Source organism: Buteo buteo, chromosome 6 (genome assembly GCF_964188355.1).
Source record: "Buteo buteo chromosome 6, bButBut1.hap1.1, whole genome shotgun sequence".
In the NCBI taxonomy this organism is placed as follows: Eukaryota; Metazoa; Chordata; class Aves; order Accipitriformes; family Accipitridae; genus Buteo; species Buteo buteo.
In genome coordinates, this window is record NC_134176.1 from 11,706,043 (window position 1) to 11,957,175 (window position 251,133).

At 39.4% G+C, this 251,133-nt stretch overlaps 6 protein-coding genes across 25 annotated transcripts; 3 read left to right on the top strand and 3 right to left on the bottom strand.

The window, feature by feature from the left end:
* Positions 1–11,769: 11,769 nt before the first annotated feature.
* On the top strand, positions 11,770–84,497 carry PPP1R13B (protein phosphatase 1 regulatory subunit 13B). 6 transcript variants are annotated; one of them, XM_075029729.1, is made up of 18 exons: positions 11,770–12,032; positions 39,034–39,181; positions 45,993–46,112; positions 47,624–47,691; positions 65,136–65,237; positions 66,264–66,438; positions 66,835–67,031; positions 68,838–69,002; positions 69,837–70,017; positions 71,764–71,919; positions 75,223–75,392; positions 76,263–76,764; positions 77,319–78,085; positions 79,689–79,826; positions 79,909–80,042; positions 80,788–80,954; positions 81,867–82,066; positions 82,976–84,497. In XM_075029729.1, the coding sequence occupies exons 1-18, from the start codon at positions 12,024–12,026 to the stop codon at positions 83,015–83,017; spliced, it is 3,441 nt and encodes a 1,146-aa protein (XP_074885830.1). In that variant the 5' UTR covers positions 11,770–12,023; the 3' UTR covers positions 83,018–84,497. The 6 variants fall into 6 exon arrangements, with proteins under 6 accessions (XP_074885830.1, XP_074885824.1, XP_074885825.1 ...); XM_075029723.1 differs by lacking the exon at positions 11,770–12,032 and adding an exon at positions 12,125–12,577; XM_075029724.1 differs by lacking the exon at positions 11,770–12,032 and adding an exon at positions 12,125–12,577 and having other exon boundaries at positions 68,838–68,978.
* A 311-nt stretch (positions 84,498–84,808) lies between these two features.
* ZFYVE21 (zinc finger FYVE-type containing 21) lies at positions 84,809–100,990 on the bottom strand. 4 transcript variants are annotated; one of them, XM_075029730.1, is made up of 8 exons: positions 100,827–100,982; positions 94,654–94,704; positions 92,306–92,474; positions 90,485–90,560; positions 89,678–89,769; positions 88,797–88,850; positions 87,139–87,281; positions 84,809–85,726 (listed from the first exon to the last, which is right to left on the bottom strand). In XM_075029730.1, the coding sequence occupies exons 1-8, from the start codon at positions 100,962–100,964 to the stop codon at positions 85,691–85,693; spliced, it is 759 nt and encodes a 252-aa protein (XP_074885831.1). In that variant the 5' UTR covers positions 100,965–100,982; the 3' UTR covers positions 84,809–85,690. The 4 variants fall into 4 exon arrangements, with proteins under 4 accessions (XP_074885831.1, XP_074885834.1, XP_074885832.1 ...); XM_075029733.1 differs by lacking the exon at positions 100,827–100,982 and adding an exon at positions 95,106–98,586 and having other exon boundaries at positions 84,812–85,726; XM_075029731.1 differs by having other exon boundaries at positions 84,814–85,726; positions 100,833–100,990.
* Positions 100,991–101,642: 652 nt separating this feature from the next.
* On the top strand, positions 101,643–120,431 carry XRCC3 (X-ray repair cross complementing 3). 4 transcript variants are annotated; one of them, XM_075029741.1, is made up of 8 exons: positions 101,643–102,154; positions 102,918–103,015; positions 103,383–103,520; positions 104,394–104,606; positions 111,041–111,195; positions 113,496–113,708; positions 116,041–116,087; positions 117,173–120,431. In XM_075029741.1, exons 2-8 carry the CDS (start codon positions 102,961–102,963, stop codon positions 117,405–117,407), a joined length of 1,056 nt encoding a protein of 351 aa, XP_074885842.1. In that variant the 5' UTR covers positions 101,643–102,154; positions 102,918–102,960; the 3' UTR covers positions 117,408–120,431. The 4 variants fall into 4 exon arrangements, with proteins under 4 accessions (XP_074885842.1, XP_074885843.1, XP_074885845.1 ...); XM_075029742.1 differs by having other exon boundaries at positions 102,933–103,015; XM_075029744.1 differs by lacking the exon at positions 113,496–113,708.
* Positions 120,432–120,505: 74 nt separating this feature from the next.
* On the bottom strand, positions 120,506–171,046 carry KLC1 (kinesin light chain 1). Of its 6 annotated transcripts, none has more exons than XM_075029736.1 (16): positions 170,657–171,046; positions 153,003–153,264; positions 150,191–150,421; positions 148,173–148,251; positions 145,983–146,208; positions 145,350–145,437; positions 144,513–144,614; positions 143,697–143,870; positions 143,473–143,572; positions 142,542–142,591; positions 142,385–142,452; positions 140,750–140,858; positions 137,132–137,266; positions 131,674–131,804; positions 126,927–126,993; positions 120,506–125,583 (listed from the first exon to the last, which is right to left on the bottom strand). In XM_075029736.1, the coding sequence occupies exons 2-16, from the start codon at positions 153,261–153,263 to the stop codon at positions 125,518–125,520; spliced, it is 1,887 nt and encodes a 628-aa protein (XP_074885837.1). In that variant the 5' UTR covers position 153,264; positions 170,657–171,046; the 3' UTR covers positions 120,506–125,517. The 6 variants fall into 6 exon arrangements, with proteins under 6 accessions (XP_074885837.1, XP_074885835.1, XP_074885836.1 ...); XM_075029734.1 differs by having other exon boundaries at positions 137,105–137,266; positions 170,657–171,044; XM_075029735.1 differs by lacking the exon at positions 170,657–171,046 and adding an exon at positions 156,652–156,668 and having other exon boundaries at positions 137,105–137,266.
* A 14,054-nt stretch (positions 171,047–185,100) lies between these two features.
* Positions 185,101–192,675, bottom strand: COA8 (cytochrome c oxidase assembly factor 8). Of its 3 annotated transcripts, none has more exons than XM_075029748.1 (5): positions 192,489–192,675; positions 191,559–191,756; positions 190,401–190,464; positions 188,032–188,122; positions 185,101–185,819 (listed from the first exon to the last, which is right to left on the bottom strand). In XM_075029748.1, exons 1-5 carry the CDS (start codon positions 192,624–192,626, stop codon positions 185,816–185,818), a joined length of 495 nt encoding a protein of 164 aa, XP_074885849.1. In that variant the 5' UTR covers positions 192,627–192,675; the 3' UTR covers positions 185,101–185,815. The 3 variants fall into 3 exon arrangements, with proteins under 3 accessions (XP_074885849.1, XP_074885848.1, XP_074885847.1); XM_075029747.1 differs by having other exon boundaries at positions 185,101–187,404; XM_075029746.1 differs by having other exon boundaries at positions 185,101–185,363; positions 192,489–192,674.
* Positions 192,676–192,724: 49 nt separating this feature from the next.
* Positions 192,725–197,443, top strand: BAG5 (BAG cochaperone 5). Of its 2 annotated transcripts, XR_012650661.1 has the most exons (3): positions 192,747–192,864; positions 193,497–195,367; positions 195,596–197,443. XR_012650661.1 is itself a non-coding variant. In XM_075029745.1 (2 exons), exon 2 carries the CDS (start codon positions 193,525–193,527, stop codon positions 194,875–194,877), a length of 1,353 nt encoding a protein of 450 aa, XP_074885846.1. In that variant the 5' UTR covers positions 192,725–192,864; positions 193,497–193,524; the 3' UTR covers positions 194,878–197,443. The 2 variants fall into 2 exon arrangements, 1 of the variants encoding a protein (XP_074885846.1); XM_075029745.1 differs by having other exon boundaries at positions 192,725–192,864; positions 193,497–197,443.
* The last annotated feature ends 53,690 nt before the right edge of the window (positions 197,444–251,133 follow it).

The following is a 251,133-nucleotide window of genomic DNA, read 5'->3' on the forward strand; positions in this document are numbered from 1 at the left end:
AAATTGAGCTTCAAATGAACAGATATTAGGCCAGTGGTGATTACAGGGTGGGTCAGAGTTGTGGTATAGTTAATAAGTGGTTCAGATAGAAAATTTATGCCAGGTAAGGAGCTATATGTGCATTTGTAATGCAAATTTATGATCACTGAGTTATAGTTCCTAAAATACTACACATACTTCAAATGACCTGCTTTAGCAATTTTCCAATTACAGAGCTGAGGAAAACAAGCTAGGGAAAAAACATTAATCACTGCAGGATTTGCTTCACCTTAGCTAGAACGTAGCACACTGGGACTGAGCTATATCAATGTGCTGCCTGATCTCCTAGATGTTAATTGAAAAGCAAGAGGAGCTTCTGCTAACCTGCCCTTGGAGCACAGTTAACTGCACTTTTAGGTAAACTTAACCTACTTCAACACTTAATGCTTCTTGATATCTGACTTGCTTGATTTTCTAGTAGAGAAGGAAAGTTCATATGGGCAGCAATGTCTGGGTTATGAAAGCTACAATTTCTACTGAAATAATGCTATCTGCAACTGGTTCTTCCATTAGTGAATCTGTGTCAGAAATTTCCATGAAGGTTGCAGAGTAGTTCTTCCTGTTTGTGATTCTTAACACACAAATCTCTGCAAAAGATAAGGGAGGTAAAACCAGTGCTTATATTTAAAATAGATTTTTTTTTTCTTGAGTAAGATACAGAAAGAGGAAATCAACTTTCAGACAGCAGGTTGACTTAAAAGCAGAAATCAACACATCCATAATGTGTAACACCAGTAGTACTATCTATGTGTCTGAAGCATACTGGGTAGTGTAAAAGGCAATAGAGGAAAGTTAGCTAAGGGATTAGATGTGCCATTTCTTACATACAGTGAGGTGTGGATGAAGTACTCAGTTTTCTTTGCAGCACTAGGATCTGGAGTGTAGCCCTAGTTAGAGAAGCATTGCAGAAGAGCACTGTTAAGTGAATATTCTTATTTTATGTGCCGCCTTTTCTGATTTAGCTAAGGTGATTTCTAAAGCTAACTTAAAACAAAAGGGATTTCTTGTTCCAAGTAAGTGTCTACATAGACAAGCCTTAGCTCCTGAACAAACCCATTTTCTGTGCAAATGACTATTTAAGATCAGGACTTTAATCTATAGCAGTAAGTTTAATCATGATTCATAATTAAACACTGGTGGAGGAGATGCTTACTGCTCATTGACAGATCATGCTGTTTCCATTTCGCTGCTGCCTTTGTATATTGCTGACATGTCTAAAACAAGAGGATTACATTTAAACTTCGTAGTAAAATAGTTCAGCAACTGCATTTTTAATTTGTTGCCTGTGATAAGGCATCAACAATGACAAAAACTTGACTGTTTACTACCTTTGCAATGTTAGTGGAACAACAAACTCCTGTAGGGGCTGAAAAGCCTCATCCAGTTCCTGCAGCACCATCTTGACCAAGTTTTGGTGTGGCACTGGTGATTGTTTTTTAAATCAATACAGAACATGAAAGCTCAGCAGTAGGGAGCTGTATTAATACTGGGTCTTACTTACGGCCAGGATTTCTCTTTGTGGAGCTCTGAGATTTCTAGAACATTTTCAAGTGTTGTCCTACAATTAGGAATCTCAGAATATCCCCTGCATGCTAATAAAGTAGTATGGAATACTCTAGGGGAGCAGCAAAATACAGTCAGAGCCAAGGAAACATTAGTCACAGGGCCCATTCTACTTAACCTCTTTAATGGCTAACTTGGAAAAAAAACCAAATGTGTATTCATGTTAATTGGGAGGATGAGTAAAGTTGCAGGAAATTATCTAATGCAACTGCAACAGCTGAACTAGTCTCCTGTTTATCTGAATCATGATAGCAAATAACAAATACAGTCTGATAAAGAGCTGGTATGTGTATTGTACTTTCAGTCCCCAAGGAAGGAAAACTATGAGATGCTTGTTAGACACAGGTGATTATATGTGACATCACCACCAGATGGCTGAAATAAAGCTAACTGAGGAAATCAACCTGTGAAATCTCTATTGTTTCATTCATGGAAATCAGTAAAGCTGCTAGGAAGGAAAGAATAGTAAGATGGAGATTCCCTGAGGCATTAAATATGTTGGTTAACAATTCGGTAAATGGAGAAGCAAGAAGTGACAAGATAGTGCTTGACGAGCAAGCTCTTTATGTTATAATTCCATGACCTTTAGCAACTAACATTTAGCAGCTAATATTGCCTTTAAGAATGCAAAGCCATGTGACTCTGATTTGGTAATTAATGAAGAACTCATAAACAAGAAATTCCTGTAGTCTACTTCACTGCTGCAGGCAAACTACTTAGAAACAATTACTCTCCCCTAACTCAAAATGAACTGACCATCAGAAGAATGGATTATTTGGAAGTTTTAATTAAACTCTGCTAAGGGTACTATGATGTCTTTGCTTGTGGTTTAACAGTATGAGTCCTCTGGCAGCTACACCAGCTTGTGGAGTTTCCACCCTTATACCACAGTGCCTTGCTCCTCATACTTGTGCTGATAAAACTATCTGTGAATCAGATCAGGCAATTTTTCATAATTTTAGCATTTTTTTTCTCTCTAAAATAACAAAACAAGCACTCGGGGTTTTTTTCTGTTTTGATTTGGATCCATCTGATCCTGTTTACAGCAAAGCTGCTTTATAACTTGCATTACAGCAGATTATTTTTTTTCTCCAGAAAAGGCAGAAGAATCAGAATTTCTAGCTTTCCATTCACTCACCCAGCTTTCCTAAGTCAATATGCCTCTTACAATAATTTAATGCAAGTTTCCTCCTCATACCTAGCTACGCACATCATCAAAGTAGTCTCTCTCCTGTAAGAACTGTCATCACTGTCAACGCTCACAGGAATAAAAAGAATGCAGAACTCCACCCTGTATACAAATCAGGAGTGTCAGCTTGTGCTTCAGCAAAAAGGCAGAACCTTGCTTCCTTCCTCTGTGACAGCACATCGCTTTCTCAAATTTACAGTATCACTTCATTAAAAGTGGGACAAACGAACAAACAAGTAGGGAACAGGGAGAACAATTGTACCACAATATCCTAATGCTCACTACTTGCAGGAAGAATACTTCTAGTAATAAAGGATAAGTTTGGTAGTGGTTCTTCAAATCAAATTACATTATTGGTTGTCATCAAATAAAAATATACTTTTAATTATTATGACCTTCAAAAACCTAAAACTTCTTTTAATTGACATGACCTTTAACTACTTTATATCCATATAATCACAGTAACTTCAGCTATCTGCTGGAACAGACAATAGATATTTCTTCAGAGCCAATGAAGTGTGTTTGCTAGGAAATGGTAATAGGGATTATGTGGGTGGTAGAACTAACAGCAGTATACTGAATGAATCCCATCTGTGATGACTACTTCTGCCTACACAGATTTTTCCTGCAGTATCAGTTGTAGTCTTCATTTCTTGTTTTAACCTGTTGTACTTAGCATGCTTTTGATAATATTAAGAATTGCTGCAATTAAGGGGGAATTCTTTAGGTATGAACTAGAAACCATTGTGAGATATTTCATATGGAATGCTATATAAACATGCAACAACTAAACTGAATACAACCAGAGTACTATGGGAGGAAAAAGGAAGGATTAATAAAATCGATTAGAATGTGAACAGGCATTTGATACAGGACCAAGAATACAGGGAAGGATACCCTTTTTTCAGGGGTCTAACCAAAAGCATTTCCACTTTTATAATTAACTCCATTATTTATCTTGAGGATATATACGCAGCAGTCTCAAGCTACACTTTTTTGCAGCACTATTATTGACTCTTTACTCTTGATGCTTCAGGTATACCTTTTAATTTAGTGTACTTTTACAGAAAAATAGCCCCGTTTAAATTCTCTTACACCTGACATTACAGTTCTTTCCTTAGACTCCTTACATTGTATTCCACATATCCCATACAGCTTGAAAAGAAAATTCTTTTGGTCCCAGTTAGGACCTAAAGACACTTCTTTAAAATAATTAGTAAAAATTTAAATGATGCATTTCTTTCAGTAAGCTAAAAATTGCAGTCATACCAATTTTGACAAAGGATCTGTCTCTTGTTTCAGTGAACACTGAGACATAAATACTTCTCAGCATACTTTGATTTAGTTAATTCTTTTAGAGTAATGCAACTAGAAAAGGAATCTTGCCAAAAATATTTTTACTTTGCTTTCAAATTATGTATTCTTATTAATGCTAACTATCACACCTCTTTTTAAATTAAGGCTACTAATTTAAACATGTACTCAGGCCTGTCTGGAAGGACAAAAACAGAAGGCAAGAAAAAAATTGTGTAGAACTTTCACATAGCATTTGGAAGAAAAAGAGAAAAGATGCAAGTTATTTTACTTTGTGCTGTAGCTTGTTCATTTATAGAATAGAAATACTGGTTTTGAATTTGAGACGTAAGCAATAGACAAACCTTTAAAATAGCATCTAATCCCCAAGCAAGTAAGTTGTTATTGTGTGTAGTCCTCCATGATGAACACACTCCTATCCAGTCTTTCAAATCTTCTGAGGTTCAGCTGCGTATGCTATCTTCTTTGAATAAATCAACCTAAAATAGATTCTAAACACATAACAGTGATACATTTTCTACTGTCACTATTTCTAGGGCTTTGCGTGGAATCATTTTCAATGGGGTTCCATCAATGTCCTATAAAATTCATCTCCCTTTACTGTTGACATTCTTGTTTTTATGCAGCTATGAATTGCAGTAAACCTTGTTGTGGGATTGCAACAGTAAAAATAAAACTTATTCAGAAATATGTTTCTGGAAGATTACAAACCAAGGCACTTAGAGGGAAAATCAACTTGTCTCAATGCTCCCAGGACTAGAACATCGTTACTTTACCTGGAAAAGGAATATTTAACAAATGGTTAGAAAAGATGAGCCTTAAGCATCAGTAAGGCACAAACCCAGTATTATTGTTTATAACATGGAAAAAACGTCATTGCAAATGTCTTAGATTACATCTGCTGGTCAGATTATCTGAGTGCAGTTGCCCTTCTATAAAAATGCACTATTAAAAAGGTGTCTGTGACAGAAAAACTCACAATAAATTGTATACACACCCATGCTCTGACAATTTTTGGTAATCAAAAAGCCCCCAAAGTTATCACTTACTTAAAGTGGTGTTTATATATGTGTGTGTGATGCATATATATAGTGCAGAAATGTTTTCCATACAGGTGTATCTTAATTCATAACCATATCCTGTTTCACAACTGTAATGGTGTTTTATTTAAACAGATTCCATACTCTCTGTTGTATTTTTGGAGGAAATTTACCTTGTGTATTCTGATCTGTAAAAGCTGTGACGAGTACACACACAAAAAAAGGTAAATAATGTTACTTCCAGTAGTGTAGTCTTAATAATATAGTTGTTTAAAAACCAAGTATAAACAGATTACTATTTTTTTAAAAAGACACATTTAATTTGGTTTATAATTTCTTTCTCCTACTATAAGTAGTAGTTTGCTCAGAGATGTGTTTTCTCTCCAAGCCTCCTTTGCACATCACCTTCTCTCAGTAATTGCTGAAAAACAGCTTCCAGTATATCCCAGACTTGAGAATCAAGCAGAGGACTTTCCTAATCACCCCTACCAAGCTGAAATCCTCTAAGTTCACCCACTACCAGGTACAACAGCAGGAAACATGAGCTCCATTACATTACACCCTCTGCACGTTTTTTATTAGATCTACTTACCTCAAGTAAGCTAACCAAAGAAAAAGACATTTTCTAGAAGGCAGCACACGTTTCAGATTAGGAATTACTGGTTTTGAACATGGGAATAATACAAATGTAACATGAAAACAAACCTGCATCTGATCCAGCAGTAAACATAAGAAAAGAAACCAGACTGTTTTTGATTACAGTAAATAAAGTAGTTGCCCATCTTAAACAAGGAAGTGATGCTTCATAGTAAAGTTGAAGATTAGCCGCCCACCATTTTTGCAGCATGGGGTAAAAATTAATCATGTATCACAGAATTCTGCATTAGGCCTTTAGCTGAGAGAGGAAATATTTGAAATCACTTCATACAGAAATTGTTAGAAACACTTCAGTACTTGCCTCACTGAGTCATGGCTGAGATACCCAAGAACAATTTTAGAATAGTAACAAATGAAATGGCTGGACTCAAATCTTAAAACATGAGCCACCCTTTTCCCCCTCAAACTTTAGCCAACTCGTATACCCAAAACAAAGTGGCATATAAAAAAAAGGGAGTGAAGAGTGAATGATTGACTTGTTACTCTCTCCCCTCACTAATTAATGTTTCAACTAATAACCCATCATCTAACTAGTCACAGATACCTCCACTCATCATGGGCATATTGAAAATTTAAGAAAAAAGATTTTTGTAAAGAAACATTTTGACAGCCCAAATGGTTATAAGCCTAAAGGTACAAGCAGAGAGAACATCTCCCAGGACATTTAAGTTTTTGTTTTATTCACCCCTTCGAATATAGTTAATGGTTTCATCATTATAAACCACAGGGGAGCAGAACAAGATTTTCCGTCTGTAAAAATGATGGCATGTGATCTGTCTTATGGAGCTATGTCTTCTGTAGCTACAACATAAAAAATGAACAATACCTATTAGTGTAAGAATTTTATGAGTGTATAGCAACACATTGCCAATGAGGCCACAGCATTCTCCACTAAGTATGCTCTTTTGCATCATGTGTATTGGATTAAGCATACAATTTATGTTATTGTTTAAAGAAATTACATCTCTAATCCACCAAATGCAGGGCTGAAACACATGACATATCAGAGACTCAAATCCCCAGGAAGTGTACACAGCTATGCTATACACAGATCATATGGCTTCACTCCTGCTGTAATTATTATAGTCTTTTTCAGAATGATGCACTGAGTGGATTGTGCTATGGAAACTTTAGAACATTAGTCATCTAGTCCAGCACATGTTACTTATAGACTATTACAAGGTAGTGATGAAAAAGTATCTTTCTCCTGTTCACGTGTCTCAAATACTATATACAAAACAGACATCAAAGTGTTTCCTTTAGATTATTATTTATAGTTTATCTCTGAACAGGTTTGGTGGGGTTTAAAATGCATTGGCTTATATGAATTCAAACATGGCAGCATATGACTATTGTTCAGTATGAATTCCGTATTGTTGCAGCCTTAGGAAGTCAGCTTGATTCTGGAATGAGAGGTTACTTAAGGCCACAGTAACAAATTAAAATACCTTTCCTTTCAATATACAGACTTACTTTACACAGTATTTCACTAAAGATTTTAGGCTACCTGCTGAGAAACTCTTGAAATACGTAGTCTTTTTGCATGTATCATCTGTTACATAGCACTGCACCTGCACATTAACTGCCTGGCAAGTTAGGAGTACTTCTGTGACTCAACTTCTAAAATTGCTTACCTACTCACGGCCAGCTCCTCCTGCATTACAGAAAATGCAAAATGTAATTTTTGAAAGGAGAGTTGTATTCTGTAAAAGTAATCTCATTCATTTAGAAAGGATACATTCATTTTTTTGTAATACACATACACAAAAAACCCCAATGCTCCTACCCATGCTCACTTTTTAGAGATTTTATTCTGCCAGTTGTGAGGAAACCCATCCTACCTGTAGCCATCCAAAAGTCTGCTCTCTAATCTGACCTAGTCATCCAGGCTCCATGTTAAATCAATACAGAGATAGGCACCTTCAAAGACCAAGAGATTTAGATAGTGGGATGAGTATCTCAGCATGGAATGAATTGCCTGCAGAACTGCCTCTCTCTCTTCCCTCCCCATCCCAATTTATCTATAGAAGGAGCCTAGATGACTGATTGAGACTACATGCCTAACTTCTAGATTACTAGAGTCGGATAAGATGGATCCCACCCTAAACGTTTGACCTCTGAGACTGTTTCTGGCTATGAATAACTGTTATTTAAAATATACCACATGAAAAGAAAAAGTGTTAAATTAATTAAAAACAAACACTTATTTTCCTGTGACACCTCCAAAGCCTGAAAACATTTTCCTATGCTCCAGAAAAGCATCTCAACAAGTTAATGCAAAACTGAAAAAACTTGGATCTGAGATGGTAGGAAAGCTCACTTACCTCCTTTTCTCTATGCATAAAAAATAGTAGGGCAGATTCAGACCTGGTAGTTTTAAAAACTTTAAAAAAATCTACATTTGAAAATCTTGCTAGAAGACACTTAAAAAACCACAAGTAGGTATTGGAAATTCATCAGGAGTGCTCCTGAAAATCTCATTAGTCTCCCACCTCTATCTTTGGGACTCTCTGCTCGTCCTAAGAGTAACATTGTGCATGATCAAATAAGAGGCCTACCAATTTATTAACTGCAGTTAATATCCCTTTTTTTCAATAAATCTAGGTTAAATGCAAAACGTATTTTGGTAATTTTTCTCTATGTATCCATAAATTTCAAGTATTTTAGCAGAACACTAAAATGATAGTTTATACATTTCAATCAAATTTCAATTTCTAGCTAAAGATGAGCTCAGCACAAATCTCAAAACCTAACCATATCATAATTAATAAACAGTAATTCTTCACTTTTTGATGTTGTAAGTTGAATAAATGTCTGTTAACCTATAGTAGCTTCAATTTGTAAAGTTAAATAGTATTGCTCTGGGTTTTTTAAGAACCAAGAGAGGCGTAAAAGGTACTTGCATAACGTTTTAATACTTATACCAACAAATAAGCACAAACCCTTTCCTTTAGAAAAAGTCTGACAAAATTAGAGCACCTCTCACAAAGGCAACGTATTTGGAAGCAAATGATTTTGGTTCTGTATCTCTGGCTTTATCTACTTCCATAACCAAATTCTCTTACCTTATCTTCTTAAGCATTCCCCAAATCATGACTGCTTTGACACAACCTCACTTATCTAAGACAGGCAACCTACTTGTAGATATCACTGGCTCCTTTGGCCAGGCAACATAATTGCTACAAAGTTGGATCAATCATTTGGTATGGAAATGCATGGGCAATGGGGAAAAAAATTCAACATTATTACAAGTGACTATGTTCCTGCTTACAATAAACAAAACATTTGTAGTTAGAAGTTGGAATCAGAAGATTTTATAATGGCTGCTCTGTCCCTTGACTGCTAAAAGAGCAGTTCCCCAAAAGATTCTTCTGTGGGAGAGGAGATGTTAATTAATTTACCACAATGCAGGTAGAGTTTTAAGTCTTATGCTTTGTAAATATTGGTTAATTTCTTTTTTCTTTCCTCATTTCTACGGGAAAATGGAGATGGGAAGAGATTAGGCAAGTGTGTTTTTTAAGGGAAACAGAAATAGGAGTAGGAACAGACTTGCTTATAAAGTGTGTACTCTACCTCTTGAAGACATTTCTTCTTAGTCCACAGTATCCAGTCTGTCCGGTTGCTGCATTGACTGAACCTGCATCTGCCAAAAGCAACGCAAAGTTGACAAACTTTTATACTAGAGGCCATTATTCCAACAGAATCATTGCACGGAGGAGTGCCTTCCTTCCCAGTAGCAATTGTCTACGCCATGTTCTTCCACTTTTCATTTTGTCAGCATTCCTGCTGTTGCAATGGAAAAGTAGTAGTGGGGTAGTTTTTTAGTTTTTCTTATCAACCACTGAAAACAGGGAGAAGTCAGCTATAAAGTATACCTGCAAAGAAATTACAGACCGTCATTTAAGAATCACTGGCAAAAAATCTAACCTGGTTAATGAGGAAGAGTGTAACTCCTAAAGAACAAGCGTGACAAAAGGTCCACAATTCCCTTGTTGTTAAAATTAGAATTTCACCAAAAATAGTAAGAGGACAAGTAAATTTCTATTCCCTGCTCTTCTTTTGTTCACTAAAGTTCAGTATGAATCTGATGAAGATAAATTCCTTTTTTTTTCCTTAGGATACATAGCTATGAGCACATTATAGCCTGTTTCATTTCAGGTCAGCCTAGTTGCAGGGTTAATACTATTATTCTGGGTAGATCTTGGAGTTCTCTATTGGGTCTGAAGTATCATAGTCTTACCCATTTCCAAAGCTGTGTGTGCGAGGTAGAATCACGGTTTACAAGAAACTAAGTGTGATAATAGCGTTATTGTCAGTGGTAGCACTCTGAATAGTACTTGGAAAATAATTTTAAACTGACAAAGTATTATCTTGTGATGCTAATAGATTTTTTCTGTAGGACCAATTTACTAAAAGAAGCAGAAGGCTTGAGCTATCACAAAGCTGACACCAGAGCCTGCAAATACACTGACAAGGATGCGCAATGAAGTCTTAGGCATGTATATATTAAGATAATTCACACAATTATCTGTTATAGAATCTTAGATTAATAGGTTACATTTAACATACAGCTCATATTTGAGAATATGCTATTATCACTTACCCTCAAAAACTTACACAGACAATATCTAAGCTCCTCTCAAAAACTTCCTAAGCTACCATGCTTTTCACTCCTAGCCGAGATCTGTCACAGTCTTCTACAAATAAAGTAACAAAGACTGGAAACCAGCCATTTACAGAAAGAGTTGAAGCATTGGGTAGGTCCGTGTATTTTGTAGATTAGGATTTAAGACTCACAGCAATATGAAATTTGTCTACATTGCATGTGTTGCAGTACTAACATATGGCGATGTTTTGACTTGTAGTTGAGCCCGACTTCTTCCAAGCTGTTAACTTTCATCTTGCTGTTGTAGCTCTACAGAACGAGACACCCGAAAACGAAGAAACTAAACCTTACTCGCAAACACGAGACCAGCTCTCGTAGGAGCCTGACATCAGGGTCCCGGACAAGAACACCTTCTCTTCTGCTCTTCGGGGGAGTTTTGTACCTCAGACAGGTGTCACGAGCAATGCGCGGGCGAAGGGGCGGTAAAACGAGGGGTGACGCTAGCCATGACGTTATTTCAGCCACAAAGAACAGCTACGCACTCAGGTGTGTTTCGGTAGACCGAGAGAGGCTGTTGGAAGCCCACCCTCCCCGCGCACCCGCCTGCCGGGGTTCCCAGGCACGGGCTGGCGCCGTGGCGCGCCCGTCTTCCCACGGGAGACCACCAACCCCCCCGGCCCCGCTCCCACCCGCCGGGCCCCCGTACGCCCGGCGGGTCGCGCCTCGCTCCTCCGCGCCCCAGCGCGCAGCTACAGCGGCCACCCTCCCGCGCAGCAGCGGAGCGGGGCCGGGCGGACCGGAGCCGCCCCGCCGCCCACCCCCTTCCCGCATTCCGGGGGCAGAAAGCGCCTAGGGCCGCTGCCGCTTCCTCCACCGCCCAGGGGCCCGTGGGCAATCTGCCCCGGGCAGCCCGCCCGGAGCGGGCAGCGCCCGCCGGGGGCCCTGCCCGGGGAGAAGGGCGGCACAGCACCGCGGGGAGGAGGAAGAGGAGACCGAGCCCGGAGCGGGGCCGCGGGAAGAACCGGCGGGACAGGGCCCACACGAAACACAGAGCTGGCGGAGGCGCGGGGGGGGTGGGTGGTGGTGGTGGTGGTGGTGTGGTGCGTCACGTCACGGCGGGTCTGCGAGGGAAACCAGCCCCGGCGAGAGGAGGACGCGGGTCCCGGCCCCGCAGCGGCGCCCGCCGTCACGTGCGGCCCCGCGGCGCGCGCCCGCGCGGTTCCCGCGCCCCTCCCCGCGCGGGCCGTGCGCGCGCCTCCCGCCGCCGCCCCGCCCCCGGCTCTTCCCGCCTCGGCCAATGAGGAGGCGTCGGCGGTTAACCCCTGGCTGGGCGGCGCGGCGCGGGCGGAGCGGAGCAGGAAGCGCCGAGGGAAGGAGGCAGGGAGGCCGCCGCCGCGCTGAGGAGCGGGGGGTTGGGAGCCCGGCCGCCGCCGCCGCCTTCGCCTCTTCCTTCCGCCCGCTGTAGGGAGCGAGGCGCGCGGGAGGCACCTGTCACAGCCGCCAGGGCGAGCGCGGCGTCCTCCGCGGTGAGAGGCGGCGGCAGCGGCGGCAGGAGAGGCCCGGGCTACGGCGCGGCGGCAGCCTCGGCGGGGCTGGCTGGGGGACGGCTGCGGAGATGATGCCGGTGAGTGGGAAGGGGTTGAGTTCGCGTCGCCGCCTTCCCGGCCTGGCGCCGCTCTGCCGGGCGGTGGGACGCCTTGCCTTTTCCTGCGGGGCCGGTGGCGGCGGCGGATGGAGTGCGCGGCGCCGCCGCCGTCATCCTCGCCTGTGCCCCGGCCAACCGGGGCAGAGGGCGACGGTGCTGCGGAGACGCCGTCGGTTTCCCCGCCGGGGGTGGGGCCGCCGGTCACCGTCGTCCCTGGCTTCTGGGGACGGACGGACGGACCCGACCTACTCCCGCTCCTCCCCTCAGCGCGGGGCTGCCGCCCCCTTCGCCGGCCGAGCTGCTCTCGGCGTTGCACCGGCCGTGACAGGTCGAGGGCCGCGTCCCCCCCTCCCCCGGCTCTGCCCTCGCGTCTGCCTGACAGGGCTCCTTCCCCGCCCCCCCGGCGCCCTCCTGAGCCCGCGGCAGTTTCGGCGGGGGGCAGCGGGGAACGCGGGTTTCACCGTCCGGGTGTCGGCCGGCGGGACGATCGGCTGCTGGCCGCCGAGGCCCGATGTGAGGCGCGGGTGGGTTTTCTGTGTTTGCGTGAGTGGGTATGCGGGGAGTGGGGTGGGGGTGTGTGTATGTTTGTTTTGGTTTTGCCCTTCCCCATACCGATTCTTCGCCGCCCGGGTGCGGGGAAGGGTTAAGCAGTCCCGGGGCAGGCGGCTCCGGCCCTTGGGCCGGTTGTCAGGAGAGTGCAGGCGGCAGCTTCATTTCAGCCTCGCCGCCTCTCAGGGAAGGGTGGTCTCCCTCCTGGGTTTGTGCCACCTCTTCTGTGAAACCGTCGCTTATTTATCGAAGATAAAACCTTTCATTTTCCCGCAAACAACCTTGATTGTCTTCTGTGACAGAATCTCCGTTTCCTTCCCCTCTCTTTCCCTCCCCCTTTCGCTGTGGCTGATGCAGTGGTCAGAAGAGAGTTGTTCTTGATGACTGTTCGTTTTATGACAGGATCCTCTGAGACTTGAGTAATAAACAATTACAGTCTTTTTGCTGATTTCTTTCAAACTGTTTGATCCCAAGTGTGGGTTTATGAGATACTCCCTTATATGGGGTATCTCCCATGTTTTCTCTAATTCCAATAGAAATGAGCTTTTTATTTACAGTTCCTCTGCAGCGTTTGCAACCAAAGCACTGCAGCAGAATGCTTCTCAGTGAGACTATTACAGACATCTTTTACAAAATTTCATTGTTCTAACTTTTTTTTAGTGACTAAGAGGAGGAAATAAATAGCTCAAACTAGCTATAAAATTTCAGATTGAAGAGTGCAGGTAGTGTTTAGAAAACAGGTATTATAACAGGCTTTTTAATATGACATGCTTTTTAACTTCCAACTGCTAGGTATCAAAATATTCTATTGATACTGTATAAGAATTTGAGTGCACTAGGCAGGCTGGAAACCAGCAACAGAGTTCACTGAGTTACAGGCTTGTTCCATAAACGTATGGATGTTAGCTTGTAAAAACAAAAACAAGGTGACTGTCAGCTTTTTCAGCTCCCATCACCACTTGGGTTATGCTTTACATACATAAAATTCTTACTGAAAACCTAGCATGCCAATGACAGGCTAAGTCAGAACAAATGTATTTGCTTCCCATTACTAACCTGTGTGTGTGGGTTTCAGGCTAATGTCATAACTTCCGTAGTGCAGTGATTGACTTTTATAACAAGTTTTTTTTTTTACCTACTTGAGTGTTTCTGCCAGTGTCTCATGTTACCTTCATGGTTGTTTAAATGTAGCAGTTTGTGCTTATTGGAAGGTGTTATAAAATTCAGACTTCTTACGTTTTTGAAACACTCTTCAAAGCATTTTTAATACTGATGGCTGAATTTTAATAAAAACAAATCACCTTGCTACAATGGTAGTAATGTTGCAGATTAAAGCTTATTGAGTCTGAATCCTAAAATAATAAATATTTTACTTTTCTGAAGAGCTTTTAGATGCTGTTATGGACAGTCTATCATAAGGTAGTCAGGCATATGTATATTTAAATGGACACTGTGACAGTGCCTTAAGTCTTCCTGTTTCTCATCCCAGCAATTTTATTTATGGACTGCAAGGATGAGAAAAACAACCCCATTTACTGGAATAATCAACATACAATATCAAAATAATGTGAACATATGGCTGTAGAACTGGACCAAATGTTTTGGGTTTTTTTACTTGAGATTTTGTATTCTGAAAAGGGAAAAGCTAGAGATGTAAATTGTTATATGATGGAATTCCTTGAATTCATATTCACAGAAGCTTTTTTCTTCCCTGATCCTGGTGTGGTTTATGGGTTTTGTTTGTTTGTTTGGGTTTTTTTATAATTACAAAAGTATATAATAGCAGGAGGAGAGACTTTAGTACTACTGGACTTGAACTGTTGTAACAAGTGGGTATCACTACAGTTTTGTGTCAAGAAATTAAAATGAAACATTATCAAACTTTTCCAGTTTCTTATGACTTGCATTTATCAGATTTGAAGTAATTGATTGAGGCCATTTTTGGATTGGTAATTTTTTTACATTCTGTACAACCATTTTTAAGAATGAAGTCACATCTGAAGCACAGAAAATGGAATTATCTGTTTTCTTCCTTTCCTGTGTTTTGTTGATTCTGGGCCGCCCCACCCCCCCCCGCGCCCCCTTGGGGAACAGGGTTACTTCTGAGAAGTTTTTATCAGTTACGATTTCATTTGTGACCAGGACACCACCCTCTCTGTTCTTTAGCATCCTTTCCATATAAGTTCATATTGTTTATTCTACTTTCTTTTTGAAAAATATAAAAATAACTACATTCTTGGTCCTGAACACAGTTGAGCTTCAAGAAGTAATAATGACGTGGACTGCACTTTTCTCACCCGTTGTTTTTTGCTTTGCTGACAAGGCACGTCCATCATAACATCTTTCTTTGCCTTCAGGACATAAGGGCTATGTGTATGATGAGCTTATGATGCTACACTGAATATCACCTCTGCTAAGGAACTTACTAAAAGAGTTGCTATAAGTATGCCTTGAATATAGGGTGGGTTTTTTTTTTCACTGAAAAAAAAGTTTAGTATTTATTGCATTATTAGAATAAAATGTGCAAACCCAGAGCTATGTGATATCCTTTCAAACAGGAAATCTTTTGGGTTAAAACAGCCACGGTTTTATTTTGTTTGCAAAAATGTTGTGGATGTAGCTCCTCTTCCAGCCACATAATCGATAACTTGTTTGGAGGAGCCTAATTATTTTTTGTTTTTGTTTTTTTTTTTATTCTGCCGCAGTAGGGGTTTTTTTGTGGGACTTTAGACTTTGTTTTTGGAAGAGTGTTGGAAATTTTTCCTTAAAGAATGCAATTAATGCTTTTTCTTCTTGGATGGTAGTTCCAAAACGGTCTCTGCTGACAAGTATTAGCCGTATTCCTTGGACACTAGGGTGCAGACAAGAAAAAGCCACTTAGGAGGATCACTGTTTTCCTACTTGCAATGAGATACAGTGGAAGAAGGAACTGCTACAGCTACACTTCCTATTTTTTACCTAAATTTTGGGTATCATTCTTTTACAGCATCTGTGAGGTAACGTATCATGCCAAAGGCATAGAACTATGTAGGGTCTGTACACCGTCAATAAAGTGATAAGAGAGGCGATGGTGGATGCTGTGTAAGAAATCGTAATGGACTTAATCTCTTAAGAGGAATAGTTTGTATTGCATATTCCCCTAGCACCTATTGCTGCAGAGCTTTCCTGGTTTTGCCTTTAACGTAATTGGGAGAAATGAGCATCAGTGAGGTTGCATTCACATTTTTGAATGCATCTAGGAGGAACCTTGTGGGACTTTGTGTGAGGCTTAGGCCGAAGACTTGTTGGGCACGATCAGGTGGATGTGTTTGGTTTTTTAATAGAAGTGAGAGTGAAAAGTTTGGAGAGTGTTTAGTGATTTTTTTTTATTTTTTTTTTTTTGGTCTAGTTAATTTTGTGTGACACTGCAACTCGTCTCCAAAGATGACCATGACTGATGGATATTTTATGTTATACTAGACAATATACAAGTGGATCTTGAGTATTACAGTGTGCATTAATATCTTAATTGCTACATATGTTCCTGACCTATGAAGACAGATAACATGACTGATAAAACACAAACCAAAGATGGGTATCTGTAGTAGTTATTTTTGAATTAAGCTATCTTCCAGGTGAATTAAGAAAAAGGTTTTTTTGTTGTTTTTTTTGTTGTTGTTTGGTGGTGGGTGTTTTTTTTAAAATGAGTACACACTTGTCACGTATTCAGTCTAAAACCTTTCCCAAAAAGTCCAAGTGAACATTGCTTATTCATAATCTAAACCCAAAATATTTTCAAATCACTGTACACTGTTCTCTTCCCTTAGGAAGATCACTACTAATACAGCTCTATGTTGTGAAAGTCTAAAGGAAGATGTGTCATTTTAATACACTTAAATTAATATTAGGAATTTCCAGTGATGTTGAGATAAAATATATTGCAATTCAGAGCTGTATAGTTATCAGCAAAACTGATATCATCCTTGTTTGCTGAATAAATCTGAACTGACTGTAGAGAATAACTTGCAAGTTTATCAGCCATTATTAATGATGTTATTTATTGCAGCAAAGCTTAAAGGCCATTTCGTGGCTTTTTGGATCATGTCACTGTGGTTTTTAGGATGACAGAATATGTCCTATTCTGTGGTAAAAATAAGTTCATCAGCTTCACCATGTCAATGAAAAGTACTATTTATAGGCTACTCTAATTGAATATTTAAATATATTTAATAGATACATGTGGATTCTAATGAAACATATGAGAAAATTTTAAGGGAAAGGATACTCTCTATTAGTTTCTCTTCATATATTAACATAGATGAGATTGTTGCCCATTGCAGACTTCAGAGAGAATAGGTATTTATTTGACAACAAAATTCCGTTTCACCAGATCAAGTTATATTAGTCTAATAAATCCAAGTTTGATGTGAAATATATTATATAAAAAAAACTAGCTTATTTTATTTATATTGAGATCTCATACAGCTGTGGAACAGTCCCTGTTATGCTAAGAGTTGTCCATACATAGAATAAAGACAGTGTCTTTTTTGAAGAATTTGCAGTCTAATGCTTGGTTTTAAAACCAAAGTTCACATTTATTATCTTTTTAAACATTCAGGGTGTTTAGATCTAATTTTTTTTGTCCTTACAAGCTGGAGGCATCTTAAAAAATAAAAAATAATTGTTGAGAATGGAGGTTTGAAGAAGCAAACAAATTATTGCCTAATTGGGGGGGGGGGGGGGGGTGCCTTGCTCCCTTTCCATCATGACTCACTGTTGGAATTTACAAGTCTTACGTGTTTGTCTAAATTAAAAGCTTAGTATTACCATACATTAATTACTAGCACAGGATAGATCAAAATACTTTAACTGAATATGCTAGCCTGGGATATGGAAGATTCATTCTTAGGCTTGTGTCAGACCCCATTAAAGTGAGATTTTACTTTTTTTTTTTTTTTCCTTAAATTGGAATACCATACTAGGTGATTTCAAATATCTTTAAAATCTTCCTTCACTTATGAACAGCTTTTCCATCAATCTCAAATCTAGTGTCTCACTGATTCTTAAATTATAAGATTTTAAAGTAAATAAATATTATGCAATATTAACATTTAAGGTTGGTACATTTTTCTGGTAGTTTGGAAATATGTCACTAGAATTAATTAAACTTGGAAGCACATAATAATCTTTAATGTATTAGGCAATATATCTGTGGAACGTGCTCAATGTTTTGAGCTTCTGAAAGCAAATTTTTTTTGACAGACAATAATAGAATAATATTGTGCAATAATAGACACCATCTTTCAGAAGTAGATTTGTGTGTCAAAAGCAACAATGCTATCAGGAGGAAAAAGCATAAATTCTATAGTAACTCAAAGGACAAACAAGAATATGAACTGCTTAGTGGAGGAAAAGAATGAACATCAATTTTCAGTCACTTTACCTACATTTTAGGTCACTATTTGTTTTCTTAAATCTTGCTTAGAAGCAACTACGTGTAATCTTGCTTGTATTGGAGAGTGCAGGTTTATCATTGTGGTGCAGTAGGATATTGGAGCAACTGAATTCCTTTCAGGGCTGAGGTTTCACAATAGGGATGAGCTGGGTTAACCATTTCCTGTGGCTGATGGAAGAGGCTCCGTTTCCTCTTCCTTGCTGCTCATTCCCACCATTTGCTTTGAATGGACTGCACTGCTTGTCTCAGTATACTGATCCAGGTCACTAACAATATAAGAAATAGTTGTATCCAAAGAATGCTGAAGAGATATATGTACACGCAAATAAATGTGTGTGTGTGTGTGTGTATATATATATGTATTTTGTGAGACTAGAGGGTTAGCTCAGCTTACATTGTGACTATTGTATTATCTATGTTGATAGAGGAAGGAGCAGTCTGCTTGGCTGAGATCTGTAATGGAGAAGGGCATAGGGAAGTGGAATCTGTCCCTTTCAGTATTTTTGTTTATTCAGTTTAGTTTATTGTGGACGTGTACCTCAGGTCACATATTTTGAATTTTGTTCTCTGGCTATTCAGCAGATGAGTAGAACAGTGAAATGAAACTGAAGATCTCTGCAGTGCAATAATGTTGTTACTTCAGAGATAAGTTATAGTTTCACCAGTTTTCACATCTTTATTGGGTATCCAGTAACACTTTACATTCTCCCTGAAACAGAAGAAAGGAAGGGATACTGTTTTTTTGGTAAAATATGTGGTCTTTGAGGAAATCTTGAGATACAAATATAAAGTTGGGACCAAAAAAAAAAAAAGGCAAAACTATGAAGCTTGGGTGGCAGTTGCTAATCTGCCATAATTCCCCCCCCCCACACTTTGCAATATTGCATTACTTCTGATTTCTGCCCATTATTTCCTTATCCTCTAAGATTCATAATTTAGCCTAGTTCTTCAGTAGTGGAAGTACAATTAAGATTTTTTTAGTTTCCAATTCATTGCTTTGCTTAGCAGCAGAATTCTATTTATGTGTGAGGAGACTTTAGTTAGAAAACTATTTTATTTAAGGAATTCCAACTCCAGCAGGAAGCAATCTAATCTGAACTTGCATATGTTGCAGACACTGTATTTAACCTATGTATCCTTATGTCTACTTTGACAAAAGGATTTCAGCTTTCACATGACTAAACTATTGTTTGTAAATTGAGAATGGGGGAAACTGAGGCTTCAGTTTTGTGTAGGTGAACCTGATGTAACTGCAGGGGCTGCTGTAGCCCTGCCTCCCTGCTGCCCTCTCTCTTGTATTGGCTCTGGTATTTATCTGATTCTGTGCTGAGCTGTTGCAGGATGCGAACTCAGCAGGAAGTTGCTTGTTGCTTGCCTTTTTTTTTTTTTCTTTTTTTTTTTTTTTTTTTTCCTCAGGATACTTTTCTGCCAGCTGAGCACACTGAAACCAGCTCAGTGCAGGGTCAGATAAGCACTGGAACCAGCGCAAGAAAGGGCAGTGTGTAGATTGCAGGAAGGATGTAATCAGTTTTATCAGTTTAGGTTGTTAGGATTTTTCAGCCTGAAACAACTCTGTGGTGGTGAATGAATATGGTGAGATATATCTAGATGATTTTGGTATGTAATCCATGTCCCAAGTGGCAATGAAGAGTAACTTCCCTGCTCTATGAAATGAAAACAAGAAAACAGTACAGTGCCCAAGGTCTCTACCAGGCTGATCTAGGAGAATTTCTCTAATCCCAAATCCCATGGGTTGACCCCATGCACGTAAGCATATTTCATTGACTAGCATCTGAATTAATTCTGTGTTCTACTCTCCTGGGAGCCAATTTTTGACACTTCAAAACCAGCAAACCTTGCTCTTCTAAAAACCAGACTGTATCTGTCCAGACCTGCTAAGGTGAATAGCTGAGAATTGTTGAGAGTTATAGTATTAGATGAAAAAAGCACTAGACAGGGCTGCGTTATTAATATGTGGAGAAAAGTATTGCCTGCATTGCTCTCTGATGTTTAAAGGAAAAGAAATAGGGTGGTTTGAGACTAGCAAAGTTTACCGTAGCCATTAAGTACAGCCTTACCTGCATATAAATATTTTTTTTTTAATTTCTCAAAGAAGCTGGATTAAGTGATAGTTTAAAAATAACAGGTACAATTTAAGTTGAGGAGACATACTTTGAATGCATGTTTGCATGAGAAAATCCTTTTCTAATCCTGTTTCCTAATGCAATTTGTCTAATTTATGATTCAAGACAGTGCTGCACCTGTTGGCATTCTTACTTCTGTTCTGAAGGTGATACTTTCAACATACTTACAGTACTTAGAAAATAGTTCAACCTCTTCTTTCCTACCACCTCCTCTGCCCATGCTTACTATTTTAAAAAAAACACAACAAACAGGCTTCAGAAAGTGTATCTGGCTATCTTGTAAAATCTTAACCAGTGTGTTGGTCAAAACCTGACCTGAATCTATCCCATCTAGCCAAAGATAGGGGGTTTCAAATTACTTAAATTCAAAATGTTGTCATAATATGTCTTTAGTTACTAATGTCTTAATCACTTCATTTGAAAAGATATAGAATAAGGAGAGGATATTTGTGCATTGTTATGGTATAATTGATGTCTGTAAAATGGTTGGCAGGCTGTTAGCATTTTGCAGAGAGAAGAATGTGATAGCCAGAGCATATACTGTGTGATTATGTGGGCAGCATAGGAAACTAGTATCTCCAATAAGTTTAAACAGTTCAACTAGTGATTACTTGCCTAAAACTGTAAGTTACCCACTGACAGCTTAGCTAACTTATTTGGGCATCTGAGAAAGTACTAGCATCTATGAACTGACAGCCATTTCATACAAATCCTGTAAGATAATTTTTATAGTACATGGCTGTGTTAGATACTTAGCTTAGGCAAATACATACTTAGAAATAGTCAAACAGGGTTCTTGGCATTATTGCTGTTCAGATACATTGACAGAGAAGTGGTTAGATTTTCCTCCTGTGTATTTAAAAACAGGAAGTTCTTGGAATTGAAATTTTGGATGGTTCTGCAGGCTAACAAATGGGTTAATTGCTATTCAGGCCCCAAACAGTTGGACTGTATGTACACTTTGGGAGATTATTGAATTCTTGAAACAGTGTCTTATAAAAATAAACTATGAAACTCATCTCTGCATGCAGCTTCATCTCTGCATGCAGCTCTGAATGTCTCAGCGTGCCTGATGCTTAATTTCCTTATGGAGTGCTTCACTGTCCCAAATTATCTAAATTTCAGAAAATCTTAGCTGCAGGTCTGAATCATGTACTTCTGATAGTGGAAAACAGATCTGTAATGGTTGACCTCCTTTACACTTCTAAATCATGTCAGGATCAATGCAATTATTTTAAAACCGTATCACATGGATTGGTGTCTATTCTACCCTATGTCACTTGGAAATCTTTTCAGTCCTTTTTCTGAATAGTTTCTTGGTGTACTAACAGTGCAATGTATTTACCATTTTATTGTCATTTATCACCACTTCAGCAAGAGCTTATTGGATATGGGAATATGCTATAAAAATGCAAGCTTTACATTGAAACAAATCAGTTTCAAGTCTGTTGCTTGCAATGCGCCCCCCCTGCCCGCCCAATTCCTGACTACAGCACTTTATTTTTACTTTTTTTTTTTTCAGATGATGGAGAGCAGTAGTATTTGTTTTTGTAGCACTGATAGGACCTAAAGTTATGAAGGAGGTTATAATTCAGAGTTTAAACTGATTTAAAACTGCTTTGTTTACCCCAGCGTGATTTTGGAGTCCAACTCAAATACTTATATTGGAATAATTAATTCATGTATCAATTACTGTGCTTCTGCTCATTTTCAGCTAAACATAAAGAACTTTTGAATTTGATTCACTTTAACATTTACCAACCTTTACACTACTTTGATATCCTTTTTACAGTGGATTTTTTTGTATTTACAGTACAAAATTATAGTCTGAAAAAACACTTCAAAGGACATAAAAGACACATTAAATAAGAGGATTTACTATACAGTGTTTCTGATACGGTATTTTTGTGTTTCTGGGTGGTTTATAACATTCAACATAAGAAATCTTTGTGATTTGAGCCTTCAGTGCATTACTGGATTACCCCCATTTACTGCTGCTCCCTTCCCCCAGTCATCTGAAGCTACCAAATACTGCTCAGTTCGCTCTCTGAGTTCTGAAGAACTGAGGAGCCTTGGCACAAAATTACAAGTAAGCTTGATCTGGAGTGTGCATGTACTTGCCTGTTTCTTTTCAGAAGCAGGAAAAAGCTTTTGGTCAGCTTTTTCTTATTATCTCACAAATGACACAGAAATTTTTCAAGCAGTGAGGTCTCAACACCCTCTTTTCCTCCACTGCTCAGGGATGAGAGTGTTCTGATTGTGTCTGAATTTCTTTATAAACCTTTTGTCTTCCTTTCCGCACCTGAAGTGGGGACTAAAGTCATTCAGCCACCCTACTTGTTAAGTACCACAGTTTTCTTGTGAGAAAAGATGTCTTCAAATATGTGAAAGAATGCAAAAATGTGAATGTTGCTATGTATGTTTTTATATACTGGTGTCTGTAGTCATACTGGAATAAACAGTCTGATATGCTGGGGACCTAGGGATGCTACTGTGTTTATAATTTGGAGGGCAGTTGGTAAAATCCCTTCCATACACCCCAGCCCCATACCCACCCCAGAAAAGAGCATGATAACCACAATTTCTGTTTTGAATGTATGTATTTGAACGTATGTATTTGACACGTTTAAATCAAATTCTTTTTCGCTTTTATTTTCTTTACCCTGTGATTGGAAAAAGGAAACACGCTCACCACAAATCATACTCTGCATAGGTTATTGAGGGTACAGTTGTTATAGTGTAATACAACATCACTGTGTTTAACTCAGTAAAATAGATTTAAGAAATACATAAACTTGGTTGTCAGTTTACCTAAGTGGAAGTGCTAAGTAGACCTAGGTACCTGTCTCATTAAGTATTATTAATTTACAATGACCTGGGAAAAATTAGATATTTTTGTTGGTGGTGGTTTTGTGTGTGTTTGGTTTTGTTTTTTTTTTTTTTACTTTTCCCAGTATTATCTATGGATTTTTGATTGATCCTACTGGAGAAACTGAAAGAGAATATATAGAAAACAAACAAGCTGGGTTTTTAAAAATCTTTATCTTGTATGCAAATTATAACATGTTAATTTTAATCTGGAAATAAGGTGTCTGTTTAAATTAATTTTCCACAAATGTAGAAAAGCTTAGCTTAGAGGGCCTCTGTGCAATCATGCACATTTGTAGTTAAGCATGTTCAAAATAAGTAAATTGTACATTTGCATATTAGGCATTTACAATATAGCTTATATAGCAGGAGGAAAGAAGTGAAAATAGCGAGAGGGTATGATAGGGTGGAAAAGTAGAACAAAAGTTATTAAACCAAAAACCCCTTAATTTAAAGTTAGTGATACCCTGCATGCAGTGTTGTATATTATTCCTTCTGAACTCTTGCTTTTCTTTATATTTGTCCATTACTTCTCTGTGTATTCTTAGCTGCTTACATCAATCAATTTTAATCTATAGCTTTATGTCAAGTAATTTTCCATTTTGTGTAGATATGTGATATAAAGTTGTGTACATTTTAGGGAATTATACTTCCAGTTTCACTTTTGTATTCTTTTTCCTACATCATTCCATGTGGTTTTCAGAGGTCATGAGTGACTTCATGTTAAAATGCCTTAGTAGGATCATAGACTGCATTTACTTTCCTATTGAGTGATTTACATAATCTGCAGATATATAGGTTTGCTAAATACGAGCTTTGTCGCACAGGGCAAGTCCTCTTGCTTTTTACATGGTTTTTCCATTTAATGCAGGACCATAACTTACGTCTATGAAATACTGCATGTACCTTGCCTCCTTCATTTAGAACATTCAAAACCTCTTTACATTTTTGGGAGGAAAATCCCCTTGTTTCTTTAATTTAGGATTTTGAGGCTTATAATATAAGCAGCCAGAGGTTGTGGGTATCCTTATCTCTCTACATATATCCTAGATTTATATTTACCTACCTAACAGTAACAGTTATAAATCAGTCAGCCAAATAACTGCACTGGATCAGATACTCAATATGGAGACAATACATCTATGGACTGTATGAGAGAAAGTAAGGGGCTACGCTGTGCTTGTATTGTTTATATTATTTATCTGATGTAACAAACTACACACAGGTGTTTTCAGTTATTTCAGAAGGGAGGATGAGAGGATAAAAGGGAAGTTCAGTGACACCTATGTTTATTTTAGTTCATATTCTTTTGAAAGAACCCAATTATCCAATAGGGATGGCAAGCTTTAGAGTTGGACCATCCCATATATTTCTGGTCTAAATGTGCATGTCATGCCTTTCTATTGTAGGTAAGGCTTTTATAAGTTTTGGGGGTTCGTTTAGAAGAATTCAGCTGGTAGCTATAGTTGGAAGAGTGGCACAATATGTGTTAATATAGGCCCAGCTTTTCCTCTCAAATATTTATTCACGTGATACAGTTTGTTTTTCTGGCAGATAAAGTTACAATCTGGTTTTGGAGAACAACCAGATTAGATTTTTCCACCCTTCCAAATCAAAACAACCCATCCCTTTTAAGAAATATCCTGCAGCTTCTCATTTATTTAAAATGTTCTCAGTTGCTAACAGGTTAATTTTTTTAAGTTGCAGCATTTTATAAGTCTGAAATTATTCTACCAATTATATTCTCAATAAACCTCTCAACGTGATACATGTTTGCTGAGGAGGAAGGAAGACTGCATGGGATTGGAACATTTTTTTTACCAACAAAATGCGTTAAGGGAGGACAGTACTATTTCTGAATGTAGAAGCAGGCTAAATACGGAATCTTACTAGCTTTTTCTTCTCTGCTGCTGCTTGTAGGGAAGGCTAATGTAACAATTCTGTGGCTCACAAATGAAGCTGAGAACCCCTTACTTTTCCCTTCCTGCAGTGAATGTGTACAGTGCTACACAGAAAATGTAGCTCATAGCTCTAAGAAAGATGGGTTGTTCAGGTTCTGTTGGTCTTTCATAGTATGGGTTGGATTATTATTCCCCCCACCCCCAACCCCCTTGGGTCACTTGCTTACTCTTTCTCTCCATTTTCTTTATTAAGAGAATGGATCAGGCTGGAGAATATGCTTTGCCCCTGCAATTGTAGAGTAAGAGCTAAATGCACTGTTGGTGCCTTCTCTCTGTCTGTTCCCCACTCTGGATCCTGTATAGTGTTGACAGGAATGATGATAAACATTCACTGTCCCTCGACATGAAGAGGCAATCAGAAACATAGTTTACCATTTTATATTCTCTGCTGCTTGAATTACGTCCAGCAAGAAGACAGACTTTGCCAAGAATGGAGTAGTGCTTGAACTATAGTATTTTTAGGCATAAATACGTGGTGCATTTGTTGTTGTTGTTTGTTTTGTTTTTTAAGCTGGTTGGTCTTTTTAAAACATTTTCCTAATTTAAGAAAATGTGTCGTGGAAATGTCTTTTGATAGTTGTTAGGATTGTTTGCTCTTGGAACTTCTGCTCATATCATTGCCCCCTTCAACAGGAAAATGACTTCTGTCTCTTCTGAGACAGTCAGAGCCTTATATGTAAATTTATTTAAGATGAATACTTACTGTTTGTCATTATTATAATAGCAAACAAGGATTACTATTGCACAATGAGAGGATAGCAGAACTCCTCTACTGCAACCTTGCCTAATTAGGTGAAACTTGATCTAGCCTATCTTGTTCCTGTCACAACTGTGGCCTGTCTTGTTTCTTTACAACGTCTTATCACTGCTCGTCAGTACTGCTTGAGTTCATATGCCAGTAGACCAAAAATACTCCATTTAAGTAGTTTTTCACTGTAGTTGTTGCACAGAAACTGTTCTTAGGTTTTAGCTCTACACAATATTTTTATATTCACTGCTATTTACAACTGTCCACATGAAGAATATTTTAAGGATGGTTCTTCAGAATATTATAAAAACATCAAAAGAGAAATCTTGGCTACCAGAAAAGGCTGGACTTCACTCTAAAAACTGGACAAAAGACAGAATTATAAAAAAGAAGGTGGGATTAAATTGCTTTTTGTTTATTTGCTGTAAAATTAAGCATTTGGGGATTTGTATTTGTAAAACTGAACAGTGTGTCCTTTTAATGGGTTAGAGTGTGCATATGTGGGATTTTTACTTGAAGAACAGAGATTATTGCCTTATATGGGTTTCTTCTGTATATGAAATGTCTGGAATTTTTAATTTTACCTTGCATAAGTTATTTGATTTCTTTATTATTATTATTTATGTTTTCTGATTCAGCCAAAGTGGAGATGAAAGAGTAAAACAGAACAGCTTTTAGTTTTTAAATCTGCCATTTAAAAACTAAAGAAATGCACTGGAAAGAGTTATGTTCTATTATGTGCAACTTCCACTCTGATGGAAGGAAAACTCTGCAGACTGCCTGTTGAATCCCAAAGGATGTATTCACTTTTCACTTTTTATATTTTTGCCAAGCCAGATAATATTACAACTAAGATTGAGTGGTTGGTATTCCCTGAAAGCAATACACTAAACAATCGGTATTTTGTCAATACTTTCTGCTCAGTGGGAGAAAGCTGTGGCAGTCCCTTCTTATTTTGCTCTATTGAAAATAAAAAAGTAGTGCTGATTCCAGTTGCAATATTACATACGGGTGTGTGTCTGTAGATTTCATAAAACTTGCTCCTTGTTTGTAAAATTAAAAACTGACGTTCAGTGCTGCAAATCACCTTCATTCATTGACAAAAAGAACAATGTCTTTAGTAAAAATGCTATGTTGGTTGGTTGGTTTTGTTTTGTGGTTTTGCTTTTTTTTTGTTGGGGTTTTTTTTGTGTTTTGTTGAAAAGTTGTAAATGAAAAGACCAAATGTCTGTCTTTGTATCCTATACTTTTTTGATGAGATTATTTTCAATGCAGTAGGTAGGTCAGGCTTTTCTGGAATTCAGTGGATTTTGGATGACTTTGCTGTAGCTGTTGACAAGGTCGAACACAAGACTGTAGAAACATCAGCACCTCCCTTTCCTTAGCCTTGGCCAAAATATTTTTAATAATTTCAGAACACTCAGTTCTGTGATACAGATTGTGGGACACTCTTGTTGCATGTGGACTTTGAAGATTAAGTTGTCTTTCAGGAAAATTAACCCAAAACGTCATGTTTAACCCTGCTTCAGTTTTGCCTTGTGTTGTCAGAATGAGCTTTCTTTCAAAGTAAATTACAGTATTGCTAATACTAATATGCAAAAACCTTGAATAGGATTTATCCCCATATCCCCCACACAGTAAAAGTAAAATAGTCTTTCTTTTTTTTTTTTGTCTTTCATATCTGTCATCTGGTTCTTGAGTCTTTGTGGGGGCGTCCTGTTTTGTAGGGTTTGGGATTTTAGGGGTTTTGTGTGTGTGGTGTATCTTTTTTTGGTTTGGGTTTGTGTGTGGGTTTTTTTGGTTGGTTGTTTTTGGGCTTGGTTTTTTTTTAACTGTTCCTTTTGATGAATACAACTTGGTTTTTTCCTGACTGGAAAGCTGAGATTCTTATGTCATAAAATGATCTCTGAAGCTGAGTCAACTTGGATTAATTTAATTTTGTTTTTAATTTATTTTAGCCAGTTCACCTGGGTTTACTGCATATTTTACAGCACTACAGTTGCGTTGTTCTTCAGCAACATGTCTTTGCAATGATTTGGAAAGTGAAATATTTAATAATATTTTTAAACATATTATTTATATCTCATCAGCTGATGAAATGGGCAGTTAATATATTAGGACTGTTGTTTCAAGCTTGTCATGCATTTGATGTATGATGTGCTGGTTACCTTGACAGATATGAAAGATTTAGACCTCTGAACATTAGCACTAAGTTGTATTTGCGGTCTTGTACAATGAGATGTGGTTGTAGTGCCACAGTGATTCCTCCGTCCTTTTCCCTGGGGACCTGACCCTGTACTGGGTGTCCCCACTTCACTCTCTGAACCATTTGGTTTGGAGGACCCTGGGTTGGAGATGTGAAGAATAGCAGAATTGTGGCCATCGTGTTTATATTTTATCAAAATAAAGCTGTCAGAGTTTATGGACAAATGGACATCAGGAAAGATGACTGCACCAATGTAGCTATTGTTGTGATCTGGAGTCTTGCTGTCCCCTGAACTTCTGACTTTTCCTGTGTATTACTACTGTTCCATGCATTTGCAAATGCAGTGTCTGCTGCAGTTTTCTAAAAGGAGTTTGGCAAGAATCCATTGTTTAAGGAATTCTTGTATTAATAGGCCTAAACAAGTACTAAAATATTTAGTTACAGCAGGGGTATTTGCTAGTTTGTTAAATAGATTAGCAATTTGTTTTACTTTTTTTATTTAATAATCAGCACAAAATTGATATGCCTGCTGATTTTTATTGTTTTTTTTCAAGGTGCTTTAGATAAATCTCATTGAAATTAGGCAGTCAGCACTAAATGAGATTTGTCATCCTAAGATTCACAGACAAAAAACATTCTAAAAGATAAAAAAGAGTATCATTAGTGAAGCCAGCAAGTGTTGGAAAAACTCCGGGACTTCTTCAGAGCTGTTGATTTGGAGGTCAGTCTTCTATTCTTGATAGATGGCAAAGACTCATTTGCAGTAGTCCTATAACAAATCAGAGAATACTGATTTGCAAGGTGAGAATACTTACTGTTATGTATTGAGTTGTCATGATCCTTGTAAGGGGTTTAGGAAATCCAGCATCAACTGGTTAGAGCAAAGAGTCTTTCAAGAAGAGTCTCCAACTTCCACCTTTTAATAATAGTTGTGTATATAATGAAAGATAGCATATGGACCACAGTCTTTTAAACAGTGGAACAAAACAAAATTTCAAAGCCTTGTTCTGGAAAGAATAAAAATATCTCCATTTGTAGTGTATGTTGCCCAACAGAGAAGTGTGCTCAGCAAGAACTTGTTGTACCTAGAATTATCCCTGTATTCTAAAGTCTCTTACATGGTAACTAGCGTCTTGACAGTCCTTTCGTAGGATTGTTTGCATCAAGGAGCAACAACAAGATCTCTTGCTGGTTCTCCAGTTATAGTGATTTAGGAATCAAGCCAACAGATAATATGATGCAGGGATGTTGAACTTTGCAAGTGCCAAATTACATTTTCCACTAGAAAACAGCAAAAGAGCACGTTTTGTAGATTTCTCTAACTTCAGGTTGTGTTGCTTTAGCTAATGATGTTAAATTCTGCGCTCGGACAGATTTCCTTTTAAATTAATAGTTTTATTTGTAATGTAACCTCTTCTATTCTTTTAACTTGTCTCTTTTCAGCTATACCCATTTTCCATTCTGTAGCCACAAGTTTACTGCATGTCTTTTAAATTAATGTATCCAAATCTCAGCTCCTGCTTGCTTTTAACAGAACCATCTGAATCTAAAAGAAGGCATTCCAATGTTGTGAAAAACAACAAACAGCTTCTATAAAGATTATGTCTGGAGATAATGACTGTGACTCCTAATGTAACAAAGTATAGTTTAAAAACTGATACAGGATTATAATGTCTAAATAATCGTGCTGCTCTTCTGTTTTAGGCAGATGCTAGAATCTTAATGTTTGTTAGGTCAGTTGTTTTTTAGCCCTTTTCATATCTTGCTTCTCACAGCCTGTAGAACACCCATTCGAGTCAGTGGTTTGCTTGTGTTGTTTACACAAGTGAACTTTTAGTTGCTATTGTTTTCATTAGGTATTGTTTTCCTAGAGCACTGGAAGTCTTTCAATTAACTACTACAATACATTTCATTTAATAATATGTGGACCTATCTTGTTCAGTTGAGTATATTTAAATACATGATGATAGTTGGTGTTTCCTTCCTGTGGCAAAAATGTTGGCTTATTTCTCTGCCCTACAAAAAGCCTGCCGCTGAAAGAGTAAGAAGCTTCAAATTCCAGATCTGCAATTTATGCTGTAGCTTTTTATCTTTCAGTAACAAAGAGCAAGAACAAGAGTGTCGTAAGTATCCCTTCAGTAAATAAATATCAAGTAGGTGTAGGCTTTTAAAGTAGTCTGAATTCTGTTGAACACCTGCTGTCACGAAGAGAGCAATGGCAATAGTCCTGAAAGTCCGGAGAGGAAATGTCTGTGGGTTTTTTTGTCAGTTCTTTAAGCCACTGCATACATGTAGGCCTTATAAAAATGTAGGAAAATCTTGTTTAAGGATTTCTTTTAATGCTGTGCTTCCATGTTTCTTTAAGAGGAGTTAATTTTTTTTTTTCTTTTTTTAAACAAATGTGATTTCTGTGCTCTAGCACGAGAAGTAATTTTATAGCCCATCACTAAGTCTGTTGGTACAACTATTGTCTGACGACTATTTTTTTTTCTTCTGGTTATGTTTTCTGTAGCCAAGTTGTCTTGTGCAGAGCCTGATGAAGGTGGATCTCAAGGTTGATCAATTTATTTTTTTTTCCTTTCAGTGATTGCAAAATGGCAAGTTAATGCAACTAGCGTATGAGCTTATGCAAATAATGCTTTTGTGGGATAAGTATAGTTGAAGTACATTTAAGGAGCATTAAATTTTCAGATTTGATCAAAATTGCAAATGTTATTCAAGTATACTTAAAAATACAGACAAGCTAATATTAAACTTATAAATGCTTATCAATACTGAAATTTATGGTTTTAATGTTTGTTAGTAGCCTGTAGCTGAATGCTATACATTTTTAGTGTCTGAGACTTGCTCCCAATTTTGTGAATTCTTTTGCAGGCCATATGGAGGCAGTTGGCTTCAAATTTGAAAGTGTAGTAGGAAACATGCTATTGGTTTCACAAGTCTGCGTTTTGGCAGAAAACTTTACTCGTTTTTGTATTCTTTGCAAACTGAACTCTGTTGGTTGCACTACCTTTGTGAATTTTACTAATACAGTCAAAAGGCATCGCTGGGCTTTAAATTTTGGCCTGAACTCGAAGTTTGCACAGCTTGGATGTGAGGAGGGTATGACGAAATTTGTTTGGAAATATGGAAATTGAATATAGTTATTTCTCACGCCATATATGAGGAAGGGGAAAAGATGTTAAAGGATAGAAATCTCCTGATGAAAAACACAGTAACTGATAATAAATTTGCTGTATGTCTTGATGCTCTTGTTTGAAATAAGACTTGTAAACATGGCAAGAAATTCTTCAACAGATCTATTTTTAAAAATAACTTCATTCTGAAGGTAAATAATAATTGGAACAAAGCATGCTGGTGAATAACTTGTTTATTAGATGGACTTTAAATGTTTCTTTTTAATATAGGGAAGTGAAATAGTTTAATCTTATTACCTGTTTTTCTGGGGTTTACACATAATAATCATCATCAGAGATTTCTCTGGGATTTGTTTGTTCTGAAATCTCAACAGTATAAAGAAATACTCATGACTTCAGTCAAGAATGTTTCTTTAGATGACTTTAATTAAAACAGTTTTGTGGTTATAATTTCATAGTCTAGTTTCTTTTAAAATGTAATTGCTTAAAGCTTCACGTAATTAAGTCTATAATCTTAAAAAGGGACAGTGTTCATACTACAAGTAAAGTTAAAACGCTGCTTTAGTGCTTGAAATAGACAACTACAATTTCTACAGCTGTAGTTGATGCAAGATTTATGTAATGGTATGAATTTCAGGCAAGCAAACTTGCATGAGAATTGATAATTTCTAACTTTTTTCTCTGACCATTCTGTATAGAGTTGTGCATATTATTATGTCTCATCACCAAAGGGATGATTTTTCACCTCTTCACATTTTGCTTGCATCTCATTCTATAATTTTTCTAGTAACTGAAAATGTCAGTCTTAATCAAAGTTCATATTTTATTGATGGGGCTTTACATTTCAGTAATAGATGGGTTTGGACATTGCAGTTAAAACTCTATTGTAGTAGCACCTTAAATACAGCAAACTCCTAGAACTCCCAAGTCAGCAAAATGAAGGATGAAAGTTACTAAAACTTCCTGAGAGATGTTGAGGTCTCTACTGTGCAAGAGAGATTTAGATTTACTTTGAAGAAGTCTTGTCTTTGCTGATTGTTCTTGTCTTGGAGTTATAGGCAGCACTAAGTGCTCTGAAATGGCAAAGCACAAGATCATGAATAGATGTTTTGGAACTGTTTATTAGGGGAAAATGCATGGTGAGAAGATAACACCTTCCAATTCCCATGAAACAGAATGAAGTTAGCATTTTTATCAGAAACGTGTTTTGTACTTCAAGTTCATTGTGTATCAGCCTTTTAATAATAAACTTTTCATATATTTGAAATGTCTCATCACTGTTCTGCTGGAATGACATTTTTTTGTTTGTTAATTTGTTGTTTCTTACCTTTACACAATGAAATTCCTAGGTTGGTTTAAAAAAAAAAAGGCAAAGGGAAAATCTAATAAGACTAAACAGCAGTGTGTGAATTTAGCCCTATTAATTATCCAGTATATCCTTAACTCACAATCATATGCTTGATAATTTTTAAATTGCAGAAGTTATTAACACAAAAAGATCTATACTATCCCTTTAATATCAGGTAGGCGTTCCTATATCTAGATTTGGGTAATGAGAGCAATGGATAGCACAAAGGGAAAAATTCATGGTTTTCATTGTCTTGGGATGTGTTTATTGTCGTAACCTTTTGTTCACTGCTTGAATGACCTTACTTCTAATATTTCATAGATGTGATTTTTTTTTTTTCTAAATTACTTTGTTGTTGTGGACATGAAGTAGGTTATATGCAGGAAAAGTAATGATCATCTAATCCGTTTTTGCCAGGAGCCCTGGTTTTGAGTGGAAACATGGGATTTAGTTAAAATATGTAAAGTAAAAAGCCTGCTGAGTAATTTTGCATCTTCATCCCCAGAACTCAACAATTTCTCTTTTTCTGGTTGAATATATGAATGTTACTGTAAGACAATAATCGCGGACTTCTTTTAAATTCTAATGTTTCAGCATGTCCTGAAGGAGTGCTTGTCTGATTGCTTTCTGATAGCTTAAATAATTCAGTCTTCTGTGACTAGGGTATCAAGAGATATGTGCTTACATGGACTCTGTTATTGTATTTACAATATTTATTGTATCAGCTGTCCGAGTTAGTAAATTGACTTGGGCATAAGGCAGTGGAGATGTTGGTGTACAATTTATTTCTTCTCAAGCACCAGTGTTTCAGGTGCTGGTAGCATAAGATAATAGTTGAATAAGATGTATTTTTTGTCTCTACAAAAGTTGTTGTTAAAGAGGTTCTAATTAAAAGTATACCTGTTCTTCTTAATTTGGGATATTAGCTGAAGATCAAAGTTCTATTTTTTTAGTAAAATTGTAGAAAAATGTTGAGGAAAATACTTCATTCAGCAGTTGGAGTTTTAGCTTTCCAGGCTGTTCTTAGCTAAGATCAATGTGCTACATCGGCTGCCATCTTCTGTTTTTATGGTGGTGGTCCAGCTTTATTCCAATTGCAAGTAATTGCATTGTACTACGGGAGTGCAACTAGAAGTTGCAAAACTCAAGTAGGGCAGTCAAGGTGGTTTCTAGGACAGCCTGAACAAGCTCATATAGAGCAAAGGACATCAGACTCATCTGAAATATTGTTTGTTACTATATAGTAGTGTGTAAGGCATTTAGTTGTGCCCTTGTGGGATCTCTGCTGTGGTAAACCAGTTACGAATGCACCTCTGTTGCACAGCTCTTGAAATCTTGGTTTGGGGTGAAGTAAGAGATCAACTGGACAGTTAGAGAAGTCTAAATAGACAAACCAATATTTATCAGCCTGATGGGCAGCACTGTTCAGCATATTGACAGGTTACTTGTGTCTAATATGTTTTGTAGCGAGAATAGCAAAGGAGGGTCTTCAAGAAAAACAACGAGGTTGCTTTGCACGTGCATATAAGGCATGATGAACAACATAGAAGAAGGCATAAACATACCTGTTTAGCATGTGGGGAGTAGAAACTGGTGTAAAGGACCAATTCAGCATCGATTTCTTGATACGGAGTGAAAAATGATACGAGAAGAAGATTCCACATCACAGTGGGGAAGTGAAGACCAGTAAATTGTGCTTGTCAGGACTGATACAGAAAGGCAACATGGTCAAAGCCATAGGCATGAAGGATGATTTTTGCTGTGATAGGCATCGTGAGTAAAAAAGGCATACCAGGGAAAAGTTGGGCAACTAATAGGCAAGTGTCCAAATTCTGAGAGCATTAGCTGGACCAGTTCATAGGAAAAAACCCTACCTATGTCTTACATATTGTACAGGAAAACTAGAGATAGATCTGAGACACAAGACTGAGAAGATGATTGGTGTCAAAGATGCCTGCATTACAGCTCACAGTGGTAGGTACCTGTGTGTTATGAATATGAAATCTAGGGAGTCATTGGAGAAACATGGCTAAGGACTGTGTTACAGCCATATGGAACTTGATAGCTAGGCATTCACAAGAGATGATTGAAGACTGTCAACATTTCAGCTTCCTTAGCAAGAGTTGAGGTCTAGAAAGATAAAACTGTGTCATCTCTATGGATGATGCCTATTGAAATTTTTGTAGGTGACATTATCCAGCTGTAGAAAGAGATGAGATAATAAGTGAGGATAAAGATCTTATAGATTTATCCCTTGTTTCTGCCTTCTTGAGAAACTGCAGGGATGATTGAGAACCAACCATAGAAGTATGGTTGGAAGAGGAGAATTGGGATGGGAATGGACAAAGGGGAGACAACTTACGAAGAGGAGCACGTACAACTATTTGACAAGCACCTGTTGGGCAGAGAAGATTTAGGTAGAGTACGGATTCTGAGGCTCTCCTAGAGCTGTAAGCTGAGAAATTAGTGAGATGACAATAATAGTTTTAAAGGCAGGTTGTGGTGTTTGATAAAGCTTATCTGGCATGGAAAAGACATGAACTGTGAAGGGATATACTAGAGTTTGCAAGGATGTTAAAGAGAAGAGTAAAAAGAGATGAGAATTCATGAAAGTTGGAGTAAAGCCGTTGGTTTGGTAGCAAGAGCAGTAGAGAGTAACAGACAGGTAACATCTGTGTGTGGGTTGAGAAGGAGGGAAGTGTAAGATCTGGAGCTTGGTATTCATTGTGGAAAAAATACATGATTTAGAAGCCCTGAGGTGATTTGCTCATGAGTGTTAGATTGATCCTGTTGTGTGACATTGTGTCCAAGTATTGGAAGTTTTGAACTGATTGAACTGAGAGGTTATCAAAGCAATGCTACGATGGTTCTGAACTCATTTTACAAGATGGGTTTTGTACAGTTGTTCCTATTTAGGAATCCATTTAAAATGAGAAATCAAAAGATTTATCAGTTCTCCTGTGTTCTAATCTTTGGCTAAGAATGTTTTTCATAAAGCTAATTTGCTACAGTGGGCGTACTATGTATTTCATGTGTATGCTTTACTCATATTCTTCAGCACCAAATTTCCAGGCTCCCTTAATGCTTCTTTGTATTTTATCACTATGAAATACCTCTGATTCTTATTCCATCCCCACCGCAAATAGGGACAGCTACAACACTGACTTGAAAATCTGATTAATATTGCAATATATTAATAATGTTCAATATGTTGAGGCTTCTTGTGTATGTTTCAGGACATTTGTTTCTCAGCACAGTGTTTCAGTTCCTTTGGTATTACTCAGACAACCTGTTAAAAATAAATCCTTACTTAACCGAGTTTGCTTGAGGAGTAGTATGACAGTAGTTGGCTACAGCACTTGCTTCCTATTAGTGAGATACCTTTCCCTGGGCTGTCTAGCAGATGATATTGTGAGTGACACCCAGCTTTGGAGAAAACAGTACTGGTGCACTCTGAGCTGAGAGAAGAAAGTGGTGGTGTGCTTGAGGTACAGCAAATTTTGGCCTGGTCTTGGAAAGGTGACTGTGAGTTTATACAGTGGTTGAGGTCTGAATTTATGAAGAATTGTCTGAGATGTATGGGATAACTCACACCTCCAAGAGTTTTCTTTCTTTTTCAACCTGTCTGCAGATGCAGACAGATAATCTTGAATACATGAAACAAGTTTTCTGGGTCAGTGTTATCTTTACAGCAATAAAAAATGGAAACTTGGAAACCATGTAAACCCACATGATGTTAAGCCATTTTATTTACCCTTTCATAACAAGGTAACAGGTCTTTCAGACAAATTATAAAGAGGCAGTATGCATCACATCATAAGTTCAGTAAAGCCAGGCTGTCTCGGTATTCTCATAAAGTTTGGGAAACTTGGCTTTTATTTTGAAATTACTAGCAAGTGTTATGGGGAAACTATTTAGACTACTGGCATTAATAACTCTCTGTCAAATTGGTGTTGTTTAATTTAACTTACTTAATTTACTTACTTATTATATATTCCTTAAATTTAACTGCAGAGGAAAAAAAAAAAGAGGAAAAAAAAGTGTTTTCTATCACCCCTGTGGCTAGGACAAGAACCAGTGAGTTTAAATAGTGGCAAGGAAAGCTTTGACTAGACTTTAAGAAACTTCTTGCAACAAGAATCCTGGATTTCTGGGGTGGATGGTTCAGAGAAGTGGTGGAATTTCCATCATGAAAGGCTTTTCAGAACAGGTTAAACAAGCATCTCTGCAGAATAATGTAGGTATAGTTCATCCTGCCTGAGGCCAAGAGACTGCATTAGATGACCTCTTAAGGTTTCTTCTAAGCCTGTTGTTTTATGTTCATATATGACTCTTTTTCTACTTAAATATGAGGTCAAATTCTACTACTAAACTCTGCGTCAGATATCTTACTCTGTAAAAGATTCCACTGCCACTGAATATTAAGACTATGTCTGAATCTAGTACAGGGAAAAATAACATTGTGAGCTGTTCACGGGCACTTTGTTATTATCTGTGGCTGCATCCTATGGCTTCCTCCTAGCTTGTACTATAGCTTTTACTATAGCTGCCTTTAATGCTGCTGTTGGAGAAACTCAGAGGTGAATTCTAGTATATTTACAGCCCTGGATGACTGCTTCTTTTGTTGAAGTGTAGTTACTTAAACTTCAGGATACAGCGTACAAACTTGGCACGCTGAGGGAGAGTAGAAACATGGACTAAAATAGCCTGGAGGACTGACGAGGAGACTGAGAGCTTGAAGCCTGGGCTTTCTTGGAATTTGTCCTGTGCCTACTTCTAAAGTAGATAGACTGCTGTCACTCAGTATCTAGCTGTTATAAATGCAATTCTCCGGTTTGGTACATGTATACGTCCCACAGATAAAAGCATTATGCATGTTTTTAAGAATTACCTATGCAAATTGAAGCACAGCTCTGTTGGAGAGTGCTCATTTAACAAAGAGCTTTTAAATAATTAGGTTTAATCTTTGTGGTTCAATATGTGATGCCACATTTTATTTACTGGAAAGACCTGAAAGAACTTTCTTTGCAGACAAAATTACTGATTTTGTGACATTTTTTAGGGACATCTATTTTTATGTTATCTTTGTCTTTTAAACATCACTTTATTTCTGTTCCATCCCCATGAATTTACAGAACAGTATTGTGACTACAGATGGGAAATTAAGGTGCAGAGAGAATGGTTAAAAGTATCTATTTAATTTTAAGCAGGAGCTTAGGGTTAGGTATCTTTCAGAGCATTTAGTGTAACATAGGAATACTTGCCTTTAAGTACAGCCTTTATTGGTCCTCAACCAGTCTCACTCAGGAAAAAAATGAATCACATTAACACCACTGCATTAGGACTTTGTTTCTTGGTAGAATGTTTTTTATCTTTTCCTTCTTACAAGCCCCTCAGCTGTTAACTATATGCTTCCAGCTTTCGCAGTAAATTACATGAGGGCCAACAAATCCGTTGAGAATACTGCATAAGGCAGAGGCCCTTAATAGGGGGAATATAGCAAGTGAACATATTATTAATGATCATACATATCATAATATGTATGCACCAAGGGGGTGAGATGGGTTAAGTTAATGTGCACAGTTTTTGAATGTTTAGCTTTGCAGCAAGTTACACCTGCTAGCAGGTGGGGGGGTAGAGGGGTGGGGGTACCTCTGGCTAGATGTATTTGTGCACATGGTTATTTAAGGTGGAGCAAGGAATTTGAACAGCAGTTTACATCAACACAGATTACTAGTAGCTCTTAGTGCTAGCCTTTTTCCTTTATAGACTTCATCCCACTTCTTTCTGTTGTCCTTGATGTCAAGTCATCTTGAACGTTAAGGGGGGGGAGGGAAAGAAGAGCTATTTTCTGTTTCATGGCTACTTTCCAACTGGAATAGCTGGGAGCAGTTACTAGAGGAAAAGTAGTCTTTTGATGTTGTAACTCTGAGTGAAGAGAGCAGGCTTAGTACCACTGTGGAAAGGTTGCATGTACAGTCTGATCAACACAGCAAGCTCAGAGGATGGGGCTAAAGTAGTACAGAAAGAACTAACTTTTCAGAGGGTTTTAGCTCTAGCAATTATACTAAGCAAATGCAATCCCTTGAAAAATGTGACTTTTTTTCCTCCCTTTCTTTTTTTAAACTCTGAGGCTTACCATTTAACCAAAAGCTTACAATTCAACCAAATATAATGGTATCTTCAGACAAATTGCAAAAATGATGTCCATCATGCAACGGGTTGCCCACCTGTGAAGCTTCAGGTTACTTTGCCAAAGTATGTATTTATTTGCAACATTTAAATGGTATGATTTCAAGCATCAAACATAGCGAAAACTTGTTCTTTCCTTCCCAGCTTTATTTTCAGACAGAATTAAACCATTTCAACTGAAGCTTTTAAAAAAATTGTCAAATCAATGCACTGTCAAAAAAATTGAACACAAAGGACTAAAGCTTTGGCAAAGTTAAAAGAATCTGAAAACTGCTTTGATGGATTGTGGTAACCAACCATAAGCATACGTTTCCATTTACAGGGGAATTATCTTACCCATAATCTTATTCTTGTCATTTTTTTTTTCATATTCTGTTACTTTTTTTCTTTCAGATGATACTAACTGTGTTTCTGAGCAACAATGAACAGATTCTGACAGAAGTTCCAATTACACCAGAAACAACCTGTCGCGATGTAGTAGAGTTCTGCAAAGAGCCTGGAGAAGGAAGCTGCCATCTGGCTGAAGTATGGCGTGGAAACGGTAAGTAAAATGTTCAGTGGAAATGGATTTAAATATATGTACCAATTAGAAAAAAGGTAAGAAGACTGACTTTTCAATATTAATTATTTCAATTGTACTTTCTTTTTTCTAGCAAACTTTGATGAAAGCATGGTAGTTCAATATCTGTAGAGAGTAATCCAATTCTTGACTTTTTTTTTTCCTTCCTTGTTTTCTTCCTCAGCATGGAGTATTTGATAAAATGCATGTGTAAGATATGTCAGTATTCTGTATTTCAGTTTTTCAAATTACATAAACAAAGTATTCAGTATCCCCATCTTAAAAGAAAAAAAATAATGGGGTGTGTGTGGTATTTTCACTTCTAGAAGTCATTTATTTCAAATAGGCATGCAGTGTGTCTAGGCTAGAGGGTATTTAAATGACAATAAGGAATCTCAGTGGTCTTGTCTTACAGTCAATGGGTGCAGATCACCACCTGCATTCTTTCCAATCCTATTTCCTCACTATTAGGCATGTGAACACAACATGAAATTTAAGAATGGATATAGATTCTTTCTTTCTGTATCACGAATAGCAGATGTTCTGCAGACAGAATTGTGCCAGAATTGGACATAGTATCTCCTGCTTCTTCATGAACATTTCCTCTCAAAGATTTGACAGTCTGCCTTGGGGCAGGTAGTAGTTCCCATATCCTATTTGTGTTGCAATTGTTATTTCACAGAATAATGGGGTGGGCGGTTCTTTACAGGTGTGTGTCAGAACAGCCCTATTAAGGATTCTGTTTCTGGATGGATTCTTGCAATTGCATGTAGTACAAGCCCTCAAGTTATAGTATATCAATGAATGGATGTGAGTAGAATCGTTGGATGGGTGAGGATAACAGTTAGGCAGGTTCTTAGCCCTCAGTTACTAAGGTCACCCCTGTTTGAGCTGTTGGTCATCTGTTTTGTGTAAAGACTCATGAGGTCATAACTTGATATGGAATTCTTAAATTTTGCATAGAGGGATTTTATTTTGGTCAGGGGCTTTTTGTCAAACAGACAAAACGGGCATTATTCAGATGCCTTTGGAGCTTTTAAGTATTAGCAATCTAGAATATTTTCCTCACGGGGAAACTATTCCTTCTCTTTTCTAAACTGTTCTAAGACTTTGTGAAAGGAAAAGGTGCCTCAAGGAGTCATTTCCTAACTGGACGGAGAGTTTAGGCAAGAGTGAACAGAGTTAAGCATGTCTGCAGTTCTAGGAATACAAATTCAGGTTCATGCTTAGTTAGAAAACTGTCTTTAAGGATAAAACTTACAGGAGGGTTAAAAATTTTTCATATTAGAAGTTTAGATTACAGAGAGTCTATGATGCCAAGTGCATTGCATAAATTTCTAAAATAGGTCTGCAGACTGTGTTTAACAGCACTCAAATATTCCTAATATTTTCCAATCACTTGCCTGTAAAAGTGTAACATATGTTATTATTTGTTCTTCTGCTTTCACAATACTTTGAGGGTGCACTCCTTAAAAAATGCAGACAATGTTGTCAACTAGCTTCAAAGGGTGACTGGAAAATGGAAGTGTTCCACAACATCTTTCTGAGACGCTTACACCTTGCAACCCTGGCACATGCAAGCACATGATTTCTGTAATAACTTGTAAGATTGAAAAAATACTTTATTTGTGGATGTAAGACATTATTTCTCAAAGTGTTAGATATCTAAAGCTTGAGATTTCTATAAAGTGGGAAATAAAACTTACCCAGGAAGTTATGATGGAGAGACTAAGACTAAATTTTGGCTATCTACCCTGTGAATTATGCATCTTTGGTCCCATTATAGTCAATGGAAATTAGATAATACTGTGAGTAGAACGTGGAGGTCACTGATTTCAGCTAGCTGTTATCTGTTAGATTTTGAGCATTGGAGTTAATCCAGTTTTCTGAAGTAGACTTCTATATACAGACACTTAAGTTTAGGAGCAGAGTCCTGCCCAAAGCTTCTACCTGTTGAATGGGTCTGTCAAACTTTTCAAAATGTGCTTGTGGCTCCAGGTTTCTTTTAAAACTCACATGAAAGTGCTTTCACAAATCTAACTTCACTTGTTAAATATCCAAGGTGATAACTGTATTTATCTATTGCATTGCAAGTGTGGAACAGAAAAGACTAGAGAGAAGGAAAGACAAAATGAAACACTTGCATATGTTTCTGGATCTCTCAAACAAGCCTGTACTGTCAGCAAAAAAGATGTCCTGCACACTGGTTTTAAGTCTCTCCGATGGGAATTTCAGCACAAGCATTTTGTTTGTTGTTCTTAAATGTAGGATACTGTTATACCATCTGTGTGTTGGTGGCCTCAACTTCTTGCCCCAACGTCTGGATTGCATACATTTCTCAGTGAAACAACGTGAACTTTTTTTTAACAGGGCATAAACACGGTATTTTTTCCTTCAGCTGCTCCTGAGACCCAAATTGAACTCTTTCCCCTGAAGTTTTTAAAAATAATTTTGCCTGGAGCAGAGATGTGTTGTAGAAAACAAGAGTCTAAACAGTTAAATGCAACAGTTACAACAACAAACAACTTAAAATATGGTTCTGAGTAGGAAGTGTGAAGCAATTTGCAATGAAACTGCTGCGTGTTGTGCAGTGGAAGAGTATTTTTTTCTTTTCTATTACACTGTCTCTGACCCCTCAGCCCTTATCCTCAAGAGAGGTCTACAAATGTTCTTTCAGAAGACATTTTGGAAAGTAAAATTCAAAACAAAAGTTAATACAGAAAATCATGGGTTGAATAAACAGAGTAGGTTTTGTCACACACTGTAAGTGGTCTGTTTTCCTAGTAGTCTCTCCATCTTGCACAGGTGACAAATCACAGCTCTCTCTATAAGACAGAGCTGCCATACCTGTCCTCTTGTGAATGTGCTTACCTCTGTTCTACAGGTAGCCACAGACTCTTTTAGGTAGCCCAACTGAACAATACATGTCTACTCAAATTCAGAGCAATGGGGCTTGTAAATTGTAGTTTTATTATCAGATACAGAAAATAGTTATGTGCCTTAAAACTTGTCCATTTCCTAAACTTTATCGATCTAACAAAATAATGTCTCTTCTAATAATCTTCCTCTCCTGAATGTGTATGTACAAATAAATGAGAAATACTTCATTTTACTTTTAGAGGGTGACAGAGATAGACCATTTGTCTTCTAGAAAAATGTTGTCTGTTTGCTTTTGTGTGGCAAAGAAGTGGTTGAGGACCTTCCTGAGAGCTGTAAAATAGTTTATGTATTGTTTGTATTGAATTAAGAAACTGATTCTTCTCAGAGCTGCATGGCATAAGCATTTGGTTTATTCACATTTTATTTTGTACTTCATTCTCTGTTCCCCCTCCTTCTCAGTTTCTTGAGATGAATAATAGTTGAAAAAGTCAATAGCATTCATGCCTGATATATCAGTACATTGTGCTTTGTCAGTTTGAAGCTTCCTCTTTTTGCATGGATTTCTCATGCTATGACAGGAGAAAAAACCCCACAGAATATTCTTCCTCATTCCCCAGCTATTGCAAATAGCAGTTGGCAAGGAGGTCGAAAGACAGGTGTGACGCCAGGAACTTGTAGTATGTTTCAAGAGGGAATGGATTTCAACCTTTAAGTCCACCCAGTACTCAATTATTCATTTCATTTACATCTGGAATGCCCTTCAGCAATTGGTATTAATTAGTCTTCCTGAATTTAGTTGTAACATAGAGGCAAGTGACTGTGAAAGAAATAGTTGTTTACTACAGCTGTACTTCTGCAAACCTGAGGGGGGAAAGACTCATTCCTGATCTTGCAGTGAACTCCCCCGCTATGGAGATAATCCATTACTTTGTATTCTGGTTTCATGTATAGCAGGCATAAATGTGTTTACTACAAACAGCAGGGTACTTGTAATAAGGGTAAAAATGGATTCTGAAGTCTGAAATTTACTTTGTTTTAAATAGTGGATATATAGTTCCAACGGAAACATTTTTGCAATTCTCTTCTAAAGCATTGATGCGATATTTGTGTTTTGGTCTTTCAGGGTGTTTCAGTCATTTCAGAATATTTAAAAGTAGCCCATCCCCAAAACTTTTACTTAAAAGGAAAGGAGTCAAGCTCGGTTCTCAAAAGTCTTTCAGAATTTTCACCCAACTTAAAATCTAAGGCAGTTTGTGCAAATAATTATAGCTATATGCATATATCATAGTTTTCCACTTAGTTATTAATGAAAATAAACATTCTCTAGATAAATGTGTTGTTAAAGTATAGGGATCCAAACCCTATTATTAGTCTACACCCATACTCCTATTTCACATTTTCTTCATTCTCTTCTACTTAAACTTAAAAAATTAAAATTAAAGTTGGAAATAGTATTGTGGAAACAATTACTGACAAATATGTCTGAAGCTATAACAACTGGGAAAAGTTTAACTGCAGGTTTTCTGTTTGTTTTGGTTTTGATTTTGATTCTTAAAGAACAGGTATTTACAGAAAATATCTCTCTGTACTATCCGAACTTAGAGCAAGTATAAGATAATGCTTTCTTCCTGCAATTTTTCTAGATTGAAAGGATTTAAACTGAAGGAATGGAGACTTCAACTCTCATCATGTCTTGTGTCAAGTGTTAATTTCTTCTTCCTCTTTATTTTCTGAATCTGTTTCATGTAGTAAAGTTGCACAGAATGATTAGTGCTTCTTCATTTTTCATTTCTCTGTTTCAGTGATGATGATGATGTTGCTGTTACTATTTAACCTGTTTTCTGTCTAATTTAGGGCAACACATGCTGAATTGTTTTTGTGGAAGAATTGCAAAAGTAGTAGAAAATGTCTTTCCCATTTCTCTCCATGGTCATGTCTGAAAAATATTAGCCTTGATTGTTCAAGGTACATTATGTAAATGAAACTTTTTGTTTTGAATAGCTCCTAGGATCAGGGCCTTACTTTTAATGGGAGACCAGCCTAACCAGGAGTGCAGCCACTCCTCACCATTCCAGAATTAGTCCAACCCTGTCCAGACATCCAGTTTCTTGGTACTTTGTTATCAAACTTCAGTTCTTGCTAGGTTTACCTAGCAATTTTTTTATTTGGGAAAAATTCCTGAAGATTCTTACCTTCTGTGTCCTAAAGTCTCTGAACTAAACCATTTAAATATTTTTACACTCTGTGATCTTTAGAAGACTCATGCTGCAATTTTAGTGGTTATGCTTCAAAGCACTTGGAATCTTACCTTACTTTAGGAGTTGAAAAACCTGAAAATCATGTTTTTAAAATTTCTTTTCAAGAACTGAGTTGTAATAAGCCACTGACCTTATTCTTGTGTGCATAAACACTACTGACAATATTTCCTGGAGTCTACCTGAGTGAGGAACAAGAAAAAGCAAAGCAAAGCATCTATATTTTAAATCCAGGTGTTGTGATTTTTTTGTTGTGGTTTTTTTTGTTTAGGAAGATAGGTAACCAGTCAGCTGATGAATATAGTTAGCTTGTAGTTTAAATGATCCTTCCCCATTGAAAGCAGCTAGATTTAACTGTGGCTAAATGGTGTTAATCACTATAACTATTAGACGTGACAGATTTTGACAAGACACTTTATTGTATTAAATGCATTGTGAATCAAGGGATGAAAATGTATTGTTCTTTAAATACTACAATTAAGTATCTCAAGAGTATCAAGACATGTATTCATTTATATAGTTCATAATGCATATAAATTTAGGAAAATTTCACTATAAAAAGGTGTATTTGTGATGTGGTTTTCCCAAGCTTTCCCTAAGATATCTGTTATATCTTTGAATCATTTTGTCTTCTCATGTCAAATGGGCTAAGTATGAAATGGATAACAAATTGTTAGCGGTGCTCTGCCTGGTAGGAGATACTGTGGTTTGGGTTTTGAGAGCAGAGAGCGTTTTGCTTTTAACAATGAAGAACGCAAACTCCACCTTTTGGTTTCCATCCAAGCCTGATTTTCTGCAGTAATATTGGTTTGACATGGTGCTAATTAAATCTCTTTTATTATAATTTTACTATGTAATACTGTGCTTAGTATTAGATCTTAAACGGGACAATTTCTTACCTTAATGAAAACATTTAAAAAGAAATGCAAGTGTAATTGTGGAAACAGTGAAAACTTTGGTTTTGAAATGTATTTTAATTTTGAAATACTAAATATATAGTGTGCAGCCTCTTAGTAATAGTATATTTGATCAATTTGGAAGAAATAACTACACTATGAGAATGTTTTACATTTCTTTGGGGGAAAACAAAGAGACTGACTGCTGCATAGAACTTCAGCCTTTATTTGTTCAAAGATTTGCCAGTAATTCCACATATACTAGAAGTTAATGTATGGCATAGTGTGTTGGAGTGGGAGCACCTGCTCAAGTTCTTAGGAGATGAAATGTCAATGTAATGATAAGGCTTTTAATCTGAGTGGAAACATGGAGGTTCAAATTGAATGAATCATTTTAATAACGGAACAAAATATCCATCTGGTGGTGATGGGGAGCAAAGGTGCAAAGATCAGCATTGTGGAAAAGGGTGTGATGAAGAATTCCTAAATTAGGGTTTCTAAACACTGGTATCTTTTGTATGGTTTGGCAAACAGGTTATGTTCTGTGATTGAGCAGTGAGCTATGTTACAATAACAGGCTAGCTTTTAATACAGTGCAACTATTGTCTTTTGGTGCCTGTTTCTTTGACTTTGTGGAAGACAGAATACGTTGGATAGAGTGAATTGCTACCAAGAAGGACATTCTGATTCTTAATGAGAGTTCTGTAAAACTTTGCTGAATTTAAAATAGTTGTGTTAAGTTTTTTGGTCTTGTACTTTTAGAACGTCCCATACCCTTTGATCACATGATGTATGACCACCTACAGAAATGGGGTCCCCGCAGGGAAGAGGTAAAATTTTTTCTTCGTCATGAGGAATCACCAGCTGAAAGTAATGAACAAAGTAAGTACACTTATCCCCTAGTGTTGTCACCTAAACGTATTTAAAAGATTTCTGAAGTGAGTTTGATTATCAGTTCCTTCAGTGAACTTCAGTAGATATATATAATACAACTTCCTTATACCAAAACGATTTTGAACCTTCCTCAGTGGCAGATTTATTCATGTTCTCAAATTCCTTTCTCTAGAATAATTTCTACCAGTCTGTTGAGTAATATTTTTGTAGCAAGATTGGCTTCTATTCTGCTTAATACTCATCCAAAAATGTTGGTGGGTATTAGAGGCTTAATGCATTTTTTTTTTCTTGTTGAGAGAAAGTCCCTGCATTTTGAGAGGGTGGGATTGTTCTTTTTGACCTCCTGTTCTCCTTCATTTGCCCCAGAGAAAAGACCCAGTAAACTACTTTGTCTCCTTTAAAAACTAAAATCTATTTTATAGACGTCATTGGCAGAGGTCTCAGTGGCTTTACTTTCTCAGAATTTCATGTAGATATATTTAATAGTGGTGATAATTCACACCTTGAAAAATCTCTGGTCTGCTTGGTTCTATAGGAAAAGTGTTTATATAAATCAGTGCCCTATTAAGTGGGGTTTTCTTAAAAGACTGGAATAAAAAAATTGAAGGATTTCAGTTTTCTGATCTACCTAGTATAGACTGTACTTAACTTATGAGAAGACTTTTGAGGCTGTGCATTATATACTTAATGTCTGTCAGACTGTCTGAAGGATAGGAAAGGTATCTCGAAGTGAGATATATATTTGCATGCTCAGATTATCCTTACTCATTCAACTAATCTGACTACTTCTAACAACTGAATTTCAAGTCTTGGCTGAGTCCTTATTGCTTTGAGCTGGGGTTTCTTTTCATATTTCTAAGTGGTTCCTGGTTGCTTTGAATGCCAGAAGTAGCAGGCCCAATAATGTGTGAGGGATTTTTGTATTAATTAGGTACGTTGTAAAATACTCAGTCATCCTTTGGGCAATACGAATTTAAAGTATGTTAAGAAATTTAAGATATGACTGAAGCCACAGTGTTTCATGTAGAAGGAAAATCTTGCTTCTGAACCATGCATGCAAGGCTTTTTAATTAATCATTGACCTAAGGATCAATTTGTAGATTAAAGTTGCTTATAAGGCATTAGAAAACCTTCCTCTACTATATTAATTTATAGTGTATTCAATTGAAGCTACTGCTTCTTGTGGACACAGAAATATGAAACTTTGGTAGTCGTGCTCGGTACATTCCCTTTCATGACATCATTGCCTAAACACAAATCAGAAAAGTAGAGCTGCATGTCTGTACGTTTAACAGAGGAATTCTCTGAAGTAAATGCTTTATTTTTGCTGACTCCACTGCTTACAAAGAATAACCTAATAAGAAAGACTTGGAACTGGCAGAATAAAAATTCACAGGTAAAAGCTTTATATAAAAATTCTTGGAAAGAACAGATTCAAGTGTGAAAACCATTTGTGTTGAAAACTGAATTTTGCACTAAGAGTGATACTTTACTTTTAGGTGGACGTCAAGCCCAAAATCAAAGAAATGGCATAAATATACCTGTGGAAAAACGTGCAGAGAATGGGGTATGTAATAAATCCTAAAGGTTCTGGATCAATTCCACTCAAATATTTGATGTTTTTAAAATTCTTATTTTTCAAGATCTGTTATGGTGGGAACTGGTGGAAAATGTGTAGACCTTGTTCTGTTTTGTTTGTTTGTTTGGTTTTGTTATAAAGTGAATGGGAGAATATGGCTTTTTCATTAACTACTCTAAATTTTCTGGCTAGAAAGATATTCACTTATGTGACATGAGAAGCCCCCAGAGTCTTATTAATTACTGCATTTTCTTATCTGTCTTCCTCTGTTTTACTCATCCTGTGTGAATAAAAATCCAGCTACATTATTCTTTCATAGTATTGCCTGTCCAGACATCTTTTCTTATTTGATTTATCTCACTGGTATTGATTCATGACATAGCCTCATATGTTAAAATACGAAAATGTATCTATGGATTGGGATGTTTTCAGATGCTGGTAGAAGAGGTTGCATACCCCTCAGGGCCACCTCTTTATACTGTTCTTTATGGTTCATATCTATGCTTTTCATTTTTTTACTAAAATGTTACTAGGTTTCTAATTTAAAATAAACAATACATAGTATAGGTAACTTCGTTGGTAACATTCGGTGAATCCTGGCTTGAACATTCTCTCTTTTACAAGTAAAATGTAGTACATCTCTTTCAAAATTACCATGGCTTAAAAACCTTCTACTCCTGAGCTGAAACTCACTTCACTTTCTACTCTGTCTTTTCATCCTCAATAGTTATGAAGACTCTACAGAGCATATTCTGCTCTCATTTGCTCAGGGCCATTCTGCTGCCTTTACTGAGGCACTATAGCTATAGTTGACTATTTTTAAATATTTTAAAATTTCAATAAAAAGATTTGAGCTCACCAATTCATAGTTGTATTGTCTCTGTGAAGCACTGTGGATTTCCAAATAGGCATAGGGCTCTTTCTCAAGGTAAAATAATGCTTAAAGAAGTTTAAAAGCAAACAGATCAGGTTTTTCAAGCTGAGATGTCTTAAGGAAAAAAAGAACTAAAATGTTAAAAATAATTGTGCAGATTAAACAATTCTGTGGTTGTATATTGCCTGATAATTGGCATCTAAAATTCACACACACACAAATACGCAGCAAAAAAGTTGTTCAGTCAGTTTGCAGCTTGTTTTGTGTATGGCATGTGGGCCTAGTGGAAGGAATTTTTTTCCCTATTCAAAATAGTTAATCATGTATTGCTTTCTACGTTCCTTTTCTGTAGAGAACAGTAGCTGATGTCCTCTGCTGCATGGATCCGTTTATCCTGCTTCTATTGTCATATTGACAATGTAGTGAGATCATAGCACTATAACGTGCTAGGGGAACATAACCCTTTCATGACCTCCCCTAATCTATTTCTCCATGTAAGTTGTAACACATATACTTCATTAGACATAATATCTTTGGAAATTAGGACTGGCATGTGCAGTATGCCTTACAATCTCACTTCTCAGCACCACTAATGTTTATGATAGCATGGCTTTGTATTTAGTTCAATTTGCTGTTCATTTTTATGGGTAAAGCTCAGACCTGGTAACTTGAATAACACTGCTACCTTTGTGCCATTCAGTATATATTTTTAAAAATATGCAAAAGTTTGGCGACAAAATTAAAATTTATTAGGGAACGGATCCCTTTAAAATGGACTTTTACCAGGTTTAGGAAATTATTAAAACACAAGAAAGACTAAAACCTGAAAGGGTTGTATTAATGTAAATTGTGGTGGGTTTTATGCCAAAAATGGTACAAATTAGGTTTTGAAAGTGTATAAAACTAAGATTTTTCAGTTGTGCCAAGTTTTAAATCAGAGGGGGAGGGGGAAAAAGAGGTGACTTCAGGATCAAGGATTTAATCAGCTTACGCTTACATAATGCATTAGGCTTATTCATTGTTACTGGCATGCTGAATGTTAGACTAGCCCTAAAATCAATACAAACCAATGGAACATTGAAGACAGCTCAAATCTTACCAAATATTCTGCATTCAGGTATATTTTTATTATGTGTACTGCTCTAATGATGAAATAATTGATTTTTACTTAATATCTGGATGGAGCTGAAAGTGTGACGTGCATAGAAAACTAAGATGAATGTTTGCTTTAATGTTCATATCAATAGTCTTGGGAAAAATGATGGGAAATCTGTCTGGAATTCAATTTGGATAATTCTATTAATTGGCATTTTGCTTATGTAGTAGGATTTTTTTGTTCTTTGAAATGATATGTACAATTATTTAAATAATGGTTAGCTTAAAATCACATTATATAAATGCCTAAATTTCCTTAGATTATCTTCCAAATAAAGATTTAATGTTAAAAATAGGCTAGGTCTCTTCAAACAGTGAAACATGCATTGTTGTAAAAAGACTACTTATCTGTAAGTGCTCATCTGAGAGCTTTGCATTCTGCTTAACAAAGTCTAAAGGAAGAACTATGTGAGATTTTGTAAATTGGCAAGTTCTCTTATTTCTGAGGTGACCTTTTGGGGTTTGCTTTTGTTTACAACTTTCCTCCTTGGAAGTGGAATTATGCTATAATCAGGGCCTGATCTCTTTCCGCCACTACACAAAGGTATAGATATGTAGAGATAAGATTTACATAACTAAACATTTCCCTTTGCCAGGGAGATTGGACAGTGTCTGAAGAGGAATTCTCTTCTCTGAGAATAGCTGCCTCTTCCTCCTCTTCCTTTCTTTTGCATGTGTGAGCCAGTTGGATTTGAACACAAGTTGTATCAAGAGAAATTCTAATTAAATATTGGGAAGAATGTTTCCTCAGTGAGAGTAACGGGCATTGGAACAGACTGTTGGGAGTCCATGGAATTTCGATCTAGCTGAACAACGTCCTGAGCAGTCTGAACTGCTCTGAGCAGGGGTTATTGAACTGGTTGACTTCCAGAGGCTCCTTTCTACCTATATTATTATTTGATTCTGTGATCAGTGGCGAAGAAACAGTGGTCATAGAATGCTGGGTCTTGTTTGCTTCCAGATGTCCTAGCATGATCCAAGCTTCATTCCATGCAAGCAGCAGCGGTCTGAAAACACAGACAGAGCAAATATAATTGTAACCACTGGAGGTCAGTGGTAGACAGGAGAGGGAGTGGGGAGCCACCAGTCATGTGCAGCTACCAGTCATCAATAGAAAAAGTGGATCAGAGGTGTACTTAAAGGAAGTCCCAGAAAGAGGACTGACCGGATGATGACAGTTGTCCAGATGAAAAGGTAATCAGATAACTGAGAAACTTCTTGGAGATGAGAGAACAAGAAAGAGGATGCAGCTCAGGAGGAAAAAAAGGGTGGGGTACAGGAACATGGTGGAAGTAAAGTCTATTGGACTAAATAGAAGTAGATTAGTGTAATGAAAACAGTCTGTACATGAAGACAGTACTCGTTTGCTGTGGTTGCTTGGTTTAAATTATTTTTCTACTTGGTAATTTACTTGGGGAAGAGTAAAATGTCAGTTTGTGGTCTAGTGTACCATTCTATCTTTAACTTATTTTTACTGTTTCTAATATTAAAATTGCTGCCCCAATTTGGAGAGTCTGATATCAATAAGCTTTTTTCTCGATGGATATTGACTGAAGCCTTTGCCAAGAAATAGAAAGTGGAAGCTGATTTTATCTCTCACTATGAAATTTGTGTTAGCTTTAGTGTAAAAGAAACTCATGTAGAGGAAGAAAACTTCACCATCATCCCAAACAGGAGAATCACACTCCTGGAAAATTTCTTGGTCTTGAAGCTGTGACCAGTAGATAGAGTTGAGAATTAAAATTCTGTGCTGATTAGATAACAGAACTGAGCTTCACTATTTCTGTTAAAGTGGCTCAGATCAGGCTTTTAGCAAAACTTTTACAACAGGTAGTCCAACTGGTTTGGCATCAGGAGACTCATACTTGCATGCTGGGGGAATTGCTCAGGGAAATTCCATTATCAGGTAGGTTAAAACTTCTACATATCTGTACACGCAAAGCAGTTTTTAATAGTACTGATTTAACTTAGGAGAGCGTATGGTTGCTGATGGAGAGTAGATAGCCATCTGATGCAGTCAGTCTCTGTATCCCATTCCATCATGACAATAGTAAAGCTAAACTGCTTTCGAGTTTCTGTGGTATGGCTTGTCAAATTCTAGGCTTAGAGTTTATATGGATTTACATGTGGTGCCAAAATCCTTGAGTAGAATTGTATGTTTTTCATTAGTTTTAATTATTTGATCCGTACAAGTGTGATCAGATAAAAAGGCATTTAATATCTACTATACATTTTGTCATATATTTGTTCTGATATGACAATTTTTAAAAATGTGTTCTAAAAGGTGTATGATAAAGAAGTTTCAAAGATGGCTGAATGGGGGGGTTTTACAAGTATACTTGGACAGGCAAAATACTTAAAGGTTTCCTTAGCCTGTCAGGCAAAGATATGACAAAATGTAATTGTCAGGAAAAAGGCAAACAAGTTAAATTTTTAACAGAAGTAGTAGCCTCAAGAGATGAGAAACACATTATATGTACTTGCTTGAAGTTTCTAATTTGGAATATTGAAGGATAAAGAGCTTAGTCTGGAATAGAAATTGTTCTTCAGACCTGAGCTGCAAATTCAATTTAATATAAGCTTTTAAGTATTAAGTACTGTCTGTTTGTAACACGTAACAATGTATGGGGAAGAGGCTGCCATTCACATAAGACAGGTTTTAATCAAACTTGTTTAAAATGAACAAATAGCGATGTCAGTCTTGGAAATCTAGGTTCTTTCACGGGTCAGCAAAGTCTAAGGAAATAATTCCATTAAAAGATGATAAAAAAATTTAGGCACAAGGAATTCTAACAGTGTGCGGAGAAGAAGTTTTTTTCTGAAGACATTTGCTTGCAGGCTTCCTGGAGCACTTGGACTATGTAAAAAACCTGGTAATTAAGTCAAATCCAAGTTTTCCTATTTTTCTGCTGCAACCTTCTCTGTTGCTTTTGTTAAGGAGACAAAAATGATTGTATCTGCTGCTTTTTTACAGTCAAGGGTGTTCCCTTGTCTAAGACATACATTCCTAAAATTATTTTTACCTGTCAGAGAGAGGAGCCTTGCTGTCCCTATAGCAGCCTTCTGCACCGTCAGATTTCTAGTTAAACCCCTGGGTCAGCTTAATAGAGTTTCGATTCTCCTCAGACTGATAGCGTTCTTCGTTAAGTTTGTCTGAAGCATTTTCCAGACAGCTGACAGTATCTTGCTCTTCAAAAAATAGAAAAATAATCCAACTAAAGGACTTAAGGGAAAAAAAATTAAATTAGGAAGTTAAAAAAAATTACAGTCTAAAGCTAATTTTAATGCATACAAATAGCTTTTGAATTCTTGCTGGACTAGAAATCCCAGTCTCTTCACAGCTCAGTAAAGTATAGTTATGTAGGGTAACGTGTCTGCAAGACTAATAACTATGTGATCTCATAGAAAGAACTTCTGTGAAACTGAAGGGAATTCAAATGGTCCTGACCTCATTCCTCACTCTGAGGCTTCTTGTAAACTTTTTAGGTAGAATCGCATCATTCTTAGATTTGGAATGTCATGAACAGTGTTTTGACATGTTCTGTGCAATCTCAAATATATTTCAATCCATAATGGACAAAGTTACTAGATGCTTACATTTTATAAGAATAATTTCATAAGTTTCATCACACTTATTCAGTGATCATTTTCCTGTTATAATTTTAATTATGATAGTATTAGTTTATGACTAATATTAGCTCTTAATATCTGACGTCATTTGTTTTGAGGAGTCTAAAGATTGTTTGACTAATTGGGAACAGGGAACATGCTTGGAACATAGTGAAAGGACTGTTTTCCTCCGTGTTTTCTCCATGTATTTATGTAATTTTTAATCTCTCTTGCTCTAGATACCAAATATCTATCTAGAGGGCTATGTATATGAGAGATACTCACGGTATACAGATTTGTAGTATACAGACACTTACACACACTCACTTGTAGTATACAGACTTTGTAGTTCTGCTCTTCTTCTGGGCATCAAAGGTGGTTCTGCTCAACCAGTTACAGGGAACAAAGATGAGGAGGAAAGTCCTAAACCACACCATTTACTCATCTACACCCTTAGTTTCCACTTTTACAGGTCTGATTTTACTCAGGCATGGCTTTGCAGTTTTACAGCAATACTTAGTTGCAGATGTCCATGGGATGGGGACGATGAGAAGTCCTGTCCGTTTGTTTAACCTCTAACTATGGTACTTTCATATATTTGTATTGTGAACATGGAGCAATACAATTCACTCTGTTGCCTAGATTTCTAAGTAAATGAGGCATGTGGAGAATTGCCCCCAGTTGTCATTGCACATAGAGATCCTGAGTTGCTTGGCCCTTATATAAAGGTGGAATAGTTTAGAATAAATGAGTGCTTCAGCTGACGCATAACATTATACACATTAGCTCATAAAGTAAACATTACTTTAAAAGTTCATTTGTTATTTTTCATGAAGTATTGCTCTGCTTTCACAATCCTTACACAGGCACTGTAAACTTCAATGGCTTTTGTCACAGTTATCCTTTTGCAGTCACATTAGTATCGGTTTTAGTTAAACCAAATATTTTAATATTACTTTTTTGTAAGGAAGATGGGAGTTGTCCTTTACTTCTGTAGTTCCTCACAGGAGACAGATTATGAAATTCACTGTGTCAGTGCAGAGCTCTAAGAGCTTGATTGTCAAAGCTTTGGAGTTTAGACTGTCCCTCTGCCTCTCTGAGCAGCTTTCAGGTCTGAGCAGGAGACTCTTCTGGTACTTAAAAGGCCAACTATTCCTTTTCAGGCCACCTTTAGAGTTCTCTCTTTTATGTAGCTGTGTCATCTGCAGATTAGTATTTCCTCTCATCTTTTCCACAGTCCCTGTGGTTTTTCTTGCACAGTGCTGCTGTGGCCTCCTTTCTCTGACACACCTTTCCATGTTCACTGACTTGTTCATTTAGTTTCCTGTCCATCTAGGCTTTGGACACATAGCATACCTATTTCCCAGCCACATGTTTTTCCCAGGCAAGTGAACCTTTCCATTTCTCTATTGTCTCTGCAGCTGCCTCCAGATCCAATTGTTGTTAGGTTTGTTTCCCCTGCAGTCTTCCTCAGATCAAAGCGGAGAAAATGAAAGTCCCTCTGGCTAATTTAGGAGCAAGGGAGTTGAACTTGTTTTTCTTCTCTTATTCCTACTGGATGATCTTACTCTACAGCTCATACCTTTCCTTGCTTTCTAAAAATAAGCCTGTTCTTTATGCAGCTGGAATATTCACTGTATTGTGCTTGGACATACAGTTCTTCAGTGTCCTTATGGAGACCCATTTGGCTGGATCTCTTGTGTAAGTGCACTGAATCATGCTTGAATTACTTTCTTGAAAGAACGAAGAGAGCGTGAACTTGCATGCCATTCGTGAGTCTGACAAGGTAACTTACAGCTTTTTATGTTTTTATCTTCCATAATATTATAATTTTTAGATACATAAATTGTTCATGGGGTTTAATATTTTCTTCAATGTTTAATATTTTAAAATCCTTAGGTCTAGGTGTTGGCTTGCTGGAGTCTTCTCTGACTTGCAGCTTCTTGATTTATGATTTATGTCTATTACGCACATGCTTTAGCTTTAGCTTTCTCACTGGCTCACGCATTCATCTTGGTGTGTGCAATATTTAAGAAAAAGATGAAGTGTGTAGGGAAAAGCATATAGCAAACACTGGAAAGGTTATTTGCATAAGACTGTGGTATCTACTCTGACTACTGTTTGCCTTTTATCTTAGGCAGTCTCTGTTAATAAAGAAACTGTTACATTTCAGGTGGTATGGTTTCCTGTCACTTTAAACAGTAAAATTAAGTACAAAAAGTAATGATTTGCATGATCTTTTTGGTATTCAGTTTTTGCACTGAGTTGGTAATACTACAAAAATACAAATGGAACAAATGTGGCTTTAAAGCTAAATTGTCTGTATTCTTATATTTTCAGTTTAACCTGATAACTGAAAGAAACGTGTATTGCTCAACATTTTCCATTGAACATGAAAAGTGCAATGAATCAAGCTGATTGTAGTTGACAGCCGGCTTGATCTTGCCGTGATTAGGTCTTTTACTGCTGGCAAAATCCACTAGCCTTTTCCGTTAGCTGGTTGTTGATGAATGCAGAGAGACAGCTTTTCATATTGATAAAAAATTTGGGGAAACCTTTATTTCATATGGAATAAGATTAAAAAAATATCCTACCTCCTATTGATTGCACTGAGCCAAAAAACCATGCAGGAACTCGTAAGATGTGTACAGTTGTTGATTTGGCTTGTTCACAGCAAACAGTTAAACAATTAATGTAGATAGAAAATAACAGAAACATGGAGTTGAAGCATGTTGAAGCGATGCAAATGTTTACAGTTGATGGGCAGTGCTGCAAAATAAAGTTGTGTTCTCTTACAATTACATGGGAAAATAGCAAACGGGTAATTAATTACTTTTCAAAATTAGTTAGTTTTACACTTTAGTGGATATGTTATTTAAATACTGTGTAGGTTTTGCACTTTAATTTAAATGATTGTGCATTTCATTAACATATGACCAGAATGCAGAGCAGTTTGGGTTTTGTAATGCCTTATCTCTGAATTGAAATTCTTAGTTAATCAGATTTTGTTTGATGTATTTGCTATCATTTTTAAGACCTTATCAAAAGCTTGTTACTTCAAAATGTCATGGTCAACTTTTGCTTTTAACAACTTAAGTTTTATGGGAAGTGCAAGTTGTACACTAAGTTTCACAACATACCTTTCAATTACAGTATACTTATTTTCAGTATATTTGTGTTTTGGAAATGTTTTATTATACTGTTCTCATAAAACCAGTGTTACATCACCGCAGAAAACCTTCACGTTGAAACAATTACTTAAGGGAAGAATAAATGCACATTTGATGCTAAACATGTTATTCATACTAACGATAAGTGCATCTTAACCATACTTAGCTAGCCTATCAGAATAAGATGTTGCTTTTCTAAAAGACCCAGAAAAATAAGTGCCAAGACAATTTTTAAAGGCACTTGGACAGTGTGTTTTCAACATGTATTGTAACACATCTGTTACTCAAAATTACTCGGAGTGAAAGGGTTGGTATTGTAAACAGGTCCGAAGTTGTTTTGTGCACAACTGATCTGTTATTTCTATAAGAATGTATAATTTCTTTTAAGATAATTTACTTTTGTTAGGAGTATGAGGTTGATACATTGATTCAAATCAGCTACTAGGTATTTTAGCTGACACTAAAGATGAACATGCTTAAGATATCTGTGGCTGTTTAAAAGTGTCTGCAAGGACAAGGAAGAAAGTAGTATTTTAAATAAACGAGTTCCAGATACTAATTTCCTATATTGTGGAAATTATTTATAAGCAGTTTATTTTATATGTAGCAGATGTTCAATATAGGCTTAAATCCATTTCTAATTTTGAAAACCTATTTTAACATTGTTTTGATTTTTGTTAAATTCTGCCTTTTCTTAGCTGTTCTGTGCAAAATAGAGGACAGCCTCACTTGTGAGATTTCTAAGAAAGCAATATGGGAAAACAGGAAATCTGGAGTCTGTGTCTTATGCTGAATAGACTTTAAACGTTTTATTATATAAAGTGACTTACTGGCATCAGCAAGTTGGAGGAATTGCTAACAAGGTAGTGTAGTTTATGGGAGATACTAACATTTTATCAAATATAGATAATGTGAGTTTTTTCAGCAAATCGTGATACACTTGAAGCATGTTTATTCTAAGAAACTGTTAATGTAGGTATTTGCATAAATAAAATAACATTTTTATTATAAATTTCTAAGTAAAGTTACCGGGTTCCTTTTGTAATGTTAATTTCAAGATTATTTGATTATCAGGAGATAGCACATGCTAGGTATATTTTCCTTTAATTCCCAAAATTGTGGTTGCCTTTTCTGGGTTTAATTAGCTTGTTCATGTCCATTAATCTAAAAAAGGCACGTGCTATTGTCATTGGATTCTTTAAAATGGATTTCTGCTATCGGCATATTTCTGACCCAATTAAAAAAAAATGCAAGGCAGAGCTGTGGATAAAGCCATTAAACTGGAAATAATGTCATAGTGTTATGTATGAGTTTTCACATAAGATTTCCAAGTTGTCTTCATTGTGCCTGGCACTAAGATTAGGTTTTATGGAAAATGTGTTAAAAATCTATTAGAATTCTTAAATTTGATGGTACATAGGGTCAGTGTGTTTCAGAAATGTAAGGAGGTCAGAATCAATAATCTTCAGCGGATACTCCATCTTGTGTTCTCCTGTCGTAGTCCCCAGATAGCACAAGGAGGACATACACATTTCATATAAGACCTATTTGATACAGAACTGGTATAATAAACTCCTGTATCTTCCATTTGTTTTCCCCATCACTACTGTTGTGCTGAGGACAGGTACCCAAAGTGTGTGCTGGCTATTCTTTCCAGCAACATTTAAAGCTTAGTTGCCAGCTGGGCTAATTAAAGCATCCCCTAAACTATGTTACTTTGAATGAGGCTTAAAGCAGAAAAGTTACACGTGACTGATGGGCTTCTGCTGCTCCTGTCCACGTTAGCATGGTAGAATTAGGAAATCTTTTGCTAGGATCAGCAGGCAAAGCAAACTGTTCTTTTCCTTCCTGCTCTGGCAATTTGGTAGTTGTGCAGCCGGAGTGGTAGCTCTTCCCTCTGCTGGAAAGGCAGCACAGAGGAAGATGTGGGGATGGCCCATGGAGGTGAGAGCTCCCTGATTTGGGGAGGCTGAGAATTGTCAGAGCCCTGATCCCAGCTGGGAATTCACTGGCTGGCGAGCGCTCCGAGCTAACCTCCGGTCATTTTACGGTTGGCAGTCTGCTTTGTTCTGGGAAAATGCTCATTTATGTAATACACTTCACTTCCTTTGTCCACATACTTGTATACCTAGTCCCAGACCTGTCAGTTCTGTGTTTGTCATGTAGCTATATAGATTTCTGGGATTTGACAGCTCTACTAAGGTAAATTTCTAATCTGGAGGTAAATTTTGTGTTACCTCATTTGCCCTAGGAAGGAACTGCTATAGATTATGGAAGACTGAGTCTTTCAGCATCTGTAGTAAAACCAGAGTAGTTACTTTGCATTTCTAGGTGGGCATTTTAAGCCTTCTCAGGAGCAACTTGCAGTACCTTTCTGGCCTTTACTGGCCTCCTCTATTAGGCTGGTGAAGATGTTTTCTTTTTGACATGTGCCTCATTAATGAATCCCACATGGAAGAGTAAATTCTTTAAGTCATGAGCCAGTTGCTTCATGGATTTCTCTCTCTCTCTATTGCAGTTTCTGCCTCTAATTCAGCACTGATCTTGTCCTCAATCTCTGGATTTGGGGAGGGTTGGGGTTTTGTTTTGGGGGGGTGAGGGGTGTCCCCCTGCCCCCCTATCTCTTGCCTTTGATATGCTAGTGTTTTTCCAACCTTCACAAAGACTGCTTTCTTTCTAATTTATTATGGCTGAGGATATGGTTACCTTTACCATCAAAAATGTTATTGGATAGCAGGGTATGGAGAACTTCAGAGAAGGATAGCTTTTGCTTTGTTTTTTTTTTTTTTCCTGAAAAGGCCATGTGGCCAAAATGTTCCTTATGTGTACTACAATTTTAGAGTGGCAGCCTATGTAAAGAATAAACAGTGTAGCTGGGTTGTGGGTGGGATATATGCTGCATTATATTTAGTAGCTGCTCTGTGTTGGCTTGTCAGTAAATTAATAGGTGGTTGAAAGTAGTAGGATGCAAGCAGAAAAACTTTCTGGGTACCCTTTTGATGGCCAGAGTCAGAACCACCCATTCTGGGCTCCAGTGCAGAAGCTAAGACACAAGACTTTCTCGCCTCCCTGCACGGTGGTTGATTACATTTTACCTAGGTTATGTTGGAATTTGGCAATTGGTGGTTTAACCTCAGAATCATCTCTGACTGTGACAAGAAAGAACGGTGGACCAAAGTACTAAAAAGACAAGTAGTAAATGAGGGGGTGGGGATAGAGGTGATGGAGGTGAATGCTAGGAAGAAAACTAGAAAACAAGTAAGAGAGACTTCTTTGTACCTGATTCATTGTACAAGAATACGCATAGAACGTGGAGCTTGGCCAGTTTCAGGCGACTGGAGGTACTTCAACCTACACTTTCTAGTGCAGGGCATTGGGAAGGGAACTGAAGAAGAACTGTGTGGGAGATGGGTGTGAACACTTATCTTAAAAAGAGGGAAGGAATCGATAAGGAAAGTTAATGACATGGTGGCTTTTGCAAACCTAGAAAAAGATCTGAAGAGATACCATGCAGGAAACGATGGTACTGCTCTGGTTTTCTTTTTCAATTAATTGGTTACATTATGCTTTACACTGGCTATTTGAGTGGCTAGGTGTTGCTGAACCTAAACATGAGATTGCCAGTCATTGTGGTGGCCTGTAAAGCTTTTGAGTATTTGTTGTTTTCCTATAATCTCTTATTTCTGACATCATAACAATCTCAGATGTGAGTTTGTATATGTTTCGTTGTTATTTTCAAAGTAACTTTCTGTTCTCACTAGTGCAAACTCAGAAAATGATCCAAAATAAGTATCTTCATGGCTTAGACATGGAGGCAAAGAAATGCATAAAATCAAGCCACATCCTGATTGCTATCTTTTAAAAAATAATCTATTTCAGAAGGTCAGTCTCATGAGTATTTTATTTTAAGATTGACATAATTAGATTCCTCTTAAATATGGTTTTCTCACGGGAGTAAAGGCAAAAACCCCTGGAATCTGTCCTTATTGCTTACATGTCTCGACTACAGTACACTCTGCTTGTCAAAGAAATATTTTGAGTTCAGTTGCAATTTTTCATTTACTATTGTGGGTTGCCAATGAGTAAGCCATTTCATAATAGCTCAGAAGCGTGTAGACTGAGGAGTATGTGATGATAGACAGAACAGCCTAGTGTGAGGGCAGAAAGAAAGGAAGGAAGAACAAGAAAATGAATTTTCAGAGTAACAAGATTAATGTGTAGAATTAAATATTAAAGGAGGTTCCTCTTAATTAAATGCCTGAAGTATGACTTGGTTTGAAGCTGCTTGTAAACTGGTTCCCAAACTATTTAATTACTACTGTACCATTCATCTCGCCTGTCTCAAAAATATTAATCATCAAATGGTAAAATATTAGGCTGTAGTAGGAGGGTAATGTCAGAAGCTGAAACTCCAGTTCATTATAAATTCGGTCTTTCATCATGACCTTTTAAAGTGCATGCTAAACAAAAGAAATACAGTTTTTAAAGGTTCTTGTCAATATTAGGAAATCAGGGAATATAGATGTAAAGTATTCTTATCTCGTGACATAGATAATACTTCCTTAGTGCTTAATAGTGCAGTGTTTGCTCTGCAGCATTTTATTTAGGAGTTCACCTGTATGTGTAAATGCTTCTGTGAATCAATGAAAAGAAATTTACAATTCAGCAAAACTGTCTGCTTTGATGTATCACCATGTAGCAAATGAATCTTTGGAATCTGGAGGAGTAGATATTTGTAGTGGCTTTTTAGTACCTCCTTCAGAAGGCAGTTCTGTAGGAGGTAGGTTTCTCTTGCTGCAGGAGAAAGGAGGAGGTTTGGACCTTAAATATGATAGGCTCATGTTTGTTATGAGAGGAGTGACTTCATGGATGAAATTGTTAATAACTAGTATGAACAGCACAAACTTAAGAATCCAAGAAACCAACCACCTCATTAAAGAACTGAGAAAACGTAGCACTCTCTTTGCCTCTCATAACCTGGGGTTCTGAAGAAGGACAGAGATTGAATTTTTTCAGTGGTGGTGTTTGCATACAGATTATTACAAGCAGGCTCAACTACTATGAAATGCTCTAAACTAATTGATTCAACTAGATCTCAGCAAGAGAAAGATTCAGTGATTTTCATGCTGTTTCAAAAATGATGCTATCCTGTTTTGGAGACCTGAAATCAGCAACAGTCTATCCGAAAATAACTGATTTGATGTTGAAGAGGAATTCTGCTTCGCCTGTTTATTGCTTTTGCCATGTGGATGAAAAAGAACAAACTGCGAGTGAAGTTACAGGTTTAAAACTTTTTCCTCAGCTGCCTCTTCTTTTCTTTCCTAAGTATAATGTAGTTATTTTAAGTGAAAGGGACACTTATGGTATTCAGTGAGGTAAATGTTAAATGATTTCTCATAGAGCATTTATATTTAAATGGTTAATTATCACTGTTTCCCATGTTCCTGTGCTTTGCCTTGTATAAAAGGTTTTTAGACATTACACTTTCTAAATGGAACATTTTACAATAGTTAATAGCTTCTTCAAGGAGGAGCTAATATTTGCATTTATCTTACAATTAATCTTCTGTATTTTACATAATACAAAATAACGTGTTTCTTTTTTATTCAGGCATTATAAGATATACTTTCTGTAATTTTCACCTGGTGAAATGGCTTTTTTTACCTTGAAATATGCACAACGCCTATACAGATACCCCTTTTTGAGTCTGGATATATTTTTAACAAGATTTCTTGGCAGAATAAAACATCTCTCTCTCTCTCTCTCTCTCTCTCTCTCTCTCGGACAGTGTTATACTAAAAATTACAACTGGAAATAGAATGAGCTATCAATGTTGTTAACTTAAACTGATGATCAAAGCAGAAAGGAGGGAAGCCGTGGGAAGACTGTGTAGTCTGATGCAAGTTTTATATTTTTGAAACAGAGCATATGTGTATTGAGAAAATACTATCAATTTACCTCCCCACCTTTTTTACTTTTTAAAATCAGTCATCCAGAGGGAAGCCTTCAAGCCATTCTGAGCCCCTTTTAAGAATTACCTACAGAGTTCAGCAGAAGCAGATGTAGAGGTTTAGGTTTTTCTGGCAGAAGATCATGTCAGAGGAAGTCAGCAGAGCCTGAATGTGTTCTGGGAACAGCATCTGGTTTTTCTGTGTTACTTTCTTGTCTCAAGTGAGCACATTCTGGTTTGTGGATGACACTTGGAAAAGCTTCCTTACTTTCTTAGCCAATTAGTGCCTTTCAGTCTGTAATTAATATTATAATCTCTTTCTTTGATTTATTAGCTGGTGACCAGAAGCGTGGACAAGTTATTTGGCCTTAAAGAATATTGTGAAGGGTTCTTGTCTGTCACAAGTCATGCTAATAAAAAAAAAGTACACACTAATAAATTCAATCTTCTTTTTTTTTTTTTTATCACTGTGTTCACTAACAAAGTGTTGAAATAGAAAATTAGTGTTTCAGGTGGATTTTACCTTTTGTTCTAGTGCCACTGTTTTATATAGCTATAACTGTAAATAAATACATAGGGGTTTTTTTTAATTACTTCTTTACTATAAATATTATTGTTGACTAGTAAGAGGATTTTCAGTTGTAGTATCCAGTAGGAATTATAATTTTGCTCCATAATTTGTTCAGTAGGAAATGTTCAAAGAGGGACAATAACTTTCTCTAAAAATTTTAGCCCGGCATGTCTATGTCATGTGTCTAAGATGCAGCAGCTTTAAAAGTTAGTGTTCCAAATCTGGCTCGTTTTAGTGACTAACCTTGAGGTTCATATCTTACCTGAATAATTGTATGCAGAAACATGAAATATTAATTGGAGTTCAGGTAGGAAAAAAAACCAACCAGTTACTTTAAAACAAATATTATTTTCATTTCCTGACTGAAGCTTAAAGAAACAGTTCTGTGTTTTGCATTGGTTGGAGAACTGATAAATACTTAAGTAGGAATTTGATGTAGCAATGTGAAACAAGCCATTCAAAGTGGCTGAGATACTTTGGTATCAAGAAGACGTTGGAGGAGAACTTTACTTTTCTTAAAGTGAGGTACAGATATTAGAGGGGACATGTCAAATCAGATCACTACAGGACTGCATTGGAAGTCAGTAGAGTGGGTCCAGAAAAGCAGAGAACCTAAATCAGCTTTCCTCTAGGATCAGGTCTGATCAGATCCACAGTCTGATTCTTGATTGATTGAGGTGGGGAGGTGCTTGGGGGTTTTCTTTTTTCTTTCTTTTTTAATTTCCTTTCTTTGTATGTCTGTAAAATGTACCTCATTCTATTTTGTAAACATTCATTTGAAACAGAGTTTTGTTTATCAATATATCTAAACCATCTAATTCTCTTTTCTTTTTCAGCAGTATTGACTATATCGGGGATAGGAAGTAATGTAATTTTAATTTGGTTTACTAATAGTTTAGTCATGTAGTTTGGTGAAAATACTACATTGTTTATTGAATTATTTCAATGCAGTAGTCCAGCTTTTACACTGATCTGATAAATTGACTGAATTGAGTGTAAATACTTCGAAACAGATATTGGTCTCTTCTGAACTTTTCAGCTTTCCAGCATAATTTTTCAAAGGCTGTTGTTTTCTTTCTGTGCAAATTCTAAAGTTGTGATTAAACCATGCAGTTCTAAGGTTGTGGGGTTTGGTTTTCTGAGTAGCAAAGCAGATATTTGGCAAGTGTCAGCTTCTGGAATTTGTCTTGTAACACTGCACTCTTTCTTGTGATTGCATAGTAAAAAATGTGGTTGAATTGAAGTAATGTATAGATTGAAATTATATTTGTTGATAAAACTATGAATATACTGAAACAAGGCATTCATCTTTAAAAACACATAATATTTGTTCTCACACATTGTCACAGCATTATATAAATTTTAAATAATTTTCAGTAATTGCCTCTCTACCCCAATTTTGTAAATTGTTAGTTTTGAAATGGAAAAGGAGTGATAAAGCCCCACTAATATCTTGTCTTTTCAAAGTTTGCTTAGTAATAGCCACTTACTTATCCAAAGGGGGTCAACTTACTTTGCTTCACTTTGTACAGACTGTTTTTCACAGATTCTTATCTTAAATGCTCCAATCTGCCAGGAAATTTCACCGACTTTGGATGTGAACTTAGTGACAGCCTTTAGCTAAGGGTTCTCATGTGGTCTTGTCCTGCACTAGTGAATAATGCTAACCACCAGTTCAAGCTGCCAAGGCAGTTAGACTGAAAACGTTAAGAAAGGAAAGAAGCTCCAGATTCCAATTACCACCTAAAATACCTGCTTGCATGTGTGTTATCACATGCCATACCAGTACTGTGTACCAATTCTACAAAACATCCTATCAGAGCAGTGTTAAATTTAATATAAGGGCTTTTTTCTCTTTTTTCTTTTGTCCCTGTAGTGTTTTTCTGTTTCCACTTTCTGCTTTTTCTGTCCCTCGTATGTGCGTGATCTCTGTCCTTTCTTTCTGCTCTGAGGTTCCTAACTCTTTCAGAGGTGTCCGTCATTATTCTTCCTCTGAGGGCTGGGGAGGAGGCTTTAGCCTTCCTCTGAGGAGTGGGGATTTAGCTTCTATTGTCAGAACACAATGTATGTCAACACATTATTGTAACATTTTGTGTTCTACAGGTTGGGAATCCACGTGTTGAGCTCACTCTTTCTGAACTTCAAGATATGGCTGCCCGACAACAGCAGCAGATTGAAAATCAACAGCAAATGTTGGTTGCTAAGGTAATAATTATATACAGATCATAATAAATACAAATTTCTTCAACATATGCAAGAGTAAGTTTAATGGATACAGAAAACCACACTAATTCATTCTAAATACGCTCAAGAAAGAGCTCGAGAAATCCATCGTTTTACCAAGTTAAGATTAACCTATGCATTATACAGCATTTCACTGTAAATGATACTGTAACAACCTGTGTCAAGCCAAGTCATGTGTCTTTATAAAACCATTGCTAGGTTTTATTTGTCTCTTTTGTGAGGCCCACTTCATGATCTGTGATAGACCAGGCTTGACTCTATGCTCATCTTTAGTAGCTCATTCACTCCAGTATAGTAATAGTGGTGTGAGATGAGAATATGCCCACTTCATATATATTCATGTATTACATTTCCAAAGCCTCTGAGATTTAAAAATCTAAGTACGTTTTCAGAGTGGGGAGTAGGTTTAATGTTTTTGACATTGCTGTAGGTGTTATAATATACAGTATGCATTGGATGCTTGGAGTACCTAGCATTCTGTTGTTCTTTCTTGATGGAAATAATGCAGAAAAAGAAACATTTTCCTTGTGTGCCCATCAGAAGGACTGTTGTTTAGAACAGGAACATTATCTTGCAGTAGGTCAGCTTATTTAAAATGGTCTGTTGGACGTATTTTGTCTTCTTTGGGAAGCTGGATAACAGCATTGGAAGTTCTTTTTGCAACAGCAGGAGAAGTGTTAACAGCATCAGAAAACAAATGCCAGAGGAGGCTTCACAGATGTGTTTGAGTGAGCGGTCAGTCTAGGGTCGTATTTGCACCTATATGTAGATTTGATGTTTGGTCTAAAAAAATCTTGAATCTCTGCTCTAAAACAGGTTTGTTAAAGAGTTTTTCTAGGAGGACTGATAAATATTTTAACTAGATAAAACTTTTTCTGGAAAAAAAAAAACAAACATTGATCATAGTGATGGGTTTTTCAAAGTTAACCTTTTTTTTTTAAATAAATGGGTAACAGGTACCTCTTGTCTAAAACCTCATTTTGTCAGGAACAACGTTTGCGTTACCTGAAGCAGCAAGAACGTCGTCAGCAGCAGTCTGTTTCTGAGAGTGAAAAGCTTCAAAAACTTAAAGAACGTGTTGAAACCCAGGAGACAAAGCTGAAAAAAATTCGTGCCATGAGAGGACAAGTAGACTACAGCAAGATCATGAATGGCAATCTGTGTATGTGGAAATTCTAAGTAATTTATTTAATTAAATTTAGTATTCACTGCATGACTAGCAATGCTATATTGCTAGTCAATATAGTATTGAAGCAAGATTTCAGATGGAATGTTTTTTGTCATACAGAGGGTGCTGTGTTTCTATGAAATTTGTATTTGATGCAACTTTTTGTTTGTTTTATATAGTCAGGCATAAAGTCAGAATAAGTGTATTCTCTAACTATTAGGAAATATTACTACTGTTGGCAGATTCCCAGCACATAAATATTTTATATGTGCATGCATGTACTAGATTTAAAACTAGTGTGTTGTATTCATCAATACCTGTAGAATTAAAAAATTAACAACTTCTGCTTTACTTAATTGGTTTTTGTTATTTTTATCTTGTTAATTTTAGCAACTGAAATTGAGCATATAAGTGCCATGTTCCAAGAAAAGCAGCAGGAGCTACAGGCTGCAGTGTTAAAAGTGGATCAACTTACCCAGCAACTGGAGGATTTAAGGAAAGGGAAACTGAATGGGTTTCAATCTTACAATGGACAAATGACAGGACCTGCAGCAGTAGAATTAAAAAAGTTGTATCAAGAGCTACAGGTAAGTAATGGAGAGATGCTATTTGGATGATAGCTGTAGATTTTAAAAAGTTGTATTACTGCTCATATGGGTGGCCATTTGGTTCTGTGACGTCTTATAAAACTGGTGTATTGGAATACTGTTAATGTGTGAGGTTGCAGTTAGCATATAACCCTCTTTAAAACAGAATTTCATTAGCTTTAAAAACTGTTGTTCGTGCTCATACACATAATGATACAAAGTGTGCAAGTGTTCTGAAGGGCATTTCTCAGCCTCTAATACTGAAATACTGAATGTTGACATAATCTAGTATTTGTTTTAATCTCTCAAAAAAATTTTTAAATTAATTCACTTTGGTACTTTTCTGTTTTGCAAAGAACTGGGTGTAGCAAGCTCACTTGGACGTCATCTTAACTTGGAGACATCACTGGACAGTGAAGAAAAGTGTATTTAAAATATATTGTGAAAACATAGCTATAATGTCTGGTGTAAATAAACGAAATACATAGGAATTAAATAAGACATTTTAACAGAGTCATCAAAAATATTAGCTGCACTGTATTCACGGCACTGTATAGTAGCACTATAGCTGCAGTATATTCACACAGTATTCCCTGTATCACTGTCATAAATCTTCTTCCAAAAAGATTGTTACATCTAAAGTGTAGTTCTCACATGAGTAATCAAATATTCCATTTATATTGAAATTTTGCCCAGTTTTTATGTTTCAAGGTTATGGAATACTTAATTGTGTGCCAATGTGTCAGGATTTGAGGGTTTTTTTTTAATTTACTCATGTACTTTATTGTGATCAAGGCAACAGCTGTAATATATATTTAATATTTCAAAATTAATTTAAATTTCAAAATTAGTCTCACTCATTTCTTTACATGAGCAAATACAACATACAAATTAATCCATCACATGTTTTCATGAATTAGGAGTAAGAGTTCTTTTTTGTTCTTTTTCCCCTTTCCCCATTTATACAAGGCATACCTGCCTTTTGAGTATTTCTAAGTGCAAAGATGCTCAGTAGATTAAGATTTCTCTGTTGTGCTTCACACTGATCCCATACATGTTTATCAAGACTTTAAATTTGCTTCAGGTTTTTTTTGCCTGTAACATTACCATGAAAATTGGAACAAAGAGACAATAATGTCAGAGTTATTGAAGGTATGAAAAAATGCTAATGGGAACTCAAGAGAAATAATTATAAAGACTGTCATGGTTGATTTAAACCATAAAGGTAATCCATCCCCTAATCTACTGGAAACCTGCTGTGAAGGTTTCAGTTTAATCCCCATGTAGAGAGGAAAATCTGTGCCCAGTCCCTGCACTAGCAGTTCAGTTAACCTCCCATCCAGACATAAGTTTCATGTGGAACTGGAAACAGAATCAGTAAAATCATTTCTGTTACAAGTTTTATATTACTTAGTTTTCACGGTAGTCAAACTGTCTTGGTTAAACATAACTTTTAACAAACATTTTCTATGACTTAATTTTTCATGGTGGAATTCAGTTCTGAAATGTCTTTATGCCTAATTCTTCAATCCATTTGCTATAAATGGGATGCAGTCTACATGTATTTGATAGGTATCCACTAGTTTATTAAGACATTCTTTTGCTATTCCTTTTTAAGAGTTGTTCGTGGTTGCAAATGCTAATCTGATAGGCTGTGTGGAAGCATAACGTCAGAGACATCAGAACAAGTTGCCGATCTAAGTTGCTTTGGTTTTTTTAACGCTGTATTAAAAACTAACTTGACAACAGACAGAATGAAGTAACTGTCCTAACAATTGCCTTTTTTTTTTTTTTTTTTTTTGGAAGATTCGTAACAGGCTTAACCAGGAGCAGAACTCCAAGCTTCAGCAGCAGAAAGAACTCTTAAACAAACGCAACATGGAGGTGGCTATGATGGACAAGCGAATCAATGAGCTGCGTGAACGACTATACAAGAAAAAAGTTGAGGCACGTCAAAAAGAAAACATTCCTGTAAGATAAACTGTTAAAAGGGCCACACTTCAGTTTATCAAGAGCCTATAAAAACTACATAGAATCTCACTTTTTCCCAGCTGAGTAATACAATTACATCTAAAGAACCTATTTAAAAGTAGCAGCCTTCTTAAAACTATTTTAAGGTTTTCCATAGATATCAGAAAACTCTTAGAATGTGTTTCCTTTTATTTTTCTTTATGGCACAGATCATACTATATTAAAAATTATAGTAGTTTATATTTCTAGGAAGGAAAGTGTGATTATGGGCTGTGATTCAAAGCATGAAAGCATAAAAAGTTTGGATTTTATTGGTTTCCAATATGGAAAATTGATAAAAATATAAATGGTCTTAATAGTTAGTCTTAATAGTAGTCTGGAACTTTGAAAAGAAATCCATTGCACAGCAGGCCATTTATCCAAGGACTAGAGAGATCAGCTCTGGATTTCCATATGTATTCCTAGCTGGTTGTATTGCTTTTAAAAAAACCCCATACATGGTTGATCATTTAAGAACTCATTTTAGTCCATTTGCCTAAGAAAGGCACAATGAAAGAGACCCTACACAGATAAAGGTTTCTGCAAGAAATGTATGTGCTCTGGCTGAGAAATTTAATTTTTGAGGTGTTGATTTTAGGGAATAAAATTTGTACTTTCTACTTTTTTTTTTTTTTTTTTTTTTTAATTGTAGAAGCATGGAGTATGTTAACTTAATTATTAAGGTGTCTTAGCTACAGTGCATGGTTCTAGATAATTAAATTTAGACCTGTTCGTGCATGAGTGCCTAGATTAAATGGAAGTTCACATTTCAATTTGTCCATTTGATTTTTTTAGTTGAATCGTATTAATGGAACTTCATCGCCCCAGTCATCCTTGAGTGCTTCAGGAAGGGTGGCAGCAGTAGGACCTTACATCCAAGTTCCAAGTGCTGGCACTTACTCTGTACCAGCAGATCCAGTTAAACCACAGTCTCTCACCATTGCTTCTAGCTCAACACATGGAAGATCAAAATCTGGTAAGCACTTAAGTATGGTGTTTATTAATACACATGATTTGGAAAGGAGTAATAAAGAAAAAGAGTAATCATAGGAGACCCAGTGTTGGCATAATCTCTGTAGTGGAAGAGGCAAGTTTTAGATGTCTTGATACTGTTCTGTGAATTGGACATCAGTCATTTGTTACGAGGCATTTTTCCCTCTTTCCATGAGTTTTTCTTAGGAGACTGAGTGTTTTCTTTGAAATTTTACTAGCTGGTACACTGCTAAAAGAGGCACATATTTCTTCACAGATTCTATATTCTGTCTTGAATAGCTTTTCAATTAGTTTGTGTGTTTGAATATAATAATGAAATCAACTTTGTGGCAAACTATATTATAAACAACTATTTACAGTATGTTGCTTTTTTGTCAAGTAAAACAAAGCTAGTGAACAAGTAAAAATAATACCACTTCTCAGAAGGAGACTAAATAGGAAAATAGAATAAAACTGTGGGAGCTTTTTGCTCCAACTGAGATAAGAGAAATTGTGGTGCTTGAAGCACTTCTGAAATGGAATAACTTTAGCATTGATGCTGTTTACTTGTTTCTGCCTTCATTAGTGAAGGAGCTACCCCTCCAGAGTACTCCCCAGAACTTGATGCCCCAAATTGGGTCCTATGTCTCCCATAATTAATAATTCAATTTACATTATAAAATAGATTTTTTTTTTTTTTTTAGTTTACACTGTAGACTGAAAGAAGCATGTCATGACACTTGTGCCTTAAGTTCTCATTCTGGCAAAACTTACCTCTCTGCTCACATCTTGGCAAAATCAGAATTCTTAAGAAATGGTTAGCTAGGAAAATGCACTTTATTTGTATTACATACAAATAAAAACACACAATCCCATGGGTCTGACCACAGGTCTTAGTTTACTTGGTCTTCTAGGAGAGATCTAAAAATGAGATAAGCAATGACCACTAGAGCAAAGCTGCTGCAATATTCACATATGTTCCAGTAATTAAAACTGAATACTCCAGCAAAGCTTGCAGCATGCTTCCAAATGGGGAGGAAGAGATGGAGGGAAGACAGTCTGAACCTCTCTGTAGGAAAGAATGACAGAAATGCCCCCACAAAAAAACAAGGTCAGGAAGTGAAACTATCCAAACAGAACTTAAAAAACCCCTGGTCTTTTCCATTGATACTAGTCATTTAACAATACCTTTAGTTTAATTCAAAGGCTGTACAAACCCCATTGCTGTGGTTTTATGGAAAAGTCTTAAGAATATGGAATGACTTAATCACAGGCTGAAGTGACAGATTTGCAACAGTTTTGTTTTCAGGCATGGATTTCTCTTCCACATTTGGGAAAGGACAGCTTATAACTTCTAAGTTCACCAACCAAAAATAATTCACTATTTTGTAAATACCAACCTCAGAAGATATACATACCCATTTTTAGACCTACCTCAGGAGGTTACAAGATCTCTGAATGATAACTTTTTGATTTTATAAAAGTAATTTAATTTATTCTATGTTAGGACTGACTTTATATCTCTGAATGCACTTGAGTAAAGTCCTATAAGATAGACTTATGTAAGGAGAAGCTTATATGGTCCCAGGAAGAAAAGAAATTGAGAATTTTTTTTTCAACTGTCATGCTTTTATTTCTCATTATCTGCGTGTTCCTGTTCTAATTTCTCCATTGTCATTGTTATAATTTTTCCACCACTTTTTTTCTTTCTTTTTCTGTGTAACTGGATCTGCCTTGGTGTGTCCGGTAGAGACAGACTGTGGGTGTGTGAAAAAATCTCCAGACACCTGGAAGGTTTCTGATTTAGACATAATAGTGGATCCTATTCTGTCACCTCCCACTTCTCTTCAGTCTGCTGTTCACAATGTCATCCGCCTGGCACCTACTCTCTTTGACACCCAGCACTGTGAGTCCATAGAAGATCTCTGGCTAGCTAAGAACTCAGTTTGTAATATGGTCATCTGAGCTCTTGCATACAGATGCATATTAAACAGCATCTTTAGAACTTGTGTTGTGGTCTGGCATGCAGAAGATGCTGTTGAAATGTAAAATTGTTGAGAAGTTGCTTTTCATCTTTGATGGAAACAGATTTGCAGCACATTCATCCCTGGAGTAATGGAGTAGTGTATGAGGGATGAGTTTTCTTCACTGAAAAACCTTGAAATTTTCTAATTGTTATTAGAAAATTCATGGTAATCACCAAAGCATGTTTTAGTAGATCTCAGATTAGATAGATGTATTACATACAGGTTTAGTTTGAGTTACTTCGTGGGGAAACTCTGAGTTTCCATGTTGCACTGGCCCCAGAGTTGGGATAAAAGCTCACTCTGGCCAAGTCAATGGCAAGAATCTTGCTGACTTCTATTGGAAAAAATGTTATACTTGGTTTGCACTTCCAGTTGCTATAGTCAGTATCCTGGATCCAGACCTACAAAAATTTTTAGGTAAAATCTGAGAAAATGCACAAAACTTTATGTCTGCATGTCATTGTCTTGTTTATGTAAATACAAAATGGACTGGTGGAAGCTGAAATACACTGGGTGTTAGGTAGTCTTACAAGCAGCAGACGAGAGGGTACATTTGGAGGAGAAAATGAAGCCAGTTGGCTGAAATGGCTATGGGGTGGTTGAGAGCAGGAGCTAGTGAGGGCTTGTCAGAAGGGCGTTGCCATCAGATGGGCAAGAGTGTTTGGGACCTGTTCAGTCTAACCAAAGATAGTAGAAGGTAGACACTGTTTGGCTGCCTCCTCTTAGCACCTGTCACGCAGGCTCTGGTGCCATACACTGCCGCTGCAGATTGCAACAGCAGCTTAGTTAAATGCATGAGATTCAGCTTGGGTTGTGGGAGTGCGTGAGAGGTGCCCTCATAAAAAATGCATGGTAGTTGGCAAGTCTGCCAGATTGTAATATGAAGGACATGAAGGTGGGAACAGTTACATTCTGACGTTTATGTAAGTAGAATGAAAAAGAGAAATTAGAGAGAGGAGAGGGAGTTTGAATTTACTTCCAGTCTGTTGTCTCAGAATCTGGGGATGAACATGCTAATATTTGGAATTCGAAGGATTACAAAAAGTTTTTCTATAACTGTCTTTCTAATAGAAGAGTGTAGGCGTGTATGTGCAGGTAAGATAATTAACTTCTTTGGGATTTTTGCTGTTGTTTCTGTAAGTGCTTTCTTAATACCTAAACTTATGGCAAAGATGCTTTCATGTTTAGTGTCAATCAGTTATAACACCTTTTACTGATCTTCAAAACAAAGTTTTACTGAACTATAACCTTACTGGAGTTATGGAATATCCTGTGTATTTTGTACAGTAAATGTTAATTCAATGCATACTTGGAAAATTTGCCATTATTTAGGGTCAGAGTCTTTAGACAGTCATCTCTTTTGGTCTTGCTCTTGATACCCAGACGATTAAAACCACAACCAAACAAAAACCCACAACATGTCCAGTTCTTGGATGTTACCAGTACTAAAGCTGGGCCTCATTACTTCCTGGCAGTTTGTAAGTGTGAAAAGTGATTTCTGGACCATGTAGTATATTCTCAGTGTAAAAATATGCAAGTGTTAACCCTATTTGAATGACCAACCACAAAAATACTCTTGCTCCAAAGTAATTATTTATCAGAATTCAAACACAGTTGATCTGAACTTGAAAGGTTAATACAATATAGTGTGTGTATTTATTGTGTGTGTATAATTAAGGAATGGTCTGCATGATTAGTACGGTACCTTAAATTCAGAGGTATGACTTTTTATTTTTTGCTCACTTAAAAGTGATATGATTTTAACAAGCCTATAAATAGGTTTATGAGCTAATGGAGAGAATTTGCACTCATATAGTAAAAACACTGGGTGATAATTGTCAAGAAATCTTTAGGTTGTCATTTTGGGGCGGGGGGGAGAAAAAGGATACTCAATAAAGAGGATAAGGCTTATGGATAGAAAGTAGAATGGTGATGTTAAATTCACTGTAATTAGAATGTTCCTATACAGTTTGTTCTTAGACTATCCGCTATAGTAGACAGAGAGGATGGTAAAGAATTCTAGAAGTAGCCTTGCTGATTCTGTTTCCTAGGGGCTTAAAACTGAAATGAAATGGGAAACTTTGCCATTAAATACCTGATTTTCATTTGATGTTGTCTTACTATGGGGTCCAGAAATCTCAGCAAATCTACACCCCCCCCTTCCATTTTAGCTGTTATCCTCTAATAAAGTTAGTTATGCATTACATGTCATCTTTACTGATCCCAAGTGCTCTGCTAAGGTAATTACAGGCAATAGGGAAGGCAAAATGGTCTCTGGTCTCTGTAGAGTAAGAGAATCTTTTAAAGGCAAATCAAAGCCTTAGGGTCTAACCAGGGATCTGGTTTAGTTATTATAAACCAGATCTCTAACTATCAGGCTATTTAAACTCTCTGGCTTACTTAGAGAACAGAAACTAAATAGTCTCACACAGTTAATAAAGGAACATATCAATGCATCTAGGACTTCATTAAGGATTTGTTGTCTCAGTTTATGTGCAGCTATGCATGATTTTTTGCATATGATGAAGATAAAAGCCCATGACTTTTATCTTGACACTGTGAGTTGAAGTTCTCAGCTGACTTTAGGAATTCCTTTAAAATTAAATCTCTGGGGCAATTCTAATCAGGGGACTATGTTGAGGAAAAACAAAAGGTAAGTTAACTGCTACTTCCAGCAAAGGAGTGTATGCTTTTGTTCCACCCTGTTGTTGAAAAGAGTTTTTACATCCTATTATGAATGAATGAATCTTGTAACCATAGTTTAAATTTGGAGGAAGTCCACTCAGAGCTTACGTATACTTAACATTTAGCGTAATTTGACAGTGTCTTTGGATAGTACCAAAAGAATTCTGTTGATGAAGTGTTTCTGTAAGGATTTTTGTTCTGAACTTGTTTGCCTTCTAACAGCAGAATATGCAATGCTCAAACCAAAATTTTAACCATCTTTTTCTATAGAAATTTTCAATACAATTTGAATGTCAATGGGTAATGAGCAGCATACTATATGCAGCGATTGGGCTTTCAGTATTGATTTATGAATCAAACATTGATAGTGACTTATCTCATTTCTGAAATCAAATTAATCCGTTGTAATCTAAGCTATTCCATTTCACATGTTGTTTTGCTTGTTTACAATGGTGGTGTGGATTATCTTAAATGTAGTATTTTTGTCTGTTTTCAAGCTAATGATGGAAATTGGCCAATACTTAAACAGAGCTCAACCCCTGTGGTAAAACCCCCTCAGATCTCCAACACAGACTGGAAAGAATCAAGCATGGATACTGCTTTAAAACAAGGAACTATATCCAGCCAGCCTTTGCCAACTTCAGTATTAGGAAGTACTGATAAGCTGGTGGGTTTCATATGTGATATATCTAAAGATCTGTTTTACTGAAATTATGAACCTTTGGCTTCCATAGCTAAACTCACTTCAGTTACACATTCAGTTTCCCTGCTGCTGATTATTTGAAAACTCATAATTACCTTTGTATTCCTCCTGTTCCTTTCTGTTCTTATCACATTACAATTTATAGGGGTTTTGGGTTTTTTTTTTTTTGTTTTTTTTTCAACTTCAGTAGTTCATATTCCTTCCTGTTCTTTTACATATCTGGTCTCCCCTTTTCTCTCCCATTGCTCCTCCTAATCATCCCCCCCACCTTCCTATTTTTCTAATTCAGTTCTTCATTGCTCTTTTTCCTGGTGTAGATTATCACTGTTTCAATGTGCTCTTTTTCTAACAAAAATATCACAAAGTCATTAAATCCATCGTTGAGTGCGTCCACTGGTGTTGTCTGTCTGCACTGTTGTTCTAGTACTTTATGAATTCTTTAAGACTGTAATCTTTAAAAAGTAAGGACCTTTTCTTTAAATAGTTTTGGTAAACTGTTATCACACTATATATTGTCAAATACATCACCAACTAGATACTGAGATCCAGAACCTAGAACAAGTTATTCAGGCTCTGACAGTATGCAAATAGTTTTGAATTCATATTAATGTATTATAGCTGAAGATGCCTTTAAACAGTGGCCTGTGTCTGATGTATGATGAGGACTTGTGATAAATTCAGGTAGAATCATATCTAGTGACTAAGGAACACAAATTGTTTATATTGACTCCTTTGCTGTCACACAAGATTATTAGTATGTTTTGTTGAGTGAGGAATATTCTTGCTCACAAATATTTAATTAAATGGTGTATACTATTTATTGTTCTTACATAGGGTCTTGACCTGGGGAAGGTGCCATCCACAGTTCCTGGTGTAAGCAAGCAGTTGCCTCAAAACTATGGGACCTATCCAAGTCCAGTTCCCTTAGGAACAGGTTCTACAAATTCTCTAGAAAGAAGGAAGGATGGCAGTCTGCCCAGACCTGGCACCAGTATAACAAATCGGCAAAGACCTGTTCCACTTCCGCCACCAAGCAATGTGCATCAGCCCAGTTCTTCACAACAGATTCAACAGAGAATTTCTGTACCTCCCAGCCCTACGTATCAACCTTCTGGTCCCCCCTTGTTTCCAGGAGGAGATGGCAGGCCTGAACTCCCTTTAACTGTGGCAATCAGACCTTTTCTAGCTGATAAAGGATCAAGACCTCAGTCTCCCAGAAAAGGGCCACAGACAGTTAACTCCAGTTCCATCTACTCAATGTATCTTCAGCAAGCAACACCACCAAAGAATTATCAACAAGCTGTATACAACACCTTAAATAAGTCGGTAAAAGCAGGTAGAATATATTTTGCTTTATTTTTTTCCTTTGAAATAGACTGTTAACATCTACTTATTGGGCTTAGTTTATTTTCTCTATCAGTTTGAAAAACTTGTCTAAATCTGTGAGAGGAGGAGAGATATTTTTATGTATGCAGCATGGGAGAAAAGTGATCCCATATATTTTTGGAGTGATAAATAAGTGTACATTAAATTACCTTTTATTTAAAACAAGAAACAATAGAACAATACAGTCTGGATACTGTCTACCAATACTTTCAGAAACAAGTGGAAAAAACAGTGTCTAGAGTTTTTCTCCTCTTACTGTTTCCTCATGAAAGAGGAAAAACATTCCAGGTGTTACTTGTAGCTTATAATTGTAAGAAGCATCACCATCACCAACAGGTGAGTATTTATTTCTGTTTTAATAGGTTCCAATATCTTTGATTTTTTTTTCCTTCCTGCATTAGTGTCAAACAAGTAGCAACAGAGACATATGCAGTTTATTTACAAATATTTTATTATGTAATTTGAGAACAGTTATTCACTGTTTTCCATCTCTCTTTTCTTCAGTTTATGGAAAACCTGTATTACAGTCTGGTTCGACTTCTCCCTCACCCTTGCCATTCCTTCATGGTTCTTTGCCTGCCCAGACTTCCTCACAGCCACAATCTCAGCCTCAGACTGAGGTCTCTGAAAAAGATCAAGAGCTGGAAAACGCTCCACCATCCAGTGAAAACAGCAATGTGGAAAACATTCCTCGTCCTCTCAGTCCTACTAAGCTCACACCTATTGTGCATTCACCCCTACGATATCAAAGCGATGCTGACCTTGAAGCTCTGAGAAGAAAACTGGCGAATGCTCCTAGGCCATTAAAGAAGCGTAGTTCTATCACTGAACCAGAAGGCCCAAGTGGACCAAATATACAAAAATTATTGTATCAGCGCTTTAATACTCTTGCTGGAGGAATAGAAAGTGCTCCTTTTTATCAGCCAAGCAATCCACAGGACTTCATAGGCATCTTAGCTGATGTTGATAATGGTAACACTAGTACCAATGGCAATATTGAAGAACCTATTTCTGTGCAACCTACAGTTCCTCTTCCTGATGAGCCACCCCCTTCGTCAGATGCCAATGATAATGAATTACCTTCTCCTGCTACTGAGGAACTGATAAGCACTGAAACCACAAATCAAACATCTGAGACAACTGAAGATAACAACAACAATCCTGCTATAGTTCCTTCTACTGAACAGTCATCCAGTCCCACGCCTGAAGTCAGTTCTCCAGTAGAAGATGAAGCTCCTTTGCCACCTGCTCTTCCTCCTCCACTCCCCCCAGTAAGTAACAAAGCAAAAAGACAATTTTGTGAACTACAGAATTTGCCGTGTGTTTAAGCATAACTGGAAGATGGTAAGCTTATGCTAAATGGTATGTTTGCACTTCAAGTTTCATGATAGTAAAAGAAAAGAAAACCAGGGGGGCTCCAAGGAGGATTCTGATGGATTAGTTTCTTTACTACTGAAGCTGTTTAATAAGGAAAATATGCATACAGGCAACAGGAGATTGTGTGTGTACTTTAGGCTGTAGAACTTCTTGGGGGATATACTCTTCTTGTAGAACTAATTCTGGAACCTGAGATTCCATGAAAAGTATTTTCTTCACTTCCTTGGGCCTACAAAGATAACTATTTGTATGAAACTAAGGGTAAGCTATGCCAGTGGGAAGCTATTTAATTTGCAAGCAAGCTGAAATAACTGTTCCGGGAGAAGTGCACTCCTTTTCCCCTCTCAGCAGAGATGCGAGACCAAGGCTAACACTAACAGCAACACAGCTGACTTGTTTTAGCAGAAATGTTTTTCTAATGGGCTTGTCGCATAATTTGAATTGCTTTCCAAGGCCTTCCTCCAGATGCACCAAAATCTTATGAATACTTGTCATTACCAAAATCTACAGCATATGGAGAATTGAAAATAGGCAGAAAACTGAGTTTTATTCTTAGTTGTTGATATGACTCACTTTAACATCAGTTTCAAAGAATATCTCCATTTTTTGATTCACGTAGGGACCTTGCGTTCCTCTGATAATTTGACAGCAGTGTGCACAGGGCCATGTAGGCATTTTCCATGAGCACAAGTGGCCCAGGATACTTCTGGGAGAATGGAATATGCTAGCAACAGATATTATTCATACTGAGAGAGGTTTATTTTCCAAACTGAAATAGCCATACTAAATAGGAGCATACATAAAAATGGATCTTACAGTACTAGAGACTAAAAGCATTCTATAAAGTCTGTAATTAATAATAGATCTTTTTTTTTCTGGAAAGTGACAAGGACACACGTGAATGATTTCAGAATATTCTCAAAACACATTTAAATGTGTTTCAGATCTTGAGAATGCTTCTGCTGATAACAACAGCTAGAATGTCATACAAAATAGCTTCACATTCTGTGCTTTTCTTTCCCACAGCAAAACTTGTAACTTGTCAGTACTGACCTACAGCAGGTACTTTTGCAAATTCAAGGCAAAAGATTCCTCTGAGTAGAGACTGATACTTAGGCTTAATTGTGTCATGCTTTCTAGTCTAAGGAAAAGTTTTGACAGTGTCTCAGACAATCCACCAGAAACACATTCATCTTATATTAGATAAAATTAAGATAGTGGTGCTCAAAAAACATTGACTTAAGTACTTCATTACTTGTACTCACTGCCTTTAATTTGAAGCTTCTGAATTATATTGGCATGCTTTTTCATTTTTGAACTGAAGAAGACATAGTAAGGTATCAAGCCTTTTATTTAGACGTTATAATAGAAACGTTTGCATAGTTCTAATTACCATTTAAGGAGGATGAGATTCTTAATCTAGTTTAGAAGTAACTGAATAATTTGTAATACTTACGCAACCTGAAATTATGCCTTCCAACCTTCATCTCTACTCAGACAAAACGTACCAACTTGAAGAAACCTAACTCGGAAAGAACAGGCCATGGTTTGAGAGTGAAGTTCAATCCACTAGCCCTCCTCCTAGATGCTTCTTTGGAGGGAGAATTTGATCTTGTACAACGAATCATATATGAGGTGAGCTTCTAAACAATGGCAACTTCTTTAAATATTTAGGGGAAAAAACCAGAAGTGCTGAACTATTTTATATTTTCAATAGGTTGATGATCCCAGTAAACCAAATGATGAAGGAATTACACCTTTGCATAATGCTGTGTGTGCTGGTCATCACCACATTGTGAAGTTCCTGCTTGATTTTGGTGTAAATGTAAATGCAGCAGATAGTGATGGGTGGTAAGTGTCAAGATTTTTAACTTCGTATCTGGGAGAAACACCATTTTGATGCTCATTCAAAATTTAGTCAAGACCCGTTTCCTGTTTTGGGAACAACTTCCTTCCCCTTTACCCCCAGCAAATGAGCACGTTGTAATTTCTAGGTGGTGATGAACTCAAATGCGAGGTTACACTGTGTTCAACTCATGTGCAAGCACACTTAAATCATAAAGTATACTACATTTTGGGTTTACTTGGTGGTATAGTTGCATTTCTTGTTCAGATGCTGAAATAATTAAACACTAAATAAAAAATGCCAAAAGTTAATTTGTGTAAGTTTCATCTCCACATAACCCACCACAGATTTTGGTGTTCTTGAAGGATCTAGCCTTACAGATAGATGTAGCACTTCTGAAGCATTTGGAGGGGATGTGAAACCTTGTTGTGCTGATCTGTTTCACCTCTCACCTTTGTTTTACCTTTCAAATGTCCTCATATTGGCAGCAAATACCCTTTTATACCCAGCAGTTTTGTAAGCTATGAAAATCGACATTTTTGCTAGCATCTCTTATAATGTTTGGCTTTACTGGAGTCAGGTAAATCCTGGAATCCACTCCAGTTGCTTGACAGGTTTTGGACAATGCATACATATACTATAATCATAAAAATTTCCTTTAAAAATAGGCTAAACTCTGTATTGCAAGACAAAATAGTTAGGATTCATGGAAGTTTGTTCTTTCAAGTGTATCTTTTTGCTTTATTTCAGGACACCCTTGCATTGTGCTGCTTCTTGCAATAGTGTTCATCTCTGTAAACTACTGGTTGAATCTGGGGCAGCTATTTTTGCTTCAACTATAAGTGATATAGAAACTGCTGCAGACAAGTGTGAAGAGATGGAAGAAGGTTATATTCAGTGTTCCCAGTTCTTGTACGGTAAGCTGTGACACTACTTCACAAACTTTTTTAGCTTTTCCAAAATTCATCCCTTTTGTGTGTCTGATCTGCATGAAACATCTGCTTAGGCCCCCAACTTGATAATACTGCCTGTCACCTACCTGTTCTTTCAAAATGCTAAAAACAGAATAGTCTTTTCATTATTACGTTGCTTATAGTCCTTCTGTTGAGTTACTTCCCAGGCTCCTTCTAATGTTACAGATTTTTAAAGTTTAATTTGGCTTAATTTCAAGGAAATGCTTCCATGGGGAGGTTTTGACAGTAACCATGAATTGTGAAGTATCTTGATAGAGATACTCCAACTTCCAGATGCCCAAATTTCTAGCAGGTCACATGAAGAAACATGTATACTTTATGAATAATTAACTTACAGAATGTACTTAGTTACTAAGACATATTTTGCAAGAAAAGTATCTTGATGGAGCAGACAAATCTTTAATTTACATCAGAGGATATAAGCTTCATTAAGGCTCTATATACTTGACATGGTGCAGATTTTCAAAAGCTTCAAGTGCTATTGTATAAGGCCTTCTGTAGAAAGCAGGCCTGTGAGAAAAATATAGCAGTTCTATAAAACTGCTTTGCTCAAACATTTGTAAAGCTATTTTTATCCTCATTTGAATAAAAGATTGTAAAGTTTCTATTGCATATGTAATAAGAGAGAAAAACCTCATGCTCTAAATTGGTTTAAAATACTCTGTAAATGTGGGTTTGTCATGCAGTTTAATTTCTGAAAGCATTTCATCATGGAAGTACTGAAAATTGTTCATGAAATTTTATTAATAATAATAAAGACTAATATTTGGGCCACAGTGTTCCATACTAAAAATCTCAAGAGGGAAGAATAGGATATTTTATCATCTAGTGTGTTCTCTAATTTGTTGTTAACAGGAGTGCAGGAGAAGTTGGGAGTGATGAATAAAGGAGTGGTGTATGCTCTGTGGGATTATGAAGCCCAGAATAATGACGAGTTGTCATTCCATGAAGGCGATGCCATTACTATTCTAAGACGCAAGGATGACAATGAAACAGAGTGGTGGTGGGCCCGCCTCAATGATAAAGAAGGCTACGTGCCTAAAAATCTTCTTGGGGTAAGCTCTTTTTGAGTTACCTTGTCCTTTCTATTTTCTACTTCCTCCTGAAGTGGAAACACAGGATGGGTCTTTGGCCAGAACCGCTCTGTGCGTCATCTGGATACACTGCTATGAAGTGGTGCAAGGCAGATTATCCGTATTCTCTCTGGCCTCTCTGTCATTGTAAACAAAAAGGAGCAGCTATGGCTAGGAGATTAGTGCTGGTTTTTATTTGGCAAGTTAGTGTATTTATTTAATATGGTTTATACTTTCATCTTTAGTAAGATTTTTTTCCCCTTGGCTAAAATACAGGGCTCCTATGTAAAGTGCAGTGGCTTTATTAGGCAGCTCGAAGCTTTGGCCCAGGAAGTTCTTTAGGAAGGTTTTTAATAACCTGGCTTAAGATAAGCAACATACAGATATGTACAAATCTAAAACAGGGAAGAGCCTTGAAGATGACAACCATAGGCAAGTTGTTTATGCTGCTCTCACTCAAATGGAACGCTGCTATCATGAGAGACCAGGAATGGAAGGCTACCATGTAGAGATACAGAGGACAAAATGCGTAAGAAAATCTTACAGAGCAGGAAATAAGCTCTCTGTAGACCTTGACAGGGAATTCTTGTACTCACATAAAAGCATCCTTTGGTCTAGTCTGGGATCTTGAGCTAAATGAATGAAGTCATTTTCAGAGCAGCATTTCTGCTGCTGTTGGCAGGAGTAAGTCAGACCTCAGCCTCCTGCTGCTTCTGGTTTAATTTTTCAGAAGTTACCCAAGAAAATGCTGTAGCTTAGAAAAACCTCACCCCCAAAACACTTCATCAGCCAGTTCTTGTTAACAAGTACCCCTTGGTTATAATTGAATTGATTTATATTTAACTTGGTATCAACCATGCAAAGCCTAATATTTTTATTCTGTTTTTACAGTTATATCCACGAATAAAACCCAGACAGCGAACCCTTGCTTGAATTCAGTTGTACAACAGTGCAATACCATGCTGGTAACTGGAAACTTAAAACATACACTGGAGCCATCATTTTTGATCATTTCACACAGAGAAATAAAACTATGATATTTAGTTTTAATGGTGCTTTCTCTTGTTAAATGGACAGCATCCACAATTTTCAAGATCTGCAGTTTGTAAATGAGGATCGTTTTTATGTGACCCACCACTGATGAGGAGAGTGATACCTCCACTACCTACAGTGTTGTGCCAACTATCGTCTAAAGCAGTGTTTTAAGTTAAAGTTCCATGGGAGGAGCTTTCTTGTGTTAAATGTTCAGAGGTGTCATTTCCAGAGTGCAGATACGCTGTCCAGTTTGCTCCAACCCCACAGTAACTGTCCCATGTCAGGATTCTGGATATTTTGTTCAATACCAGTGAATGTTGAGTTCTCATTACTAATCAACTCTTTGGGTTCTATGACACAAGATCGTCACCTATTACATGCATAATTAAGTAGTCACCAAAGCTTGATGAAGGCTAGGATTTTAAGTGGTAACATGCTATACACTTAAATCCTAGTCAGACAACCCCAACAAAAGCTTTACATAGTCTAGCATCTAGTATTATTTGCGTTTAGAATCAAGGTAGAGAACTAACAAAACAACAGTATTTGTACACTTCTCAAAATCCCTACACAATATTTCACTTGGTGTTTTATTTTCTTATTATTCAGCCTACAGCACCAGTGTTACCTCTACTAATATAAAGGTTCCCCTACTAACCACCTGGGCTTGTCCATCCTGGACAAAACAGTACCAAACTTGCAGCAGCTTAAGGGATTTGTACGTCTGCATGGATGAAAGTGCAATAGTTGAAAAGGGTAAGAGTCTGGTAAGGGTTATACTATGTAATTTGAAGTCTGCCTGAGTCAGTCTAAAAGAAAATATGAAGGACTGGATAGAAGTAGTAAGAGGGCTGCGTAGATGCTAAGTCAAGGAGAAGAAAGAAACAAGGTTTAGAGAAGGATTTAAGAAAGGCAGTATCTTATTTGAGGACAGTTTCTGTGGTTCTTGGCAGCCTACAGCTGTTGCCAAGGCAAGTTATGCAATAACCTATTCCACTACATTGTAGTTTCAAGCAAAAAAAATAAAAAAAAAAGCACTTCACTGGAATTTTAATTGTACATGATTTTATATACCAAAAGTATATTTTGAATTTCCCATTATAAGTTTTAGCTGTATTTCTTGTAATTTTCTCCCATTTAACAGTATGCAATTTGATTAATTCTTCATGTACAAGTTCTGTGTATAATTTATATATCCATTTCTGCAGTGCTGTAACTTGCTTTTACCACAGGTTAGCATTAACTGTATATATTGTGGTGAAAAGTGAAAGGGTATTATTGTTGAAGAATTTGCTACATGAACGTGATGATTTCAAGAGCCTATGATACACTAATTCAGAGAACATGTAAATGTGCACAATAAAGTACTGCTAAGGCATGGCTGCATTCTCCAGTATTTTTACATAGGTAGCCAAAGTAGACATGCCTTTGGTCATAGTCTATGTAAAGACTAATTCTAGCTTGCCGTGTTCTATCTGTTACTCAAGTTTCCTCACTGTTTCACCAGCTGCACAGAAAACAACTTGCTAAACAGTTTTGGAACCTCCTTACACCAGTATTCCAGCTGTGACAAATTAATATTTGTATGGAAAAGCTCTCAAGGGTCCTTTAAACATAAGCTGACAACTGAGCCTTGTGTGCTTGTTTACTCAATTTTTACCAGCATAGGAAGACAGAGGGGAGAATGACACTTGGCTCAGCAGGTGTAGCTAAAGGATTCATGCCAATAGTTGAAGCAATTATCAACACTTAGAACTAGAATTAGGGTGCTGTTTATAAGAAGTCAAAAGTTTCAGAGAGTAGAGACCACAGCATCCATCATTAAAGAAGTTATATATTGTGAAATTAAATATCACCTCATTCTTTTAAATAAGTGAATTAATTTATTCATATTTGTACATTAAATTGTATACAATTTCAGCTAGCATTACAGTTAGATTAACAAAAGCTAGTTACCAAAAAGAAAATACAAAACTAAAAATTATTCTGGAAGCTTATTTATTACAGAAGTTAAGTTTCAAGGTCATGTTCATGTAAGTCCAATTTGGTGGTATTTGGTGAAGTATTTATGTGTTTAAAATGAAATGTTTAAAAAAACCCAAGTGATTTCTATAAAATCATATCTAAGGCAGATTTTATTGTACATCGATTTTAAACATTTGGATAGAGGGAAAAACCTGAGATCTATACCCAAAAGCTATTCTCTGCAGAAGAGACATACACATTTGTTTGCTTTTTGTAGCAAACAGTATTTATAATTGTTACTATAAAAGTTGTGCTGTACATTAGCTGTAGTGCAGGTCACTTTCATATTAAGTGCCAATACAGGCTTAACAAAATATACAAAGTCTTAAAAGGTGAGGCTGTTTAAAGCATTAATTGTATACATATTGCACACTATAGTGAATACTCATACTCACATTGCATTTGCCAGTTCTTACATAATGAACCACACCGGAATGAGAAAGGGTCAAGAACAGCAAATGTTACCAGCTGTCAAATTAGCAAAAAGTGAGAGGCAGGTCCATGGAGGCTGGTGTCTTCCCTCAAGCAGCCAACAGTTTGCTGTTCTTACTGGTCCCGGGACTCATAAAGAAGTTTTGTTGCCTAGCATGAAGGCAAAATGTTATTGTGTTAAATGAAGTTTCACTTGCAGCCACTTCCATCTCCTTCCTACTCCTCCAAATGTTTCCTTTAAACCCAAGGCTTTAAATTCTTCCTCTATTTTCCTTAGTCTAAGGCATTTAATAGCATTTACATAGGCACTAGAGTAACTTTTGAGACTATTTCAGGGTTACTTTAAGTGCAGAACCTGAGGTCACTGAAGACTTTAGCTCAACACATTTGTTTCTTCTTGGTCAGAAATGACCCTTTCTGATCAAAACTGCCTTTAGAAAAGCTAGAAGTAATAGAAGTTTCTGAGATTTTGGTAATCTGTCTAATCACATGCAGTAAACAGTTACTCTGATATTCCTCCTACCCCTTCTGCCTCCTCCTTGCAAAGTTTTGGTGAGGTGTTCCATTTGTCTCATCCTATAGGAGCAATCAAGCCCCTGCAGCGGGAACAGATGTGCAATTCTCTAGCTGCAAGTCCTTTTATGCAGTATTAACTAGGACCTCTGAAAGTCTCACTGCACTGGTCAGTTACTCCAAACTGAACTATCAAAGGAGACAACTCTGGGGCACAGGGAGGGTGTTAGGGTGTTAAGGTTACCCATGAAGTGCCAGTTCTCACCATATTTGTAGGAGTTGCATTGCTTGTGAAAGACAAAGTGGAACAGGTCTAAGGAAGAGCTAAGTTGTACTCACACAGCAATACAAAGTTTGAGTGTGCTGTGCTGAACACAGAGTGAAATGCTGGGGTTAGCGGTGGCTGGGGAGCTTAACAACAGTAGTAGAGTAGCAAACAGCCACACACTTGCATTTGCAGACAGCTTATAAATTACAGTTCTAATTATCAACTGATCAGATGAACAAAGTTCCAGAACTAGCTGGGGTGGTTTTGGTTTTTTTCTCCCATAACTCTGACTTATGAAATAGGAACTTCAGTTTCATTAGCCATACAATGCCTAGCAACAAAAGATGAAAGTCTTCCCCAGGGTCCTGCCCTCACCTCTCTTCCTGTTTTCAAAAATCAACAACTTCTTTGAACCTTCATGAAGTAGTAAAAACAATTAGCTGAGTTTAGGTTCAAGAGAGTATTTCATAATGCACATTTTTCAGTGAGTAACAAAAACCCAAGGAACTTGAAAGTCCAATTCCTACTTTTCACCTAAAACACATAAGATCTTGGGAAACCCTTTGTAGTGTGTATCTTTCTTCAGCTATCTGAGCATAAAGTTAAAGTCATGTTCACAACAACCATCCATAGCTTCTGTTTTCTTAGCAACAAGGCCCTAGAATCCTTAAATAAAAAAAGAAAAAAAAGACTCCTAAGGCTGTGTGCTTCTTTAGTGCTACTAAGCAACCTATGTAAAGATTTTCTTCAGCCTTCTATAAGTTTTGCCTCCTTTGCTTACCTTATGCATAGCTGCCAGCCAGCTTGCTGACAGCTTCTTGTTACAGCTGAAGTCTTCACTAGCTGTAAATTTCATCTGCGTTAGCTCCTCTGATCCTGGTACCTTATACTGCAGAATCATACCTATGGCACGAGTATTACCTCCTGAAAAAAGAAATAAAATCGTGAACAGCAACAGGTTTTACCAACTAAGTTAACACAACTTCTAGCTAATAAGCATGTTTAAAGAAAACTAGCTCATCACTTAATTCAAAGTACTAGCAACTGCCACATCAGAGGAGGTAGTGACCACGGGTGTTAGTGCCAGGCAATGGATTGTGCAGACTCAGTATCGTTCAATTCTCCCTGGCAATCACTGAGGCAGAACTTGTACAAGCCATGAGATAAAGCCGCTAGATACACACACTAAGAATACCCTCATATTTTAGTATTAGCATGTCTTCTCTTAAGTAGATGCCATAGTTTCATACTGTAGCCTGCAGTTTGCAAACTGAATTACTTATGTCCAGTTAGAAAAGTGATAGAAAAGAGGGATCCCTGCTTGATCCAAAGTCTGGCATAGCAGTCAAAGTCCTTCCAAAGGTTGGGAAAGATGCTTATGCAAGACTAGATAATGACAGGCAACATCATTTGCTTCCTGAACAAAATCCGCTACAAAGGACATTGCTGTGACAACAGTGTGATAGCAAGATGTTTGTGTGTCTTTTACTCTAGCTGCATAGAGGTTAAGATAAACCAAAGCAAAAATACAGAAATGAAACAAAAGCTTTGTTTAGAATACCACACTTTATTGGCACTATTTCCTGAAGCAGTAGAGCATAAACTAAGCCCCAGGAACAGCACCACTGTACACAGAAGGACACTTTTTGCAAAATTCTTTTTAAACAGAAACGTGTGTGTGAGAGGGCTCCTGGGGCCATTACTGCAAAACCCAAGCAGCCGAACAAAGACAATCTCGATCTAAGCAACCTGATCAAAAGCCTGCAAGCAATGTTTGTAAAAGTAGCCATTTGCTCCTCTTGCAGGGGAGCAAGTGATGAAGTTGGATTTTGGTTTATCCTACATCTACCTGGTCAAAGTAACAGATTAAGGGGCTACTCAAAGATAAACCAGTGGAAATCAAACACCTACAGCCTTGACCAGTTTGCCCATGTCTGGTATTCCAGGACATTACTGAGTCAGGCAGAACACACCTTGCATAACGACATCTTCTTTTAAAGATGTGTAAAAGCAAGCCATTAATTAACAGTTTATTTATTCAGTGCAAAGCTTTACTGGACAGTACAGAAGAAGCATATTATTCATTTCTGGTATACACAATTCATCACACCTCTGCTGAAGTAGATGATGTGTAATACTGTGTACCACTAAAGATACTATTTCTCATCTTCCCTTCTCTCTTCTAGCATGGACAATAGCACATGTGGTCTAAAGGCAGCCTTGAGTGTTTTAGTTCTCCTCCAAAAAGTTACAAAAAACATTCATTCTCAGTTTATTAAACAGACAGATGGGAAGAGACAGGTACATGTCAGATTTGAACATAACTTAAGCTGAACAGCTAGAGATCAAGCAAAAAAACAGCACTACAGAGGAAGAAAGATGGGAGAGGGGCCATGACAACATGCTTAGGTGAGTCATGCTCAAAGGTACTGGCGATACCTTCAGTAATATGCTGGCTCTCCAGAAGGCTGGTGTAAGTGTGAATATCTTTTTCTACCATCAAGAAGGCAGGCAGGCAAAAAGATACAGCAGTCAGAAGAGTAGTGAACAAGGAATTACAGGAGCATTAAGGAACTCGGCAACAAATCTGGTTGATTTCAGTACCAAGTTAAGTTCATTGAAGTTAACATGCTGTACTGACTGAATATTGCACAGATAGGCTGTCTGATTAGAAAATTCCAGCAGTGACAGAGGTGTTGCTAGAGAACAATTATTAAAATTCCTGACCTTGTTTGTTCTCATTTCAGTGAAATCATATTCAAGTTCATCCTGAAATACTCTAAAATCTGGTAAGAGATGAGGCAGTAAGTAGCTGCCCTCTGATTCAGGTGTTACCAGTTTCATTTGGCCACCCTTTAATCTTAAATGAAGTGAAGAAAGCATAGTTTAAGTATTTATATCGCCCTTCCCCCCGAGTTTCTCTCTCACTTTCCTCACAACTGTACCAGTAGAGAAGAAATCCCAGCTGGATTCTGAAATGGAAGCTACCAAAGACTAACAGTTCCCTCCTATGAGCTTTTGAATCAATAGATGTTTATATTTAGCCAAGAGAAAGGATCAGAACAGATGATGACCACCTTTACTCAAGTTTATTGAGAAGCTCTCCCATATTACAGCTGTAATTCTTATGTTTTCCCCAAAATCCGACTAGCCACAGATAGGGTTGCACACACTGCACTTCATTCCGAGAGCAGTTGTAACTAACAGTTACACCTAAGTTACCAATAACCGAGAAATGCACTGTCTAGCTCAAACAATAATTACAAAGTCACATTTTTTTTCTTAATAGTTAATCTGCATTCAATGAAAAAAAAAATTACCTCCAGGAGTAAATCCCTCTGTAAGTATCTGAACAGTTGAAATCTGTATAATTTCAATTTCATAGTGGCTGTCTCCATCCAAAACCAGATATCTACATAACAGAAGAAAAACTCTTTTTTAAAAAAATGGGGTTTTTCCTACCATATCAAGTCCAAATCAAAGGAAAAAAAAATAAACATAATCTCTCAGTGACTAGCTGTTTATATGTTCTTTGGGGTGGGGAAGGAGAGAAATCAAGCAGGAAAAAATTACTTTTCATTGAAGTTCTTCACTTAAATGAAAAAAAAAAAACCAAACCACAAAACCTACAGTTCAGTTTGCCAGGAGACCCTTTCAAAATATTAAAAGCATTCTTCCAAAGTTCTGGGGGAAGAAGAGAACACAGAGTCTAAAGTGTTCTAGCCAACCAAATTATAGGGATGACCAAAGTAATGCTCTGGCTGTAATGTTAAGCAATACAGTGCAGTGTTAGAATCATTCCAAAATAAGCTTTTTTCAGTGGCTACAGATTTTTCCCTGCCCCCCACTTCCTATGATCCTCCTATTAGCTGGCAAAAATACTGTGTTCCAGTGAGAGAGGCATTATCAGTGAGTGGAGGTCCACCATTCCAAAGCATTCAGATCCACACTGCTAGTAAATTCAAACAAACTTACTCCAATAAAATTTTATCCATCCTTTCAGTCCAATTACTCTCTCCAACATCCCCACATCATGTTAATCTTATTTTGTTTAGGTTATTAGATAATAATATAGCTGTATGTGCAACAATACAGTTTACAAGTGCAATTCTGTCAATCTTTCTCACCTCTGATTGTTGGAAAGTCGACAAACCATGAGCTCAGATTTATCAGATGATCCTAGAGTTACAAAGAATGTAGCACCTGGAAAGAAATGTTTTAGTATTCTAATGCAGAGTTTAGGAAGGAACATTCAAGTATCAAAAAGGATAACTGATTTTTACTTACTGCACCTAATACACTGAATTGGGCGAGTTAAGAAACTAATTGAAATGTTAAACTGATTAACATCAGCAGAACACTCAAGTATAAAAAGCTGATCTTTAATTATCATGTTCTGAATCACAGGACCTTTCACAATTGCTATGTAATTTCTCCCACATGTTGTAGAAATACAGATGATATCCAAGATTAATCTTTTAAAAATGGCAACAGATTTGGAGATGGCAAAAACAGGCAATTAAAAACCCTATCTTGTCACCATAATACAAACTATTGTTTCAGTATTTAAAAAACTGTCAGAAGAATCTAATAGCAGGATGTGCCCTTCAGCTCTACACTTAGTAAACACACCTCTTTTTCATTACTGAAGGCTAGTTCAGTCTTACTTTGAGGTCAATGAACTTCAGCCTTCATGTTATGTTTCTTCCTGCTCAAAACAGCTCCTTTGACATCAGGAAAGTCATCTTAGCTACATTAGAAGTGATTCATAACTTAAAATAAAGCAGACTACACGCCTAACCACTTTATTTCCCCCATGCCTCACGCTCCCTGTATTACCTAATCCCAATACTGTTGGTCTGGGAAATGAAAAAAATAACAACATACAGCCCTGCCAAATTGTCTGGAGTCCATTTCCATTATCTGAACCACGTGGCCTCAGACAGCTTCACCTTGCTGCCTATTTCACAACTTTACACAGTCTCACTGGCCCCTAAGCATGGGCCCCCAGGCTGCTGCTGAAGCAACAGAGAGGCAACAGCACAAAACTGCCAAGATCATCACAACCACCATCTGAGATCTGTGGCTCTACAGCAAGCCAGGAACAACTTCAGACTTCAATTTCATAACACGAATGCAAGCAGGACAAACTTTAAAAAAGTCTTCAGTTGAAAATACATTATTTAAAAACTCTTCTACACCATCATTTGCAGAGTGAAGAATGATTTGTGTGTTACAGGGATGCGCATACTCCTTTCTGAACGTAGAATCTCCCTAAGAACATTCATGCTAATCAGACTTGTGGTTTAGCTTACCAATTATACACATTGGCATCATGCCGAGAGTTGAGAGCCCATCAAAAGGCACCAAACGATCAGAGAAGATTTTATAAACTGAAGACTCAGCTTTCTTAATGTAATTGGAACACAAATTACTGTATTGCATGTAGTTTTAATGCTATGCAAAATTGACCACTCATGATGATCTGCCATCAACCATAGCTGTAGGCCATGGACAAGATCAAAGCTCACAGATGAAGCCTGAAACAAGCACTGTATCTTGTTAGAAAATACTAACATATTCTCTACTGTAAATTATTTTTCATCCCTATTTAACATGACAGGAATATGGCCAGAAGATGCATCATTTTAATAAAAATGCCAACTGCACACACATCTGTTCTCAGAGGCATTAAAAATTCCTCTGTCTTTAATTAAATCACTCTTTGTAAACTGACTAAAAGTGTAAACTTATCTCTAAACAAACTCATAACACAGAATTATTAACTGGCAAACAAGAAGCATGACAACAAAACAGTATTTAAAGGACACAACTGCAGCTTGTTTGACAAGAGGCATTACTCTTGCTGTTTATCAGATTTGTTTAACACAGCATTTGAATAAGTATAAATGAGATCAAACTAGCTTATATATGCATTCAGTCCTTACCATTCATGAGTACTTTAAGCTGTTTGTCATAAAACTCTGTTTCTTTCTGAGAGATGAGGGCACATTCAGCACACTGACGCACAGGGTCCACAAAGCACATGCGAGGCAGAGGCACTTTTTTACTGCAGCACTTGTCACAGAAACACTTTCCACACCTTCTGCAGTGATGCTAAGCATGAGAGAACATTTTGTTTATTTATTTAGGAAGGAAACTGTTAGGGAATAATTTGATAGAAGTTACTACATTAAATATCCTCCTCCCCAAGAAACTGAACAGTTTCTCAGGTGTGAAACATACAAGTTGAGGGATAGGTAAAGGAAATTTAATTGCTATAGTAGAAAGAAATCTCTGAAGATTGAAGACAAAAGACTGAGCATATACGAACAACAGCACTATAAGTCTTTGTTGGCACTCTGTGAACATGCTTCTGACACAGACCAGACAAAACACTGAAAGGGTTTCTCCAGTGTCCAGTAAATCCTTCACCTTACTGTCAATAAAAACACAAGAAAAGCATTGTTTCTAGGTCCCTTCCCATTTCCAAGCAAAGATCTTGGGAAAGTTCAACTGGAGATCTTATTCTTCTCTCAAAACTTATTCTCAAGTTTTTCCCATGGAAAAAGATAAAAATCTTCATACTTAAAGCCTAAAGCTATTTCTCTATCAGAAATACCAGGTAGCATAGTACAAATCCAATGAAGTTGCAAAATCAGAACTAGTTATTACACTGTGTTTCACAGCTACTAAATCTGCAACAAGTGGCTTATGCTCCAAATCACTACTGGGGTGTGACAGTCCCAGCAAGTCTTCCTGATGCAAGTTCTCATGTCAGAACAAGTATTCCCAGGCAAGCAGGAACTGATTTGTGGCTCAAAGCAAGTTTGAACAGCTTGATACAAAGAACTGATACACTGCAGTTTTGGTCAGTGTTAGGCTTTCCTTCCATATATTATGCAAAACTCTCTGGAGTACCTATTTCCCAGGGCTACCTCCATTTACTTCCCAAAGCTAACACAAGTAAAACACAGCAGCCTAATGAATTAGTGCTTCTCAACCAAAACACTCAAACCAACCAACCACGATGCTCTTAACCCATCAACTAAAACAAGAACTAGGAGAAAGTACACTCTCTGATTGAGGGAAAGTGGAGAGGGAAGTGCTGATCTCTTCTCCCTGGTATCCAGTGATAGGACGTATGGGAATGGTTCAAAGCTGCACCAGGGAGGTTTAGACTGAACATTAGGAAGCATTTCTTTACCGAGAGGGTAGTCAAACACTGGAACAGGCTTCCTAGAGAGGTGGTTGATGCCCCAAGCCTGTCAGTGTTTAAGGGGAATTTGGACAACACCCTTAACAACATGCTTTAGCTTTGGTCAGCCCTGAACTGGCCAAGCAGTTGGGCTAGATGATCATTGTAGGTCCCTTCCAACTGAAATAGTCTATTCTAGTCTATTACTAGGATCACTAACTGACATCCTAATGCTCTTCAGGCCTCCTGAAAACGTATACCTATCTGGTATAACATATTAGAATGCCTGGTTTACAATTTCTCCTTCCCCCTCCCTCCAAACAACATACAAAGGAATGACATTCCCTGCTAAAAATCATTGCTGGCCTTTTTTGGGAGGCTGCTTTCCTTCCCCATGCAGAAACCTCAATATCAGCAGAATGTTTTCTGATAGTAGTATTCTGCACACCAGCATGCATTCCACAGTGACCTGGTTACTTTTATGTAGGAACATAATGTAACTCTAATGTTAGTCGGTTTTCTTCATATAGTGAGCCTAATTATGGCTCACAGCAATCAAGGCGGTTTACACTTTCTACTTTAATCAGAAATTCCCTTTCCCAAACCTGAGATAAATCCTGTTTTACTTTTAGAACAGAAGGAGAATCTGAGTTTTAGTTCTCCACAATTTAACAATATGGTTCTTTAATATAAGATTATAATTCATAACTCCTGAAAACACGTTTGCTTACATTTCCACAACTAATTTTATCTCCCCAAACACAGCTGAGTTAGTTGATTTGGTTTCTACGTCAGTACTGATGTTAGCAGCCCACTGCAGGTTGAGTTCTTCTAACTCCTCCCTTGAATCTGTGGGTACCCAGTAAGTTGGAAAAACTCTATGTACTACACATTGAGCAAGAAGAAAAATTTCAAAGAAACAGAATTAAAACAAAAATGGCCTCTACTCTGAAAAGGCAGAACAGAAACAAAAACTACTTTAAGTTACATCAGACTTTGCATGCTATTCTGCTGAAATCATCTACATTTTCAATCAAAGTAAGTCCATATTAGTATTTTGTAACAGTTAATCCTTTACATTTCATTGATGTCTCTTACCTTTCTAGTTATGAAGTCAAATTTTGTATCACACTGCATACATCTTGGGCACTAGAAAACAGTACAAATTAAGATTAATCTACAAGATTTCTAAACCTTTAATCCTACTACCATATACGACAACTGAGCTTTATGTTATGCCCTAAAAAAGAAACACTTCCAACAAATTTCCATCCTTTATCTTTTCACCATGGATGGCTTTCATTTAATATTGATGTAGCAAAATAACAAGACAAAAAAAGCTGCCAAACTCATTCACCCTAAGGAATACTGCATCTTGCAAGCAGTCAAAACTATATTTCAGAAGTACTTATTATGCTTAATTATGTTTAGCTATTGAGATAGTAATATATTCCAGAGTCACCTGTTTTTATATAAACTGTCATCCTCACTGTATGCTCTGTTGACTCTCTCAAACATTGTTTACGTATTTTCGTGCTGTCAATACTTACACATTTTTGAAACATGCTAGGAGATACTTGGTTTTCTTCCAAGTCACTAGGACTTTTTATTCCAGCTACAAAATGTCACTTCCTGAAATATCTCTTTCCTAAAACAAGCTTACACCCACACTCCTCCCAAAAGAAAAGCCAGAAAAAAACTGAAGTTCCTCCCTCGCAACTAAGTAGAGTTTAAGAGGTGACAGTTTTTATTTTCTCAACTACCAGAAGTGATCAGTGACTGTCAGACAATTAAAATTTTCTTTATAGAGCGTCACCTACGAAAGGGCTGATATTCAGCTGTTAGATCACTAGATTTTCACCAAGATTTTACATATTTTTATCTACCATATCAAAAACCACTCTGCAAGGCTTATAATGCAGTTATTACTTGTTTATTTGCAAATATTAATGCAAAATTATGCCTGACATCTGAATCAGGAGAACATGGTTAGATCCTGTACTAAGTTTTGTAACTCTAGAAACCAACACTCCTCAAACCGGACTATCTCAGACTACAGCAGAATGTCATCTTAAAAACATGCCCTAAGCTGAGCCAGTGCTATTTGCTAAGAACACAGTAATAACCATTTGCCTTTAACATATTTCAATACTTAACCCTTTATCTTCTATAAATTCCTTCAGATTACAACAGCTTTTGTCGTCTATTTCAGGGACTTTTGCTTCAGCAGATACTCAATCACTGTCATAAGTTCAACAACTACAGCCAAGAAAATATTACAACACCTAAATTAAAATTCTCTAGAAACTTTTCACATCCTTTTGAAGTAGAAGATTGTTGATAATTTGCAATAATTTATATGAAGTGTTCTGATGTCTAAACAGAAGTTTAACAAATATGGAGTAACTGCAGTCACTGTAACGGAATGTAAATAGCTACTTGCAATATTTGTTACAATAAGCCATCTATTTCTAAATCCCACACAAGAAAGAAGCAGAAGTAAGTGTTCCCGTATTGTTTCAAATAACATATCAAATTAAGGCATCCAACCAGCTCTTTTCACAATGGCTATAGAAAAGCTTATTCTAACATTCACTGATGAATAACCTTCAGCATAAAGCAACTTCAGCATTCCCCAGGTTTCGTCTCTGTAACAAGTAGTACTCTACAGCTAATACCACATTTTACTGCACATTGATCTTGATTTAGTGTTTTAGGTTTTGATATGTGTAGCTTAATAGCTTGTCTGTCAGCTGGACCTGGTAAGAATTTGGTATACTTTGAATTTACCAAGCATCTAACTCATTTTCTTAATGAAAACATGTATTTTTTTTTGCCAGAAATTAGAAAGCATAAGCCACAAACTAGGGGGAAAAAAATGCTCTTCTAAACACTGTCCTAAATAGATTTCATACACATTGTCACACTAAACATACAAGTTGCTTTTCAGGAAGGAACAAAATTATCCATCCTCTTATTTAATAGAAACTCTAAAGAAAAATATTTCTCAATTCCAGGTAACACTGCCTGATGCATAGAGCAGTCATAAATAAACCACAAAATTGAATGGCATACAGTAGTAGGCACCACAGAATGTTCTAACACAAGTAGGCTTGAAACACTGTTCCTTCAAGGCACTTCTGCTTTGAGTAACCAGAATCAAGTGAATCCATTTGCATAATATCAACTTCTACTTTGCCTGGGAAGAGATCTCTATTGAAGAACATCTTGAAAGGTGAATTCTTCCTATTCATCCATATGCTGACATAATTATACAGACTGCATGAGTATTGAATTAAGCTTTGTTGCTTGAAGTGGTTTTTATCACATTTACAGAGAAGGACACGTGATGTTTGAGTTAACTTTTTGTGTCTCCAAGATACAGGGTTTTTAAAAAACTAGTGCAAATCTGATTTTTTTGTCAAGTGGAAACAAATAGGTATGAAGAAATTAAAAATGCATGTCACAAGTATGTTCGTTTCACATACAATCAACATGCCACTAATACTGGTATCAGATTACTTCATATAGCAAGAGGAAAATGGAAGAACATCTAACAGTTATTGGATCTCGGTATTAATTTAAAAATACCGAGAGCTAGTTCATTACAAATAGAGTGGAACTTCCCACAGGTTTGCCTAAATGTGCTAACAAATTTGCATAATACTTTGGATCTAGCCAGAGGTGAGAATACTGTAGACGGACAGAAAGCTATAGTTACACTTCATATGCTTTATTTGCATATACAATAACAAAGCAATTCAAGAAGTGATGCAAGGTAACACCTGGTTGAGCTTGTTAACACAGTGAACTTTTGCAGATGTGAAAGTTCACAAGCTCATCAAATCGCACCTTGTAACACACCCAACGAAAACAGCTGATGCTAGAGTGGAAAACACCACAATGCAAACACATGGCAGATATGGCTCATGATGCTTTCTGATATTACAGCTGTACAAGGCCAATTCATTGCCTCAGCTACAAGAACTCATCAGCAGTCCGAGCACAGCTCTGTCACACAACTAGTGCCAGCTCCAAGAGCCTGAGCCAACAGAGAACCCAGCTACATAAAGCTCAGCTCCTTCCCGCAGCAATCCAGGAGCCCTAGGGAATCACCGTCACCACATCTGTGAGCTCCTCTTGCACATCCCAAGCTCTGAGGCACGCAGCGTTCCTCAGCCACATAAAGATCTGGTACACAGCTGGATGTCATGAGGTTTGGCCACCTCTGCATTTGAACATACAAGTTTTACTCAATTTCTAGTCCAACATTTCCTTAATAGGAACATCATCAGTTGAGCTCTGCTGGTGATTAACAAAGAAATTCCAGGTTAGACAAGGCACATGCAGTGACCAACATTTTAAGCTCTGTCTCAAGTTTAATGATGCTCAGCACAAATTTTCATGTTATTATCCACCTCATTATTTATATTATAAATAAGACTACCAAAAGGAAAGTTTTCTGTAGTCCTGCTTCAGTCTTACACTTCAAACTCCTCAAAATAACTGATATTTTAAGACTGTATAATCTTGTGACATAAAATTAAAAAATTGAAATGTATTTCAGTGTTAAAGAAGTTTCACAAAACTACTAACTGCCGTAATTTTTAAGTGGCTCTACTTTTAAAAAATAAGCCAGTAGACTCTTCCTGCATAAGAAAAATAAAGCTACTGAATTTGTGACTGTTACTGGCTGCACAGCAGAAGACAGCATATTTGAAAAGCCAGATCGACATTTGCTAATACCAGTCCCTTGTCTTGGACAAAGAACATGTTTTTTTTTTAATTACATCTGATATGGTAACAAGAGCAAGAGTTCTTGCTGAATTAATTAACTAGATAACACTATCTCTTTAAATTTCATTTTATTAATAAAAACATGGATTCTATAAGCTTCCCTGTACAATGTGTACCTGCTTTATTTAAGGAAGGAGTCTGTAACGTATTTGGTAAACATTAACCAAAGGGATGTCAGAACTTCAACACACTTCAAGAAATCTACTAAAATAACTTTTTACAAAACAACAATAATGCAAGATAAAGAATATGAATTAACAAATGCATTTAAAATGTTTGCCTATAATACACTTCCTCTCAATAGCAAATATCTGAGTCTGATAAAAGGCAACATTCAGCCACAAATCAACACCATCAGCCTATTGACCAACAGATTAGAGGGGAAAAGTTGAATTTTAAGGAGAATGAATACCTGCAATACAACTGTAATATAAAATTCAAACTAACAACACACATCAGACTGATGTATCTAAAATACACAGTCTTAATTCTTAAATATACCTAACTAGTTCAAATAAATCCTACCACTATCCTCAAAAAAACTTTAGTTGAATTAAGATGGTACTATGTATTAGAATGAGTTAGAAGTACCTTACTTTTTTAAAATGAAACTAGTCTGCTATAATCAAAGACTACTGAAATATAAAACTACGTTTCAGAAGGTCAGGAATAAAACTAACTTCAATTTAACTGTTACACACAAATTCTATCCGTTGATGATGATGATGCCAGGAATCACATTTCCAGGTGGTGCAGGTCAGTGCACACAGGGCACAGCAAGTCACTGACGCAGCAAAAGCAGACTCCACGCAACACAAAGAGAACCCCTTGCACAATAACTGCTCAGATTTTGCTACATGCTGATAAATACACACCCCATCTGCAACACACCCAGTGCACCACACCATGTACGGTGCCGAGTAGGTGGGAGCACTGAGAGCTGGGCACTGATACCTTCAAATGACACTCAGCTCTGGTCACGGAAAATTTTATCTTACCTACACTTCATATAAGACAGATAACCAGTTGCTACTGATGACAGGGAGGATTTTTTTATTTTTTTTTTTTTTATTCCCCAAGTACAGAAGAGAATAACTTGATAAAACTCCTACAAGATATTTTAGCAGACCACTTGTGTGAAATAAGTTGAAAAAGTCACCTTCCAAAAAAGGGTTGTTATTTTGGACAAAACCAACAACTGACTGACGAATCATGCACCTTATGACGGTAAAGGTTAGTCTGAGCTGCAGAAGCTGCGCTAGCAGAGCAAGTCTCCAGAATTACTACTTTTACAGAGAACTTTCTGCCTCAGGAGATACCAGGTAGGAGCAAAATTTTCTTCCTCATTCCTAACCAAGGAGGACATAGCATTCCCATACAAAACAGACCAACCATGTCAGTGTCTGGCAAAGAATGACTTTGTTTAATGACTCCCTGCCTAAATTCGTATTGGCTCATCTAAAATAAATCTTAATTCTGGTCACATTTAAATGCATTGGCATGCATCCACACCACAGAAGGCTGGCAACAAATAAACAAACAATTGATTCTAAGCTGTATTAGCATCTAGTTGTATGGACTGGTAACAAATAATGCATATTACATGAAATTTACTAGAACATCATAATCACATAGTTTACTTGAAAACTATTTAAAGGCAAAGTCGACTGAAACAGACCAAGTTATTCAATACTCATTTAACACTACGAACATTCACACTGGGAGCCAGAAGGGCTGTTCTAACTTCGCCTTATTAACACTTAGCATCTTTTTTTTTTTTTAAATCAACATGGTCCTCAGAATTACCTTTATAAGCACTTAAAGAGCACTTCACTAAACGTTAATGCTGCATGGCTCACTACACTTTAAAGTTCCTCACTAATTTTTGCGACAGGGCCACACACCCCTGAAGAACGAGTAACAGACCTATCCTTTTCAGTCCACTACTCCCACCGAAGTAAAAAAACCTGTGCTTCACAACTACAAAAACCGCACCCGGGCCAGCCTGATCCGCTCCCCGGTGGGTCGCCGAGGCGAGCCGAGCCTGCCCGGCACCCCTCAGCACCGGGCGGGCGGGAGAGCCCGGCCAGCCCCGCCGCCCCCTGCGCGCGTCCCGGCGGCCAGCTGGCAACCCCCCCCCCCGCCCCGAGGTGCAAAGGGCCCCCCCTCAGCCGCTGCGACCACCCCCCCGTGCCCCGGCAGGCAGCGACGGCGGAGGGAGAGCGGGAGGTGCCGGGAAAGGCGGCGGCGTGCGAGAAAGGGGAAGAAGCCCCATCTCAACCCCTCGGTTCCCGGCCCCTCGGACCGGTCGCGTCCCGGCCACCGCCGGGGCAGCGGCCCCCCTGAGGCGGCGAGGACCCCCGCGGGGCAACCGGCTGCCACAAGGAGCCGGTAGGGCGGGCGAGGGGGGGGGGGGGAGGGAAGCCCCCCCCGCCCCTCCCCCGAGGATGAAATGGCGGCGCCCCCGCCCCTACCGATACCTCCTTGTCGGGCACCCAGGGCGGCTCGTCCAAGCCGAAGGGGCTGCGGGCAGAGCGGTGCTCGGGCACCATGCGCAGCCCGCTGGGCGAGCGCACCAGCTTCTTGGCGTCGCAGGCCTCGCAGCCCGACATCTTCTCCCCCCTCACCAACACCCCCACCCCCCCCCCCCCCTCAAACTCCGCCACCGCTACTCTCTCCCCCGCCTCGGGACTGGCACCGCCGCTACCCAATGACCGCCCGGGCCCTTCGGAACGGGCACGGCGCAAGGCCAATGGAAAGCAGGGAGCCGCCAGTCCCCGCGCACCCGCTCCAGGCACCCAATAGAATACTAGCTCCGGACTTCCCAGCCAATCCCCTCCGGCTTGGGCTTTAAGGCTGTCGTGTTATTCCTTCCCCACCCCTTTTAGGCGCTAGAGGCGCATGCGCAAGGGGAATTGCCGCACCCTGCCCCCTCCCCCGCAACCCGGAAACGCAGGGCGTCCGTGCCTCAGTCACGCCCCCGTAGTCCCCCGCCGAGGAAGCGCGATAGCCAATCAGCGAGCAGGGCCGCGCAGGGGGAGGGCTCAGCTGGCCGCGGCCCTGCGGAGGATCCGTGGCTGCTGGGGTAGCGCCCCGCCCCGAGGCGCTCGTGCCACCCCCGGCGGCGGCGAACGCCCCCCCGCTCCCTGAGCAGTGCCCTGCCATTGGCTGTCCTGCCTGAGCGGTCGCTTTGAGGAGTTTGGATTGGCCTCCGACTAGCGACGTCGCAGGGAAGCTGCTCGCCGATTGGCTACGGCCTTTGGCGGCGGCTCTGGCGGGGGGCGGTTCGTCACGGGGGTGAGGGCGGTGTGGCGGCGCGGCGGCGCTGCCCCCGGGCCCCCGTTCCTGCGGCGGGAGCCGCTGTCCCTCCGCCGGCGTCCCTCCGCCGCCGCCAGCCGCCTTCCGAGCCGCGCCGAAGGCCCCCTGGAGGGCGCCGGCAGCGGCGAGGCGGCTCCTGTCGGGGTCGGAGGCGCTGCGAGGCGGGCGGTGCGGCGGCGCGGGCCCGGCTGCGGCTGCTCTGCTCCCTCCCCGCAGCCGCCCCTCGCCGCCCTCCCCGCTGACGGAGGGGCCGCGGACGGGTGTTGCCGCTCACCTTTCTCTGTGCCAGGGTGGGCCTGCGGTAGAGCCGGGCGGCCCCTCTCGGTGCCTCGTCCGCGGGACACGCCTGGCTTTCCAGTCACGGGCTGCCGGTGACCTCCCGCTCTTCCCCGTGCCTCAGGCAGTAGCTGCGGTGGAGTGGCTTCGCCTGAGTGGAGCGCACAAAACGGCTTGGCCAAGGTCGTCGTAATCATGGTTTATTTCAGTAAGTTTCGACCTCTAGCTCTCGTCAGAATGTTGCTTTAAATAGGTGTTGCTTAAAAATAACGGGTTTCCTTTCCTGCGTTTGTTCTGTTATCGGGATCCACGGCAACCTCTCCTCCCCCGTGTTAAAAGAGGGATTGTTCGTTAAGTCATATATTCTTAGAGAACTCCTGCGTGTCCGCTGCAATCCTTCATAAAGATGATCTGAATAACGGTAACAAACCTCGCAGTACTCTTCTAGGCAGCTGTAGTGCTAAACTACCGTGGTTTAGATCAAAGTATTAAAAAGAGTGTTTAATGTTGTTATAAGAAGCAAACTGATTTTAATGTTTTAATGCTAAATTGCTTTAAGCTAATCAAAATATACTTCACTGTCCAATATATGAATAGTCCTGGGTCATTCCAAATTGCACGTGCATGAGATCTTTTCTTCTATTTGAAAATGTAAGGCTCATGTAAAGAGCGGCAGGTTAGAAATGACTGTCTAACGTATTTGTGAGCTTCAATCCAGAGCAGAAGCACTATGCAGAATTGCAAGCAGTTAAAATTACTAGTAATTCTTAGCTGCAGTATTATCAGTTGAACCCTTTAATAGCATATATGTAAACAGCCATCTGAGAATACTTCTGCCAGTGTGCTGAATCATTGTTATTTTTCTAAGGTAACTGATAAATACATTGTTAAAAAATAAAAAAGAATATTCCTACAAACTTTTCACATTGAATAATGCTTATTTTTTTTCTTGCATGTGTATCTGATAAAAGCCACTTTAATAACAGATAATTCGCCTCAGTGCTGTATCAGGAAATGGACTGGGACCAGTTTGACTTGAACCCTAAAGTAATTGCTGCCCTTAAGAAAGGTAATTTAATTTGCCAGTGTTTCCCTAATAGGTCTGTCACCATAGTGTCTTCCTTTACATAATTGTGTGTTTGTGGGTGTAAGCATATAGATGTACAGTAACATTTTAGAACAGTAATTAAGTATTTCATAAGCAAGTTTTTTGAGTAATCAGAAGTAGTGGCTTTTCCCCATGCTTCAATAATAATTTTCCAAACAATTGTATAGCATGTGTCGATATATTGAAAGTGAATGTTGACTGCCTTGCTTGCAAGAGCAGTGAAGATAAACTTCAAGTAAATGATTAGTAGAAAGTGGGAAAACTTCTTCTTTTGTGCATAAGACCGTAATCCAGCCAAAAGTATTTATAAAAATTCTTCTAATTTCAGCTGACATAAAATCAATAAAAGAGATTTTAAATCTTTCTGGAGCAGACTTGCAAAGATTGATGAAACTGTCCAGTGCAGATATACAGTGCTTACTGAAAACAGTCTCTCACATGCTGAGGAGAAATAGTATGCTTACAGGTAATATAGTCAATATAAAAAAAATGTTCTACTTAAATCTTATAATACCATCACTGGGATAAAATAAGGTTTTGGCTCCTCATTGACACAGTAATGTGATTCTGAAAATGAAAAGGCAAGTGTTTTTGTTATGCTGTAGTGAGTTATTTAACTTTCCTAAGGACAGCTCCTCTGAGACCTTGAAGGTAGATGGAAGTGGATGGGTGTCACTCTTCAGGACCAAGCCTGACTGAAACAGGACAAAATGATTCTCCAGTCTGGAAAACTTGATTAGACCAAAAAAAGATTCCCTCTCCCTTTTGGACTAAGACTAGTTGAAAAATTTATATGATATATTATAAACTATATGAACTGATTTGGTATGAATACCTCATCCCAAACCAAGCAGGATGTAATAGCTTCTCCTGTACAAACGCTTCATGGCAGCTCTGTACTTGGAAGTTATTTTCTTGCGATTTACATATATCTTCAGGCCTTGGCCCGATGCCTCGTACGCTGCTTCATAATCTGCTATAGCTTTCCATTTTCAGAATTGCTGTGCCTGAACCTTGCTGACAGTATTTGCCCAGTGTAGCTTTCCACAGAGACTCCTTAGAGGCAGAGAAAGGAAAAAAAGTTTGAGAAGAGGAAAGGGCTTAGTGTAAACTATCAATTTTTGAACAGGCATTCAGTTAGTAGGCCCTGTGGGGAAAGGGAGGTGGGGAAGACCAGGCTGGATTTGAAAAAATTCCCATCAATAAAGAAAGCATCCCTTGTAGATATAAAGCTGGTATACAGCCTCTATTTTGTATCATTGTGTGTTAGAAAGATACTAAATGAAACTCCTTTTTTTTTTTCTTTTTTACTCATTAAAAAAAATCCAAAACTCTGCAGCACTTCAGCTCTACCAAGATAAAGATCATCTCACCTCCCAACACCAGAAGCTAAGCCTAGGATGTTCAGTACTAGATACCTTGTTAAAAGGTGGCATTCCTTTAGTGGGAATCACAGAACTTGCTGGAGAAAGTTCTGCTGGGAAGACTCAGATTAGTTTACAACTGTGCCTTTGTGTGCAGTATCCTTACAAATATGGTGGATTAGAATCTGGTAAGTATTGAAATGTAAATATTGATTAATTTGCCATTTGGAGGAATATACTGTCTTTAAGAACATCACCAGTGCATTGAAGTAGATGCACGTATTCAGTGCACGTCTTGCCCTTCTGCGATAGCATGAGTAGTAAGCTAGTTAGTTAGTGATGTATCTTTATAGAGAAGAAAGCATGCTGTGCATATGCCCTGCATCACAACATAATTTAATACAAAATTACTCTTGGCTGTTGTTTACCTGCCTGCTGCTGTGGGTTAAACTAGACACATGCAAACAATATATGAAAAGCAGTGCTGTCATAAGTACTTACTGACTCCTCAGGTAACAACCACAGCAAAACAGCTTGTCAGATAATTTTGCACAAAGATCTTGGGTATATATTCCCTAGTTGGGGCTTTCAAATTTCAAAGAATATTTAGTTTGATAACAATAATTAAAGTGATTTACAGAGTAAAATTGATGGAAATCTAATTGAAGAAAGCTGACATTGTTTTGTACCTGCAATTTTCCTGGTTTTGCCAAAGGAAGTAGGTTTATTCTTTGATTAGCGTATGTTTTTTTTAACCATCTACTAATCTAACTCATAATTTTTATTTATTTATTTATTTTTATTAAGTATCATATGCTGTCTTAGAAAGGGAGGAAACTTGTGTCACTTGTGAGAATTTAGTGTCCTGGTAGTCTGCCTTAGGTGTGTTTTGGCTGTGATCTTGCTCTTCTTTCCATGCAGCGCTGGGTTTAATTTGGCAGCTCAGCGGTTTGTTGTGGGGAAACTTAATTATTTCTTGTACTGTATCCACCCATATGGAAAAATCATGGAAAGTCCAGATGAAGATCTTGCTTAAAGGGCAGTAATTAGCCTGTGGCTTACATTGCTTTAAGTTACATCATTAATCACAGCAGAAACCAGGACACTAATATATTTTTCTTTTATTCCTTCATGTGTTGTTGCTAACTGCTGCAAATAGTTTGAATGCGAATACATTTTTATTCATGCCCCAGCATTTCTCCCTATTTATGTTGAAAGAAAGGAACAAACCAGAACGGAGTACAGGAGAAGGTGCCCAACATCCTAATGGCACGCTTGTCTCTTGCACCAGACTACAGGCTTCCTTGTAGGGCTACAAAATGGCAAGTCTTTTCATCATTTGTGTTTGAAGATGGTTCTTGTTTCTTATGCACCTAGCACGCGGTGCTATTACGATTGCTTTGTCATGTCTGTGTTCCCCTTCTACCCACTCCTAAGTGTTTCACAGAAGATGGGATAGAATGGCCATCATATCAACGCTCCTGTGGGAGAACCGGAGCATTTTGGAAAGGCTGAGAGGAGAGAGTGTTTGAGGATCTTAAAGGTATAGAAGGTAGAAATATCCTGCTGCAGAGGCTGGAGAGCTAAGCGTTTGGTGGAATCCTAATTCTTGCAGTTTTTAACTCTCAGTGTGGTTATCTTGCCATATGTTAGACTGCATACAGTCATAGCAGCAGATATCGTTTGCATAGCACTTAGAAAATGAAACTTGATTTCTCTGCAGTCTATAAATAAGGGTTCTGTTGAGTCTCTTATGAGAAATACAGGAATTAAAAATTAAAAGTTATGTTAAGTATGAGGAGTTTTATTCTTTAGGAAACTTGAGAATGACAATGCTTAGTAACTATCACAGAAGTCTAGCACCACCAATAGAAGATTAATCTCAGTGCTAAAACTTTGCTAATGATTTAAAATTATGGTGGGTTGTTTTTTGTTTGGTTGGGTTTTTTTTAGTGCTAGAAACTTCCCTTCTCTTAGGTGGTAATGTTGAAATACATTTCTTTAGACAGTATAGATTTATTGTGTATTTACTTCATTTGACTTAGTGCTAATCTTGTTTATGAGTCTCAGTGCTAGGAGGTTGGCAGCAAACAAAGAAAATAGGACATCCTTTGCCTCCAGGTTATCTTTCTGCCATTCTAAGAATGTCAGTTATGGTCAATCTCATGTTGGCTGAATTTATTTTATATTCCCATATTCATAAGTAATAAATGAATATAATGTGACAAATTTATATCCATATTAGAATCCTGAACTAGAAAAAAATGTTTGCTGCTGATTCTTGGTAACAAGCTGGTTTGGTGCATGACAGATTATGTTCATAGGACTCAAAATTTATCCTTCTTTGAGGGTGAGGTTTTTTAGTGTTTTTTATTTTTGCTTGTTTGGTTTTGGGATATTTTTGGTTGACAACCAGCATAGCACTTTTATCAGCCTAAGTAACGGTAAAGCACTGGGATTTGATGAAATAGCTGATATCTGTTTGGTTTTTGTGCACCTGTGGGGAAAGATGTTTATATGATCACTGGGAATGACTGGCTGCTTGAAAGCATGTCTCAGCTTCTTTCTCAAAAGTGGTAACTACCCTGACTCTTTACTTGTTCTCAGCGTTGACAGCTTCCTAATAAACTGTAGATAGCACAATGCCATAGGCTTTTCTGTTTGTGTTGTACTAGTCTCCCCTTTTTGTTTAGGTTATGATAATTCACTTATCTTTAAATATATGTGAATATTGAGTGCTTTTGCCTCATAATTAGGCATCTAACAACATCGGTCTTTAATATTGAGTTTAGTTATTTGTCAATCTCTTCTAGCCCTTGTAACTTTGTTGTAAAGCACCTCCTGTATTTTTAATGCATGGGTGTGTATTGTCCTTAAAAAAATGTTTCATTGTAGTTCAAACTGAAGGCTACAAACAAAAGCTGAAGAGGCTTGATGAAGGAAGGTCCAGTAGGAGAGAGTGCTATTGTCATTGTACTGTGAAACTCAAATTTTAAGCCAAGGCAAAGCTCATCTGATATATTTTATGTGGCTTAACTCCCTTAAAGTTCAAGATGAAGATTACATAATTGTTTTGTGAAATGAGCAGCACTTACAGAAAGGAAAGTTGTCCCACTGTGTATTTTGGAGAAATCACAAATGGACCAAATATGTACTCGGAGTACAATATCTGCTGTAGTATATTTAACAGGTATCAAAGAAACATTACAGCAGAGTAGAAGATTGGCAGGTGACTGAATGCTGGTATTTACAAAACTAAACTGAGGCAGGAAGTAGTCTATGAAGTAGAACTGTTCTTAAGAAGGAATTAATCTTCTTGGTTTTTTTTTTTATACAAGTGTTTCACTAAAAAAAATTAACCAGAATAAATGTGTTCACTTGAACTTTAAAATTGCTGTCATGATTTTACAAAGAGAATGGTATGTATCTATTGATCAGGAATTTTAAATCTAGGTTGCTGGACCAGTGGAGCAGAGAGGACCAGATTTTTGCTTCTCCAGCTGTTCTTTTTTGCCTACATGTATTACAGCTGTAGGATTACCTTGTTTGCCTCGATTTACTTGTTCATCAGGTATAAATGTGAAACTGGGCCACAGTTGCATATATGTTTGTAATACATTAAGATTGCTTGATCATTTTATACTCTTCTGCTTTTGCCTTGTGTTTGTTTCTATCACTGTTCTTACGAGAATTTTATGTTTCTTTTTCTCCAGATAAGTTAATTTTGGAAAAAATATGTTTTTTTCAGCAACTTTCTCAGGTTTTCTGTTTTGAAATGTCTTGAATGTTGCAATAACTCTGGAATGAAGTACAGTTATTTAATCAATGGACCACCGACCTATCTAGAAATGCAAATCTACATTTGAAAAACCAGCAAGTCTCAAGTAACGGACATTCCATCCTTTTTAAGTAAACCAAGGAGAGAACAGGAGACATACTGCTTAAGGCAGGTCTGATTTTTAGAATGCAGATGATTTCTGTGAGCCAGTATTCATGGCAAAGAAATCCGTGTCTTTCACAATTAGGCAATGTTATGCAAAAGGCAATCAGCTGTGAATAAGAATAGTAGTTGAGAAGTCCAGCCCATTTTACTTTAGGAACTGTAAGTTACTATGCTAGCACAATTTAGCATAGCATTTGTTAGTATGAAATTCAGAAAGCACATGTGCTTAAGGAAGCTACATATCATGGTGGGTTTTATTTCTTTGTTCACTTGGTTTTGAATTTGCACCATGATGATTTTCATTTCAGTTTTGTGGTGTAAGTATTGCAAGACGTAATAGGCTTATCGACTGAGTATCGGTGCTAGATATACATAATGTCAAATTTGTGATTAGAAATTTTTCTTGACTTACCAGCTTTTTAGAAATTGTGAAACTGAAAATCTGATTAGGAATGCATGAACTGCCCTTAATAAAGATACTCACCTGCCTATTTGATACTCAGCTGTCACTGTCAAGTTGGAGAGTGATATAAAAATTAGTCCAGTTAGGAGAAATTAACCTAGGGAAATAGTCAAGAAAGTTAAGGTTCACCTAATTAACTGTTTACAAATTGGCTATTTAAAAAACCTTAAGCAGTTAAGTGATATAATTAATAGTCTACTGTGTTTTCCTCGCCTGAGCTTCATACAAGTTCAGATAGTATTCAACAAACTGCTGATGTCACTATAAACTTAATGGATTTAAGTAACTGTGGACTTACTTTCTCTTTTTATTTTCCTCCTTTGCTGATGGAAACCTGTATATGTGCTCATTTGTGTCTACAGGTATTGCAAATGACTTCAGTTGTAATTACCGAAGACAGCATTTACACCCACAGTTTAAAATTCTGAATTCCATCCACTCTAATGCTAGGAAAAGTGGGAAAAGTACAGAAAATATTCATGGTTCAACTTCTTAGTTTTTTCTATGTTGTAGTTTAGGAATCATGATCAGATCATGACTGCTCTGATCACTAATGCTTTATTGTAGTCCTTATTCGCTGTCAAATGTTGTAAACTGCTAACAAGCCTCCATTCCTTCTGACATAAGTATGTAAGTAATGAAATTGGGGAATTAAGAAGGGAAACTGAATATTCTAGTGATAAATGCTATTGGCTGCCAGGGCCAAAGAAAATAAAAAGGAGCCAAATTATTATTTGAACCTGTTATTAGGTAGAATGGAAATAGAAATTGTGGAAACATTTCAGTACATCCTATAGAAGGTGTGGATGATGATGAAGTATTTTTCCATGTGTTAATAATTGAGGAAGGTCTTTAATTCTGACTTGTCAAAGACAATTTTTTTAATTAGTGGGCATCGGTAATTTTTTTTGCTTTATCTGATAGCTTTCTGAGTATTTAAAAATAAGACTGTGTATTGGAAAAATAAATTTTTTTAAAAATGTTTCAGATATGAAGTAGGGTGATTTACATAAGAATTTACAGTGGGGTTGGGGAGAGTTAAGCTGAAGATGCAAGTTTAGTCTTAAAGAAAATTAGGCTTAGGCTCATCTTTGTCTTATATAGAAGATTCTCAGAATTCAATACCTTGTGTTATACAGGTGTCCATCAGCAAAATATTTTTATTGATAAAGTAACCATCAATTTTTACTTCATCCAGTCCTGAGATGTTTCAGTTTCTGCTATTGGATGTAGTTTCATATTTTTTTCAGTGGAATATATAGAGGATTTGGAAGTTGTATCTGGAAATGGGACTTTCTGCTCCCTGGAGAGCTAGTGTAGGGATGGACCATTGGATGTCTCGTATTGCCAAGTACATCAGCTGCCAAGCTGTGTTAGCAGCTTCAACCACTTTAGTGAGTGGACTTAATCCTTAGCTGTAACCCTGTAAGTATTAGCTGATAATTCTGGCTAGTTCTGCAATAACAGTAAAAATTTTTTGTAAAGAAAATATTGTATGTATTTCTGTTTTCTTTCCCCAACATCTCTGATGTGTATGGTTAATTTTCTCTGCAGTAATGCATACTTATTAACCAGAAACCACAGTAAAAATATATAGACAGCAATCACAGTAATGTGATTGAAGTATAATGCTTTTTATCTAACCTACCATTTTCAGGAAGAGTTAATTGGACTGAGATTGGATGAGTGATCCTCTTTACACTGGTTTACTTGTGGCAATAAGTACCCCTCTGTATGTAAACTTAAAACCAAGAAACTTGAAAACAGTGAGTGAAATTAATCAAAATACTAGTTGTACTGGTTTTGGCTGGGATAGTTAATTTTCTTCATAGTATAGTGCTGTGTTTTGGATTTCTGACAAAACCAGGCAAACTATGCAGTGTCGCTCTATTTATGATACTCGTAATCACCCAAGTTAGGTAGTCAGGTGTTCCGCAGCTGTGCAAAATGAGTGTCACCTAGTGGAGAGTACAAAAATCAATTGCATCAGCAGGCACCAAAAGCAGGACCTGGCAACTACAGGAAAGTCATAGGAGTGGTTTTTTTGTTATTCATCACTGATTCAATATGGGTGCAGAAAAAAAAGTAACATGAATTTCCAGGTACATATGTCTAGCTTTTGAGTGCAGAATGTATTGCTTTATTTTTGTGCTGTTAAGACAACTGCATGTGTAAAAGCCCTGTTGTAATAATAGAGGTGGTTTCCTTGACTGTAGGAGCTGTGTACATTTGTACAGAAGACGTATTCCCAAGTAAACGTTTGCAACAACTCATAGATCAACAACATAAGCTGCGTGTGGATGTTCCAGCTGAAATCATACAGAAGATCAAATTTGGAAACAGTATTTTTGTTGAGCATGCAGCAGACCTAGTAAGTAGTAGCACAAATTAAGAATGCATAATTATTACACTATAATCCAGTAACCGTAGGGGTTTTTTTGATACAGGAGAACTTTCGGAAGGCTAAAAGTGAACTAGGATCTGTAATGAATACTTCTTAATCTCTGCAATTTGCTGTTAGAGAACTGTCTATTACAGTGTTTTATTATGAAAGATATTAAAAAATAACTATTAATATTTTTTAGAATGAGTCATGTCATGGATTTTTGTAAGTCGTTATGTTTATTAAAATGTAGTAGACTTACTGATACTAGTTTTACTGCAGCTTCTAGGGAGATCAATTGAGTTGGGAGACAGGATATAAATATTTATGCAAAAGGTCATGTGTATCCTGACTAACTTGCAATATAATACCAGAGCTGTTAAACTGCAAATTAAGCAGGTGGGAGGAAAAGATATAAAAAAAGGTGCCTGGAATAGGTAATGACACAGAATAACCACAGCAGTACAGCTGTCTTGCCCCTGTGCCTGTAAGACGTCATATTAGAATTGGAGGGGAGAAGACACAAACTTCAGTGCTGTATTCTTGCCTTGTGAACCCACATTTTTGTGCTTTTTCTTAAGTAGCCATGAATATGCTCTTTATCAGTAGAATGTCAGAAGTTCTGTTTTCTCTGAGGCTCGAAAGTAGCACTTGTTAAATCATTCCAATTGATGGGGTTTTTTAATTGTAGTTTGCAAGTGTAAGAAGATCTTGTACATTAGTATGTTTGCTTCTTATTTGCTGTGTGGTCCAGGCAGCAGCTAAACTACCTTTTCCGTGTCCCTTTCACTGGAAATATTAATTAAAGTTCTAAGTGTAGTTTCTGGAAGCTATAGAGTATGTTACTGTAAAAAGGAAAGAATCACCTTATAGTAGTATGTACATCTCTGTAAAATACCCTTAAAAGTAAAACAGTACACTCACTGGTAAGTCCAGCAACCATACAATAGATTGTTACAATTCATGTATTGCTATGTATAGATTCAGTTTGTGTCTTTCCATATATGTAGAATGCATTGCTATATAGAGATAGGCAGATTATAGCAACTGAAGTAGAAACCCAAATCACAATAACATTCTGTATTTTCTTGCACAACAAAATTTTTTTTACTTGCTTCATTCTGAAGAATCCAGTTGTTCGTGTATTCAGTTGAAAAGAATGAGTCTTGTATGAACAGAAGGACCACATACAAACACTGAAGTGTTTGAAGTGCAACATAGGTTCCTGTAGATATACCACTAAGTGAAACAAAAAAAAAAAGCATTTTCCAGAATGGAAAGCAGTCATCTATACTTCAGAGTAATTTCTTCCAGTGAGGTTAAAAAAAAAAAAAAGCCTTTGATAGTATAATATTATTTTGTAAAAAGCAGCTCATTTAGTAGAATAGATCTTACTGTAATTCAGACTTGAGAATTACAATTTAGTTTTAAAAGTTGTGGAATGCTGGAGGATATTATATGTAATTTCGGATGCATGTCAGCTCTTAGATGTGAACCTCTATTTAGATGTAAAGAGTGGCACCAATCTGAAGAACTGTGCCTCACATTATTGCTTTTTTTGCCAACATTGGAATTTCTGATGGCCAGAAGTTGAGATTATCACTATGAGCTGCTTCTCCTTTCTACTCAGCTGCTGTAGACCACACTCTTAAAGACAAGATACTGGGCTACAAGGACCTTTCATCTGACTAATATAATTATTCTTACGTGATAGAAGTTGCACCCTACAAAATACTTGTTAAACTTCTTGCAACTGAAATGTTTGGTGACTTCAAAATATTCAATTAGTAAAACTTAACAGGGAGGATATAAGTTGCAGCTACTCATAAGACTCTTGATCAATATGGATTTGATGTAGCAACTATGTATTTTACAGTTAATATGTCATTAGTGGAACAGCAGCATAGTCTCTAACATCTGTTTTGAATATTTAATGCTAGTCTTGAGTCCTCAGTGTTTCTGTGAGAACCACTCCTGCAAAATAGGAATGGTTTAGGATTGTAGTATTGCATTCTTGAGATTTTGAAATGTCAGTAAATGATTGATTTAAGTCGGAGCCGCAGATAACCGTACACTGCAGTTTGGTCTGTTTATTTTTTTCTTAAGGTAAAACCACAAGACGTTTGCGAAAAATGGTTACTAGTGAGACGTAAAGATCCACAAACTCACTGTATGAGTAGAAACTCCATCCACTCGTATTTCAGTGATGATGTCTGTAGTTACTATCTTGATTTTACAAATCGAGTTATTATTTGAGCTGTTTTAATAGTGACTGTATTTTGTGGTAGGATACCTTTCACAACTGCATTACTAAAAGGATTTCCCTACTGCTCACAAGAGGCATGGTGCGGTTGGTGGTCATAGACTCTATTGCCGCTTTGTTCCGATGTGAATTTGGAGTTTCAGATTCTGTTATGAAGGCTCGGTATTTGCAGACATTTGGAGCACAGCTTCACAGTTTAAGCACTAGATTCAGGACTCCAATAATGTGCATTAATCAGGTATGACATCAAAATTGCTTCTCATTTTATAGGGACCATCTAATAAACGGCTGGGGCGGGGGTCTGTGTGTGCCGATTCTTGGTGTTGTATTTAACAGTCAGCTGAATATTAATGACTGATGGAAACTGAAACTTCCTTAAACTGATGTACTTTAAACTAGTACATCTTAACTTCTCAAAGTTTAAGAATATCCTTTAAGCTTTTATAGCCTGTTAATGTTCTCAAAGGTTGTCCATTAAAGCTAATGAAAACAGATACATATAGCAACTGCACAAACCATCAAACTAAAATAACAATGTTCTTTCTTAACACTAGCTTCAAATGCCATCACCAGCAGGATTGCTCTGGGAATTCTGCTTGCACAGTTATATTCCACGTATACAGGAGACAGTGAAACACCAGGGACCTTGCTGCATTTTTGTGTAGCTCAGCGTTTTTGTGTAACTGCTGAGATTACTAAAGCATTAGAATGCATGCAAGCTGACTTGAGCTGAAACCAAAAAAGGGCCACAATGATACTAGTTAAAAAGAATATTCTTTTGAGAAAACTAGCCAAGACACAACTTCTGTCCTATAGAAGCGGTGTGCTACTGCTCTTAGTCTAATTGCAAATTGAAGGAGCATACGAATGCTGGAGATGAAGCATTCACACTTGGAATGTGGCCTCAGAAGGGGGTAGATAAATGTGCAGGCAGGCCACTCTTGGGAAGCTTCCTTTCTGGAAGGCCCTTCCATCAACTGAATAAGTACTCAGCCCTGAGGTTTCCTTCTCACAGCAGAAGAAAAGAGGTAGGGAGAAAAGTTGAGCTTGAGAAGTCACAAACAAGAAGAATTTTTATCTCAGGAAGAAAGAGGTTCTTGAAACATCAAGTCAACTGTTATTTGTTTGATTTGTTTCTGTTCTGTAGGAGTAGTTCTGGAACTACAGAATGGGCAGTGTATAAAACCTTACCCTTACTACCATAACTGGAAGGGAGTGTATTGGAATTCATACACAGCAGTAATTTGAACAGTTTTCAGGCATGCACAGTGTTTTTATTTTCAGTAAGATACCTATTAAGATTTAGTAGGATTTAAATTTCAGCCTTGAGTTACTCCTAATTTTTTTTAACCAACTTTTTCGTGCATAATCTTTCATATGGTAAGCTAGATTTTAAGGAAAACTGAGATTTCCTGTAACTGCTTTCTGAATTTTGGTATGAGTAGAGACAGTTTGTTCTCCTTGGGAAGCATGGTTTGGATTTTGCTCTTTGTTAAGCAAAGGTTTCTGTGTTTCAGCGTTTACACTATGAAGCCAACCAAGTTCCTTGGCTAGTTTCTGGGATAATCTAAGCATGGGCATTCGGAAAAGGCTGTCTGACTTTTTCGTGCGGGTTTTGAGGGCCCATCTAGCAGGCAAAAGAAGGTGCGATTTAAGCGTAAGACAAGTCTAGATGTATCGAGTCTTTACCTTAGAACAGTTCAGCATGAGAGGGAAAAGAGTCATTTAAATGAGCTGCTTAGATCTGCCTTCCCATGATGGGAGTTTTCCACTGGTGCTGGCTCACAATAGATGAGGTCAGTGCTGGACGCTGAATGACAACAGTCCGACCATTTGCTAACAAAGAGTCCTTCAGGACTGTGTTCTAATGGAAGGTGACTCATTACATCAAGTGTGTAGTTATAGAAATAAACTGTGAATATAATAACATTGAGAAAGATTATGGCTGTAATCTATTCTGTACATTACATTTAGAGAAGTACCTGTAACTTAATTTGCTGTACTTTGTGAAGAACTTGTGTGGAAGAATCATGACATTAAAAGACAAGAGGGAGTCAAGAGGTGTGGATTTCTCTAGATTGTAGTCAAAGGCAAACTGCTCCATTAAGCAGGCTTTCAAAGGTAGTGAAATCATGGAGAACAGGACACCTTTCGGAGATTTGGGCTTCAGTACCTTTTATCTACAGAAAACAGATCTATCTACAGAACAGTTGTGTGTGTGGTTTTTTTGTTTGCCTGTTTGTTTTTTTCTTTTAAATAAATTAAGCTTCTAGTAGTAGTTAAATTTAAACAAATTAAACAAATTAAGCATTTTAAACACATTAAGCTTCTAGTAGTAGTTAAATTCATATAGGCTGTAGCTATCTAAATAGTTTTAGCACGGTAAACTAAGACAATGCTTCACAACTCCCTTTTAGTTTGTCTTGAAAGAATAAGGGTTTTCTAACTCGGCTTAATATGTGATCCCATAACTTGGATTTTCTTGGCTTTTTTCCTTTCCCTGCTCTTCTGCTTGCTAAAAACAAATGCGTAACTACAGGTCAACTTCAAATGCTGTTTCTCTGCTTTAGGTGACTGATGCAGTCAGTGAGTCGGAAGTTGCTCAGTGCAGTAGTAGGTAAGTCAGTCATCCACAACAGAAAAGTAACCATGTCATACACAGCAGCATTTAACCACTATATTTTTTTATAACTCCAATATAAACTACCAGAGCATGTTAAGACCAGTAGTGCATTTACCCAGCAATCCTGTATTTGCTGGGGATCAGCAATAACTAACGTGCTGTAAAGAGGAAGAGACTGTCATATACACTTAGGTGGTAATCCCTAATCAGCAAGCTAGGGGGAAAAATTCCCTGGAGTTAATGGCTGGTGTACTTGCTTACACAAGAGCACTTTTGCATCTCTTCTTGTCTCTGATGTAACTGAGAGCATTTTCTGGCTGCTTAAAAAAATATAGCAACCAAACCTTATCGGTTGGTTTTGTTGGCTGCTTCAGACCAAAAAAAAAGTATCTTTTGACACCAAGATATTAACAGGATTCAAACATACATATTTGTTGTTTGAATCCTAAGTATAATCTTGATTTACTAGATAACTAACTTCTTGCAAAAATGCATTTATGTAGCACCTAGTTTATGTCTTCCAGATTCAGAAACTGACACAGAACAAGGATAAGGTTCAATCTTTTTTCCTGGTTATCTTGTAATTCTTTTATGGGAGGGATTGCACCTTTTCCAGGAAAAAAAATCATTTTAAACTTCAGGTTGAAAGTAATACATATGCAGTGTTACATCTACCCAATATTTCTAAATATACCTTCGATTGGAATCCAGGGCCAACACTTACACTGCAAATACTTAAAAGTTCAGCCATTTTTCTGTTGCTATTTTTCTGTCACAAGAGGGGACGCCTCAAGACAGAGGCAGGTATTCACCATGGCTGTAGTTAGAAGAATGACCAAATTATTCTGTATAGAAGCATTTCTCTTCCAGTTGTTACCTTGTTATAGAGAGAACCTAGCATATAATTTTGTGAGTATACCCTGTAATCTCTGTCTCTGAAGATCTATAGTTTTAAATATAGCAAACAATAAATATAGAAACAGTAGATCATTTCTTCCAGTGTAATTTTGTTACAACAGAAGTGAAGATATTTCATATTAAATTCATACACGCAGAAATCTGCAATGCTTTCTTTATAGTGTAGCGGATAACAGAGTCTCTCCAGCACTTGGAATAACCTGGGCAAATCAACTGCTAATGAGACTGATGGTCAGCCGAATATCACAACCTGAACAATCATCTGGAGTTGCGTCACACCTCACTGGAAGTGTGAGGACTTTAAGAGTAGTTTTTGCTCCTCATCTCCCTCCATCCTCTTGCTACTATACAGTAAAATTGGAAGGTGTAAAAGGAATAAATACATCCTTTGCATAGTAAAGCATCCTCCTCCAAAAATGTATCAAAACTACTTTGCTTCAGGAAGAATTATTGGTAAAATTAGGTTCTTCCTGGATGACAGAAATGGATGCTGAAATGCATAAATAGTTATACGACTACATTAAGCCCTGTCTACATTGTGAAAGAAGATCTTTTTATACTTGGATATGTGTTTAGCAGCTTTTCCTCATGAGACAAGTATTCAGAAGGAGAGTAAACCTGTGGGCAGGTGGAGGCTGCACAGTGAAGTGTGATGTGGCAGTCTCTATGTTAGGGGAGACCTGATTTCTAATTTTGTTTTAATAGCATGCCAACCTAGAAACAGTATTTACTGCAATTGTGTATCTTCTCTGTTTCCAGACCCAAAGGGATTCAAATTCAACCAGTTAATATTGCTTGCTGGAGTTTCTGGGCCTCATGCTGACATTAAGTACAGCTGTTCTTCTACCTGTAGGGTATCAAAAATAACACAGAGCAGCTTTGTCACAAAGCAGCTATCCTCTTTTAAAACTAGTTGTTATTAGGATTAAAAAAATACCAGAAAGGTATTTGATTTTAACATCTTGCTGTAAGAATTAAAATTGTACTGCTTTTGTATTATATGGGCATATGGTAGCTTTACAGAACTTCTACAGGTTTTCTGGAAATAGTTCTCCACTCTTTTCCTGCTTTCCAGTTCCTTTCCCTCATAGCAAAAGCCTCTTCCATTTAAAAAAAATAACATAACACCCCCGCCATCCCCTTGTTCTGTTTGCCCATCACTGAAGCTGTGTAAGCAGGTAGTTTTAGAGCAAGCGCTCTGTTCATGTTCTTCCCAAGGCTCCAGGCTGCTCTGTGTTTTGTTGGATCTGGATAGCATTCTTGATCAGCTTCTGGATTGCTACTTGTAGTATCGTTTGTCCTTACTCCGAGGCTCTTGGCTAAACTGTGCTTTTGAAAGGGACCTTTAGCTATTTGCGTCCATCCATGGCACTATTACTCTTCTCAGGTTTTTGTTGGCGTTGTTGGAGCTTTAAACGTTTTTCTTTCCATCTTTGCACTATTTTATCACATCTTTTTCTGTTGCCCTCAGACTACTGCTATGACACCTACTTTTTCTAGTCTTTTTTTCCTGCAGTCAGTGTGAAAGCTAGATGAAGGTAATCGTGCACATTTTCCAAAGGCCTTAGACCTTACTTGGCCTATATTATGTGGGTGCCTGCTCTTATCAGTGTATGTATCCCACATTGAGCTTTCAGATTCCCCCCTTCTACCTGCTTCCCTAAGTTGCCCAAACAAGAAGTCTGTAGAGTCTTAGGGTTTTCTGTGTAGTTACATTGCTCAGTTCTGTCTTTGGCAAATTAGAACCTTTTGTTCTCATAGGCTGAACAATAAAAATCTCTTCCATAAACACAAGTTCAGAGGAATGTCTATCACTTGGTAAAAGGCAAGTGCAGACACATTCCTTTTGTGTTCTTCAGGTACACTATATTAGTGAAATAGCCGCTGTCTCTACCTTTCCCTAGTAATACTGTCAGGATATAGCAGCCATCTTTTCTTGTGGAAGCATGCAGCTGGGTAGTAGAAAGAAAAAGTTTTGTCTAGCTGTACACTGGGTCAGCTGGAACTCCCAACAGAATTCTCAAAGGACAAGCAAGTATGACACAAGGAACAGAGACCCAGGAAGACAGGGACTGTGTGACTGCTGCAGGGAAGTTCTTGAGGAGAACAGGCACAGTCACAGCTTGAAGCTGAAGGAAGGAAACTAAGCAAGCAGAAAGAAGGCTGAGTTGCCTTCAGTGCCTTCTGAGATCCCTTCATCTAAGGGGACCTTGTGCAAATAGCATAACAAATTGTCTTTAAATCTCTTTTCTAAATAAATGTCTTAATTCTCTGTATTTGAAAATGACCATGCTTTGCTGTTTTTTAATAAAATCCAACCATGAAGCTCAGAAGTCTTTGTGTACTTAATCTAAGGAAAAAGTGAGAGTCCTATAGCTCAGAGGCATAGCTACCTCTGTCTTCAAATCCTTATGTTCCATGCTTCCTTCCTCACAATTTTAATGAAGATAAACTAATGCAGCATAGGTAACACTCAAGTTATTCTCTTCCATTCCTGGCGTGTGTATCTGGGACAGGAACTTAAGCCAGTATATTGCTCATCCTGTTGTACTAATTTGAGCTTAAAAAAAAGCACCACAGACAGGTGTAGCTGATAAATAGCAGTCAGTCAACCCCTACCCAGGCATTCATTTACAAGAGGCCTCATTGATGCCCAGGCTCCAATCCCAGGAGCTTGCCTCACTGCGAACCATGTTCAGAACAGTCCAATACACTTCTTAAGGCTCATTTTTGTAGTATTTTGATAGCTTTTTTTGCAACCTGACCGCTTGCAGGGATAAGACCCAAGTGTTAAAGTCACAGATAGGTCTGTAACCAAAGTCCCAGTTTAGCTAGTGAAAAACACTTCTACCAACAAATTTAAGTAACATCTTACCTGAACAAGTCTTCCATTCATTGCCTGTGTTGGTTCTTATTTAACTCTCCAGCTGAAGGCTTAAATCTGAGTTGGAGTATGTTGCAGTGTGTTTCCTAGCTCATCATCACACAGAAACCCTGAACCTCTAAAACGCAACAGTCCCCCCAAACTTCTAGTCAACAGTACTGCACTCGTAGCAGTTGAACGTTCATCTGCAGTTTCTACCCCTTTCTTCAGTTACTTACATCCGCAGTCAGAAATCTAGAATATTGTTCATCTTGTGTAAGTACAACTTTGGGGGTGCAAACCCTCATGAAGACTGAACAAAGCATCTGCCCTCTTTGAAGCCTTGTGTCAAAAGTGTTGAAACATGCTTAAGTTTTAATAAATGCAATTGAATAACCTTCCCTTTATACAGCTTTATTCATCTTTGGATTTCACAACTGAGATTTATTTCTATACAGGAAAAAATTGAAGTAATTTTTACAAAGAAGATTTACATTCTAGAATGTATTAGGTATATCATCTTTATCCTGTAATACTACATTTAAATATTTGTCTGCACTTTGAAAAGAAATGTTAAGTGACACTTGAGAAACTTTTAAACAGTTTCAAATTAATCTACAGATCTGTGATGTATTTAAAGATGCCTTTTTCAGCAGAAAGATCATATAGGGTTCTGGAAACATTGCTTTGGGAAAGTAGAACCAAATTCATTTGTGGTTGGTAAAGATAAAGAAGTTCCACAACTGACCTATTAACAAAACAGATGTAGTAAAACACACTAAACAATCTCATTACAAGTTTCTTGATGAAATCACAGTGAATTGCTACTATTTGTTACAAATAACATTTGTGGAAGTTTATTTTCAACAGTTTTATGGGGTAAGACAAACAGGTGACCTCTGAACAGGATTTCATCCATAGCTGTGACAAGCAGTAACTACACATGGAGATCAAAATGCAGCATCTTAAAGCCAATCTTGGAAGGTTTATTATTTTTCTTAAATCAAACATGAAATCCACATTTGCAGGGGTGGGGGGGGGGAAGTTCTCCTCAAGAAGGATACATTGACATTACAAATGGTTTTCTGGTTTTGCTGCTGTTAGGTTTTGTTTTTTAAACCAGGTCCTAGAAAACAGAAAATACCATTCCTGATTGCATAGAACTCATCTGGCTTAATTATACTGTAACCTACCACCGCTACTGTATAATGCTTCTATTACATAATTTAAAGACTCAGTAACTTTCTGTGCTTGAACAGGGACTCGAGTATAAATACAGGGAACCTAAGGATCGATCTGGTTTTAAAAACTGCTTCACTATGCTTGTTCCATGCTGTATACAATTTAGTCTCTTTTGTGGGTCCAGCACAACCGTTAAGAGCAGCTTCCAGCTTTCTGACGTAGCTGGAGCATTAAATGAACTTCCAATTATAGTTCTCTGAATACTTCTTATTTAAAAGCAGCCATAACTAAAAAAGAGGTTTGCAACTTCATTATGAGCATAAGCATCTTCTCAACAGCTCAAGTCTCTTGACTTTTATCAGATGGTGGCACTGTGTTTTGCTTCTTGCTTTGTTGTTTTGGGCTTTTTAAAAAAAAACAAAAACCAAAAACAACACTACTGACCTTGGCTATTCAGTGTACTGAGACTATTGTGAATGGTTTGAGGGGAGAAATAATCAAATGTAGATCTTCAAGATTTCCCTCAATTCTAAACTATTAAAAAAAAAAACCAAACAAAAACCACCAAAACCCCATGTTTATACCAATACTTCTGTAAGCCTGTGACACTGTAAATTTGCCACAATGAAACTGTAAACTTCATGGCATCACATCTTTTAACATTTATTCTCTCAGTACAGGCTAACATTAATGAAAATGCAATTCTATTAGCAGCTTTCAGAGAAAATACATGACCTGCATAACAAAAACTAAATTAACTTGAACTCATCAAGTATTGTAAACACACTTTCAACAAAGCACTGCACACCCCTTTTACTTATATTTACAACAGGACCACACCATTTTCAAAATTACTGGATTCAAATGATACAATTTAAGCACAAATACTTCTCAAGCTTAAAACCATTTTAAGTTACTACCATTCAGGAGGGCTTGCGGGGATGGGGCAGGAGGTGCTTGTTTTAAGAAAAGGTACAAACTCTAGGTAACATGTCCAATTGTTTTTCCGTTGTTTAAGTGCTATCACTGCAGTACTGCAGGCACAAACATCACACCAATAGTTCAGTTATTCCTCTGAAGGAGGAGCAAATCATGAAACAGTTACATTTTACAATGATATTTAATAAGATCTAAACTCAAGACCAAATATTGCCAATATTCCTAAAGACTAGCATACAGCGAGACAGAAGGGCAACAGGCACCTCTCTATCGGTAACAATCCAATGTGTCATTCGTCCTACGTGCAACCCTCCCTGACTGTATGCCCCGGAAGAGCGAGCCACTGTTCGTAGGAGAATCTAGAGGAACTGGCCTAACCTGGAGTCCCCATTACGTTTTTAATGAAGTTCACCCTTACAATTCTGGGGAAGGACAAACATGCTAGATTAAAAACACAACAGCACTACCACAGTTGCACGTAGTTTCTAACAAGATGTCTGTCAATTTTGAGGGTCTTTTCTAGTTTTCTGTTTCAACAGAGTTGTTGATTTAGTTTGGTACTGAAGACATCCAAGAATTATACAATTAGGTATTCCAGTTTTATACTTTATCCAGGCTGTTGGTTACAATTGGAACAGAGGAAATTCAGAAAGAAAATCTTACATAAAAGCAAACTGAGAAGCCCACCTGAAATTTACATGTATACCAACCATGTCCTGACAGTAATTCATTCATGATTCAAACACAAGGAATGTTGACCTTAACTTTGTTTTTGTACTTTACAAGTTCTTCTCAAACTGCAAACAGCTCATTGGCTCATAACTGTAAGGACTTGGCTATCATTCTTGGGGATTTATGGATTAAGTAAGTCTGGAAATTTGTTTCTTCTCTGAAAAAAAAAAAATTAACCTTTTAAATATAAGAATTATTTAATAAGCAGTAGCTCAACAACTTAAATCTTCCAACACTTTAAAATACTATATAAAGGTTTAAAACATTTAAAAGCACAGTACTAGTAATGCCATCAACAGTACAATCCTTCTAAAGGAGGATCTTTAGGAAGGAGTACTTCCTTCCTAAAGGAGGAAGTTTCCTCACTATCACCATCAACATACCACAGTCTTGCATTTTAATGTTTAATTGTAATGGCATGGTTAAATATTTTATTGCTATTTACAAAAGTTTGGGTGGGTTTCTTTGTTTTGTGTGTGTTGTGGTTTTTTTTGAGAGCTGCAAAAATAATTTTCCTTCAAAGCTGAAAGATGAATGTGGAAAATACATTTTTCAATTTAAGTAATTCCTTATTACCGAAATCGGTTCTGTGTCTAGTTTTGTGGTTTTTTTGGAAGCCAGACTTTCATAACGGTCTCTGAGTGAAACATCGAGCTCTACAGAAACGTGTGTTCCAAGGCCCGCTGAGCCACTCCTATAGCAGTAGCATCTTGCTGGTGTGAAACGGGTTGATTGCGAGGGGTGTTTGCAGTGAGACTTTCTCACCGTACGGCTGGAAGGACAGATGACAGCACCGCAGCGGCGCCGGCTGTGGCAGAGGGTTCTCCTGCCGCCTCCCCGGCCTGACTCTCGGTTGGAGACGGGCACCCACCCAGCCTGGCAACCTGAGGTACAGTTCCTTCTGCAAAGCTAGCTCGGTCTGGCTTTGTGCAGAGAACTGACTTCACCAATGGGTGTATATAACATGTTTTGCTTTAGGGGGGGAAAAAAAGTATATATATTATGTATTTTTTACTATAAAAAGCTCTTAATAAAAAGATTAAAACTCAAGAGTCTACATTATGAGTATATATTGTTAAGATAACTGAGCAACAATCTGTTCTTGCTCAAGTTCTTTAATGAATTGCACTACTCTGTGCTAAAACTTCTACATATTAGCAGCATCATATCTCACCATTTCTAAACTGTCATTATGGCAGTTATACCATACACAGCTTGCTTTAAAGAGATGCTAATAAGGTACCTCCTGGTAAACATAGTCAAGTGCATTACATACACAACTTTTTGCATCAGGTATTGTAACACAACTTAAGACCAGATGCAAAGCCACTCAAATACTTCTACGAAGTACTAATTCTAATGACTCTTCACACCTTGTTCAAATACTAAAACTTGCTTATGTCACTATGTTTTACCTCCATCAGCTGGTGCTAACCTTGAATGAATATTCCAGCTTTTCCCAAAGTTAATTTTGTTCGGCATTTTCCAACTCACAACTATGACCACAAATACATTTGTACACACACTGGTTGGTTTTTTTTTACTTTCTCATCCAGCTTCACATGAATAAGAATTTTTACAAAAGATGAACAAAATTACAAGCTTTACAGAAAAGCAAAAGGAAATACTAGCATCTATAAAATACTTAAAACATACATACTTTGTTCCAGCAGCAGTCCTGTATACAGACAGCATATATATTAACCGTAAGTAGATTTAACATGGATGTGTGGTCAAACAAGTTGCTTGCCACTTACAGCCATCTAGTGCTTCCACTGGGGCCCTTAGGATTTGAGTGGTCCTTTGCACAGCAGCTACTCCACAGTGTAACAGCCTAGCGTGCAGTTGCCTGCTTCTGCTGTCATCAGCTATTACGGAGAAAAGCAGGATTTGGGATAAGCATAAGGAAATGTTGGAGCACTTTCAGCATACAGAGAATGGGATTGTGAATTCCAGTGGACAAGCAAGAAAGTCAACCTGAGGCTTGATGTCTCCCTAAGAGCAACAGCAGCTGCTCTGGGACATTTGCAGTCCAAAACTTCAGTATTCTTCAACCATACAACGCAAAGGTCAAAACAATTTCAATTTCTCCTGATCAACATGAACTGTCCTGTCTCTATCGCCTATTGTGCCCTAAGACATATATCAACAAGCATCAAAGTTCTGGTCACAGGTATTGCTCTTCACGCTATCTGTATGTAATGTAACCCCAACCATCTCTTCTGCAAAATTTAACAGCTCGACCTAGTGGTTAAGTAAGCCATGTCTAAGTGCTGTTTTGCCAGCTAAGGTTTCTAACGTTAATCAGTGGTGCAAAGGAAAGCCCCACCAATACAGTATGCTCAATCTGAATTTATACAGTAATGCGCATAAATTTATCCTTTTCTCATTCCAGCACTGTATATATTTAGCGCTACACATTTAATTTTGCCTGCATTTTCAAACACGTTTGCATTTTGGTATGCTTTAAATATGTTTGTATTTTTAAATTTTTTTGGCTGCTGTAATATTCAGATGTATTAAAGAAATCAACTTTAAGTAGCATGAATGGGAGCAGTGCAATGAGCAATATATATCTATATAGTTTTCCTGTAGAAGAAAATACCCACTAATGCTGTGTTTAAAATTGTCCCTATTTAGAAAAGTAAAAACAGCAGTCCATTGGAGGAAAAAAACCCAAAAGTCTACAAACTAGATGTTCCTATACATAATGATGAGGAACCAAAGCTTTGAAGGTCTCAGTGCTTCTTTATTCACAAAGGAATATTAGCTAGCTTCTGTCCAAGAATCTCAATGCGCCAAATCAGTATGACTGACACTCAGAGCTCTTGAGTCTGTCAGACAATTATTTCGTTCCTGTGTGAAGGGGAAAAAAACAAACAAACAAACAAATAAATTAAGCAGATATCCAGACAGTTCAAGCAAATAAACAAAATTACTAGCTTCAACAAATATGAAGAACTACAGAGAACTGGCCTTGTTCATGTTGGGTAGGGAGACTTTTTCTTTTCCTGTGTTCTAATAAACATCTTTTCCCCCCAACTTTCAACTAGCAATGCTGAAAATATCTATTGGTAAGTATATACAGCCTTTACAATCCTGACCCAAGTCTTACCAGAAATGCAAAAGCCCATCTATGGGAATTGCCATAAATGTCTATGGTGGGTGAACTAGAAAAGTTCACAAGAAGTGAGAACCAATTTTAATATCACAGCGTATAAACAAACAATAAATTACTCTTCTGGAAGTCACATCAATTATATACTAAGGATCCATTTGAGGGGCACAGCATTTTCAAACCTTGGCACTGTTGCTGCAAAGAATTATGCTTTACCCAGGATTTTTTTTTTTTGGCTGAACTTCACTCTAAGCTAAGTTTTGCATACATTTCACACCACAGAAAACTCTGCAGTATGTTCATTAGAGATAATATAGTTTAGACACCTTTATGCCACTCAACAGTAAAATGAGAGCCATACAGTTTGGGCTTTCTTGCTACTGTAGGACAAATAGCGAAGAAGATCCTCATGTACATTTTGTTAGTACAGAAGCAATTTTGTCTTCCTAAAATTAGTTGCAGTTACTGTGTTAGTAAAATGCACAGCAGTGTTTAGAACGCAGAACATTGCTAGCTTGTTTGACAATATAAGAAACAGTGACTTATTAGGTAAAAACAGAAAATGGGAAGTAGCAATTGAGCACACCATATACAGTTAAGCAAAATAAGAACGTTTTATATTAGGAGAAGCATAACATAGATCAGACAAACTTTTAGAGACTGCTCCTGTGCAACCTCAGAAACAACTGAAGTCGCATTTAAGAGAATCTGAAAATGTACAGCAATTAAGGTGACTGGGCCCTTTGCAATAAAGGGGCTCATGTAAAAAATACTTGGTAACTGGGCTTTAAGAGTTCTTGTGTTTTTAAGCAACATTTACAAGAACGTAACATTCCAGAAGTTTCATATCCTCTGTAATAGTTAAAAGGTCCAACTGGTCGGAGTTAAGCACTTGCTTAACATTACACATAATTCACAAAAGAGTTACAGAATGATGCCTTAAGCAGACGCTTTAAGCATCTTACTGGAGTAGGATCTTACCAATCACTAGGAGTTTGTTGTTTTATTATTTATCATGCTCTTTTATCTCAAACCCTACTTATGATACCTATTTTTGTAAGAGTATTGTAGGGCTTCTTACTTGAAAATGATCTTCAGTAGCCTTGCCACCCATGTTAAGAACATTCAGAGAACTGGCACGCTTCATGCTGCAACCAGGACAGTGAACATGCAAGGATAAACCAATCAGAATAGCTGAAAACTAACAGCTCTAAAAACACAAGTATAACAATGAGCAATGCACAGTTAAGGGATTTGGAACAATGCCCCAAAACTGATCTGAGGGATACCCTTTAAGGTAACTACGTAACTTAGAATATGTTTATATTCGGTTCTAAATTACATATAAAACCAAAAAAATTACAAGCTCCTTAGAGCTTAAACATTTCAGGCAACTGATTTCATTTCAACTCAAAATCTCAATTTTTAAAGCATATCAAATACATACACTGACTTAGCATTGATTTTTAATTAATTCATTCTCAGTTTCAATTTTATGCAGCTTCTTACAAAAGCATCAAAACATTCAGACAGTTTAGGAAAAAAAATGTGAAATAGGAATAAGTCTGTCACATAGGCAGCATTTAACTCGGAAAAACTACAACAAACATTAGTTTAGTACTTTCTGCCTCATCTAGGTAAGTCTCCAGAATCTATTTCAAAAGGCATTTTAAAATCTTTTATTTTCATTCATTTTAAAGTAAAGGGAAATAAGACAGTTGCTGCTATTAACTCTGGTTATGCTTTTGGCTTTACAATGCTCTGAGCCGTATTAACAACCCTACAATACTGTATTGAAAGCAACAGATAAGGAGGTAAGGGGGGGGGGGGGGAAAATCACCACCTACACAGGAGCTACTGACAGTCAAAATATCACTGCATTAACAGTAATATCTACTGTTGTTTGGGATGAGGATTAATAATTTATCTACATTTCTCAAACATATACAAAATTTAACAAAAATATTTTAAAGTGTGTGTAACAGAATTCAAGATTAGTCTGAAGATTCCTATCATCTTGGTGACTACAACAGGAATGTCTGATGTCCTTTATCCCAAAGTGCCTGTACATTACTCAGAATGTTCTACGTTTGCTTTGATTTTTCACTAGCTCTTTAACTATTTCAAAACTACTACATGAGGGCTTTGAATATATATTTGATGAACTATTCACAAGACAGTAAGGCCCTAATCCTGCAGGGCTACCTACAGTTTTTGAGACAACTGGATAATGCAAAGTTTCCAATGCCTTCCAATAACATGGAAAGGTTTATCCATACAGATCACAGTAGATATTCACCAGTTTTTCTTTCTACTGAAGCAAGACTACTAACAGTCAAAATCAAGCACGAGTTTTAAATGCTTTCATAAAGCAAAGGCTTAGCAGAAAAAGGAACCAAAACACTAACAAACACAGGCACCAGCTGCCACATAGCATAGGCTTACTGTTTTTTCCTAGCATTAAATCTGAACGTTTCAAAAGCTAGAACGCACACAATTTAAAATATTTGACATGAGTGTTAGCAACAACAAAGCAAGGACTCATGCATGGTATACTCCTCTCATTTATTCAATGAAACATGTACAACAGAGGTTATATGTGGAAGTCAAAGTAAGTTAATCTTTAAAACACAAACAAAACATTACATAAAACTCTTCAAAAGAGCATAAAGGCTTACAGAAAACATTCCAGGGAAATAGAAAATCCACCAGTAAAAATTTACACAAGTATTTTTAGGTTCTTGCTGAAGTGCCAATCAAAAAAGAAATTTTTAATCACGCATGAGATACTATTTTGTTTGTGGGCTGGGTTTGGTTTTGTTTGTTTGTTTGTTTTTAAATCAACATAGTTAAGAACTTTAGTCTGGCAAATGCACTTTTAATTCCCTCCATGTTAGAAACATGATCGCACAAATTGCATGCAGTTGTTTTTCTGGTGCGTAAGTAATAGCAATAATGAAAGCTTTTTTTTTTTTCCCCTCTTTTAAACTACAAATCTTTACTGTTCTGCTGTATGATCAAAATTTTCAAACTGAAATAAATCAAACCTAACACTAATTAAGCGAAGTTAAATTTTTACAGAACTGAATTCAGAAATACGATAAAGAAAGAACTGATACCATGCTTCAGATATTTTATGTTTCAAAGAACAGTTCTTAAGAGATTTGTTCTTTGTCAAAAGGACTTTTGCATTATTTTAAAGAAACAATTTCCCTGATGAGTTTTCCACTTTATTCTCTCCAACCTTCTGTATCAAGCAACAACATGAAAACTAAGTCTTTCTTTCATGCTGTGGTATTAATGTGTTTCTATTTGAGTATTTCTCATTCAAAATCATACCACCACTGTCAATTACTATTTACAGAAGCACAGTATAAACAACAGATGTAAACCAGTTTCAAAATAAAGTCTTCACAGAGACACAGGCAGGGGATGCAGAGGCATACTGGTAAGGAGGGAGGCACATGAATCTTCTACCTAGAGTGGCTGACTTCATAGCAAAAATGATTTCTATGTATGCTATGTCAGTATTGTAATATTCAGCTATCAAACACACTAAAAACAAAAGGTTTGCATAATGAAAGCTGAATATCCCTTTTATTAACCTCAGAAGCAGAAAAAAATTAAATCAATTTACTAAAGTTTCTTCAGAAAATGAAATCAAAATTACTTCTTGGAATAACAATATGTACAGCTATGCTTCATGATCTACAAAGCTGGTGTTTAATACCAGGAATCTTTGCATTTGTTATTAAAACCAGCTAATTTAAGTTAGGATTAAAAAATGTCTATATGTTACAAGAACAGAAATTGTAATATTTATTGTCTTACTCAGCATGCATATCTACATAAAAGTCTGTCAATGCAACAAACTTATTGCAAGTTTTAAGAATAAATTATTCTTTGAGAACTACGGTGACATCTAAAAAACAAGAATATTTTGTCAAAAAGGAAAAGCAAGAAAGATATCGCTTTGTTTTCAAATTTGTTTCACACTGATGTCTTTATATGAAGAAATCTTATCTGGTGATACAGACCCCACAATATAATTAATGTGAATGTGGGCAGATTACTTCTACATTGGTCAAGTAGCACTACTGAAGTGCACAGAATAAAAAGGCAGAGGAGTTCTTACAGGACACTGCAAAGCCAAATGTCTTCAGTTATATGTAAGCGTAATTTTCTACACCTATAATCACAGAGTTACTTTACCTGCAGAAAAAGGTATCTCTATTTACTATAGAGAACAAGGAATAAAACTCTTTGTCTTTTAAGAGACTGAAAAACCTTCCCATGTCTCACAAAAATTAGGAGAAAATACAAAATTAGCTATGAATATATGCATCTACTCATACAAGAATATACCTGAACTATGATGTATGAACTCTAGACAGAACTGAATAGAAACAGAAAACCAATGTATAAAAATACTAATACTGAAGACAAAGAAGGAAATCCCTTTTATTCTATTTTGGCTTGCATTTGCTTGTTTTCCCTAAAGCATTTTACGTTTACATATTTCCTTCTTCTAATCACATGCTTTTCACAGTTTATTCCCAATCTATCATCTCAGAGGCAGTCCTTAATGATCTATCAATTAATGCAAAGGGATTTTTGACCTTGAATTTGATTCAGTGCCTTCAACATCAAGTTTCTGGCAGCTGAGAGTGAAATTTTAATTAGCAATTCTAAAAATCAGATCAGCCTGAATTTGAAAGAGATATGTGAGGAAGCAAATTCTACGTGTATTGCAGCTGTACACAATGTTTTACAGCCACATAAAAACAAAGCAAAACTTCGTTGGAGCACTTACAAAACCACATTGAGACCCTGCCTTCAGATCACTGTCTTGGGTGTTACCATCATCATCATCTACTGTATTACTCATAGGTCCAGTTGCTCCATCAGAAGTTGCTCCAAGTTCTCCAACTTAACTGTTTTAAAGCGTAAGTTCAAATTCACATTGTCATACAGTTTCCTGTCAACTAAATGAATTCCAGTTTTCCACAGCAAGGGGAAAAACCCCTGCAAAACTGATTGCAATTATGTTGGGGATGAGGGGGAATACCCATGAGGTGTATTATGAACAACAGTAGTACATTTTAACATTTCAGCTTCTCTGCAGCAGTCAATAAACAATGGATGTTTTTAGGCATTTATTAGAAATAGTACATATATCCAAATCCACAATCATATGGTAAATAGGAAAGAGTGAGAAGTCAGATCCATTAAAATTTGAGTTTTTAGCACTGACTTCACTGAGGCCAAAATGTTAAGAGATGGACAACTAGGTTCAAGTTTTTCAGTGTTCTCCTCTGCTCTCTGAAATCTGTGTTTTCCAAAACAGAAACTGAGAAGGGCTCAAGTTGGTAATTCCCTTTATACCCACAGCAATATATAAAGCTGTATCAAGATACTAAGCTGTATCAAGAATGTTAGTTGTGGGTTTACTGTATTCAGGCTTTTACTGTAAAAACCAATAACCTTTATTATTCTTCACTGCTGTGTGAAAAGGAGAATTCTGCAGGTAACTAACATTTATCAATAATTCTATGAGGCTTTTCTATTCTTCGAGTGGCTAAACCAGTAAAAAGGGAAAAAGCACTGTTAAAATTGAGTTAATTCTTAAAAGCACAGATAATTCCTCAGATGTTACAGAACTTTCATTATAAGAAATTATTTCCTATTTTATTTTTCTTTAAGATATAAATCTGTTATGATATGCAGTTAGCTAAGAAGAGAAGAAAACACTGCCCTAGGTACTACACTAGGCTACAGTGGGGGCACAGAATGAAGGCACACTAGCACAGCTAAGAATAAATAATTACCCTGGATTCTTTGGTTCACTGTCCCGTGAACTTCCTCCCTTCAGCTTTCTAACCAGCTTCTCACTGCTCCGTCTAATGGAAGCACGAAGTTTGCTAAAGGAACCACTGCGTTTTAAAGATCCAGTGCCATCCTGAAAAAAATTGAACAAATGTGAAACTGCAAGAGTTTCTTGCCCTCCCCCAAACCTGGCTCAAAAACATTTCACTGATGAATTTTTTTTTATTGCTATTAATACATACTTGGTACAATTACCTAAACACATAATACCATATAGCTACAACTTTACCAAAACAAACGTGTTCCAAACTGTAACTAAGATTTCTAAAGCGTGAAGACATGCTCAAGCCATGATTCATAATAATCAGTACAAACCCACCACAGTAGTCAAATAATTCACCATCACCATGTTACCATTTCATATGAGCGCACTGTGGTTAACAGAGTACAAGCCCCAAGCAAAAGCATTCCATCAGTCTAAGAAAAAACCTGTATTATTCCTTCTAAACATCTACATTACTTGCAAACATGTTTAATGAATCCTAAAATCCTTAAACAAAAATACTTCTGATCAGAAACATGTATGGTTAAATTCCTGTGCTTTGTTTTAACTTTCACCAAAGAAAACATAAAACACAATTAAATGAGTTTTTCATACATGTATTCGTGTCTTACATTGCTGTGCCGATCCAAAGAAATTTCCAACTGACCACAATTCTATTTAGTCTTAAAAAACCCCAACAGTTTAGTAAGATTAGAAGAAATGAACACCTCCTACTTCACAGAAATCCCACGTGATTATGAAAGAAGAATTGTAAAAGAAGAAAGTAAAGTACTACTAAGCAGACAAAGACAGACACCTGAGTTGGAGTGAGTTTATTAGAAGTTAGAAAGACAAATACACAAATCACTGAACACCAAGATTAGTAGAGAAAAGCATAATTGCCAAAATCTCACACAAAGACTAAACAGCAATGCTACTTTAGAATAATCATAAGTGAAGACATCCAGAGTTCCATATTGATGTTAACCATGTAATAGGTCTCTAAATACATTTTAAAGCACTTGGAGAACATGCCTTACTTTTACGGGGTTTGTTTGGTTTTTCTCCTGTAAAGATCACCATCATGCCATTTCAATAATACCTTGTGTGATACTTTTAACTACCTTTTTTCCATAGTGAACAGCTACTTATAAAGTTCATTATTACTTTTTTTTTTTACTAATGTATTACACACAGCAAATGGTTGTAATAACATTCTGTATGACTAGATACATATCTGGCAAAGCTACACATGTACAGAAATAGAAAACCAAATAAAGACACCAGCACTGAAGGAATGGCCAGTTTACAGGGAAGTGTAGCTCTGACAAGAATCTTAAGGGGTTTGCTAAAACACAGCAGTCAGTACTGAAGAGAGAAGTTAAAGCTTGAAGATGGTGCACGCCCGTCATGCAGGAGACAGTATAAGAATCACAAAAGGCATCTAGGCCTGTCAGAAATGGAGAGAGAAAAACTGAATGAAACTGTTGGGAAAAATTCAACAGTTTTCAATTTTGAACAGTTATGTTTACAGTATTTCTAGGTCACATTCAAAACAATTTTTTCTGGAGTAAGTATTTGGACTGCCCTTAAGAACAAAGTGCAGGCCCTTGCAATTACCAGAACATATATCTTTATACAGTTTCGTCTATATCACTAATATGCAACTTACAAATGAGCATGAACGATGCTGCGCATTCTTTAAGTTAGAATTTGTATAAAATACAAAACACCTTTAAGAAGGCATAGCTTTAGTATTACATTTTGTAAACAAAGAAAGGATTTTTTTTTCAGCTGACATTAACACAAAAATAAAAATAAAGGAAAAAAACAACAGAAGAAAGGAACAGAGCAAGGTGCATTCATTTCAGCTTTAACTTCTGTCAGGAATTTTCCTCAAAACAGAACTGCAAGAAGAAAGAGGTCTTCCCCTAACCTCCAGACAAAATTCTGTTCATTCCTTTAAGGAATTAGAATCCAACTGACTTGTGGCAATTCAGTTTCATGAATATTTTTTAGAACATATCTGTGTGTATATATATAATCCAAGTGGAAACTTCTCCCCCTAATGCAGTGAGGCAGCAGAAAGAATCCACCTTTAAAAATAAGCTGTGGTTCAATTAACACACTTTCCATTCTTGGTGTAAGCACACAGACCATTACTGACAGTCTTAAGAAATTGTTTTGACAGCCTTTACCTATAGCAAGGAATGGACAGTAATTAAAATTATTCTTGGAAATGACAAAATGCCTTGCTACCACGTGATCAGAAGATCAAAATCTGATTATTTATGTTTCAAACTAAATTGCATATATTGTTCACACTTTAAAACAGACTTCAGCTCTGCACGACTGAATAAACTGAAGTCGAAATTCCAATTAGAAGTATTAGATCAGTGAAAAGGCTAATCATTCCTGTGGTCTTAAATCAGCAATGCTATAGTAGTGATAATGATTCAAAGAATAAAGGCAAGACAAATTTGGTAGTTAGAGAGTTTAACTTTTATTATGCTAACTAGCACATTAGGAATAAGCAGACAAGCTTTTGGGTACTTCAGATCTGAAATAAAAACACCAAACTCCCAAGTTAAACACTGACTGACTGCATGATTAACAAAATATCTTTAAAACATAAGCTTAGGATTAAAAAAAGTCCTAAATCCAGTGTAAACAACAACAAAAAATAATCACAAGAGATATCCATTTGCAGCAAAGTTTAATTGCCAATTTTTATGTCACTCAGAATGAGAATCACCTTATTACTTTTGCTTACACCTCCCCACCATCATCACCTCCTGTACTTTGCAGCTGTCTGCTACAATGCGCCTCTGACTGTCTGACACTTCTTATTAAACAAGAGCAACTCTTACCAGCTAGTCTATGGCGGAGAAATTTATTGCTTTTGTTCCACACCTGAAAGCAGACTTACATGCCCAAAAGCTTGTCTTTTTGAAGCATATGGCTCAGAATAAGAAAAGATACTTCTTCACATTGAGAACATTATCTTAAATTAAGCACTATCATATCACAAAGATTTTTATGTCCTGCAACTGGCTGCAAGATCAATTTACAGAAATGCCAACTACAGATACGCACTGCCATTTTTTATATACAAATGTAATACGGGATACAAATCCTGGGATTTCTACCTTGAATTTTTAAGACTGAGTATTTATTTGCATTTTCAAGCTAACTTTAAGGGATGGACTTCATAAGAAACATGTAAAAATGCACTATGCAACGTCACTTAATGTGCCTGTTTTAATAGTTAATGGCAGATTTACTTCAATAGGTATTTCAGGTCTTTTTGTAAGAGTATAAGATATTACATCAAAGAATATAATGCTTAATATGGATTACATTACATATGGAAGTCATTTAATTACAGTAAATCTTCTGACACAAATTTTTTGTTGAAGTTCGTTGCTTTACACACTCCACCTATTCTCTCTGACAACTAAAACCATGAGTCAGCTTGATGACTTCAGAAGAATTTAAATGGAAAAGGCAGGCCTCTCTTCAGGCTCTGCACACTGAAGTAAAAAATTCTACTATACTTTACGAATCAGAATATTTTGTCTGGAGGAAAAACACGAGGGTAAAAAAACCTACACAACATAAAGGAAAGAACAGCACTGAGATAGAAACACTAGCCGGGTAGAGGGAGAGAGAGTTGCCCACTTTATGTAAAACATGTAATACAAAATACCTTCTCTTAAAAGGAGAAAAAAGAAGTAACAAAGATGAAAATAAAGCAATGTCACTTCAGCACACTAAAAATGAAAAGTTTGTTTGCCCTGAGAGGTCAAAATCTAATTTTTCAGAACAACAAATTTTATCACTGAGTTTGATTCAAATATTGACCTAGAAATACTGTCTATTGCTTTTCCACAGAAGGTCCTTTCAATCCAAAACCTGCATGCTTGTTTAATTAATGTCAATAACAGAAAAAAGTTTAATCCATTTAGAACATATAGTCATGCAAAGTACAGCGAAAATTAAGGGAGGAGTACAGTACACAGTTCTAACGCTGAACGGGCAAAATGAGAATTAAAAAAAAAGAGTTATCCAACCTTACTTTGGCTTTATTAATGATGCAGTATTATTCACAACAGATGCTGATTGACTGTCTTGGCACTGAGAACACCAATGCCAAGAAAACAATAATAAAGAGACAAAAGCAAAGATGGAAAGAACATTCTCCTTTAAGACTAAAGCAGTATGCGTTTTATCGAGGTTTCTTTGGAATGCTAAACTTTGTCTCATGTGGCTAAAAAAAGAAGAAAAAAAAAAGATTGCTATTTTAAGAGAAACGAAACTTCAGAACACTCAATATTGCAAAGTAGGCTACTTCCCCTCCCATACAGCAAAAGCAGGCAACACCACTTTTATAATCTAAACGGATATTTTCAGCAGAACTGCAGCTAGGAGTTAGTTAACAGAGCAATATATATCCCATTGCCAGCAATGGGATAAAGCATGGGAAAGCTGGTGACAGAAGCGAACAACTACATAAGCCAGATCAATAACTGAAAGCTTGCACTATCTTTCAAATTAAAAGAAAACAATGGTTAGAAAAATGCATATGTAATCACATTTTATATATATGTTTTTACTTTATGACAATCAGTGTTCCACAGTGAAGCCAATATATGGGAAACAAATAGGAAGAAGCCCTTACTCCAGTCAAATTCTAATACAGGAAAGTGATATTAATATTTCACTTAAGAAATGTGAACTTATGATCACATTGTTATGTGATGGCACTGCTTCTTAACATGGCTTGTATAGCAGCTTGAAAAGTGACATTATTTCCTCTAACAAGTTGGGTAAGGAGATTGGACTCATTTTAGTGTTAGACTGATCACTTTGATTTACTCTAAAACTGGTAACACCTAACACATCTCTATAGCCCATGTTCTTTGTGATTTGAACAGATGCACTATTTTTAGAAGAAACATTTAAAATATGGGCAAATATGGCACCAAAAGGACAAAAGCAAAAGTTAGTTAATTGCCAGAATATTTCTACCAGTAAAAAGAAACCACTGACAAGCAATTGTACACCAGACCATAACCAGGACACTCAATCAGCATTAAACAACTTAAGAGTTAAATACAGCTGCTTGGGATTCTGGAAGAAATTTCACCATTCAGGACAACAACAGAAATGATGTTTTAAAATTTTAAAATATGACAGCTTTTTTTACATTATGTTATGATAAACAAAATGTTATTCTTCATTTCTTAATTGATTCTGCAAAATTACAAAATACAAAGTAGATCAACCAAGAAACTACTGAAAACACAATAGGCTGGTGAATGGACAACCATATTTGTTACGGTGATAATTTATCTAGGCTATTTTCTTAAACTGTGTACTGTACTTACCCCATTCCATTCTACGCTCATACTCACTTCCTCGCCTCCATCAGGACCACTCTCGTACTTTACCACATCAACATTGAGACTTTCTCGGCTTCGCCTTTTTTCTATGCTCTCAGGGTCATTCAGCACTTCAGCAACTCTCTGTTTATGAACATTGTCAAGACCCTGAGAATTAGACAAAATGGGGAAAGGCTTTATTTTATCACAAGCTGTATTAATCTACAACTTACATACAATAACCATACCAAGAAAGAAGTCAAACCAACCCGTAACTCCACCACCCCAATTCTGCTTTCAAAGGGCAGTTGAGTTGCCCTTTATACATTGCAGGAATCAACACAGCATGAAGTGGACAGACAGCCTGGTAGTTTGAGAATTCAGCGATTTGCCATTCTTTTTCTCCTTCCCTATCACTTGTCAAAGCCTCATGGTGTTCCTGTCACTTACCTTAAGCCATCTGGCCCCAGCTTAATATTTAGCAATTTATACATCATGAAAAGTCAATGCAATTCTCAGTTTTCCACCTATCCAATGGTGCAGTATTCACCCACTTTTGGAAAGAACGCTGCAGGTGTCTGAGTATCTAATACCTAAGACACAGGTTGTGTTATTTAAAAATAGTGACATATGACACTTGGCACAGCAGTACAATTTATCCTTCAGAAAGAAATCAAATAGAAAATAAGCTTGTAATAGAACAGACTATATATGGTCAATAAAATATGTTTACTTTGTGTTAAGGAATGCCCATCAATTACCAAATAATCCTTTAAGTATCTTAGAAGTGCTAAAATACCTATGAAAACCCTGCACTAAAGGCAAAATCTTTAACACAGAAACTAGGAATTAACAAAGTCCAAGTCATACTTATTTTCAGTTCTGTTTTCTTTATAATAAACCTACTCCACGTCATAAACAGTATTTGCTGACAGAAAGAGAACCCAGATGAATGCCTTACACATAATAAAGTATTCTGCAACTTTCACTTGGCAGCCTTAGCAGCAAATGCAGCAGCGGATCTGTGCAACAAAGCCAGAGTGTCTACCACAATACAGAAAGTGAAAATCAGGCCAAAATTCCCCTTAAAAGTAAAGTTCATTAATAAGAATGAAAGTTGTTCTAGTGGCATGGAGAAATCAGGTTCTTGGTTCCCCTACAGCTGCCTTCCACTAACTGAAGAGCAAAACAGCCCTCCCTAATGGAATTCTACACACAATGACGCATGAAACCAACATATAATGGTCATATTTTTCACTTCCACATGGCTGTAAGGTACAGAAGAGTGGCTAGAGCTCTCAGACGGTAGAGAAGCGTAGGCTCAAAATGGCTGAAAATCACCACTAAGGAGGTGATGTATCACATACATACTCTAGGTTCTATTCTGAAGCTATATCATCTCTCATTCACCTCACTTAAAAAAAAAATATTTTTGTTAAAAAAATTAAACAAATGAAGGGACAGGGAACTGCACTTTCCCAGTTTGTTCCATTCTGTCATGAAAGATGAAGGACAAAAAACTTCACCGGTCTTCAGAAATCTAGCGCAGACATCCCAGCAGCTGAAGCTAACAAAACATGCATGAAGGAGAACAGAGCTGTGGAGGAGTGATGCTTTTCCACACCTGGGAACAGAAGTACCTCTGCTTTTAGCTCAAAAGGGGAAATGCATTAACCCTGTCTGTCCTCCTTTAATGACCTAGAATAGAAAGGTAGTGTTAAATGCTGCTAGTAAGATAGCATTGTTTCCTACACTTCCAAAACTAGTGCTGTGCGTAATGTGATATATTATGGTATAGGTGGTGTATGATGCACCAGTGAAAATCCGAAGCATGCGTAATAACAATAAAGTAGCAGCAGCAAGCCTCCAGCAGGCTCTATGGAAAATGGAGACAAGAACAGTTTTTGCAGCAGTACTGGCAAGCCAGAAGCAGACTGATTAAACAGGGACTCTGAAAGAGACTTCTCCAATAGCAAGATCCTCCCATCCTTAATTTCCAAATAACCAATTCCAAGCTTCCCAGTAAAAATTTAAAATTTGAGCAGTTGGTGCTCCATTTTGTTTGTTGAGTTTTCTTATATTAAAAAAGGGAACAAACATAACTACAAGCTACGTTTTCTTCCAGTCTTCTTATTACTATTATATTATGTCAATTTATCCTGGTTGTATCTGTTTGAGCTAAAAAATTACCACGTGTAATGGCGACACTAAAACTAAGAACCAAAGCAAATACGTTAAGATGCAGCGCACATTCATTTCTTGCTTTCAAATCACATTTGAATGAGAGAGACACTGAAAATTAACCTTCAGTAAAAGCATGTGAAAATCATCCTCAGTTAAAGAAAGTATTTGTATCAACTATCTCCCCTCCACCCTTCAATTTTCCTTGCCAAAGAACTTTTGTCCCAGATTCATACTTTCCTCTTACCAGTCTCATTCCATTTATTTGGCAAACACTCTAAAGTCTTCCATCGTTTTTTGTGGAAGAAAGAACTTATGCCACCTTATATCAAAGGGAACTGTTGCTGAATTCACCAGAAGAGCACGAGGTTTGCCAGGAGCTTTTCTGCTCTCCCTCTTTTCCAGAAATCTGCTTCTACATACATCAAACACTGCAGTATCATTCTTTAAAATACAACTTCAAATCAGTATAACCAATAAAAACCAGTACATTATCAATAAAGATATGGTCCATCACTTAAGTCAGTTTACTTGAATTTAGAATTTGAGTTTAGAACTTTACATGGACACAGAAGAAAAAAAACAAACACAAAACAAAACAAACCACTTCTGAAAAAAAATATAGATCTTATTTACTATTGCATAAAAATGAAATTAAAATTGAACTTTCCAATTTTTTTTATTCACTTATATTTTCTTATTTTGCTTTCCATTTTAACACTGACTGACAAGCTGTGTTTGCTTGTCCAGTCTTATGTACTTTTATAAAAGACATTGTATCAAATCGTCCAAAAGGGAAAGGAAAACCAAAAAGCCAATAAAACCCCAAAAAAAACGAACTCTCTCCCACCTTCTAAGACTGAGAAAGGGTTACTTGAACTGCAGATTTGAGAGCACAGAGACAGCACAGAACTTCTCCACATTAAAAGAACAGTGCCCCCTTAAACTGTAATATCCATTCCATTGGTTTGCAAAAGTAACAGAAACAGCAACTAATAAATTTATAATGGTCTTCTAAAGGTCTGCACCAGTCAGTTGTATGCAGAAACAGAACATTTGTAAGTTTGACAGCTCCTTATTAAAAATAGAACAGTATTACTGGCAAAGGAGATTATGAACAGAAACTCTCCATTTTCCCCTATCTACAGTCTCTCTCACAGGACTGGTAGCCCACTGAGGACTACTGGCCAACACAGTGTTTTCTGCTCTTCCATCTTCTACACAATTTCACCCTCAATGTGAGTCATGCCCCCGGTACATGGTGCCACTGCCCTAGCAATTAACCAGTTTGCAAGTGTTAAGATGGGATCAGTTTACGACCAGTTCACACTGAAATTAGAGGGCAACACCAGGCACCAGACACTGAATAGCTAAAAGTTTATATATTCTGCACGTACCATAAGATACTGCAGTTGAAAATCTGCATGACCACAATGCAGAAATATCATTCAGGCGAATTATCATACTTGCCTGTTTACGAGACCTCATTGCTGCCTCTTCTAATGTTTCAGCAGCTTCAAATTTGCCCTGTCGTCTGTAAAGTGCCCCAAGGTTCTTTAAGGTAGTTGTTACTGTTGGACTATTTAAAGAAGAAAAAAAAGAAGTATATATATATACACAGACACACACACTCAACTCTTCTCAGTTCACAAACTAATAAAAACTTAAATTAATATAGTATTTGTCATATTTATTGTAATTATTTAGTAAGTCTGTCTTGAAATATACTACACTGTATATGGTTGGTTTAGTGTGCATGGTGGTGTTGGGTTGACGGTGGGACTTTATGATCTTAGAGGTCTTTTCCAAACTTAATTATTTGATTTGATTTGTACTTCATGTACATGGAAAAACCTGTTAACCCCTTTCAAAGTGCATTAACAGCTCACACTATGATTAGTCAACAGCCCTGAAAGTGGAAGTTATTAACTAGCCTCTAGATCTACTCAATCTGTTTCCAGATGCACCTTGAGGTGAAAATTTAGCTCAATCTGAGTGTGTCCAACTAAGTAATTGTGAAGCTTCCAGAAAATATGCCTACTCATGCATACAGTGACCATTACTGTAGCATGTGTTAGTCACAAAACAAAAGTTCCTTTCATCAGCTTTTACTTAACACCTATTTGCAGTTTCTATGCATTCAAACTATGCTTGAACAGTAAAGGAAAAAAAAATTAGAAAAAAAACCCACCACACATTCCATTAACAAGTCACACTCCAACAAGACATGTTTGTTTCAATGACACAATGAGAATTAGCTCAGTCACAGAATTGTTGCATGAAGTTTTGCTCCAGTAACAACAGAGAAAAGATTTCCTCATGCATTAGAATGAACTAGTACATGAAAAACAAACCAGCAAAATGTCTTGCACCCAGAGTTCAAGATGGAGAAAAGAAGAGTAGATTTCAACAGTACAAAGGTTCTGTTGCTTGTTAAACACAAGAACTCCAACACTGAAGAAATTAACCCCCCTCACTGAACATTATCAGTACTAGGTGCAGGTTTTTTCTTACATTGTACCACCTGCACGTTAAAAAAAGGCAGTTAAGGAACAAAATTAAAGCAAACAAAAAAATATTTCATCAAGTATAATCCAAGCTGAAGTCCCTGTTTCTCTTCTTCCATTTTGAAGTTCAGATTTTAAATCACACAAAACTATATTCTTCAAGCTTTAGAAACTCAAATAATGCCGAATTCTGCCAGTTTAATTTTGTTTTCTTGTGCCAGCTAAAAAACTCAAGGCTCAGTTACTTGCACAGTCTCCTTTTTGCTTCTGGCCCTCTCTAGAGGTCTTGCTGGGGCAGGGAGAGCATGTATGCCAACCAATAGTATAAAAAGAAAGAAAGATGACCTATGCTTCCATGTGAAGGACTGCCAAGAACGCAACTGGTGAATTTTTATGTCACTTACTAGATCTAACCAGCCTAGATTAAAAGCAACCTCGGGACTTGAAAACTGCTACTGTGTTCCTGAATTTTTAATACTATAGTTTTTATAGTCCTAAGCAAGCAGCTGGTTTAGCTTCATTTTTAAACATGCTTTAATCTGACATTTCTGCATACCGGGTATTGCCACATTGTTTGTCCTGTAAAGAAATTACCCACCTGTCAACTTTGCATGCTTTGTACCAGCCACCATACTCTCCAAAAGATGTGCCATCTTTTTGCTTTCCCTAAAACAAAAGTAACGTTGAAGAAAAATAACTAATTTGTAACTTAAATAAGTAGAAGTTCCAAAAAAGATTTATGACAATGGCCTTACTTTGCATTCTTCCCTCTCTTCCGCATGCATCCAAATAGGCTTATTTTCATCTGATGAAACAGAAGAAAATATTTTATAGAAGTAAAAAACTACAAAGTATTCATCGTTTGATTTTCACCCTTCTGAAATGAAGTTGTGAACCAGAGAATTATACTATCACCACCACAAAAAAGGCTTACTGTCCATACTACAAGCAGCAGATAAATAAAACAAGCACCTCTTCTTTTATAGTTTTACAATTGTTTTCTTTTCTTATCTGAACTGAGAAACAGTTACTTCTGAGAAGCTTTGAAGTCAGTATATGCTGCCATCAATTTGTCGTGTGCCTAGTTCTGTGCTAGATAATACGCATTTATTTCTTTTACCATAACAACTGTTTTGACAATTACTAAGTGGTGCATAAGCTCTTGTGATGGAATGCAGTGAAAATTCTTCACTGTGATTTACAGTTGATAAAATACACTGTACATTGAAGTCAAATGCCATTCACAATTTAAGGGTATTTTCTGCATTCTTTCAATGTATTAATGGAGGACTCACATTAACAATGTATTTATTATATCATTAAAAATCGTGCACTGACTTTTTCCTGTGACTGCAAAGTGACATACATTTTCTGCCTCTATAAAAATACCAAAATTGGTTTTGGTTGGGCATAAGATAAATTATGCCAGAAATACAATCCATAAAAGATAAACCTACCAAGTCTACCTCATGTAAGAAAAATTCTCATTTTGAATCAAGTGTTACTGCTGTATCTAAATGCTTTTTTACGACAAATGTACTTCAATGCATCTATTATCTCACTTTTTAAGTCTATCTCAAGCAGACAACTATTTTAATCAGGATACAATTAACTTCCTGCAGATTTTATTTCATAGTAACTACAAAAATGAAACATACATTCAAATCTAGGGACTCAGTTTCTTACCATCTACAGAGCCAAATTCCCGTTCATGAGCACGAGTAAGAATCTCTTTGTATAAAGTTTCCGCTTGCTTAAATTTGCCCTGTTTTAGATAGCAGGATGCCTAAAAAACAAAATGCCCCCCCCAAAAGATATCAGCACACTGTTTTATTTAGCTTGATAAACAATAAATACAATACATGCTGAATAAAGGTGCATTTCTTAGATTTACTTTATAAAAGGCTTACCAGGTTATTCTTTGTTTTTGCAACATTTGGATCATCTGGTCCTAGCTTAGTTTGGTAAATTTCCAGTGCCCTCTGATAGTAGTATTCAACCTCCTCATATTTACCCTGGTTCTGACATAGTAAAGCCAAGTTATTTAATTGTTTGGCAACATCAGGGTGATCTTTCCCCAGGACCTGAAAATGAAATACCTTGTATTAAAACATGCTCCACTCATCATATCAGGGTTTAGAAATGCATCATTTAGAAATACCCCATTAGTTTTTATTCCCCATCAATTCAACATGAGGATGACAAAAGCAGTATTTGCATTTGAAAGATATGAAAATTACCCAATTCTATTACAAACTGAGAATGCTGTAGAACAATTCAAACAGGAATAATGTAAGTAGTATAATAACATTGTATGCAGCATATTCTACAAAGCCTGAAGATGCAGGCATTCAGTCTCATGGACTAAAATAAATATCCACATAGTCATAGAATAATCAACTTAGAAATTTTAATGATGCTTCACTTTTAATTCCAATGCTCTTGTCAAATCAAAGATTACTTAAATATAAGAGAGGAAAGAAAAAGGTAAAGAAGGTTTATTACACTAGACAGAATTTAGAATACACCCAGAATGCTCCAACAGCTCCATAGGACTACTGGAATTTACTACTGTTTTGAATTTCAGACGCTCCTAACTACTAGGGCATTGCTAACTCTGCAGTTTATCTCACAGATCTACGCAACCAAAACACTAAAAAAAGTGTTTAACTTTGCCCCCTCCCTCAGAAAATCCATACAAATGTGCTGTATTCTTTTACTCATACCTTTTCTCTGATTTCCAGAGCTCGCTTACACAATGGTTCAGCTTCTTTGTACTTTCCCCGTTTACCATAAAGTACTGCAAGATTGTTTAGAGTTGCTGCCACCTGTCAACAGTAGAGAAATATTAATTACACTGGAATTTGCTGATACAAGTATCTGACAAATGAACACATCTGCAATGCAATCATGTTTTCAAATTTTTCCATGCACAGGGGAGACCTCTTGAGATTTGCAAATGAAGAAATAATTATTATTGAATGCATACATACACAAACGACGAAAGGAAAAAACCAAAATCATTAAATATTTTCGCTTCATTTGTGGAAATGTCATTTAGTGCATCCATTTTCTTCATTTGTTCTTTTCTTACAAAGTTACCTCTCACATCTATACTTAGAGCTGCCCTGCTTCACACAGGCTACATGAAGTGAGATAACCACATTAATTTTAAACACCAAGTACAAAAACTTGATTTACATTTCATTTAAAAGCAGCAGTAAAACAAATCAGAAGTACCCCTTCAATCTGAGTTTAATAAAGCGATTTGAGTAAGCAAATTAAAATCTTTCTTCACAAATTAATTTCCCATAGAAAATCCATGCAATCCAAAATCAAATATGTGCGAGTCATTTGTGGTGAAACAGTACTGAATATAATGCTCAAAAGGTACGTTAAATATTTAAGAGAAAATGAAGAATGTTGCATTGTGGCCTCCTACCTGTACTGTTTAGAGATAAGCCAGGTCTTAAAAACTTTCCTGTTGAGTTTAATATTAGAATGAGTTGAAAAAAATTCAGTGAAAAACACAACTAAAAATATGATATTGCATGTATACAAACCGCTGGATGATCTTTGCCCAAAGTCTTTTCACGGATAGCCAAGGCATCATTCAGGAGATTTGCTGCATCTTTGTATTTGTTCTGGTCTCTAAATGTTGAAGAGTAATAATTAATACTGGGGATTCAGAAAAGAAAGTCATAAAAATTAAGCTGACTTCAGTACTGGCCTAAAGAAGCTAGTACAAAAGAGGAGTAATTGAGATTATATTCAGAAATCAGGAAATAAAATCCTGAAGCCTGTAACTGTGAAGTAGTTTGCTGGTTAAGGACTAGCATGCACTACTTCTACACTGCTGGCCAATTTATACCTCTAGGTTATCTGTAAGTGGGTAATCAAGACACGCCCCCTCAGACAAAAAAAATCCAAACAAAACCAAAACAAACCACCCCAACTATCAAAACCAGCTTCACTCCCACAACAAAGTCACAGGCAAAAATGCAGCCAACTTGTTTAAGTATGGGGAGACATATAAATATTTCAGGACCCTCTTGAGTGTTTTAATAAAAAGCAGAGAATGGAAAATAAATAGAATGGAAAATAGAAGTAAAAAAATGTTAGTCTGAACATTAACAGGTTAAAGCCAAAGATTAGCTATTTATTTAACTGATATTTATCTATGCCAGTATACAAACCTGTACACCAAAGCAAGTATGTTCAACATAGTGGCAACATCAGGATGATCATGACCTGAAGTCTTCTCCAGATCTTCAAGAGCTTGTTTACAGAGAGGTACAGCAACCTCATATCTACCTTGGGAAGCGTACTGAATAACAAGATTATGAAGTGTCCTTAATCTTGCTGGAATTTCATAGCCACCTTGTTGGGCAGCAGCTGCTGCACTGCTATGCTGCTGTTGAACTGAAAAAAATCCGCAAGATTTCAAGTTGTTTAAAAGATGACTGTAACAAAAACATCTTAACATTACTGCTCAATGACACAAAATGAGACTCACTGAATTTTATTTCTTCAGTACAAAGCATTAGTATTAGCACATACTTCACAGGAGTCAAGCAGTCGTGGACAGTAACAGTGAAAATATAACCATTTTATTCTACATATTCTGTCCAGTATTCTATTAATATTATTTTACACTTCTACCAGCTCAAAGGACCAAATGTAATAAACCAATGAAGAAAGTAGGAAACTATTTCAGCTCAGCAAATAATTAACAAGTCTCAAGATTATGTCATAATTTTGCACTTACAAATATTGACATTCTCTATGGAAAGGAACATTAAACATAGACAAGCCAAATACCTGCAGAAAAGCTCAAATTATTTGTCCTTTTTCATTTATTCTCCTTCTCTAAATATACAAATTTTTTTCGTTTCCCTTTGTTTGCTATACCAAGTAGTACTTTAGGTTGGCACATAAAGGATTAAAACACCTTGGATGCCACAAATAACAGTTGCAAGAGAAAAGGCAAAAAGTCATCACAGCCAGTGCCAACCTTTAGGTTTTACTTACTAACCCTCAGGCTTAGCCACTTATTCTCCAGTAGCTCCTAACCTTTGGTTGTTGCAATCCCCACCCTCCTACACCCCCCAAAAATCTACTCCCCCTTTTGTCTTCACCTGGAACATTTCTAGGAAGATTGAAAAAATTCCCTCACTCATTTTCATTAAATTCTAGACAACACACAGGATAAGGGCTCCAGCTGTGAGCCTGACTTTCTTCTCTCCTTTCTATCAAGCAAAAACCTCTCTCACAGCAAGTAGGAGCCTTTTTATGTCAGTGGAATCATACAATTCCAAGTCCACACCCACAATCACTGCCTACCAAAGCACTGAAGCATTTCAGTGTTTTTCCTGAAGGTCAAGGAAATTACTGACATGTCAACTTGGTCTTTTGTAAAGTGAAATAAGGTACATGGACTATGCAGGTATAGACAGCTTTGCCATTCAACTTTCCTACTACAAAATTCTAGGGAAGCAAGGATGAGTTCAGGGGGGAGTTCATGGTCAACAGTAGCCTATTGTAAACTCTTCAAGTCTTCCTTCCATTGCTGGCTATGGATAGCATTACCATGCTATCAAGAATGCAGCGTATCTCGTGTATGTGCCCATAAAGGAAATTCAAAACGTTACTGATTACAAAGGCGGTACCCTTCAGACATTTTTTCTGAAATCCTTTGACTACTAAGAACCATTATACTACTAGCACACTGCATATCCACTACAGTATCAATACAACACGTATCAGCTTCACACCCATACAGGAAACACGTTTTACTAAGCAAGGCTCATCTATTAACGGCTTCTTTCAATCATGCTACCAAAACCTCTACCTCAAACTCCATTGCATATTCATCAGTCCTTCTGACCTGAAGACAATACTTCTAGAATGAGTAGTAAAACTAAGGAAGACAACTTTAGCAAAGGACAAAAGATTATATGAGAAAGACTTCATACTGAAACCTGCCCCAAAATTTTAAATCAGATCATCAGATAGGTCATTAACAGAATTCACCACCTGGGCAGACCATCAAAAAGCTTCAAGGTTTTGGAACCTGCCTCAGTCACTTGGAACAAACCTTTTCTATTCCAAGGCCCACAGAAAAGACTGTGGGATGAATTTTGAACTCAAGCCAGTCCCAAGAACTTTACAACAGCTAGTAAACTCTCTTTAAAAACCTAGACCCAGTTCTGTACATATCAATGTATAGAATGCATGTCAATGACTGGTTTCCTTATTCTAGCAGAGGCGTTCACCACTCCCGCTGTGTCCCAGAGGACCCCAAACATGGATTCATTTTTATAAAGAGCATCTTTATATTCTGCATTGCAGAAATACACTAACATTTGAATTTGAAGCGCACTTACTTCCTTGTCCTTGGTCATCTTCATCATTGGGAAATAAGTCATCCAAAGGCTCTTTGGTGGAATCCGTATCTTTATCCTCCTATAGAACAAGCCCAAACAAATTGTTACACTTAAATCTAAGGCATAACAGGACAGTCCATTTTAATCAGCTATGTTAAAGGAAAACCCCACTTCCAGAACTTAGGAATTGACAAGAACATTTCTCACAGAAGTTTTATGAAGGTCTTATGTTCAAATATATTTACATACTCTGTCCCCAAACAATACAGGACACCTTCAGAAGATCCAGGAATAGAAATCAGGTCTCCTAGATTTCAGCCTCAATTTAAGCACAGAAGAACACATTTGCTATTCTTACAGAGACATTATACCTAATGAAAGTACCCAGTGAAGAGTGAGCACTACTGAAGACAGAACCGTCCACTGTACTTTTTTAGTCATAAACAGTTATAGATGGGCAAGGGAGAAGAATAAGGACACCTCAATTTCTGAGTACTCAACTTCTGCACAAATAACAGATTTTGCAATTGTGATCTGCAAGGTTCAAAAAGAAACAAAAAAAATAAAAAACCACCACAACACTTGGAAGGAAGTTCATCTCCAACAGTCTCCATCTGGAACCATATTAATTTCTGCACAAACCATCAGTGTGTATTGATTTTAAACATCCAAAGATCATTCCAAATCCCACAATCATGTAAAATAAAGAAACGGATCATCCCTCAATCCTGTTTCTTAAATGTGGACTCTACACAATATAAATAGATGAAGTTCTCAGAAATGTTAATCTCAGTAAGGAGAAAACCCAGGAGCAGAACACATTTCCTATTTTTCTGGCTCTCCATCCAACACCATTTTCTACAGATGAGAAGACGACAACTGCTGCTGCTGGCATTCAAGTTCAATGGTAGCAAAGTGAGTGCTCTGCAAAGACAGCAGATCGATGGGACTAGATGTCAGATGGGAAGTTTGTAACTTTACGTGTGCTGATTCCAACCTCTTACTGAGTATACACAATTGACTATTCTCAAAGGCTAACAACAGAGACTGTCCATATGGTTAGTGAAACTATAAAGATGCTTTGCTTACTTTGACCCTATTTGGCAATTAAACTTCAAATAATGGTGCTATTTAGGCCATCTGCAGCTTACAGTTCAACAGTTAGCACATCAAAATACCAATATTCCCTCTGCCTGCCCCTTTTCTAAACAGGCTTCACTGGCAGTATTCGGGTACAAATACCAACTCATAATTGGTTATGAAAAACCGTTCTTTCCAAGACACAGCTGAGAAGGTCTGAACACAAAAAATGAGATCTTTCTCTACTGTGCCATCTAAATTAAGGAAACAAAATAAAAGGATAACAAGAAGGGCAAGTAATTCAGAAGTCTTTTTAAGTGATAAATTACTTCTGTGAATTAAAATTGTACCCATTCTCTGGCTGAATCTAAGAATATGTAACACAAGGGGCTAGCTAAACATGACTGAAAACATGCAGATGATCACAATGTCTGGCAGAAGGTCCTGGAAGGGGATTCAATAATATCCTATCATAGTATAACTTCTCAAAAGATCTAACAGCTACATACGGATTTCACTAGATGAGAAGTAAATATTTTTCTTGCAGTCAAAATAAGCCAAGTCCCCTATGTACTTAGAATCTCTAATAGTTTACATTCCCCACTTATTTTAACTGTTAAATTTACAAAAGGAAATTTTGGGTTGGTTCAGTTCTTTGTATTTTTAAGCTAATATGATACTAAATAACTATTTATGGATTTTGATCCTCATGTATTTCATTATGTACACACAGTAAAACATTTACTCTATTAAAATAAAAGAATGAACTGAACTCTCAGAATCTTTCTGCAAACTATGTGACACTGGTACAAGGTAAGCATTTTAATGACAAGTTTATGTTAAAGATAAATAAAAAGCTTCTACCTGTCATTTCTTGGTAACTAGGCAAATTACAACACATGTAAACGTAAGGTGCTTTTTACTATACAGCTACTTACTGATGGTGAAATATCATCGTCATATTTTTTTAATTGATTCATGAATTCTAGATGTTTCTTTTCTTCCTCCAGTTGAGCCACAGATTGTTCACTTTTCTGTAATTTCTGTTGTGTATTGGCTAGTTCATCCCGTAGCCACTGATTTTCCTGGCACAGCCGGCGAACCTGAGCACGCAATTTCTGCTTCTCTGATTCCACTGCATTTAAGTGATTTGACAAGGCCATCATTACCTAAAAAGCAGAAGGTGTCACATGACATACTTCCCCTAGAATGCAGTCCTGTATTTAACATAAAAACCTTTTATTATTTAAAACCTATGTCAGCTGGGAAATCTGGTAAACATTCAGATTTCTCTTCTTTATATATCTGGTTCTCACTTTTCCTCTAAACTTTTTTACCATTTGTTCAGCCAGAATTAGCCTAGAGGAACTCTTTAGTAATGATTGTTTTCCATGATGCTATCAGAAGTCAAATTGGTTTAGAATTCCCTGAAGATTACATACAATCTTAAAATACATGAAAAACTTGAATTAGAGTTTAGATTACTGAAACGGAAATCTTTGTTCCACTAACATGAAATGGAGCAGTAATACTTTTAACTTGAAGGATCACAAAAATAACCTAAGAACTAACACAGAGCTCTAATTTAGCAGCTTTCAGACAGAAAATAATTCATATACATGATTATAGTTCATAAGGATGAACACCTCAGCATAACGATATTACCTCAAAGGGACAATGATACTAGGGAGATCTAAATGTGCAACTGAACACGCAATTTATATAAGCACTTTATATACACACATCATAAGCTTGAGTGTGCACACATTCAATGTGTTTGAACATTCACATTAAGGACAAAAAATGGAACAGCCATAAAAGCAGTTTACTTGGATTGGGTTTTTTTGCTACGCAAAGTTAAATGAAAAAGGAGCTCGTTAAGTAAAAGCCAAACACTACATACAGGAGATATTCTCCCTTCACTGTTTATGTAATTTCCCACTGATACACGTAAAACAGCTGATAGCAATCCCAGGAAGCACCCCTTGTAAGAATGGACCACTGGTGATAATACAAATCTTCTTTCAGATGAGTTTGACATCCCCAAGTTATTAGTATTTCATCTCCTCAATTTCATGTTTCTTTAAAACAACGTTACCTTGAAGTGTTTTAAAACTACATATTTCATGTGAAACAGATGTTGTCCTTAGCTGAAATTTCAGATTTCAAAAAAATACATCAAGCCTTTAGAAACTACTTTTTCCTATAAAGGTAAGAAAAACTCCAGTTATAATTTCCTAATACCAGTCCAAATCTCCAGTCTTCAGCACCTATCTATTTACATATCCAAGATTGTTAATAATTTTAATTACTTAGCCTATACAAATGCCACTGTTTGAAACATCAGAAAGTACATTTAGGAAAGTTGTGATAATAGGATCAACATATTCAAACAACAGTGTACAAGCTACAATGGCAAACTAAAATCCTTTGCAATCTTACCCTCTAGAATTAACTGAAAAAAAAGTTTGATTACTTCTTAAGAAAAGTCAGCTTCGTTTTCATGGAAATAACACGTCATCAGACCTACATCCGTGTCACAAAAATGTCTGTAAAATATTTCCATATCTTAATTTAAATACTGCAAATAAAGAAAGTTACTACACTGTTGCAACCTAAAGCATGCAGGAGGAGTAGGCTTATCAGGTCTGAGAGTAGTAGTTCGAAGTGTAATTGGTTTCCTAACAAAGGCAATAAATGCAGACGTCTTGGCTCCTTGCCACCACAGTTCACAAAACACCATGTGGGGCAAACAAGGCAGTAACATCTGCAACTGAGGTCACTGAATCTGATAGAGCCAAGAATCAGAACTAGCTTTTTGGAGTCCCAATACCACAACAAAGTTAGGAGACAGAAGTTACTCATTCACTCACAGATCTTCTACAGACACCCATTAAAGGTAACTCAACTATTGCAATTTAATTCCATATATCTTCTAGTATTTTCATCCAATACAAGGGATCAAAACTTGTAAAATATACTAAGGCCTGCCAGTCTGTACCATAATATCCAGGGGTTCTAGATTCCCATGTCTGGTAACCCGTACTTGTTCATTCTCTCAGGCCTCAATTCACCGTGATCCAATGCACACAACTTCCAGATCGCAAACAACAATAGCTCGATCCAGATGAGAAGACTGAGCACAGGTATACACTAATATAAAGCCTATTAATATAGAGCTAACTCATTGGCATTTGCAACTCATTTGCAAACACTCTGCCATTTTATACTGATGACTATGTCACATCACATCATTTCAGGTTTTTGACCTAGTATAAAATACCCTAAAGTTGGACTGTAAATATAGTCCTGACATCCCAATTAAACATGCATCTTTTCACTCATCTTCTTTACACGATACCTTCATCAACTAAGATAGTTCACAGAAGTTAGCTCAGTCTTTTCTTTAATGCATCAGTGAAAGTTGTTCAGATTCTGTACTCAATTCTTAACCTTTAAAATGTTTTTAGATTCAATTACCTGCCTAACGTCGTGGAGAAGTCTAAACAGAAATTAGCAGCTGTCTCACCAAAGTAAAGAGGAGCTCAGTTATGAGCTTCAGTGCTTTAATACTGAATGCATAATTAGTTCTGTAACATAGCAAGATGGATAGTATCTACCTCTCAATTACAGTAGTCTTTTTCCTTAACATACAACAACAATGTAAACGTCCCAGCACATTACTAATATTCAGTAAGGCAAATGTAAGTCCTCAAAGTCTGAAATGCTTTATTTCTACTGCAATTTTACCTGTGCTTCACTAAGGCCAAGCTCCAGCATTTCCAGTGACTTTCGAATCATGTTTGATTTTTCTTCAACCAGATTAGTTTCATCATCTTTCTTCAAACATTTCAGTGTTTCTAGTAAGCTCTGTAAAATTGAGTTGTGTTCATTCTTCAGTGCCTCTAGTCCATTAATCACTTGCTTAGTTTTGGCAATGATTTCATCTTGAGTAAGCTTCTCCAACTTCTCTTCCTTTAAATACACCATTGTGGACATGTTTTCATACATTCTGAAATGGAAGAGTACGCTAGTTAATCTGAAAGTAAAAATAAAACAAGCAATTTTCTATCACTGAAAAGCTTTCCTTTAAGAAGACATTAAAACATATGAATTTGAAATGTATATTCAAATGCAGTTATATTTTTACACAACTTTTACAATGTTTTAAGACCCAGGTTTGAACAGAGTTTCAAGTTTTCCAGTTTCTATTTCCAGATTTAATATTAACACTAATCCATAAGCCAAACAACAGCAGAAAATAAAATATATACTACAACATGGCAGAATTTCTAACAAGTGTTGAAGAACAGGGTTGCACCTCCAGGATTCTGGTTTGTGCAAAAGCAAAGCAGCTGGTGTATAAAAGACATACTATAATAAACATAGCTATTTGCAGATGCTACTGATCTACAACTATCTTTTAAAATATCCACAAAATAGAACTTGAAGAATTTGAAGAAACACCATCCAACCCTCTAAAAGGGTTGATCAATCAATCATGAGAAAAATCATCCTTTTCCAGTAAGAAGGAAACACTGCCTTCATCCATTTTCCAAGGGCTACAAAAGCTGTTATCACTACATTTTGAAAATAACAACTACCCCCTAAGATTACATTCATTATTGTTAACTCTACAGTTACATATAAACATTCAATTGCCTACAGGTCTAGATGCAGCTGTTTTGATGAAGTTGCAACAGCTGTCTCATGCTGGAAAAAAATGGGTTTGTGTAACACAACTCTTGCAAGAAACATCTCACTGTGTTATTTTGTCAGTACCTCACGCACTACATTACGGCTAGCAAATTACTGGATATTTGTAAACACCTCTACCAAACGCAAATGAAGATCCAAAGAAGTTTAGAAACTCAAATAACTTTATTATCATGCATGCTGTTACTGAAGAGACAAGTGTAACAATGTAAAAATACAAATAGAAGACACAGAAATCACTTGATCCTTTTTAAATGTCACAGAAAAATGTTCTATAATGAAAATAAAGAATTGAGGAATTGCTCCTTTATACTTAAGATATTTATATCTCTGAGTGAACCGGGTAGTATAAATCAGAATAAAGTAGGAAAAAATTTTCAAAAGCAAGAAATTATCACATCTATATGAAGATACTTGGGGAAGCTTTGATAAACTAACATTTAAAATGAATTAGCTAAAATGTATTAAAACTTTGTACAGAAACAAGTTTAGTTTTAGGAGAAAGCAAAAATATTACAACTACTTAAGTCTTGAATAAAAGTGCTATAAAGAACATGCATATATGCACCACTTCATGACAAAAGCCAAAGAATGTGCTCTTATACTCTTGTATTACATTAAAAAAAAAAAAAAACCCACACCACAAACCAGTTGCTCTTTCTGTTCATGTACACTCAAATTACCCCCTCTGTTACGATCTCTTGCAACGTGATACCTAAAAGGCATACCCATTTGTCACAAAAGAGCTGTATTCTACACTGGCTTATTTTGTAATAATCTATTGTCTGAAAACACAGATAATTTGGGGAAGCAGTGAATTTAGTTTTACCACAGTTTAATACAAGAACTCCATATTCACCAATATATGTAATGAGCATACACATCTGTATAAAACATCTAATCTAGCATGGAATAAAAAATCAACTCACCAGAACCTGATGAGCAGAATGACATTTACACATCTCCCATTTATAACCTGAGAACTATTACCCAGATGCTCAAATGACATTTTTAAAGCATATACTCTCTAAAATTGTGTATAAAAATGAACTGCAATTTAATGTGAGCCAAATTTGTAAATAAATGCTTCTGACATGCAGAGTCATGCAAGAAATTGTTATGGATTATGTTAACTTCAGCACAGAACTCAGCCCTTACTACTGTCAGCATGCTTTCACACCTTCAGTTAACAATTTCCATCCTGAACGCAAAGAACTGAACCTTTGATCACAAGGAAATAAAAACAGCAGAGGACATCTAACAAATAGGGGCTTCCATTTTATATTAGAGAAGTTCTGAGAAATGCAATTTTTAAACACCTGGAGTTTTTCCTACGATATTTCAAAATAAGTATGTGATCATTTATCTGTCTTATGTGAACAGGGGTAGCAATTCCTTCTGCATGCTTCAGTATTTTGTTGTCGTTCTACACCAAAGATGGAAGGCAGGTGTGTGCATGTGAGTAATGCATGTACAGATGCTGTTTAAAAAAATTTGCACATTTTAACCGCCACAGTAGAACTTAAATGAATTCTAGGTGATGAATACAGATAAATAATAAATAAATAATAATTAATTAATAATAATAAATAACAAATAATAAATACAGCCATTCATTGTTACAAAAAGAATACACAAAACCAAGAAAGTAATACCAAAAACTACGTTGGGCCTTGCAATGGTCATGCCTTCATGCAAAAAGAATACAGTAGCCTGGGAAATACCTATCCAACATACAAAGTCCAGCCAAAAGACACATCTATGTGCACAACTACATCTAAGGTGTGAAACAGACACTGATTTGTTACTATAAGGAAAAAAGGTTGTCAGATCACAGATAGAATCAGGCACATTGCTCTGGCTGAATACACTGACGCTGCAATTAAGGAAAGCTAAGCCAGCACAGAAGCTTTTGAAGAAAGGAACAGCAGAAAGGTTTAAACCCAATGGGGCAAAAACATTCTTAAAGCCCATCACAGCAGTAGACCTGCTTTACAAATACATGCTTCTTGTCTCAATCCGGTGTGTCAGATTTTTAGGCCACCTCATTTTAAACTAAATGTAGCTATAAGCTTTCATTGCCTCAGAGCTACCAGTACAAGCAACTAAACCGGAGCTGGTGTCAAGTCAAAAGCTACATCAAGACACAGAACGATCTGAAGGTCCATGCAGCCTAGGAAAGGGATTCTCAAGTCTCCTGTAGTGAAAATTGTTAGAATCCCAATCTCTCCCACTGACAGGAAAGGAATAAATCCTTCTGCATAGGTTTCATAGGGCATCTGTTTAAATGATCTCTGTATAAAACACTACAGAAAATTTGGACAATGTTCTTCAGAGTTTTATAGATTGTGCTTGGGAGAATAATTTGGAAAACAGAAGGATAATAAACATGTAATTTATCATGCTATCACATCTGATCCTTTATAGGAGTAAGATTAATAAATAAATATCTAACATATTTTAAGGGTAGCATGGAGGTGTGGTGCTATTTCCACGACTTTTAAAAATACATTTTACAAAAGGGTATTACCTTTCATCAAACAAGACCACATTTGAATACATAATCATACATTTAGTTTTCCATACCCTGAGGCAGCAAGAGCCATACAGGAAGCAAAAAAAGTTAAGTTTGTATGCAGGAAGTAGACATGCACATATACAGAGGAAAAGAGACAAAACCTACCATGCCTATTGTCACTTTTCGAGAATGTTAATTCTTTCTTCCTCTATTTTTTCCCCTACAGAAAAAAAGGGCATAATCAAAGGCTTCTTAAGCTCCTGTCAGTTTTATCCTGTATACACGCCACTGCACTGCAAATTCTACCTGTTACAGGGCAGGAATTCTAGATTCAAACACTAATTTTTCATTCAGTGTACAATTGATAACAAAACAAAAAATTAAGATGCACAAAGGTTTAGTTGGAAAACAGAATTTTGGAAGAGAGGAAAAAATACACAATGCAGCCAGTTATAGACTAGCCAGCTGGCCTAAGCAATTTATGTATCGTCTTAAATACGTGCCTGTGTAGATCTTGAGTATTACCTTCCTGGTTTATTTACCACAACATAGACTAAGCTAAAGTACAAAAAGTCACTTAACACTTAAAAAAAAAAAAAAAAAAAAAAAAAAATCAAGCCATTTTCTTCAAACACATAAAAATCAATGAACTTGGACAGATCAACATAAAAAGCCCTACAATGACACCCACTAAAGAGATTTTTGCAGAAGTTTGTAACTTGAACTCCAAAGAAATGTTATTGAGAATAGCAAGAATCTGAACCAAAGAAAGCATAAAGGAAACAGAGCTAAGCCTACTGTCTTTCAGTCCTATAACTGCTAGGATAATCTCATCATATACAAATGACTTTAATTAAAAATACAACCACTTAAGTATTTTGTTATTCATAAAACTTTCAAACCAATTGCACTAGTAATGTTAACATCACAATTTGTGCCTAAATTCTCCTATGGACACATAAACACCAGAGCTAGCTACTTAAGCTCTTCAAATCATATTTAAGGATCTCTTAAAAATAAATAGATTTTCCTACTCAGCTACTTAAAAAAAGTGTCATTTCCCTGCAGATCACCTCAAAGAATTCTTGAATCAAAACACATAACCATATGAATCTTCTTTGTGTAGGAAAACTTAAGGAAGAAGAACATTTTCCTAAGAAACTCACAAGGTTGGTTTTTTTCTTGACTAAAGATTAGCATGGGTCCTAAAGACCAATAAATAAATAAACAAGTAAATAAAAACATTCTCATTTTTTATTTTTATTTCCTTGTTATGTATCCCTAAGAATTCCCTCTCTCAGTATTGATATTTTCATTATTTAATAGTCAGGTTTCAAGTACTAAAAGCTTGGAAGATAAATTTTTAATGTATCTAGTGTCTGATCATTATTGTTTTAAAATGCAATTTCAAATACAATAAAAAAAAAAAAAAACACACCAAAGTCTGTAAGCTGCTGTGACAAGTCAAATTCTGCCTGAACTTTTTCCTCTGAATATACAGATAGCAGGCAGGATAGCTGAAAATTAGGGAATAATGTGTCTGCCTACAAGAAAGAATAAATCATCTTCCTAACAGTAAAAGCTACTACAAGACTGGCTCAAGACATACCTACAGGCCCCGTCATCTACAAGCACAGCAAATTCCAGAAAGATAAAGTATATACTAATTTGAGCTTTTTGTATCTCCAGTATGTACCTATCAGTTCACTGTTTCATAACAATAATCAGTCTATTCAAGGCTTTTAACCCTAACTTCACTCTTAGTTCCTTCTTAATTAAATGGCAAGGCTCAGCGTCCTACATCTGGCATGTGCTTGCTTCATTTTCTATTAGCTGCAAATTACAAGTCATTAATTCCCTGCTCAGACCAAGTACACATCTCATTACATCATGGAATGCACCATCTTGAAATACCACGAGCTGCTTTAACTGCTGATCTTCATAACGTGGAGAACTGCCTTCTCAAACAATCCTCAAAAAATCACAGGCCTTCCAAGCACAAAAAGAAAATCACCCACAAAGGCAAGAGATGACAAACAGTCTGCCGAGGGACACAAGTAGTATGTCAAATACTACATTAACTGCACCCCTTTCCAACAAGGCAGCTCGGTGACACACACTAGTCAGAAATGGCAAGGATGAATCACTCATGGGTGTCTTTCATATACTTAGAAAGGTATTTGTAAAAGGACCTGGATAAGAAACACTCTAGTTTGAATATATTGCTATTATGGTTTAGTCAGAAATCTCCAAGTCTGAAAGAAGAATGGTTACTTACATTATTATTTTTTTTTATCTAAGATGTTCATTTCTTTTTCTCTGTGAGGTTATTTCTGCTATCACAAGTCATATTCTCATACCTAAGGAAAGTTATAATCTTTCTCTTTTTGTTTGGCTTGCCCTCCTTTTAATTAAAATGATCCCTCACACTGAGGAATTTTATTTCAATACATTCTCTCTAACCCCACAAAAGAAACAGAGTAACTTTTTCCCCTTGACACCTTCAGGACTGTAGCTGAACTGTCAATGCCATCACTCTTTTCCTCATACTACATTTGAATCCACATACAAGCCTCTACAGAACAGAAAAACCTTGAACTGCACCTGCAAACAGTGTCCTGTTGGACGTCAGACTTAAGGTACACTCGCTGACCCAGTTCTATAAACAGAATACTGCTGCACTTCTGTACTGCCTCAGGTTTCCAAATACGTAATCTCAGAAAGCGTCTTCACAATTTAGCACACATGCACACAAGCTACCTTAAAAATAACTCAGTGAGAACAATTAGCAGCACACACTGGAGGCCATAAATCACTGATTAGAAGCAGGTAAGAAGATGGAGTTGCACATGACTAGCAACCAACATTAAGCTACAGAGAAGTCCTTTAGAACACACAACCTGTTTGAAAAAAAGAATTAACCCCTTGGATTTTCTATCAACTTCCAGCTAGCAAGCATGCGAATTTTAAAAAAACCCTCCTGTGCTCCTTCTGCCAGCCTTCAAACTCAGAGCTAACCCTGAATGCAGAAGTCTGCCCTATCCCTTGGTGTAAAATGAAGGTATGCAAGGTAAATACTATAAAAAGGACGGCTGTAGTCCTTCAATGTCAAGGGCACGTGTCCTAATAAAAGCTCAGAATCATGTTCTTAATTGACCTACAACCTTAACACCACAAGACATCCGTGTTGGTAAGCAAACTGGACAAACACTCATACTTTGTAAAGGTTTAGCATTTATAAAGGTAAACCCAGAAATTTCTGAAGAAATGCACAATAAGCATAGGACAGCTTGACTAAAAAGTGTCAAACACCAAAAAAATTGCATACTGGCAGAGATTTCCACCAGACTAACCTGGCTGTTGCTTTTCTATTAAGACTGCCAGGCTCAGCCTACTCTCCACACATGAGTGGGAAGAGGCTGCATGGCTGCATGTTCTACCCCTACGTAACAGCAGCATCCACCTCTGAAAAACACTGCATCAGACTCTAGGAAATCCCGATGGCTAACAATAAGCCCATCCACTGCTTTAAACTATGTTTAAGTGAAGAGTATTATGTATTTTTTTAGCTGAAGAACACAGTCACTGTACATTTGCCTCTATAATATAATCTTGGAATCTTTTAACATCGCAGCCTGCTATTAAAAAAAATTCATACCTTTCAGGAGAAATCTTTGGATTCTTTGGAAGATTAAAAATTATTACGGAGAAAAGCAGGCTAACAAATTATATTTGCTAATAAAAGAGAAGATAGCAAAAATAGCTCCTATAAAACCTGTAGCAAGGGTGATGCCAACAATTCTCTTTGAGAAAGCACAAGCTATGAAGATTTGCACTGCTGTGGAGTCCTTTTATTTAGATTTCCATAGCACACTTGGCAATCTTATCTGCATTGTTAGAAGTAACAGTCTTAACACAATTTTGAAATAAATACTTTTGCACATTTCAAAGATAACTGAAAAAAAAACCAAATTCAGCCTTCAGCCTCCCTTCTTTTGTAGCAAGTACACTACTTGCATTAAAATTATGTCTTCCTGCTGAAACAGTTAATTCAGCAAAAAACGCTTATACAGTGTAAAAGTATTCAGTGGCATAAAAGCATCCTGTAACTACACAGATTGTTCTTCCTCTTATAGAAAAGGTTATTATGGTGTCAATCCCTTGGCAGTACTCCACTTAATCAACATTAGCTACTAGCTAGTGTTTCAATTGTCATGATACAGTCAAATCTGTACCCTTTTAACTGCAGACAATCCAGATGACCTGCCAATCTATTTCCAAAATCTCTTCTGGATTCAACTGTATCTGGAATTCCATAATGCTGCAGACCATGGCCAAATCCCACCTTGCTCCTCCTGTTCACATACTGCAGCAGATAAAGATCCTCAGATGATATGGCTACCCCCTCTACACATTACTATGCCTACCCCCAGTATTTGTGTAAAAGGAATCAAGGGAAAGTATCTTCTTTCTGGCATGTCTCACCCACTATTTTACCTATCTGAAGTCCTAAAAATAGATAGCAATAAAAACACAGAATAGTGACATATCCTAAAATCACAGTGGATTATTCTTCCTCTGAAAACTGGCATTTGTTTAGATCCTACAACCACTCTGCATGTATCATAAGCATGCAGGAGAAAAATTTTTCTCTGTATCTATTCACAAGCCCTTATAACATCTCAGGTTTCAAATTAAGCTCGATGGAAATAAGATCCTTCCATGCATTTGTTATCACATCAAAGATTACTCTCTGTCAAAGCTGAAGCAAGTGCAAGAGAAATCTGACAGGCATGTGTCTAAGCCGGATTAGGAGACCCAGTCAGGAGTCTAGAGAAACTACACTAAAAGCCATACCTTCAAGAAGGTACATACTTATTAACTCTTTGTTAATCGAGGTTACTATCATCTGTTACAGGCTGGTGGTACCAACCTTCCTTACTCTAAATCTGAAACAACAGACTTACCAAATACCCTCAGACCTGCAGCAAGATCAACCCCCCATTCTTTTCCAGAATAAGAACACTGAATACAAACCTCTTCTGCTGTTTGGTCATCTTGGGCAAAGAGCTCTAATGCCAGTTTGTTCATTTAGTTATGTCCATGCAACTTCTGAGGACAGACTGCAAATCGCAAAGTCTCCTACCCCTTGGAGCAAGGGAGTTGTCTCTTTTTTGTACTACTGCTGTGTCAACAGCAAACAGCGTCTGTTGATCTTCTTCAAAGCTAGTGCTTCCTTAGTTTCTTGCGAGCACTAATAAACACTTCCAAGCAGCCACCAATGGACCTCAAGAAAGCAGAGCATTTTGCCTGTTCACTAGAACACTGACACAACATACCAGTCTGGGCCACACACGATTTGCCTTGTGCTTATGACCACAAAGCCCACCTCACTGGATCATTTTAACAAAATTATCATGACTGTATTAAGAGTAGTTACATAAAGACAGAATAAACATACTTAAAAGCATCAGAAGGCACAAGTTGAATCATTTAAAAAGTCATTATGTTTACCCTTAGTTATTAAAAATGCTTGTCACAAGAATCAAAGATACATCAGGAAAAATCAAGGCTAATTTTTCAAAGAAATCGTATTGTATTTTGTAGTTTCAAAGACACGTTTCATAAATTACCTACTCTAAATGGACTGAAATGAAATTTTTACTGTATTTTTAAAGAAATACTGCCAAGACAGTTTGAGTTGCAAATCTACCACCATTATCAAATTTCAGAGTTTTTACCCTCAATATTCCAAGAATCTACATTTCTTTCTGTGTGGAAATGGCACTTGGCTCTTCATGGACTTGCCAACTTGCGCAACTATGTCTTCAGTGAATCTTAAGTCTTGGTAAGACATTTTTAACAGACTGATTCTAGCTGGTGAGAGTATCTCTTTGGGACTGGAATAGAGAGGTACAGTAACATAGGAGTGTTTTAAAAGTTACTTGTCTTGCAATTTTAAGCTGCCAATAGTGAAGACAAAACATTTTTTGAGCTTGACTCTAGTTCTTTCATTGTGCATTGTTATTTTTGGACAAGAACTGCTGTATTGACTAATCAAAGTAAGCTTCCATTTATGTTATCTATTTATCTTAACTCTAAATAGCACTTAGGTAAAAGCACAGGAATGTTCCCATCAAATCAGACTTCCATAATACATTAAAAACCCCATCAGCTTCCACTTACTAACATCAGACCTATAATCTTAACCAAATCTACTTTTTATGGCATATTTATAACCATTAAAAAAAAAATGCATGCAGGAAGGGCAGAGAAGGCCACACCTTGCCTCATATTACTGGATCTATGCGGGAAGCTTTGCTGACAACTTACTGTGAGCACAGATGTTTCTCTTACACACTTGACAACATTGAAGAGACAGTTATTTGAAACAAAACAAGAAAACCACCTTTTTCTTCTGCAGACATAAAAGGAACATTCACTAACACTGCGTGAGCACACACCAGCCTTTAGGTTCAACAAACCCTTAAATCTGGTTTTGAAGCTATCTAATAGTTCACATTAAGATGCACAAACTGCAGTCTCCCTTCAAGGTTTAGGGAAAATAGCCTCCCCCTGCTTAACCTTCCATTAAAAAAAAATAAAATCCAAAATGACTAATCTAATTCTTCCAAAATGACTACAGAAAAATAGTCGCACAATTAAATAGTTCAAGCATTATCCTTAGTATCAAGAAGGAATTAATTCTACCCCATTAAATATTACATCAAAACTTAAGACTTTCAATGGCAATCACCAGTCATCAGACTAGTACGTTCTTATACCTTGCAAATTTCATTTCGTAGTGTAGCAAATGATGCAGTTGTCTAGAAAAACAACCTTGTATCATTCACTATTTCTTACCTACAACAGCAGAGAACTGATTTTGCGGTAAGGTTGGGAATAATTTCCTTGTTAAGTACTCTATAATCTGCAGGGATTACTTAGATGGTCTTGAACTCTACTGGGCCAGGAGGTACAGAGCAGTACAGCAGGCCCTAACCCAGCATCTGTCACCTTAACATTCTGTGCACTCACATCTGAGGATTGAACCATAGTTTTAGCCCCCCTCTCAGTGATCTTTCACATTCATGATTAATCTTAGTTAGTGCTGGGGCATTGGGTGCTCCTTTGGAACTCCTGAAATACTGGCTGTGGTAACAACACTAGCGCGACAGTTGCCACCATCCTGCTGCACTACACCACTCTTCTGGTGGGCTAACACAGAACAAGGGCACACATCAACTGGGAAATAGATGCAAAAGAAGTAAAAAAAAAAAAAAGTAACATTTTTAATATTATTTTTTAAACCATCACGTTTGGATAAATCTGTTTTAAAAGCATCCCAGTACTGAGGACAGCAGAACAGTCACTTCCTAAAACAAGCATGCCACTGAAAGCAACATATCATGCACTTTCAAGTATTGCTCCATGTGCAGCTGGGCTGGGGGCCTAAGGGGGAGAATAAAAAAATAATAATAATAATAAAAAAAATCAGCCAGCATATTTCCAGGCCATTTGTTAAGGTAACAACTGGGCGGGGATCAAGATTCAATGGCTACACAAACTACAAGCAGGCACTGTAATTCAAACCCCACTGGCTGTTGCTTTCAAAAGCACACTGTGCATCTTCGCTCTCTACCTGCATTCTGCACAAACTCCAAAGTTAAAATTTTTTTCTAAGGTTAAATGAGTATTCTAACAGCAATATTTTAAGTGTGCTCTAAAATCAACATGCAGCATATAATTTTAACTTAAAAGTATTGGGAGAGAAATTGATACTAACTGAGTAAGAAAGACTTAAAAGCAGAGTAGCTGAATCATTAATCTGCCTTTACCTCTTTCCTGAACAATGGAAAGGAGATGTAATTAAGTATCGGCAAATTACTGGGACACCAAGTCAAAGTCACCCTGTGGTGCCTCTTGCCTTTTCAAAAGATACAGGATGGATAACCGATCTTTGAAAAATGAGGACATCTGGCTAAAACATCTATCAGTACCATAACAAAATCTTACCTGTCACCTCTGCATGATTTCTTAAGTCCCCAGTAATGCCCACCAAGCACCAGCATTCTACGTTTCAGAATGGTCCCAGACCAGAACCCTACAGAGCAGTTTTATCACATCCTCTCTGTTAAACTCAATTCTGCCTTAAGGTAGGCATAGCGATCAGGTTCGCACACCGAACCTTCACAATATAGACCACTCCTCAGAATTAGCATATCTTCCTGAGAGTTCATTCATTCATACCTCTAGTAAGGCCTCTAGGTCACTATCATGTGTGCAGGCATACTGCCAAACATCAGCATGACTTGTACTCCATGACCTCTATATTTCAATATAGCAATATTCATTATACTGAATGCAGCTGGGCTACATCCAGGGAAATGGTAAATATAAACAATAGTGCATTCTTGTATCTTCCACACATTATTGCGTTCTACATACAGAGGAAATTAGAGACAGAAATGGTCATCGAATCATCTGGTCTGGCTTCCTGCAAACACAAGACCATGAGCATTCACTCACTAAGACTATGGTTAGAGATAATAAGTAATGCTCCTCATGAAGCCATACATTTCATTCACATCCTCCATGATGCCAGCACTCCCGTCCATTATAAATCAAACCAAAGATCTGCACCTCTTACTGGATTATTTTTCAGTCAGAGGTGACGGGACAGAAAAGGCAAAGGTCCAGGACACAAACACAAGCAAAGTACAGCCATTTCCCCATGCTGCCATGCAGCAAGCTGTGTTAACAGTGAGGACAAGGAACAAGCAACAGGAGTGTGGAACTACATAAACCAGCACTGAGACTGAAGAAAGGTTCAACTAGATCCTTAAACATTGATTATATATTACTATTCTGTCAGCAGAAACACTTTAGGAGGTTGCTGTCCTCCTCCTATCTCAAACGTGTCATCTCCCCCATACCCTCACAGATTACCAACCCACTAGTTGCATTAATCTGACTACACACAGCCACCCTCTACGCTGAGGTGAGGGGGAGAGGGGGGAGGAATCCCACTTTTTTAACCAACCCTTCTCCCTCTAAACACACACTAAATATGATTTGGGGACGGGGAGGGGCAGGGAGGAACATCCAGCTCAAGCACATAAAAAAATGAAATGTTAAAGGCAAGGGTATAGTAAAATCCACTTGTGGTGAAGACAAGAGGGATGAGGGAATAACAGCAGTCTCTCTGAAATGGAAGCTGCTCAAACTGGAATAGAAAGATGCAACTGTGACTCTCCTACACTATTCAGCCTGGCATTATTTGATAAAGGAACATCCATAAAAGCACTCAAATCTTAAATGCGATATTCTATGCAGGGGGGGGGGGGGGGGGAACCCCCCCTCCTCTTCCCCTGCTAGTCCGTAATCTCTATGACATGTTTTGCAAATCATTCAACCACTATTAGCTGGAAGGGGCAAACTCAAGATAGATTGCAGAAATGCAGTTACTGCAATCCCTTACAAAGTTTACAGCCACCACCCTCTACAGTGTGGAATGGCACACACACACAAATAATAGCACATTGCAAGTAATCTTAATTTTTTGTTAACATTTAACTACTTGTGCTTTTTCCAGACAAAACACAATATTAGAAGACTATAAAACATTAGTAGTAATATGCTGCCAAAAGGGATAGCAACACAGGATCTGTCCTTTAAAAAGACTGGGTTTTAGATACAACTTTTCAAGTAGTACCAAAAAATTCAGCTTTATGTCAGACATTTCTTGACCTTCTGAACATTAATTAGTGCAACATTAACTTTTTAAATGGTTTGCTGGGGTATATCACATAGCCAGTAGAGTATAATTAGACACCACCCCAACCCTACTGATATGCAAGGAAGTCAGTGCTACTGACTAGACTGGTTACATCCTTTGCTCTGTTCACTTTAAAATTTAATAAGATCTTCTATAATTCTGACATAATCCCAGAAACACAATCTTAGTATGACGAATGGGATTTATGGCAGAGATTTACAAAAGGACCAAAACAGGAAACTGCTCACTTTTAAGAATACCCACAACAGGTATTTTAGTGCTTTTACCTGTAAGCAAGACTTGATATTGAGAAACCAGGTAAAAAATCTGTACATTTAAGTAGACAACAGAGGGAGAGCATATTTGGAACAGATGACATGATCCCATACTTCCTAATTTTGAGCAAGAAAGTTGACCAACAATAATTATTTGACAAAATAAATTCAATTTCATTCTACATACATGTCAAAAACACAGCTTCCAAAGATTGTTTCTGATTACACTAAGAGTTAAATAGCAGAGTCCATGGGGTATAAGCTGGATTCAAAGAAACAAACAGTGATTAAATCAGCACACAATATACTATTACTTGCATCTGTTTTCTTAGCTGACTGAATCTGAAGAAACTGTCAACTATCAGAGATCAATATTTTTATACTTTATAAGAAATGAGCATACCTAGTGTTAACTGTGCTTTAGTGCTCATCCTCTGAGAACAACTCCTTTGTTCACATTTCCAAATACATTATGGGTACTGGAAGCACACATCCTCAGTCCTCATGCTTGACTCTTTGCTATGGCCTGTCATTGTTAAGTATATTAATTGTCTAGCACAAAACAAAGCCCTAAGTATAGTGTCATCTTATGCCTGATGCTTGCAAAGCACCTCACGCAAAACCCTATGGAAATAATTCCTCCACCACTGAAAGCATCTGTAATTCTGGCTCTGACCCTCTAACAAAGTGCCCAATGATTTAAATTGGGCCGTAAGACTAAGGCAACAAAAGCATCTCAGCAAATCTAAGGCAGCCTAAGCGCACCTTTTTCTGGTCAGGCATTGATTAAGTAATCTTTCAAAGGAACCACACTTATTTCTACAGCCTGCTTTCAGAAAGGAAAATGTTTCACTAAAGAAATTACTGGGAAAGCCTTAATACCTCAAAAACACCTGAAGCCGACTGTGACTCAGGATATAACTATTATAATCAGTTCTATTTTGAAGTCAAAAAGGTTTCTTTTTAGAATGAACAATCAGTCTTTGACTGGTACTTTGTTACCATGAAGTATCTGTTAGACATTATATGTGTCATGCTTTTGTTTTAAAGAAAATGAGAGTTAACATTGAAAAGAAACTTTTTTCTAAACCTTGGTCAAAGTAAATAGGATATTATTATAAAACAATTAAAAATACTTTGGAAACACAATGTATTATACAGGCTGGATTAAGAGAAAAGCCTGTGACTAGCCACTTCATTGCAACGATGATGGAACTGGTCCATTTTTACAATAGTTGTGTCATACCGAACAACACCCTGGAGGCAGACAGACTACAAGAGGTGTTTATTTAAATAGACCTAGCATGCTTGTCCCAATCACTATCCGCTACTATGCTCTTTAACATTAAATACAGAAGTATATTTTGCTTATTAATGAATTTACCTGAATTTCCTTATTTTCCACTCCTCTTACAAAAACATTATTTTAACAAGTATTTGTACACTGAATTAAGTTTTAAAATAACCATGAGCTACGCATCTGAAGAGATGCTATTAATCCTAGAATAAATCCAACTTCACGTCTGCCAGAGAAGCCAAACAGAGTAAGAGATGAAAAGAGTAACTGCACAAGCCCACGCCTCAAGAGAAACAGAAGCTGCATTAAATGGACTCAGAACTGAATATGAGGCTACAATATTTCCCCAAACTCCCAATTAAATAAGAGACATGTGTAGGTATGTGTGTATATACAAATAGATACACATATATAGGTATACAGGGAGATCTATCTTGCATAAGAGTAGCACACAAGTGAGGGTCTTCTGACATTATTGTGGTAAGTTCTTCATAAACAGAGGAAGCAGCAATTGCTCTTACATGCCTTAAGTGTCTGTACAGTATTATTTTGATTCCTGTATGTCGAAAACATTCAAAAGATTGCATTCTGGACTCCTGCAAATTTAATTAACACTTCTGTATGCAATTCATCTTTTGTCAAATACACACCTTTTTAAAAATCAGTTTCCATTAATAAGGCACTGTTAGCACATCACAGTAATTTGACAAACAGTAAATGAGGCTATTTCATGAGACGTCTGGAGGGTAACTTTAATCTCTTTTTTAATTACATATGATAGCATGATTTTTTTATTAGAAAGTGAAGGGAATCTAAGCTCAAATTGCTGTTAGAATTTCCGATTACTGGAATTATCCAGTTCCATCATCATCCTCCGGAAACAGAAAGCTTGCCAAACTTTAACTGCAACATGATGCAGAAGTGATACTGCATTGTTGTGTGAGTTTCAGGAGCTGACAATTTAAATTCCCTGCATTTACCCACATGGTTCTGCATTATATAAAATGCATATCTAAATGGAACTGCTAGAGTTCTCCATATCTGTTGCAATTTCACAAAAAGGTCCTCTTAAACCACATGTTCACAAAAATAATTGTGCAAGTGACTTACAAAATACAAGGTCTTCTACTCGGAATAACCAGATGGATCAGCTTTCTCTCTGCTGCCAGCAAATGCTGAATGTGTTACTTTCAATTGTATCTATAATCCTAGGGTTGTAATATCCTCCATCATGTTTCGCTGAAGCTTTGGAATTCATAATCAATTAAAATAAAGCTATTTTCCAAAAGAGCTTGAAATCAATTGTGTATTCAAAAAGGTGTTGTTTTTAGTTTTGTTGGGTTTTTTGTTTTTGTTTGTTGGGTTGTTTTTTTTTTTTAATTAAAATGTTAAGCTGTCCAAATCTCGAAGGTTCCTTTTTAGCTTCCAATGCACACCCTTTGGGCATAAGTTTTCTATTTAAGTGAAGTGCAAATACAAAAGTGGAAGTGAAAGAGGCAATTACTTCCCAGAGTAATTGTTACTAAACCTTCTGCCAACTGCAAAAACACTAAAATTATGTTTTAATAGTCTTCATTTTATGTATTATTATGTATAACTGTGAAAGAATTTTATATCATAAATGACATTTGCTCACCATTTTGTTGTTTAAAGCAAACTATGAAAAACTTCCACTTTTTTCTAGCTGTTTTTATTTTCTGATTTTGTATTCTGATGCCATGAGCAGTACTTGAGTACTGCTGCTACACTGAAATCATATACACTAATGGAAATCATTAACAGGAAAAAAAAAAAAAAGAGTAAGAGCACCATCATTGATTTAGTAACCTTCAAAAAGCCAGGCGATAGCATTACACTAGGTGATACTGCTTTGGTCCTTAAAATATGCTTCAGACACAGAATTCCATAAGGATTCAAGAAGTTCCTTCTTGTGACTACAGACAACTGCTATGCAGATCTACAAATCAGGCACCTTGTTACTTAAAATCATTAGAAACACGAAACCAGAATAAGTAAGATTCTGAAGTGCCTTTCTAATTAATCTCTGCCCTAAAGATGCATTTAGCACTTAAGTCAGTTACGTATTCCTGTCATTTTGCTGGAATAATGTGTTCCTAACCAATGCTTTTCTTCCTTATTTCAGAAGCGTAGAAATCTGGCCACGACCTAAGTCCACGAATCGCCTCCGACCACAGCACGGTAGGTGACCTACAACGTATAAACCCGGTCACTCTTTACAAAACCCAAGGAAGAGCTGTCCTCGCCTCTTCTTTCACCGCTTCCGAATTAGCGACCGAATCGACCACCTCGGCGAAGTCCGTGAAGTAAAAACAAAGCGTCGCACGCCCCACGGAGGACGAGCGGGCCGCGAAGGAGGGGCGAGGCCGGCAGCCCCCCTCACCCCCCGGCTCTGCCCAGGGTCCCTCCCAGGGCGGCGCCCGGCCCGAGCCGCAGCACCGAGCGGAGCCAGGAGAGGGAACGGGGACAAAGCCGAGCCGGTCCCCAGCCCCGCCGGGGGGGTTCCTCCTTCCCGCAGCCGGGCGGTGACCGTGGCTGACAGAGCTTTACACGAAACACCGAAAAACAACCTGGCGCCCCTCTCCTCCTCCCCCCCTCAAAAAAAACCCCACCCCACCCCTCCGCCTAGGGAAGGGGCAGGCTGTCAGCGGCGCTGCGGAGGGACCAGCCGGCCCGCGCAGCCTTTTGTTGTTTGCGTAACGGCAGATAAAAAGGCAAAATAATTAAGACACACACACACGCACGCACACCCCCGCCTCCCACGCCCGCCGCCCCCGGGCGCGGGCAGCTCCCCTCGCTCACCGCTCGGTGCTGCAGGCTCGGGCGATGTGCGCAGCGCTCGCAGAGGCGGCGGGGGCCGCGCAGCCCGGGGGGGGGGGATGGGGGGGTTGGGAGGAGGCGACCGGAGGAGGATGTCAGCGATGGGCGGGCGGAAGGGAGGAAGGAAAAGGGTTTTTTGGGGGGCGGGGGGGGGGGGGGGGGAGAGGACCGAAGAGAGGGGAGGAAGGAAGCGGGTCAGCACCACGGCGCTCTCAGGGCCTCCCCCGAGGCGCTGACAGGCCCTGCGCAGCCCGGTGGTCGGCGCACGGCGCGGCCCGGCCTCGCAGCAGCGGGCGCTGACAGCTGCAGCCAGCCGCCGCCGCCGCCGCCCCGGCTGCTGCTGGTGCTGGTGCTGGCGCCGCCGCCCCTGCGCCCGCCCCGCGCTGCGCTCCCTCCCACCCGCCGCCCCGCCCAACATGGCGGCTCCCCCTTCTTCTCCCACAAGCCCCCGCGCGCCCTTCTTTCCCACCGCCTACCCCCGTCCATGACGCCATTCCTCCCCCCTCGGAGGGGAGAGGGCCGTGCGGGGAGGGGGGAGAGCGCGAGCGCGATGGCTTCCCCCCGGCCCCGGCCTGGCCTTCCCCCCCCCCACCCCCCCACCTCAGCGCGGCACCCGAGGCAGCGGGGCCGGCCCCCGGGAGGGAGAGGAGGGATGCTGATGAAGGCCGTCAGGGGTTCAGGTGCGAGGCCCCGCTCTGACAGACCCGGGGCTGCCCGGGCAGACGGGCGGGGACCGGGCTGAACCTCGCTAAGGCCTTGTCCGCCTCGAGTGCGTGTGTGTCAGCGGAGAGCGAAACCCGGCGTCTCCTCGGGGCACCCTCCGGTGACACGGAGGTGGTTTTGCTCCAGGATGGGGTACCGCCGCAGATGCTTTTTGCGTCGGTTGTTCTGGGCGTGCTGGAAGGAAGTTTAGGGTTTCGCTCATGTAAAGCAGGCCGACGGTAGGGCTTGTAAAGCTGATGCTTCCCTCTCAGCTGAACACCTCTGGGACAAATGCGCATCAAGAGCTGTACAGCACGCAGCCGGCTCGTGGAGCAAGTTACGCAGGGGAAACTGAGGCTGAAGTACAAATTCTGTGGTGGCGGCCGGGTCCCCCCTTAGGGCTAATTACGTGCTGTTAATATATTTCAGCACTCTTGTCTTTGTTCCACGCTGAACTAAGTGAAAGAGCCCTCTCTTCTACAGGTTTACACGTAAAAAGTAAGACTTCCATTAGAACTCGGTGGCGCTTGTCACGAGAACTATTTATTTGCAGCTTCCAATTTCATTCCCACTCTCGCTAGAGAAGAAGGAAGAGTCACGGTATTTTCTTCATGTTGCTTTATGATCCACTAGGTAGAAATTAAGCCCAGAAATGAAAGATGGAAGGAATTGAGGTCTGAGATGAAGAAAAAGAGTTAAATATAGCAAAGCAGTAAAATGCACGTTGGAAATCATCAGGGAACAGTGACAGCCTAACTTTATGGAAGAATTATTTATGTCTGGGCAGAATATTATGGTGCATTACCATCTGAGCTCCACATCATACAATAGAATAGAATAGTTCAATTGGAAGGGGCCTACAACAATCATCTAGTCCAACTGGCTATGTAACTCTGTAGTACATATAGGGTATGAATCATAAGCTAGTGGGAACATAGGGAGGTAGAGTGGTAAATCAAAATGTGCAGCCTCACCTAAATGGTAATATCTAAAACACACAAGGAAAGCAGAGCTCACATCTCTTTGCCCTCACATACAACACTGAGCAAGTCTACAAAATGGCAGATGTGAGAACAAGAATCCAGTGAGAAATCAAGACTCCTACGAAGAAGCAGGAAGACAGAAGAGGAATAATCAAAGCTAATGCTGTTGTCAAAGAGGCAGAAGAACCAGAAGAGTCACAGAAGCCCACAAGAAAGAAAACAAAGTTAGGGGAACATGGATTGTCTGCAGACTGCAAATACAGAGTCACTGTTGGATTTGAAAAACTGAGGGAACTGAAGTACACTTTCTGAATACCGCTCATTGATTGGGATCTTACACAGGTCAAGCTGTCCAACAAAAAACCAGCTGTGATACTAGTATTTCAGACAGCAGGTTCTTGTGTTCTTCAGCTCCATTTAAAACATTCCTCTGGCAATTTTGTATTAATGGTTTATCATATTGTAGTTTTGACAGGTAATACAGGCTAATGATGTATAATAATGTGAAATATGTGTTTGTACAGTAATATGAAAGGGAAAGAAAAGATTGAAGGGCATTCCTTTGTACAAACTACATTTTAAAAGTAAGAGTCATGCCAATTGGTCCACAGGTTCAGAGAATTTTCATGAATATGCAAGAGATTTAATTAAAAATAGAACATGTCCTAATTACATAATTATGCAAGAGAACTGATTCAAAGGAACCACTCCTGTCTTTTGAATAAACAATATTCATTGCTTTCTTCCTATCACACATTTGCTTTAAAAGATTTCCTGCAATTAGCTGCTTACCCGAGGGATCTGAGCATCTCTGAACAAAGCAACTACTCCAGCTATGACCCTGATTCATAATATGCTGGCTAATCAAGTATATGCATGCTGGCAATTTCCCACATAAGTAGCACACACTATAAGCTCCCTCCTGCAGGAAGGCTGATTAGCTCAATGGAACTAAAGTGCAGTATTACTCCCCTCCATTTATGGCACACAGCAGAAGATAGACACAGAAGAGACTTGGTGAGCGTGCTTCTTCCTCAAACTTCTGCCTGACCTGAAATACCGTAAGAGTTCCTCTCCATTTGGATCTTGTTTTTCCTGTCTCATCTACATAAGAGTTATCCAAGTTCATCTAGCAGTAAAAACTACTTACTGCCCACATTTCCATCTTCTCTTAGGGAACTAGTTATGCCATATGCCCTGCTTTTAGGCTGAAATGATCTAGACATCCTGTCTCTAGAATATTCTTTGCCTGCCACCTACAAGTCACTGTGGTTTTCTGCAAACATCTGAGTGAATATTAAAACAAAACCCCCAAACACATTCTTTACAATGCTGGATTCTTTATTCTCAATATACCCATTTCCCTCCTCTCCCAGAAGAGAGAGGGAGGTTTGTAATTCACAGTGGGAGAGGAAAAAAGCAAACAGTTCAACTAATGCAGCACCAAGCTCTTAGGTTTTTGTGGTGCAACAGTGTGAGAAATACACGCAGCAAATTAAGGTTCGGTTTAACTGACATCCACAAATAGAGCAAACCTCTATAAGGAAATTCAGGTTCACTTCATTTAAGAAGTGTGGGTTGTTTTATTTTACCATTGTTATTAAAAAAAATTATCATCCTGGCTTAGAGGATCTTTCCTCTAAAAGAGAAAAAAGTTTTTTAAATCTAATCCTACAGTCTATAAAATCTATTACTTCATTTTACAAATATGGGCTACAATAAAGCACTACATTGGAATAATTTCAACTGCTGCTAAAGTGCTGTTTAAAAGCATCCTGGCAATAATAAATATTGAAAGGCCAGACTCAGCAACCTGTCTGGCTTTTCATCACAATCACTTGACAGTTGCATATGCTTTTAGTTTGTCTTTTCTGCAAGAATGTCCTTTATGGAAAAGAGGAAACATAAAAGCCAGTGCTTAAGAGTCACAAGTGTCAAGTATGCAGTCCCAGACACAGTTTTAGCCTAACTCCTTTGAGTGTATGTGCAATTACTGCATGCAGAGCTACCTTGTTATCAGGGAGTTCAGGCACTTTCAAGTAAAAGGACTGTATTTTGTTTACCTTGACTCACTGTCAGAGTCAAGCTGCCTGAACATACCATTGGGAACCCACTGTTGGACATGGCATTAAAGTTCTAAGTAAAATGAACACTGATCATGATCCTGCTTCCCAAGTCAATAAGCTGTATTTACATGCAAGTGAATTCTCCTTTTTCAGAGTCACAAGGATTTCTAGAAAGCTGTAACAAATGAAAGTCAGTGTGCTTTTCCCTGCCGTTTTCTATTCACAGAGAAATAACAACGAAATAAAGCATGCAGTGTTAATTCAACTCTTGAACAGGCCATTTCATTAGTTAATTTCTGTTACTTTTTTTAAACAGAGCAGGATACTTGCGCTGGACATTAACATTTTGCTAACCAGAATTCTTTTCATCTCCCAGCTATTACAGAGCTGAGCTATTGTTCAAGCCCAAAAGATACTGACTGAAAGGTTTAAGAAGCCCATTCAGTTAGCTTTAAAACAGCTCTATTATTAAAAACAGACATAAAAATGTCAGGTAATACAGTTAAAGTAACCACTTGAAAGCTAGAAACTACTAGAGAATTTGCATGTCAATATTAATGTGAACATAAAGAAAAATACTATAAGATTTCAGCAACACAGCTGTATTTATATATATCCCAATTTCCACTGTTATCTTCAAAGTAGTAAGTGATCAAGGAGCAAAGAATTGCACCCTTTGATCAAACTATAATACTCTGTGCTGTATGAATTTACAGCCACTGTCAGTATTTTCCAAGGTCCTACTTTTAAGCATCAAAAATCCCAACAGGTTAAGGGTTAGCAGAGGAGAGCTTATGATGATAATTAGACTCGTATCTTTACTCCCTGCATTCAAGGAGTAGGTTCCCACCTCTGCTCACACCAACACCTACTTACTCTGCTCAAGCAGCAATTTCTGTTCCTTCTTTACTTCTGCCATACCTCTCATTTCATTGAAAGATGAAGCAGCTTTCTTCCTTACTTGCTTCCATGTTCTGTAGTCAGCTGATAGTTGACTACCAGCACCCTTCTAGCTTGGAAAGACTCTCTTCTCCATACTCACTCCACATGACTTTTAGTGCTTATGCATGAAGAAAGATAGTGTTCCATTTATGCTCCTCCTTTCCTTCCTCTATACTCTCACTTTTCAGTGAGTTTATTATCTCTTGGGGTTTCAGTTGCTTATTCAAGGTTATGAGAATTATTAATCACTGCATATGAGTCACAGGAAGTTACATTTATTCTGTATTCACTTACCTCAGTCACTGAACCATTGCAGAAGTGTATTAAGTCCTTCAGAGGAAACAAAAAAACACTCTGTTGGAATATCACAATCTTGGCTGCTACTAGAGTAAGAACATTCAGTGTGTGATACAGTGCTTCTCTTCACCCTCTCATATCTTTACTTCCCAACTATGACTGTGCTCCCTTTCTTTACCTTTCTATTGGGATAATGCCTAGTATTGATAGGAAAAAAGTTTATTACACAAACACAACGAGTCTTCCAAAGACAAAATCTTTGATAGTCTGTGTTCAAACACAAGAACACTTATCTAAAAGCAGAAAACAAAAGGATCACCTCTACTGATTTTTAAGTGCCTGCTTTATTACTACTTATATTATTCCCTTGCCTTTCTTTGAACACTAGCTAGTCAGCATTCCTTCATGGAGATTTGCTAACTCATCAGGCTTTGCTGCCATGTTACTTGCAATTAGATTAGGTGAGACTCTTACCTTGATAATCTTGGTAGTCATTGTAGAGTTTTTTCCATGGTGAAGGAGACTTTAGGTACCTTTTTCTCATTAAATTCTCCAGAGTTTCATTACGAAAAGTGCTTTTTTCCCTAAAATAAAACCTGTGAGGGCTGTGCTTTTAATTTCAGTCACACATCAGTGTAAATCTTGGATAATTTCCTTAACCAGTGTAAGATTTTTCTTTTTTTGAGAAGTGAATCTTTGAAAGTGTAAGAAAGGCATTCATTTTTCCAACCAACATTAGGCAGAGGCACAGACTGGGACATAAACTTGTCTTGGCACCAGGGAAACTGGTGCTTCCTCATGGAGATACGGAGGATGTATTCTCTTTATTCTCACCAAGATTCCTACATACATTTATAAAAGAAGGAAGCTATGATTTTCCAGATGCTGCCTTTTATTAAAGCTCATGCATATGCTAATCACAAGAAATGCTAATGCCAGTGTATGCCTGTATGTGACCTTTTCCAAGTAGAAATTTGCACCTACTGATGACAGAGAACTAAGTCTCAAAAGTCTAAAAGGCATTACAGATAACCACCTCATCTGGTCTTTTTCTAAATGTAATTATCAAACTCTATTGAAAATTAAGCAGGCATCTTGCCATTCCTGTCCAAGAACCTCACTCCTCCAGTGTTCAGTCTCAAGGGTAATATATACATATAGATATTGTGCCAAATTGTGTCATTTCTTTCTAGCTCTTTTCCCTTGCTAGTGATTGGCTCCATTTCTCTACATGTTTGCATTTCTGAGGAAATCCTCAAATGTAGCACTTCTTTTTTATACGTCTGATTAAATTATTGCAGAGAAAGAAGATTCTTCCCCAGGGTAACCCTCTTAGCTGGTCCTTCCTCCACTCACCTGTCTAGGAGATTCTGCACTCCTTTACCCCCTCCTGACCATCAATTTGCTTGGCTAAACAAACTGAACTCTTAATCTCTTTAAGAGAGATTCTACATCTCCCTGATTATTCAACTTGCCCTTCTCTGCTCCCATTTGCTTCATCTTTCTTGAGCCTAATGTGCTGCAATTGTTTGCACCATGGTCATTATTGAAAACGATTGCTCCTAAGTCTGATTTATCAATAACCTCCCTTTCACTTGATGTATTCCTTTTCCACACATGCCGCAGTAATTGCCAAACCCTTATCCCCTTTTCAGATCTTCTGTTAAATGCTTTTCTCTCCTCCTCAACTAATACTCTGTATGGAATTATACTAAATTCACTGGTTGGTTGGAATGTCTCATTTTTTATGGGAGGCCATTTTACATGTGCTTTTCATTGTTGGAGTTTGCCTTGGTTAAGAGGGTGTTCAAACCACGGCGGTACTCAGCTGCACTGGACTGGGGAACTAATGGTAATACAGTTTGCCCCAAGGGAAGGGGAAATGGAAATGTTTCTGCTGTGTGACAACTGTTCCTGTAGTTTCTGTGCCAATGACCAATTATGTCTCTACAGAAAATGGCATCTGTGAATACGCCTGTGGCTAGATGGATGGTATACGGTACGTGGGGCTGAGAAGGGCAGAGTCACTCTAGAAATCAATAGGAAACAGAACTGCCTGTGCTAGGTATTTTGTTCCTCATCCTGCCTCCTGGGAAATAGAGCAGATGCAGGATAAGGAGAGATGATCTTATTCCCAGGGGTTTGGATATGAATTCTCTCTCCTTGCTATTCCCACAGCAACTATGTACTGTGAAGTTTTTGCTTCAGTTTCAGGTGTTGTAATTCCTATCTTTTCTGTTGTAATTCTGTCTTTTTTTATCTGCTTTAATGAATCATTTTCTTGCCAGTTCACAGAGAAATCCATTGAAAAGCATTAAGTTCAAAGACATGCCATGGACACACTCTTCACTTCTTCTGTATCTTCACAATGATACAGAAGAAAACAAGATATGTACATCGCTGCTATCAAGTCTTAGACTTAAAACGTTAGTGAGATGATTGCCTAATTCACTCCTACAGGATGGATGGTGTGTTTTATCTCTACAAGCTTGTCTGTCAGTTACCTAAGAGTAAATATCCTCGAAGAACTCAGTCTGTGGACAGTCTCCAAAAGGTCTAGAACAGAGTCTGATACCCGAGATGAGAAGGGGTGGAGAGAATGGTTTTTAATCATCTTTGTGCCTTCCCAATCCTATACTATTCTCTGCTCCCTGTGTGATTTAAACAACCACAAGGGCCTGGTTTCCCTGTGATAGTTCTGCCCAGGACCTCCACAGGGTCCATCTGTAACCTAGCCCATCCACACTTAGTATAGCCCCTATATTAGGGGATGTGAAAGGAGGCCTTAGAAACCAGCCTTGTAGGTGTCAATTTCTGAAGAAAGGAATTCCTCACACATCTGTGTAGAGGTGTTTTGGAGAACAGTATACAAAAAAACATTGAGGGGATGCTGTTAATTTGTCGAGTTTGGCAGATACTGCTGCATCACATCATGTTCTGAAGGTTTTCCTTGTGCCAAAAAGGCTAGACTCAATTTAGTTAAGTTGTAATTTATGCAGAAACTGGCTAAGAAGGCAGTTACCTCATCAGTATGTAGATCATCACAGATATTGTGAGGCTACAATTTTGCTTCAGAGGACAAATAATTAAAGATAGCAATTTAAAGCATGACTCCTTGACCTTTGACTTTAGTGACCAGCTGGGCATAGTACAATTCACAGAAAGTAGAACTTGTAGTAATTTCTTTCAAGGAAGAAATCCGTGCCACCACGGTTCTCTACAACACCAGCATCACCTAAAACACCAGGACTGTTTGAGGCATTTTGATTACACGGAGCAGTTCACTCTGTCACATCAGTTAACAACAGTCTCCTGGCGAAGTTCTGCAGAATTGCTGAAACATGCCATATGCAGTACTTTAGAGTTTGAATCTGTGTATTCCAACATTAGATTATTCCTTAATATTTAAAATAATAATTATGTTTTAATGAAAGCTGAAATACATTGAAATTGTTTCAAAGACATATATAATGCAGTTTTACATAGTTTATGAAACCCTACGTATTGAAAAGAATGTAACTGTAAACAGGAACTGAAACATGCCTCAATAAACACTAGGGGAAAGCTGGGAAAAAACTGATATATATAAATCAGCCATGAAAATGAAATGTACTGCCTACACAGTGTTACACTTGTTATTACATGCTGAAGGGCCACAAAGTACACCATCACCATATGTTTGAAAACTGTCATGACTCACACAGAATAGACTGATGAATAATAGTATCTTCCTTCATCAGCATATAACACTGACCAGAAATCTACCCAGTAAATGGTTCTGTTGTGGGCAGCAATTTAACATGCCCCATATCCTTATAATTAACTACATAACCGTAAAAACGTTACTGCCAGGTTTATCGTGCACCAATGCAGAAAGCACTCTAAATATCTTTAAAGGACTGTTCACACATTTGTCATTTCCCATCCCACTCATTTTGCAACCAAAGGAGGCTGGAATGCTGTGTAACTGGCATTCTCATTAATTTCACTTACCTTCCTTTCACTTTGAATTTTTGGTTGTGAACTCTGTTGGGTAGTGCCCAAAACCAAAGTTCATATTGTAAATAAGTGAGATTGCTTTTCTAATTTACATGTAAACATATAATAGAACTAAAAGTTGAAATGACATTGTCAATTACATATGAAATCAAACACCGAGTGCTAAGTGGCTGTTAGATAATACCTATAAATTATAGACTCAAGACAGTAATAAGCTGCTTTGCTGCTTTTAGAGGAAGCGTGAACCTCATGATTCAAAAGCTTGAAAAAAATCTTCCCAAGATGGAAACATGTCCTGTCCAGTGGCAAATCTTCAGCCACATTCTCCCAGCATCAGGCTATTTTACTCAGTCCTATGGCAGTCAGATTTATGGCTGCAATACCGTGGTAACTGTTAAGCATGCCCAGCAAGTCTCCACGTGTCACGCTGAGTAGACCAGACCCCTCTTTTCCTAACAGCAAAAGCGGCACCAGGGAAGAAGCAGCAGAGGAGCACAGCAAATTACTTTTGAGCATCTCTTGTCAATTAAAATTGCTCTATAATATCCTATGGCAGAACTGATTTTTTCTTTGAAGTGAGCTTGAATTCTTCTTTGACACAAATTAGCACCTGTGGCTATTTACTCATGTCAGCTTAGTATTTTGTTCTGGTTTTTGTGGTGGAATTTTTCATGAGGCCTGAGGAAACTGGATGTTTTCCAGACATCACATTAAAAGTGAAATATTATTTTTGTAAATGTGAGAAGAAGATTGGTAAATCCAGAAGACATTTTCTTACATATTCACTGGAATTTAGTTTCCATTTTGTCTTTCAGTCTCATAAAATTTTGCACAAATAAGGGCTTTCTACCAAGTCTTTATAGTTTCTACAGCTACTAAGGTCAGAACTGTCTTGACTTCATTTGTTACAGAATACTTACGCTGTGTCATACCATCTATTTTCTATATGACAATCCAGAATAATAAAATCACTTGGAAAGCAATCAAAGCAGTCAATCTCTTCTGAAATTTGCAATTCATGGATTTTGTCTTCTAATATAGCCTTGACTACAAAATCTGTTTTGCAAAACGCACCCCCCCCCCCCCAACAATCCTGACTTCTAATTATTCAAATCATTCTAGGAATGAAAATCTAACTTTTCTGGAACCCTTTAAAAACAGCCAACGTATGCTACACACTGATCATCATATGAGAAGTTTTCCACGGCAGGGATTTATTACAAAGATGGAGCGAAAATCTGTCATCAGGAAGTTCTTTAACAATGAGATATGAATAGTGACCTGAATTCCTTATTATTCTGAAACTTGCGTTTTGCCTGTTAATGTGTTTTGACTCAGCTGATGAAAGTTATCACAGCCAATTCTGCAGCTGAATCATATCAGTGGGTTCGTTGGAGGCAGCGGTGTGAACAGAATACTGCTAAATGACAGCAATTCTTGACTGGCATGGGGGCTGCTGGAAATTCATGCCAGTCATGGTCCATCAAAGTAGCTTCAGGGCTACTCCAGCTTAGGCTGCGTGCTAATTGCCTCCTGGCAGTCTCAAGAGATGCATACAGTCATTCTTGCTGCCTCCTGCCATCTCAGGCCCTGGTCACAACACACCTGGGACCACCCCTAAGGATGAGAACCTGCATACACCAGAAAGCAAAATCACTGTGCCTTTCCCTGCAAAATATAAGAAACTCGATTAAATGGGTATCTGGTTTGAATTAGTAAAACACAAGCAGCTGTATGAAACGTGGACCATGTCTTCAGAGCATTTACACGGCTTCTAAAACTGATTTTGACTGTGGGTAGTACTATACGATATTTCTCCTGAGTAAGACCACACTGAAAAAGGGATCATGGAATTTTTTGCCTTTACTATTTCTAGCCAAAAGTACTGCTTCTGCACTTCCACAGCATCTCCTATTTGAATATATCAGTCAACTAAATCTCACAGTACTTGGGTAAATCTTAATCCATTAATGAATGCAAAGTCAAGGCACAAAGAAGTGATTTATATAATAATGAATATTAATGAGTGCGTATTTCAAGATTACAGTCCATGCACTTACAAACTCTTTTTAAGAAATAAACTCATAAGAAATAAAGTAACTTGTGTTTCTCTCTTTTTTTTTTTTTTTTTTTTTTCAGAAATGAACCCGAATATACAATTATGGGGTTATTATTCTGGGAATTGGTTTACAACAATCAGTGGATATAATTTTTAATATGAAAATGTTATTCATGCATATTACAGTTCCAGGCATATGTTATCCTTTCCTGAAAACATTTCAATCTCCCAGTCTTTATGCAAAAGATCGGCCCATGGGCTCTGCGCAGGATGTAAATTAAGTTCTTGTTTAGCTAAATCTGATTACCCTGTAGGGTACCAAACTTGCTTAGTGATAGAGGAAGCTAAAAATTGCAAGCAGAACAGTCCCTTTAAAATGGGGCCAGGAAGGGTCAGCATCTAAATAACAAATCTGAGTTTTGAACTAGATTTTAATTTTATCCCTAAGAATGTTCAGTTAAACATAGAAGCTATCTTCTCAGTAGTTGCTACCATTACTATTAAAACTCCTAATGAAACTAAGAAATGCATTTTTTTTAAGATGTACAGTTCTTTATTAATCCTATATTAAGGTGCTACAATCACTTCAACCCAACCTTTAGTTGGTCTGCCTCTCAATCCCCATTTGACACTTCCTCTTACTCCTCTCATATTCTATCGAAATTAATGCTCCAGTAGAGAAATTCAGTGAATAGCAAAACCCACACAGGTTATCAGAACCACCCCAAGTCAATACAAACTATCTAAAATTATTTTAATATTACCAAAATGCTGTTACTTTATTATGAACTTACTGGGTGCATAAGACAGATTAAAAAGGCACATGCTGACACTACTAAACATGAAATACTGCTGTTCCTTCTGACAGGATTAGCTAAATACCTAAATGATAAGAACACTCCCCTGTATTTTTCTTATACTCAGAAAATGTGCACAGAAAAGTCACTCTTTGATCTATTTCACTAGCTTCAGTTACTGTAGCAGGCCTTTGTACACATAAAAAAATTATTTTTAGTAGTCTGTGGCAGCTCCTTATTCTTCCTTTGATGTATAAAGGATTTATGATCAATAATATCTGAAAGCAGCTGGCCTTATTCCAACTGCTCTGAGTCAAGAAAAAAAAAACAGAAGTAATGCAACAATAGCAAAAACGATACGGCTTTTGGCTGTCCCAAAAATGTAATTATCTCAGTAAATGTATGTGGTTTTCGTAATGAGACTCAAAATTTCAGATGGATTATTTTTAATAACATCTTTTCACAGTGGCTTTACTAGATATTCTAAATCAGAGCTCAACACTTACCTAATAGATAAGTACCTCACTACTTCAATAGGCTTTACATGAAGGGACTCAGTGCTCCACACAGAATCTTAATGAAGGCAATGCCATAAAGGCACGAACTTTACCTACAAGCAGCTCAGAGCAGAATCCTAGCACAATCCATCGTATGCTGATTATATTTTTTGGGGGTGGCCAACACTAAAATTACATGTTCAGAGAACAGTTATAACTATGAATTGACTGAAGCACAATCCAAACCTTCCATCTGAATTCCCACATCTCCCTCATGCCAACAGTAGAACGCTTATATCTGCATGATGAGGCATATTAATTCAACTGACATCTAGTAACACTTTTTTTTGTTGGATTAGTTCTAGTAGTGATCAATTTCCTGATCTGGTTCAGCAGGCAGACACAAAAACGTCTGTGTTAGTAAAAGTGAGCCACTCGGAAGATGAAAATGCTTCTTTTGATTGACCTCTACCCACTTAAAGCATATGTGAAACTACCTTAGGAATCTTATGCATAGGCTGTCAGAACATATGGCTATCAACCATCAGTCCATTGGGGTTCTGGTCTCTGCCTTTCAGGGATATTTTCTTATATCATCCTACCATTCTTTTACCTTGGAACTATTTATTAAAGTGTCCATTTGCATTGTGGTCAAAGCTTATATACCATAAGATACGATTTACTGTAAAGCCCTAAGAATGACATTACATACCCACAGTGGTCTATTTAAAAAAAATATTTTCCTAAAGAAACGTGGCATTTTGTAACTTTTTAATAAATATATACCTTTTACAGTACTGATGCAATGAATAACACTCACAAATATTATTTCCCTAGAAGTGTTGGTTATCACGTCAGCAAACACTATTAATGACTGTTTTCATTTATTAATAACACAAGTTAAAACCACAATTCAGTGACTGTTTTAGCCCCAATGATGATACCATCATTGTATGAAACAGTGCAATCTGCTACTCTATCATTAATATTTATTTCATCTTGCAAAGGAATTATTACAGTTGATATTGACGAAGCTCTTTCTGCTCCAGCTGAAAAAATAAAAAGCTGTGAATAAATCATGTCATGTTTAGATATGAAAAACAGGTCAATGGTCTCTGAGCTGATGTTTCCAAAAGCAGAACCTTCCCTACAGCATAGCTTTAGGGAAACACGCTTCATTTGACAACATACATTCTTTTTAACAGAATCCTCTTAGTAGGTACTGTATCAAAAAAATCATTTAACTGTATAAACGGACAGAGAGAAAATTCTGAGGAATGCAACTTCTTTTAAATAACAGATATATGGCATAACATGTTAAGACTTCACTTAAACCAACCTCCTTCCAATTGATGTTAGAAACCTAGAGGCCAGAAAAATCACCCTGAGTTGTTTTGAGTGCCTCAGAGAAACCAGTGAGAATAGCTCATTTTTTGAAAGAAATTAACGAGCAGAAAGCAGTGCGTATTAGTGCTAATGTTGCTCTCCTCCATACAGCTAAGTATCAGTTTCCTTTTCTACCAAGATTAAGTGACTGGCAATGCATCTGTTTTATTGCTCAGCAACTAGAATCTTTACCAATCATAGGTTAGAGGAACTCTTGTCCAAGGGGAGCACATTTCTTTTAATTGAAACAAAATTATCTAAGAAGATCCTATTGCATTAGTAATTTATATGAAATATATCTTAAATCTTTATTAAAATAGGAAATAATCACACTGAAAAGAGGATTATTCTAAACTGATTGTACATATACTCACAAATCATACACGTTCCTTCAGCCACGTTGTATTACTTGTGGATAACTACTGCCCCAGACAGTAGTCAACTGCCACAAAATGAGGCATTTTTGGTTTTATATACTAATATGGTTGGTGGAGACATCATTCTCTGACCTGAGTTCAGGTACAGCATACTGAATCACATGTTATTTAGGAGCTATGACTCCACGGTAAAAATGTGACAGTTGTAATCCCTTCCATTTAATGTAAACGAGGAACAGCTTTTGACAGTTTTCTCAGTTGTGTTTTGGTTGGGAAATATTTTACATATTCTTGGAATAAAGGTAAAGGAAATCTACATAGTGATTATAAATTAATACCAATGGTAACTTTTATTTACATAGTTTAACAAACAGATTCAGCAATTATTACATTAGTCATTCAGATTCTGAAGATCACTATAAATAACAAATTTATAGCAGGCCTAGCTAGTGTTGCATTCTTCATGGAGCTGTGATCACTAATTTCCAACATTTTTCTTTTTCCAACGAAGCCGCCTCAGAGCTCTCGCCAGTGCTACTTGTCCCATGAGGAATGTGATAGTAAAGTTACGTTTATACCAATCTCTAGGATTCCAAAGCCAGGAAAATCATCAGCACACAGAACGAGAACAGGAGAAAGGTACACGATTATATTAAAATATCCTTTGGCATTGACAAATGACAATTCAGTAACAACATCATTTTCCATTCTTTGTGGCAATGCTTTTCCTGCTTAATTAGAGTTAAATAACCTATGAAAACGTCTATGTGAATATCGACATCCATGAAGAGATTACATGTAGACTGTAGGGCTACAACCACTGAGAGCTTAACTGTAAAAAAGTTAAGTGATGAGTAGTTTTATGACCAATTGTATTTGGAATCAGGTAAGATAAAATTATTGTAACCATATCTCATGTTTCAGAAGTAAAGCTGATCATCAAGCTATCTAGAAGAATTTCCTGCCAGTGCTGTGCTATGGGTAAGATTTGTTTGTGCATGTATGAGGATTTGTGTGTTGGAAAGGGCATAGCTGGTCACCTATAAAGGAGGGGAAAATAAAATAAAATGACACTTCAAAGACTAATTATATAACCCAATACAGGAAACATTAGGTTTCTAATGCAGTACCCTTTAAAGATGATGGCTTTAATATTCCCAATGTTAGTGTTTATATCTTTAAATAATTTTTATGCAGCATGCATGACTTCTGGAGCCAATTCAAGATATAGATGAGAGAGTCCGTATCAAACCTTTTTAACTTCTGAGAACTTGCTTCAAATTCTTGCCCTTGTTACAAACTAATTTCATAATTTCTTTCTAGTTTCCGACAAGGATCACTCCCCCATTTTTTAAACAGCTGCATGAGAAGCAACAGAATACGTTTATCGTAGAACTAGCAGGGAATATGAAACACTGGGATTTAGGTCTTCTCTTGAGCTCTCTCTGGGAAACCTTGCACGTACAGATCTAACATAAACCTGAGATACTAACCTCTCAGTAAGGATAGTAGCAAAAATCATGCTGACAAGCAGCACTGAGCTACCCCCTCAAATGTCATGTTAAATGAAAATATCATGCTAACATTGCAACTGTTTCTTTTCCCCTTTCATGTCTCATTTCCTATATCCTTCTTGAATTTTTTTTTCCTAAACTAGACTGTATTTCAGTCTAAGTACCCTGAACTAAATATTCGTGGTGTCTGTGCACAGTCATTGCTTCAATTTTAACTAAATTTTAGAAGTTGCAACACTTCAGCAGCCACCGTTTTCAGGCCAGCTGGCAACGCTGCAAAAGAACATACAGCTGAAGGCATAAACAGATTTTTATAAATATGACCCCTCAAAATCAGAATGCCTGTAAAAAGCTCCACTGCTTTCAGGGCTGTGCAGTTCCACTTTGAAACTACAATGACGCAGCTTACACTACCTGATTTTACAAGGCAGCAACAAGGAAGGTCATGTTTAGGCACAAAGCCTGAACTCTCTTACCGTGAAGATGGGACACTATCCTGAGGTCAGTACAACAATGGCATCTGGTGACAAGTTCTAAGATAAACTATTTGCTTTCTCACTCATCAGTTATAGGTAATTTGAACAATCCTCTTATTAAAAAGAATTTTTTTACTTTCCATCTTTTCAGGCTGTTGCTTACGTTTTTGCTGATGTTGTTCTCCCCCCACCCCCCCATGGGCAAAACAAGACATGCATATTTGTTTTAAATATTTGTTACAGTAAAATTGTTTTTACAGTGTAGTATGTTATGGTATATGCACAATACGTACAAAGAATCCTAAACCACAATTTGTTACAGATCAGTTATAGCAATGGTAGAATTCTTACTAGCATTACACCATTAGGAACCCAGTAATACTTGACACATTTGAGCCCAATAATCTTTCAATCCAATACAGAGAAGAAACTGAAGTTGTGGTTTCATATTCAGTGGGCAGTGCTACTGTAACTGGATTAAGTGCCATCCTCATCCAGCTTACCATTCCTTCCTCATTTCTAGCCCTCTGCCAAGTGTGCACAGCTACTGGCAGGGTAATGCATGTTTGCAAGTCATTTTTCAGTTGTTTCAGATCCCCAATCCAGTTTATCAAGTTGTTGTACAAACAGTAACACTGAAACAATGCAGTAGATGTTATGAAGAAGCATGGTGGATGTGGCGTTACCCAGTTGTAGCTAAGGTTCTACACAGGATGAGTTCAGGCAACCATTTTACTAATGCTTGGCCACACAAAAAAACCCTCGAACTCAACTAATCACTTTCATTTTTACTATATGCTTGCAAAATAATAAAAAAAAGAATGCTAAATATTACTCTCACTAAACAATTTTCATTTGAGATGAATCACATTTACTAGTACCTATTTAACAGTCAACTAGAAAGTTATAAAAAAATTTCAACTGTTTTATTTGCCTATTTATCAGTTTCAATTAGCAGCATGAAAAGACCCATGCCATAAGAGGAAAAAAATTGAGTGCCTAATCTTGTCTCTCTGAATCTCAGAGATGAGATTTGATTCATCTCTCCCCTAAATCAACAATAAGCAGTAGAACTCCTCAAATGATAATGCAAATTTCTGTCAAATGCTAATAATAGCATTTAAAAAAAAAATTTTCTAAAATTATAGTTTTAGGTGCTGTTTTACCAATTATGGAAAAAAAAGTTTGAATTTTAAATTTGATCTTATGCCTTTCACTTAGACTGTAATGTATAATAGTTAACATAAATACCTTCTACATACCTGTTGTACTCCATATGCTTACTAAAATTTTTACTTAGAAAGTCCTTGTAAAAGTCAGCCATTTCTTCCACGTTCAGTGTTGCTTTTTGACCTGAAAATAAGTTTTGGCGTAACAGCAGATTAAAAATACTGATCATCTTGAAGCTGGCATAACTCTTAAGCCCTCATTACTTGTGAAAGTGATTATGTTCATAGAATCATTAAGTTTGGAAAAGACCTCTAAGATCATCAAGTCCAACCGTCAACCCAACACCACCATGCCCACTAAACCATGTCCCGAAGTGCCACGTCTACGCGTTTTTTGAACACCTCCAGGGATGGCAACTCCACCACTTCCCTGGGCAGCCTGTTCCAATGCCTGACAACCCTTTCAGTAAAGAAATTTGTTCTAATATACAATCTAAACCTCCCCTGGCGCAACTTGAGGCCATTTCCTGTCGTCCTATCACTAGTTACTTGATAGAAGAGACCAACACCCACCTCACTACAACCTCCTTTCAGGCAGTTGTAGAGAGCGATAAGGTCTCCCCTCAGCCTCCTTTTCTCCAGACTAAACAGCCCCAGTTCCCTCAGCCGCTCCTCATAAGACTTGTTTATTAGGTCTTAGATTATTTAGGGAACTAGTAGACCCCTGTGAAAAAGTCCACAGATCTAGAGGTATCTATCCTTTGAGTAAAATTAATCTCTCATGGGGCTGAAGTCTAAATAGCACCAGTAAGAGCACTCAGTAACTTAAATTTGCCCGTAAAGGAAGTCAATAAATAGGGAAAGAACACTATCCATGACTGACATGATATTTTCAGATGTACATTTTTTTCTGTTGCTGTTGATAAATTTCAAGTAACTTATACCAAAGAGTGTATGTTCTGAGATGTCAGATTTATTAACAACATAGTAGACAATTATTTTGTGAAAAAGCAAGCACAAAAGATGACTTTGAATATGCCACTCTCATAAGCAGAATATAAGAGGAGATGGATTCTCTCCACAGAACATGACAGGAAAACCTGTGGCTACAGCACAGAGGTACCAGCAAATATTCTCAACTCTACCAGATAATTCCTATACAAACTTTCTGGCACTTTCAGTGTTTCTAAAATGAGGGTCAAATTTGAATGTCCCATCGGGCGTGGATATGATAAGGGAGATGGAATTGTGATATTCAACTTGTTACTGTTCCAAAATGCATTTTAAAGCTCCTGAAACTGATCACAGAAGTGTAAATTATTAATCAGTTCTATTTGTCATTATTTACAAATCTAATATATTACAATGGATTAACATACTATGGGATAAATTTAAGACTATTTGAAGGCTGCCTACTTAACAACTATAGTTAATTTGTTTCTTCACACTGGTAGCAGAACTGATCGTAGATTCACTTATATAAAAAGCAAGGTTTTTTCCAACTGTTCATGTATATTGTTATTAATCTTATTTTTATATACAAACGCAGATGTATTATAGAACACAGTTAATCAACACATGCAGCCAATATAATTTTATTTCTAAGGGATGTACATGCTTACTATTTTTTATTTTTAGGGTATAAAAACAACCCCCCAAAAACCAAACCAAACCCTAAAAGGCAATATAAAAGCAGTGTTTTCTAAACAACACAGAACTTAACTAAAATTATTTCTCAACCACACACTGATCACCAGGATACAAACAGAAGAGAAAAATAATGGTCTGCGATATACAGAACATCAGAGCAGATGTTTTACTAAACTCAAACAGATCATTATTCTGTGAAGAAAATGTTCAACCTTCTACTACAATGGCCAATTCACTGTTATTAAGAAGGCATCTTGTTTTCAGTTTCACGTTCACATAATGAATTGGAGAGGCAACTATTTTACAGCAACTGTGCTCAGGCAAAGACAGGCAGATAGCAGCTGCTGTCTCCTCAGAAGCTGTCTTATTCTGCCTCAAGGAAAAATATTGTATTAATTGTATACACTATAGACCTGAAGCCAAAGAGTGTGAATTTATCCACCCAACTATAATATGCACTCGAGGCAAATGCTCTATATGTTTAGCTCAGCTAGCTCACTAGGTTAGGAGGTGTGAAAGGAAAAAGTCCCTTCCTCCTTAGACTACAGAATCATTATATTACTTGGCTAGGATTTCAGCACATTCCCTCCAGCTGCAGGGAAGGAATTAGAGGAAGAACAGTGCAGCAGATAATCTGACCCTACATGCAAATCTCTGAAGAGCTCCTCTCCTCTTTTTTATCATGCTCCTGGAAAACACTTCTAAATCCTACCCTCAAGATGTGACAGAACACAAAGAGCATAAACTAACGAAATTCAAAATTAAACAGAATTCATAATGCATCCTAAACTATAAACAAAGATCTCACTAACCTGTTTCATCTCTCATTTCCACACCCTTGGCTTTCAGTCTTGAATAAATAAATTCTTCTTTTTCCTAAAACATGTTTTTCCATATTAGAACCTGAAGCACTCAGTCCTTTACGTTAACCGTTGTTTTTAATCAGCTAACAGTGTACTGCTTAATAGCCTCTGAAATAACAGGCAATACTCATTACACTTGGAAATGTCAACAAAACATTTTCCTGAATCCAGTGAGTTAGTTAAACCAGTAACTTTGTCACCGAGATCCTGCTACCTGCATGCATCAATTAATTCATGCAAGTGTTCTACTGAAACATATAAAACTTATTTGTGAAGTTACAGCTGAGCTTCAGTATTGTTTGACAGGATCCAAACCTTCAGTTTATAACACAAACTATGAAGATCTGCTGTATTGTATAACTGAGAATTTGAGCATAGAGGAAAACATGCAGACTTAAAAAAAATCGAAATTACTTAGATGGAAACAGAATAATTATTTGTACCTAAGTTTTGCAAACTTAAAAAGTAGTTCTATGGAATTACAAAATAAGCTTTGTTTTTTCTCTGAGATCTTTCCAAGTTTTGGGAGGATATGATGATTAAAGATTATCACAAGTGATGGTGAATTACTGAACCGTTTCTGTTCTTCCAACAAAATTCAGTGTCTCCTAACCAATGCTGCAATCAGAAAAGCAGACAGACCATGACTGTGAAGTCCCCACTTGTAGCTTTGTTGGGGTACACTGCCAGTGAAACAGGCCATGTCCCTCATTTACCCTTAGTGATGATACCTAACTTCTCTCACTTATGACAGAGCAAGAAGAGCTGCAGAATCATTTTTAACAGCCACTCTAGTCACAGACAGGTCTTGCGTGTAGGGTGGCTACAACTTTATGTCTTCAGTGCAAGATAGGAAAAAGGCAAATATCATTATAAGCTACTAAACAGCAATAAAAAAGCAGGCTTTTCAGTTTTGCATGTCATTTTAAAGAAATGAATGACAAAAAAGTAATTTCCAGAAAGACACTGTGTGTATTAAAGGAAACAGTATCAATTACCAGCCAGCAACAGTGGGCAGAAGTGAACCCTACCTCATGGAGACCAAACCCCCCAATTTCGGGTGGGCAGGCGGGAGCCAAGCGGCACTGGGCGTCATGACAGGCTCACCTGGCGGAAGGTGCGGTTGTGTCGCGCCCAGAAGCGCTGGTCGCAGGCCTGGGCCTCCTGCCGGGCCTCCCGCAGCCGCCGCTCCAGAGGTGACTCCTCGGGGGGCACGTAGAAGATGACCGGCCGCAGGTTGGAGTGCTTGTCGGGGGGGCCAATCCAGTCGTTACGGGAGTGTGCTGGGGGGCTGAAACCCAGGCCCTTGAAAATACAGGCAGAATTCATTATGACGGCTTTAGCAGAGTTTTTGAAGAACATCCCGATTTGAAATAAATTCCAAAACTCCCCCACAACCTTAAAGTTGCAACTTTAAGCGCAACAAGTTCAGAAATTACGTAGATTCGTTTACCCTGACCGAAAACCACTTGATACATTTAAAATTTACATTTATTTAGAAATGCACTACAGAGGAGAAGCCTTTGACTCTTTTCCAAGACACGAATCATGATTTTTCTTTCAAAAGCAACTTCCCCGCCCCCCTCCATTTTTCTATCACTGACGTTCCACTTCGTTATAATATTTGATGGCGAGAACTAAAGGGTGTGTAAATCTCCCTAAACCCTGCTTTCTTCCTGCACCCGCATAGCTTTTCGGGAAGACCCGGCTCGGGCAGCCCGTACCTCCCCGCTCCGCTTGTAAAAGCGTTTTACTCCCCTGGTGCCTCAGCGCGGCGCAGCGCGGCCCGCCTGGCAGTTACAAACACCGGGGGCGTTGGGAAATACATAAACAACGAGAGAGCCCGCGGGAGACGCCGGCTGTTATCGGGACGCACCCGCCCAGCGACGCTGAGAGTCACCGCGGGGGCAGCCGGCCCGGCCCGGCCCGCTCCCCCCTCAGGGCTCCGCAGAGGCGGGAGACCCCGCGGCCTACCCCCGCGGCAGGCCGGCTCCGGGACGCGGGAGCCGCCCCGCCCCCGCTCCCGCCCGGATTTACCGCGCTCTCCTGCCGCTCCCCGCGCTCAGCCGTGGGGCCGCCGCCGGCTGAGGAGGAGGAGAGGAGGCGGCGGCGGTGGCGGTACCGGTACCAGCACCAGCCGCCGCCGCCCCCCCAGAGCGCCCGGGTCGCCGCCATCGCCCGCCTCCTGCCGGCGCCTGGCGCTTTACGGCGGTGTCGCAAAGGCAAGGGCCGCCCGGAGCGCGGCGCTGCGGTCGGGGGCGGCGCTGGGGAAGGGGCCGCGTCCCTCGGCCGCGACGTTCCCGCCTCCGCCGCCCGCCCGGCCGCGGGGCGGGGCCGCGGGCGTTGGCTGCCGCTCGGCCCGTGGCGCAGAGCCGGGCCGGGCAGCGGGTCCCTTGGCTGGGGCGGCCGGCGGGTGAGGCGGCCGGGGCGCTGAGGGGGTTTGCTGCGGGGGCGGGGGGGGGACAGACACGGGACACGAGCCTCTCCTCAGGCGCCTCCGGGCTCCCCCGGGGGGTGTCCGGGTGTTAAATCCTCTTCCCGCTTCGTCGGGCCCCATCGGGCCCGGGGCGGGGAAGAGGACGGGGACGGGGACGGGACGGGAGGTTGCGGCCGTGGAGGGGCCAGGAGGGGGGAGCGTCGGCTGCGGGACCTGTGTGGGGGAAGGCGGCCCTGCCCTGGGGTTGCGGCACCCCGAGGGCGGTCGGGTTTTGCCGCTGTTTTTCCCCTGGGCCGCGGGCGTCCGGTTTGTTCTGCGATGCCTTCAGCTGCAGGGGAGGTGGGGAAGGGAGGGCTGCAGGTTGCGGGTGAACGTTAAGAGCAGGTCGTGTGGTAACTAAAGCACCTCCCCTGCAGCCCGAGCAGGAGAAGGAGGTGTGAAACAATAGAGGAATGGCTAGAAACTGTCAGCCAAGTGGTTTATTCGTATTGCTAGCGATATTTAAAATAGGTGTAATGTTGAAGTGCTTTAGGATGTTGTGAAAGTTGTGACATGTGGTTGCGTTAACGCTTCATTAATCGCGAGTCTCGTTCTCACTTTCTTTGTAGTTCATCTGAAACTGGACGAAAGGAGAGAATGGATATGGGTAACCAACACCCATCCATAAAACGGTTGCATGAGATACAGAAGGAAGTCAAAGAGATTGAACAGCAAGTGGTCGTCTTCAGTGGTCTGTCTACTGATCGAGATTACAAGAAATTAGAAAGGAGTCTTACTAAACAGCTTTTTGAAATAGATTCTGTAGACACCGAAGGAAAGGGGGATATTCAGCAAGCTAGAAAGCGAGCTGCTCAGGAAACAGAGAGGCTGCTTAAGGAACTGGAACAAAATGCAAACCATCCGCGCAGACTGGAAATAGAGGCTATATTCAAGGAGGCGCAGGCACTTGTCGAACGCGAGATTACACCTTTTTACAAAGGAGGTAACTGTATAAGTGACGAATTTGAAGAAGGTATTCAGGACATTGTATTGAGGCTTACCCAGGTGAAAACCGGAGGGAAGGTTTCTTTACGCAAAGCAAGATATCGCACTCTGACAAAAGTATGTGCTGTTCAGGAGATTATAGAAAGCTGTGTAAAGCAACAGCTGTCCCTGCCACTTTCTAATGATGCGCATCCTTCTGTCTCCAAAATTAACTCTGTAATGTGCGACGTGAACAAAGCAAGAGGAACTCTTATTGCGCTTCTAATGGGAGTGAGCAGTAATGATACCTGCAGGCATCTATCCTGTGTGCTTACAGGCCTTATTGCTGATTTGGATGCTTTAGATGTCTGTGGTCGCGCAGAAATAAGAAATTACAGAAAGGAAGTAGTGGAAGAGATCAATAAATTGCAGAAATACCTGGACTTGGAAGAAGAAGCAAATTCTACTCACGCTTATGATTTGGCACAAAATCAGTCCATTCTAAAAATAGAAGAGATCCGTAAGAAAATGAAGGAAGTTAATTCTTTACTTTTAAAAACAGAGAATGCTTCTGATTTGTATTTGGGATCCAAAGCAGAATTGCAGGGATTAATTGCCTGCTTAGATGAGGTGAGTCCAGGAAAAAACCCCTGTATTAGAGAAGCCAGGAGAAGAGCAGTAATAGAAGTTCAAACTCTTATAACATATATTGATTTGAAGGAAGCACTTGAAAAAAGGCAAATGTATTCCGAGCAAACTGCTGCTGAACATCAGTCTCATAAAGCAGTTTGGACTGTTCTTGGAAACTTGTCTCAAATTCAGCAGGAGGTGATTTCATTTGATGGAAACAGAACGGATAAAAATTACATGAGATTGGAAGAACTTCTTACGAAACAACTTCTAGCACTTGATGCTGTTGATCCACAAGGTGACGAGCGGTGTAAGGCTGCCAGAAAGCAAGCGGTAAAGCTTGCGCAGAATATTCTTTACTATCTGGACATGAAAACAGATGAATGGGAATACTGAAACAGCCATGGTCTAACATAGAAGAACATTTTTTCCTTTGGCACTTTATGCAGATCATTGGCAGCACACAATAAAAGTGGTGTGTTCTGTGCTTGCTTAAATCGCAGAGATTGCATAAGCAGTTGACTTGGCTATATGTCTGCTATCCCACGCAGTCACCCACTTGCTATGGCAACTGTCAGTATGCCATCAGCAATTCTGGTCATTGCTATAAGCAAAGAAATGCGATTTTCTGAAGGAATAGCTTAATACTTGATCAAATGGCTTCTTTTTTTTTTTTTTTTTTTCCCCCCCTGTTCTTGTTCTAATAACTTTGTGCAATGTTCAGTGAATGCAGATTTTTCAAAGATGCAGAAAATTCCTTATGGTACAGTACTGGCAAAACTATTTAAAGAAGACTGGACATGAAAATTAGTATTCAAGCATGAGGCTCCATCCAGCAACTTCACAGCAGTCTGGATATACTCTTAATGTGCTGTTATGACAGAAGGTATTAAGGGAAAAAACCTGCTGGCTTTTGGGTTGTACTTGATTTATTCTATCCATCACACCTTTCTGGGTGTTTAAATTTCTCAGTTAATGGAGCTATAATGTGAACTGCAAATTAGCATTTACATAGGCAAAGCCAATTATGTCTATTTTTTGTAATACCTGAGCACTTTGATTTGCAACAACAGGTCTTTTGTTGATGGAAACTCTTTCAAATTATTGCTTTAAGGTACTGAGACTTGGAGAGGAAAATCTGTGCCAACATACTGACCAGATAAATGGGATTTTGAGGATTTCACACTGCCATCCATAAACCCCTGAAAACTGCACTGAACTTTAGTTAGTGGCTGCTCATGTGTCTTTTTAAACTCTTGTTAGATCTGGTTTTGACTTGTCTTTTCACATGCCGTGAAAACAGAAACAGAATTCACTTTTAAGTGAACGAGCGTTTTGGATTTATTTTTGTAAAATTAGGTAGCTAGCTATAAAGATGTCCCTAATGATGTAAATGTGCGTTATATATTTCATACTGGTCAGGTGTGGCTTCAAGCATGTCTTGGAAAAGACTTGTGGCAAATGTCTCTCCTTGCAACTCATCACTTAATTGTTTTGGTAACTTCGTAAATAAGCTTGCTTGTACTATTGTATGCACTTACCTTTTTATTTGTGGCTGCTAGTGCCAATCACATTTCTACTATAGCATGTTTTTTGGCATTTTTTTGAGAGCATGGCATTAAAATGAATTAATTATAAAGATATATTTAATTATGGATACTTTGCACTTAGCTCTTTCACGTTGAATTAATGAGTTACTGTTCCATAGATGATGATTTGCACCACTTTAAGGAGTAAAAACCATTTCGGATGTTAAAATAAATATTTTTAGATCTATTTTTGACTGATTAGAGAAGACAGTACTGTCTGTGAGAGACAAGTGCCTTTATGACACCACTAACTTGCACCGTCATATGTAGATAGAGGAACTGTTTACTGGCAGCTTGATACATTTGTAATGTTTGCAAACTGGATTTCTCACATGTATATAATTCTACTATAATATATGACAAATTAACATAAATATGATAGGTGACAATTGTTCTATAGAGTCCTGAGAATGAGTTATAAAATTTGGGAAATATGGATTCTGCTTAAAGACGAATGCATTGATGTGGAGATGGGGTCCTTTGGGCAGGTCTTCTGTGCCTATTGCAACAAGGAGAGAATATGTTTGCTCCATAACATTCTTTGAGATGTTGGTGAAAGGCTATGTAACTTCAGAGTGTGAATATATTTTGTTTGTGATTGTACAGGTGATTGCTGTGCAAATTTACTTGCCAAAACCAATCTATTTCTTCAGCTGAGTATAGTGCCTAAGGCACAATTTGGCAATGACAGAATGTTTGTTGGAGGATTCTCTCTGCTCCTTCAGAGATATAACCCCCTTGAATTTCTCTCTCCTTACCCCAAAAAAATCATTTCCCGTAGTTAAAATTCCAATCTATATTTATATATGATGTGGCTAACAGAGAATTTTAATAATGCTATGCACCTGAGTTATTTTATTCATTTCAAGCTTTCTACACGTTTGAACTGCAACTTCTGATTTGCACTTACATGGTTAGGAAATATAAGAATTTGATAGCATAGTGATAGTACTCATTTTTCTTTAGTATTACTGTCAGGTCTGCAGTGGCTACTTGTAGTTTGTTTAACAATTTAGTGTCCATGTTTTTTGGAGGTTACGTGTAGCTTTATAAATGTTTGAACCTCTTATGTAAAAATGAGTAAGTATAGTTTTCGGATCTGTTCTATTTTAAATTTATATGTCTTTTAGCTTTTCTGAATGAATTGTTATGCCTGCATCTCTAAGAAGGCAAATGTGTAAGGTTAGTGTGATTTTGACTGAGTAGTGTTCAGTAACAAGATATTACACGGATCAAGCTTTTTTCCATTGTTCTGTAATCTAATAAATTGACTATTTAAATTTTATGGTAAAATCCTCATCTGGAATGGGATTAATTCACAGTTTTTGCATGAATGAAAGTAATTAAATATGCTTAACCAAAAAAAAAAAAAAGCACACATTTCTCAAAATCTTGCTTTTGTGCTGAAGAATGTAATTTCTCTATTTTTTATATCCAAAGATTGAGGGACACACAACTTTGCTTTCTGATACGGCAGGCTAAAATAATCAGTGAAATGTAAATGGACCAAATTGCAAAAGCCTGCGTTTTACTATACTGAAATATAACAACTTTTCTGTGTGCTGTGTAATCTACCTTAGAGCAAAATAAACGATTGGATATTCGGGGAGAGGTAATCCTACATTGTGATTCCTATTTGTTAATTGTATTTCTTTTCAAACTAGTTTTCTTTAGGTATTTCAGTGTTTATTTTTTGTTGTTTACCACTCAAAGTGGTTTTTCTATGTTATCAGTTTGGAGGAGATTTTTGTTAAGTATGATTCCTACTTTTTCAACTTGACAGAAATTAGTGTACGTGCTCCTTATGGTGTGTATGTCTTGATTTATTGCTGTGTAGGATATATTGCTGTATATACAAATTCAAGGTTAAATATTGCAGTGTTATATTGATTATTAATAAAAATACGTTACTACCTTTTACTAGGTATTCATTTGAATGGTATGCCCTGCTGCCTTTCTCTCTTTATTTTTGAATGTGAGTTATCAGAATGTAAATGATTTTTGTCTTAAAGTGTTTTTATTAAACATATAGACATAAAGCTCGCTCTCTTTTTTTTTTTTGCCCCCCCCCCCCCCCCTTTTAAGAGTTTGCTTTTTCACTGCTGTATTTATGAAAATAAAGTTCTTTGTGTGGAAACCATTCCTACCTCTACTTGCTAAATCTGGTGCTTTTTGGTTTTCTCTGCATTCAACCATGCATTACAACCATTGCATCAGTAGTTCCTTGCATTCTTTCTTCAGCAATAGCTTTACATACTGCTGGGCTTCAGTTGGATGATCACTGCAAAAATGCTTGTGGCTGTTTTAAGATCTGGCCACCTTTCTGTTGAAGGATGCTGCCTTAACAGATGAGCTTGCAAAACTGATGGTACAAAGTCTCTTCATGTGCAAAGTCAATGTGAATTAACCTTTAGTAGGAGTTAAGCTAATCTGGTTTTAAACTGTGTAGATAAGGCATGTTCACATGATTGTTCTGATGGGTCAGAGGTGCAGTGAGCCAAGTTACCAGCTCTCTGCTTATGGAAATGGGAGATTGTTTCAGCCCAGAAAGCTGCTGACTTTGTGCAGTTTCTGCTGCTTGGCCAAGTCTTATGAGCTGATTTAATCCAATAAAATGGGAGAAAACAAACTTTAAAAAAATGGAGGAGGGAGTTTTCTGTGGGTTTAGCGAGTCAAATTGGCTTGTAGAAAGGCATGTGGGCCAGAGCTCCTGCAAAATGAATGGGTGGTTATGCGGCCATGGGTTAGGGAGCAAATTTTAAGATTTTCAGTAGCAGTAATTAGATCAACCTTCTGCATAGTTAAATCTCTGGAGGAGAAAGGAGGAGAGAAGGTGGCACTGTCAGCTCCTACAGACAAGTAGGAATTTGCTGCTTTAGTAATGGGATGTGATGAAGGCAATACAAATGAATCATACACAGAAACCAAACCAGTTGCTTTCAATTGCTCTTTCATGCTACATAGTAAGTGTTCATGCAATAAGAAGCACTAAAAGCAATAAAAAGCAAGTGTTCGAGGAATAAAAAGATCATGTCAAAGTACTGTGCACAATCTGGAAAAGTCTTACCCAGAACACATAGGGTAAGAATAAAGTTCATAAACGTTGAATGTTCTTATAGGTAACAAGTTCACTGTATCTTCTTTCTCTCCCTTTTAACAATATAGCGTATTTGAAGGAAATAATACATTCTTCAAAGACCAGTAAATCATCTGGCCAATGGCACTAGATGCTGCTCAGCTAGCTGCTGACCTGTTTGTCTTGATCAGCTGTTTACTTGTCAAAGTAGAGAATTTGCCTTGCTAAGAATTTTGTGTGTGTGTGTTTGGGACAGGCAGATTTTGGTGCCTGAAATGGTTTAACTGGAAAAACTCTCTATTTTATTTCCATAGAGGTGTATCCTCTCCTTTGGAGAATTCTCAGCTGAGTACTTGAAGGAGTAGAAGGACTTTAGTACTGAACTCATGGATTGAAGGCCTGGGGGTTTAAGCTGGCTGCCAGCAGGAGACATTTAAATGGCAGGATCTGGGAAAACATTCCTGCTAGAGGAAACTGCTAGCAGAGACACGACCAAATGTTCAGAGTTGGTGTTTTGAGTGAGCTCTGTGCCTGTTCCCCCGTTGCTTATGAGCTTTCATTGAGAAAGTGGATTCTTGGGGGAATATTGCCTGAAATACTGTCAGGCTTTGTGTTTTAGATGAAGCTGGGAAATTATGTTTAAAGCTTTTGCTGAGCCACAGTGGGGCATGTACTGCTTGGCTGGTCTGGATATCATTCTGGTTTGCTACATGAAATGACTATGTACATAATGCTTTCACTTAGGCATTAGTAGGCATGTACATGTCATTAACTGAAGAAGCTGAGGATGAGGTGTGCTTGTGTTGAAGGCTTTGCACAACACTTTCCTTTCTCTCTGCAGCATTTGGTTCTGGGGACTGCCAAACACAGATGAATGCAGGAGTTGCACTGCTTGTCAGTTCAAAAATAATGAGGACCCTTTCTAAGTCTGCAAACTCTTCCTACAGGACATAAATTGTAGCAGAGTTTGCCATTAGAAATGGAAAAGTACAATGAGTTTCTTAATTGGGCCATTTCTCCTCAATTAGTTTTGCCAGACAAACTTCTGCGCCACAGGAGTTCCTTGTGAAACCTGTATTTCAGGCAGCTAATCAAAAGCATCTCATGAGAGAAGAAACACAGCGATGCCGTGCAATGTCCTTAATAAGGTCCTGTCTTATTTAGCTCCCCAATTGTATCGACGCCGGAACAGATACCCAAAACCAAATCTATGATCATGACCGCCAAGAGGTCTATAAACCAAATCAAAAACCCAAAGAAGCAGAGAGGCAAGAAAGGCTGGTGGAAAACAAAACAAAAAACTAGTAAAGTTGTCAGGCTGTTGTTTGACCAACTTCTTCTAGTTTTATGACATAAGAAAAGCAAGCAAAGCAAAGACCCCTTTGGCCTTATTGCAGTTATACCTAGTCTACACCCTGCAGTTCAACATTGTTTTCCACCCTAAGTGCTCCTCCGAAGGCACAGTCCAACCTCTAGCTGATGGGGGTTAGCCTTGGTACACCCTGGGGCAAGACAGTGCCAGCCATCTCTAGGGATGCCATAATTACCCTCATTCTCTCTGAAATGTCTGGTCATGGCAACTCTTAGTGTGCACTTGGAATATCAGCATGGCTTGCAGAGGACAGTGTGCAACACGAAGGATGTTTCCTGTAATAAACTGATAATTGGAAGGGATAGTATAAAAACGGATAGCAAGTCTGAATAAGATATCATTCATGCGATTGTTTATGCTGAATTTCATAGTTTTTTTTAAATAAATTCTTCATAACATTGTTCTATTCAAAACAATCGGTAGCCTCTGATCGAATGCCTACTTCCTACCTCCCAGGTGCCTCATGTTAATACCACATGAAAAGGAGGTTTGAAGTGCTCTGCCGACTACGGATATTAATGAATGGCTTCTGCTCACTTTCAGACATCTAGTAAAAGCCAGGCTTTCCAGAATACTCAGCACCCTAAAGTTCCCACTGTGACAAGTAAGGCCATGTTTTGAAAAGGCACCCACCCATAGACCCACGCACCCTGTCATTTCTTGTCACAGACAACCACAGGATCATCCTTGCAGCTAATCAAGCCACAACTTAAAGTGGCTTTGCCTCATTCCTCCAGTAAAAGGTTGTTCCAAAGCATCATTGCTGTGAGGATTGGGTAACCTTCTAATTTCCAGCATAAACACATTCATGAGAAGCTTTTCTTCTCCGCTAGTGTGTAGTCTAGAATATATTTATAGGCCACAGCTGAATTGTGTCTCAGCTCCTGTTTTGCTTGGCTAACGAGCAAATACACCCAAACAGGCTGAGCTCCTTTGAACATCTCTACTCTCAGAATCCAAAGCAAATCCTTAATAGTCTTTTCTGATTTTTTTCAGGAGTCTTTCCAGTTGCAAATGTATCTAAGGCTAAAACTTCCAGCCTGAAGTAGGAGTCTGTACAGGTACATTGTTTGATGCATTGTTTCAAAGGAAGTCTAAAAAAATGTATATCACATCTGTAGCAGTGCAATTGTCAAAAACTGAGCTGTGTATTTTTAGTACTTTCTTCATGGCATCGTCTTCATGCCCAGCCTGCTTTGCCATTCAGATGTTCTAGCAATCAGTAATTTTGAGTGACCTGCAGAAAGGAAGTGGAAACACTTTCAACCTCTGCTAGGGTTTTTTACATTAACAGTAGGTGTGGTATTGTTTGAAGGAACCACGTGTGAGTGGGGTTTAGATCAGAAACTGTCACTGATCATTTCACTTGGCTGGAAGTATGAGTTTATTTAGGCAAGTGCAATAGTATCCAAACTAGATTAAAAGCTTCCTGAGGGAAAGTCCACCCCAATTCATGACAAAGATCTTTGAAATCATCAGTTAAAACAGGAGACTGCTTATGAAGTATGGCCTTAGTGTAGAAGGGTGGTTTACATTGCTATAATGTATAGGTGTGCTTTCAAATTTGAATTATTAGGAGTACTAAACTTTTAAGAAAAAATATCTAATAACCTACAAAACATCTTGCTAAACATGTATACACAAGCGAACATTCATATGGTGTGTGCGCTGTGGTTTCCAGTCTTCGAATTATAAACTCAAAAAAATACGTATGGCAAATTAAAATCTACTGATAACGGTTGCCTTTTGGGAGCTTCTAAAAGTATGCCAGGGATCACTGGGAGTCAGCAGAATACTAGTTGTAAGGTGGGTCCCTGCAAGGTTTAAATAAGTTTACGGCAATGAGGGCAAATGACCTTAAAAAAAAAAAAAAAGATTACTGAAATGCAGTAAAGCCAGTGGCTGCTTTGAGAAGCCTCAGAACAGCCTCATTCCAGCTCAGTGTTTTGAAACGTTTCTCAGCATCCCTGTTTTCAGAGCAGAAGCCACTTTATTGTCTCTTTTATTTCTACAGAGCTATTGTGTTTCTGATGTATTTTGTCTCTGTCTTCTGTTAGAACCCTTTAATTCAGTTTTGTGGCAGATTTCTTCATTTCTGTTTCTGGTCCATCTTGTTCTTCCCAAGCACAAGTTGCTTCACAAGTTACTAATTCTTTCGTGGACACTGTTTCTACCACTTCACCAACGGCTGAGTTCTTTCTCTGTCCTGGTGGAAACCTTACGGCTTATATTCAGGATGCACTTGTTAGTTGAGTTCTCTGGCAAAGATCAATTTTACTCACTTGGTCAGACCTGGAGACCCTGAAAAAATACATGCACTCCACATGAGCTCCTAGTTATGGATCCCTGGGTCCAAGGCTCTGGTAGTTGTGAAGAAACGTTTAAGCTATCATACAAGACAGCTGGGGGGACTTTTATGAGCTTCATTCCTGGTACTGAAAAAGAGGACGTTAGGAGGTTCTAACAAATAAGAAAACATGAGAGGGTAGAACAGCCAACAAAGTGACCAAAAAATACCAATATTGCTGATATACTCAGCTGATGGAAGGAGTTGGGGGACAAGATGGAGAATGGGATGGGGCTGTGGGAACCAGCATGACAGCAAGGCAGGGCAGGTCCAGTGACAATATCTAGGGTCTGCCAGGAGTCCAGATCGCCAGATAAGTCTGGTGATAAGGCAGGTCTGAGGTTAAGCCAGGAACCCAGCCAGCAGGTTGGGGTCAGGGCCCTGATCAGTGAGTCCAAATAATTAAGGATGATAATAGTCAAAGATGACAATGTTTTAGCCAGGTTTTGCTAAGCAGTTAGGGGATCACTGAAGAGTTGGTGATAGAAAATAATCAGTGATTGAGTCAGCAGAAGGATAAACCATGGGAAATGTGTTTTTGATCTCAGTTCGTAAGGCTGCATTCCTATAAATTCAGAGAGCTGTTCAGCAAAGTCAGCTGCTGAGTATCTCAAGGACCTGAGCATGGAAAAGGTCTGGGCTTTCAGTAACTATGCAATTTCTCATCATATGATACAAAAACAGCCACACACCAGCACATCCACCAGTCCATGATGCAATTGCATTCCCACCTGCTTACTCTGGGGTGATGTTATATAGGATGATGCTATATGACTGAAGACTAGCAGATGCAATATTTATATTTAATGCAAGGCCAATTCATCATGACTCACAGAAGCTGCACAGAACTTCACGTGGAAATTTGAGTGGTCACTGCAGTATCGCTTTCAGTTTTGGCACTACCTCAAGGAGAGCTTTCTGGAGTATTTCTACACTGCTATCCCTATGGTATGGCCATAAAGAAGATGAAGATGTTCCTACAGTGCACCAGAGATGATATCTCCAGTACAGAAAGAGAAGCATTACTGTCACTGCACAGTGCAGTAGGGAACCCCCCTTTGAAATATCATATGCACTTTTGCTCATTCCCACTCAGGGAAGCTTAATGACTATACAAGGTGCAAAACAGACCAGGAGAATGAAGGACCTGTTTTAGTGGAAGGCATTAAAAGAGCTGGGTTTTGTAGCCCAGACAAATGAAAGCTGAGGAAAAAACATAAGATTGCTCTCTCTAAATAGTAGGGTAAGTATCAAAGATGAAAAAGCAATTACTTAAGCTAATGGATGGTGTGGGCAGAAATACAAATGGATAGAAATTAGCCAGGCTGGAAATGAGAAGAAGAGACAATTTCTGAAGGAAGCTGTATGAGATGTTGCCTTCACTTGATTACCCCAAAGATACCTTTGAGTCCTTGAGTATCTTCATTCTTAAGTATTCTGTGGATGTGCTAGTATATGGTACATATTTCTGTTTAGCTTACTCTTCTTTGGAATTTAATGCACCACCCGCTTTAGAGTAGCTATAAGGTTCTGTTAAATTCTTACAGACAAGAAGCCATGCTATGATGGTAATGTGGCTAAGTGAAGCCCTCAAAGTGCCCTCAAAACTTAGGAAGTTACTTTAATTTACTTACTTTAATTTAGGAAATGCAGTTTAATTCAGCTGCCCAATGCACACAGGTTGTAATTACCCTTTTTTAACAATGAATGAAAAGTTATTCAGTATTTCTCTTGAAGCTCCTTACTCAATATCTGGGTTCACATTTATATAATTTCCTGCAAATAATATAAATCCTACTCTGATTATACCATTACTAATTTCATCACAGCCTCAGCAGATTTCACTGATATATTGATGAGTTTGTTTTCAGAACACCCCTGAGAGCTCAGGTTGTGTTCTTGTTCCTAACTAGCTTTGGAGACCAGTTGGTGTGAGAGGCTGCACTATACTTAGTACACAAGATGTGAAAATTTAGATGGGCACCTCTAACATGCCTTCACAGACTGTGTGGGAGCAACTTTTCAGGAGCCTACAGCCACCAAATGAAGGCATTTTTTAATATGAAGCATAGAAAGCAGATGTCTGGCAGTCACTGAGTCACAGAATCAGCTTGGGAGGGACCTAAGGAGATCATCTCATGAAAACCTTTGCATTAAGAGAGGATTAATATCAACACATCATGGGTGACCAATATTTGTGTAACCTTCTCAGAGAATCCACATCCTTTGCAGGTAGCCTGTTCTAGATCTTTACTACTTCTATAGTTAGCAAGTTTTTCCTAACAGCTTAACTCTTCATCTGAAGATTTAAGTAATACTGATTTTTTTTTTCTTCTTACTTATCCCCATGAATCTGGAGAGTAATTAAGTAATCATTTGTAATGAATAACTAATCCCAGAAACAGAAAATAGCTGTTTCCTCAGCTCCCCTTTTAGCATTTGCTTTTATAGATTAAGCACCCAAACAGCTTCAGTATTCCATCACAGAATAACATCACATGTTATTTAAATTTCTGTTGCTGACGTGGCTCTCCCATAGATGCTCACCATGGGCCTGTTTCTTGAAGTACTGTTCCCAAAAATGGACACGGGACTACAGCTGGGGAGTCATCAGCAATTAGTAGCATGGCATAATTGCCTCTCATACTTTAGCTATTACAGTCCTATAAATACAGCCAAGAACACCTTCCTTGCAAGAGCATCACACAGTTGACTCATGTTCAGCACATGATCCTGCATAAGCCTGGACCTGTCTGATCTCACACGTAAGTGCAGGACTCACGGCACTGGCTTCTGCCTCTGGCCTGCCCGCAGCGAGGGCGAGAGCACCTGTTTGCTGCGCCGGGCAGAGCCTCCTCCTGCACCATGGCTCCACAGGCCAGCCACGGCTGGTTGCCACCATCTGTGATTCACTGGCCAAGGCTGTGGCAACTGCCAGCCAGTCCCTCGAGAAGATGACCGCTCCTGTTGCAGCCTGGAGCTGTGCCCGCTGCCCCGCCATGTGAACGGAGGTGCCAGACGGCTCCTGCCCAGCCGGGCATCCTCGCGTGCCATTAACTTAGGTGGATGCTTGAAAAGCCCGCATCCCCCAGATCCTCTCCTGTTCCCCTTCTGATCCTGTGATCTTCTGAAAGCTCAACAGGCAGAAAGGACTCGGAAACTTCTCGTCCCTGAATTATCAACGTTGGCAACTGGAGGGAAGGTCTTTAACCAGAGGAGGAGGCATATTTCAGCTACTTGATCTGGAACCTCCAGAAGAGGTCTCATTCAGAGTTCCTAAACATTTTCTGAAGACAAAGTACTGCTCAGAGACCTCTGACAGGGCATTTTAAAAGATCTCCATACTCATTAGAAACACATGAAAATCTTGGTTCGTTTCATGTTGCTGAGCCTTCTCCTGGTTCCCACACCCTTCCTTAGTTTTACATGTTCAGCTGCTGAAAATAGGAGTGCCTTCTGCTTTATGGCATGCTAGTCTTCTCATGCAATAAAAAGCACTCTTTCTCTGAGGTTTTATAGGCTTGTATAGCTCATTGACAATGAACACATTCTCTTCCACATAATCTGGATTAAGGTAGTGCATTGCATCACTTATATTAGTGATTGCCAGGCTGTGTTTTACGGTGAAGCTTTCTCTGTGTACTCTATATGTCTTATCTGTGTTCTAGCTTGGAAGGGAATAATATTTCTAAGTAAGAAGATAGATGTGGGTGACAATCATTACCACAGACCTGGGAAAATCTTGTTCTGATAGCTGGTCCTTGAGTTGCCAGTTCCTGGATTAGTGATTAGATCTTTCTGTGTATTGGTTCAACACCCAGCACAGTGAGGAGTTATACTGGTGACACGAGGGAGTAGGTAGATGGCTGTGCATGACTTGAGTACCTGCCTCAGTCTGAACCCATGAGCTGAACTGGAGTTTCCAGCCTGACTTTGGTGGCCCACCTTGGCTCCAACCCTGGGTGCGTCTGGATGGAGGCACTGCGATAAGCCACTACAACCAACAGCAGAGCAACCTTCCCCAGGAGTAAAGCAGTTTGCAGATCACTGATTCTGTTTTTAATATGATTTTTAAATGTAAATATTGAGATGTTAGCTTTGTTCTTTCCAAGGCCTTTCTGAGATACACACACTCCCGTACAAACACCTGCACCACAATCCCTACTTGTGATTGCCAACCTTAGCTTAAACTCAGCCTCTCCCTCAGATGAAGTCACCCTTCAGGGAGAAACTCCTTCCCTGGTGGGTCCCCACCTCCTGTGGGGATGCAAGGCCATCAGCCCACCTGGAGAAACCAGCTAATGCATGAGTACAAGGCAACCCCAGCCGTTTGTGCGACTCGTATGGATGAAAGCTATCCCCTTCCTCATGTCAAAGGGTTAAACATTTCTTTGCAACAGGCACTTGGATACTTCCAGCCATTGTATGAGCTGCTGGGTGTGTTGGGAGTGTCTATTGTCTGTGTGGACCATTGTTCTTTCCTTCAAGGCAGCAGATCACGCTCTGCTGCAGGTTGTCTCATCTCTCCTCCTCCCTGTGGGTGGAAAAAGCACCTTTGGCAACACCTAGCAGTGTCTTGTGCTGCTCCTTGATTTTCTTTCTGATTTGATACTTGCTGTGACTTTTTAATCTCACCAGGATGGTTCTGCTTTGAAGCAAGAAGCCACGTGCTCCCTTAGTTGCAGTTATTGCAGTTTGATAGAAGTAGGTTTCATTTGGGAAGGAAGGGGGAGGGACGGTACCAGCTTTCTATTTCTGTACGCCACTCCAGAGCCTTGCTCCTCCGTTTTCTGCTGCTGCCTTGCAGAGTGTGAGAAATTCCATTTCTTCTGTTCTCTACTTATCCATTTTGTCTGACATGCTCCTGCGCTTGGGCACCAGACTCATACCTAGTCCCCTAAATCTCATGAGGGTCTTAAAAGAAATAGGGCACTACCTAATCTGCTGTTTTCTATATATAACTGGAGTGCATGACACACTTCCCAAAATAAGCTGCAGTACTTAGTGGCTGCTGTATTGTCATGGGGTGCAGAATAGGAAACGCAGTTCCTCAGCTTTCATGAGGGCTTTTATCGCTAACCTGACTTGTCACTTTTCTAACTGAAAGCAGCAGGACTTTGACTTCTTTGTTGGCTTCACCTTTTTGCAAAACAGCTAGCAGAACAAATAAAATAAATAAACATAGTTTAATGGCATATTGGCAGTGCAGGAAGTCAGAGGGATTACTGCCTGTGGATTTCTAGCGAGCAAGATTCAGCTCTGTCATTTGGCTAGAGAACCCAGCTCTGACTTTCATCTTGCAACACATGGTTCTCCAAAGCTGTTGGGGATGCAATCTTGCAAAAACTTCAGCCCCCTCCTCACTTCAAGTGGCCTGGACTGTGTGAAGGGAGAAGACAGCCTGCCTGCTCACAGTGCCAAGAAAACACTGGCAGATGTTTATAGGGTGCTGGTACGTCTTCAGCCACTGGTGTTGAATTCCCGAAGGTGTGAGGCTCTGAGGAGTATGATAAACAGCTCAGACAGGACACTGCAGCTGGTCTCATTGAGTGCCCAGTGAAGAAAAGATTGTGATTTTGCAAAAATGAAACCATAAAATGGAAGTGGAGGAACGTGTCTGCATTTTTCAGACTGAGTAGATTTCTTAAATAGAACTCATCAACATAAATGCTGGCATGTAAAGTGTTTTTTCAAAGCCCTTCACAAATGTAAATGGTAGGAGAAGCACTAAGAAGCTCAGTGAGCAAGAGGAGGTCTAGGTTAATAGAGTTCATTTCAAAAAATTTCATGAGAATAATGCTTAGGCAGCTTTTTTTTTTTTGTCTCTCAGTTGTTTCTGGCTGCAGAAATGCAAACTCTGTGACTTCAGCCCACGAACTCATTTGTATGTGCAAATCTATGCACAGGAGACAGCATGAAAGGCAAGATGCTAACTGCATTACAACTGGCTTAGAAGAACAAACACTGCCTGGGACTATGAGCTTTTACCTCAGGGTCGATATGACCTGAAGACCCACCCTAAGCCAGCTCTTACTGGCTGAGAACACCCCATACTGATGATAAAACAATAGAAGATTTACCTTTCAACAACAACAAAAAAGAATTATAACCTCGGCCAGAACAGCAACGGACCATAGGAAGTCTTGGTGAAAAATTTGATCCCAAGTTTCTACTTGATGTGCACTTGTGAAGTGCAACGTGCTGACCTGGGGGTTTCGTTCTGCTCCTGCTGGTTTAGCATATGGAGAAGGGCAGCACTTCCGAGAATTGCTTTCCATCTTGTTTTTATAGCAGGTTAAGCAAATGAAGGCAATTTCAGGCCCTCGGTCCCTGCGATAGGTGGTGGGCCACACCCAGGGCACCCTTCCAGCTCCTCGGCCGCCCTATCGCCGGCAAACAGCTCCACGGCTGCCAGACGTGAGCGCAGCCCCTTCGCACGAAACCGTCCGGAGCGGAGTGTGGGCTCGTGCCCAGGCACGCCGGTTAGCCACAGGGCAGGCACCGTCTTGTGCCCTCGCGGGGACCAGAGCGAACAGGCAGCAATTTGTGGGTCACTGCCTGCTGACCCTGGCTATTGCAAACACCACTTCGTACAAATCCCCTCCTTAAACTCATCAACCTTCCTCCCGAAACGGATTATTTTTGCTCCCACTGCCCTGTTCTCAAACATCCCAGCTAGCTGCGGCTTTGCAATGTCCCACCTAAGATTGTTGATGACTGGTTTGTAACCATCTGTCCTTCTGCCAGCTTTATCCTTTAGCTTCAAATGCACATCCTCCCCAGGGTAGGTTTACGCAACAGCCCTCCCCGGCATGGTTTGTGCAGGATTTCCTCAGGGTCTCTCTCTTCAGGCGTGTGGGCACATTTTGCCAGTGTGGATGTGCCAAGGCTGTTCCTCAATAAATAACTTTCTCACTGTTTCTCCAAATGCCTCTCGTGTTTCCTCAGCAAGTGTTTAATCTGTGCATTAATTCATTCCTGGCTGCTTTGCCTACTACGATGTCGGGTCTGCCTCTGTGAGTTCAGGCCATGCCACGCTGCCCAGCTGAGGTGTATTAGCTAACATTGCCATGGAGGTGTCCCTGCTCCCCACTGCAGCCCCGCTGCCCTGCAGAGACCCCCGAGCCTCGGCTCCCATCCATCCCTCTGCGACACCGACCTGGCTGCACAGAGCTACTGTTGCCCAGGGCACCGAAAAAAGTAAATCCTGTCTCTCCTTCACAGAAGGCTGGAAAACTGCCCACTTTCTCTGGAGGTGCTGGATATAAGCTGGTAGGTGTGAGGGGTGCAGATGCTAGGGATGTTGTTTCAAGGACCAGCCCTGCTGTGTGGAGGCAGCTCCAGGGTGTTGTGTTTCCTGTATTTGGGTCAGAGAAGAGTGACAAAAATAGGATTGAACAGCACTTACTGCAGAGGATGTACTGCCATCACACATGTACCTGCACACAGCACTGTTCACCGTTCATTTCCCCTTGTTGATATTGCATTCGCTTATTTTTTACCCCACTGGTGCCCACCCTCCCCAGAGCAGTGTTTAATGAATGAGGGCTGGATTTTTCTCCTGACCTTCTTTGCAGCATGCAGTGATGCACCTGTTGATGAGGTGAATCCAAATTTCAGAGCATTTCCTTGTGAAGCAAATGACTTTTCATTTGATAAAAGGCACCTGGTTGAATAGCTGAGTGCTGGTTTCTTTTTAGACATTTCTCAGAAGCAAAAGGCAGCTGTTACCCTTGTGCTGAGTAGTCTCAAACAATATAAAAATCTAGCAGCTATTGATCTCTTCTAGTTAACTCCATAAATTTTGCCAGTAAGCATTTTTTTTTTTTTTTTTAACCTCCCTGAATAAAAGCAAAGAGGGGAGGCAATGATTTTCCACCTCTCTGCCAACACTGATCTGCCTCAGGGACAAGGCAGGACAAGTGACAGCCGGGCCTGACAGCCCTCTGTCTGCAAAACAGCATGAGATGGTAGAAGGTCCTTTAGCACGGTCACTCCACCTGCGAGGAGAGAAGGGGACATTCCTGCTGAGGCATCAGTGTGATTGTGGCTCAGGGCTAAAGAGGGAAATCCAAATTCCTTGTGTAGCTATGGAGCTTTTTAGAGCTCTGATGTTAGATGCTCAAGCAGCCTGGAAATGGGCAGTCATGGTCTGGCAGATAGCCACTGGTCCACTTGTTTCCATGAATGCCCTCTGAAAGGTCACAATCTTTCTGCTCTGAGTTTTTCTTCTCTGAGCGGTGGGACTATTCATTGTGCAAGCTGTGGCTCCAGCTGTAACCACGCTGTGTATTTGCACCTTTGAGTGCCAGGTAAGGGAGACTGGATGAACAGAGAGAGAGCAGAGCATCGTTTGTTTGGTTGGGATGGAGATGAAACAGATGAGACCTGGTGAATGTCAGGGGAGAATGGCTCATCTTAGCCTTCTCTCTCTGGTGTGCAACCAAGTGAGGATGGGAAGGAAAAACACACTCTTCCTGGATTTTTCCCCATGGATGAAATCTGAAAGCATTTACTTTTTTTTATGTACTTATTTTGAGGAATAAACTAAAGGAAATCGGTGCCTATCTTCTGCTTTACATGTATTTAATTATTTGCAAATTCAACTGCTAACAAATCAGCAGGCCAAGTCTCATGGCCCTGCCTCCCTTCCCGAGGACAGCAGTGGTAGCAGCCATAGCAGTAAGCAGCTGCTAGGTTTCACTCGCACTTCTGCATTCATGGATCTCAAAGCATTTTTGCAGAGAGGCCTGTCGCCTCTCTTTTCTGAGGAGGAAACTATAGTACAAGCAGGGGAAGTGATGGTTGCAAGCCGGCGTGGTGTGGCCCCATGATCGTTCAGCCCACAGGAGATGGAGGATGCTTGGGGGGACTGGGGATTCCAGCAACCCGGGGCACCAGGGCCCTGGCTCTCATGGGGGTGTGTTATCCATGCAGACGGTCCTGGCAGATGGCCTTTTCTGTTGTTCTCTGCAATGAAAAGGAAACTCAGAAACACCAGCTCTGCACAAAGTAAAGGATTACCCCCATGCCCTGAACTGCACCAATACATTCGCGTTTCCCTGAATCCCTCTACTGGCATTTTTCTGCACTGTGCTTCATGTGACACAGTCCAGACTTAGGTCCTTCAGGTTAAGTCCACTTTTTATCCACTGTATTTCCCACTATAAGAGCTTTCTATCTCCTAAGCCCCTACAATAAAGGTTTACAGCAATTCCTTAGTACTGCATGCAACCAGTGTAACGTCTCCTCTGGTTTTGAGACAATTCCCTGGAGCTGCTCAGGAGTCTTGAATGAAGCAGTGAAATCCGTGGCATACATGACAGATGCTTTTCAGTAGCATTTAATCAAGGTATTTAGGTCCATGAGACTCACACCCAAGCAAGCCACCACCCCACTGCAACCCTGGTCCCCTCAGCCACCTGCCTTTGTCCCCTGCAATATTTCCACCTCCTCCCACAGCCCTTGTGGCCAGCCTGGGGCTGGGCTAGAAGAGCTGCTCTGGGACTTACACATGCCCTGGCAGCCCCAAATGGAGTGGCTGTATCCCAGGCACTGGGCGAGCCTAGCGCTGTGCTGGTGGCATGATGGCCGGGGGGCTCCGTGGGGCCCTTGGGGTGCTTGAAGAAGGAGCACAAACTCTGTCCGTGTCTCCTGCCCTTGTATACTTTGTACAGGTTACCAGCTCATCCACAGATTTTTCGGAACTGAGGACTAGCAGGGGGATTGCTGAAATAATTTATGAACTTGTTCTGTGAGTATATTAATACCCCTGCAGCCGGTGACTGCCTTTGCAGGCTACCTCTGCCACCACCAGCTCCTGCACGCATCTCTCCCTGTTTCTATTTCACCGCCACTGAAGCCAGGGCTGTGACTTTCAGAGATGCCTTGCTGCTGTGTGCGCGTGACCTAATGGAAAGAAGTGAAGTCAGTTACAAAGTCAGTCCTCGCAGGGCTGATACTTGCTTTGGCTTGCATGAAGGATATGGTGTTTCAGCTGGCAGGTTTGTTTCCGATGTTGCTTTGATGAGGAGCAAACACAAGCCCTCAGCGAGCCTGCGTCTGAACAAACGTGCCTCCAGAAATGCCAGGGCACACCACAATGGGCTCATCTCCTCCCTGCCTTTGCCTCCAGGGCCCTATTAAAACCTCACAATTTTTGAAGAAGAACAAGGCGTCAGCTGGTGGCTCTGCTGGTCACGCTCTTCTCAGAGGGGATATGAAAGCGCCGGTGCATTGCCAAATGTTTCGGTGACCTTGGTGAGGGAGGATGATGACCAGTGGTACTGTGACACGTTACCGGAGGTTGATGCGTCCCAGTACCTCCTGAAGATTTTTGCTAGCTGAGGAAGCTGGGCTACTCAATAGCCATTTAATTAATCTCTGAGCATGACACACCACCCATTTATTTTCCTTGCTGGTAACCCTACGTGATGCAGCATGTCATGAGCTTGAGTCCCAGCAGATACACATTCATATAACAAGGGAAAAATAATTATCCTCTGCTACAGGCATTAGTGACCGAGACTCTGGCTCGTGCTATGCAGGAGTTGCACCGGAGTGCTGCAACTGTCCCTCTGGTTTTCACAGTCTGTGAATCATGTCTGGCAGTGTGGGAGCAATTTAAGCAGGTCAGGAGGGTAGGCAGTGGATGCTGTTAGCCCTGATCTACTCCAATCCTTGGGGACCTTGCTGAGGGGGACCCCCAGCAGCAGCAGTGTCGGGGAGTGGTCCAGCCTGCCCTGCCTTTGGCACGTGCCCGGCCATGGGCTGCCTGCTGTGGAGTGGTTGCTCACTCCCGCTTACACCATCATGTTGAAATCTGTGAGGTTAACCATCATCCGTAAGGCGACACTGAGTGTCCTTTCAGGCATGTCCCAGTGCCTCTTCACAGGCCATCTGCAAGGTTTTCAGACCACGAAGGACTGTAAAGTGCATAGCAGTTAACTCTGAGTAGTTGTAAAATCAGGCAAATATAAAGTGAAAATTGAGCAGAAAAAGGTGTTAGGTCAGGAGTTTTCCAATCAAAACTGGTCAAAACACACAGCAGAGATCTACTGTGCAAATGCAATTGTGTTCATGGGATCATGTGTCCATAGGATGCAATGACAAAGCGGAAATAGCTTTGATAATAAATGTAACATTGACCTGAAGAAAACCTTAGGAGTGTTTTCTGTAGGAGAATGGAGGGAAGAGGTGTGATGGTTTAAGCCCAGCTGGCAACAAAGTACCACAGGGCTGCTCACTCACTCCTCCCCCCGCAGTGGGATGGGGAGGAGAAAATATAATGAAAAAGCTCGTGGGTCTCCCTCTTATGGGAGACGTTCTCCATGAACTGCTCCAGCGTGGGTCCCTTCCACGGGCTGCAGTCCTTCAGGCACAGACTGCTTCAGCACGGCCTTTCCCACGGAGTCACGGCCAACTTCGGGGGCATCCCCCTGCTCCGGCGTGGGCTCCTCTCTCCCTGGGCTGCAGGTGGGCATCTGCTCCCCTGCTCCTCTCCATGGGGTGGGGGGGACAGCCTGCCGTCTCACCACGAGCTGCAGGGGCATCCCCTCCTCCAGTGCACCTCCTCCCCTCCTCCTTCACCGACCTCAGTATCTGCACAGGGGTTTCTTTCACATTCCACTCTCCTCCTGCCACTGCAGGTTCCCCTTCTTAAATCTGTTCTCCCAGAGGCACTACCACCATCGCTGATGGGCTTGGCCTTGGCCAGAGGTAGGTCCAACTTGGAGCCGGGGAAGCTTCGAGCAGCTTCTCACAGGAGCCACCCCTGCAGCCCCTCTCCAGCTACCAAAACCCCACCACACAAACCCAATACAAGACGTCTCCTGGAAATTAGTATTTTGTCCATCTCAGATGGGCTTTAGGGAAGCAACCGAAACAAAACAAAATGCTGTTTGGGCAAAGGAAAGGTCCATACAGGTTCAACAAGAGCTGCAGCTTGGCCCAGCTGGATGAACTCGCAGCTGCTGTTAATAAAGAAGCTTTGCTTTTGGATGATGAAAAAAGGGGATCAGCTCTGATGTACAGGTTGGAGGAAGGTTTTGCAGGAAAGCTAGCGTGATGAGTAAGAAATGTGCCTACACTTAATGGGGATTTTCAAAAGAAAAGGGTGTGCTATATGGTCCCCAAACTTTGTTTTGTCAGCTGGATTTGAAATATTGTGTTTGCTTAAAGGCAATGGCCTCTGGGAGTTTACTGTAATGTGGGACGACACACTCACGTTGGTCAGCCTCAGCTAGAGGAGCTTCCTAAGGGGTGATGCTGCAGGACTTGGCCTGACATGACTGCTGGGTGAATCACCGACTCGTTAGCTGTAGGTTGGTGCAACCTTCCTGTGGAGAGAGAAGCAATGTTAAATTCATTGACTGCTGGTGAGAGTGGAAGGGTGGGATGATGTTCTCTTTGTCTGCATAATAGAGATGGGGAATAATCTAGGTTGGAAGAGACTCTCAGAGGTCATCTAGTCCAACCTCCTGCTCAAAACAGTCTGACTTTGAAGTTAGATTGAGTTGCTCAAGGCATTTTCCAGTTGAATTTTCAGTATCTCCAGGGATGACAGTCCACCTGTTTCTGGGCCTCTGCTCCAGTGTCTCGCTCCTGTCACAGTGAAATATTGTTTTGTTATATGTCAGCTTGGATATCTATCTTCCTCTCATACACCTGGCTTGTAAGAATGCTGCCTCTTCTCTTTTTCTGTAGAGAGTATGAAATTCTAGAGGGATTTGTGTTTTATCCCCCAAGGACCCTTAAATAAAGGGAGATTGTCCTTGATGTTGGTTTCCTACAAACGGTACCATAATGAATACTTATTCTGAATTCTTATCAGCTTCATGCCCTAGTAGAGGAATGAAAGACACTGTTTTAAAGATTAAATATAGTTATTTAGAAAATAATGATGAGCTTCTTTCTTGGTTCCTTCCAGGAAAGATAAAACCATGCCTTGCTGTATGTAAGCATTGCCTGCAGTTTCTCTTGAGAACCAGAGATACGTAAGAACACAAAGCAATATTTCAGTCATTCTTATTTTATATTCTGGCAGCTTGTACAGCCTCTGCAGCTGTTCTGCGATCGCCTGTTCCAGCTAGAAAGTCAAACCTCAGGCTGCATTATGTCTTAGTAGATACTGGCCAACGCAGGTGGCAAAGTGGAGCGACATGAAAACTGGGTATCAAACAGAATGAGATCTTTTTCGTATAGAAGTCAGTTGGAATTGTGCCTCTGTCTGGAAGGGGACCTGAACATCCCCTCCCCAGAAAGCAAGTTCATGCCTGCTGTCCTTAGTGGGGAAGAGCAAACGCTCTCCTTCCCCTCTGTCAAAACCTGCAGATGAATGCAAGGGAAGGTGGGAGCACGGCCCTGTTTCCACCAGGGTGGCTGAGGCATTCAAGGACGTGATCATGTCTGACTCCTACACGAAGTGCTGAAGGAAGAGACTGCTTTTGCTGTCTTGGCAGAGATCAGGCAAAAATCTCGTGTTTTCTCTGCAGTGTCAATAAAGAAGAATCAGATCCAGGCTGCAGCTCAGTGGATGCTACCTGGCTCATCCCGCTTATACTCCCAGAAGGAGTCATCCTCATTTTCAAATATGGGGGAATTTTAGAAGGCAGGATGGAGTATTAACTGAGGGTGGCTTTATTTAATCCATAAAATGTGGATTTTGAGGTCTCTTTCGAAATCCATAGGCCTCTGGTCCTCTGAAGCTTGGAGCTGAATCCTTCCCATCTGGGAATGACCTGGAGCTGTGGATGATCCCCCAGGCCTATCCTCCCCAGATGGCATGGTGTCCCCATCTCAGGTCAATCCCTGACCCACTGAGTCCCCCCGAGTGCCACAGTATGTCCCCCAAATACACCCACTGAAATGAAGACCCAGAGTAGACCAGTCTATTTTATCAAACTGACAATAGCGGGCAGGAATGTAACACCAAAGATACCACTTCCTGGGCAAATGAGCATTTGGCATTTAAGTGGAAGATTTTTCTCATAGCTTAGGAAAACGGTGATGAGATCATGGATGGTCCTATTACATTTTGAAGGCAGCTGGGTGAGGAGAAAGCAAGGCTTAACCATCAGGTGGCACTCTGAGCATGCTGTTCAGCAGAGATGTCACTCAAAATGTTCCTGGGCTGGAGGAAATTCCTTCAATTCAATAATATGACATAAACTTCATGAACTGTGATTCATTTCAGGTTAACACCCTTTCTTTATTTCTGCAAAATTAATCATCCAGCTATATTTATTGCATTGTTTTAAAACACAGGAGTCCTAGGAAGAGAAGTACAGCAGCTCCATATTTTCTTAATATTTCTTTATCTAAATATTTATTATGTGGCTTAATATTTTTGCCGAAGCAGAATAATTCCACTATTTGTTCTCTGTAGTAAACTAGCATATCTTGGCATCTGTTCTGAATTTGTTTCTGTCTTTGTCTTAATCTCCTACCATCAAGCTGATCTCAAAATAGGAACCTGAATTAATGGTCTCCAGGTTTTTCACATAAATCCCTTCTTAACCTTTGCAGCCATTTAACGGTATTTGCAGTCTCCGCTATTGTTCTGCATGAGGTTTCACTTGGGAAGAATTTCACTTGAGAGCTTTTTTTTTTTTAGGATTACACTTCTAGATAAAAACATCATATTTTAAATGCCTTCCCAGTTAGTGCCTTGATTATTTTTTTTTTGCAGTAGAGTGTCTTCTACTTTGATATACTACAAGCAGTAGTTTATTATTAGTGTGGGGGTTCTACATTACTGCTTCTATAGGGAAAATTGTAGTTATGGTAATTGAAGGGTGAAATTAAAGGACTCGTGGTTAGCACCGCAGAACAGCACTGCAGACTATAAAATCGCTGTTCTGCTGCTTGGAGCCAGAATTTTGTAACTGGCATCAATGGGAGAGAGAGTGGGCTCTGTAGTGCATGGGCAAATACTACTCACCCACAGAAGAGAGCAGGGCTGAACGATTTTTGCACAAAACTCTCCCCTTCTGCCCAGCATATTTGTAAAATCTATGTTTTAACCTTTCTAACCAACTCGCCACTGAAAACAATTTAAGTTCTTACTCCCGCGTCATCTGACCCTGACAGTCGGTGTATTCCCTGCCATTCACGGCTCCCATCCCTGGAGCCCTGAACAAAGCCATGCTTGTTAAAAGCAAAAGCATGAGCTCATCCATTGTAATCACCAGGCCGCTTTAGCTGCTGCTCCAAAGGAGGTTTTGTGGCAATTTCTGAATGCCTTCAGACAAGCCAGCGCTGGATAAACTTTGGTCGAATCTTCAGGGAGCAAAACTGAGTGGATTAAGTCCTCGTATCTGCTGTAAGAATAGGTTTTCTGAATGCAGGGAAGCCCTGGTTATTCAGATAATACAGTTGTGTTTCAGCTCCAAATACAAGACCTCTTAGAGGCTCAGGGAAGCAAGGTCCCAGCGTGGTCTTCAGGCACCCGCGCAGCCGGGTAACCCAGATAATCCTTTGATCCTCTGACATTCAGGGCTTCAGGGAAACAAAGGTGAGAAAATGAGAAATGCAAATGAGTAATTTTGAAAGTGTGAAGAAAAGGACTTGTTGAAGCTTAAGCTTGCCAAAAATAGCAGTGAAACAACTGCATTTTATGCAGATGAGTTATAATCACATGTAAATTGCATTTTTTAAATTGGATTCACTGTAGCTTTTAATTTGGAGACCTGCTTGAGGTACCTAAAGGTCTGTAGTCTCTCCTCCAGCTGTGGCTCCAAAGTACAAAACTTTGATAAAATGGTGGATGCTGCCTGGCTCCTGAAAATCAAGCAGCCCATGCCTTTTGTGTATTAACTACCCAAAAAGGCTTGAAAGATAAACGGAGGGCACTGTCCTGTAGTCATTCACTACCAAGAACAGAATTAACCAGCCAGTAGGAGTTTTCCCACTGCACAGCTGGGTACAATGAAGCAGCTACAGCTCTGCCTCCATACCATCTTTTCATTATCTCGTACATTAAAGAACAGACTAACTCCTGAATTTTTAGTATTACATAATCTAGTTAAGTTATATAATCAAGTTAAGAAAGAAGTACAGTGTTGAAGTTCAAGAAGAAGTTCAAGAAATCTTCACAGATTTGCTTGTGATTTGCTGTGGGACCTTGGGGGACTTGCTTTGCTCCTCTATACATCATTTTTCCCAACCATTAAAAATTAATGTGTCATTACATTCTTGGCACCACAATTCACTAGTGACAGAGGAAGGACAGCTATATCTTGTTTGGGATTTCCTACATCTGACTTGTCTCAGTCAGTGGTGATAAGTAAAAGGCATACACATCATTTTTTCCCTTCTTTGTGATTAGTCTTTAAAACTTCCCTATAACTGAGATGAGCCTACAAAAAAATGTCGCAGATGCCAAGGTCTTTACACTTTTCTGATTTCAGTTTCATAATGTGAGCCTGGCTTTAAATTTAAAAATCAGGAGCTCAGACTCCCCTCTTAATGTTGTGAGGGCAGTAATCTCTTTACATAACATGGGGAAATGGCATAATTTTGCCAGACAGCCACAAACTCAGTGGGGAGCGAATCATTCAGACCCTTACCTATTGTTTTCCTATCCTGACTCATCCCAAGCCATTTTTTCTATGGTTTCTTCTGATTTTTAAATATAATAGAATTCTGTTTTTTTTTTTTTCTCCTGGCCACACAGCTGTCTTTTATAAGTACAGGTTTTATTCATCTAATGCACTAATTGTCACTGCCTCGAGAGAGAGCAGCACTAGAATTGCAGACGAAATGGAAAATAGAGCTACAGCAAAAAGTACAGCAGGTTAAACCTAACTCATGACCTTTTAAGACTTGTGGGTTAGCTCTGTGCTACACACTGTGATAACGTGGAATTTCCTGGCTTTAGCAGAGAGATACTCAGATCTCTTTGCTCCAAAGCACAAAGCATACACCGCTGAAGGAAAAAGGAAAATCTTCCTTGTCATATGCCAGGCTAGTGAGCAGTTTGTATTTTTCCCAATAAGATGCACACACACATATTTGACTGTCATTTCTTTATGTTAAATTATATATTCTGTTACTAACATGCAGTCAAGAACACCAAAATAATTAAATCTTGTAGTACCCAGGAAAGTAAATATTTGCTTGTGATATCACCGGCTTACAGGTGGCATGGAGGAACAGGAGCACAGGAGCCGGACGTCATGAAATGAAGGTCTGCCAGAGCCCAGAGATATTCTCTCTCACAGTCTCATGTTTTAATCCCTAGTCTGTCTTTCTTTCCATTAAGAGAAAATATGTTTCCCTAATCTACAATATTTAAGGGGTTTTTTTCAGGTAAGCCCTGAATCACTGGTATGCTCTGAAGCTTCCACTGAAAAAAAGCAGAGTGGGATCAACTAACATTCAGGAATATTTTAGCTAACGTCATTATTTTTTTAATATGGCAAATATTACAGGCAAGAGCTGAGAGACAGCATAATTTTGCCTTTTGCTGCATTCAGGCATAACATTGTGCAGAGTCACCGAATTTGGGGCAAATGGCTCATTGGTGCTGCCTATTTACTAAAGCATCTCTCAGTGTGCGAAGACGGATCATCGCAGTATGTGTTTTTAAGTTGCTCACAACGCCTGCCTTGCGCAGAGGAATTTGCCATTCCCTTTGCATTGCTGCTGCCGCCCGTGGGTCCCTAGGCGACGTTGCCTATACCCTCTTTATGTCACCAGCCACCGCTAGGTGATCTCCAAATATCTTCCTTGCCGCCCTGCTTCTGAAGGGAGTATGTAAACAGCCAACAAAATTTTCCACAGAGATGCTATTCATGAAAATATTTTTGCACACGCTGCTTTGCAGCCTGCGAGCTGCAGTTTTGAGTTTCCTGGGAAGAAAGCCTATTAAGCTGCCTTTCTGCGGGGATTGCCATAGCAACCCTCGCACAATGCCAATGGCCCAGATTTCCTTCAGCCCCTTCTTTCTGAACTGACAGCAGTGATTTTAATGCTCCTTGAACCAAATCTTTGCATGCAGAGACCGCTTTAGGAAAAAAAAAAAAAAAAAAAGCTTTTAATCAGGGCTGGTTGTTCTCTTTCCTTTCTTCCTGAGAAGTGAGTGGGGAAGGCTTTTAGCATGGCGTCCCTCTCAGCCCCCTTGAAGTCACAGCTGGATAATGACCACAAAGCAGTCCTGGGCTCGGCAATTTCAATATCATTCAGGGTTACAAGACACCGTGAAAATGATGCTTGCACAGGGGTTGCTTTTTTACAGATATTTGCATCTTTGGGCTGGGAGGTTGGGAGCACGGCACGGAAATAGAAATGAAGCTATCACAGCAGCAAGGCAAACTCCCAGTTAAGCCTGAGAGCAGGACTGGGACTCAGGGCAGCAGTACTCTGTAAAATGGGGCAGGCTGCTCTGTCCATTTTAAGCATCCCAAAGAGGCCAATATCTGAATGCTGCCAGGTCTGTAAGCTGTAGTAGGGTCCCCCGGTGACACTTGGTAGGGCATAATGCCATAGTCAGGGCTGGCTTGTGGTGAAAGCTGGTGACGTGGGAGATGGGAAAGCAGAGCCAACACCTGAGGATGCAGTTCAGAGCCAGCTCCCCGCATGGGTGAAGCCACCCGCCATCTGACTGCAGGCACACCGCACCCCGGGTGCCCAGGGCTGCCAGCGAGCCAACATATGGGGAGGCAGTTAGACACAGCTCAGGCAGGAAAAGAAATAAAAAATCACCTGTCTGACAAATGTGACCCAACTTTTATGACAAGCAATCTGTGTCTGGGGTTGGGGTGCAGGGCTGCCACAGCCCCCAGGCACCCCTTTTCTCTTGCCACTGTCCTTGTCATGTCCCTTTTCCTCCTGTCTGCCCTTGGAGGGGCTCCGCATCTCATTGCCCACAGGGCATGGAGAGGGTGGCAGGGTGAGGGTAGCCTCGGGAAGGTCCCCGAAGGGGGGACACCGGGTCAAATGCCTGGTGCATTCAGCTCCAGCATCCTGGGGTCCTGCACCCGCAGCTGGCATGCAAACCCCACCACGTGCATCTTCCACAAGGGGAAATAAATCAAAGTTATATGTGCACTGTCATGCCTGCTAATGGCCAGACTCTAACCCCTTCCTCACAACTCCTCCTCGTATCCATTGGCAGCATTCCCCAGCTGCGCCCCGGTTTGCTGTAAGCAACTGGCCCTCAGCAAACACATTATGTTGCGGGTAGTGCTTAGCGCTTCTGTCTTAAAAGTCTCTGCAAACATTAGAAACAGAGGGAGCTCCTGAGTCACTGAATCCAGCCCTGGGCTATCTCAGGTAACCATGTCATGTACGCTAACTAATCCTCCCAATAGTCCCCAGATGGAGGGATGAGCTGCCTGGGTCTGTCTGGGGAAGGGAGGGCTGAACCAAAGTGCGTGGTGGACAGCAGAGATCTGCAGGGTCTCATCCCCTCCCCAGATGAGCCTGCCCTGGTCAGTAAATACAAGTGGTTACTGCTCAGACAGGGATTGTGCCATAGGTCCAAATGAATGGAGCACGAATGCAGAAACGGCGATGAGTGGAAACATGCTTGAGGGGAGAAATAGAAGCCAAGTCCTTGTTGCCTGCACGAAACTTAAGAAGCTCTGGGAGCTTCCCCAGGCTGAGGGAGCTGAGCCATCCCCATGTCCGGGGTCTCCCTGCAGAGGCTGCATTCACCTATCTCAGCCCTGCTGCACTTCTGCTGTTTAGTGCTGGTATCCCGCTGCCCTGTCTCCACTGCTGCCTTTTTGGGGTGAGGATGCAAGGCGTCCCCTAGACCGACCTTCTCTCTCTGCAGCCACATCCTCACATAAATCCTACCCCGGCAAGGGCAGCTGCCCTCCCTGGGGCCTGGGAGAAATGATCTCCCTAAAACTGGAGCCTGCAGAGAGCCTTGCAACAGCAGAGGTGATGCAGCAGATTCCCCCTAGCTGTAAATGTATTTATATCCCTACCCCATCCACTTGCGGCGAAAACCCCTTACTAATACCGTGGACGGGAAGGAAACGCTGTTTGCATTTATCTGCACTTTTTTCAGCTGGTGGTTTGATGGTCTGCGTGAGCTGTTTCCCCCAGCAATGCTCTGTAAGCTGCTTCGGTGCTGGGAGGGTGGGAAAGAAACAAAATGCTCCCTCGCTGGTGTTCTCTCCCCATGCTGTAACCAGCACGCCGTGGGGAGAGGGACCAGGCCTCCCCCCTATGGCCCCGCTGCCCAGGCAGCCTTTTCAGCAACACTTAGGGCAGCAGCTGAGGTGGGAGAAGGCTGGGATGGGACCGTTTTGAGGGATTCTCCTGTTCTCAGAACAGACGTATACAAGCTTTTCATTAAATTTCCCTCATATATCTGTCACTAGTTCTGTCCATCACAGCAAACGGCTGAACTATAAACTCTATTTTATTATGTCCTAGCAAAAAAAAAAAAAGCCCCGTTGGGTTTTATCTAGTATGAATATAACCTTCCTCCCATTCAGAAAGATAACAGCCTGTACAAAACAAATTTTTACAGGGCTATTTGCCACTGCAAGAGCCAGGCTGGGTCCCCGTTTGACCACTTGCATTATCTCTGTGCTCACGCGTACAGCCAGAGCTCCCAGGCCGAGCCGGCTGGAAAGGCTGCTTCACCACTCTCACTCAGCAGCTCTCAAAGCCAGAACAGCATAAATATTTGTGTGTGAAATAGAAAATAAATCACGCATTTTCTGGAGGACTGGTGGCATTTGTTTTACCATGCTATGTCTGCAAATATTTGTAAACACTGCATCAATTTGCCATACTACTGCAAAGACTAGGATTCATTGCTTTAAAGCCTGTGTTGAGGCTTGAAACAACTCTTTTTTGCTGGGGTCTTTTAAGACCGTTCATACTCCAAAAAGTATGGTTTGGATGTGTGAGTCTGCCTGTGTTCTCGCATTGGATGTGCCACAGCTAAGGGCAGTGCAGGAGACGCGTGGCCTCCTGGACATCTCTTTCCACCTGGTGACACACAAATGCCATCTTACTAGAAAATACAAGTTTCTGCGATCGCTCTTCATGTGGCTCATCCCACAGACCAGATGGAGTTCACAGCCCCACACTGAAATGAAGGCTTTTAAGCAAGAAGCAGGTTAGAAATTCAAGGAGCTGCAGACAGTCCACACGAAGCTGGCAGGAGACGGGCAAAGCACCACAGCTTTCCCACTGCAACAGATTATAAACCTCGAGGTTTATAATCCAGGCTGCAGAAAACAACCTTTGAAATCCCGTATTTCTGCCTGCCTGTCAAGCTGGTGCCATGGAGTCTCCTCCGCATGCCCCGCTCCTTCGCACGCTGCTGCGCTCCTTCGCGCTCCCCCTGCTCCCGTACGTGCCCTACAGGACTGCATCCTTCAGCCACCGCAGGGGTTTAGGAGAGATGGAAAAACCCCAGAAGACCAGGGAGTCAGCTCCATGGATATGTGAAAAAAACACCGCACGTTGCCAACCGTTTGCACATTGGAGAGGAGGCAATGGACCCCCCTTCCTTCGGCAACCGTCTCGCAGGACGTGGTGCTTCAGAGCTTGGAGCAGCCGTGCCTTGGAGCGGAGGGAATCGCTTTCCCCAAACCTCTCCTGAGCTGATATTTGCCTGACATCCTGCCGGAGAAGGCACTGAGCTCATCCTCTTCTGGGAATACTCCTGGCAACTTGCAGGCGCATGCCATGTCTCCTCCACCAGGCCCTTGCCCTCTCAAAACAGCAGCAGAGGAACCACAGGGCTTAGCAGGGCAAAGTCTCCCAGAAACATGGAGCATCAACTTTTTGTAGGTCCAGCCATCCCAGGTGGAGAACTGAGGACTAGTGCAAAGATGTCAATCAGCAACCTGCAGGATAACAGACCCTCGTAAATACTGTTGGCCAGGGCTGCGAGGGCCTCTCTGTCGTAGACGCTCACATTTGTATTTCTTTTTATTGTGGAATAAAGCTGAAGATGCTAGAAGCCTGAGTCATATGGGTGTGTAACGTTACAGACGGTTTTTATGTGACTGAGCCTTTTGGCAAGACACTAACTTCAACTGCTTGCTTGACCCAACTCAGCTGTACCTGGCATGGGGTTTGCCAGATAATCCTGGTGCTGTGCTAATCCTCCACGTTAAAGTCAAAGTTTGACATACAGTGCCTACCCACCTCTCATCTCCCTGATTTATGACATGTATAAACCATGAGATTATTAATTTTGTCTAATTCACTTACATATTTAAAAGGTGCCACATATTTGAACTCTGATGGTCAGGTGGGCCCTGGCTTTACTTATAGGTTGAGGGTCTCACCCCTCTGCCTCACATGGCGATTTTCTTTTACTGCCAAGTCTGTCCCTACATATTTTATCTTTCTCTTTCAAGCTGGCAAAGCCTGACTCCACTCTTTGGGTTTTGTTTTTTTTGTCATCAATACTGGAAAACAGGCAGGAGGTCTGGCTGTGACTTTTTGTCGGCCTTTGATGAAGTACTTCACGTTTTATGCCCCGTTTTTTTCTACTAACACTGCCTAGTGAAGCCTGCCTTTGTACTCCCAGCTGTACTGGATGGTTAATCTGTGAATGTTTATAGAAAAGTGATGGAAGAGAGATAACTATATATATTCCCTTATTGAGACCTGCAGCATTTTGCCTGATTTCTCCTGTAGAGGCATCTCCTTTGTATGTAGCTCTCATGTCCTGCCTGCATCCAGGACAGTACCTGATCCAAGCATACACTATTATTTCTGTCCTGTTGGAGCATGTTCCCAGCAAAAACCCTACGTGAGTCATATTACCCTCCCACCCCCCCCTGCCTGCTGCCAAGACATCCAGCTGCATGAGAAGGAAGCAGAAACTGTCACATGAGAATCTTTTTGACTTTCGAGTCCTGTCTGCCATGCATTTGTCGGAGCCTCTTTCAGGCAGCATTCATCAGGCTGTGCTGCCTGATTTGCAGCAAGGCTTGCTTTGCCGTAGGAGATGTGTTGTAATGAATTCCCTTTGGGTCAACTTCATCTGCAGCAGAAAACCAGACAGATGGGGCCTGAGGGAAGCATTTCCATAATGAAGCAGAGAGGCAGAGTACCTCTAAGGATGGCAAGAGTTCCCTTTTATTAATAACATTCTTAAATAACAAGCACTTTTGCTAATCTTTTCTCACTAGCTACTCTTCTCACAAGTCCCTTCATTCAGTTTACTGCTTCCCCTTTGATGCACTTGAGCTTTCTTACAGCCCCATTCACAGATTTTTATTGTATTTCAGCCCTTTATGGACTCATTCATTGATTTGCTGCAACTCCAACAGGGCTGTTAACGGTGCAGATGTGTAGTTATCACATATATCAGAGACACCTGTTGTAAACGTTGAGTTTAGCCCCCTCTATAAAGCTCAGAATGTTCTTTTTTCCCCATCAGTGATGAACAGAAACAAACAGAACACGTGTGAGGTGCAGGGCAGGGTGTTGGAAGAAGGCAAGAGTGGGAGGAACATGCAAGTGGTTTTCATGGAAATAACTTTCAAATGGTTCATTTTCTATCATTTGAAGTCCAAAGACTAATGCACAACAGGAAATGTCTTTGCTCCAGCAACATTTCTTGGCCACCCACTGTCAGAAGTCCTCAGTGTGTCATGTCCTTCTATGTGGGTTCATGGTTTACATGAAATGGTAATGTTCTACTCCTCAGTTTTCCAGTGACAAACCACACCATCAGGGCAAGACTCTTGGCCTCTCATGCTTTTAAGAATGAGGGGGATAATGCCCACCTGTGTAAATCACATTGCTACCTATGGCTAGAGTTGGCCTTTGTTAATCTCTACCCCAAAGTAATCCAGACCACTGGAGGAGTCTGATGCCGGCTCAGCAATTAGCCTTGTTTTGTGGTTTTATGCATTTTTCTGCTGCAGCTTCTTTGGAGACTCATGAAACTTTTACAGAACACAAGAGGGACAGTGAAGACTCTGGCTTGTTCATTGTGCTGCTGGCTACAGAGGGTTAGAAGTAATGAGACTGACTTGAAAATCACATGTCATAAAATAATATCTATTTTTTTCATTTGTTTGCCTCCTCCATTTGGAGGCTCTGACTACAGTCAGGGCTGCATTTTCAGTTTTTTTCAGCAAAAAGAGGGCAGTTAAAAAGGAAAAAAAGAGGGATGGAATAATTTTCAGGAGGTGAGACCTGCAGAAAGTCAGCAACTACTGTGAGCACTGATAAAATCAAAGAAGGTGGCAATGCTGCATTAAAAACAGTTTGGGAATTTAATTTACTTTTAAAACCTGTTTTATTTCTTGTCTGCTGCCTTTAGCTAATTTCAAGTCCAAGCTAACTCTGCTGTTGCTAAGCCTTCCAGGAGAGAAATTCATGTTTGTAAGGGCCATTACAGTTGACACAGCAGGACTTCAGCTGAAAACTAATCTGATGTGAAGGTTGAGTCTGGAGGACACCCTGGTGCTTATTGCCGTGCCCCTGGCTGCTGGGTCAGAGAGAATTTGGTGGAACTCAGCGCCGAGTATAAGGGTTGCAATTGTGCTGGTGTGGTGGGTGGTGAGAGACAGCCTGTTCCTATGGGCATGGGGGAGGGATGGGAGGTGGAGGGGGCTGGGGAAGGAGACCTTCATTTGCCGCTGCTCCCAGGGCTCTTAATTGCAGTGGCATACATGGTGATAAGCTGCTGAATTGCCTTTCATTGGCCAGGAAACCCAGCATGTGAAAAAATTCAGTATGTCATTGTCTGTTTGCATAGCTCGCTGCCTGACCCGCCAGTCTGCACACAGGACCGGGAAAAAAAAGGCAAATATTATTGCCACTCCAAGAGCCACTGACTGAGGCATCATCCTGCCTGGCCAAGAGAGGTGGAAGGATCAGGTGGTGGAAATTAGTTCACGTTGGCCACATTGCATGCTTCCTTTCTCCTCTTTTTGGGCCATAACCTCTGTGACAAAGCATTTTCCCAGCTGCAGGTGTATGGCTGGGCCATACCGGCTCAAACTGGAGAGCGAGGGGTGGCACATGCGTTAGTGACTGCGAGTGGAGGCAACTTCCCTTGGATTTCACAGTTCCCAGGCCTAACTCTTGAGCACTGAGCATTTGCAGGGAACCTGTAGTTTGCTTATTTATTTATCTAGCTCTTCCTGTGACTTCCAAGGAACGGTTTCCTTGTCCTTATGCTAATTCAAGCCCTGCTGAATAAAGAGGCTTTTTGTCCCCCATCCCATCCTGCGAGAGGTCATCTTTATTCAAGAGCCATGAATGATGTGCTCGGGGTACTAATTGCACACAAAGAGCCCCGTCCAGAGCCAGCCAAGCGTACAGCTGTCCTTTTGTTTACAGAGATGGAGAGGGAACCTAAAAAGTGCTCCTGCCCCAGGGACAATAGCAGCGGCTCGGGAGACGCCTGAGATTTGGCAGGGCCCCTCTTTCCTGGCGCTAAAGGGCCTTTATTAAACATACATCACGTCAGCTGCTACCGAGGCCCTTTCTCAGCTTATAAAAGATTCCCCTTTACTGCTTAAGTGACACGATGGAAAGGAATCGCTCTGAAATACCCCAAAGACTGGACCAATGGACCAGGCTGGGGACAAATGACACTTCTGACTGTTTAATAGTAGCGCTCTTCTGTCGCTGTTACAATGATGCTTGCAGCTGGGTTAATTTTTTAAGCTGGCTGGTGATTCAATGTGCTTTGTTGATTTTGCGTTGGCTTGAAATGTCAGAAGGTCACGAGGACAAATTTTATACCTGTGAGTTATGAAGAATAACGTAGAGCCCTACAAGCCCTAGGATAAATACTTTGCCAGGGCTGATATCACTGGAGAAGTGTGAATGCCTCAGGACCAAGAAAATAACCAAGTGTAGAACATCTCTGCAAAAAGCAGTGTACCTCTCTCAAGGAATAATTATTAGACTTTCCTATTCAGCAATGTAAGACCTGACTACAGTATTTCCCTGAGGTGGGGAACAAATGCTCTACCCCCTTGTAGATAAAAGGGCAGTCTGAGTATCAGGAACAAAATTGCTCATGGAAAATAAGTTGCTTCAAGTACTGCTATTGGCAAATCCTGTACCTCATTAGGCAGCAGGTGTTTCTGTGCAAGGAGAGGGCCTGAGATGCCACTGGGAGCACGAGACATGGCAGCCGTGGGAGCTTCAGGCAAGATGAGGACGTGTCAGGAGGAGTGTGATGTCCCTGTGGCATTTCAGGCAACTGGATGCTGGCTGTGTCTGGAGCTAACTAGGGAACGACTTCAACATCTTACCTGTAGGACTCCCTTCAGGCTATAACTGGCTGAGCTTATCTTCTGCTTCTTGTACAGAAAGGTACCAGCTAAATCTGAGCAGTTACCGGCTATGCACTTTGTTTATTAATATTTGTATCCACCTGTTGTTTAAAATTGCACTTTAATTGTAGTGATAGCTGATTCAGACCATGCCTTGCCCGTCCCTCCTTAAGCCCTGCTTGTGTTAACCTTTGTTTCCCTTGAGTTGATATACCTGACTGTCCAGCTGTCTTTCTTGCTGGCAGACAGTTGTCACAAGGAACATATTTCTCTCCCACAAGCATCCCTGCCTGCTTCTGTGCTCTCTCTGGTTTGGTGTCTTGTGAACTCCTGCAGGCCAGGCGCACCAGGGCTGCATAGCGATGAGCTCAGTCCATGCATTTGCGTTATACACCAGAATAGGTCATTCAACAAGTGGCGTTAATCCCCTAATTCAGCATCAGTGCAATGCTCCATGACATTTCTGATCATCACCTTGTGGAGTCTGGGGAAGCATATTAGTGGCTTTCATAGGTGAGGTCCTGCTGCCAGTGGGTAACAAGCAGAGCTCATTTTCGTGTAACTAGCAGAGCTCCTTTTTTGTGTTTCCAACATATTCTGCAGCTTTTGACAAGGATCCCCTCTGATCTCCCAAGGATTCATAAATAACTGAGCCTACAGCTCTATGCGTCATGTCACAGCTTCTCTCTGAAAAACAAGTTGTTGCTCCGAACCACCCCTGATCACCAAGTCTAAGGTCCATTGCGGTTTCAGTTACACGAATGCGGGCTGCTTTGCGCTTTCCACGCAGGACTCCCAGGTTCAGCTCCCAGTGCCAATAAACAAGCAGGTTTCACTGTTTTGCTTTTACTGTCTGTTTGCAGAAAGCTATGTTGACTGTTTGGATTTTCCAGGTGATTTATGTTGTGTTACCACATTCTATTAAAATTGTTTTTAAAACAATTTTTGGGGCATACTTGATTTTTTTCCTTTAAGGCTTTACCTAATTTGTAATTTGACCTAAAGCCATCAGGCTGTCTTTAGGTCCAATTTGGTCCTGCTATATTCTGGCACAAATTCTTCAAGTTATCATAGAATGGTTTGGGTTGGAAGGGACCTTAAAGACCATCTAGTTCCAACCCCCCTGCCATGGGCAGGGACACCTTCCACTAGACCAGGTTGCTCAAAGCCCCATCCAACCTGGCCTTGGACACTTCCAGGGATGGGGCATCCACCACCTCTCTGCACAACCTGTTCCAGTGCCTCACCACCCACACAGTGAAGAACTTCTTCCTTACATCTAATCTAGATCTACCCTTTCAGTCTGAAGCCATTACCCCTTGTCCTATCACTACGTGCCCTTGTAAAAAGTCAGTGAAGAGTTGCTAGTTTGCACTAGCAGTAAGTTTGGCCCTGAATCTGCAACAATTTATTCTCATTTAGAAAAGACAGCAGCGTTGTCTACATATTACTGGGACAGTCACAGAGAGCATATGAAGTCAAGTGGCTTGGTTTGCCTTACCCAGTGGCTGGAGCTCTTTCCATCTGATACCTGCCTTGTGAATATCTTGGTGACACTGTACCCACATGAAGTTTATTCAGAAAGACACATTTTTCCTGATGTTAGTAATGGGCTGGAAAAAGGCCTAATGGAGTGTTAGTAACACAGACACCAGTCATCACATTGCTATCTTCACAAAACTCATCTATATGAAATGCTCATCTTTCTTACATGTGTTATTAAACTTCAGTTTTCTCCTAAATAATATATCTCAGAATTGAGATATATATCTCAAGATATTGAGATATGTATAAATTCACACCTCAATGCATATCTCATATGCAAAATATGTAAAGTTGAAGTATCAAACCTTAGTTTACCCAAGTAAAGCTTAGTGTATCAATGCTTAGTGGAGCTGATGCCAATGAAAGGCAGAGAGAAAATGATGTATTAATCACTTTGGATCTTCAGATTTATTATTTCTGATTTGCTAGAGACCGGAATAAAATGCACGATAGCATAGCTGTATCATTCTATGTGCTCTCTTTACATTGAGAAGCTTTAAGCAGTTTTAAATGTATTTTTTTTCTTTAAAATAGTTTTTCAACTGCTAGGATGCACTGACACAAGTTTCAAATATATTTCACTCGCTCACTAAACAGAAGAATAAGGACAACAAATGTCAAAGTGAAAATGTGCAGAGGATGGGGAGATGATTCAGCCTTACTGATAGCTATCTACCACGGCAATTTGCTTTATAAGTTGCAGATGTAACTTTTAGCAAAGCAAGATCATTTTAGACTGTTTCTTCTCCATGCCTTAGTGTCTCCATCAGCTGGAAAACTCTGCTAGGACTGAATATGTATCTTGTGGTTAGTCATACAAATGAGAAGGCAGATTCTCACAGTTTCTGTGCACCAAATTCAACCCAAGTGTGGCTGCTAGCTCCCCCCACCCCATGGTCTTCTGCGTTCAGCATTTGCCCTGGAAATGTTTGAGCTGTTGGAAGGATGGGGAACTCCACAGATCTTCACTGTTTGGGTCCTATCTAAGAGTGCAGATGTCTGCATGTGGCAAATCTTGCTCCTTCACACCCACGCAGGACCACTGAACTCTTTTCACGTGAGTCACAGCCTCAGGACCTGGCCTGTAGCACTGACACTTTGCTGGGGTGGTTTGGCTCTGTGCTTCCCAAGCAAGTTCCTGGGAATTTAGTGCTGTGATGTCTAATTTCCGATAGTATCCACAGCTTTTTGCGTGTGAAAGTATGAGATGTGCTCTCAGAGACTGCTTGAGCTAGTAGAGCACACGTGCTCCTAGAAAGTATGTGGATCATGGGTGGACTAGGTTCACTGTCTGCTTTTTGGGGAAGGATTGCCATTGGCTATATGTACAGTGCTGAAGTAGCAGAGCCTCAGCATTTATGAGATACAGCTATCCAGTTAGTGATTAATAAAAGCTTAATATTGCGAGAAAGTCATCACAGATAAATAAATGGTATGTCCCTGCTGAACAGGTGTGTATCTGTGGGGGCGCATGATTTCTGACAGTGTCCTAAAAGGTGCTAGGGAACAGTAAAGGATTCATTACCTATTTTTTTCAGCTCATATTGTACCATAGGATGTAGGTTCAGATCCCTGAAATTTGTGCCACCAGTCCCTCATACCAGTGAAAAGGAGATCTGATTCTGGTCTGCTATCAGAGCATATGCCCATCTCTAGATAAAGGATATAAACTCACTACCAAATGCTGTACTTTGATTTGTACTTAGGTACAATTCCTGCACTTTATTCTTCTACTGTCTCCTGAAATGCTCCTGATAACTGGGTCCTTTCTACACCCATGCAGAGCTTTAGTCCCAGAAAAGCTGAATTCTGGGCCTGAAATCACCTGGACTTGCAGGGAAATGTGCTCCTTTTGATTTTTTTTTTCCACTGAACTGATACGAAGCTCTATTAATCCTGGCAAACTTCTTAAAACATTTTCCCAGCCCAAGTAGCACATGCTTGATTGGCACTTCTGCAAAAAAAAGGGATCTGAATGCGAAATCCTCGTTTCTTTAGCAGCATCATTCACACGTAGGAGCTGCCAGATGGCTGTGCTCTCCTGGGCCAGCCCATCACGGGGAAAGTGGCACGCGACACGCTGGTGACCACGGGCTCACTGGTGCATGGGCCGAAGGAGGCAAATCCCACCTCCTCCCCACTTCAGCACATGCTATCGGCAAATGACTCCCACCTCTGCATGTCAATCCTGCCTCCGGGCTACAAGCAACAGTGAGTTCGTCAGTTCTCAGCAAGTGTGGAGGGAGAGCTACCGCACTGCATTGATGATGCCGATGGGCTTGGCGGAGCTAGGATGTCAGAGCCTGGATTAGGAGCGGAGCAGCTGGAAGGGGGTAGGCAGTGGCTGGGGGCTCAGCGGAGTGGGGTAGGAGGGTGCCCTACTTATTTAACAGCTGCAAAAATTGCAAGGAGCTGGTTTCCCTCCTGTCAGAGCCCAGGGAACTCGTTGTGCCTCCTGAAACACTGGGGCGTGCAAGCTCAGTGCAGCACTGGCACTGAAAAGGAAAGCGGGGTTGTTTTCCGGAGGCAGTTGAAGAAGGAGGCAGGGGTTTTAGGCTGGTGCCTGGGAGTTTTCAGGCTGCTGCAAGGAAATTTGTGGTATCCAGTGTCTCATTCCCTGCCTAACAGATGAAGGTCATCGGCATGAATTCAGACACCACCATTTACATTTCGATCGATTACAGAAACTAGATCCTTTTTTACCAATCCCCACTGTCTGTAGGTGAAGATACCAACTTCAGTCACAGTAAAAGTGCTGCTGCCTTCATTAGCCTTGCCTCAGCCCTCCCTGCTGCCCTCGCCTGTGACGTTTGCTATTTTTATCCTCCGTAAAGACAGTGCAATCAACTCCCTCTGCTACCAAAGGAGCTCTGATGGATAATTTAATACCAAACATTTAGATGGTTAGTGGTGCAGGGAGGCTTTTTTACAGTCAGAGAGAAGCTGAACAGACGAAGGTTGTGCTGTACTTCTGAAATCTCCGAAAATAGCAACATGGAAAACCCATAGTGGGAAAAACTCTCCAGAAGTGTCAAATGCCGAAAGAGCCTGGTGGTTCAGGAGGAAAAGAGGGGCTCCTTAGAAAGGGGGCTAGTCACCCATTATACCTGCGCCTTGTGTCACCCTGCAAAATGGGCTGGCTTCTGGTGTGGCCGAACAAAACAGGAGGCAGCTATTCAGATTGTCAATGAGTCAAACAAATCAGACCATGCTTTTGGCTGCCTTTAATTACACCCACTACCGTTGGTCCAAAAAAAGGAGTAAACAATTCTACTTTCCCCACTGGAGGAAAGACATGATTTCTTTGAAGAAGCTCTCCTGATATTAGAGGTGACCTGCTTTACTTTTTTTTCAACACTGGCTCTACTTCTTGATCACCCCCCTGTGTTGCTGGAGGAAGGGTGCTTATCATAACTTGCAGAAGAGCACATGTTATGGTAGACCACATTCTCTTTGATAGCTTCTGCTGACTGGAAGATGCCCTCATGCTGAACTGTGCACACAGTTAACATGACAAAACTCCTTTTGAGTAGGCACAGATGCGCTGGTGTAAATACATCTGTATTGGGATAGCTACTCCTGTACAGAAATGGAGTAACTCTCCCCATCTAAAACATATATACCAGTTATACCAGTACAATTTATGCACCAAGGGAGGTAGTCATATAACTATGTACAGTGGTTGAAATGGGATTTACCAGCTACTGGGATGAATATTTATTCTTATCCATACAGAAATAAGTACAGGTCTGTTATTAATCTGTCCTGTGTAGCAGACATAGTATGGACCCATATGGCTAGCAGTATGAAGCACCCTATAACAGTTGTTTCCTGGATATATCAATGAAAACATACCTTGGCAAAAATAATTATGGCAGGATGAAGACTGCCCATGTCCTGTCTGAACAGCTGTGTTGAAATAATTATGGTCAGAGGTGGGTTAGGATCCTCCCTCAGTCCAAAACCTTTCTGGCTTTGAAATTTCAGTCATACCAATAGAATAAAGGAAAAACCTTTCTCTTACTTTGGAACATTTCAATAAGCTCCTCGGCTCATGTGAAGTCCACCTACACCAGCTAACAGTGTGGCTTGTCAGTGGGAATCCCTTTTTAAACCTGAGACGGATCATCATGGTGGTGTGAGGAGAAGACCCATACTGGATCCCTCTGTCCACCTTCCTGATGCACTGGGCATAGTTTCTTGTCCCTGGTCCTTTGCAGGGGCTTAGCATGAGGGAGACACCAGAGATTGCCCTCAGCATTGATGGGTGCCAGTCTTAGGGCCATGGCAGACTCTTTCCTTTTCTCTTGGGTGTGCTGAGGAGCAGAGACTGGTGGGACATGAGCATTAATGCTGAGCTGGAGCATTCACATTCCATCCCCACTTATCACTTTTATCCTACATTGATATACCCCAGCCTTGAGGCATACAGGATCTGGCCTTTGCTAATATTTTGCTAGAGCCCAGCAACAGGACTTCTATTTTGTCTGGCAGGGCTCGTTTCAAAGATGCCTGGTCCCCAGAGAGGCAGCTGACATTCTCTCATTCTTTATTTCATCCTGCCAGCTGTCTTCTCATTTCTGTCTTTTAGACCTGTTTTTGTTCCTGGGCAGAAATACTTGTGCAGGTCAGCACTGAGCTTTCATTCAGTAGCAAGCTAAGTAATTTTTCAATGGCATAATGTTAGCCTATTTTAATCCCTGCATAAATGCACTCTCTTATAACCTGAATATATTTAATTTAACGGCAATGGCGAGTCTCATCAGGAAAATAAATGGCAGAAGATGTAAAAAAAAAAGTCCCAAACCTTTTCTTTTGGCTTTCTCAGAGAGACTTTGCAAAGCAGATCGAGGATGCAGAAATATACCTTACACTGCATTGCCTTGGTGACTTTTCCAGGCCAGCAAACATGTTCCTCAGTACCTGCTATTTCAGTTCCTAGCTCAGCCACAGACACCACTATAAAGATAAATTTTCTACCTTTTGATGGGAGATGCTGATGTGGAGAATAAGAAGCCAGGCTGCAGAATCAAACCTTGTGTCTCCCAAACCAACAGCGAATGCCATGATAGTTCTCATAGTCTTTGGCAGTTCACCAATGCCAACAGGTTTTCCCAGTATGAATGTTAACCAAAAAAGCCTTCTTCCTGGCTAAAAAACAGCCCTCCTAGAGCCATCTCCACCTCTGCTTCCCCAAGGTCCCAATTACAACCATGTGAGAAACTCTGCTCTCCCTTCCCTTTGCTTGCAGCCGTGTCTTTGTGGTGTGGGTGGTATTGCTGTTTTGTAGGTAGCACTGCCCCAGGGCTTCATTTTGTGAATCGCACTACAGCAGCCACCTCTTCTTATCTGCCAATCAAGGTATTCTCTGACTAGTCACTTTATAATCTACCATATAATACTTCACAATCTACTGTAGGGTAGGCTTTTGCCAAGATATTTTATAGTTTACTCAGAGTAAATACACACTAAGCTCATTTAATCTAGAATGCATGTAGTTTCCAAAACTTCCTGTCCTCTCTGTGTCCTCTGTTTACAAAAATTGCAGCTCTTCCTCCTGCAGCCTGGATGCTAACAGGACTTTACTTCATTCTTCTACCTTTTCTTTTCTTTAACTGAAAGTTGCTACCAGCTTCTCCTGAAGCCAAGGGCAAAGCTGTGATGGACTTCAGCAGGTGAAAGGCTGGGTATTTAGCTACTGCGTTCATCTACCAGAAATGAGGAGAACAGCATCACCTCCATGGGATGTGAGGGCACCTTTGAAATATATTATCCACCGTAAAAATGAGGCCGTCCAGCAGCACAGCTGCAGGCAGACCACTCACTCAACGACAGATCGAGTTACCAGAAACCAGACTTTTGAATTACCAGACTTACCCTGAGCGTGGCTAAATTGTCAAGAGGACTTTAAACATTAGCCCTGGCAACGCTGAGAAAAGAATGATATTGTGAAAACCCACGTTGTTGTGCCAAACAAACATGCTCGGCGTCAGCAAGTGAGATAGCCGCATGGGAGGGTTTGGTTGCTGCAAATATAATGTCATTGGGGTGCATTTTTATGTCCTGACTGGTTGGGAAAATTCTGCGAGAGTGCCGATAGCAGCATTTCGTTGGAAAGAGCTGCTCCCCGTGGGCAGCCTGTGCTTTCCTGGGGTGCCTCTCCCGCTGCTGTGCAGGACCATAACTCCCCGAGCACCGTGGCTGAAGGTTCGACCCGGTGCACCTTATTAGCGCTAAGACGAGCGATGCTTTAGAGATGCGTATTTCCTCCATCGCTGCTGAGCGGTAAAATCGCTCGAGCCCTTCGCGTACGTATGGGCTTGCCCCGGTGGCATCAGCAGCTGTGCTCGACTGGTCCCGTCCGTCCCCGTCAGTCACACAACGTGCCTCCGCGGTGGGGTAAGCCCCGGTGTCAAAGGCCTGAGCTGCAGCTGCTGCAGGCCCAGATGCCCCCAGCTCTCAGGTATCAGTCAGGGATTTGCGTTGAGGTAAAGAGATACGTTGACCGAATTCCTCGCCCCTCGTTCCTCCCTTTTGTTCTGTTGGTATTTCTTCTTCCTCCCATTTTGAGGAAGCCTCTGCTCTGTGGGAGACCCGTAGGGCATCAAGCAGACAAACAGGCAGCGAACGGCCCAGAATTTCTTGAGACCACCGTTATTTTGCAGATTGTTGTTACCCGGGAGGGTTTGTGAGGAGTGAAATGTGTGGGAATGGTGAGCCCACAGCAGGGGGCAGTGCTCTATGGAAAATCCATGGACAGGCCTTCGGCCATTTTGAGCATGGGAACTGAAATCACAGGGCCTGGCGCCGCAACCTGGAGTTTCTTTAATATCCCTCTTACTCCCTGGATGAGAAGCAGCACTTGTGGTGAGGAGGGCTTGTGCACAACGTAGGTTTTGTTTCTGCCTCAAACACATGCTGGATTTGAGGTTAAAGAAAAATTTTCAGGAGATGTTTCAGTGTTTAAATCCATGTATGTATTTTTCCAGATGTATCTGGTGTCTCTTTGGGCCATTTCTAGAAAGGAAACTCAAATGCCCAAGGGACCTCCACAGCACCCTGAAGAGGGAGCCCTCAGCAACCTGCCTGCCTTTATCAACCATCATTTCGGAATCACATGCTACCCCAAGAGGGGCCATTGTAATTAAAACTTGAAACTATTGCCAGCCCTTCCACTCGACACCAGCGTCAGCCCTTTTCCTGTGTTTACTGCAGACACATCCTGCCTGGAGCTCTATCCAAACACAACGGCATCTTGCAAATAAACACGCGGTGGTGAGGTCCAAGCCTTCCCTCCTCCCTGTTTGTGGACTGCCACCCCACTGCCCTGTGCTGGGGCACGATGGCCATGCCGTGGGGAGGACAGCTGGGGAGGATGGCCGTACATTCGGGAGGGAATGGGGACAGGTGGACTTGACGAGCTGAGCTGCAGCTCACTCCTGCAATTTAAGCAAACTCAAGGCTTTGCTGAAGGTCTGCTGTTACCATTTAGGGTAGAAAGTGGTTATTTTCTCATTGTTTTGGACCATGTTGCCACTGGGGAGCTCGGCTGGAGGTAGTAAGGAGCTCTCCATCACCCTCGCTCTCTCTCTCCTCTAGCCTGCCTCCAGCGCACAAAGATCTCAAAGCGGCCACCATGTGTGAACCTCCATTGTGCTTCCTGCAAGTGTCAGGGCAGTGAGATCATTTTCCTGGCTAATTTGTATCTATTTACTTGCTTAGACTTGTGACTGGTGCAAGTGGGTGAGATTGCTCTTGCCGGTCCCTCCTACCCAGGACACACCAACCTCCACTCGCTCTCCCATTCATGACATCTCCACAGAAACCGCAGAAGTGGCATTCAGGGTAGAAAGGGTTTGGAAAGGATTGCAGGTCCTTGAAGAAGCCTTTCACACCATCAGCTTTGTCTCTTACATCCCCAGAGTCCCCGCAGGTGCCTGAAGCCACCAGGAGAAGCACGGTAGAGCTGCCCAAGCCAGGAGACCTTTGTCCTTTAGGAGCCTCACAATGTTGGCCCTGTGTTTTGCTTTCTGTTTTCGTGATCTCTGCTCTCCAGCTTATCCTCTGATCCCTTTCCCCTCCTCCCTCTGACGTGCCTCTCTGGCTTTCCCAAGCACCATGCCAAGACGCTAATCACATTCCTTATGCTCCTGCGTTTCCATTAATGGCTGAGGACTTGGACCCATTCCTCCTTCCTTCTCTGCTCCTGGTGTACCTGTCTCTGGCCCAGGAGATGGTCCTGCCCCAGGCAGAGCCAGCACTGAGGGCACCATGTGGGATGGGACAGGACTCTGAAATCCGAGTGACCAGAGAGGAGACAGCCTGTGTATTCTCAAACGCACATGTGAAGGGTGGGACACGTTGCCCCAAGGTTGCACGGGTTCAAAAAGCAATTAGACAAAATCACTGAAGGCAAGTACACCCAGGGCTACTAAACACACAGGCATCACCCCTAAAACAGGATGTCCCTCAGCTGTAGGTCAGAGGAAGCCAGGTGAGCATTCTGGCGAAGGCACATATATTTTTGCTCTGTTCTTAGCTCTTCCCTGTGTTGCACCAGCAAGTGCTCCGCAAAGTCAGAAAAGTCGTATAAGACCATTAATTCCCTTCCACAGGAATTTCTCTCAAAATATTGCCTGCCCATATGCCCACTTGCTTGCTTCCACATTTCCAAAACCAGGGAGCTAATCTTCCACCGCAGGGAGCAAGGAACTGGCTTCACCTTGTGAATGGCTTACCAAGGTGGCAATGGCTTAACTGGCAAGAAAGCACATGCAGCTGGCTGCCTGTTCTTCTGCCCACAGGTGCAGGATGCATCATCTTGGCACCAGCAATCCTCCTGGTTCACCCATTGTATCCGAAAAGGTGTTTTTGAGCCTCTACAGCGACATGCTGGAAGCTGCACAGGACTTGATGGGAAGCTCCCCCAGGCAATCTCAGTTCTCAGCATTGCTGCTCAGCCTGTTGCTGTTCATCCAAGAGCTGCTGCCACTGCTGCTGCTGCCCATCTCACCCACGTGCAGCTTCTCTCCTCTGTGGGCTGGGACTCTGCCCCATGTTCATACTCACTATCTCATTCAGCTATCAGGCCCCAGCCTTGGGGTACCACAGGATTCCTGTGCCTCCCCCTGACTGTGCACCCTCAGAGAAGCAGGTCTGAGTCCCAAATTGTGTCTATATAGGGGAGGGGGAAGCCCTGGGAGAGGTGTCACTGCATCACACCAATCCCCCAAGACAAGCTGCACCAGATCTGCTTAAAGCAATAGTCACCCAAAGGCTGTGCAGCATTACTCCCAGCAAAGGCTCGGGAAGCTCTTGTGCAAAGCTGACCTAATTTACAGCTTTCGGTGCTATTCTGGTAGTTTTGGATGTAGCGAAAAGGAACCTGGCATCTATCCTCATTTAGTACCCATCTCAGCCTGACTTTGAAATGTCCTACTGAAAGTACAGCCAAGGGAAACTTTTTTTTTTAACAGACAAACAGCCAAGGGGGAGTAAAAAGCAGGGAAGAGGGAGTGAGAAAGAAGCAAACAAAGAGCAACCAAGGATTTGGGGACTGCAAATAGCTTCATGAATAATACTATCCCCTGGAAATCAAGTGGCTGGAAACACTTGCCTGACCCAATATGCAAATCTTTCCTGGGAAGGGATGGGGCAGATGGGATTTCTTGTACCCAGTGCTGGGCTGTTGCAGGCGGGCAGGCGAGCCTCGTTGGCTGGGCAAAGAGTCAGAGGCTCTTTGGCACAGCCGGAGGCCTCTGTGTGTGCCACCTTTGGGGACGCTACTACAAACAAGGTCAGGTCATTCTGGTGAAAACTGGAGGGAGGAAGGGGATGCATGCAGTTGGTGGGGGCCAGCACTGGTCCACGGGAGCTCGGAGCACCTTGCAGGGGGAGCGCCCTGCGCCCACAGATACGTGTGGATGTGCATGGGGGCTGCAGGGGCAGACAGGGACCCCCTGCAGCCCCACCTGGGGAATGTGGACTTTTTCCTGGGAACGGCAAAGAGCCTCTAACCCCGCAGCGTGGCTGTTGCTGGCACCGTGCCGCCAGCATACGTCTTGCAGCACACGGAAGGTGGGTGCTCCACTCCCTCTGCCCTGCCAGGGCAGCTCCGACCAGCCCAGTCAGGAACACGCTGCAGCAAACACACCTCTGTTTACAAAGTATTCTTGAATAATGGCCCTGACGTTGCACCAAGGGAGCCAACGTATCCTGGTGAATGCAAAGGGCATTTGCTCACCCTTGTCCTTGTCAGCCCATGGTGCGGAGGGACCTTTGCTGCTGTGTCCCTGCTGCAGAGGAAGGGCCATCCCTCCTGCTAGCCTGCACGGTGCTTACTGGGGAACACAGCTGGTGGATCTAGGCACCGCTGTTCCCAGAAGCCCAATGCAAGAGCTGAGACAAGGACTGGTTTTTTACCAAGTGGCTTCTCAGGATATTTTCATGTGTGCTAGGCTTAGCTTTCGAAGGCAGAGAGGTCCAAAATCCAAGCAATGTTTGTGAGTAGAGGTTATTAGGTTCCAATAGTGCATAAAGTATCACTAGATATTTCCTTGTTGCCAATGCACACATGAGGGCTTACCTGTGTACAGTATTCCCAGGGCACAGCATTTTACAGCAGCTGCCTAACTGCTGTCAGCCAGTGATGCACGGGGTTAGCATGCTGGCCTGGCACGGTAGGTGAAAACCACGATAAATATGTCCTGGCGGAGGTGTTTGCACAAAACTGGCATTTTTGCCCTCAGAGTCCAGATACACGTGGTCATATCACAGTCTATTCAATGCTCTCGCTGTGCCATGTCAGCTCCCTTCCAGGAGCTCCCAATGTCACTCTGAAGACTTTTTCTTCATTTCTTGCAGCAACATTCTCTTTCTCATGGCTCTGTTTTGACTTCCTCCCCTTTGCCCTCTGTGGATAACTTTGTTTTTCTATGGAGTTATTGTCTCTCTTTGCCGCACCTCACTCAGGGATCACAGCAGTGTCTGCTTTTTGTTTTCATGTGACACATCATGTTCTGCACTTTTCATGATTGTTTTGGGGGTTGCCCCCATGTATGTTACAGTGGGTCCACCAAGCTGCCTCTGGTTGCAAATAACTCAGAGCACCTCTTTAGCATCAACACCCCTTTAAAATATTTGGCAGTGGAGTGTTACTAAGTTAGCTCCTGGAGCGGTGATAAATCTTGTCAGTCTCACATGAGATGCCAGTACCTTGAACTTGAGCACAAGGTGCCGGTGCTTGAATTAAAACTAATTGCTGTAGCACACTGGTGCCTGGAATGAGCCTGATAAAGCTGAAGCCAGCAGAGACCATCATCAGATTGGCAATTTGCTGGGGTGCAGCTTATTGACCTCTCTCCAGACGGAGCTGCAGTTGGTTCCTTCCTCCTTCGGCACAAAGAGCAGTTGCAAAACTTTTAAAAACTGAGAACTGCTCTCTGCACATTGGTTCACTCTTTAGTATGCTCATGCAGTTAGCATAGATTTTGAAGGTTGAATCCTGAAGTGGCTCTCTTGGATGCATCTTGCTGGGGTACCTATGGGACTAAGTCTATAACAGTTGTGTTGCCTGGCATACAGCTGCAGTGGGTAGGTTCAACGCTCTAACCAGAGCCTCTGCCCTTTGGTCTGCAGATTTCCATGTGGCAAAAACCATCCTTTAAGCTACAGAGAGTTGGGCTTGCGCTCCTTTCTCAGCCAGTTCAATAGTGTTGTTCTTCATTTGTCTAGGATGGACTTTTTAATTTTAATCACTGGTCACACAGCTGAGCCTGAAGGCTCTGTTGTGCCAGGTTAAATGGAAAAGTTTCTCAATAATTGCAGTTAAATTGCGAATACGAGGGTCAGTTTTAACACAAGTTTCAATTTTAACTACATTTGCTTTGAAGCCTAACTGACACAAAAGGGAACCAAGTCCATTTGTGTTCAGGTAGGTGTGAATTCTGTTCTGTGGTAGGACAAACAAACGGCAGAGGTCAAAATCCCCAGGTGTAATGAAGAGCTGGATCTCTTGATACCGCAGGGAAGAAGCTGAAAATCTGACTCTGGGCTTTGCAGTGCAGGCGTTGCTGGCCCTGGGAATGTTTGCCTGGATGCAGCTGTGTGGAATGGGTCTGCACGAGGTTTGCAGCATGGCCTGAGGTTTATTTGCAGCATAGGATGAGGTTTGCAGCATAGGATGAGGTTTGCAGCACAGGCTACAAGGCCAGAAGCAACTGACCTGCTGTATGACCATTCCACATGTCTCGTCTGAGTTTGGGGCAGATTTATAACTCCATCAAATTAACTACCTGAGGACAGAGATCTCCAAACCCAAGCATACTTCTGGTGATGTATGGGATAGCTGTTGCTGGAAGGGATATATCTTCTACCATCTTCTCCCCTTGCTGCTTCCACTTTTCCTCTTGTGCCAGTAGAGTGAGGAAGTTCAAGGAGTTGTGCAATCAGAAAACTAATCCCACAAGGAAAAGAAAGATAGCTGACAGGTTTCTCCATAAACCTGGAGAAGCCCCAGTGCTTCTTTGTAGGGGAAGGGAGGTGGGACCACCATTTTCAGCTCTGCAGTCAGCTTAGCTGTATTGTCCTGGTGCTTTCCTTTAATTTTCATTGCTTTTTCCCCCTCCCAGGGACATTCCTGTCATTTTGTGCATGCCACCAAAACACAGAGAGGCAGTTTCCGCAAGGCAAAAGGCAGGTAGCATCAAATGACTTTAGAAAACAGATTAGGATTTTTAGAGCATGTGCTGTGATAGGAATCTTCTTCACCTGCTATCGGGAAGAAGATACTTCAGCAGCTGTGGATATAAATAGCACTTATCAGGCAGTGGAAAGGAAACAAAGGTTTGGGTAATTAGAAGAAGAAATGTCTAGGCAAAGATGATTTTTTAAAGGGCAAGTAAATCAGCTCCCATACAGCTGGTGAAGGAAGGAGATGCCTGACAGCATGGTACCACATAGCCGTGTCTAAGAAGGGTCATTTGGTAAAGGTCAGGCAAGAGCAGGGCCTGGAAACTTGTGCATATGTTGGACCAAAAAAATCAGAAGTAAAGGAAAATAATCATGACTTTAATAACTAAGCTGGGATTTCTCTGATTCAGGAACAAGAATCTGAACCCCTTTCAGCTAAAGTCTATGGTGACATTGCTATTTATTTCACAAACAGCATTTTTCTTGTTCTGTCACCTTCCAGAGATGGGCAGCGGATAATATAAAAATAGAATTTCTCTGATGAATGTATTTCTTTTTAATTTCTCAATTAAAAAAAAAAAAAAGATCTTGGGAGTGACTTCAATGCCAGCAGGCCTCTGCAGTGTGCAAAGACCCTTGGCATCAGCAGGCTTGTGCTCAAGATGAGGTTGGGAACAGGGCAGGGTGCAGGTGCACTGGTGATGGAGAGGTGCTGTGCTGCATCCTTTCATCAAAATGGTCTTGAGTGCACAGGCCAAAAAGAAAGTTCACATGAACAGGCAGAGGGGCAGCGAAACCAGTGGAGCTATGCTCATGTAAATTAACTGAGGCCCAAGTTACTAATTCAGCATAAACCGCGTGACCAGTCATTTATTTGACTGTGTTCAGATTGACTGTACTTATCTCGGTTCTACCCAATCTACTAGTTTTGCCCCTATTGAAAAAGAGGCCAGAAAATATTTTAATAGAAAAAAGGAAACGTGGAAATACGTGGCTCTCACTCAAGCAGCGTGAGGCTCAGTTTACTATATGCAGGCTTACATTTGGCTTACACGTTGCTCAGATGCATGCATTGCTTGAAATGTTAGCAAGGTCGCCCAAGGGTGCTGAACACAACTGGAATGAGAGCTAATATTGTAAAGCCAGGCTGTTACCTCTTCTGTCGGTGCAGCCCGGAGGTATGGATTTCTGTACTCCAGCTATGCTAGTGATTTGTTGCAATGCGCATGCTTCTCTTCAGCGAGGAAAATGGTAATATAACTGCATAGATTACTTACCTGCTAATATACCTCTCCCGATGAAAACTGGGGGAGTGAAACAATGTTGATCACATGAGAGCAAGTGAGCAAATGCAAATATCTCAGCCTCCATCAGTCTCTGGAAAAAAAATAAACATTCAGGGCTGACATAGCAGCAGGATTGTTGGTCACTTAGCTCTGTCCTGATTTGACTAAACCAACTTACTTCCAGCTTCTTTGGTTTTAATGACAATGAAGGACAAATTGCAGCTGCATCATGTGAAAAAGAATTATTTTACCATGCTGCAGTTTGTTTTGTATTAACCATTGGGAGGCTGGTGCTAAGTCTCCAAGACTCTGGTACATTTTGATATTCCACAGCATAAGCAACATGAGGGAGATACAGCTTCCCTGAGATGTGATGTGAAAACACACTTAACTCCTTAACACATCTTTCTTTCCCTCCTCTCTGACCCTGATGTGCTTAGCCTAACAGGGCCAAGACAAAACCAGCAAATAACAATTAAGAGTTTCTCAAATCTTAATAAAGGTGGATTTTTAAGAGGCGATGCTGGTGCCTGGTTTTCAATGTAAATCGTGCTCTGGTCCACACCTGTCCCTTCGGAAAGCCCACCCCAAATCCTGCTCCCCCTCGGCAAATGGCCCTGCCTGCTTTCTGTTGCCCATAGAGCTGGGATTTTAATTTTCTTGAGCTGGGGACGCTGCCTGCCGCCTGCATTGTGTAACAGTGAGCACGTTGTTCCCACTTGGCTAGCAATCACCATGCCAAGCCCTCAGCCTTGGCTCCCTGCGACTGGTCTGATGTGCACTACAGAAAATGCCAGGGATCTCAGGGTTAAGACAAGTTAGGATCACTTTTTTTAGTAAGGCAAACAATCACAGGGCTGTGGTGCCTAGGAAAAGCTTTGCCTTTTTCCATGATGAGTGCTTAGGCAGTACTCAGGCGTGCCAGGCAATTTTTCCCTTTCTGAACTAGAAACCGCTCTGCGGAAGCAAACTTAAAGAGCAGAAGGAAACTCTGCATTTTTTGGTATAAAATTCCAGGTTAAAATTGCTTTACTGGTCTCACCACATCTTGGGGTCTGCTATGAACTGGGCTTCCAAAGCCACAATTCTCCTGTGGGAAGCTGGACCCTCAGTGGTGTGAAGGCTTCAAGATGGAGAGCCGAGTCCCTCCCTCTTGCCCTCTGCCAACAGCCAGAGACAGCTGACGCTGGAGACATCCCGCTCTCCTTCTTTGGTTCCTGACTCCCAGGCCTGTGGGGAGGGTTCAAATACTGCTGTGTTTAGTGACATTTTTATGTGTGTTTGATTTTCATCAGTATTGTTCCTTTTAGAGAACCTGTCTAGCTAACAGCTGTCACAAGCCCAAACTGCAGCCATCATGCTTGCTGGTACCAGGCTGGTCCCAATAGTCCCAAATCAGCTGCCAAAGTTCACAGCCCCATGCCCCAGATAGTTTTTTTCTGCAAACTAGCTATGAGTTACAAATCTTTCTGCAAGGGACGGTTCTTTTCTTTCCTTTTCTTTCCTTTTTTCTTTTCTCTTTTCTCTTTTCTTTTCTTTTCTTTTCTTTTCTTTTCTTTTCTTTTCTTTTCTTTTCTTTTTTCTTTTCTTTTCTTTTCTTTTCTTTTCTCTTTTATCTTATTTTCTTTTTTTATTTTCTCTTCTCTTCTTTTTTCTTCTCTTATCTTTCATTTTCTTTTTTCTTCTCTCTTCTCTTCTCGTCTTCTCTTTTCTTTTTTCTTCTCTCTTCTCTTCTCTTCTCTTCTCTTCTCTTCTCTTCTCTTCTCTTCTCTTCTCTTCTCCTCTCTTCTCCTCTCCTCTCCTCTCCTCTCCTCTCCTCTCCTCTCCTCTCCTCTCCTCTCCTCTCCTCTCCTCTCTCCTCTGTTCAAATTCTAAAATGACATTAGCTTAATCCTCCACCCCAAAATTGGGGAAATTAGGCATGGTTTGCAGATCTGAGATACCAAGGGAAGGGTGATCCAACCCTATCTAAGCACATACCAATGGGCAATGTGTCTCTGTTCCTGGGGAGGGTGTTGGGATCCAATGGGATGTGTTTGATGTCTTGAGCCCACCTGAAAGCTGACATGTTCAGACCTCATCCAAGGAGGGTGCCTACCAAGAGCACCAGCAGAGGACTGTCCTGTTCACAAGATAACACTATTGACCCTGCTCTGCATTCTCTAGCAGCTTTTAGCTGCTCTTCTCACTGTTCATTAATGGATGTCAGTGAAGGTTTTCTAAAGCTTCCAGCCTCCCCCATGTATGGACACCCAAATACACCAAGCAACACCCACCACTACTGAGAGTAAGGACCCCTAGACGGACCACATCAGCGGTTTGCATCCTGTGTTCTGCCCTAACCTCCATTATGAGCATAAATGAAAATCTGGAAAGCAAAAAAGGAAAATATAGCAAGGGAAATCAGAAATGCCAAGGAAGCCATAGGGGCTTTACCAAGGAGTTCAGTTCCAATTTAGTGTAAAATTCACAGGCCTTGATTGCAGTAACACCATAGTGAAGGACTGCAATTTTGCCTGTGTCTGTACGTCTGCCACCTTCTCTAGGCAAACCCAAGTGAGAAGTACTAATGAGGTCCAGACTGATCCGAGTTGGAAGGAACACAGAGTCTGCTTCTTGGAAGGATTAAGAATTAAAGAGCTACTGTCAGGTCCCATAAGTGTAAGCACAAGGTACAAAACCCAGCAGCCCTGAGCTGCTGATGCCGAAAAAGCTCATTGAATTCTTCCAGTCAGGACACAAAGGGCATCAATCCAGCAGCGTCTGCAGAACAGGACCTGGCACGGTATCAGAAGGAGGGGCTGTGCTGGGCAGGTTCTTGCAACAGGTTGAAAGTGCAGTGATCACCAGAGGTGGATTAGCATCTATTTACCCATGGTGCAACTTCAGCCTGAATATCCTGGTGCCCTGCTGTTCTCTGAACATACAGCTTCTTTGTATTGATCTGGTCCAAAGTACATCTTGGGACAGCTCATCCCCAGCGCCCAGGCAGTTGTGTGTCCACCAGTAGGTAGCAGAGGAGCAGAGGTGGTTTTGGAGAAGTTGTCCCAGCTGTGGTCCACAGGGGTCCTGAGTCACCCCGCTGTGAACCTGGACATCTGAGTCACAGTCCCACTTCACTGCTGGGACAGGAGGGTTTGAATCAGATCACAACAGCGTGAATCAGGACTGGAACGAGCCCTTCTCCTGAGTGTCAGGAGGCTCTGAATCAGGTTGTGAACTATTCCTTCCTTCCCAGAAGCGGAGGGCCTGAATCAGGGTCTAAGCTGATACTTCTGCTCCAGAGCAGAGGGCATTAACAGAGCATGATGGCAAGTATCCCTGGCTGGCAGAATGAGAAGGGAAAGACCCTAATTGCATGGTTTGATTAAAAACTGCCTGGACACTCTCATTCTCTGCCAGTTTGCTGCAATGTCACGGGCCCTTTGAAATGGAGACAAGAGGGAGGAAAAGAGGAGTATTCTTGAACAGTAATGATGATTGTGTTGGAGAAAGGGCACTAAAGAGGACACTTTCAATCTCCTCCCAGGGCTGTCCTGATACCACAGAGTACATGTAGTAGTCTTCAGCCCAATACAGAGCCTCTTGCCTCATTGCATCTCTGTTTAATGCAGGGGAGCACCGTTTGTGCAGATCGTTATTTAGGTTTGGGGGATTCCTGCCTAGAGGTGGGAGCTCCTATGTGCTGGACAGAGGACAGTCAACTACCAGGAGAACTTCAAAAAACACCAAATCCAGATGGGCAATGATGCAGGAAAGGAGGCACCATCTCTATTTTGCAGAAGGGAGATTGACTTTATCCAAAGTCACCTAAGGGTGCAGTGTGGCCAGGACAGCTTCAGGCTCAACTTTTTGTACTGCTTTTGAAGCTTTGTTTTGCTGATGCAGACTTTCTCTGTCTCCATCAGGGAATAAGGAGTGCTTTCTTCAGCTTTACACTTTTTTGGGGCATATTCACTTTCATGCATCGATTCATTGACTTGTTAGTGATGGGAGTAATTAGAGTGGGCTGCACGTGCTCTTCTGCACTCCTTATCTTCTTTATTATTCTTCTTGACACTAATAGTGCTCTCTGGCTGGGATGGCAATGATTCATGTGACACTTATTGTCATCTGAGAACAAAGTTGACAAGCCATATTTTCTTTCAGCCAGCACCATGGTAGCATCTCTCAAACTTTGGTTGTATCTAAGAGCTGTTGCAGTGAAGTATTTCTATATTGTGAGCCATCTGGGGAGCTGGTTTGTTGCAAGAGAAGATGGAGACAGAAGGAAAAATTTGTTAAAGGTGTGGGCCAGGTGCATCTGTGTGCGCAGCTCTCTGGTTTCATGATATGTATGGGCCAGGACAACATGGACGGCCAGTGTCTCACTGCTGACAGCTGATGACTGTGACACATGAGTAGATCAGTTGGAATTGCCTGAATTTTTTCTCTCCACCTTGGCAGCTGCAAATGCAACAGCATGAGTGCCTCCTCCCAGCTTCCAGTGTCAAGGCAGAAGATGTCGGATCACATTTGGAGGAGGACAGAGAATGGTGTTTCTTAGGGCTGCTTTAGGAGAAGATGTGTTATGGAGACAAGACTGGCAGGAATGAAAGGGTATTTTGAGCAATCTGTGTAACTTTCTGTTTCCTTTACTCTTTTCCTACAGTATTCCCTCCTTCCATTATTTGCAGCTGTTGTATCACATATCTACTTCAGATCTGCTATAGCACTCCTGGGAATCCCTCTGCTGACTTGAGGCAGTCAAGTCCCGTTGGAAAGGGCTTCTCATCTAACTACCTCTGTGGTTTGTAGGAGAATTGTCATGCTAGGTTTGGGCCAACAGCAAAGATCAGAGTACAAGTAATTGTCCTGGTTTTGGCTGCGATAGAGTTAACTTTTCTTCCTAGTGGCTGGTATAGTGTTATGTTTTGGGTTCAGTATGAGAAGAATGTTGATAGCAACAATGAAAAACATCAGTGCGTTAAGTAGTGTTTATACTAAGTCAAGGATTTCAGCTTCTCATGCCCAGACAGCAAGAAGGCTGAAGGGGCACAAGAAGTTGGGAGGGGACACAGCCAGGACAGCTGACCCAAACTGGCCAAAGGGGTATTCCATACCATGTGATGTCATGCCCAGTATATAAACTGGGGGGAGTGGGCCTGGGGGGCGGATCGCTGCTCAGGAACTAACTGGCTATTTGTCGGTGAGTGGTGAGCAATTGCATTGTGCATCACTGCTTTTGTATATTCTGATTTTTTTTATTATTATAATTGTCATTTTATTAATTTTTAAATGATTATTATTTTCTTCCTTTCTGTCCTATTAAACTGTCCTTATCTCAACCCACAAGTTTTATGTTTTTTTCCTGATTCTCTCCCCCAGCCCACTGGGTGGGGGGGAAGTGAGCGAGCAGCTGAGTGGTGCTTAGTTGCTGGTTGGGGTTAAACCATGACAGTAATGAATTAAAAATAAAATAATAATAGCTAAGTGGCATCTGCACCTACAGAACTCAACACAGACCGAACTAGGCTACTGAAACAAGCAGAGCCCACCAAGCTGTTTCAGGGTATTGCAATGAAGTGCAATCATAGAATCATTTAGGTTGGAAAAGACCTTTAAGATCATCGAGTCCAACCGTAAACCTAACACTGCTAAGTCCACCACTAGACCATGTCCATTATGATCAGGAGTGAAAATCAGCTGTATTTTCCAGTTCCCAAATTCTGGATCTCTTCCAGCTCCTAGCTTGGAATGCCTGATTTTCCCACAGGGAAGTGTCCTGCTTGTTTAATGGTAGATGATTTCTAATTTGAATCTTTCCTAAAAGGTGTGTCTATAAGGACAACATCATTCAACAAGCTTCATTTGCCTAGTTTTTCCCTATAGGTCAACTCAGGAACACTTAATAAGTTTCAAACACTTAACTTTTGAGGGCTTACAGAGAAAGATAAGGCTAAAACTGGAGAAGATCCATCCTACGGACTGGCATTAAATCTAATGGATATCTCCAGTATTCTACTGTATCAAGAAAATGTTATGATAAGGGGAACAAATGGAAACATTTGTAGACACACACAGGATCCCAGGCAGAGATGGCAGGAAAGAAAACCACCTCTCATGGCTTTGTATGCTTCAGTGGACTTAAAATGCATGTGTGTAAGACAAATGCTGTTTTTAGTTTTGCTGGGTTAAAATGTACAAACTGGGATGCAATTAATGTAGTGATTATTGAAATGCCTCTAGGGTAAAACAGCTGTCACGCAAACCCATTCCACATGGCTGATGCCTTTTTACTGTCTCTAACAAGACATCAGTATTGAGCATTTGGAGCCTCTTAGATACAGGACTCAAGCCCACAAACGCTTGCCATTGGCACAGTGTTTCTTACCCCTTTTCTGAGGTTGGGCAGGACCTTTCTGTGCCAGTTTTGCTTAACATGCCAAGGATATGCAGCAGTGCCTGGTCCCAGGGCACATGGCTGTGGGTGCTGCCAGGATGCTCACACCTCTGAACATGTAGAGTGAGGGG

Bases quoted from the DNA above. Each gene is read 5' to 3' on its own strand.
- BAG5 (XM_075029745.1), top strand. From the start codon at position 193,525: ATGGATATGGGTAACCAACACCCATCCATAAAACGGTTGCATGAGATA.
- COA8 (XM_075029746.1), bottom strand. From the start codon at position 192,626: ATGGCGGCGACCCGGGCGCTCTGGGGGGGCGGCGGCGGCTGGTGCTGG. The intron at 191,757-192,488 runs GTAAATCCGGGC...TGTATTTTCAAG, and splicing joins GGGAGCGGCAGGAGAGCGCG to GGCCTGGGTTTCAGCCCCCC. The intron at 190,465-191,558 runs GTGAGCCTGTCA...AACATGTTTTAG, and splicing joins ACAACCGCACCTTCCGCCAG to GAAAAAGAAGAATTTATTTA.
- XRCC3 (XM_075029741.1), top strand. From the start codon at position 102,961: ATGGACTGGGACCAGTTTGACTTGAACCCTAAAGTAATTGCTGCCCTT. The intron at 103,521-104,393 runs GTAATATAGTCA...AAAACTCTGCAG, and splicing joins GAGAAATAGTATGCTTACAG to CACTTCAGCTCTACCAAGAT. The intron at 113,709-116,040 runs GTATGACATCAA...TCTCTGCTTTAG, and splicing joins CAATAATGTGCATTAATCAG to GTGACTGATGCAGTCAGTGA.
- PPP1R13B (XM_075029723.1), top strand. From the start codon at position 12,140: ATGGAGTGCGCGGCGCCGCCGCCGTCATCCTCGCCTGTGCCCCGGCCA. The intron at 47,692-65,135 runs GTATGTAATAAA...TGTGTTCTACAG, and splicing joins AAAAACGTGCAGAGAATGGG to GTTGGGAATCCACGTGTTGA. The intron at 66,439-66,834 runs GTATGTGGAAAT...TGTTAATTTTAG, and splicing joins GATCATGAATGGCAATCTGT to CAACTGAAATTGAGCATATA.
- KLC1 (XM_075029734.1), bottom strand. From the start codon at position 153,263: ATGTATGAAAACATGTCCACAATGGTGTATTTAAAGGAAGAGAAGTTG. The intron at 142,592-143,472 runs GTAAGAAACTGA...CTGTTTCATCAG, and splicing joins GGAATTTGGCTCTGTAGATG to ATGAAAATAAGCCTATTTGG. The intron at 142,453-142,541 runs GTAAGGCCATTG...CTTTTGTTTTAG, and splicing joins AAGAGAGGGAAGAATGCAAA to GGAAAGCAAAAAGATGGCAC.
- ZFYVE21 (XM_075029730.1), bottom strand. From the start codon at position 100,964: ATGTCGGGCTGCGAGGCCTGCGACGCCAAGAAGCTGGTGCGCTCGCCC. The intron at 92,475-94,653 runs GTAAGAGACATC...TCTCATGCTTAG, and splicing joins TTGACTTCATAACTAGAAAG to CATCACTGCAGAAGGTGTGG. The intron at 88,851-89,677 runs GTAATTTTTTTT...TCTTGATGGTAG, and splicing joins AGAGGGATTTACTCCTGGAG to AAAAAGATATTCACACTTAC.